Source organism: Scardinius erythrophthalmus (genome assembly GCF_964197995.2).
Source record: "Scardinius erythrophthalmus genome assembly, chromosome: 22".
Taxonomy (NCBI): Eukaryota; Metazoa; Chordata; class Actinopteri; order Cypriniformes; family Leuciscidae; genus Scardinius; species Scardinius erythrophthalmus.
Genome location: NC_138242.1, coordinates 26,099,750 through 26,338,025, shown reverse-complemented (window position 1 = coordinate 26,338,025; position 238,276 = coordinate 26,099,750). Strand labels below are relative to the sequence as shown.

The window sequence follows — 238,276 nt, the reverse complement described above, 5'->3', positions numbered from 1 at the left end:
TCAAGTCTGTGATATGTTTTTTTAAGGATCTCTATCAATAATAGTTCTCAGCAAAAACGCTTCAGTAATGACAGCGTCTTCCCTCCCCTCAGACAGAAAAAAAAAAAAGAAAAGACCCTAAAGACACTGACAAGACGACCAGCTTTATATGGAAATCTCATTAATGAAAAAGCATGACAGAAAGCAGCCCATTCTGAGCTGAAAACCATTCAGATGATTCCAGTGCTGTTGGAACGGTACACACAGCCAGCTGAGCAGGCATAACAAGCCCTTTGTGTTTTCCTTTATACATTAAGAAGCATGTAAAAGCACAAAAAAGGACTTATTAAGGGTTTCTATTAACATCAAACCCCAACATTGTAATCTCCTCCCCTTCGCCTGAATGGATTAGGCGGCGGATGCGGTTCTCTAATCCATGTAGTGGAGGCTAAATCCTGTGAGGAAAAGGAGGAAAGTGTGGCATTATGGGATGGGTGGCATTGGAGGCGGTGATGTATGCATGTTCCAGCAGATAAAACGCATTGATCACTTCACCCTTTCTTCACCCGAAACTTACAATCTAGCGCAGTGAAGTAGGGCCGATATCAGCTCAGACGGCAGCAATCGATAGCCGTGTTGATCCAATGTGGCGTGTAATTGTGCCAGGTAATTAGAGATGAGCACTTACACACACTTTAATTCACTGCTTAAGACTAAAGCCTGTGTTAAAGTAATACTTTGTGCAGCCCAATGCATATCAACACCTGCTGGCTAACATTCAATGGAGTAAAGCTAACAAAGTGTCCTTGTGCAATAATGAAACTGCTAACTGACACCTCCCTGCTAGTCAGAGCATATATCATGTTTAATATACACAGTTATGAGGAGTTGGAATTTGAACCAATGAGAATTAACAGAATTTACAACACAATCCTTGTTTTAACATGATATCTACCATTACAGATGAGAAGATGACAGATGTAGCCTCTACATTAAAGTATTTTGGATCATTTCGTATTGATGCCTGAATGTTTTTAAAAGGATAATTGATTCTGTGTTGTCTTTTATGATTGTAATGATTTAATGGGTGATCAGAATATGAGTGCTGGATATCTCTTTGTCAACTGTATCGTGCAAAACAGAGAGCAGTATAATACTGTAGGAAATGAAGTATTACTCAAATTAGACTTAAAGGGATAGTTCACCCAAAAAAAAAAAGGCATCATTTACTCACCTTCAAGTTGTTCCAAACCTCTATGAATTTCTTTCCTCTGTTGAACACAAAAGAAGATGTTTTGAGGAATATGGGTAACCAAACATCTTGATCATTGACTTACATAGTATGGGGAAAAAATACTATGGAAGTCAACGGGGCCCATCAACTGTTTGGTTGCCGACATTCTTCAACCTTCTAATGATGTTTTTTTTTTTTTTGGGTGAGCTATCCATTTAAATGACACTTGAACAATAAGGTCTAAACAATAAATGGATGGATGGATGGATGGATGGATGGATGGATGGATGGATGGATGGATGGATGGATGGATGGATGGATGGATGGATGGATGGATGGATGGATGGATGGATGGATGGATGGATGGATGGATGGATGGATGGATGGATGGATGGATGGATGGATGGATGGATGGATGGATGGAAAGACATAATGATAGATAGACCGATGATAGATAGACCTGAACGGCATACAGACAGACAGATAGAACAATAGATAGAGAGACAGACAGACAAGACAGATGTAATAATAGACAGATAGATGGAATGATAGATAAATATTATAATAGATATAGAAATAAATAGAATGACAGACAGACAGACAGACAGAAAGACAGACAGAGAGACAAGATAGATGTAACAATACACAGATACAACAAAAGATATAACGATAAATAGATTGATAGACAAAGACGATAGAACGATAGAACGATAGAACGATAGATAGATAGATAGATAGATAGATAGATAGATAGATAGATAGATAGATAGATAGATAGATAGATAGATAGATAGATAGATAGATAGATAGATAGATAGATAGATAGATAGATCTTAGACTTCATTAGACATCATAATTCCTAAGTATAATTCATTGGATGATTTTTTTAAGTAAAACATAATTACTTACTTTAAAAGCTTCAAAGAACCCTAATATCGCTTAGAAAAAACAGTTAGCACCCAAATTGTGGTAATTTGTCCATAATTTATTCATCTAATGAGTGTGAGGTCGAGACTAGATTCAAGGAAGACGCAAGATGATTGTGCTATAAAGGAAAATCTATTTAAGATATTCAGTTTACATTCTATCTTTGGACCTCAGCGGTGACCTGGCGCGGAACAGGAATTATGAAAGCCAATTTGAATTACTTAACGAATTCCAGAAAGGATTCAAATTAAGCTTTTTTCCTCTGCCTCCTTTCCCTTTCATCATGTCTCATTAAAGCAATTAGCTCTGATGCCTAATAAACTAGAAGCAGTCCCAACTATAAAGTCCAAGCCAATGACAGAGAACAGAGCTGACTACGAGGAAGAAGGTCACAATATGAATGCATGAATGAATAAATGAGGCATTTATAGCGCTTTCCTATGTACTGTACACCCAAAGCGCTTTACAATCATATCAGGGGATCTCTGCAGTGCATACATTGTCACACAGCATCTCTGTGTGTAAAACGAAGCAAACAGACTAAGGGGCTGTTTACACAACACCGTTTTCAACTGAAAACGTAAAACTTTATGTGTTTTGGTCGTTCATTTACACGACAACAGCGTTTTGGGTGCCTGAAAACGCAAACTTTTGAAAACGGGTTTCAAAGTGCACGTTTTTGAAACCGGTCTCCGTGTAAACAACAAAAACGTGAATCTCTGAAGACGATGACGTCATGCACATGCGTATTACGTGTTCAGTCTATAATGTTTCATCGCCATCTAATGGCCTGGAAGCAGAAAACAGCATTTTTAGTCGTTTACGAGGATCCGTGTGAATGGAAATCGTTTTGACAATGGTGTCGTCTTTACGCGGAAAACTCAAAGGAAAAACTTTGCAGTTTTAAGCATGTCATTGCTGTGTAAACGTCAGAGGTGTAAAGTCCAGGGGTCAGAAAGTAAAAGTTCTGCCATATGTTTATTCCACCCATGAACTCACTAATTAGTTCCATCTCCTGGCTGAGAAAATGTGCTAATTAGCAAATTTAGGTGATTGGAACAAAATACTGAGGAGGAATTTTACTTTCTGAACCTGGACTTTACACCTTTGTTAAAAATAAAGCTCATTCACACTTAGGATCAAGTGAGACTTTTATACAACTTGGAACTGTAGAACATCTTGTAATCCTCAGAGGCATCTCTATCTTTTTTTTGTTGTTGTTCGAGTTATCCTGTGTTTGCGTCTCTCTCAGATTTACTAGGACATTCGCCAATCGGTGGGCGGGGCTAAAGAGGCAATGATGATAGGCATTGATCTTATGCAAATGAGAATTTCATCACACTATGACATCATGCTGAGGCAAAATCTGAAACTAAGTCATTTTGGGAGCTTGGTTTCAATAAAAGCTGTTTTTGGACTAACAAGGACGTTCTGAGTATACTGAAACTTTTTGCACCCTAAAAACAACAAAATGGCGCAACTGTGCAGTGAATTCGCCCCTAAGCTGATTTGCCAGCATTTCGACAACGAGCTGTCTTCACATATGACCTTTAAACGGAATAAATTTTACATTTACATTTACAATAAATACCAAGTGAACGCACCTACTGAGGCAACTCACATCTGAAAAGCCTGTTTCTACTCCCACCCTCCCTCCTTGTCTTGCCTAAAACCGATGAAAAAAACAACATTAGCTTTTGCTTCTGGCAGATATACCTGCCCTTCACAGGACCTGGGGATCATAATGCAATCTGGAGACTCATTAAATTGGATTAGACCGTACAGACAGATTATTAAAAGAAAACCATCAGTAAACAGCAGCGTTATCTGCAAAAAACCAAGGGCACTTTAAGTGTGTTTCCACTTCTATCTCCGCATCTGCTGCAAAACTCAGACTTGTGTTTTGTTTGGTAGATTATCTCCAGCCTCAACCTGTGCTATTGAAGCAGAAAGACAAATATTGGTAAGGCTCCGGGTCAGCTAATAGCGTCGACTTGAACCGTCCACAAGACGTCGCCTGCAGGGAAGTGTAGCGAAATCTCCTCACGGACAGTGTGCTACGGGTGCCCTGAGGGGGAGGGGAAGGGAATGCGCGGGCACCTGAGTCCTGACGGAGTGAGATAACGGCTGGCTACATGCCACCATATTTTCCCAAGAACTCATTTGGAAACTATAGACACCCGGCACTCATGGATTCCCTGTAAAAACTAAGTTTACAGCCCCTCTGGCATCCGGCACAATTCCGCAGGACAATTATGATCCCGCTTTCGGGGGCCCTACAAAAGTTATTTTAAGGATCACTAAAACGTTCATTGCTTTTTCTTTACGAAGAGGATAAATCTGTGGCAGAAGATCCATAAGGAAAAATCACGAGGAGCTTCACAGACTCTCTGCACCTCTTACATTTATTGGTGAATTGACAGTGAGAAATGCATCGCATGAGTAAATAGGCAGGCGGAAAGCATGCGGAAGCATTAAGGTTGATTTTGCAGCGAATCCTGATTAACAGTATATAAAGGACAAGACAAATTTCTATTTCATCCCTTGGCGTGCATGTCTATTTTCAGGGACGCGTCTTGAAAAAGGTACCGAATATATTTGCACAAGCGTAGCACGCAAAAGATACACACGTATACTCCTGATAGAGTAAAATCACACGCCATATGTTCAATCTATAGCACACAGCCTTTATGAATTAAATCAGGCCTGCGATCCATCCCCATTGATTAGAATGATGAATTAGGCAGCTGTACTTAGCAACAGTGCTATCAGCAGGGAGTAGATAATCTCCCCTACAAAACACCTCCATCTTGTTGTGTCTCCACATCAAACAAGCAGGAGGCTCAGTTGCCTTTAAAAAGGACAGACAAGGCATACCGGCCACCTGCCAAAAAACACAAACCCTACCCGTCGCACGCTGGTCTGGGGAGATATTCGTGAGACTTTGATGGCATGTGCCTGGAATCGTAAGATAATTACATTTGAGCGACTTGTCTGAGCATGTGTGTTAGCGAGTGTAGCTCACCAACACATTCTTGTCTAATGATGAAATACCTGCTCACACCCAGGAAGTCAATTGAGCTTGTGTCATAATGTGCATTCTGTGGTAACAGCAGAGCACGCTTTGCACATTTAATATTTTTATGTTAATCTAGTTAGTTCTTACCAGTTGCGACCGCATCAAGCAACGAGCGAGTATCTATATCTGACACGCAAACAGTGAAATCTATGGAAAAATTATTGTGACCTTATTTATCATAATACTCAAAGTGACTTATTTTTATTACATGAATTAAATGTATCTCCCAATTACTTTAACTTTGAAATGGAAAAACTAGCAAATTAACTATCAACTATTTTTGATTCTGCTTGTCTGGAGTTATTTCACATTAAATAACGAATCTATTTGACATTTATCATAATGGGTTTGTGAGACATTTGCTGTCGATTTTATTTACTTAAATTGATTTCAATTAAAAGGTTGGTGTTAATAAAATGATAAACCAAACTAAAATTCTGATAATTTTGCCACTTAGATCTATTAAATGTTATGAATAATGTGACATTATTAATTCATTTAATGTGATAATATAATGGGAAATGCCTAATTAATCATTTAATAATCAGAAATGACAAAAACTTTCTTTCTACAGTCATCAGTATTGATAATGACAATACTAGCATTGGCATTTTTACTCAAATTGTTGCTGATAATATAATTTTAAAGAAAATACAACATGAAATATAATATATATAGGTATTAAATATGTATTAAATATGTTAAATTATATTAAAGCACTTTCACTTCCCGCAGGCTTTCTGAGTTTGTCAGTTTAAGACCATGTATGTGGGCAAATACAACTTGAGTTTGTGTGGTTGTGGTGCTGAACACAGCTGCCGATTTCTCAACAAGGCCAAACGAAAGGTTAAAAAGCAGAAAAACCGAAGAAAGCTAAACAGATGGGTCCAGTGCCAGGAAAGAGCCCATCTAAATCTGGAAACAACACTAAGTTCCTCTTTTCTACGGCTGATTGGTCAGTGAGAGAGCCCTATGGAAGGGCAGGTGAAAAGATGAAGGTTGAGGGTGATGGAGGAGACGCACCTCACAGCCTTTCTCTGCATTTCTTTTCCAGTGTTTTTTCTCCATTTTCTTCGTCGCAGTAGAGAGGAGCGCAGCATGAGTCTGGACCCGAGGGTTCAAGGCCAGGATACTCTGAATAGATGAAGAGAGAGAAATAGTCAAGGAACGTTAAGGTAGTTTCATGTTATGCACAACTTGCGATACACAGCGGGTTTTGCTGTGTGTGTGTCTGAGCACTCCCACTCACATTTTTGTACTTGAACAAATGTGAATTGTGAACCTCTGCAAGGACATTTCCAGCGCTCTGGGAACATAGCACACTTTAAGTTTCACAGCTGAACAATTAAGGGATTTCTGAGGACAAATCAAAAAACATGCCAACAGGCTTTCTTTAAAGAATCAAGAGTGTGTTAGCAGATGCTTGTCATTCCTAAACTAACATCGCTTTACACTGGAGAGATGCAGACAGCTGACCTTCAAACTCAATCACTTTCAAAATACGCAACTCTTCTGCAAAAACTTGCACAACCATTCAGACAATGTGAGCTTCCCACGCAGCCGTGTATAAAACATCATGAAAGGATTTTAAAGAATCTTAAGAGGGATATTAGTAGTGTTTGCAAAGGCAGAATCATTATTACTATCGATCTGAACAACCCCTAACCCGAGTATTACATTTCTATGTTTAATGTATTTATGTTTTATGTGTTAAATTGGTGAATAATTCCTCATGCGCAATATGCGTTATGTCACCAGGAGGAAAAAACCCTTAGAAATACAGGACAGACCTGAAGGAGGGACCTGTAGACACCAGAATATTACCTAAAATACCTTAAATACCAAAAAAGCTGTAAAAATAATAACACCCAGGACACTGTAGTAGCAATCTAGCAAAATGTTTAAAACAAATCAGAGTGCATTAGCAACAGCATTGCAACTCTACTTCAACCATTCACATCACCCTAACAACCTCATAGTAACACAATAAAAACATTTAGAACATATTATCCACCAATAGCAATGTTATTGCAACTCCCCCACAAATTCAATCTGTTCATCATTTAAAGCGATCGAGTCTCTTCAGAAAATATGGACTAAACCTCTCAATTCATATGGATTAGTTTTACGATCTCTTTATTAACTTTTTGAAGCGTCAAAGTGGTAGTTGCGAAGCTGTCAATGAAGATCTTTTCAACAAAAAGACATTGGAACGACATGATGGTGAGTAATTAATTGCAGAATTTTATTTTGCGGGTGAACTATCCCTTTAACAAATGCTGTTACAAAATTGTGTGTGGCACACGAGGAAAAAAAAGACAGACAATAATGTAAATATTTTGTCTCTCGCTCTTTCCTGTAGATCACAGGTGTAGTTCAGGCTCTCAGAGTGGCTGGGGTCTACCTGAGGCCACTTCCCTTTAATCAAACCTGAGTGTCTGTCTGTGCCCCTCTCCAGCGCCGCGCCGTTATCGACCCCTCCTCCCCTCTCGTCCTGACAACACACACAGGCTCACACCTCTCCATTACAATCAGGAGTGACCCACTCAGCGCCAGAGCCCAAGTGCCCCTGCAGGCTAGCAGCCAAACCAATACCTAATCACGTCCCGTCTCGTTTCAACACATTCATTCAGATGCATGTACGAAAACAGAGCCTTTGTGTTTTTTGACTGGAAGAGCAGATTTTGAAGCCTTTGTAAAATAAATGACATGTGAATGCACAACGGTACTGTATATACATTATTAATGCACCAAGTTGCAAGGCAATCATAAACATCCCACAGATCGGCATTTGAAATAACAAACATTTTTTTTTAAACTGAGATAAATCACATTGTTTTCAAATTAAAAAATAAAATATGATTTTAAAAATTTTGATAATTTATTTGTAATAAATATAGGCCTAATCAATATAATTTTTAAATATACACTACCATACAAGTCTGTAATTGGTATGATTTTTTCATGTTTTTTATGTTATGCTTTATTTGATCTAAAATACAGCAAAAAGTTCATATTTAGAAATATTATTAAAATTTACATCATTTATTTCTGAGATTCCAAAGCTGAATTTTCAGGATTATTACTCGAGTCTTCAGTGTCACATGATCTTTCAGAAATCTTTCTAATATGCTGATTTGCTCCTCCATTTCTTATTATCATTTTCAATGTTAAAAACAGCTGCTTAATACTTTGTGGAAACCATGATACATTTTCTTGAGGATTCTTTGATGAATAGAAATTTCTAGAGAACAGCATTTATTTGAAGTAGAAATCTTTTGTAACATTATGAATGTCTTTACTGACACTTTTTAATCAATTTAATGCATCCTTGCTGAATAAAAGTGCTAATTATTATTATAATTTTTTTAATCCCCAAACTTTTGAACGGTAGTGCACTGTATCAGCCAAGGAGGATTTATATAGAACTAGCCTATGTGTCTATATATAAACAAAATTATTTTAAATGGTGCTGGTTTAGCATATAATGTGTAATTACTAAGTGCTTCTATTCCTTTTATTGTTTTAAGACTCTTTTGATGATGTCATTTCCTTGCATGTTTCCCCGCTTAATAGTTCTGAAAGCACCATAAAGGATCCTTCTCTTTTTTTAAGTTCCTCAGTCACTTTGAGATATTTTTCTTTCTTTTTCAACCTTTCCCAACAACATCGGCGACCAACCTCAATTAGTGTCCCGCAGGCAATGTGACAACACATGAAGCTTCGTCTTTTAATATTTTCACAGTAGGCTAGATGAAAGTCTATTTCATACAGAGGTATAAGATGTTAAAAGGGCCCGCAGACGTTCGGGAACCCGCCTCTCTCCCGCGGCGCTCGACTCGACTGCCTCTACAAACGTCCCGCTCTTCCTAAAGCCAGACATCAGCCTATTAATATTTTAATTTCACACCTAATAAAATGTAGTTAAAGCACAGTGTGAGATACAGGCCGAAACAATAAAAATCCACCTCTTCGGGTTTTATTGTGTGTTACGGACAACATTACTTATCCGTTTTCATATAGTGTGCAGAAGGAAAGCTAATATGTTCTTTGGGGCCAAGCCTATAGGTAAACCGGGAGCTAATAACAAGGTCATTCGTCGGGAAAAACAAATCCTAACGGGATTCGGCGACTTTGATCAGTCGCAAAACAACTAACCTCCACATTTCTTACTATTTCAGTTTGTCCTCCATGTTCGTTCTGTGGCAAAGTCGCCAAGTTCATAAGTAGGACTTAATACAAGGCCTGCCATAGAGAAATAACGTTTGTTTGAGGTCGTATGAAGGATTAGAAATGATCAAACACAATTAGCAGTGGCTAACCAATGGGAGGACAGGACATGGGAAAGTCTTTACTTTATTAATTAAGAAACGTTCTCCCCACAAAACGACGCCAGTGATCAGATCAACCAGAGGCGGTCAATAAACAAACAGCTAAGAAGAGCTTAAACAGTGACGTTAGAAAAGTACATTTAAGAACATTTGCATAACAGATAAATGTAATTAATTATGGCAATGCCATTCCCTGGAACGATTCACAGAAGCTTAAAAAATGTATTTATTTCCAAAATTTACTTTTTAGCCAGTTACTTTAACTTTTTTTTTTACAGAAGATGTGAATGTTTTTTATTATTATTTTAATATGAAAATATTTTATATCTTTAAAATAAAAAATACAAGACAAAAAAAAAGAAAATTGACAAATAAAATAAGACAAATAAAATAAGACAATCAAATTAAAAAGACAAAATAAACAAAACAAGACATAAAACAAAATAAGGCAAAATAAAATTAGACAAAAATGACAAGACAATAAAATAAAACAATTGAATAAAAGACAAAATAAACAAAAAAGACATAAAATAAAACAAGACAAAAATAAAGCAAGACATTAAAGAAGATAAAATAAAATAATACAAAAAGACTAAATAAAATAAGACAAATAAAATGAAATAAATGTATTTTGTATCATTTTATTTTATCTTCTTGAATGCCTTATTTTAATGCTATATTTTAACCACCGTATATCAACAATGTTCTTGTTTATTTTGTCTTATTTATTTTATTATCTTATTTTATTTGTCTTGTCTTTGTCTCTCAAGACAAAATTAAACAAGACAATAAAATAAAAATAAATATTCTCAGAAAATAATAGAGTTGATATGCTGTGGTTAAAATATACAAAAAAATACAATTAAATTGTGTTTAAAAAAATAATAATTCACGTCTTCTTAAATTTGCTTTGGAAGATTCAACTAAATATAGTAAGCAAAGAAGCTATTTTGATTTTGAGACCAAATCCTTGTTTCCAACTTGATATTGACCCTCTCTCTTCAAGTGGAAAATGTACAAGAGAAACAGATGTATGCTGGAACTGGGCTAAGGAAAACACTAATGATGTCTGACAGATGTTATTCTGTCTCTCCACAGAACGTTTAGATCTAGAAAGAGAAGACACTACCTGTGTAGTAGACACTACTCTACGACAGGCAACCACCATTCATACCAAAAGAGTTCACTGATCTTAGTGTGACAGTCTAAAAACTGAAAATGTGACAGTCTACTTTGTTTGCACAGAAAACAACAGCATGAACATTCTACTAAACTTCACATTTTTGTGTTCCACAGAAAGAAAATCAGTTGTGGAATGACATGAGGATGACTAATATCTCTGTAAATTATACTTTTAAAGATTTTCCATCTTTCGCCAAACGTCAGAAGGACTCTTCTCTGTGATGTCAAGACGCCAATGAGATCGACGCCGCGCATTAAATGAAACATGCATTCATACATCCCAATCAATACTACAGTACACACTGCAGGCCAGCATTCGCATCTTAAAACATCCTTCCACAAGAGAGCAGATGTATCTTTAGGGCTCAGAAGGAAAACACCATTCAGATTTAGAGTATAAACACAAATACTGTAAAAGCTAAGCACTGGGCGTTCGCTCGCTCGCACAAACATCCAGGAGGCTTGTCGCTCCCCAGACAAAACGCTCTCCGCACCGCAGCTGATAAATGCCAGAGACGCAGACAGTCTGAGTCAGGCATGGATTTTTGCAGTTATTCAGCAGTCCTTGAGGATCCCAAGCCAAACAGGGGCTAAGTGTGTTATCAAACAATATTTAAAACAAAAACCGACCGCATTCCCCCGTCGTATGCATGACCTTTGCAGTTGAAGAGGGCCGCAAGGATACCAGCGCTGACAGGCCTTTCCGCGCAGGGCCCATCTGCATGTCTTGGACGGTTCCGCGGGGGAGCCGCTGCGTCTGTTTTTATCACTCTCCACTGATCACGCAGCCCAAACAGATGGAAGATCAATAACCAGCGCTGCCCAGCCACATCAGGCAAACTGCAGCCCCTCGGAGAAAATCAGATAGGGAGTCTCTGTGATGGACAACGGGAAATGGCAAATCAAACTCAGCTGCAAGTGCTAATTAATGTTGGGCTCAGTCAGGCCTGGGTTGTATTCTCCACCAAAGTGCATATGGAGCAAACTACTTCCTGTAATACAAATGCACTTGGGAAGTTCCGACAAAAAGCCACAATTAGCCCACACAATGGCAAAAGCTTTTTTCTGTCGTAGGTACTGTGGGTAATCATTAGTGAATATACCAGCATTACTTGTACGCAGCCTGCATGCATAATGCTCTAAAAAATATTTTGAATTAGCTAATAAATACATTTGTATAAAGTTTGACTCATTTAAATGTGTTGCCCTATTGTATATAACAAATTAATATGTGTAAAATAGGCCGACAGGATGAAAATTTTCCACCATATTTCATGTAGACTCAGAAACGTGGGTGTGTTTGAGAAATATAGCCTATATATATATATATATATATATATATATATATATATATATACATACACAAAGTTTAAGTTGTTATTCGCTAAAAATCTGTCCCACTAGACACATAATGAGCAATAATGTTTGTTTGCCATTCCTGACCTCAAACCTGATGAATATATGAGAATATCACAACATACCTGTTCAAAATTGGGGTCGGTAAGATTTTTTTGGGGGAAATCTCTCACCAAAGCTGCATTTAATCCAAATACAGTAATAACAGTAATATTGTGAAACATTAATACAATTTAATTAAAATTTAAAACGAATATATTTTAAAAATGCTATTTATTTCTCCATAGAACTGGATTTTCAGCATCATTACTATAGTCTTCAGTGTCACATGATCCTTCAGAAATCATTCTAATATGCTGATTTGATGCTTAAGAAACATTTCTTATTATTATCAATGTTGAAAACAGTTGTGTTGCTTAGTATTTTTGAGAAAACCATGACACTTCTTTTAAGTATTATTTAAAAAAAAACTATCATATGGCTTCAGAAGACATGGAATATAGTGGATGCGTCGTATGCACGTCATATATGGTGATTTTGTCATTTTTGGAGCATGAAAACCTCCTGGTCAACATTCACATACATTGTATGTGTGCACAAAGGCAGCATTAATATTCAAATAAAAATGATAAGAAAGTCATATGGGTTTAAAATGACTTAAGGCAAGTAAATTAAAGATTTTTTGTTCAAAGTGGCTATTCTTTAAACACACTGATGGACTGGCAAAATATGAATACAATTTGGCTGGGTGCATGTATAGGCCTACTGCTTTTTCCCCCCTTCTTCTAGTGCTGGTTTAAATGTGGTGACACATGCTTGAAACATTTATATGGCTATTAGCAGAGCAGCTGGTACTGCCCTTTTGCCGGCTAATCAATAACAGCACCATATTGTGCAATAAATTACATTCACCGTCCTCTTGCTGCACACCAGACAACCTCCAATGCCTCAGTATGCATGAGGCGCTCCTGTACTTAGCGTATGGTGCGAACATGCAGCTAAAATTTAACTCTATAAAACCTTAATCCCCTTGAACAGGAAATAATTTAAAGCTAAAAAAGGTGGAGAATAACTAAACATCAGCTGGCAAGTTGCCACCCTGTTCTGTCTTTGGCTTGGATCAATAGGGGAATTTCCACATATTGATCTACCGTTAGCGAAATAAAGATCAGCAGTATCAAACACAGGCTTTGAATATAATTTGCTCTCCCATAAGATTCGGAACAGTATATGAGACACGGATTCGCATAACACATCAAATTCTCAACTGGGCTGAAGTACAATGGAACAAAATATTTAGTCCGCTTGAAAACTTGCAAAAAATCAAATATCGCTGGCAGAGATAGAGCCATAGTACACTGTGCACTTTATAATACATAATACATGTCATATAGATTCTCAGGAATATCATTTAGTTGCCAAGTGTGTAGCCACAATGAATGTAGTACTGATATACTGAACTGCACATTATTTGACTGAACTTTGCTTAGTGTTTAATGCTCAATACATTTTTAAATAAAACATAGGGAATTTCCTTTCATAGGAAAACTGGCCAATTTATGTTAAATAGACATTTAACATTTAAAATGTAGTAGGGTTGGCACAAAACATGTCTTGATACAGAAAATGTAATAGTTTAGCATTAATGTTTTCAAATTGAATTGAATTGAATTGAATATAGCTTCATTGTCATTGTATACTTGTATATAACAAAATTAGTAATGCTACACTACACTAAGTTATAGAAATGTTTTGGCACAAATTGCACTATACTTCCTGAGAATGATGTAATTTTAAAAATATGATTTCTTTAAATTTGAGACGTAATGTAATGTCAGACAAATAATAACAACAATAAAAATTTAAAAATCCAGATTTTGGGGGGGCTTCAAAGAAAGACTTAATTTTAACACATTTTTAACATCTTTTTAATTAATGTACTGTCATTAGACTATGTTTACAAATCATATCTATGCTAAAATTCAGACTGAATCACTGCAAGTAATAAAGAACTGTTATCCTTCAAAGGAGCTTGTGAGTGATTTAGCATTTGTCTTCAGGTTATGCATGTCTACATCAGAGGGACTCATAACCTTGGACCTTTCAAAACAATACATTTCAATTCATAAAAAAAAGGTCATATGGACTTCAAGTCAGCAACTTTAGAGTAGAAAATTATATTGGAGTCAGGCAGTGAAAGAAAAAGCCTGTTTGACTGACTTTCTCCACCGAGGACAAAACAAAAAACACATACAGATCACTCAATCCTTCCCCACTGGCGATGTAGAGAAGGATGTAAACTTTGCTTGCTGGGAAATGTGGATGGACAGCAAGGGATATGTGGGACTGAACAAAATACAGATTTCGCATGGATGATATAAACATAACAGCCATGGTCAAAATCCGTTTTAACTATGATCAAATTATGCTCTAAATTTCCCCTATTGTGTTCCCCTTATGAAAAAAGTCATTCAGAATAAGTAAATGATGAAATAATTTTTTTTTAAAGGTGAACTATTCCTTTAAGGCAATCTGAGCTATTTGTTTCTCCCCTATCCGTCCTGCAGAGGGCGTCTTTAGGTGCCAGTCAATAGCATATGAATTGTTTACTCTCCCTCTCTCTGCGCCAGCTAGACCAACCTGCCAGCCTAAAAAACGAATAAACCCTCCCCTGAGCCTGTCAATCAACATCCTCAGCCACTCACAGAGCAGCATCAGGCACGTCTGGTCCACTCCTCTTGTGAGGCGGTTTAATTCAGTAATGGCCAATATGCGCCAGAGCCTCATTATGCAGCATTTGAAATGGTCCCTGGCCATGTTGAGGCTCGAAAAACAATTAGCAGAGAAACAGAAGGGAAATGAACTGTAAAGAATCAGGGCTTGATGACCGAGGCTTTATCTGCTCTCAGTGGAGGAGAAACAGAGAGAGAGAGAGAGAGAGAGAAGGGGGATTGGGAAAGAAAAAAAAAGGTTGAATATGCCACATGCTTCTCGGGTGTGTAAACGAGCCGGCTGGCCTGAGGGAGCCTGGGCGATGAACTCCGCTGAGGGGGATTGAGTTTGCAGACAGAGATTGCAGCAGACAGAGGGGTCACATGTGATCAGGTGAACGTGTACGGCCCCCCTCCAGAGGAAGAGGGGGATGTGGGCTGAATTGTGAGATGGAGGGGCGGCCAGGTAAGTGCTGGCTTTGCAGAAGGTTCTCTGCTTGCATTCAAGGGAAGATGGCTCTGTGACAATACATCTCTGCTGTACTGATTGATTACAAGAGCAGTCTGACCCAACCCTGGCAGAGGTGCAATTACTGATCCACCACTGCACCAAACAACACACACCGCACAGGCCCGCCTGCATCTGAAACAGAGACGGCAATCAAAATACGACACACAGCAGGGTGGAAACAAAGTCCCTTTGAGGCCAGTCGGTTCACTCAACCGCATACATATACAAATCTGAAAATCTATGTTTCAGTAACTTAATAAATGAGCGTCGCATGCATTGATCCATTTCTATTCACTTTTTCCCTCCCCTTAGACCAGGGGTGTCCAACCCTGCTCCTGGGTTTAGAGTTTAGCTCCAACCCCAGTTAAACACACCAGAACCAACTAATCAAGGTCTTGTATACTAGAAACTTCCAGGAAGGGGTGTTGAGGCAGGCTAGAGCTAAACTCTGCAGGACATGGCTCTCCAGGACTGAGTTTGGACACCCCTGTTACTGGAGGAATATAGCATCTTTGCGGCAACCTTTGCTGCAAATGTTAAAGGGGATGTATCATGAAAATCTGACCTTTTCCGTGTTTAAGTGCTATATTCGGGTCCCCGGTGCATCTACCAACCCAGAAAACGTGAAAAGTGACAACCCAGTAACTTTGTTTTGGTAAGCCTTTCTCTGCAAGCATGTCAAAAAATAAGCCGTTCAGATTTCGATCCCCTTCTGACACAGGAAGGGGATCTTATTATAATATTACCACCCCTTAATCTGCACGTTTCCACCCACGGTCCCACCATTTGGTTTTTACAAGCGGCAACAGTGTAACCAGTTCTAACGCAATGGCAAAAGTTTGAGTAAAGCATGCAAACTGTTCAATCGTTGGCTGCACAGACGAGCACACAACACTATTTGACCAAAAAATGTCACAGCCAGTGGTGTAGGGGGGGGGGGGGGGTAATGTTTATCAAAAATAAACATTACGATGTCAAGAAATCAATTTCAATAGTAACGTTACATTGGGTTTAATTAGTCTTTTAATGAGATCTACTAATATTGTAAGTGTGACTCTGTTTGAGTTCTTCAATGGTCTAGTGGTAGATCTTTTGCCAAGTGTGTCAGAGGTTATGGGTTCTAATCTGCACTTGTATAGATTTTTTTTTCATCGAATCCGAATATGTTCATCAGTGGTTGTATATCAAGCAGGGACACATTTGTGTGCATTTTGTTTTGTGATTTCACCGGAACGAATAGAGAGTCTACGCAACGGCGATAGATTGAAGAGCGCATCCGTGTGAAGACTGTCCGCGAGCCACAAGGGAACACTGTTTCCATGCAACTGGTAGCAGCGGCAACAAGCGCTCAGCTTGATTTAAAAAACAACACATTTTAGCGCTAGATCGTCTCTTATTTAATAATGAACTAAATTAATACTCTGCTAGTTAAAGGGGTGTTGCTGTTAGAGCATAAACAACATCTGCAAAGTTACAACGCTCAAAGTTCAAAGCAAAGGAAGATATTTGCTTTTAAAGAAATCATTTTTTTAAGGACTACAACAAAGGCTGGTAGGGACTACATGAACTTCCTCCTGGGTTAGTGACATCACTAACCCTAACATTTACATAAACTCCGCCCCCGGGAACACGCAGTCCATGTTGAGAAGAGGAAGTGTTGTTGTAGTAGAGCACATTTGTGAGTCTGCTCAAGCTGTCGCATCCATCTTTTCACGTGCAATACAGTACTTAACAAATGCAATAGTATGTCACTCTGTACACATCTTACAACAGTTCCCACACAAGCCATTTTATAGATTATCATGACAGAAAATGCTAATTGAAGATAGTTGACTCCACATCAGCAACATAAATTCATCAACTAACCATTGAGAAATGTCCAGTTGCATTCTACGTTGTCTTTTCTTCTAGATTCTCTCCATTGTTGTCCGACTCCAGTTAAATATAAAAGGCAGAACAGTTTCTGACATTTTAGTGCATGTCTGCGTGAGGTAATCTGAGCTGCTAAGGCCCCGTTTACACGTACATGGTTATTTTGAAAAACGGAGACATTTCCCTTCGTTTGCGCCCTTCGTTTACACGCAAACGGAGGATTCGCCAATGAAACCGATTCTTTCTAAAAACTCCGGCCAGAGTGGAGATTTTGAAAAACTTCGTTTGCATGTAAACAGAGAAAACCGGAGTTTTAGGTAGCGACGTCACAGAATGTGACTATTTTCGGGATTCTGATTGGCTAAGGTGGGCTTGAGCTTCTCGTTACACTGCCACCTACAGGTTTGGCATGCTCTTGACAGCATATACACAGGTTCGTGTGCACGATGTTATTTTTGAAAACGAAGAGGGGTGAAATGTCCGTTTATGAAAATAGCCACCTACGTGTAAACGTAGCCTAACACACAAGCTCTTGAAGCTCCGCCTTCTGTGCTGGGAGCAGCAGCTCATTTGCATTTAAAGGGACACACACGAAACAACGCGTTTTTACTGACCCTCAAAAAGGGACAATTTTCAAATATCTGTGGGGTATTTTGAGCTAAAACTTCACATAAACATTCTGGGGACAACAGATACTTATTTTAACTTATTGTAAAAAGAGGCATTATACCACCCCTTTAACTGGAGATGTTTCATTTATTTGTATTAGGTACATCCGTGCCTCATAATGGTTCAAAAAGTGGTGGGGGCAATATCGATTAGAGATGTTCTTTGCGTAAAGCAAAGCTAGCGTGCATAACTAGGTATTGTTTAATAAAATGGTATCGGATCGGTACGTTGGGTAGATGTACTCGCCGATACCGATGCCAGAATTTTTATTGGTATCGGCAGCATTTCCGATACTAGTATCGTAATCGGAACAACCCTAATATCGATCCCGAGAAAAAGTGGTGGGGACATGTCCCACCCGTAAAATTCCGCCTATAGTCACAGGTGCGTCTAAAAGTTGCAACCTCTTCCTGAGTCTCTCCGTAAGGCTGCACTCCACTACTGGTTATTTCTGAGATTCGCTTGTTTTGTTATTGCCGCAGTATCCGAAGCTCATGTATAGGATCGGCTCTGTTCTGAATGGGGGCGGGGAGAAGCAGTTAATTTGCATTTAAAGGGACACACAAAAAAACGGCACGTTTTTGCTCACACCCAAAAAGGGGCAAATTTGATAAGCTATAATAAATTATCTGGGGGGTATTTTGAACTTAAATTTTTTAGACACATTCTGAGGACACCATGCATTTATATTACATCTTGTGAAAAGGGGCATAATATGTCACCTTTAATAATCTTTTATGCCACAGACTTGTAACAGTATTTCAGTTCATCATATGTTCTGATAAATGGCACAATTACCAGTTGCACACGTACTAGCTGATAAAATAACGGAAGCATGATTTTTGGACTAATGTCTGCCTGTAGGCGACCTCACCTCGCACAGCAGGGCCGCAGCTGATGCGTCTGTGTGGTAAACTGGTGCAAATTGTACTCAAAACATCCAACATTTATTCCTGATGCAAAATTTCCATCTGCATCGTGCAGGGGGTAAACAGAGCGAGGGAGATGTGAAATGTTTTGCAGCTACAGTCTTATGTTTAAAAAGCAGAGCGCTTGCAGCCTCAGTGATTTGCAATAACATGCAAGCTTTTCGAGTGGCCAACTATTTCCATAAAATTTCATTTGCATTTTATTTTGGAGCAATCCCCTGTCAGCGTTCCAGACGTCTGATGAGAGCGCAGGCCGGCAGAGGCGCAGAGGTCTGCCAGCGGAGTCATACCTCTTTGTTTAAATGCTGTATTGCTGTGGGTTTTTTAATGAACTCTAATAGCAGTCCAGGAGGATTTTAATTAATCTACATGTGCGCACAAAAGGGCCCCACATTTAGCGCTTTCAGAAGTGCGGATGGATATTAAAATAAGACATCTGACAGAACTGCAGAAAAATTGAGGATTTAATTGCTCCAGAGATGGCAATTATTACGAGATTTAGAAAGCCATTTTCAATGGCAGACAGGAGTCATTTAGTCCCAGTCTTAAGTGCAGCGAAAAACCGAAGGTCACGTCAGTGTTGTCATTACGGCCTGAATAAAGATGCTAATGAAGGGCTTGACTTACTCTCCTCTGCTCTCCATAAAGGTTGCATTAGTGTCAGCCGGCATGAAGACATGGCCATTTTTACTCGTATTAACATGCGACGAGTTTCAGAACGAAAGCCAAATGCTAAACATTTTCCACCTTGCGTAGTGAAACCAACACCACTATCAACCCAACTGCTGATGCAAGGTACCATGAGCAAAAAGGCATAGTTCACACAAAAAAGAAAATTCTCATGTCGTTCCAAACTCGTAAGACTTTCGTTCATCTTCGGAACACAAATGAAGATCTTTTTGATGAAATCTGAGAGCTTTCTGCCCCTCCATTGACAGCTTCGCAACTACCACTTTGATGCTTCAAAAAGTTCCTAAAGAGATCATAAAACTAATCTATATGAATTGAGCGGTTCAGTCCAAATTTTCTGAAGATACTCCATCGTTTTATATGATGAACAGATTGAATTTAGGATTTTATTCACATTTAAACATTGATCAGCAAACATAAACAGAAGCTCAACCGAACCTGCTTGACGAGAGAGAACAAACCTCTTGTGGAAGCTCAAACGTGCTGCGTAACACATGAGAATGAACCTCATTGGTTCTTGCTGAAGCTCAAACATGCTGTGCAACACGAGAACAAACCTCATTGATTCTTGCGGAAGCTCAAATGTGCTGTGTAACACATGAGAATGAACCTCATTGGTTCTTGCTGAAGCTCAAACATGCTGTGTAACACGAGAATGAACCTCATTGGTTCTCTTGAGCTTCCGTTTACTACAACTGATGTGTGTCTGTCTGAAGCTGTCAATGGAGGGACAGAAATCTCTCAGATTTCATCAAAAAGATCTTCATTTGTGTTCCGAAGATGAAGGAAAGTCTTACGGGTTTAGAACAACATGAGGGTAAATAATCACAGAATTTTTATTTTTTGGTGAACTATCCCTTTAAAGTCAGCTGTTAAATAACAGCTGTAACCATAATTGGGGTTTCAGCCACTGAAAAAAGGGTTTATTTAATGTTTTACTAGAAATACATGTATATACAATTTTACATAGTACGTATTACAAAGTACAATTTTACTTCATACAGGTAGAATTTAAATGTATATTTAGATATTGTACACTTTGTAGGTCAAGATCTACCGCTGTCACCTTCCTCCATAAAAACGTTAAACACTTAAGATTTCAGTGCATGATTGTCACTCAATACCGTAAAACTCACAAAAACTTCTACTCATATATATATATGATATATCCTCTATATTAGACACATACTTGCCAAAGTCTAATTCAGAAAATGGAGGGGAGCAAATTGACCATGGCTAAAGTAAATGATGCCTATGCTCTTTAAATTTTCTTAACATTACAGAAATATGAAATTCAGCAGTACTTCTTAAACTATCCACTACACTAGTGAAATACTACTAAGAGAGGAAAAAAGGGCTATAGCAGTTATCAAGAAGAGGTGAGTGGGGCAGGGTTTTGCAAACGGGGTTCTAGAAGCCCTGTGGGTTCATGAGTTAATGAAAAGATGATTAAGTAAATCAAATATTACATTAAAATAAACAAATGGGGCTGTGTAATTAATTAAAATAAAACTGAAATAGGGATATATCTTATCAAGGGATGGGAATCAAAAATCAATTACGTTTCTGTAACCTACACTTAAGGTTAGGAATCTATTCTGCTTATTGCTTCCTTTGTGCAAATTTTAATGTTATTTTAAACCATTCAGGTGCAAGGAGACGTGAAAGAGAACTGAATTTGGTATATGTGCGCTGCTGCTTTGTTAGGAACATAGAATGCCGCCTCTCATAGAACGTGTGAATACTGAATAAAGTTTGAATGGACAAATTCACACAAAATTAAGTCAAAATATCCTTTTGAACACAGTCTGCTTTGTCTTAAGTGAAGAAAAAAAACACATGTGTATCAGTATTGGATCAGTGCATTCAGTCTTAAAGTGACAGCAGCCTAATAAACCTGCAGCGGTCTGTCATGTTGATCAAACAACAAAAGAAAAAGAAAAAAAAAATCTCTGATCTTGACTGAATAACTTTTGTAAATTTAATAAGGATTAATCTATATTTTATTTATAAAAAGAAAACTATGCAGTGGTTTTTTTTTTTACATTTGATTACATTTCGATTTCTGTACCTGAAATTTGTTCAGTTGTATTTATTTGTGCTATTGCTAATTGCTAAAAAAGTTTGAGAAAGTTTGGTTTAGATGAAGTAGGCTATCTGTGATGAACTGTACATCAATAAATCACAACAATCTCGTGCTATGAGCACTGCCATTGATACAGCAGCGGACGGTATTTTAAGCTATGCTATTTGCTATTTGGCTTCTTTTCGAACGTGGAAGTGTGATAAAGGCATTTTTGTACATGTCACTATACATACAACATATGTCCTTATTAGGAAAGAATATGTAGTTTTAACGATAAATATATGTAGACATAACATCTCATTATTACAAGAAAATATATCGTTAAAACGACATAACACCTCGATAAAAAATAATATCTTTGTGACTAGGGCTGCACGATATGAGGAAAAGCTGCGATGTGCGATAACATTGTTTAATATTGCGATGACGATATGACTTGCGATAAATATTCAAATGTGAATGTTAGCTATAGCTCACGATCACAAAACCTCACAACACCCTCCCCCTGTCGGTGATTGGTTTGGAACACTATTTGTTTTGGTTTTGAGTGTTTGGCTAAACCATTTATTTTTATGTGCAGATCTCAGAGCCTAGGCTGCCTACAGAGACGCGGTTTTTTTTGGTGGTGACAAGTGACTGTTAAAAATGTATTTGTCACTGAATCATTCATTCAAGAGATTCATTCAAAAAATGCTGATTCATCCAGTAATGAAACAAGTGAAGTATTTATGCATGAATCATTGAATCATTCATTCATTCATTCATTCATTCACTCTGTCACCATTCATTGTCAGATATCCTATTGCAACTTGATGAAAGAAAGATAAAAGATAAAGTTAAAAAGCATTCAGTAACATTGACTAAACGTCAGTAGAAAATCCTGAGAATCTCACTAAACCGCTAGCATACAGTGAAAGCTTTCTTTCTTGTACTGTAGATTCTCCTGCTAACAGTAAATGGTATAAACTGACATGTGATTCTCACATGGCTAGTACAGCTTATAAACCACATGGTTGTGAGATGCATTACAGCATTGTACTCTGCAACTAAGACCTAACTAACCGTATAATAACTGGGAAATTGGATTATCTGGACATACCATTAATTCCTGTGTGTTCACTGCTTCGTAGATCACAATACTCTTACAAAAATGAGAGCTAAATGCCAAATAAATGCAGCCGTCTATGGCACAACCCTTAAGGCATGCATGTATCATTAAAACACTTCAAAATAGTTTTAAAAGGAATCCTATATACCACTGAAATGATTGCCAACTATTCTGCTTTGCTTCAACACTTTTCCATGACACACAGCATTTCTATTTAACTAGTGGAAATAATTTTTTTTATGGCAGCATTCCAAGAACACTTTCCTGATCCTAACAACCAGTATCCACACACAAACACACACACACACACACACCCACATATGTTCAAAACAGCAAACTACTCTCATTATTTTTCAAGTATGCATACTGTGCACAATAAGTTAACTTTCTGCACAGAATTGACTTAACTGCATTAGTCAAACTAACTGACAGGCAACTTGAATATTCGTGTGCATACTTCCCTGCACGCCTTCTGGGGAAAAAAGTCAAATTTGTGTCAAATTTCAGAAATGTGCATTAGGCCTTGAAATGTAAATGTAGCCTAATAGACCTGATTCTGTCTGTAATGATGTTAATATTAATCAAGCCACTATATTAACAATAAACTTCTTTGTTTCTGATTGTTAACTTCATCATTTACATTAAAAACTTACAGCAAGGTTTAATAGTTGAAAATGTTACATTGGCCCTTGCTTGTTACTTTAATTTGTTAATATATAGGCTACATTGTGTTTTTATTATTATTGTTTAGCTAATTAATGAGGGTGTCCAATATTAGTTTTTGCTTTGGTTTTGTAAAAAATGTACTGTTATCAATATCAGCAAGGGAATTTTGGCAACATGCTACAATTTAAACATAACGATCACTATAAAAAGTGGATTAAAAATGTTCATTAAAAATGCAAGAAATGTATGTCACTTGCTGAATAAAACACGCAATGTAATTAACTAAATAACATTGAAGCACAAATATTTAGATATTTTGTGTTGCACACTGTGCCACATACTAATTTTTTAAAAGTATTCAAAATATAGTGTATACTGCAGAGTATGCACTACTCTGGTATTTCGACACAGCCATACACATACAATAACAGCAAGAATGCTGCATATAGGTTACTGACCACATAAAAACAGTCTGTTGTGGTTTGTTTGAACAGTAAGTTAATTTTCATGAAAGTCTGGTATAAGAAGGCAAGATAACCGAAATATATTTCAACAAGTGACTTAAGAAGAAACTTTGACCTGAAACACCCAACCACTGACTGAACTTTCATAGCTCCAGAAAAGCAACAATGTAAACACAAGACTATTGTTATAACATGAAGTATGGATATTAGCCTAATCAAGAAGGATACATAAAAAGTTGAGGATTTTCACACGAAGATACGGCGATTTAAAACTAAGACATGATTGAAGGCATCTTTCACCACAGCATTCATGTTTCATATCTCAGATCATACTAACGTACATCACACAGGCAATGATAGTAACGGGTTCGTTTAATTGATGTTATGATAGAGAGGGTTTATACCTCGATATCAGGCAGCTCCTTGCTCAGCATTCGTGCCATATTTCCTTCAAATTCAAAACGAAGGAAGACGAAATAAAGCCAGAGCAATAAAAGTGTTCGTATTCCGACGATATAATCCGCTTTCCAGCCGCACAGGTTTACTTCCCGAGTTTATGCGTCGTCTTTCTTGGCAAACTAGGATCCTTCCTTTCGCGTATATAGTGAGAATGGCTGAAAATCGTCCACTGCGACATCGAATTGACAGTTAAAGCAACCGCATGTCTACAGCTCACGAGTGGCTGTCAAGGGTCTTTCACAGACAGATAAAGTTTGTTGACGCTAACTTTTTGCACAACGCACGGCGCGTGGCGTTTAGACGCGTGCTTGCTAGCAGGTCTCGGTCAAGACGAATGTAAACACAAGGCACGGGTTACTTTGATTCCGATATTCTGATACATTTTGTCTTATAATTAGATTATAGATCATTTTTTATACTCACTGTTGTTGAAATTGTCTAAAGTATAGATAGATAGATAGATAGATAGATAGATAGATAGATAGATAGATAGATAGATAGATAGATAGATAGATAGATAGATAGATAGATAGATAGATAGATAGATAGATAGATAGATAGATAGATAGATAGATAGATAGATAGATCAAGCATCTGCTTTCACACTAATTATGCATGTATGTAAAATACAATACAATACATGTGTTTAGTCTGCTTACACAAATGTATTTTTATCCCTCGGACTGACCTGAAAAATGCAGATGATCCCTAAAGGCTGGGTTTGTTATGTCTAGTACAACACACACATCTTGTATTGATCATCTTGTGACAGAAGCTTCTGCATGTCCGATAGTGTTTCAATGGTGATGCAGTTCTTTGTAATGAAAGCAGCTCGTTAACCTTCATTTGCACAGAGACTCGATGTTTGCAGAGAGAGAAATCATCGAATATTTTGTCATTTTTGTGCCCTTCAAAGCATTTGATCATGTTGCTATGTAGCTCATTACTGTGACCTTTTAAGGCTTTTTATATTTTCCAAAACAGTAACACTAATGACTAACCTAGTAGCCTACTGAAAGTATCGGCTGCTTTAAGGTGAAGTAACATCACCGATTTGAGATGCTGTTTAAAATCATGCTAAAAATGAATGTCTTTACAGAGGTTGTTTATATTGATCATCTCAGTCATCTTTTGTTCTCTGGGCTTTTATCTTGACAATATGTATGTGTGTTCATTGGCAAATAATTAGAATTTTTAACTGTGGCTCTGAAAAGCAGCGCAGTTATTGGGGTCGATACTGCAGCAGTGAGACAGTTAACTGCAAGTCCAGAGTGACTTGGCATTTTAAACAGGACTGCCATGTTTGTGGTTGTGTTTTTTTTTTTTTTTGTATTTTCGACCATGATTAAAGATCAGGTCAGAAATTAATTCATCACTTCACCTTCTGAAAGTCAGTGGGGTCCAATGTTGTTTTGGACCCCATTGACTTTTATTGGATAAAAAACGTTCACTTTAAATTTTTTTACAAAATCTTTTGTGTTCCACATAAGAAAGAAAGTCATACAGGTTTGGAATGACATGAGGGTGAGTAAATGATGACAGCATTTCCATTTTTGGGTGAACTGTCCCTTGAGCGAGAAGAAGCCACAAAATGAAATCCTGAATCTTCCCAGATTTGTACTATTACTCAATTACATTTCAAGGACAAGAAACATATTTCTTTACTCCTTACAATTACATTTAGCCTTTCAAAGTAAATATTTTCTTTTTTTGTAAATCTTGCTATAGCTGACAAGCCTAATACACTCCAGACAATTTTATTTAACTTTTACAGCCAATGAAATTCATTTTAGTCTAAAATGTAATTGATCACAGCAATGGTCATTTGTCTCTGTGAAGAATGTCTCATCACTCATCGCAACATAGTTTTTGACCTAAAGATATTAGTGGGTGGTATAACTAAAACATCACAATATGAATATTCATGCACTATTTTAGATGGAAATTCAAATATGATTTACATTTTGCAGCATAAACTTGTATAAACCCATAATGCCTTTCACTCTCAAAGGCATCTTCAGCAGAGAGCAGATCTCAGTATTACACTGATGATTATTCACTGCTCGGGCCATTTCTGGTCATGAGGTGAAAGACTGCTTGGTAATATAATGTTATGATAATCTAGATGGTTCATAATGGGCCTCAGCAACATTTACTGTGAGTGTGCATACCGATATGTCTCCGTCCACAGACAGATATATGGGAATCGCTGTGGTGCTGGATAAATGCTGTCATTTATTCTGTAAATGAAAGAGCATTCACAATCAGCTGAGTAATGCATGATCCTTTATTGTCTCAACAACATTATTCTGAACGCAGTGTGTGGGAGACTACATTGTCAGGTTTTGGCTTGGGAGTGTGTTTAAAAAGATTAGCTTCAAATGGGATTTGCTTCATGTATGACCATGTCAAATCCAATTCCCCAATGACCGTTTCACACGTCAAGAATAATCCTCGATTTAATGCCCTTGTTCTCGCTTTAAGATTTCTTAGTCATATTGCCATCTGTTACACACACACACACACACACACACACACACACACCATTAAAAAATTTAACTTTGCTTAAAGGAGAATGCTTTCTAATCATTTTGGATTAAAATTATACATACATGATAACAATACATGCACAATCCTGATAACAATGATTGGTAATAATCACAATTATTATTATTAGGATTATTAAACCGTTGTACTTAACATTTAGATTGAATATTTCATATTACTTTCATTTTCATATTAGAGGAACATTTTATTGCTGTATCAAAGTTGTTTCATATAAGTATCAACTTTAACTCAAATATTTCTCCCAAAAAAGGGAATTTTTCACTATGAGAACTGTTCCAAAACTACTTTTCCCATCTGCAAAGTGTATTCACATGTGTGTGTTTTTCTGTAAGGGTTTAATTGCTACGCTTTACATGAGAAACATTAAAGTAATAAAGAGATATTAAAGTAATCTCGTTTGTGATTCTTTTGTATATTGATTATGGCATACTTGATCTAGAAGATGCGTTTACCATACATGGCATCAAACATCACGCATTTAATTTGCATGGCAAATTGTCAGCTTTAAAACTAACAAGACTGAAAATTTCATCCCATCAATAATGCATGATATTTACAGGCTGGTGTTGGGCAGAGAAGAGCCCAGGGACGTGGTTTTCCCCTCGACTTCATTTGGCTGTGTGACAGGATCCATAACCCTCTCTGAATCCTATCAAATGATGTGGTATGAAGTGTCATCTTCTCTCTGAGCGCTTCTGAGGAGTTTCATCTCTGCAGGGAACTGTCATCAGGTCCCTCTTCCTTTCTCTCTCTCCCATTCCCATCAATTGGATGGGCTATCAGACACGTCCAATCAGAAAACAGTTCCATTGGTCAGGCTGAAGGTGATCAGCAGGTGAAGTTGCTCGTGTGTGTGTGTGTTCTTGCTGCTTTCTCTGGTTTTGTATTATCTCAAAAGACAGGAATGCAACCTTGGAAAATAAAGTACTTCATAATAGTTGTAAAAGACTTACATGAATTCATAAATTCAACTTCTAGGGTATACGTGGGAGTTAAATATTTTTCATGTACAATATTCATCACCATCAGTTCAAACAGTTCTCAAGCAATACATTCGACCAAAACATTCTTGTTTTTCTTACATATATCATGTTTATTCATTTCCAACATTTATATTCAAGTACGTTCAAAAATATGAAACATTTTTCTGCTTGTTATGAAAGATTAATCCCCAGTTGCTGGTGTATTTTGCATGAATTTGTCGTGCCCTCAGGACAAATCTATCCCATACAAATTTACATCCTCGTAGGGTAATAAATCTCTCCACACAGCAACAGTCTCGCAAAATCATTAATGTTTTTGTCCTCTCTTATCAATTCCATTTTCTGGAGTAACTGAGCAGTAATCTAATTGGTCCAGTGACCCTTTGCATAATTAAACGTTATCAAAGTGATCTGTCGGCAACTGGCAGAGAACAGATGTTGCTTTTCAGTGGAGTAATCAGTCATCGACCTCTGGCCTGAGCCAATCACAATTACCTTGATTTGTGCTGTCCAAAGTGTGAGACCCCATGTCCTAAGTCACTCAGAAACCAACGACTGGATCAATAACCCCCTCAGTAGCTCCGCCCATCTCATTCTCACTCTGTGACTTAGGGTTTAAAACATTATACGCCATTTCATTTTACAACAGTCAGAAATTACGCACTTTACCATGGCCAAAAATGAAAACCTGGTGTGATTGCTCTCTATGCGGTTCATTTGAATAAGTGGTGCGCACCAAAAAAGCCGACCGAGGCCGCTGAAAAAATGGGTCTTGGTCGCTTCCAAATGAGCTCTAGTGCGGTTCGAATGAAATGAACGCAACACAGACAAAAGACATGTAAACAAAGCAAAAACGGGAAATTATGTCACAAGATGTCACAAAGGACCTCTTTTGCCTGTGAAATTTCACTAATGCGACAGCACCTTTAGGGCTGATGTGAACCCTCAAACAGCTGTGGCCCCATCCCAAATTCAGACTCACGGTCCTTGCTTCACAACACCGTATAGGTGTGGTCACGTTTACCATTGCTCAGTGAAAATTTGCAGACAAAGTCCAGTCATTTCAATAGGAATCTGTGTAATTGGGAGTTTCGCATGAGGGCAAAATTGGGCAAATTTTGCTTGTGTCAAATTGGTCACATGAATTTATAGTGTTGTTTGATTGGTTGTTATGTGAGAGGTGCATCTTTACACTATTGACAACAAACAATGGACCTTTTCGCCTGAGAAATTTCTAGTTTTGTAGTTTTGTAACATTTTAATTAAAATACTTGTTTTACTTTGAATTTGTAACAGTGACAAAGGAGAATACAGTAAATTGTAATGTATTTTCTTCTCACTTGTGTGTTTTGTCAAATTTTAGGTTTAGGAAGAGTGCTGGCTCATCTTGCATGCAAAGAGGAATCAAACATAATTGGAGTACTGTGTACCTGTTACTACCTGTTTAAAATCCTCCGAGTGAAAGCTGAATCGTCAAATCATTTCTGTGTGCCTATAAAATCCTGATGTGATCCCGTAAATTCAATGGCTTTCTTTTGTACACTTTCCACTGCTGCACTCACCATTCAAAGAATCAATAAAAGACCTTGAAGAAATTATGCCAGCTGATATGATGTAATCTTTTATTGTTGGCTAGATAATACCAGGGCTGTACGTGACTGAATCACTCTGTACTCTTTTATTCTCTCTCTTTCTATCTCTCGCTCTTTATCTCTCTCTCTCTCTCTGTGCTATGGATGCCCTAGCATCTCTCAAACAACCAGAAGACACACTCTTCCTCCTCTTTCGCTTCAGTTTCATCAGCAGTGCCTGGATAAAAGGGCCTCAGAGGCAGAATAATTAGATCAAACAATAGATTTAAGATTCAATACAAAATAAGAACATCTTCTGTGTTTTTGGAAAGGTTTGCCCTCATTCAGCGGCTACTTTGAGCTTCTCCCATCCAAAAATACCGGTTAGTGCTGGCTTGGCTCACAACGGTCCATTGCATGGTTTTAGGGAAAGTAATGACAGCTGGAAGCTTTAAAGTCTTTAGGAGGAAGGCATGAGCTCTTGCCGGGCTGTTTAAGAATCTGAAGATAGCCAAATAATGGTTTGAAATCAACGGCATGAACAATTCTGAAAAACAAGGCAGAGTTAAGGTTAGCTCAAAGCATCAAAAGTTACTAAAAGTAAAATTATTTTGGGCAAACAAATAAAAACAACAAAATAAATCATACAGTATTAAAAAAAAAAAATAGATGTGAGTTAGAGCCTAAACATACAATTTAAAAACTGACCTTACATGTGATTAAAATTTGCACATTAGCGTAGCGTCCAGATTCTTTCAAAAGATTTAATCCACAAACAATTTACCCCTGGTTCCACAGACAGGGCTTTGAACTTGACGCACAACGTCATTGACGAACGCGGTTGCCCAGTCCTTTGTTTGAACTGCGAGAGGCGTCAATTGCCATCATTACGTTGTGCGTCAAGTTCAAGGGTTATTCTTTGGGTGTAAATCGATGCGTACGGCCGTCTGCCGGAAACTAGTTGTTTTAGTCGATAATGTTTTAAATATGGATATTTTTCTTACACGAACGCATCGCTTCAGCCTTCACTTCATAAGGCCTTTATTAACCCCAGGAGACGCGTAGAGCACTTTAGATGGACTTCCAAAGACATACACCCATCCACTCCCATTATAAAGCTTGGAAGAGCCAGGATATTTTTTAATATAACTCCAATTGTATTTGTCTGAAAGAAGAATGTCATGTACACCTATAGGATGGCTTCAGGGAAAGTAAATCATGGGCTAATTTTCATTTTTGGGTGAACTATCCCTTTAATGTAAAGGAATGCAAGGCAACAATTTGATCATAATTGCTTTATACTATTAAACAAACAAGAAATATATATTTAAAATCTAAACAAGTGGTATTTGCACATTTTATTCACCATCGGTTTTTGCTGAACAGACATGGACAGCCAGCACACGTGTATTTCTACCCTATTTTCTTTTTTCTGCACATATGACCTGGACAGAGTATGCTCATGCATTAGCAATACTAGATAAACATCTCAGCACTCTCTAATGTCTCGCGTGAATTCATGTGAGAAAACGTTTTTTTTGTTGTTGGTCAGGGTTGACGCTTGGCCAAAGATCTTAGTTTGTGCACCAGACAAAAAGATGACAGATGACAAGAAAACTTGTTGTGTAGTAAGTCTCACGATGGCAATTCCTGTAGTCTCATTGACATGTAGTGTGAGCTAAGTTTGCTCTTAAACGGGCGTTAATCGAAAAAAATCGTTAGCATCGGACGTCATAGACCTTATTCACGGCAGCGTCATTGATTTTTAACGGAAATTAAAGTGAGGCTGTGAGATAGTCGCATCTTCAATGGGTTACTGTTATTTTATGTTTTTTTGGATTGTTCTGCTGACGAAACACTGCAAAAATATCTTTACAAGAAATTTCAGAAGACAAATAACTCCAGACAATATAAACTGATTATAAATTATTTATAAACCAGGGAGTTTTATTCATCTTTTTACAGCGGATGCCATTGAAAACATGGTAAAAAAAACGCGCTGCTCTGAATAAGGTCTATTGCTTCTCTGAACGAGGAACGTTTTTATGTTTAAAGATTTGTAGTGAAGTTATTATGAATGTATTTAGGTGAAGATTATGTACTTCAGTGTGTAGGCTAACGGAGTAAAAGTATTCGCATGTGCTTTTGCATTGGCTATTTGCATGGCTTATTTGTTTCTGGTTAGCAGATTATGAACAACAACCACTGAAACTTTCTATTTTTTTAATATCTATAATGGAAGTCAATCAGGATTGTAATTGTGGGTGTAAATGTGTTCTTTAGGAATCAGGTGTGGAAATTCCCCAAGGATCCCAGAGTGTGACATCTAATCAACAATCATCATAATGTAGTGAGTAAAACCTGTCTTGGGCCTGTTCTACATTCCTGACACTTTCATGCTTCACACATTGACTTTCGCATATCATACAGAGTTCGCATATCATACAGAAACAAAGACATTGTATGCAAACAAAACAAACAAACACAAAAATAGTATTTCCTATTTGAAATTCTCCTAAAATGTAACAGATCCATATGGAAATGTTATTTGATTTCAAAACCCATCAGCACAAACATCAAATTACCACACAATTATTATTTACAAACCGATACAACACAATTTTAACACTCTCAAACAAATATTAGCCTAATTCATGCACACACACACACACAGAGAGAGAGAGAGAGAGAGAGAGAGAGAGAGAGATGCTTGCTGAAATGTTCCCTTGCCAAATCAAACACCACTCCAGAGAAGAGCAGCAGTCAGATTACCAGATAGTTCAGTGTCCCAGCATCATGATGAAACTTCACGGAAATAACCTGCAACATCTGCACCGTGGCCACTGCTGCGGAGCAAATGCATCTTTGCCTCGCATTCATCGCTGCACTCTCTTGCCCCAGTGCATTCTGGGGGTTTGGGTGACAAAAGGCACAAACAAGAATTTCAGTCTAGCTTTGTCCTTTTATAAAGATGTCACAGCCCATTCTCTAAAACCTAGTGAGCTGCATACCTAGACAGCATTTTGAGTTTCTATTAAGACTTAGTTTTGGCGTAAAAAGGCATAAAATCATAATGCTAATGTTAAATCTGCAGATGCTTAGCAACAAAACATTTTATGATAAACAATGCTACACTCTTATAAATAAAGGTTCTTTGTTGACATTGATGGTGAAACTTTAACATCCATATAACCTTTCTATTGTACAAAAGGTTCTTTATTGTGGAAAAAGGTTCTTTAAAATGTTCTGTGCACTGAAAGGTTCTTTGGAGAACCAATAATTGTTGTTCTATGTCATCACTCTGAAAACCCCCTTTTGGAACCCTTATGTTAAGCTAAAAGTGTATGATTTAGGCTACTAAACAGTAGCATGCATTTTTTTAAAGGATTATAGTTTACTTCAAAATGAAAATTCTGTCATCATTTATAAGATATTTTGAAGAATGTCGGTAACCAAACAGTTGATGGACCCCATTGACTTCCATAGTATTTATTTTCAAACTATGGAAGTCAATGGGGTACATAAACTTACTGACATTCTTCAAAATATCTTCTTTTGTGTTCGGCAGAAGAAAGAAATTCATACAGGTTTGAAACAACTTGAAGGTGAGTAAATGATGACAGAATTTTTATTTTTCTACACTAGTTTGCAAGTTGCAACTGGCATTCTGTTGCACTAGGAAATTCCAACTTTTGAACAGAATGCAAAATAAGGTAGAATTGCATGAATCCTTTGTAGATGGCACAATCCCAAAATGCATTGCAATAAGCTTGGTGTTAAAAAAATATTATGGAACATAGAAATTCTGATTATAGCCTAATAATGACATTTTCTTTAATATAAAAAGTATTAATACAAACAATTCAAAATAATGTATTTGTGTGCTTATAAGTGCAAAAAGCTAGTAAAATTCAGTTTGGGTGCCGCCTTAGGGCCGGTTCACACAGAATGCTTTATTGCTGTTAAAAGCACGAGACGCAAGTCAGTAGAATGAAAATAAAGTGCAAGGTCAAGAGATACGTTTAAAAAAAATTTTTAGAATGCTGTGTCATGTGCGAGACGCTGCAAAAGACTCGAGCACAACGGTTAAAGATGTCTGTCTAGCGTGTAAAACATAAGCGAAAAGTGTCACAGTGGAACGTAAAAACACGATTTGTGTGAACGGCCCTTTAGAAGGCAGCTGTCTATGTGGACAGCAACACAGCTCACTCAGTTTCGGAACAAAGCTATTATGTGGAATAAATGTATCATTTATGAAAATTTGTCTGGGAGCTTCATGGATTCCTCAGGTTTACACTTTACTCCCATAATGCCTCAGAGACCAAAGAAACTTTAATTACAAATCAAGCAGCACGGACTGTTGCCAATGAAACGGCCGTTCTATGCGCACACTCCAAAAAGAAGTGTTATTCTTAATTGCAGGTCAGTGTAAAACTGATGTGTCAGCTGCTGTGACTGCTAATTAATTCTGCTCACAAACGAAGCCAGAGACAGTCTCCATCTGCTGATGTTTAACCTGGAAAAGAGTGGCATGTTGGATTGTCATGCTCTTATTATGATAGAGTCCTCATCTACGATTATGACTTTTATTGGAACAAGGAATACTGATGCACATTCTTGTATGTTACATTATTTTCTTATTTAGGGGATATCACGGTCCATATTGTGTGTGTGTGTGTGTGTGTGTGTCAACTAGCCTTAGTTTCCCCCTATAATGTTTCTTAAAAGCACTGTGAAACATCTTCCATGCCATATTTGACTACTGTATTCAAAGTGAAAAATTCAGCTGGTAATGATATAGGATTTTATTGTATTATGAACATTAGGCTATGATATTATTGGTTAATATAATTTTTTCTGCCCACAGGGCCTTCGTTACAACAGCAGAAAAGACTACAACATTTCTGAGAAAAGCATACATTTTTCTTTAGAATAATAATTAAAAAAATGGTCTGCACCGTTTTTTATTCAGTTTACAAAAGCGGAATTATAAATGAAAATGATTCTTTAGAATAATCATGGAACATAAAGGAACAATTATTAAAGTTAATCGGTTCATTTTAAATTTCATGTTGACTAAATGAGGGCCGGTCATTTAATTCAGACCTAATCTGATGTGGGGTTAGTCGTGTGGGCACATGGTCTTTCAGAAGAGGGAAATCAGCCCCCATAATGCTTCTGTCTGAGAAAACAGGCATCATCAATAATGAATTACTAAACAAGGCCATCATTAAGTGCATCCCACTGTCTGTCCAGCTCAGGGATGGGCCGGGGTGTTCAGACAGCATGACTCATGCACGGACTTGCAGAGATTAGGCTGAGAAATAGAGAAAGATTTAGATGGAGAGAGAGAGAAAGGAAGAAAGAGGAAAGGGTTCAGGGTGGAGGCAGTGTGTGTGTGTGTGTGTGTGTGTGTGAGAGAGAGGGCTGCCATTAGAGTTTATTCAAGTTAAGAGTCACAATGACAGTCTCTGCTCAGTAGAGTAGAACCACAACACATAAAACACTCCGTTTCGTGTCTGTGTACATCTCTAAAGCCTGAGAGAGAAACAAGATCTTTTAAGTGATCTATCTATCTGTCTGTCTGTCCGTCCATCCATCCATCAATATAAAGCAAAAAATCCAGGATAAAGAGGTGCTGTCTGTATATCTATTTATCTGTCTATACTTCCATCTACCTATATATCCATCTATCTGTCTATCTATCTATATATCCATCCATCCATCATCTAATTGAAAAAATGAAGTAAGTGGATTTGTCAAAATATATATATTTTTTAAATTAAAGTTTATTACTTTATTACTTACTTATGTTTATTACTTATCTATCTATCTATCTATCTATCTATCTATCTATCTATCTATCTATCTATCTATCTATCTATCTATCTATCTATCTATCTATCTATCATCCATTTACCTATCTATATATTCATCCATCTGTCCATCTAACGATCTATATATCTATCCATCCATCCTTCTGTCTGTCTATCCATCCATCCGTCCGTCCGTCCATCCATCCATCCATCTATCTACCTATACTTCCATTTACCTATCTATAGATTCATCCATCTGTCCATCTATCTATTTATATATCATCCATCAATCCATCCATCTGTCTATCATCCATTCATCCATCCATCTATCTGTATATCCATCAATCCATCCATCTATCTATATATCCATCGATCTATATATCCATCCATCCATAAAAATTCAGGATGAGCAGGTGTTCCGATAAATATTAAATTCAAATGTGTTTTTCACATTAGTGGAGTGTTTTTTCATTCATTTATTTCCTATTTATTTAAACATTCTTTAATATTTGAGAACTGTGGTAACAAAAAGGCGACAGAATAACAAATATAGCACTGATAAAAGGGACGAGTGCAGATGGAGTGAGATCTCGCAGGGTCAGATGGAGGACAGACGTTCAGAATAACACCTCTGAGTCCAGTGAAGATCATTCCGACAGACAGCCGGATATCACAGTCAGTTGCTTATCGCAGGACCTTGAAAATACCAGGGAAAAAAACCCCAGCCCCTCTTTCTCGTTCACCTTCAAAGTGGGTCTAATACGGCCTTAAAGAATACTTGATATTCTCCTATTGGTATTTGAAGATGGAGGTGCTGCTCACACATTCAGTCGGCGTGGAGGAAAGGTTGTGTCTTGGGACTCAATAGATTAGTAAGTCTGGGGACAAGTGCCTGGATGCCCCTGTTTAGCATGTGAATGACACACCAGTGTGTGTTATTGGCTTTGGTCGTAGGAGCCAAGAAGCAGTGAGAGGGACAGTGGAGAGACCATTCAAAAGCAATTGTATTTGCATTAAATATGTTTCAATGAAATATCATGTTACATGAGGTAGCTGTAAACTCTATTCGGAAAGGTGATGTTCTGCTGTCCCTGGACAAAAAAACAAAAAATCCTCTGAGAAATAAACAGATCCAGGATGTAGAAACATGTAGGGATGAATAAGAAACATTTAGGATTATGTACTATTTATAGTTGTTGCGGTTATATCACGATCTTTTGAATGATCTCATCTCAATATAGCGAATCTTAAAACCCCATGATTAGCCTTTGAATCTACAGCTCAACAGAAAAAGATCCATATTTTACCAGGGTGTGCACTCCGAATTCAAAATGAAAAGATTAAATGGTTGCCTATCGTGAAATAATGGCACATCTTGCAAGCTGATTCGTGAAAAAAAAAACTTTTTTTTTCCGTGAATCAAATATATACAGTAGTCAGTTTCCCGAATGACTCTTTTAAAAACGGGTTAATTTTAAATCAGAATCATAGAGCACAAACAGTGCAGTCTGATTCATGAACACTCTCGTCAACCAATTGTTTTAGTGAATCAACAACATGTAATGAAACCAATGTAATCCATTCATGAACAAATTACTCTTTTCAACCGGTTCTTTTTAGTGAACCGTTAACAATGCTAGACAAGTGTAGTCCCATTCATGAATAAACGACTCGTATGAGTCAATTTTAGTGATTCAAAAGATACAGCACAATCATCTATCAATCTATCTATCTATATAGATATATCCTTTAGGCAATTTCAACAACAGTATAAAAAAAAAGTCCTTTTACATGCCACATATAAGAATGACAATGCATGTGACTCCTAAATATAAACCTTCAAATCTATTTTCAAAGACACTCATTTAAGACTGGACAGAATTGAACAAACAACCAAGCATAAACACAATGAAATGAAACACGAGACAAAACACAAGCACTAGCGCTGCTAATGCTGATCGACAGCGAGCAGGAGTCTTGAATTGAACACTGAGTGCTCTGTGAATTTGTACTGAGGCAAGCAGACAGTAGATGCTTTCCTGCGCTCTGCTTGAACCTAAAATGAAAGTTTACTCTTTGCTTTTGACAATGAAGCTCTCCGTGAAGATTGAACGCCCTGCGTTTACAGGAGGTGGGGACCTGAGAGCTTCACTCTGAAGGGGCCTCTCTTGGGGGTAGCCAGCATTTAGAAGGTCTGATTAATCATAGTCTCTCTCTCTCTCTCTCTCTCTCTCTTTGAGGTGATAGCTCAGAGAAAGCAGGAGGCCTGGCCCTCGTTACGTGTGCGTCCGGGGAGAGACAGCAGTTTACAGAGCTGCATGTGAGCAGGAGAGATGAATGAACGGCACGGTGAAATAATCAATTATCACTCTCTTCACCACTGGAAACAGACCACACACACTCACTGCAAAAATTATTACGGGTTTTTTGTCTTTGTCTTTTTAGTAATATATTATATCTAATTTTTAACTTGTTTTAAAAATGTTATTTCAGTAAAGTAAATCCCCAAAACAAGATAAATCAAGACTGAAATAAATAAATACGTTTTTTCAGCAAGGATGCATTAAATTGATCAAAAGTGACAGTAAAGGCATTTATAATGTTTCAAAAGATTTCTGTTTCACAAAAAATGCTGTTCTTTTGAACATTCTATTCATCAAAGAATCCTGAATTTTTGTTTTAATCTGGGTTTCCACAGAAAATATTAAGTAGCACAACTGATTTCAGTATTGATAATAGTTAGAATTTTGAGCATTAAATCAGCCTATTAGAATGCATATTTCTGAAGTATCATGTGACGCTGAAGACTGGAGTAATGATACTGAAATATTACAATTTAAAATATTTAAAATTGGGAAAAAATGAATTGTAATTACATTGCACAATATTACTCATTTTACTGTATTTTTGATCAAATAAATGCAGCCTTTGTGAGCTTGAGACTTTAAGAGATGTTCAAAAAATCTCACCGACCACAAACTTGGGAGGAAGTAAATTTACTTGCGAGTCAAAATTGTATAGAATATTAGGATTTATTTTTTTTGCTTACCCACATTTTCTTGTGATGATAATTTATTTTGTTATTACCCTTAAAACTATTTTTAAAGACAAAACTATTTGTCAAAGTGTAAATATCATACACAATGTTGCTTCAAGTACATTTTTCTGGTTTTAACGATATGTTTCCTAGTGAAAAAAAACTATACCAAAATGTATTTAAAATGCATGTATTTCATTCTAAGTATTGGCTACTAAAAAAAAACGAACATATTTACTGACATTTATCACTTGAGACTGATATAAATATAATTAAACTTTATTTGGAGTACTTCTTTATTGCACAATGCACATTTCTTAATATTAAGCCTAAATGTGTTTTAATGTCACTATTAGTATGTGATCTGTCTTTAAATGCAAGATATTTAAAGTGTACCTAAATTATACTTGCAATAGTTTCACTTTAGCACAATCAAATATACTTAAGTATATCTTTAGTTGCACCTCAGCACTATATCCGGATAACTGAAGTGCACTAAGTGCAAAATTAGCTGTTCCAATTTAGCAGACTTTAAGTATATCAATTAAGCATAACAAAATGATTGCAGGGTATTTATATTAAGTACTCAAAATGTAAATGTGTTTGTAGCACACTAAGCATTAAATAGGCCTAAATGTATTTCAAATACATTTTAGAATATTTATTTTGAACTAGGGTTAAGATCTTTTTTTTTTACTATAAAACAAGACAATACTGATTAAGAAAATGATTTTTTGCAGTGCATACACTTCAAAAACAGACAAACGGACACCTTTTGTGTCTAATATTTAATTTCCCACTGTCAGTGAAAGCCCTTAACTGTGTTTTCTAGTACAGTCTGTGATCATGACATCGTTGGGGATTTTTTAGGCCGACAGGGTTTTTACTGAACACTCTTGGAGGAATATAAGTCACCAGAGTTTGTGAAGAGAAGAGCAATAAAGGCGAGGAGATGAAGAGCGAGAGAGAGAGAGAGAGCGAGCGATTGCACCAGAATGGGATGAGAGGTGTCCACTGAGAATTTGGAAGTGGAGGATCTCACTCTGGCGTTCAATCTGCACCAGCTCCAATACTGTGGAAATAAATTGGTTTTTAAATAGATTGCTAAGCCTCTATCAGCGAGCCACTGATGTGGGTACATTTCATAGGCGGCTATTTAAACCAACCTAAAGCCCATCCATAGTGTAACCTTATTAAAGATATCTGCAGGTTCGACTTCACTAGCTTAGCGTGCTTCACCTCCCGCCTGAAATTAAACTCTGAAACGATACACGTGATAACCGATCTCACACCTATGGAAGAATACAAAGCAGGACTGTAATTAAAGTAACAAGGCTTAGTGGCTTGTATCAGGCCTCTGTAAGAAATGGACATGCTGTGAGTCTCAACAGGCCTGAGATTATGAGGTTTAGAGCTAAAGTTGACCGTTTGAAATGTTGTGAGGATTTTAATGGGGTGTGGTTGAAAGTTGTAATGTTTTGAGATTGTAGGAACACCACCAGTCAAAAGTTTGGACGCGCCTACTCTTTTCGTTTGATTATTTTCCATGTTTTCGAAGCACAGTAATCAAAATACTGAGATAAATATATGTTGAGAAAAATCATTTGCATTCAACTTCACAATCCTGGGACGCTTTTCAAACAATATTGAAGTTCATTGGTTAATTTTTGGCTGCATTTCCTTCACTATATGGCCCACTTTATTCATTAATAGTTAATTCAAAAAGAATGGTTTTGCACGGAACGCCATGTAAAATATAAAGAGAAAAAATATAAAATGATATATGATTTCTAACCAAGAAAAATTGACATCTTTGACACCCTTCAATATTTTGAAAAATGTGCTCATGATTTTGCATAGTTGCATTATTTTTGATAACTCAATGAAATGTTCCAAATTGTGCGGAAATAATTTTTGACCTGGCTGTCATACAAAGATATTATGAACACATGCACAAACAAGAGAACCAACGAAATATTAATAACTGATTATGTTGTAGGCTTTCTCCTTTTTTTTTTTTTTTTGCATAGTAAAATAAACCTGTAGCTGTAGTTTGGCTTTTTTTTTTTTTTGCCAAATAATTTCGTCAGATAAATACCTTGACCAACTTTAAAGTTTTGTTCTTCCCTCATATTTAAAATATTTAAAACATCAAATATTTCCCTCATACTTTGATGGTTTAATTGAACATGTAGGGTCATTGAAAACCAATATCCCCTCCGGTCACTACTTTTGGCTGCTATAAACTAATTTCAAGCATTTAAGCATAAACCTTTAAACAAAAGGTTTTTAAAACCAAGAGAATCAACAATTCAGTTAAGTGTGTCCAAAGTTTTGATTGTTGGTAGCTTCCATTTCCTGTACTGAGTGCAACATATGCTAATGCAGCACATTTTCAATTGATTAATGTCACTGATCTTATTTGTGGGGAAGAGAATTACAGTCCTGAAGGAAGTCAGGGGATGATGGAGCATCATGACATCATGCACAAGAAAATGAGGAACATCCCATAAAAGAGCTCACTTAAAAATGCTGAGCCTATAAAAGAAAAATATCCCTGTTGGTCAGGCCTTTGTGCTGGGTGTAAATACCAACCAACACAACCAGGAAGGGTAAACTAATTAGTTCAATGACTATCCATTAGTCAAAGAATTCTCAATTGCAAAAAGAAGGAAAAAAAAACACTATTTAATGATACTCCATCATACATCATACAGTCATGTAAATAAATTTATAATTCATACCTTAAATGTTTGCAAAGCTTACATAATTTGGTTTCAATTTGAATGGACAAAGTGGACAATATCTAGTAAGGGCCAAAAAAAAAAAAAAACTAAAGCTCCACTTCTAGTCAATATCTCATATCCTCTGAAATTCATTAAAGCCCCATGTAGAGATAAATTTGGTCTGTAATTTAAAGCTTTTTGCAACTAAGTGAACTCAAATGTGAATTCAGCTGATTCTACAATTGAATAATCATATTTAGAGAGTTGGACATTGTCCCGTCACAAAAAGCAAATTAGTCATTTTCTAATGAATATGATGATAACCGGAAACACACTGTCTGTTTATTTGTTGTTTGGAGCTATATTGTGTCTTGAAAAATAAATGTAAAGCTGTCAAATGCTACAAGCTCAACAACAAATAAAGAGGGTTCAATGGTGTCAATAGTCCAAGCAAAAGAATCCAAGGCAATTATACTGTATATAAATAAATGTCAACATTATGACTTTTTGAAGCATACTAAAACCATCAGTATACAGAATAAAACTAATTTATTATGTATTAATATATATTAACCCCAATTTTCTGTTCATGGTTTGTTTGTTTGTTTGTTGTTCATGCATATATATATTTTTTATATATATATTTTTTTTTTTTGGCTTGCGTATTTGTTCATGACCTACATTCAAACTGATTCTTCACCTATAAGGGACAAAATATACAAAATGCATCATAATTTTACTTAAATCAAGCTTTATTTATAATATGAGGGGGAGGAACAAAGATGATGTGCATATAAAAATAATTTCAATAAAGAGCAAATTAAGGAGCTGCAGAGGCTTGAATAATTTCATCACGTCATAAACTCTGGACAGATGGAAGTTAAACAGCTAGATATTTACTCAACAGCATCAAATAAAATGATATAAGAGAGAAATTCTGTTAATATACTCAGAACTATGGATATTTTAGTAAAAACATATTTTAATCTTAAATACAGATAAATATTCTAATATAACAGAGTTAATCAAATGGGTTGCATGTGACCTTTTTCACAATTGCCACTCCTAAGGCACTGTTTAGCATAAATGAATAAAGGAATAAATGAAATTCCATTCATTTTGAGCGTACATGCTAAAACTAAAAACACATTCTTTTTAAGCTGCCAAAACCTGTTATATCTAAAACTATTTTCATCTAAATATATTTTTATGCAAAGTTAAGAAACAGACTAAAACTGATCTGAACTAATCAGTTGTGTGGGTCCCCTTGTGGTAAACCGTTAGAATATTCCTCCTCCGCACCTCTTTTCTCTTTATTCATTTAAACACATAGCCGAAAGAACGATAATTACAGAGTGATCAAGGATAGAGCGGGCTGATTGTTGCCTTTAGTCTATCTGAAATGCTAATACATCACTTAAACGTGCTGAATGATAATGGAGAACAAATTAAAATGTTTGCAGATTTACAAATCGTCCACGTCAATACATCAACAGCCGGTCCAAATGCAATCTATTTGTTTTTTATGCAAAATAGATATAAGTATAAAAAGCAAAAGAATACTTTCTTATAAAGCAATCTCATGTAGCCTGTAGTATTTATCAGATCTGATCGTGAGCTTTCATAAGTCGAGTAGATCCTATTAGGTTCCCTAAATGGATTTCATAGACGTTAGAATGAAGCATCATACGCTCGCCTAATACATATTCATGATGTACGCGTGCCGACATGTCAAGCCACGCCACACTCAATCTAAAGCCGTGGAAACTGTTTATCTGCAGTGTGCTATCTGCAGTGTGCTCCTTTACAATCCGCATAAATTTAGCTGTCAGTGGCATCGTGGACATTTCATTACATTTTTTTCTCTCTCCAGCCCTCCATATGGAAACCCTGCACGATAAATGTCATTTCAAAATCAATTTGCATTAAAAAGGTGGAGTGTGTGCAGTCCTGAGAAAAGAATATATGGCACAAACCGAACACATTTGCAATGCATCTACAACCCCGCCCGGCAGGTTACAGTATACAGCTTTCCCTTTCGGTGAAGACGCCGTAGAACTCAAATCACAACAACAACAACAACAACAAAAAACCCAGATTTTCCTTTTCCGGTGGCTGAAAAGATGTTTAGTAGGAGCAGGCGGATAAATCAACAGCACAAGCATCATACACAACAGGAAAGGCAGCTTCGCTGACTCAATAAATGGATGTGGGCGTGAACCTCGGCGTTAGCAAACGCATGTGTGTGTGCAGGCAGGTGGGCCTTCTGGATTCAACGCTCTCTCTAGTCCATTGCAGGCGCCGCCGGTATGACTCTCCTCGACTACGCGTATTCTTAAGCAATAACAACGAGAGCCGTATTATCCACCCAAGAATACCCGTCACCGAAGAGAGTCTTTTACAGAGAGAAACAACAGAACCGCCGGCATCGTCCGCGGCCGTTCGGAAAACGCGGCCTTTTCAAAACAATTGATTGAAGACGCTTTGTAGCGCAAGGCAAGGGCCCCTCAACGGCTCGTCTGCAAACAGAAATTAACAGTGCATTTTTGTTCAGTAAACGCCTCAGAGGAAATATGTGGTAAGTGTTTTTTTTGTGCTATTTCCTCCCAGCAATCCGTGCTCTCACAGGGCCACTCGGGGGGAAAGGTGCATTTAATGAAGGAGCGGGGGATGGGAGGTGGTGGAAGGGGGTTATGGGTAATCCACCCCCCACCCCAACAGCATAAACTCACCTGGGATGCAAGGACCCAGCGGAGGTCCTCCGGGAAGGGTCCATGTCTTGACTCCCATTGCCACGGCGGGGATTCTGATGATGACGATAGTCCACTGTAGTGGGTTCACCTAAAAACACAGACCACCGGAGTTAGGATAGAGCAGGACGCTACTATGGTCCACTTCAACACATGCTGCACATCTCATCTGTCTAAATGATATAGAAACGGGGGGAAAATTAGCCAAACAGTCCATTAGCACCGTGAGGAGAATTCTATATGGAGACACGGACTCAAATGAAGCATGGCGGCCCCCCTCTACACCCCACTTGAGGATGACGGGGGGAGGGAAAAAAGGAGGTGGGGGCTAAACTGTGTGATTAGTCTATGAGAGAAGAAAGAAAATTGCAACTTGTATAAATGCATCATGTTCCATAGAGAATTGTGCATTTTATGACAAAACAGGTCTGAATTAGATTATCTTTAAAATGCATTAACATTAATGTAATTTAGTGCATTTAGCTATTTTAGCTTTTTTTTATTGTGGTGTCATACTCATTTTCAGCTGACAAACATACCTGTGAAATATGGCTATTTTGTTTAAAAGAATTAAATTTCATTTTTTAACTAATTCTATTAGGATCATTCTTTTTTTTTTTTTACAAACAGGCCATTTTAAGTTATTATTTTTAATTCACTTGCAGTAACATGAGTTTCCAATATTTTATATAATTAGCTCTTTTCTTAATTTCCAGAATAATATTTTGACCAATAAAACAGTCTATCAAAATGACTCGTAATTTAAAAACAAATTAACAAAAAAAAACAATAATAATAATTTGTGAGATTATAAATGTTATCATATTATTATCATATTTTCCTCTATTTCCTGCAAAAAAATATGAATACAAAAAAATGACACCACTTAAAACAATAACCTACTTAATTATAGTCTGCATACCTACCCAAAAATATCTTTCTGTTTTACACCGATCATTCACAAAATGAGAAACACACAATCAGCTCTCGTGCTGAAATCCACACGACAGAGAGAAGGCAGCTCAAGAAACTGGAGGAGAAGCTAACGGAGGCAGATGGAGAGGGAGAAGCTGGACTCGAGCACAGACGCAACAAAAGCCACCGTACGGACACACACCGGCAGTGTAGCAGCCGGCTGCTCGCTCGCTCTCCAGACCCCCAGTCTGCAAAACCATGAGACGCACCTATCACACACACACACACACACACACAGCCACCCTGACGCAGGGCACACTCCCCCAGTGCTATAGCCCCAGGGCTCTTGCTTTCTCTGTCCATTTCTGAAGCTACACACTCACACACACACTCAGAGCAACCAGGGACTCGACCCCCGTCCAAACCCCCTTAGAACTCCAGGAGTTAATCAATGGTCTCCATGCATAGATTTTTATTTTTTTGGGGGGTTTGTTTGTCTTTGCCAAAGTTCCTCTGGGAGCATCTCTTTTTTTCCTCCCTTGAATTATATATATATATATATATATATTATATATACATATATATTGGTCCTACTGTTTTTTTTTTATTCTACTCTCTTCATGCAAGAGCTCACTCAGTCTTTTGTATTCAAAATTTTTTTTAAGTTTAGCAGCAAAAAATATGACCAAATCTGTATTCTCTACCTCTCTCCACTCCTCCCTTTCTAAACAAGCGATATGCGCTATTCCACCCTGCACAAAAAAAAAAGAAAAAACACTTCGAGCTGGACCCTTCACTGATTGCAATTTAATTGAATGGAGCCCATGAATATGGTAATTTCACGAGACACTTGACACAAGCATCAGAAGGTGTAGACCACACCGGCAAAAATGACAAAAATGTAAAAAAAAAAAAAAAAGAAAGAAAGAAAAAAAACGTCACCCAATCACACTGACATAAAACAATCAATATGTTTGGAAAAAAAGAAGGAGAAGCGATGGAGTCCACATGTGAATGCGACTTACCCCGTCAAACCTTGAGCATCTCGTCGTGCCGCCCGCCTAAGCGAGGTGGGATGCCTGATGGTGATAAACCCAGGACGGTACGCCGATGCTGGAGCGAGCCAGGCGGGCAGTCCTGTGGTGTGCAGGTGGACGCGGTACACGTTCACAGAGGGGACGCTTGACAAAAGGATCAAAACCCACTGCCCACTCCCGAGCCAGTTGTTGCTTGACACAGCAAATGAACTTACAGCACAAGAGCGAGTGAAGCTGAGGGAGGGAAAGACAGACGGGGAGAGAGAGAGGCAGAGGAGGAGAGAGAGTGTGTTTGGCGCGTGTGTGTGTGAGAGAGAGATGGAGAATGAGTGAGAGAGAGGAGGAGGTGGGGGAAGAAGGGGGTTCGGAGTGAGCGGGCGAGCGAGGGAGAGAGAGAAATCACAGCATAACAAAACCTATAGCTACGTGGATGGCCACTCTCTCTCTCTCTCTCTTTCTCTCTCGATATATCTCTCCACCCTCTCCGGCTCAAAGGAAGGGAGAGAATAATTAGATTTGAGCCACACATGCTTTCCAAAAGCACTGACTCGTGGATCCCAGGCACCTAATGTTGGATTAATTGAGGGAGATCTGATGTGCTACATGCACCGTGAGCCCTCGGCTCTGACTCCCCCCCCTCTCACAACACCAAAAAACTACCATCGTGATACGACTCCCTGCTCCTCTCTTCCGGCATATGGTGACTGACACGGCACTGTAGGCACAGAGAAAAGAAATAATATATTGTTTATTTAATTGCGAATACACACAGACGTTTATTAGGCTAGATTTGTGCTTCTGTCAGAGTGGAAAACAGTCAGTATCCATCTTAAAGTGTAGAAAATGCCAGTAGGAAAGGAACATTTGGATTTTTTTTTTTCAAAATGCACATTTTGAGCATGACTTTTCCGATTAAAAAGGCCTAAAATTGTTGGAAAGATGTTTTCTTCATATGTGAGATTATTCCCAATGGATAGATGGGAATAATCAATCCATACGACATGACTTTGATCATAAACAGATCTCCATGTAAACATTCCTTATAAATATTCCTACTAATATTCCTTAAAAATAAGATTTTTGAAGATTTCCTACAGATTTTCGACTAATAATATAATGAATAATCCAATTTTTTTTAATTAATATTAAGGTTGTATTGAATGGTTGTCATTTGCTTCCATTCAACTCTATTGAAAAAGGCAACTGTGCATATTTATACTCACATACATTATATATATATATATATATATATATATATATATATATATATATATATATATATATATATATATATATATATATATATATATATATACACATACACTCATACACATATATGTATATATAGAACCGCAACCAATCGCCACCATTTCCACCTCGTCCACTTTGATAAAAATCGCTTCAATAATATCAATATGATATTCAATAGTCAAGGTAAATGGCAAAAGAAAGCAGCTCTGGTAACTGGCTTTTAACAGACCAGCAGACAAAGGAATCAGACATGTTGAATTTCACGCTATTGAAAGCGGTCTACTGCCCCCTGTTGACCATTTCGTCACGGTCCAAACAGGAAGGCCCAGACAGCTGGACCATATTGCGACGACACAAAGCGCAATTATTGCAGGAACAACAAATAATTCTTTATCAAGCTACAGTCGTCTAAACAACATTAGGCATGAAACAAAGCAAATCAGTGATAAGGGAGAAATGGAGGGATGAGAGGGGGAGGAGAGGCGCTCTCGCTCAAAGAGAGGTGAGAATTCCTTCCAAAAGCCCGGCTGATTCGGTGTTCACCCCTTCAAGGCCAGATGAGCTCGGCACAAAGACGTACAGCAGATGAAAGAATCCATCCGTTGTTCTCTTACTTTTTAGCTTCCCCTCGTTCACAAAGTAGCAATTAAGGTGAGAGTGTTATGAGAGGGAAGGAAGAGGCCATGTCTGCTAACACCCTTTGTTTGCCCACGCTGAAGTAATTGAAATCGACTTTCAGAAGAGAACGAGATACATTAATTGACATCTACAATAAAGAGCCGCTCTGGGCCCTGGCACTCTCTGCATGGTTGTGATCAACTCAGCCCCGTTTCAGGCCATAAACTAATAAACGGAAGGTAAAGACAGAGTGATCGGACGTTCCCCGTGGATTATTGTTTTAGAACACGTATGTAATGACGGGCTATTAGCGTAGGCAACTATTTTTCCCCCGAGTCGCCCGGCGTTGTGGACACATTAGTTCATTAGCAGCTGTTTCACTGTTGTAAATATCCTCGCCCGGAATGTACGCCCGGGTGAAAAAAATGATTTATTTAAATTTGATGTGCTGAGTTTATTTGCCTGGTGGCTCGTGCGAGCTGAAGAGAGAGATATTCACCTATCCTTGCAATAAACAACACCCCTCCCCACCTTGCCTGGCTGTATTTCAATTCAACAAGCTTATAAACACACATACGCGAGCGCACGCTCTCGCGCACACGAGCACGCGGGCATCCAGCAAATAGAATTCCTTCAAACGTACGTGGGTTGAAACATACTCCAGGGATAGAGAGAGGAGAGGTGCAGGGAGCAAAGGCCAGGCGCGGAGCTCCCTGTATCCAAATGGCATTACTCACTCTGAGATGTATTATTAAAGAAAGAAGTACCGCAGGCCACGGCTGACAGCCGTGCAACAGTAAACAAGAAAAAAAAAAAAAAACAGCAACATCTGACAGCTAAAACACCGTGCTTTCATTCTTACACTGATACCAACAACACAGAGATGTGTTCGAATAATTCGCCGTGTGTTTATACGTGCCTGTGTGCATTTGGGGGAGGGGTATCTTTCGACACTATTTGAAATGTTTTATGAGGTTGCAATGACTTTTGATATTCGATTTGTGCTTTTTTTCTTTGGTGTTGCCACATCGGTGATCCATAGGAACAAACAAACAAAGCTCTTCAATATCTCATGTTTCTACTAGCTATGAGGTTAAATGGAGAGATTTGTAGATCTTTCTCCTAAGACAAAGACCCTTGAATCACACATGCTTCTTCTCTGGCGTTTTAGAAAAACTCTCGACTATGTCTCAAACTGTGATCAGATATACCAAGTGTGCAGTCTTATTAGTTCCAATGTGAACTTTTAATCGGCCTACTTAAAAGTTGATACTTAATTGAGATCTCAATATGAACTCATGATTCATTTTATAGCACTTTACTCTTATTGCGTCTATTTTAGGATTTTCTTTTAGGAGATTTACATTTTTAATAATTTTAGGATTCTTAATTTAAAGGAATAGTTCACTTTAAAATGAAAATTCTGTCATCATATACTCACCCTCATGTTGTTTCAAACCTGTATGAATTTCTTTCTTCTGCTGAACACAAAGGAAGATATTTAGAAGAATGTCAGTAACCAGACAGTTTCTGGGTCCCATTGACTTCCATAGTATATTTTTTTCCTACTATGGAAGTCAATGGGACCCAGAAACTGCCTGGTTACTGACATTCTTCTAAATATCTTCCTTTGTGTTCAGCAGAAGAAAGAAATTCCGAAGAGATCGCAACCATGTCTCAAACTGTGCTCAGATTTGCCAAGACGGCAAAGTCTACTCAGTAGATCTCAGTGTGAATTCAAACATTTCTCATCAAATCATTGATATTTTAAGGAGAAACATCTGAGACAAAGTTGATACTTAAATGAGATCTCAATATTTCTCACAAACCTTTCAAGACCAAATTATCTGAATTATTGTATATTTTAATTTTATAGCTCTTTACTCTTGTCAACTCAACAGTTTTTGTGAAAGACTACGTCTGGATCGGAACATAGATAGATCACTTCCATCAACACCCTCAAAGCTTCACAGTCCTATATCTCTTTCTGCGTCGATATTTAATCTGGTAACGTTAGGCGGTTTTGAATTATGCTGTTTAATGTTGATGATCATATTATAGTTTACATGTGGTAAGCAATGCTTCTATCGCTTGGTTCTGCTGCTTCTTTGTCTGGTTTTTGATCAGGAGATTCTGTACTCTTTCAGAAGATGTGTATTAGCGTTATATATGTGTATTTATTACTGTGTAAAAGTGAAAACATGGATTGCCGGGAAATTCCGTCAATGGTGGGAAAGCATTGTGTCATAAATAATGGAAAATTACGTCAGTGGCGGGGAAAGAGTTAAAGAGCAATACAATTTTCTTCACAATTCAACATTACTGTAATGCCATCCTTCAGGAACCAACAGAAATGCATAGTAAAGGAAAATCACAAACCTCCTTAAAATCACAATTGTTTCTCCCAGACAGCTCCTGAATATTAGGCCCCAATAATCCTCCAATTGCATCCTCAGAAGAGATCTAAAAAATGTCTCAATCTGTGCCAAATACACCAAAGTCTGCAATAAAAACAAAAACAAATGAGATCTCAATATGAACTCAAACATTTCTCATCAAATTGTTACAAGACTAAACTATCTGAGCTATACTGTCCATGTTCATTTTACAACTCTAACTAGTCAAAAATTATTTAAGTGGTCAACGCATTTGTGCCTAAATGGAATTTTAGGAGAAACATCTGAGACAAAGTTAAAATGAAACAACTTATAAACTACTGTAGGTAGTACATTTTCTTTGTTGTTATAGTGTTATCAATGTTTCCTGTGTGGTTTGATCAGCTCTTTCTTTGGGTTACTGAACTGACAGGCCACTACTGCCATCCCTAGGAAGAAGATCTCTCAAACACACACACACACACACACACGCACACACACACACACACACGCAAAGTGTCTATACCTAGAATTTTTCCTGCCAGGGATACTGCAAGGCAGAAAGCGTACATGTGAGCATTATGATGATGAGGGGGTGTGCGATATCTAAACCTGTCTAATATTACCACTGCAAGATCATGCGACTCAATTCACATGCCAGTAACAATTATATAGAGGATGGAACATAAAATATGAGATAAGATGTAAAAGACAGAGAGCGTCTAACCTGCTGTGGTTTTTGTAGCACTATTATTTGTCATTCCAATAAAACCCAGTGAAAACTGAAACTTGAGAGAGAGAAAATGAAGTCTACAATCTAAGCTCCTCCAACAAAATCTGTTTTTAAACACTCTCTCCTCCCCTCCCCCCCCCCACACACACACACAAAGGCAACTAGGTATGTAAATTGGATGCTCTCTCATGCAAATTATTTTCTGGTTATTAAAAACCAGCAAAGGTTGTTTGGAAAATCTGCCACTCTAGTGGGTTTCACTGTTTCAGAGCGCGTTAGAGAACATTTAAAGGGATAGTTCACACAAAATAAAAAGTCTCTCATTATTTATTTTTGCCCTCTTGTCATTTCAAACCCTTTCAATGCCATTTCTTCCATGGAACAGAAAAGAAGATTTTCGGCCGGATGTTCACAAGTGAAACGTGACCAGAGGCTGTCAAGTTCCAAAAAATGACCTAAAAATCTACCGTGACAGTATCCATATGGCTTGTTTGCTATATTCCAAGTCATCCATAGTCATATGATAACTTTTATGGTGCAGTTTGTAATTTTTTAGAGCTTGATTGCGACCAACACTCACTTTATTGTATGCAAAGGACAGCGTGACCATTCTGCTAAACTTCACCTTTTGTGATTCACAAAATAAAGTAACACTGGTTTGGAACTTCATGATGGTGTTCCATTTTTGGGTGAACTATCCAGTCAATAACTCAACATCTGATTGAAACATGGGGTTTCTTGCTCTTATAGAATTACACAAAGCATGACATACAGCAGAGCATAAAATGCTTCGAAACATCCCTCTCTCTCTGTTGCTGTCACATATCAATTGTGAACAGCTCGATGTCAAGGGACTCCACCAATCTCATCATGGTCTCGGTCTGTCAGTGCTTACAAAGCAAAATTATTGCTTGTCACTGGATATTTACAGGGGTTGGACAATGAAACTGAAACACCTAGTTTTAGACCACAATAATTTATTAGTATGATGAAGGGCCTCCTTTTGCGGGCTAATACAGCATCAATTCGTCTTGGGAATGACAGATACAAGTCCTTCACAGTGGCCAGAAGGATTTTGAGCCATTCCTCTTCCAGAACAGTTGCCAGATCTCTATGTGATGCTGGTGGAGGAAAACGTTTTCTGACTTGCTCCTCCACAATACCCCAAAGTGGCTCAAAAATATTTAGATCTGGTGATTTGTGCTGGCCATGAGAGATGTTCAACTTCACTTTCATGTTTATTAAACCAGTCTGTCACAAGTCTTGCTGCGTGTATTGGAGTATTATCATGCGGATACACAGCACTCCCTTCAGGGTACAATGTTTGGACCATTAGGTGCACATGGTCCTCCACAATGGTTCGGAAGTCCTTGGCAGTGACGTGCCCATCAAGCACAGTAGGGAATGTCATGATATTGCAGCCCAAACCATCACAGATCCACCCGTGTTTCATTCTGGGCAGCAACAGTCTGGATGTTCAGCCTCTTTGGGTCTTCTCCACACCGTAACTCTCCCAAATGTGGGAAAGACATTGAAGATGGACTCATCAGAGATCAATACATGCTTCACATTGTCCACGACCCAAGATTTGCACTGTGGCACCAGTAAAACCGACATTTGGCATTGGCACGAGTGACCAAATGTTTGGCTTTGGAGCTCCCGCCCAACAGTTTTGGTGGGAACAGGAGAGTTGAGATGTGCATTTTATTCTGCAGTGAGTTGGGCAGCTGTGGTTTTTGGAGACAATCCGGGTTAGTACCTGGATATGCCTTTCAGACAGCTTCCTCTTGCATTGACAGTTACTCCTGTTAGAAGTGGTTCGTCCTACATGGTGGTATACCGACATTACCAAGGTGAAGTGTGTGTAAGGCTGGCCAAGGACTTGAGAATAGAGTTAAATTTTCTCATTCAAACCACTGACTTGTTCTGATAGAGGGAAAAGCTGTGTATAACTGCTTGTCTAGGATCAGTTTTCTCCGTGATAATAACATATTGGTGAAACAGATTTGGTGATTGCGCTCTTGAGAGCATCAAAGGTTTCTATTTATATGTGTTTTGAAGCGTTGAGCAATGTAGCCAATTATAAACATATCTGTTGAGTTCTTGAACGCAATGGCCAATCAGACGTGTTTAAAGGGTTAGTTCACCCAAAAATGAAAATTCTGTCAGTCATGTTGTTCCAACCCCGTAAGATTTTCGTTCATCTTCGGAACACAAATCCGATCCGAATCAGCTGGATCACTCCTCCACAGGCTTATGGACACTGTAACTTGCTGGCCCAGAAAATGTATTAAAGACATTGTTAATATATGACCCTGGATCACAAAACCAGTCTTATGTTGCACGGGTATATTTGTGGCAATAGCCAACAAAACAGTGTATGGGTCAAAATGATAGATTTTTCTTTTATGCCAAAAATCATTAGGATATTAAGTAAAGATCATGTTCCATGAAGATATTTTGTAAATTTCCCACCTTAAATATATAAAACATTTATTTTTGTGAATGAATGCAGCACTATCGCCAATAGAAATGGACAACTTTAAAGGCGATGTTCTCAATATTTAGATTTTTCTGTACCCTCAGATTCCAGATTTTCAAATAGTTGTATCTCGGCCAAATATTGTCATATCCTAACAATCCATGCATCAATGGAAAGATTATGTATTCAGCTTTCAGATGATGTTTAAATCTCAATTTTACAAAAATTACACATAAGACTGGTTTTGTGGTCCAGGGTCACATTATAGTCCAAGTGACTCCAGTGGCTCAATCTTAAGTTTATCAAGCGACGAGAATACTTTTTGTGCGCAAAAACAAACAAAAATAACGACTTTATTCCACTTTTCATTTCCTTCTCTCTGGACCTCGAGTCTTTTTACGTAGTGTTTTTGCGCAGCGCGTCTATGTTGTACGTCACACGTAGGCTCACTATTGGGCGACTCTGGTCATGTGTGATACGTGGTGACGTGAAACACAGAAGCACTACGCTATTGCACTACGTAAAAAAAAACTCGAGGTCCAGAGAGAAGGAAATGAAAAGTGGAATAAAGTCGTTATTTTTGTTTGTTTTTGCGCACAAAAAGTATTCTCGTCGCTTTATAAACTTAAGATTGAGCCACTGGAGTCACTTGGACTATATTAACAATGTCTTTAATACATTTTCTGGGCCAGCAAGTTACAGTGTCCACAAGCCTGCAGGAGGAGTGATCCAGCTCTCAGATTTCATCAAAAATATCTTAATTTGTGTTCCGAAGATGAACGAAAGTCTTACGGGGTTGGAACAACATGAGGGTGAGTAATTACTGACAGAATTTTCATTTTTGGGTGAACTATCCCTTTAAGATAGAATCCCCTCACCACTCGAAACCCCAGCGTTTTTGTCCAGTGCCGAGTTATGCACACTCACAAATCATCTCATTATAAATTAACTTAGAACAAACAAAGTGTAGACATGTAGGATAAATAAGAGATCCATTGTGCAGTCAGCTTAATTGATTAGCATAAACTTTGTGAGATTGCAATGAATTGAGATGAGTGACAGCTTTTTAGAAGTGATTATAAAGGGAGCGCTCTTTGCACCCTTTCTAGGCGATATACAGTATAATACATTCAGAATTTGAAGAAAACTTATGCTTTGCTGTATTATGTAAGGCATTGGTTATTTATTATTTGAACTGGCTGCCATGCCAAATCACGCATACAGTATGCTTGCTCTTCTGTTCAAATTATAGTGGTTTGTGAACAAAGCCACTTTAATAACAAATAATTTGTCAAGAGCGTTTATGTTGGGGTGTGTGTGGTTGTTGATAGGCGAGACGTAACTGTTACAGTAAATCAGTGTAGATTGGCCACCAGGCCGCACATACTGTATATACTGTAGGTGTGAAACCTCCAAAACTATAGTGGCCAGTGTTTTAGTTTCATTGTCCAACCCGTTTGTCCAGAAGGCTTTAACCACACAGAGCGCTTGCTTTTTGTTGTGTTTTCTGTCCATTGACCTCTATGTGCCACTATAAGAGAAAATGTTCAGAGGCATGACATCTCTGGAAAGGTAATATATAATATTAAAGTTTATTAACTCATATTTCAATGTTATAAAATGTTAAAAATTTGAAATGGTTTTGAGTGGCTTATTCCTTCAGTAAATCTTAAATGTTAAGATCTAAATCCAAATTGAACAGTTTTTGTAGCTAAAATGTGTATAGTGTTTTCGAGACACGTGTATGAGAAAGTGTGGCCATCAGTAGTCAGTGTATTTTTGAATGAATACAGTTTTGTTTATCTGTGTTTATATAAACTTTAAACAAAATCTCCAGAATGTCTTATGAGCCGGAGTGCCTTTGAAACTACATTAACAGAACATCATACATTACAGCAGATGTGTCGAATTTTCACATTCTGCTTTTTTCATGTGGAAAGGCTTGCAGATGAGTGGGACATTTCTATGCAGCCTTCGCTCCATTACAGGATCATATCATTGGACATGTCACCCATCTAAGTGTGTGAAACCACAACGGCGCTGTGACATTTTCACAAGATGAACAGAATCGAGGCCCTGAGTTTCTCCTCAAAGGCTCTGACTGAAAACCCCTTATATTTTAGCATGCGTTTACCGCAGGAAGCTGTCCCAGAAACGAAAGCCAATGTAATGCATGTACTGGCTTTGATTCATCCCCAAAAAAAGTTAATTAAATGTCAACATCCTCGTCACTCTTTATTTTCTGTTTTCTTTTAATTTGCCTCGTTCTTTCTGCTTGGTTTGCTGGTGTATCATTATATCTGGCACTCATTTAATGTTTACCCCTCAATGATCCGATATTTACGTAGTTGTGGAGAGTGAACTGAAGTTGCCGCGTTGCCAAATCGATGACACATTTTCAAAATGTTCAGGCGGTTTCTGCAGCACATGACACTGAGGGAGTGGGCTGAGTGTGAGTGGAAACACACACACACACACACACACACACACACACACACACAGCTCTTTTGAATACTGCCATCTGCTTTCAGCACTACAGTGGCATCAAACTCATATACATGATCAGTGTTGCAATGTTTGTACGGTGGAAACATGTCAACAATGCACCACAAATTCATAAACAGAAATAGTACTGAGGATGATTCGCATAAATCATTTCATAGTAAAATTTTGCACAAAATCAAGGACCTATAAACATCTAATGGACCAATAAATGTAGTCAGCAAATCAGCAACCAGGAGCAAATGGAGTCTAGGCAGTGCAGTATGAATATATATATGTATGCTTAATACGCGTGCACATGACATCACATTATGTACATTTTTAAAGTAAATTCAGTTGAAAAAATTCTTACATGTATACGTATGTGTATGTATGTACAGTATATAGGCTTGTTCAAAGCTGTACTTTTATAAGATAAACAAATATTTTGGATAGTTAAACCAATTATGGTAAAGAAAAAAAAAGGGCCAGGCACATGTGTGTTGATATAATTTATCCTTAGGTTGCCTGCAAGTGTAAATTTAAGGCCTCCCAGAAGAAATGTTCTTTTATTGAGTTTATGACACCAATGTAAAATAGTGTTGCCTTTTTGAAATGCACTTACTTTTGTTTTGTCTTCAGTCAGGGAGATTCTATCATCCTGATATTGGATTTTGAGGTGAATTGAGTTGGTTTTTGGGGTGAGATGTGAGTGAGTTCTTAATGGAAGCTGTGAGGAAGTGCGGTGACGGTCCTTACCAGAATCCAGTCGTGACTCACTCAGACAGGGGGTGACAGAAACATGGCACCCAGGAGACTAACACACACATCACCCTCCCTTACTGGAGCACCACTGACGCATCGCCATCGCTGCCTGCCCAGACCTGCTCTCTTTCAGCTTCTCTCCATCTTCCTCTGCTGTCTTGGAGTCGAGAGTTTTCCATCGTCTCCATATGCCGGTTGTATCTCTGTTGCTTTACTCCTTTCATGAAGGATCTGGCCTAGAAATGAGTAGCAATTAAGTTTACTCTGAAGTCATTTTCAGAGTGTGTTTGTGATTGTACTGGAGCCAAACTCAAAGGAAAGTTTTATTGATCAGAGACCTATTGACTATCAACAACTGTATGTTTCAGATGTTCCTCCTATCAAGTAAGTTAAGCAAATGGCAGTATAGAGCTAAAAATAATGAGGACATAACTCATGTTTGATGAGAAAATATTTCATATTTTGAAATCTGATAACTAATTTCAGACTTCTGTCTCTAGGAAAATAAGAGCATAGTTTGTGACATTGTAGTGATGTCTACTAAAACTCTGAAAAATCTGTTAAGTAGGAGACTAAAAGTCTCCATTTTCTCAATTTAATTGTTTGTTTTTGTTTGAGATATAAAGAGATCATATTATGAGATATTAGAGATCTCATTTTATGAGGTCTGAGATCATATAAAGATTTCTTAACTGGGTTGCGCATTTTAAGGCATTGTTTCTTCTGAAAGTTTAAAAAAGAAACGTACAATTATTAGACCTTTTTCTCAGAATCAAAAGCGGAGTAAAATTTAGCAAAAAATCTACTGGTTTTTTTTTTTCAATATAATTGTTGTCCAAGAGAAACTGAAAAAAAAAATTCTTGGAATAATAATCTGATAGTCATTAGAATTTCTTTCAATTAATTACAGTTGTTTAAGAGCAACAGTTGAGATGTTCGCGAGATCTAATTTTCTAAAGTTTAAGATTTCATATTAAAAATATCCATCAATGGATTCTTCCTTAGTGTAGGTTGCCAATTTTGATCACATTGTTGAGATCTCTTATGAAAGTCTAAAAGGAAAGTTGTGGAATTATTAGGTTCTTTTTCTCAGGGTCGCAATATAAACAGCAGTATTAGCAAATTAATCTAATCTATTTGCTCTCAACTTAATCTCATTGAGGATATTAAAGAAATCTCAATTGCAAAAAAAGATTATCAAACTGTAAAAAAAATATATGATCAATGAGTTATGACAACATTGTTTTTTACATTGCTTTAACTCATCAAAATAAGTTGCTTTTTTATAAGTTATATAAGATTCAACTCATTTTTTTAAGTCAGTTTAATGTAATTTAAACTGAAATTATCCAAGTTTATTTTACTTAAAAATGTTAAGCCAGCAACCTTTTTTTAACAGTGCACTGTAAAAAATACTGTTGTTTTATGATTGCCATAATTTTCAGTTCATTGAAATTTATAAATAAAAAAAAATGAGTTAATACAATGAAGGAGATTGGTTTAATCAACAGAAACTCAAAATATTATGTTATCTGAACCACATCAATTTTACAGTGTAGAGTCTTTTCCCCCTCCCATTGGAAACATTAAGGAGATCTCACTTGTGATTTCTCATTCCTCTGAGTGTTGTAGGAGAATATCTGTTCATCTCAACCTGTCTCGTCTTTGATGCCGTAAATCTCCTGCTTCATTCCTGTGGACTCAACACAACCCAATGGCAGATGCCTCGCAGGGCCCTCGTTGCTGTCAGTGATTGATCCCCTTGTTTTTATCCGCCGTAATTAAACATTTAGAGCCATGCACTCCCTGTTGCTCAATGTAATTTCCTCTGAATTCAGAAGTCTCGCAGCCCAAGAAATCTTTATTATTGGCAATGAACCCAGCGCGATAATGAGCCAATGGGATGAAACACCCAGTTTAGCACACTCTAGTTACCATTTCTAAGCAGAGGAGGGGACCGCTCGATTTGTTCGCAGCACTATGGAGTCATTCCCGAAAGAAACAGACGTGTTTGCATTAACGCAAACACTGCATGGGGAAAATAAGTCATTTCTGTGCATGCTTTGCTTTAAATGGACAGCTGGGTTTGTAGTAGCAAACTGCACAATAATGACCTAAGTGAAATAAAGTAGTGCGGAAAAAATAAAGGTAACGAATAACAAATTGAGGACCAGCTGTGTCTCAAAACGTGTATTGTCTAGAACAGCGAAGGTATTGCCTCAATACGCATGTAAAGATTCAATACCTTTCCTAATATGCGTGAAAAGCACACTAATCATTTCCCAGTTTCCCCCGCTGTGCTTTTTGAGAAAGCAGGTCACGGTTTTTAGACCTATTTAAAACGCAGTCAAAACAAAAAGATCGTTTACGTCTAGTATTTACATGTTTAGTCTATCGATTTTTGTTTAAAAGCGATAGTTTACGTCTAGTATTTACATGTTTAGTCTATCAATTTTTGTTTAAAAGCGATAGTTTACGTCTAGTATTTACATGTTTAGTCTATCGATTTTTGTTTAAAAGCGATAATCTACTCAAAAATGAAAATTCTATCATTATTTTCTCACCCTCGTGTTGTTCCAAACCTGTACGAGTTTCTTACTTCTGTGGAAAATTAACGTTCGTCCATTATATGGACCAAAGCTACAATAGAAGTCCATTGGAAACCGAACCGAATCAAGACATCAAATGACAGAATTTTTGGCTGTACTGTTCCTTTAAGAAAACTTTTATGTTCACATCTGATCTTGTCAGAGAAGTAAAAATCAAGTAATTTGTTACACTGACTGAGTAACTGACTATTATACATGTTTACATGAGGCTACTGTGATAGAATTGATTACTTACCCTATTTAAAATATCCATTCTTTCAAAGACACCGATTTATTGTACTCCTAGTCAGACAAAACTTCTCTCATAAATGATTGACTCAATGAACATTTGAGTTGTTGATTGTGCTTGAGCTGAGTGGATCATTACAGTACATCCACTCTACAGCTTCTAGAGTCATCAATGGCTTATAAAAACATATGTCTGCTGTAATTCCACATGTCCACAGTTCTCTGTCCCACCCAACATCGCCCTCCCCCCATTGCTTATGCATTAATAATATTAGGGCAAATTTGATGCTTCAGTTCAGGGGAAGCATTACTCATTTAAGGAGTGCATGGCACTATCTGTCTCTATCTTTCTCAGTGTGGGGCCTAATGGCTCTGATTGAACTCCAAATTCAATTTAGACAGGATATTACTGTTACATGAGCTCTCCTCAACAATGCCATTTCCCTTGCTTACACAGTACATTACCCAGTAAAGCTCGGCCTTTCCTGCTAAAACAAAACCAGAAAAATGAGAGAACAAAAAGAAAACGACTTTTCCATCTCGCAATGGCAATGATTGTCGGTTTCCAACTGTATTTAACGCCAACGTCTTGAAATCTCATGGCGGAGTGAGCTGAATCTATTTTCATTACCCCGCTAGTGTCCATCTCTCAGAAAAACTGTAAAACCGCACCTGTCACAAACGTGAATCGTGATTTTGTTACTCATATTTTCGTTCTGGCGGCTGGAGGAAAATAACTTTAGGCATCTTACATAAAACTCCTGATCGCTTTCATCAAGGGCTGACTGTCATTCTTGCTGCAATGGCCAACTGGTGAGTTGAGCGGCACAATATAGCCAATTCATGAGTTCACATGTCCATCTGATCCTTGAAAGTGGTAAAGGTAAACAGATTAGCGAGGGTAAAAAGATCTGGCTTGCAGTGTGTAAAGGAGGAGCTCATGCATGAGACGTGACTCAAGCTCTCGTGATGCTCCTTCTGGATCCATTCATTAAAGATAGTTCATGTAGAGTAGTCGACGTATTAAAATTTATTAATGAACAAGTGCATTCTAAACATTTGTTCATTTCTTATGAAATGGCAAAAAATGTGAAATGCCTTGCATTTCTGAGTAAAGATGCAAATTAATCAAATTTTAGAATTGATTCACTGATTCAAAAGATTTGAAGTGTCAAAATTGTAATAATATTTCAGTTACCGACTATTGGCAATAGAAATATTCAATATTCAATAAATTTAATTAAAATAAAGGTGTTGTGATTAACATGATCAGATGAACAAGTGCCTTCCGAACTTTTATTTAAACTGAATTGGCATAAAATGTAAAACCACATCTATTTGTAATTAATTTTAATAATATGATTTATTATAATTATATATTTAAAATATTTAAGTATTTTCACACATTACTATAGCAAACCACAGTAATAAACATCAATAATTGTCTACATATTTTTACTTTTTAGTAGATTAAAAATGCCTTGCATTTCTGAGGGAAGATGCAAATGAATCATTCTTTTGAATTGATTCAAAAGATTTGAATCCATGAATAATCAAATCCAATTCCTTTAATCAGTTCATTGAAAGAACAGTTTGAATTAATTCATTTGGAAGGAATCAAACATACCAACTGTAACACCATTTTGCCAGTGAAGTTTAAATCAGAGAGGCTATTAAAATAGCTCAACACTCATGAGTCGGGGAGATGAGGAATCGCAAAAAAATCTAATTACAGGAAACTCGCCAAAACCGTGCATTAAAATAGATACACATTGCAATGTTGCTACATTTTTGCAAAAACCATAATGAATATATTGTGAATCTTCATTTGAAGACAGAATCTGACCTGAATGAAAAGCTTTTGAGGTAGATTTCCAATTTCCCAAACTGTATTTGAAATCACGTGCCAACATGAATCTATTTTCATTCTCCTCCTTCATCACAGAGGTGAAACCATATGAGGTGAGGACAGGAATCCTAGAAACTCCATGATCATCACCTTCACAGAGAGATCAGACTCCTCTGATGATCACACCACCCCGTCCTCTCTGGACATCACAGATGTGAATCCATAGGTAAATGTGTCTCTCATCCCTCCCCACAGAGGAGAATAACGGGTAATGAGGGAAGGTGACATCTTTAAGCACTGTGGGTCCCCGCGGTGCCGTGTGAATGAGGCTCTCTGAGATCGTCATGGCCCATTGTGCTGGCCGAGCCCGGCGAGTTGCTTACAGGCCAGTCCGCCACTGATTATTTTAACAAATAGCATTCCTATTCAAGTCAACAGAAAGGTTTCCAATGACAGCTTGCATGACAAAAGGTCAGGGGCAGGCTGCTTGCCGTTAATTAAGTAAAATTGGTGAATGTCAGAACTACAAAGGTCAACGTTAATCCACGGCATTGTCTCATCTCCTCAGGTTTCAACCAATGGGTTGGGGGAGGGGGGGGGGGGCTTCTTGCCAGATATTAAACAAGCTTAATTCATTCAGGTCTATTTAAAGATTAATGCAGCTATGCAGGTCCAACCACACAGTCAGCACATACCCATTGAGACAATCACATCTTACAGTCGTGCCGTTGCTGGCCAGAGACTTTTAGGTGAAGTTGCCAACCTGATCATTTAATTATCTGCACTGTTTGCATTAGTTTTGTTGAGTGTGCAATTTGACTGCAGCGTAGGAATGCATAGATTATATAGCTATTAATTATTAGGGCTCATAATATATTGGCTGACATAAAAAAATTATAATTACGCATTAAGTGAAATCGGGCATTAAAGCACTGTAATTCGCTATAAAACAGATATGTTTGATATAGCGTTCAAATGCTTGGGGTCAGAAAGAAGGGCACGTTAATTTGATCGAAAGTTACAGTAAAGAGATTTATAATGCTACAAAAGATTTCCATTTCAAATAAATGCTGTTGAATTTTCCACAAAAATATTAAGCAGCAAGCTGGTTTTACATTTATGATAATAAGAAATGGAGCAGCAAATCAGCTATTGGAATGATTTCTGAAGGATCATGTGATATGAAGACTGGAGTAATGATGCTGAAAATTCAGATTTGCCAATAAATTACATTTTATTGACAAAACTGTTTTACTGATATATATATATATATGATTATTTTTAGATTTCATTTATCCTCTTAACGTTCCCCCAACGTTACATTCTAACATTCCCCTAACGTTACATTACGGGGGTCGTTACGTTACTGGAGGACGTAACATAACGTAATATTTGTGCATGTTAAGTAATCATGTAATCAATAAAATGTAACTATAATCTGATTTTAAAACATAATATAATCTAATTACAAGTATAAAAATTTTGGAATCTGATTCTGTAATCCAGATTACAGTAAAGGAGTCATAACTATAACATTCCTATCAACCAATCAGATTTTATATCATTTTTGGAATCTGATTACGTAATCCAGATTCCATATAATCATTTATTACCCAGCTGACTACAAACAGAAGTTAACCAACAGGACACACACAAAATCTCCAGCTGTGATTTTACATTACAGTAATGTAATCAACACAGTACCTGCGGCTTCAACAGCTAGATGTGAGACTATACGTGTTGTCAATTAAGAGAGAGAGGTTTATTGCAGGTCGGGTCAAAAGCAGCAGTTACTGATCGCGCGCATAGCCGTGCCGTTCCAAAGACACTGTTGTGCAGCTGGAAGCAGCGCTGCCTTTGAGGAGACCGTGCATTAACTTGTCAGGAGATCTGACAATCGTACAATGGCATCGTACCAGCTGCCAGCGAGCACTCCGCCGCTCCAAATCTAATTTCCATTACAATTAAAACCCTCGCCGATGGATTGAGGACGATGTTTGCGCTGCAGGGGTCTAATACGGCCTCTCTCACAGTTTGATAATGTGGCGATCCAGGTGGCTTCAATACAGACCCCCAACCCCTCCACCAAACCGAACGCACCAAAAACACAAGCACACCGTAGGGCTTAGGTGGTTCTACAGCCAAATGCTTTCATTTTCCCAGAAGGTGTGTCTGTGTTTGTGTTCTCCCAGAGGTTATGTGTTCATTGCGTTCATTAAAAAGCTTTTTTTTACAACGTGAGAGCTTGAAGCAGCGACATGGCTTAGTTATCTCACCGTTGTGTATCACACAGATCCTGCTCTGAATATTACTCCTGTCCATCATATTCAGTCAAAGCATTCAGCCTGGGATTCTGTGAAGGCTGCACCGCCACACTTTTTAATGATTAAGCCAAGCATAGACAGTATATAAACTGGACACAGCGACCCCATTGGATTCAACGGAGACAAGTGAAGTCAATTAGAGGCACTAACTTCCTGATGGTCGAGCGTACTGCGCAGACTCAAACTGAGCTTGACGACGTAGATGTGACGTGAGCAACCCGTCTGTCTTCTAGTAGCTGTGCCAAGATCAATCTGAATCATTCCCTTCCGAAACTTGCAGAGACGGAGAGTGTGAGTAGGAGCTGTCCATGAGCTAGGAGCAGGAGAAACTTTTGCTAAGTATTCTGATTCATTATTTTGTCATTTTGCCTCCATGTCCCCCCGATTGCCCGCGAGCTTCTCCTCCTGTCTATACGGTAATTCTCTACTGTGCGACAGAGAGTCGCGTGGTTATGACGCAATCGTTAGCTTATTTTTACAAAAACTGCTTCTACGGGGCCATAACATAAGCTACAAGGTAATGGAGCCTTTTATACATTTTCGTGTTTCTTTAGAAATAAATAATGGACAAATGGAGTCTTTAAACGCCTCAGATGTAAAGTTATTCGCTGTCAAAGTGACGCCAAAATGAATGGGAGTCAATGGGATGCTAACTGCAGGTGATGGTCTGATAGCCAATGGCGGCGCCCGGGGAAGCTTCAACATAATATGAAACGCTGCCCCCCTGAAGCCAAGTTGGATGCATCAATCTACTTTGTTGGTCCTAGAACAATGTTTCTTTAAACCAATCAGCTGTAGGTTTAGGGGCTGGAAGAACATTCCTAACAACCAATCAGATTTTAGCATTATTTGCAGTAGGGATGCACAGATATAAAAAAAATGTTCAATGTTTATTATTGTACAATAAAAACATTATAAACAATTATTTTCATGTTACGAAGGTTAACCGATAAATTAATGCTATTAAAAATCTATATACTAAATCTATGCTATAAAAAACACTAAACTAAAATCAAAAGTGAATTTGGCACCGCAACATTATAATATACAGTATGAAAACATTTTGAGATTTGCAAAAGATTACATTTAACTATGACATTTACATTTAACATTACGTGCGCGTTAGATGACGACAAATGTACTATAAAGGTAAAAATAGGGGAAATGTGTAGTGATAACGAGAAAAAAAATCCTCTAATACTGGCTGATATGGTACTGATATATCATACTAAAATTCCAATAATTATTTTCATGTTACGGCAGATGACCGATAAATGGTTGATATTAAAATATATATTTTGTCTAATAAAACAATCTATTACAAAAAAAACACGAAAAATCTAACGTTGAAAATCTAATCTAATGATGTTGAGGTAACAGTAAAGGAGTCATAACTATAACATTCCTATCAACCAATCAGATCCAAAAATGGATCAATGACATATATTAAAATTCTATATTATTTTGTCTAAATAAATTCAAATAAAAACAATCGTTTGAAATGCTAGAAGTGAATACGCACCACAACATTATAATGTTAAGTATGAAAATTTGCTAAAGTTTAACAGTGTCAGAAAATTATTAGTGTTTTAAAGACAAACTAGTGACCAAAATATGATGGCAAAGGTAATCCAAATGTAAAAACAGAGGCAATCAGCACGCACAATTAAATAGCAAATATAAACCAATAAAATAAAAAGCATCCAATAACTAATATTGTGCATCACTAGTTTGCAAAAAAGGTTCAGTGGGGTTCAATATACAGGGTGGGCCATTTATATGGATACACCGTAATAACATGGGAATGGTTGGTGATATTAAAGTCCTGTTTGTGGCACATTAGTATATGTGAGGGGGCAAACCCATCTTGAGGAGTTTGCCCCCTCACATATACTAATGTGCCACAAACAGGACTAATGTATCACCAACCATTCCCATGTTATTACGGTGTATCCATATAAATGGCCCACCCTGTAGAACTAGAACTCAGTTTTAAAGAACTCTTTAAAAGGTTCTACAGATAAAGTATGTTTACAAGCTGTTTAATAAAATAAAATGAAATTAAAACTAAATACATAAAATGTTCCCATGATGGGAACCCCTAAAAGGTTCTTGGCTATGAAGACAGGAGAACATTTCTATGAACCAATCAGATTTTAGCAGTAAGTTTAATAGTTTCCAACAGCATTCCGATTATATCCCTCCGCATCTACGACTGGATAATAGCCTTCTAAAATTGTTGCAGGGCCACCAAAGGAATATGCTTTGAACCACGTCATGTCCTGACCTGCTCTTTCTGACCTCTCTGAACCTTCAAGTGGGCTCGGAGGGCGATTCGCCCCCTGATGTCTCACTAAGACAGACTGACACCACAAGGTTATTTACAATTCCAGCAGCAACTCTCGGGAGAGCTACGAAATCACTGCGCACGCCACCCTTTATGACGGAGGTTTTCGCAGTAATACAGAAAAGCATTTCTGCGCTCGTGTACTCGGCATTAAGCATGCATTATTTATGCAGGTGCCTCAATGTATTTTTAATCATTAGACAAATTGAACACAGAACAGGGTTGCTTTCATTAATATCTGTCTGCTATGTGAGTGTTTCCGGTGCTCCTGTGTGCATTTTTACCCAAACTGTAATTGCTCATTTTCAGGAAATGATTAGAGTAAAAGGGGGCCGCATTACAGCGGGAATGTGAAAAGAAAATAATTAGCAGCGCCGCACAAATCTCATTTGGAGGCATACAGGAGCCTTTTAGAGGGAGGTCACCGCATGCATTACATTGTTGATCAGTCCTGATGCTCTGCCAGGGTGACGCTGGCCAATGATCAGAAGGGCGAGGGCTTTTCCCCCCTCACGGCCGCTCGCATCCCAACCGTGGCAGGAAGATTAAGTGCGAGCCTCTCTTGGATGTGAGGAATCATCACTGCGCCCTGAATGCTCCAGCGCCCGGACCGGCTCACCGAACACACTGGCCCGGAACAGAGGACCTGGAGGAGAGCTGATAAAACTAACAGAGCAGGAGAGGAAGAGGGTGAGGGAGACAGCGAGCGTATCGAAAAGTCCAACTTCCTGGGTCAGCTTCAATTTGTATTCATGCATTCATTTTTTTTTTTATGATTTATTTCACCCAAGGCTGAGGAATCAGACTTGGTGGTAGTGGACCAAGTCCAGCATTCACTGATAGAGGGACAGAAAAAGGGGGGTAAAAAAGAGAGAGAGGGGAGGATCACTGGGGCGGAATGAAATGAGTGATAGCACCTGTGATGAGCCTCAAAATATATACAGCTAAATAAGACCGACTGTAAATCTTCTGAAGAGTTTGGGGTCTCTGCTATACTTAGCACTGACTGACAGATTCACAGTAATGTGGTCATATATTCATAAATGAACCAGTAATATTTAAGGGTCACACTTTAGATTACAGTCCAGTTCTCTCTATTAAATAACTATTAACTATGACTTTTGCCTCTGTAAAATCCTAATCGCTGCTTATTAGTTGTGAGGTAGTTGTTAAGTTTAGGATTAAGGGATGTAGAATATGGTCATGCAGAATAAGGCATTAATATGTGCTTTATAAGTACTAATAAACAGCAAATATGCTAGAAATATGCATGCTAATAAGCAACTAGTTAATTGTGGGAATTGGACCCTAACCTAAACTAAAGTGTTACTATTTAAGCATCATTGATATACTACTATAGTTTTTGTTAATATGTTGAATTAAATTGTATATTTATATTATTAATTGTTATAATTATTATATTAATAATTATTAATTGTAATTTATTGTAAATATGTCTATACTTATTAATTTCCATGTATCAGTTTTAGTTGATTTATTTTTATTTAAGTACTTATAGCTGAAATATCTAATTCACAATAATAACCCTGAAATGAACATTTACATATCATGTGGAGTGATATGGTTTACCATGTGAGAAAGATGCTGTATGGAACTGTTCTTTTCATATTGGTAGATTTCTGCTAAACTGATCATAAACTTGATGAGTTTATGATGGAAACCAAAAAATATGATATTGGTACACCCATGTGAAAGAAAAACCATAGCCCAGATATCTTCAATATCACAGTTGGTTTTTACCAGACATCAATGAAGTTAAAAGGAAAGTTGTTGAGGTCTTCTGCTTCTATGATTTTTCCCTGGGAAAAAAAGAGATCCCCATTAATATCACATCCCTTCAAGAATTTCTGAAAATTCTGAAAAGTCAAATGTGCTCAAAGTTATCAAGTCAAAAGTCATTTCATTATGAACATCAAATTCAAGAATCTTCTGGACTATACACATTCATTTATATATAATCATAATATAATAATAAACTATCAAATGATGCACCATATACTACAAACTTGGCCATCTAATGTATGTTTTGCCTCAAAAACATGTTTTAACTACAAGTATTTGTCATCTTTGTCCAACTCCTGCTTTACTCTCCTGTGCTGTGAAAGAGCAACCTCTGAGAAACACAACTTCTCTTTGGGTATTTTCAAACAGGAAAAAGACGGGAACTCAAAAGCAGTGTCTGTTCTCCATTTAGATATCATCACATTGTATTTGTAAGTGTTGATATTGAAAAAGATAGATTTACCATTGATTAAATACTAGTTGCTCATCTTCCTGTCAGTGAAAATATCTGGGTTTTCTTCAGCTAACAGCTTTTAGATAATAAAACCACTCGAAACGTTTTCACTCTCTCTCTCTCGCTCCACAATTTTGGAATAAAATTGCCATCTCCCTTGTCTTGCTATGAGGATCATTTCACAGTTATGTTTGTACTGTTCACTGGAGTTTGGGGTCAATGAGATTGTTTATTTGATCAAATATACAATAAAAACAGTAATATTGGGACACATTATTACAATTTAAAATAACTGTTTGAATGCTGAAAAGCAGGAACAAATTACTTTAAAAAAATGATATAAATGTATTCCTTTTTCCTTTATTCCTGTGATGCAAAGCTGAGTTTTCAGCATTGTTACTCTAGTCTTCAGTGTCGCATGATCCTTCAGAAATCATTGCTGATTTACAGAACAAAACTATTTCTTATTATTATCAAATACAGTTGTGCTGCTTAAGAATTTTGAGGAAATGTGATACATTTTCTTTTTCTGGATTTGATGAATAGAAAGTTCAAAAGAACTTTGAGCATTGAGCAAGAGCATTGATCTGAAATAGAAATCTTTTGTGAGGTCTTACTGATGCCAACATTTTAAACGGCAGTTTCTGTACCTTAAAGGGATAGTTCACCCAAAAATGAAAATGCTATCATCATTTACTCACCTTCAAGTTGTTACAAACCTAAATGAGTTTCTTTCTTCTGTTGAACACAAATAAGATGATATTTTTAAATAATTTTTGTAATGAAATGGTTGACATGCAGTATTCATTGACTTCCATAGTAGGAAAAAATACTCTGGAAGTCAATGGGGAATTACCAACATTCTCCAAAACATCTCATACAGAAACTCATAAAGGTTTGTAACAACTTAATGGTGAGTAAATGATAACAGAATTTTCATTTTTGGGCGAACTATCCCTTTAAAAACACACAGTTGAATAATATTTTCATACTTTTTGCATAATTTCACAAAATTAAACCTTAATTGGAAATGATGAACAGTACAAACATTGTTCACAAATCATATTTACCTTGATTTCTCTTTGTTTTCTTCACACATCCACCAATCACGTCTAATATTTCATGTTCAGCTTGTTCTTGACTGACACTGTTGTCTTCTTGGTAAACAGGTACAATAACCCTTAAAAAACATTAGGGTCAAAATAATTATTGGTCATAATGGAAATGACACCACAACTGAGGAAGTAATTTGTGTACAAATAAATAAATCATTTTCACACACACAAACAAAAATTGGTTTCATTCTTTTTTTTTTAAATGAACAGTTAATAATTAACAGTTAAAAAAACATACTAATAATAATAATAATAACAACAATTCATTTTAAAAAAATAATTTACTTCGTTTAAGATTGGAACTCTAGATCGAAGACAAGAGTAAAGTGATGAAATCTATATGCCATTTGAAAAGCAATCCCTTCCACAATCTGTTCTCCTGGCATCCAGAGACTTAAATGTAAATATCACAGCCCCCGTTAGTGAAAAGTAAATGACATCATGAACAGGACTCATTATGTGGAGATTTCAGGTGCCCCACTGACCTGTGGGTAATTCACTTCGTAGAGAGGGACATTGAGTATTACTTCAGACTAAACCCAGTAGACCTGTGCATGTCTCAGAGGGACAGTTATTGTGGATTGAGACATGGGATGGACATAACCCCAGACACACACAGGCATGATTGCATGATCTCATGTTCCATTGTACAGTTAGCAGCCATTGTCTAGGTCGATTGCAAGCCAAGCCGAGGTCTGTTGCCAGGCAGATGCATTCAATGCACACAGGAATAAATAAAGACCTGTGAGGTCTGTAAAAGTTAAAGGGATAGTTCACACAAAAGCAAAATAAACTCTGGCATTATTTACTCATTATTTACTTTGCAAGACACAAAAGCAGAATGTTTGAAGAATTCTAGTGTCCAACCAACATTGAAAAAATGGTTCACTGGAGAAGTCAGTCCAGTCAGTGGGGTTTAAAGTGAGTTTAGGTTATCCAAAACAGTTGAACGAGGATCTGGCAATGTATGGTTACAGTTTATTTTACAGTACATGTACTTACAGTATACTAGCAGTGAAGTACCAGTACCCAAGAAAGAACTGGTAATACAGTATAAAGTAACTGAGTTAAGGTTAGGTTTAGGGATAGTTTGAGGGTTAGGACCTAGTTATAACCCAGTTAATGTAATTGCTATAATAAGTACATATAGTACATGAAGAACAGGACTACAAAATAAAGTGCTACCCAGTGTATTATCACACTGTTTGTTGTACGTATCAAGGCAGTTCAGTTCAGTGAGTGGCACTTAAAGGTTAATGCCCTATCACGTCTAAAAACAGCGTAACATGTGGGGAAATCTAGAATATATATTGATAGAAGAATATAATTGTGAGTTAAATGCTAGACTTGACTTGACTCATAAGTTACATTCAACAACTATCCAGCAAAGGACTGCAAACACAGGGAGAATAAATAGGGAGAGCAAACAAAGCAGGTAACGAGGGAGGACAGGTGGGGCAAATTAATCAATTATCAGGTAACAAGATCGGCAGGAGAGCACATGGCACAAGGAAACACACATGACAAGCCATGTGCTCACAACAAACAGAACTAGAACACAAGCACATGGCCAGTAAAACAAATCACAAGCCATGTGCTCTCACAAAACAAGACATGACCACGCAGCTAATGAGGACTCAAGCCACGTGTTCACACAAAACATGACAACATGAAAGCACACAGAATACAAACTTGCGAAGCACGAATGTCCGAATCCCGACACAGAACTGAAACCAAACTAGACCTATGTGCCGGGATCCAAACACCACGCCCCGCACATGTAACAAGGCATACAGACGAGAGAGCACACGACTCGAGCACGCTCAACACTGCGCACACTCAGACAAGGACAACACAAAACAGGAGTGTCAGGGCTCTGTCACAAAACCAAGAAATAAACTAGATGGAAGTGACAGAACCCTGACAGATCTACTTAGGCTTACTTTTGAGAAACGCAGCCATATTAGCTTGCTTCTAAGTCTTAAAGCTCTTTTATTATGACTTGCGTTTCATTGCATTGTAAGTACAATACTGTATCAGGTGAGCTACCGAACAAGTTTACTACATCAGAAAAATGCTGTTTATGTGGTGCAAACCTCAAAATGTATTAGCTTACAAATCATGTGGTATTTTAACAGTATTTTGAGGTCATAACAAGTAGAGGCATGTTTTTCCAATGAGAATTGGTTGCAGTTTTCATGCAAACAGTGTTCTGCAGAAAACAGAAAGTCATACAGGTGTGGAAAGACATGTGAGTGAGTAAATGATGACTGTCATGTTAACTTCAGAACTGATGTTTTTAAAGGAACACTCTACCGCACTCATTTCCATCCGAGACAGCTCCGGCGTTATCAAGTGTGGCGTTATCAAGTTAATGACTTAACTAATTGCAATAAAAAGCAGTGGTGTTTAGCGAGCGAGAGGAAAACGGGTCTAATTAGAGAGCGGTGGCGGCAAAGTTCTCGGATAGTCGGTCTGGGGGAAAAGAGGGGGTCAGGCGAGACCTCTGATCATCGGTCGACTCTCAAAGAGAACGGTTCCTCCATTGATCTAGTGCACTCTCTGCTACCAGCTGAAATATGGAGCCTGTTCCTGTTCACTGCAAACAGCTAGTCACCACAACACACACATCAATACGAGCGCATAAGCACACACACGCTCTTCTGTGCCTTGATCCACTCATGCGCTCGCTCACGTCAACATGGACACACTCGCTCAGACAGGACACCCTCATGCACAAACAAATGCTCAATAATGATGTTGAATCCACTCTCATTGCTTTTTGATGAGAGTGTGTTGAAAGAGCAGGCTGCTATGATGTGGTCTAACAATCCCGTTCCCTTATTTGCATTAAGAGCAAGCAGGTAGCCCCAGTAATGGCTTTGTGGCTCTCCAGAAGATGTCTTTGAAGCCAAAGAATCGATGTGCCTCTTCAAAACTTCATATCCTTCCAGATACGACTCCTCGACCCACTCAGACGCTACCGTGAGACCAAAGCAAAACACTCTTTTAGAAAGAAAAAAAAAAAAACGAGCAAGAGGAAAGAGGCTAGTGGCACTTTTTTTGTAAGAGAAAATGCAGACATTTGGTCTTTCCGTTCCCTCAATGTGACTGTAGCAAACTTTACTGTGCAGGGCTATTTGTGTATAACTTGCTAAATGGAAATAGAGAGGAATCATGATGCCAGCATCATTTAAGCGTAAAGCCCGGCTGGCATAACAAAGATAATAAAAAAAGTAGCACAACTCAATTTTAAACATCCGAAATGAGCCTCATTTTGACAAAAACCCCAGATTTCCAAGGCTATAACAATAACGTGCCATTTTCAGAGACATGTACTGGGTTTTCCACAGTCCACTGAGGCTGAAAGGCCATTTTGATGGGACAGGCTGAACCTTCTGCTATTGAATGTGACTGCAATGATAATTTGAAGAATGGGAGGTGATGGTTAGTCATTACGGCCGTCACTGAAGGTTCTTGAAAATGACTCCTGGCAGGTCCGGCTCCTTCCCACATGTAGCCTGTCAAGACGCACCAAAGCAGAGGCTAAGCTGATTAAATAGGACCTTTTCCATGGGGTGTTTGTTTATTTAGCGTTCGTACGAGGAAAAAAAACAACTCTCGCCGTGATGAAAACGGGCTAGCGCTTAATTGGGATGCGGGTCGCATCTTTTAGCAGGCGGTGACCTGCGGGGAACGTCCTGGCAGACGTGTTGGGGTCACGCGATCGGGCCGGATTAACATAACGGAAACTACATGCCAACTTTGGGCCGTTCCAAAGGATGCTAATTATGGAGCAAAAGTTTAAATCAATACCTCGGAGAGAAAATGGCGATACACGTATAAAAACACAGGAAAATGCAGCCAAATTACAGTTGGCCTTTCCCCCCCCTCCTCCTCATTAGGGAGCAGGCAGCATTACCGCCTCAGTTTCTGCGGTTAATGCCACCCAATTCCTTCTGTTTACTGAAAAGCCTCTGCTGTGGCCTCATCCCTAATGTGCTGCTTTAAATTTTAATGCTCCGAGTTCACATTGGAGGCTTCTAGGGGGCCATCAAGGCGCGAGCGAGGGAGCCAGATGCCCATCTCACCCCTAGAAGGATGTGGAAGTATTACATTAGACAGTAAATCCACACCGGCCTTGTTAATTATTTAGGAAAACAAAGTGCTGCAGTCATAGACACTCCACTGTACAGCTGAGCAATGTTTAATCTACATAATGTATCTGGAGGTGGATGAAGCCGGGAGAGCGGGGGATAAAGCGGCAGAGAGAGAGAAACATGCATCTGATAGAGAAGTGGAGAGCGTGCTAGGCTACAGTAATGGCAAGGAAAGGGAGAAATGAAGATGTGAAGCGCTAATGAGACAGCCAGGACAGCGGCGGTGAAACTGCACGCAGGAAGGTCACGAAAGATAAACACGGCGAGGACAGAACAAGCAAATGATCTGAAGCTTTGATATACTGTAGGGGGGCTAGTTGTCACACAGGGAAGGGTTACATCCAGGGGTGTGAAGTAACGAATTACAAATACTCACGTTACTGTAATTAACTAGTTTTCTTTTTCAGAAATTGAACTTTTTTGAGTATAGTTTTTTGAGTATAGTGTAAAAATTGTTGTAATTTTACTTTTACTGTACTCCGCTATTTTCCTTCCGTTTGTGGTCGTTACTCGTTACATGCTTGTTTTAATTTTAGTTTTATCCATCAACGTGATTGGATCGAGTAATTGGTCTCGTGACTGCCAACAAATCAAATTATGCACAGAAAACTTGAACCGCCTATACGTGCTGTTACTCGTGACTGCTGCGGAAGTGCATTCTTCAAGCATCAATTCAATCGAGAATCTTCCTCTAATATGCTAAGGTACATTTCACATTTCTGCTTACTATGATATTTATATAGGCTGGCCTATCTACAGGGCCTAACATTTGGTGTGAGGGTGGGGGTATTGCACACTGTTTTAACTCCCTCAAGTGACGAGTTCATAATGCGATGAATTCCCGCTCCCATTTACTTCACAATCACATATTATAGAGAGAGGCGCAGGCGCGATCTGTGCACTGCTGCGTCTCGCGCTCGTCATGCAGCCAGATTCTTCTTCTTCTTTTGTTTATTTTTTTGGCGGTTGGCAAACTAACTTAAAGGTGCATTACCGCCACCTACTAGACAGGAGGATGGACAGCAGCTTGACAGGAAGGAAGGATGAGAAGAAAAAAATATGTTCATATTAAATTCTTTCACTTATCCCAATTTTTTTTTTAATAATTCATTACGAGACTGTACATTTTCCAAGACATTGTTTTTCCCAGCAGATTTTATAGTGTCAGATTTTGTTTTCCACCTTGTATTTCTAACGCCATTCTTTCTTCCTCATATCTTTTACAATCTAATAAAATGTGTTTTATTGTCTCTTGTGTGTTACAGTGGGTGCAAAGTCCAGTGGGGTGTTTTCCTATTCTAATTTAAACCAGCATGACCTATTCTAAGTCGACTAATTATCTTTTCTTCTTTTGGATTTCTGCCCTGGCTAAAGCTTATGTCTACTTTTTTTTGTACATTATACAAATGTCGTCCAGTATCAGCTATATCCCAGTATTCTTGCCATATTTTGTTTGTATGTCCCTTTATAATGGTTTTAATTTCTGCTCTACATAACGGTACTTGAATATCAACTTTTTCATGTTTTATTGATCCTTTAGCCAAAACATCTACAATCTCATTTCCTTCCACCCCTACATGGGCAGGAGATCAGACCTCTTGTTCTCTATCATACAGTATTAAAAGCAAGTGGAATATTTGATGTATTATATCTCGTCTGCATGATGCTTTCCCAGATTGTGTACTAGATAATGCAGCTAAGCTGTCAGAAGCTATGGTTACATTTTGGTTCTGAATATTTTCTTCCAACCACTGCATTGCCAGTAAGATTCCTAAAAGCTCTGCCGTGTATACCGATAAATGATCTGTTGTTCTTTTTTTGGACTGCTATTTCATAATGAGGAATGAAGAAAGCAGCACCAGTACGGCCTGTCTCTGGCTGCTTTGATCCCTCTGTAAATATTAATAGTTTATCTTGATAAAGGTCCATATAGTTTTGAACTATTATCCTCTGTGGAATAATTATAGATTTTTCTTTTAACATTTGTTAAAGGCTTATATCTACATATGACTTTATGAATTTCCACAGGTGGCAGAGTTGATAATGCCACCGTGGGGCTTACTTGAAGCTGGCTGAGGCTTGCATTTTGTGCTTTTGCATTTCCTATCCATCCAAAACTGTAATAATTAGTTATAATATGTTCTGAGCAATCTTGTAAGGTGACCTTTGAGGGATGTATCCCGGTATACCCTTGTAAATGTATCCAATACGCCAGAATAATCTTAACCCTCCTTCTACTGTACGTAAAGGCATCTCTCCTGCCTCGACCTGTAATGCATTCACTGGTGATGATTTAAACGCTCTAGTACAAATCCGAAGTGCCTGTGCCTGTTCCACATCGAGTTTTTTAAGGTTTGATTCTGATGCTGACATATATGCTAGGCTAATGCTGTTCTTAAAAGAGCCTGATAGATGTTTATGAGCGATGTTCTACTTGCTTGCCCTGACAGACACCCCAAAACATTATTAATCTTTTTACATTTATTCCTAACTTTATCAATATGTTGACACCATGTCAACTTCTCATCAAAGAACTGCAGCCAGATTCGGTGTGCAGTGCAGTGCGGTGTGAGCTGCATTTCTGTCAGTGCGTGACTACAGCTCGTTAATAAACAACGTTTTTTGATTGATCCATTTCACACAATCCGTCTTCATTTGGAGAGTGCACTTGCGCAAAAACATTTTTCATGTTCAACTTTTGTGTTTTTTTGTGTGTGGATGCTGCTGATAAAACAGCTTCGCAGAGACTACAAAGAGACATGCATTTGTTTGTGTGTGTGTGTTTTTTTCTTTTGTATAACTTCCCTATTTAATGCACAATTTACCTTACAAATGATATTATCAGCATTACAATGTGAGTAGCCGTGTAAAATGTAAGGGATGACGCCCCCCTTCTAGAACAATGTGCATTTATGTTTAAATTGTAACATATTGGTAATGCCATGGGATTACAGTGTAATTAGTGTTAGCTCACTATCTTAGCCTTTTTCAGTGCATTAGGTGAGGTAATCTGATAATATTAGTGATTCTCGTTTATTTATCAGAACACTAAAACTGGTACCGTTTTGGAGAGAAATTGGGTATTTTTTAATGTCTATGTAACTCATCTTATGGTGTGTGTGATGCTGAACTATCGTATGAGTTTCTAAAGATTTCTAAATTCTTTGCACAGCTATGAACATTGATATTTTATGTGCAACAATAGCATGCTCACACACTTAATTTTACAATATGATTTAAATGGTGATGAATGTACTGATTTGATGCATTTTAAAAAGATGGATGATAGATATTCTTTAATCTTTCTGACAAATAACAAAATATAATGTGAATTACAGTATGTGCAATGTTTTTTTATTTATTAATTGCAGTGTACAGTGTTTATTATAAGGGGGTAGAATACTCACTACTCATAGTACTTTTAAATTTTACTCTTACTCAAGTAGTTTTTTGGACAAGTACTTTTTACTCTACTCAGACTACATTTTTTGGAATGTAATAGTACTTTCACTTGAGTACCGGTATGTTTTTTCAGTACTCTTTCCAGGTTACTGGTTATATCTCAGTAGCCATAAGTCAAAAGTCCTATTATACAAATGTGAATTTTCTCTGGTTTTGTTGATGTCATACAGCGTGTTCAAAAACTTTGTAAATTAGACACTTTTCCATCCTTCAAGATATATTTTCTAAAAATAGCTTTTGGGTAAAGACAACAAAATATAATTGTACAAATAGATCAAATTTAAAAAGATTTTAGTTTTTTTATGTAATATCATTCTAAAGTTTTTGTGGTATAAGTATGCTTTATTTATAAGACATTATTACTTATATTCATCAAGAATTAAAGTGTCAGTAAAGACATTTATAAAAAGATTATATTTCCAATAAATGCTGTTCTTTTGAATCAACACAAAAAAAATGTCACGGTTTCCACAACAGCACAACTGTTTTCAACATTGATAATAATAATAATAAATGTTTCCTGAGCAGCAAATCAGCATATTAGAATGATTTCTGATGGATCATGTGACTGGAGTATGATGCTGAAAATTCAGCTTTGATCAGCAATAAACTACATTTGAAAATATATTCAAATAGTAAACAGTAATTTTAAATTGTAATACTATTTCATAATATTACTGTTTTTACTGTATTATGTATCACATAAATTCAGCCTTTGTGAGCATGAGTCTTTCAAAATCATTTTTAAAATCCTACCGACTTGAACGGTGTACAATTATATTTTATTGTACAAAAGCTATTACAAACAAAATGCTAAGAATTATTATTTTCCATTACAATAAATATGAAATATTATACATTATTTAATTTAAGTTGTCACATATGATTTAATTGTTGTAATTCTATACAACCACATAACTAAGAGGCTATAAGGTAGTCAGTACAGAAAATACACAATATAATAAATATTTACAAAAAGTTTCTGTGTCTTTCTGTCCCTGAAATGAAATAGGAGAGACTGGGAAAGTGGAGTTGACAAAACGTAGTTTCGCCACAATATGAGACTCTATCCTCAAATCCTCTACATTTTTAATCCCATTATTGTTCAAAAGCTCTGACTCCTCGCTACACTGAACAAAGGCATGCAATTTCCCAAGTATTTAATGTTAACTTTTATATGATTGCAACAAAAGGACATAATAGCAAAGCCATAATTCTTACCATAACACACTTTTTAAGGTCATGAGTGAAAGTCTTTACAGGTCTTAAGAAACATTCCCTGCATAAATTTGTGTTTGTAAGTGTGATCTATTATGCCTTCAGAGGGATCAAATAGGAACTGACCGGGTGCATTCTATCATTAATCATGAACTATATTGGAACCACAACGCTAATACTGCCAATGCATTTGAGGACATGATGAAGCATCTCAAAGAGATCCTGATCGTCATTATGGCAGAGACACTGAAGTAATGTGGTCGTTATTGATGAAACATATTGAGCTGGGCTGGAATAGAGTGAGAGGGATAGGATGTGGAGGTGTTGGCAGTGGGATGATGATGTTGCAGCTATAACCCTAATCATTGAAATCAGATGAATGCTGTGTCTGGCGATATTTATATGCAGACCATCCTCCATCTGTTTAGAGGCTTTCTGTATGTCTTGACCTGAGATTCCTGTTAAATGCTAAAACAAGAGTTGATGGTAATCTGGGAGGGAAATATTACTAAAGATTTCTGTATTTAAAAATAAATGTTTCTTAAAGACCCCATTAAATATCATGGTTTTGTGACTTTTACTCCAAGTTGTGTGTGTGTGTGTGTGTGTGTGTGTGTGTGTGTGAGAGAGAGAGAGATAGAGAGATAGAGAGATAGAGAGATAGAGAGATAGATAGATAGATAGATAGATAGATAGATAGATAGATAGATAGATAGATAGATAGATAGATAGATAGATAGATAGATAGATAGATAGATAGATAGATAGATAGATAGATAGATAGATAGATAGATAGGTAAATAGATGAGTAGATAGATAGATAGATACTATAGATAGATAGATAGATAGATAGATAGATAGATAGATAGATAGATAGATAGATAGATAGATAGATAGATAGATAGATAGATAGATAGATAGATAGATAGATAGATAGATAGATAGATAGATAGAGATAGATAGATAGATAGATAGATACGTAAATAGATGAGTAGATAGATAGATAGATAGATAGATAGATAGATAGATAGATAGATATATAGAAAGATACGTAAATAGATGAGTAGATAGATAGATAGATACGTAAATAGATAGATAGATAGATAGATAGATAGATAGATAGATAGATAGATAGATAGATAGATAGATAGATAGATAGATAGATACGTAAATAGATGAATAGATGAATAGATAGATAGATAGATAGATAGATAGATAGATAGATAGATAGATAGATAGATAGATAGATAGATAGATAGATAGATAGATAGATAGATAGATAGATAGATAGATAGATAGATAGATAGATAGATAGATAGATACGTAAATAGATGAATAGATGAATAGATAGATAGATAGATAGATAGATAGATAGATAGATAGATAGATAGATAGATAGATAGATAGATACGTAAATAGATGAATAGATAGATAGATAGATAGATAGATAGATAGATAGATAGATAGATAGATAGATAGATACGTAAATAGATGAATAGATAGATAGATAGATAGATAGATAGATAGATAGATAGATAGATAGATAGATACGTAAATAGATGAATAGATGAATAGATAGATAGATAGATAGATAGATAGATAGATAGATAGATAGATAGATAGATAGATAGATAGATAGATAGATAGATAGATAGATACGTAAATAGATGAATAGATGAATAGATAGATAGATAGATAGATAGATAGATAGATAGATAGATAGATAGATAGATAGATAGATAGATAGATAGATAGATAGATAGATAGATAGATAGATAGATAGATACGTAAATAGATGAATAGATAGATAGATAGATAGATAGATAGATAGATAGATAGATAGATGAACTTGAACTTGCATGATCAGTACGGCTATCTAGGCCACAGCTTTAACGTAAAATGTATGAATAAACTCATAACAAAATTTCATTAGCAAACGCAAAGAACTTACTCAAAGAACAGATTACGCACACCTATGAGACTTTGACCATTTAGAGTATTACAATAAAAATGATTGTTTGAATACTCTATTGATGCTCTTGCATTAGTAGTCCCTGAAAATATTAGACTTTACATTATTATAAATAGACACGAACAATGAATGCATTGAGAAGCGGCCACACCTTTTGCTCAGCTGTGATTTAGAATTGTGCGGAATGCATTTGCACTTGTTTTCACCTCTGCTTATCTCCCCCTCTCAGCCCTGCATCTCGCGTGCCCCTCCTCTAATTTATCTTCTTTCTGGCTGATTGATTAGTAATGCCTTTTTTTGTTTGTTTGTGACTGAGACTTAATTAGATTTCACAGGTTAGAGGTCTACATACTGAAAGTTCAAGATTATTGTTATTATTTTAATTAGATTGTGCCATTAAAGCGGGTTATTGTGGGACATTTCGGAGAAGGGAAGGGCAGCACTGTGGCTCCAGCGGCAGTCATTAAGTCCGTGATGGAGTTCCGCACATGTTCGAGAGCCCTGGATGTGTGTGGTTATAGCCTAACAACGTCAGAAATGAAAAGAGCTTCAGGGAGACAAAAAAGTGCTGTGTACATGGACATTTTTAGTGTGCTATGGATCCACCTGTTGCCTCAAAGAGAATTCTTTTCAATAAAATAATACTAAAAATCTCAGAAGGCTACACATTCGCAGATGACATGCTCTTTAAGCGCAGTGAGCCTTGAGAGCTTTTTGTTGAGTGCAATTAGAAACGGCCTTCTGTCTAAAGGCCTGTTCACATCAAGGTCGATAACTGTATAGTTCTGATAAATCATTTTAAATATAAAGGAAGATAGAGACCAAGAGTCCACACCACAACTATAATGATAATGACACAATGAAACGATATCGTTGGAATCACTTTTTCAGCTGATGAATGATAAAAACTTTGACAGCCAATCATAATCCATCCTGCTTTAAAGAGCTCAAGCTTTCATATTCATATGGATTCATTTTATGATCTCTTTATGAACTTTTCGAAGCGTCAAAGTGGTAGTTGCGTAGCTGTCAATGGAGGGACAGAAATCTCTCAGATTTCATCAAAAATATATTCATTTGTATCCCGGACGAGCCCCCAATTTGTTATGGCCCAGCTCAAAGGCCACAACAAATACAGGAAACCATGCTCGAGAAATAACCAGGAAAGGGTGTTTATTCACAAAAGTAAATTAATTGAATGAAAATACAGCAACTCATATCTTTTAACACTTAACAAACGTAACCAGCAAAACATAATACCAGATTAACTAAACACTAAACAAACAAAACACAGCAAAGGACAACGCCATCGTGCTGGGGACCAGGAGGAAGCAAACAGCCAAGCCCGCCAACAATCAGAAAGGGGCGGGATTTATTCCATCTAGAGACTCTACCTGATGGCCTCAACTCCACTCCACCCGGAAGTTCACCCTGTAACAAAAGACAGACAGACACACACACACAAATACCCTGTCCGAGGCCCTGGGGCCGTCACAAGATGAACAAAAGTCTCAAGATTTGGATCAACATGAGGGTGAGTAATTAATGACCGCATTTAAATTTTTGGGTGAACTATCCCTTTAACATCACATCCTCACCAAAGAGGTCTATAATACCTGGTGAAAAGACATTGCCATTCATATCAATGCCAGTTTCACGGCACATCATGAGTTTTGAGCCATAAATGTCAGGAAAATTGCATCATGACAGTTGCAGACACACAGTTCCAAACCCTTCACTAGCAAAAATCCAGAGCGGTGACGTCAACAGCGGCATATAGGGAAAAATATGAATCCATTTAACTCTATTCCATTTATTTGCCTCCCTCAAAGACCCATTAAAAGCCTTCTTGAAATCATTCAGATCTTTCTAATGGAGACCCTGAGAGGAAGTTGAACCTTCTAAAGGCATTTTAATAGATAAATTAAAAGACAAAGTAGTGTCCAGCTGCATGGCCCCTAAAAAAGAAGTGCCTTATAATGAATAGCCATTATTATGACATGTACAAGTTGCTAATGAGAGCGATCATGACGGCGCAGTTGTTGGATTGGACACCTGGTAGTTATTGAACAGCAGTCACATTTAAAATGCATTTAGAAGCCTGATTACAACCGTATGAAATAAGGTATAATAGTCCTCGTCAGAATTCACGGCGTCTCAAACAGTGTGTCTGAAAAAAAAAAAGAGAGCGAATATCGTAAAAGCGATAATAACTATTGCACCCATCTGGGGGGTAATAAATAAATAAATGTGTGCTTTGCAACTGTGCATCAGCCAGCAACAAGAGAGACTCGGCTGTGTGCGGATTTAATTAGAAAGCAAAGCTTTTTGACAGTAAATTGATTTTTAATTGTCTTCTTCTGCATTCACTCCAGGTGGCTCAAGTCTTCTCTATTTGATGTTTTGTGTGCTTTATGTGAAGGTTTTTTTCCTCCTGCCAAAACACAGTTTATTATGGCACACTGCAGATTAGCAAGCGGTTCTCCCAAATCAAGCCCATTCTACATCTGAGGGACATCCAGTGGGATTTTAACAGAACTGTCGAAATTCTCTGTGGCACGGCCCCGCAAATGCACTCAGAAACAACAGCAATAGGGTTTGTTTTAAAAAAAAAAAAAACATGGTCTGGTCGACATCGCTAATGGGCCCAACAGGAAGGAAATGTAATTTGAAAGGAGCTGATCTATGTACGCCATTGTTGTGGGGTAATGCTGATGTAATTATTATCTGCCGTTGATGGAGGTCGGTAGAGGAAGGATTTGGGACCATGCCACAAATCAGCGCAGGATGCCAGGATGTCCTTCATTCACACACAGTAACACAAAACTCCATCTATATATATATATAGTTATGATCGTTCTGCTAGTTAAACATCTGCTGTATATCTGAATCATACAGCTAGATTCAAAAAAGCCATGACTAAGTCCGAATGGGTGTGGTCTGCACTGAATCTGATCTAATGAGCTTATATCTGTAGTTTTGAATCATGTTATGTAACACGTTCCCTATATTCTGCCTTACAAATGACTTTCCAACGGGCAATTTATCATTTACATGAAAAACAGTTTTAATTAACAGCTTGCATTGAATATGCTCGCTGCAGTGGCTAAATAAAGATTGTTTCACAGCAACTCATGCATCATACGGTGTGATAGTGTGACACAGTTATGAAAGCCTTTGATCGTCACACATCAAAATGATACAAAAGGGTCCTAGCTTCAGCTTTAAATCAGTTATGAAAGCAAATTATATAAAATGACAGTGCGCTAATGTGATCGGGGTGGGGTTGACCTTTTCTGTGCTTAGCTCTACAGCTGTCTGGTCCAGTCATGAGTATGGCCTGCCCTTTCTACAGATATTCTAATACTTTATATGTTTTATAATGCAATCTATCCCAACTTCAGGGAGTTCTTATGCGGAAGGGCGTCAGCTTCAGAAAACAGTTTTATTTTTTCCTGATGCGTGGTATAGGACAGCTCTTGATTTAGTTTCATACCAAATTAATGTAATACGTAAAGGGAGTTAAAATAATATAAAAAGCAATATCTAGTACCATTTTCACTAATAGACTCAATTCAGGAACGTAAAGCATTATAATTTATGATAATATAACGGATAAAGTCCAAAATCAAAGAAATATGATCAAGTCCTACATGCATTATATCCAAGGGGATGGTCTTTATTTGATTAAATAAATTAAATAACTGACAACTAATGAGGAATTCTGTGGCAGAATATTTTATATTAATGACAAGAGCGGTCTCATGATAAGTACTTAAATTCGATATAGCCTGACTGGCATGTCCCTAATTAGATATTTCCTAATAAGTCTCTTATTAGATATGCCCGATTTTGTCCTATAATACAGTCTCACACAGCAAAATACTTGAGTGTTTGCATAGCTATATAGATTTGTAATTGCCACTGTCATCTGAAGTCTCAATTATGAGCTTTGCCACATTGTAAAGGCCTTTAAATTGAGCAACAGTGGCATCTGTTGGTTGTAAAAGGACACAGGAGGAATTCAGTGCCAGTTTTAATAAGTTTTACATCAAGTTTACAGTTTTTATAAGTGAGACAAACCCCAAACTGACACAAAAGTATGAAAATAATGAATTCATATTTAAAGACACTTGCTGTCTCATGTCTGATATATAATATGAATATTTTTTTAAATATATTATATTTTAATATTTTTACTATAGCTGACGCATTGTATATTTTGTAGTAGCCTATATAAAGTGAATTTAATAAAAGTATTTAATGTAAAAGAGATAGATCTAAATGTCAGTTTACACATATTAGTAACTTTAGGTTACGAACACCATGATAATAGAGTTTCATCCCTAAAGTCCATTATGAATTATGCAACCCACAAGTATGAGCCTGCATTTTAAAATTTAAAAACAACCATCTCATGGAAATCACTATTATTTCACGGTTTAGCACTGACTAACCTTTAGAGACAGGAGCTGTTGGCTAAAAAACAACCAAAACATCACATCAAACACATACTCCTTCACGTGGGCGTCTCGCGGCGCTCAACTCTTCCTCGTCTCGCGGTTTCCGATTCTGCGCACTGGAGCCCGAAACACTTTTGCTGAGCGTTTTGAGAGCTGTGCGGAAAAACTGATGAAGTCCAGAAAACTTGTTGCAAAGTAGCGATTTGAGCAACGATGAGTGATCCTGTCGTCGACAACGCCGTGGCATCGGGCAATTCTTCGGTTGCGATTCCGACAGACATCAGCGGGCAAATATTAGATCTAGATGAAGACGATGACTTGGAAGTTTTCAGTAAGGTAAGTTAATTTACAATCAACTGGTTTAAACGGAGGTCAATCGCACACTGTTTTGATGAATCCTGTAAAACCGACTCATAACTAGAGTTAAAATCTTTAGATTCTACATCATAAAGCTCGTAGAAATCTCTCTGAAGATTTCTCAATTAAATCTGGGTGTTTTGTTGTGATCTGAAGTTTCAAAGGTCAGCCATCATGCGCTGTCATGTCATGGTTTTTTTTTCACATCGGAGTTTTTACTGTTGTATTTTCTGTAGATTTCGTCTTAAACTTAATTTGATGCCAGATAATTCGTTTTAAATAGCCACAACTCATCGCACAGCTCAGTACAGATACGACCTGTGTGTGTTTGACTATCGCTGCTTCACTGTTTATCTAGTCAGTCAGTGTGCTTCTCTGTCGACAGTCTTACATGCCCTAGCAGGCACAAACTAGACAGACCTTCATAACTATTCCCAGCAAACAGTTAGAACATAGTAGCAGAACACTTAAATGGATAGTTCAACCAAAAATTTTTATTCTGTCATTAGCCTAATTACTCACCTTCATGCCTTTCCAAACCCGTAAGACTTTCATTCATATTCGGAACACAAATGAAGATCTGTCCTACCACTTTGGCGCCTCAAAAGTTCATTAAGAGATCTTAAAACTAATATAATTTGAACGGTTTAGTCCACATTTTCTGAATTGATGCGATTACGATTAATTTAGACTTTTATTCACATAAACATTCATCAACCCACACATTAGTTGTGGTAAACTGATGCTCAAACACGTTTGCGTGACATGCTTCTTGTGTTACGCAGCACGGTTGAGCTTCTGTTTATGTTCGCTAATCAATGTTTATATGTGAATAAAAGCCTATATTCAATCTGTTGATCATATAAAGCGACCAAGTCTTTTCAGATTTGGACTAAACCGCTGGAAGTAAACCATACTAAAACTATAGGTTAGTTTTAAGATCTCTTTATGAACTTTTCGAAGGGTCAAAGTGGTAGTTGCGTAGCTGTCAATGGAGGGACAGAAAGCTCTCCGATTTCATCAAAAAGATCTTCATTTGTATTCTGAAGATTAACGAGATGAAGATGAAGTCTTATGCTACTGGTTTGGAATGAAATGAGGGTGAGTAATTAATGATAGAATTTTCATTTTTAGGTGGACTATCCCTTTAACAATGCCCAGCAAGCAGTTAGAACACCCTAGCATTGTCCTAACAACCGCTCAGACAGGTTTAGCAAACATTTGCTTGGACTCTGACTGTATAACCTTAAAGCTGTTTTAATTTTTCTGACACAGCTTTGTCAGTCCAACATCAAAGTTAATTTTGACAAACTTTAATTTGAAGTAGGAGTGTTTGTACTGTACTACTTCCCTCAAACATTGTGGGTGGTGTTGTATTTAGTATTAGCAGTGAATGGTTATGAATGGAAGTGAGGTGTTTGTAGTGTAAAGCAGAAATGCAGTTTGTGCTGACTATGGGCCAGTTTGTTATGACAGGAAACACACAGGCTTCTTTCCCAGCTGCTGTGGCTAAACGAAAGGGATTTGCATGCGTCAGTGTTTGGACCAGGAAAAGATAGCAAAACAGTAGGAAAATCAGATGTTTGTCTCTCACTGTGATAAAAACCCAAACACAGCCCTCAAAGCGAGTTTAAAGCAATATTATGTCCAGTTTTAATGATACACACTTAAAATGGCATCATATTGGGGTTCTTTATACAAACATTAAATATTGTGCCTTTTTATGTTGTTCACTAAATTCATTATGAATTTTTTGGAAACTTGAATTTAAACTCAAGAGCTTTTTAATGTTTTTAGGTATACAAGTATAAAGGATCATGTGACTGAAGGCTGAACTAATGATACTAAAAATTCAGCACAGGAATAAATTACATTCAGTAGGGGCCAAAAGTGTCCAGCCTAGGGAAATTGACATCTTCACACCTTATTGAAATATTATTAAAAATTTGTTAAAGATTTTGTAAGTATATTGCGTAGTTGTGGTGGGAGTCAATTATGTTCTTTGTGATAACGCAGTGAAAAGCATTATGAACGCAAAAACAAAAGAGAACCAACAAAACAAAACAAAAGAGAACCAACAAAATCTTAATAACTGAATATGTTGAAGTCAATGTAGGCCTATGCTTTTTTGTTTTGTGCATTTTTTTTGTTTGCTTATTAAAATAAAACCTGTAGCTGTGGTTTGCCAAATAATTTTGTCAGATAAATGCCTTAACCAAGTTAAGTGTTTTGTTGTTCCCTCATATATATATATATATATATATATATATATATATTTCCTCATATCTTGATGATTTAACTTGTAGGCACTTATTGTATCAGGTTTTTTTCCCTGTTTTTTTTTTCTCTTCTTCTTCTTCTTCTTCTTCCACCCTTGAGTCTATGGCAACCCATAGAACTGTGTTAAAAAGTTGTGAAATTTGGCACACTGATAGAGGGCATTCTGAACATTAATCACTGCAATTTTGAAGTCTCTAACTCAATCCCTCTAACTCCTCCAATTTGCACTGACACTTTTGAACCATTAGGGCTAGAAACCCTCTGATTCCTTGGCTCAAGACAATTCTATTGTGAATTAGGCTATGTAATTTTCCGTCATACATTTTTACCGCCATTTTCAATTTTCTGAAAAATCTACTTTTTTGAACTCCTAGACCGTTGCTCTGACCGTTTTTTGTCCTTGACAAAAAAAAAATTAAGTCAATTCATCAAACCGTTGTCATTTAGCATATTAACAAATTATATGAACAACATGACAAAATGGACATGAGGCTTAATCTCTGCAGCCCTTTAGCGAATTATGACCAGACTTGGTGTGTGTTATGACTAGGGTTGTAAAGGGGCTAAAAAATGCGGGTACATTTCAAGAAACTTTCCAAGTTTCCAAAAAAATTGCAAAAAAAAATCTGGAAACTTTGCTACCTTAGTTATGACATTGACAACCATGAACTGAGGGTACCTATAGTTTATGCACAGTGCACTAGTGGTCACGAAATATGAAAAAAAAAAAAATGCTACAACTTCTCAACAGTTTGACCAAAAATCTCTTCCAAAAAATCTTTAAAAAACTGTCACCAACACTGACCACACCAGATCAATTTGGTGTCAGTGCCACCTATTGGTCAAAAGTAATAAGCAATTATGTCACATGACAAGTAATTGTATTAATAGCATTTCAACCATTTTTTGCTGAAAACCATCTCCAAATGTCTTTACTCATTTTTGCAGTTGGTCTGATGCTCGCTTCATTGATTTTTAGCTCCTCATTCTGCCTCTATGGTGCTTGGCCCCTGATTGCTGTTTGCAGCTATATTTGTAAATTGCAGTCATATTTCACAATATTTCAGTTTTCACTGATCAAATAAATGCATCCTTGGTGAACATTAGTGACTTATTTTAAAAGCCTTAAAGAAAATATTACCCACCCCAAACTTTTAAACGGTGGTGTATATAAGTAGCTCTCAAAGGTATTTCGAAGAATACAAGGGTATTACTATGGACATGGTACCATAGTAATTCAGTGTTACATTTATTGCTGTAAACTAAGATTTTTTTTTTTAGTATGCCAATCCACATCCAATTGGTAGAAAGCACTTGTTGTTTGCTTGATGTCTAAACACTTGTGCTGTTGGTCCCTCACGTGTCCTGATGTTTTGTGTAGGGTACGACTCTCACAGAGGGGAGCTCTTTCAACGCCTCCATGCAGACCTCTCCTGCTTCAATGATCAACCAGTACAAGTTTGAGGAGGAAGAAGAGGGAGACGCTGACACCAAAGATATTTTTGTCACAGTCGATAACCCAGAGAGCATCGTGACGGCTATTGAGACATACGTAACCTACCGGGTCATGACCAAGGTACGGCGGATCTGAGCACAAATTCACCTAGTCAGGTTCTGTGAATAATTCTCTAACCTTTTTCCTTCATTCTCCCTCACATCAGACCACACGGAGTGAGTTTGACGCGAGTGAGTTTGAGGTGCGAAGACGATACCAAGACTTCCTGTGGTTAAAGGGACGTCTGGAAGAGGCTCATCCCACGCTCATTGTTCATGTAGGTGAAGTCTCTTGCTTGTCAAACATTCTGGAAGAATGAACACATTTAGAATGGAAGTCTGTGGGGCAAAGCATTTTATATTTTAATTTTTCCATCCAAATTTTTTTTTTTTAATGAGTGGAGGAACTTCTAATGCCTTTAAAGGGTAAGTTCGGTATTTTACACTTAAAGCCCTGTTTACAGATCGTTTCTGATGAAATAGAACGGTTAAGATTACAATTTTGACACATGCTGCTGTCCCGAGAATTTTAGTTTTTTTTCGCTTTCCCCCCCACCTCCAGAATGGGTGTATAGGTGCACTCGAACATATCCTTCCTAAAACGCATTAAACTATCGTTTACAAAGAGATGAAACTCACCGAGTGGTCAGGGGTGTTCACTGATATGCTCATACAAAAATCGCTGCAAAAGATGCTTTCCAACAGGTTTTATCGTAGTTTTTGTCCAACTCCATTGACTTGTATTGAAAGAGCTGTGTGAGGTACGGTATTACTCCGCCGCTTCTTCTTCTGCGTATTCAATGAAATGCCAGTGGTTTGCTTCCAATTGGCAAAGGTGCATTATCGCCACCAACTGGGCTGGAGTGTCTATTATTCAAGCTCTCAACGGAAGAATCTACGGGTGTGAGACGTTTGGAAAAATAGATCCACAGTTTTACAACGAATGGTAAAACACCTGTTGGCAAGCATATTTTGCAGCGATTTTTGTATGAGCATATCAGTGAACACCCCTGACCACTCGGTGAGTTTCATCTCTTTGTAAACGAAAGTTTAATGCGTTTTAGGAAGGATATGTTCGAGTGCACCTATACACCCATTCTGGAGGTGGGGGGGAAAGCGAAAGAAACCTAAAATTCTCGGGACAGCAGCATGTGTCAAAATTTGTATCTTAACCGTTCTATTTCATCAGAAACGATCTGTAAACAGGGCTTTAAGTGTAAAATACCGAACTTACCCTTTAAGATATCATTTCACATCCCTTTAAAAAAAAAAAAAAAAAAAATATATATATATATATATATATATAAAGGTCTTATCCTCTATCTCATAATACAATGACTTGATTGTGTCCCATCAGCCTCTTCCTGAGAAGTTTGTGATGAAAGGAATGGTGGAGAGGTTTAATGAAGATTTCATTGAGACGAGGAGGAAGGCGCTCCACAGGTTTCTGAACAGAATAGCAGAACATCCCATTTTCTCCAGCACTGATGATTTTAAGATCTTTCTCACAGCAGAATCTGGGGTAAGACTCTTTATATATATATATATATATGTTTATTTATGAACTTATTTATTCATTTTTAGGTAGTTATTTATCTACATTTTTGTTTATTCATTCATCTATATTTAGTTATCTATTTATATTTTTAAGCATTTAATACAATTTATGCCTTTTTATATTCATTTATTAATTCATTATATTATTGTGTAGTTTATTTTTATCTATTTATTTATGTTTTATACAACTATTTATACATTATTATTTATACATTTATTAATTAATTCTCTTTTTTATTTGCATATTTATCTGTTACATTTTATTTAAACATTTACTTATGCATTTATTTTCATATTTATACATTTATGTTTCTTCTCTATATTTATGCATTTCTTTATAAAATGTATATTTTTTTATTATTATTATTATAAATGTGCAATAAGGTTAATCTAGTTGTAGTTTTTTTGTGTGTGTAATACTTAAAGGTATAAAAGGGGTATTAAAGTATTAAAAGTATTTCATATTTAAGTATTAAACTTTGGTGCATTAACTCATTCCAAATCATATCTAGGGACCAAAAGTAGAAACTTGGGAATTTTTTGACCCGTAAGTGATTCACCAGTAAGTGATAACCTAGCAACAACCCAGAATATCCTGGCAACCACATAGCAGTTATGTTGTAATCACTATTTATTTTTTTGTTTTGATATTCCACTGGAAGATTTTGCTCTTTTGCTAGCGACATTTTCTTCCTAATAAGGACATTAAATCCTGTGTGTACACACACACACACACAATCATTGACCTGTGTGTTCATTATATGTCATCTCAGTTTTGCTTTATAAGAGGATTATGTTGAATTCACAGAGATAATGTGACAGCGTCTGTTTAGATCTGGCTAAGTGACCTCTAAGATAAGTACTTTATATAAACCTCTTTTCAGTCATAATAGAGGGAGTTTTTCTGTGATGGATATTTGACGCTTCGTAGGCTGTCGACCACATTTTCTGTCATTAGGGGCTTTTGCTGAGAGAACATAGTGAAAATGGGGGTTATTTTGCTGTTGTCAACCTGCATCATACACTGTTCCACTGATCCTCTATGCAGGAGTTGACCTCTCATAAGAAACAGGGTCCAGGTTTTCTGAGCCGGATGGGGGAGACGGTGAAAGCCGTCGCTGCTTCAGTCAGAGGGGTCAGAAACCGGCCCGAGGAGTTCACTGACATGCAGGAGTACGTGGAGGCCTTCACTCAGAAGATCGGCTCGCTCGATAAAGTTAGTCAAAGAATCGTCAGAGAGAAGAAAGGTTGGACTTTTGTCCCATTCACACTCTTTTACATGAATTCTCCTCCCTTGTCTCATCTAGTCTCATCTCACATGTCCGTCTCATCTTCTTCTTACTTAATTGACTTTATGCACAGCTACACTACTTCCTGAACTTTAGCCAGCTCCTTTGTTTCCTGTCTGCCGTTATTGGACAAACTGATTAACCCAGGTGTGTCTGATTATTGTTGCTGTGACTACTGAGGTCAGGCACACCTGGATTAATCAGTTTGTCCAATAACGGCAGACAGGAAACAAAGGAACTGGCTAAAGTTCAGGAAGTAGTGTAGCTGTGCATAAAGTCAATTGACTGGCAAATGTATTGATATGGACTTTAGCTGCTATAGCTGCATGAACCGGCTGCTGCTGTTTTCACAGAGCACCTGGAGGAGCTGAAGGAGTGTGGGCCGATATACACGCTGTGGTCCCAGTCAGAGGAGGAGCTGGCCGAGCCCCTGAAGAGGATGGCAGGCTGTCTGGACAGTTGCTGTAAGGAGACTGAGGAACAGGTCAAAGAGCTCAATGATCACCTGATTCCAGTCCTTCATGAGTACGTCCTCTGCACTGAGACGCTCAAGGTAGACCAGCTGACAAGATGATCCTGTTTTCTCTTTCTTGAAGGAAATGAAAAGTCTGTCATCATTCATTCGCCCTCATGTCGTTCCAAACCTGTATGACATTCTTTCTTCTGCAAAGTTGAGAAAAAAAATTTTTTTGTCTGTTTTTTAAAAGAAATTAATATTTTTATTTAATAAGGATGCATTGAATTGATCAAAAGTGACAGTAAATTCATTAATAAATAATGTTACAAAAGATTTCTATTTCTGAACTTTCTATTCATCACAGAGTCCTGGAAAAATGTTTCAGTTTTCACAAAAATATTAAGCAGCTCAAAGGTTTTCAACATTGATAATAATCATTTCTAGAGCAGAAAATCAGCATATTAGAATGATTTCTGAAGGATCATGTGAAGACTGGAGTAATGATGCTGAAAATTCAGCTTTCCATCACAGGGAGAAATTACATTTTATAATGTATTAAAATGGAAAATTTGTGTTTTTACTGTATTGTTAATCAAATAAAGAGACGACTTTCAAAAACATTTAAACAAATCTTAGACCCCAAACTTTTAAACAGATGCATGATTAAACCAGTTGAAACATTTTTTTTATATATAAATCTGACATGAGGGTAAGTAAATGCGACAGAATTAACGTTTTAGGTGAACTGTGCCTTTAAGTGTAGAATGTTATATTCATTTGATTTAGTTCAATAAAATGTTCTGTTCCGGTTTGTTTGAGGCAAACGACCTGCTTGTTTTCCTAGTATAAAAATCATGTTCGAATTGATATGATATTGACATACACCTTGATGCAAAGCTAAGATCAATACAGCCAACAATATTTTTATCTGATGCTTATTTCATATTTTATCCAGCCTTAAATTTAATTAAAATATATTGATCACAATTTTCATACTTTATGAGTATCGATCATGGGTTTTCAGGCGGTACTAAGGAGGCGAGACAACATCCAGGCGGATTTTGAAGCAAAGACTGAAGCTCTTGCCATGAAGAAGGCCGACAGGGATGCGGTAAGTCTATTATTGACTCTTTCCATTCTCCACGTAATCCATCCAGCGCTCCTTTGAAAATTCACGGGGATTATTTTTAATAAAATCGAGCTCTAGTCGTTCAGTAGACAGCACTCCTTTTTAAGCTGGAAAAGGAATTTGGAGAGATCATATAAATATCTCCGGATAGCTGTAGATGTCCCTTAAAGCCAGACTACTCTTGAAATGGGATGCTTTTAAATATTACTTATATTGCCCAAGCTAATATTGCCATATTTAAGTCTCATTGGCTTTTTGAGTTTATTTTTGTCAATTCCATCAAATATCAGGTGCAGGACGCTTGAACGCTCTGAAAGGGCATTACTGGACAAAGAACCGATGGTGTCTAGAGAAGCTTAGCAGCGTCTCGGCACTCTTGTCAATTTAATTACGTGATTTGATTGAGCGCTGTCCCTGCTGACTTCTGCTGCTTACTACAAAAGGTCATTTCCAAAATGAGAAGGTATCCCCAATGCTTTTTTTTTTATTCCAAAAGAACTATAAGAATATGCTCTAGATTCACTCACTCACAGCAGGTAGAAAACGATAAACCATAAGATATATTTGAATGTCCACATTCAGCTGTGGATCATTATGTAAAATTGTACATTGGTCAAGCTACAAGCTACTCAAAAAAAAAAAAAGGTTGTAATTCCCCTCCTAAAATATAGATGGTTATATATTTAAATGTATAAAGACCTATTTTATTCTGTGACAAAATATTACATGGACAATATATACTTTGTTTTATTTACATATTTCACTATTTTTTCGGCTAATCATTAGAGGAATTTTAAATGTGTAAACCTGATGAGAAAAATAATACTACGACTGTTCAATAAAATTTTGTTTACTCTCATGATTACCGATCAGCCTTTAGAAAGCAGGATGAAACAGTAAAATTTTTAATTTTAATTTATTTTATTTTATCATTACATAATTTAATGCACTTTTAAGCCGTTTACGAGGAAACTCTTTTTTAATATATATATATATATACATATAACGTATTATTAAATATATAATTTATTATTGCAGTACAATTAGGTAAATTTAAAACTAAATAGTGATGATCAGCAGCATTTCAAAGGGTCACATGATGCTTTTTAATGTCCTTTAATTTCCTTCAGTGTGTACATCACTGTGCATGTCTGCGATCGCAAAGTTACTAAGATTTATTCTATCTAACAGAGAACTCTGATCCAGACCCGCCTAAAACGCCTCGATCAAAGTCTAGATATTACTTCCTCGATTGTCCACGTCACAATGTGAAATCATGTCATTGTAATGTGACAAAAATGGCGATGTAACATGGTTGTTGATGGCTTGTTGCTTGCAGAGATCTAACCAGTATCCCATTCCAAATCCAATATAGCATTTCTGAATTTCCATAGTGTGATGTCATTAACAGTGTTTTGTGACTTCAAGTCCAGACTTGTTCATATTCACGTGTTCATGTGTCCATTGAAGGAATCTAAGGTGCTGAGTTTAGCATGGGACAGCTTGGTGGGACGATCCCCCGAGGAGGTCAAACAGCAGAAACAGCAGAAACTTAAGGGCGAGATTAAGGAGGTAATATTCCCCATCAGTGTTTGGGCTTGGCCTGACTAGCTTCTTCTGGCTTTATCTGCTCGAGCATTCGTTCGACATGTAGATGTGCTTCCCGAGGTGACTCGCCCTGTTATGAGGGTGTGTTTTCGCCTTGTCTTTGTTTCACACATTTTTGTTTACAAGCGTAGTTTAGGCCAGCTTTACGTTTGAATGCTGTGGTGTGTGTGATATCAACATATGCGCTGTCTAACATGCTGTGGCTATTTTGAGTGGATAACCGGTTAATACCTCACTCTGCTGAGCATGTTAGCATAGTATGTTTTAAGGTGTGGTGCATGTGACTTTTTTTCAGTCTCGTCTAACTACTTTGTGCTAGAGATATGAATGAAACCTCAAATCATATGGCTTGTTGAGGAAGAGGTGTGTTATTACTTTTCTTGGAGATCAGGACTGTTTGCAACAGACCCATGAGGCTGAGAAAACCCTTGTTTATAAATCTTAACCTAACCGGATTGTGTTGCAGGATTATTATTATTTTTAATATATATTTTTTTTACAATAAAAAAAAAGAATAAAAAAAAAAATATATATATATATATATATATATATATATATATATATATATATAATATTATTATTATTTTATATATATATATATATATATATATATATATATATATATATATACATACAATTATTATTTTTTTTATTTATTGTTATTTTTATTTAATTTTTTTCCACTGTAGTTTACCCTATCATTTAATTTTTTTTAAGCATTTTCAGTTTTTTTCTTATTTTTTTAAGTTTAGGGCTGTCAAAGTTAATGTGTTACCTTGTATCATTTTAAAGTGTTTGACAGCGTTACATTTCTTAGCAGTATAGCGTTATTTCAATCTTGTGGCATTTTCATATTTAATCTATGCCAGTTGTGAAGCTTTTAAGTTTTAATTAATACAACATATCAATAATATGTCATTGGTGGTCATTTTTATTTTATTTTTAATAAAAAAAAAAAAGTATTATCTCAAATAATAGTTAACATTAGCTAGTGGTGTGGTTTGTTAATATGGAGGCTTGATTTGTGTCAGAAAGTGTCCACCTAGAACACCCTAGCAGCCACATAGCAACACCCTGGTAACCAACAAAAACTTTAGTGGCGAGTTTTGCATGGGCAAGCAATGTACAAATCTCATTTTTACTGCTTCTTTCATAGTTTCCTAACAGACTGCATGATGTTTTAACGGTTAGCACAAATGCTGCAGACACATTGAGCTGGGGTTCTCATATCAAAGTTATGGGTTCGATTCGAATCTGGCTTGCATCACTTTCTGATCCTGTGCCCCCTCTTTCGCCCATTTACTGTCATCTCTTCACTTTCACTATGAATGAGTGAAAAAGGATGCGGTGATGTGCTTTCAGTCCAGTAGAGGGCACTAAAGGTCACTATAAACAGGTGGAGGTTCATCATCCCATCGGAATCTCTCTCCAAAAGGTCTAAATAAATAATGCCCTTTACTTCAGTAAGTTATGTAATGCAGTGACATTCAGACATTTTTTTAAGTGTCCAAAAAATTTATATGTGAATCAACCAAGTTTGACCAAGATGATTCATTTATTTCTTTAGGAATGGATAATAGAGACTGTGTGTGTGTGTGTGTGTGTGTGTGTTTTAGTGACAGCAACATCAGATCAGCGGAACTAATGATCTGGCCTGCTTGTCAGAAGGGAGACGTGGCTGTAGACAACGTCTCATCCCTAGAGAACTGCATCCATTCACCAAACACAACTGCTGTTCCACAAGACAGCCTCACATCTGATTCACACGCTACAGTGGAAATGAGATGGAGCTCTAACAGATAGCCACCTCTGACCTTCATTAGCTTACCTGTCAATAAACATCTCGCTCCCTATTTCAATCTCTTTTACATGTTCCTCTCAGTCTTGGCCCACTGATCTGACGTGCTGCCGTTCCCACAGGCCTGTCATTCCTGACATCACTGGGCATGTTTACTGTTCATCTCTCGCTCCGTGTTTAGACACTCATACTTTTGAGTGTCATCTGGAGGTGCTTTTCACCCCCAGAGAGCTCTCGCACTAAATAGAGTACTTAGAGTTGTTAACGGCCACCCTGTGAGCCAATCACAAGCTGCGGAAAGCAGCTGACAGGAAAGCAATCGTGCATTGGTGGAAGACTCTAAAAATACACAAGGTGGCTGAAAGTTTGTCAACACCATTGTCTAATTAGGGGGTTTTACTATTTCAGTTACAAAATCTACTTATGCCGAGTTTTAATTGCATTTATTGGGCAAGAAAACTATTAAAATTAATGTTTTCTGTTAAAATATAATTTAAAATGCAGTTTATTCCTGTTATGGAATGTCCCATTACTCCAGTCTTCAGTGTCACATTATCCTTCATAAATCATTCTGATATGCTGATTTGATGCTCAAGAAACATTTCTTATTATTATTATCAATATTAAAAAAAGTTGTGCTGCTTAATTTGAGTGGAAACCATGAAAAGTTTTGAAGCAGAGTAATATAAAATGGATAACTATGATAGTCTGGTTTGAAAACAAATGAAAAACTGTCAGATATGCTTAGCGTCTTTGTTTGAACAACTCTTTTAGACTTTCGAGGCAACTTGCAGTGAGCCAAGAAACAAATTAACTTGATTACAGTGAACGATGTAGTTGATATCAGCATGACAATATTATTCCTGCATGCTCAGCAAGTTTTTACAGTAGTTATACTCCTCGGTAATGAAAGCTTTCACAACTCTAAAATAAAAATGGCTGTGCGTCAGCAGTCTGATGGTGGAAGAGCTGCTATAATAATATTGGCGTTGACATGTTGGTTTTTACTTGTCCGTTCAGAGCTACATGACTTATCATCTCTAGAGTCACGGGTGAGGATTAGGGATGCGCAAAACTACATATTTTCTAAATTGGTTAGTCAGAAGGTCATCTGAGGGATTAGTTGAGTAGTCTGTGCAAAGGAAATCCTTTACAAGTTTAGGGTTTATGACCACCAGACTTAATTAGATTTTTATTTTTTTTTTATTAGAGGCTTTTATTGCAAAGAAACTATTGCTTTCAATAAAAGACAGCTGTAGCTTAATATGCATATACAGGTGATTTGAAGTATAAAACACTTATTCTAACACACACACACACACACACACACACACACACACACACACACACACATATATATATATATATATATATATATATATATATATATATATATATATATATATATATATATATATATATATAAAATCCATATATATAACACACTGTGTGTGTATATGTGTGTGTGTGTGTGTGTGTGTGTGTGTGTGTGTGTGTGTGTGTGTGTGTGTATATACACTCACCTAAAGGATTATTAGGAACACCATACTAATACTGTGTTTGACCCCCTTTCGCCTTCAGAACTGCCTTAATTCTATGTGGCATTGATTCAACAAGGTGCTGAAAGCATTCTTTAGAAATGTTGGCCCATATTGATAGGATAGCATCTTGCAGTTGATGGAGATTTGTGGGATGCACATCCAGGGCACGAAGCTCCCGTTCCACCACATCCCAAAGATGCTCTATTGGGTTGAGATCTGGTGACTGTGGGGGCCATTTTAGTACAGTGAACTCATTAGCCGCGTTTCCACTGTCGGGCCAGTGCGAGCCAGGGCTTTAAACGGGCCGTGCCGGGCTAATAGCCTCGGGCTAAAGGCACCGGGCCTGCGTTTCCACTGTCGGGCCAGTGCGAGCCAGGGCTTTAAACGGGCCGTGCCGGGCTAATAGCCTCGGGCTAAAGGCACCGGGCCTGCGTTTCCACTGTCGGGCCAGAAGCTCCACAGCGCTTCACTAAAACACGCCCGTAACACGCCTCTCTGGAACAACGTCACACTAACCCATCATTTCACCAACAAATGGAAGTTTTATCAGAAAACTAATCAGAAATCACTGGAAACAGTGTTGAAAACAAACATGATAAAAGCAGCCGTTTGCTGGCATTTTTGTTGTTTACTTGAATATTTAAAAAACCAAGCATTGATGTTTTACCACAGGTTTACAATAAAAAGTGATACATTGATCATAATCAGTGATGGGGAAAGTTACTTTTAAAAGTAATGCATTACAATATTGCGTTACTCCCCCAAAAAAGTAACTAATTGCATTACTTAGTTACTTTTTATGAAAAGTAATGTGTTACGTTACTTTTTCTTCTCACCTGGGCTGGGCTTGCTTGTTTGTTTTTTTTATAACAAGACCAACAAAAAAGTTATATTTTTGGCAAATGTTAAGGCACTTTCACACCAAAAGTGAACTGAATAAGCCTCAGGCTGAAGGAACCGCTCAAACTAACCTTTCAGCTGCGCTGCTGTTCTGGATTAAAGAACAATAATATACAGGAGAAGGAAGTTCAACACTCTTATTTCTAAATCTTATAAAGTCATTTTTGCTTATTAGTATGGTTGAATTAGATCATTGAAGGTCAGCAGCAAAGACATTAATAAAGTGAGATTAAATTCACAAAGTATATTTGTGTAATTTAATAGTTAATTATAAAAGTTGAGTAAAATTCTGAGATTGCATTTTACTGTTTTTATTTATTTTGAGCAGTGAGATGAGTAAGTTCACATTTACTCTAGAACTACAATAACCATTATTTTTACACAGCGCACACACCACCACCTCACTTTGTTTCTCTCAACATGAGGACAGGAGAGCTGTCAGTCAATAAATGTGAAAAAGTAACTAGCGTTACTTATTTGGAAAAGTAACTTAGATATTTTATTGCAAATTGAAAAAGTAATGCATTACTTTACTAGTTACTTGAGAAAGTAATCTGATTACGTAACTCAAGTTACTTGTAATGAGTTACCCCCAACACTGATCATAATGAATTAATTTATGTCAAAACTGCACATTAGTCACTCAGAAATAAATTACCGTTAGGTCTATTTCACAAAAGAAAGAGGACACACTTCTTCAATCGCGTCTGTTTCTGTTTATCTGGTAGTTAGGCTACAGGACATATTTACATCACATTTAGAAAGAATGATAATTTCTACAAATATATGCCACCAAAAATACGACCTGAGGAGCTTTAGCACTCTCTCGACTCCCATACAGATATTTTCAGTCAGAGAAACAGAGGAAGCTCCCGAAAAAAAAGTTGTTTTATTTTATGATAGTCCGGTATAAAGAGAGAGACGTAGGCTATGACAGATAAAATAAAAACATGACTGTGATAGCCTTTATGATTGGTCTAATTTCTTGAATGACAAACGTGCCATGGTCATCATCAACTTTGATGGACGAACAAGAAAGAAGACTATGTTTACTATGGTAATGGTTAGCGTGCATAGTCTTTTGCATCACAAACAGAAGGCATTCAAACATGAACGCGACTTTTAAAAATTATTTTAAAAGTCTTTAATGCTGACAGAATCATCCGGCGCTTAACTCCGCCTCTGTTCGTAACCACTCCTCTAGCCCGAGCTGGCCCGCTTTGGCCCAAGGTATTCAACGGGCCAGAAATCCTGGCCGTTGGCCCCGAGTAAGCCCCGATCAAGCCCCGGAAGTGACAGTGGAAACGCGACTGGCCCTGGCACGCACTAGCACGGCCCAGCCCTGGCCCGACAGTGGAAACGCGGCTATTGTCATGTTCAAGAAACCAATTTGAAATGATTCGAGCTTTGTGACATGGTGCATTATCCTGCTTGAAGTAACAATCAGAGGATGGGTACATGGTGGTCATAAAGGGATGGACATGGTCAGAAACAATGCTGAGGTAGGCCGTGGCATTTAAACGATGCCCAATTGACACTAAGGGGCCTAAAGTGTGCCAAGAAAACATCCCCCACACCATTACACCACCACCACCAGCCTGCACAGTGGTAACAAGGCATGATGGATCCATGTTCTCATTCTGTTTACGCCAAATTCTGACTCTACCATCTGAATGTCTCAACAGAAATCGAGACTCATCAGACCAGGCAACATTTTTCCAGTCTTCAACTGTCCAATTTTGGTGAGCTCGTGCAAATTGTAGCCTCTTTTTCCTATTTGTAGTGGAGATGAGTGGTACCCGGTGGGGTATTCTGCTGTTGTAGCCCATCCGCCTCAAGGTTGTGTGTGTTGTGGCTTCACAAATGCTTTGCTGCATACCTCAGTTGTAACGAGTGGTTATTTCAGTCAAAGTTGCTCTTCTATCAGCTTGAATCAGTCGGCCCATTCTCCTCTGACCTCTAGCATCAACAAGGCATTTTCGCCCACAGGACTGCCGCATACTGGATGTTTTTCCCTTTTCACACCATTCTTTGTAAACCCTTGAAATGGTTGTGCGTGAAAATCCCAGTAACTGAGCAGATTGTGAAATACTCAGACCGGCCCGTCTGGCACCAACAACCATGCCACGCTCAAAATTGCTTAAATCACCTTTCTTTCCCATTCTGACATTCAGTTTGGAGTTCAGGAGATTGTCTTGACCAGGACCACACCCCTAAATGCATTGAAGCAACTGCCATGTGATTGGTTGATTAGATAATTGCATTAATGAGAAATTGAACAGGTGTTCCTAATAATCCTTTAGGTGAGTGTATGTATATGTATATATATATATATATATATATATATATATATATATATATATATATATATATATATATATATATATATATATATATATATGTATATAGAGTATATGAAGTATATGAAGAGTTCACACACAGTGTAATGTGTATAAAAGTACGTGTTATCACATATGTATTATAATACATTTATTCTATATATATATTTGTATATAATAATAATAATAATAATATGTTTGTGTGTGTGTGTGCTTGTGAATGGCCTTCAATAGAGTTAAGATGTTAGACGTAAGACGGACTACTTATGACACTGATACTTTAGAGGTTAACTGGACCATGCTAACCAACCAATCCTTGTGTTTAGATGAGAGTTGAGCTGGATAAGATGGAGGACCGGCTGGAGTGGGCCAATAATGCACTCAAGAGCGACTGGACCCGCTGGCAGAAGGTAATGAGAACTGACCTACGATCAGCCTTCGTCGACACAGCAGAGAGGAACGTCAACTACTATGAAAAGGTGAGATGTTTGCTTAGTTTTTTTGTGTGTGTATATAGCAAAAAAAAAAGATAAATTATATATTAATTAATTTGGGTTTTTGCATATCTGTTGGCAGAAGAATTTATTCTGATTAATATTATTAATACTTAGTACGTCTTTTTATAAAATTGCTATGGCCGCCATTTTATAAAAGCAAGAAGCCACTTGAGTTTGGTTGTTACAATTTTAAACTTGATCACACATTAAAATAGTGATTGCGATGTTTGATTGAGTTTATTTGAGTAGATTTCAGAACTGAGAGATAAACATTCAAAGGTGGTAAAAATACTTTGGACAAGACTTGGACAGACTTGAGAGGGTTGTATGTGGCCGTCTGCCTGCATTCATTTGCACAGCCGCCCTGGATCTGTGCCAGCAGAGGGTGGTAGTATCTCATTTGTATCCCTGCTGACAAGTAATTGCACTCCAAATCTATAAATGTTGACATTGCTCGCTAGATTGGATGTGTTTTAGCCGGTTCACTGCTTAATTTATCTTTTTTAAAGGTCTCTTCCTTTGCTTTTCAGTCGTAAACAATAAATTATGACCTCAAAGTTGAAGGTATTTTGCAACAGCACAACATAAGATGAGAAGCAAAGGAAGACATTTGAACTGTCAAAGTTTTAGAGATGTTGTGATGTCTGGTTACCTGCTGTGACCTTGGAGGCTCTAGAGACTAACCTGTTGTTGGACAGAAACAGATGAATGCGTTTATAGCGAGAACGAATATAACAAAGTCTCTGTTACGTCTCCAGAGAGGTTGGTCTGGTTACGTCTCCACCGGGATTTTAAGATTGAAACAGATTTAAAAATAAGCCATGTTGAAAGAACTGTCATTCTCTCCAGTGTTGAAGGAAGCTACTTTGAAACCATAGCTTGCCAAACTACTCATTTAAAGTAGTTTTGACTACTGACAAAAACTAGCAGGGAAACTTTAATCAAAATGGCAGTTTGCAAAGGAAGAAAAACTAGACTGAAACTAATAACATGCACTACAATAGGAACAAAAACTAAACCCAATTACAGGAGAAAATCATAGACGTTTTTGTAATTGCAGGTCTGATTTAGTAAATTAATTTCCCAGGCCCGACCTCAATTTTTTTTTTCCGTTTTGTACATGAGATTTAAGGGCTATGGAAGCTTGTTGCCACCATGGAAAAAAAATACTTTTTATCTCACAATTCTGACTTTTTTCTTCTTAGAATTTTGAGTATATCTCACAGTTATAAAAGTAAAAAAAAGTCAGAATTGCGCGAAAATTTAGAATTCTCACATATTCTGAAAAAAGTTAGAATTGCGAGTTTGTATCTATCTTAAATCTAGATAAATCTGACTTTTTTTTCTTCTTGCAATTGAGTTTATTTCTCACAGTATATCTCACAGTCTCTCACTTTTACCTTTTTTTATTCTGTGGTGGAAACAAGCTTCCATAAGGGGCAGATCAATCTGAAATAACACAAAATAATGATCCAGCAATGCAGCAAAGTGCTTACTGCGAGTAATTGTGCTGCTATCTCCTTGAAATGTTGAAGAGACAACACAATTATTGTCTTGTTTACTTGATCCAAATGGCCTCAAATAAAAGTCTTGAAACTGCAAACTCTAAATCCAGCGACTAGTTATTCTTCAAGTGGATCCAGTCCATGTGGCTGAATTGGAGATGAACTGCTAAATTAGAAGATGTACTGCTAAATGCAACACACTTATAGCTCATTTGATTGGCCACAAGTAATGCTGTGGTGTCGTATATTTCACAAATAAAACTTTGGCAGTATTATTTTGACTACAGTGCAGTTTCTGGATAAATATGTACTATCATATGCACAACTTTGTGGTTCTTTGTGTTATATGGTGCTAGGCAGCAAAATAATATATTAACAGTGATTTGATGAAATCTAGCTATTTATGCATCATTAAAACGTACTAGAACTAAACTGAAATTGAAAGCTGAAATACAAGGAAATACTGCATGCTCACAGGGCTCTGCAGAATTATATATAATAAATGATATAATTACATATTTATATACTGTAATTATAATAATTAACATTAGCTTCCAGGTCTAAACAACTTGACTACTGTGCATTTTTATTTATTATTCAGTTTCACATTTTGGTTTCAGCCTATCATGGATTCATTTGCATTCAACCTCAGCTCTCTGTACACATCATGCTTACAATGCAAACTGATATAAGAAACACTGTAACCCTGCACACTGATGTGGGTGGATGTTCAACGTTTGCAGTGCCGTACATTAGAAACAAACACAGCAGCCATGTACTGCAACATAGCATCTTCAGAGAATTGCCATGGAGACGCCATAGCAACAAGGCTGTAGCTGAATGGCAAAGATGAGGGAGCTGTCATTAAATGTTACATATAATTCAACCGGCACAGAGTCTTTGAAGGATTTTCAGACTGCAGAAACATTCATTTTTGTTTTGAGTTAAAGCAACAGCTGATGCAACTGACGTTTCAAAATTCACATCTCGAGCGTGTAGCCTCAGTTGTGTCTGTCTCAGTTGTGTCTGTGTTGGTGCATGTTATAATTAAAACCATTAGTAACCATGGTTCAGACAGAGACGTGTTGCAAAGCAAACCCTTTGACTGTCTAAACTACTCAAATAGGTATTGACATGCTCAATCTTTGTCAATAAACTCTTCTCTTCAGTACTGCTCACCTAATCGGTCTTCTGGAATGGTTTGTGCCTTTATTATAGTTTTTATAGTATGTACTTATATGCAGTGCATTGACCGTTTGTCATTGATTCGGAGGCTTGTAGAACATTTTCTCAAAAGTTAGTTGTGCTTTTCTTAGTTCTGTTCTTTTTTTCTAGCGCTTCCACAATTACTATAGAAAGCTGAAGTAATTATTTCACGACAAATGGGGTAATTGCTGGAAAATTCCGAGTTATTCTCTGCTGAGATCAGAAAAAAATGCATTTTGCACCTCTGAATGTGTTCACTTCATTTTTATTTTTATTGTGCTCATTTGGTTGTGCTGGAAGGGTCAACAAATGTACTTTAAAGGGATAGTTCAGCCAAAAATGAAAATTCTGTCTTAATTACTCAACCTCATGTCATTCCAAACCTGGGGTGCGTTTCCCGAAAGCATCGTTGGCCAACTATGGTCGCAAGTTCATCGCAATGTCCATTGAACTCTATTGGTAACGACGGAACTTGCGACCATAGTTGGCCAACGATGCTTTCGGGAAACGCACCCCTGGATGGCTTTTTCTTCAGTGGAACACAAAATAAATATATTTTATAAATAATTTTATATATATATATATAATATACAATTATTTATTGAACATTGGAGTATGTATCTGTTGTTGCTGCCATTTTAAAAGCCAAAAAATCACTATTATTTGCATACAGCATTGTTTTATTCTTTGTTGGTCAAGGCTGGCCCACACTAAAAGATTTTTAAAATCTTATCTGATTTTTTTTAAGAATGTGAGAGACCACAAATATGAAAAATCATAGATTTAATAGTTTTGTTCCTATAGTGTGTGGAGAGCCACGATGTGACCAAGAGAGAACAACACACACTAACAGATTCCATTCACAAACAACCACAAGTCGTGACTGAACACAAGAAATCTCTCAAAATCTCTTGCGGTCAAACGTGACTTTAAAGTAAACAAACATGGCGGACGCGGGGAAGAAGAAATGGCGATTATAGCGTTTGGACTGCTTTTTACAGAAAATTTGTAGGGGGGGGGGGAGGTTTAACGAAGTCGTGTTATGCTTCCGTCTCCCGTCGGCTCGCTTTCTGATTAGATATCGTTTCGTTCCCCGTGAGAATCTACAGAGTGCGAACGCATTTGTCCTCGGGGTTCCCCCCACACAACAGGATTTCTGATCGTAAATATTCAACATGACGTTCTTCCAAGCAGATTCAATCACTCTTAACACACATCACACCACAGGTAAATCTGATAAGACAATCTGTAGAACCATCAAGTTAGTCGGGACTTTTCGGAAGGGGAGAATTGGACCCAAAATCGCCCCGATTATCTTGCAGTGTGTGGGTGCCTTCAGTTGTCTTCTCCTAAATGAATGCACAGTACAGAGTTCTCAAAACTTTAGCAAGCGAAATACGACAATTCTTAACATATGCTTTCATATCAATCTCCTGCAAGTGAATGGCACACTAAAGTCTTGAGTGATCGCCCAGCTGCCGAGATTCGGTGGTGCCAATTCCGATCGCATCTGTCCCATTCAGCTTTGGCATACAGTTTTATTTTCTGTGATTAATCAGTATCTTGAAGCAGAGTTATACAGGTGTCTGCCTCCTTAAACTGGGCCGTTTGGTACTGAGACGAATCTAGCCGTGTCCTGGTGTGATTCGGAGGGTGACTGTGGTCCAGCGCCCTCACGCATGGCCTGTCTAAAGTCATTTACCAAGGTCACGTCACGTCTGAATCCTGTGGTGATGGAGTACATTGATTAACTGCTTTTGACAGTCAGTCGGCCGCAGCCAACGCGCCTCCAGAGATTCTGCTGTGAAACACGCTTGCGAGTGGCATCCGAGCGGTTTGGGTCGAGGTGTTTCGGGGCTTGGGCGACGGTTGATGAGTCCCTGTGAAGACATTTATCAAGGGCTCAGAAAGTGACACCTAAATGGCACTCGGTATGAGGTGCGACCAAAGCTTCCGAATCAAATTGGAAACCAAATAGAAGCCACTCGTCAGGCCTCACGGTTTACGTTGTTTAAACATCCATCTATTTCACTGCAGTTAGAGAGTTTTTACTGATATATATATTGTAAGATATTTTATTATATATTTACTGAGAACGTATATTGATGCATAAGGATAGCGTCACTCACATTTGCTTTGGAAAATTTATTTCGAGTTTTTTATATATTTATATATGTATATCAGAACACTGACTGTTTCTATTGCAACTGCAGTGACATGATGACTATACCAATCAGCGATTGGCTCTTTTATTTAGAAGGCGGGACTTATTCCGCCATATTGCGCTTTGCACTTTTCTACCACTCATAAGTAATATGAGTGCACGTCTATGGTAAAGTTTGTTCTTGTGCCTGACTTGTCTAAATCAATTTATTACACTGCTTCACATGGCTTATTGCTTTAACATAAATGTGAGTGTGTGTGTGTTTTCTTGCAGTGTTTGGCTGTATGGGAGTCATTCTTGCATTCTCAAAGGACAGAGGCTGAAGGAAATGGAAAGGTTGACTGTTCCTAATCTCCCATGGTGCTTTTAGGTGTACGGGACCACACATGATGCTTTTATTTCTGCAGACACCAATAAGATTCATATTTAGAGACTGAAACACCAAAGAGAAAGTCAGTCGCCCTAAAAGAACATCTAACAGCTTCAGCAACTGACCCAGAGAGAACCATAATGGAATGTCATCAGTACATTTGCTCCAAAGCACAGGGAAAAATCACATTGCCAAATCTTTTATACTGAGACCTATTTTTCTTTTTTGTTTATACGAGTACAACACATGAGATGAGAAAAATAATGCAATTCCTGGAAAATGAAGATGCTCACATTGTCTTTATTGCACCATCTGACCTTTCTAGTGAGAATTCTATCCATATGATGTTTGAGATTCATATGTCTTGCCCTTTTGCAGATCAATGCAAATGCAGTTTACCTCTTATCAGAGCTGCCTTGCTGCAAAAACCATTCGATTAGTGTATGAATAAATATAAATGCACTCTGAATGGATGCATTTCTTGCATTGGACTGAATTCATCATTGTGCTATTCAGGTTACTGAGGCTACATCTTTACGCAAACACCATATATTGAAGATGATGCTGACATTCCAGAATTGTTTACATGATATTAAAATCATAAATCAAAAGAATTTAACTGTTGCCTTTGAATATGAAATGAGTGTATTGTTTTAGATACTATTATTTGAATGCGGTGCACTAATAGCATTAAGTGTAATAAATTGCGGACTGGTTTAAAACTGCTTTTACAGATCATTAGTGAAATGAATGTCTTGGAATTATATATGTATTCTTTGAACAAGTAAATTGTTATTGAAAAGATGATTGAAAGATGTTTTGTGGTGTGTGTTTTTGTTCTCTCTCAAGAGAAAGTGAGCAAACAGAGCGTCATGTTGGATCCTAAACTAGGTTACAATCACAGCTTGATCACATGAAACATTAAAAAGCTCTTTATATAATAAACCCAATGTCGATCGATCTATGTCAGTACTGTTTCCTTCACTGCTTTTACAGTCCTGCGGCAAAATAAGATAAATGTCACCCATGTTTGCAGCCCGAATTCAATGTGATAGGATAAAAAGGCAGTGTACCGGGAAATAATGGTAAGAAAACATGTATTTCATAAACAAAAGACTCATACGAATAGGTTCTTTTTAGTGAATCAAAATCACACACAGGCAATTTAGCCAGATTGACAAACAAATGACTCCTATGAACTGGTTCTTTTTACTGAAACAAATACATTATAGTGGAATTTGATTTACAAACAAATGACTCTTATGAACTGGTTCTTTTTACTGAAACAAATAAATTATACTGGCATTTGATTCACAAACAAATGACTCTTATGAACTGGTTCTTTTTACTGAAAGAAATACATTTAAGTGGAATTTGATTTGTGAACAAATGACTCGTATGAACTGATTCTTTTTAGTGAAACAAATACATTGTAGTGGAATTAAATTATGAACTGGTTCTTTTACTGAAACAAATACATTATAGTAGATTTTGATTCGCAAACAAATGACTCTTATGAACTGGTTCTTTTCATTGAAATAAATACATTTAAGTGGAATTTGATTTGTGAACAAATGACTCGTATGAACTGATTCTTTTTAGTGAAACAAATACATTATAGTGGAATTAAAGTCATTTGATTCACTGAAAAATTACACTTACCAGTTCTTTTTACTGAAACAAATACTTCATAGTGCAATTTGATTCACGAACAAATGACTCTTATGAACCAGTTATTTTTAGTGAAACAAATACATTATAGTGGAATTAGTGGAATTTGATTCACAAACAAATGACTCTTATGAACTGGTTCTTTTTACTGAAACAAATACATTTAAGTGGAATTTGATTCACAAACAAATGACTCTTATGAACTGGTTCTTTTTACTGAAAAATACATTTAAGTGGAATTTGATTCATGAACAAATGACTCGTATGAACTGATTATTTTTAGTGAAACATACATTATAGTGGAATTAGTTTAATTTGATTCACTGATAAATGACACAAGTTATTTTTAGTGAAACAAATACTTCATAGTGGAATTAGTAGAAATTGATTCATGAACAAATTAATCTTATGAACCAGTTCTTTAGTGAAACAAATACATTATAGTGGAATTAGTGGAATTTGATTCATGAACAACTGAATCTCATAAACAAGTTCTTTTAAGTGAAACAAATACATTATAGTGGAATTTGATTCACGAACAAATGACTTTTTTTGTGTGTGTATGAATCAAACATACAACATAATTCAAGAAAAAACTACTCTTATAGACCGGTTCTTTTTAAAATGTATAGAGCAACCAATGTAGTATAGGCTACAATTCACAAAGAAATGACTTTTTTGAACAGGTTCTTTTTAGTAAATCAAAGCATACAGCGCTACCAATGCAGTATGATTCATAAACAACTGAATCATGATGAATCAAAAGCATACAGCGCAACTAATTGAAGCAACTGACCTGTCGAATTTGGCCAGCACAGCACTACTTTTGCTTGGCTTAAAAATACTTAAAAATAATTAGCACCTGTGAAAGACCATTTTGAGAGATAAATAACTTCTATTTTTGAAGTCCAGTCTTTGATGTAAAGCCAGTTCCTTCATCAGATCCCTCTCCTTGGACCACTGAAGTCTGTCCATGTGGACATGAATACTCCAGAAGCCTGGAATGGGAGGAGGAAAACCAAGCCCAGACTTTTCCCAATCCAAGAATAGTCAAACACTCTTACCAAAACTGCTCTAAACTGATGTGCCCGCTGAGTTAATCACTATATTGTCTTTGGCAGAGTCTAATATGTTAGTGTCTCCATAGCAATATTAATTTGCAATTTGGTTTGAAAGTAAGTGCACTACGAATGTAAAAGCAAATGAAGTTATTGCTGCGGCGCTTTGCTTTTTCCTGCCATCAGCAGCAGCTGTTCTCTGACTCGAGCATCTGAGCCTGGCTGGCAGAAAGCAGGCCTGCTCTGGGCTTTCCTCATGGAGACTTGGAGAAGGGAAGTACATGAATGCCTGAGTGGCCAGATGGATCAGACAGCCTCAGGGAAGCCCACATTCACCATGCTTCTCTGTTCCTTTCAGTATCCTCCAGCACAAGACTTAATTCAGCATGACCAAAGAGAAACTGCCAGAGAAAGATTTCAAATATTGCCATTTCAAAGCTAAAATGTGCCTCGGATGCAATTTTAAACTTTTTTTGTGTTATACAAGATTCTACTCATTTTTAAGTTAATGTAATTTAAGTTGAAATGACTTAAACATCCAAGTTGATTGTACTTATTTTTTATTTATGTTATAAAATATTTGTTTACAGTGTAGTAGTTTTAGTTTGGTAAGTCTGATTTGTGAACAAATGATTCTTTGGACTGGTTATTTTTAGTGAAACAAAAACATAATGCATACATAAGTACTGCAAGTTATGTAATCAGATTACTTTCTTCAAGTAACTAGTAAAGTATCAACATATCTGAGTTACTTTTTTCAAATAAGTTAGCTTTGTTTTCCCATTTATTGACTGGCACCTCTTCTGTCTCCATGTTGACATGCATCATGAGTGAGTGCAGAGGTGTTGTGTGAACATGATGGTTTTTGTAATCTCGATTAAATGTGAGTAGCATTTAGTCATTCACAAAAACAGATTCGGTGTCGATAATGAATAAAAAGTGAAATGCAAAGTGAGAATATTATGGAAATTTACAATAATTAAATGTTAAATTACACAAATATACTCTCACTTTATTAACCAATGTCTTTGCTGCTGACCTTCGATGATCCAATTCAACCATAATAACAAGTAAAAATGACTTTAAATAAACATCTCGTTTGTGTTTTTCTGGAAGATTTGCTCAGCCTCATACAGAGTGTGTCAGCTTGACCAGTTACTGAAGTGTGACCAAGTTCCTGGTTACTGTTGCGTCTCTTGTGTGTAATTATGGCATTGGCTGTGAACAAGAGCATATCAAAGCATTCAGAAGAGACCACGAGACAAATAAGTGCCAATATGCAGCTCAAGGACAATAAACAGAAGAAAAAAAGGTAGAGTTATTTGTATGATTTGACTATAATTTTTCCAGCATTTTAAACTTCTTAATTACATGTTTTGGTCTGCATGTTGACACATGTTGATCTATCTATCTATCTATCTATCTATCTATCTATCTATCTATCTATCTATCTATCTATCTATCTATCTATCTATCTATCTATCTATCTATCTATCTATCTATCTATCTATCTATCTATCTATCTATCTATCTATCTATCTATCTATCAAATTTCTCAAAATGTTGACTATATCACAGAATTCTTTGACTTTTTTTTAAACTTTCTTCCACAATTACCAGTTTTCTTTTTTACTCTGAAGTGGAAACAGGCTTACAGTAAATCTTAAAGTTTCGTTTTCCTTTATCTCTGTTATGGAAGCCTATTTCCACTTAATAATAATTGCGACTTTATATCTTCCAGTTTTGACTTAATCTCGCAATGTGAATGTATTTCTTAATTTAAATTTTATCTAATGCAGACCTCTGGGTTGGAAGCATGTGTTGGCTCTCTCAGTACCGCTGTACAAAACAATCTACTAGAGGAATTAAGAGTTTCCACACCATCAAAACAAGCCATTTTAGTTTTGTATGCTGCACTGAGCAGGGCTGTAACGGAGAAAATTACTCTACTTTATCTCACTTGTGCATTACGCTTTCCCAAAAAGTGTGCTTTAGCGGTGTTAGAGGTAGCTTGTGTTATGCATCGGGCTGATATGAGGTGTTGGTAATGGAAAACAATAGCCGGGAATAGTTATGGACTTCCATGACTCATTGGTCCTGGGCTATCGAGTCATTCTCTATAAGATGAGAGATTTGATGAGCTGCAGGTACATTCACAGCGAATCTGTTAGCATTGTACGCTTGATTCTTTTGACTACTTACTAGCAGGAACTGACGCCGTTTGCAATAGTAAAGAGCTTCTATTGTTTTGCCTGTTTCCATCACATCAGAAGCAATTCAACACCAGCTATTATGATGAATACAACACACTAGCTGCTGTCTCATAAAAAGTGTCCCGTCAGTCCTTTCTGTGGAAATCAAGTTTCATTTTTGACTCCACTATGGTTCGGTTAGCAAATCTTTGAAATCACATTTAATTGCTAAAAGGTAGCGTTTATAGCTTTTGTAAAGTAATAACTTTGTCTCCAATAAAAGCAGACATTAATGAGATATAAACGAATGTGAATATTATTTCTGTGATGGGTCGGTGTTAGATTAATTTGATATTATCATGCAACAACAATTATAAATGTGTGTGTATATATATATATATATATAGACACTGATATATGTGTGTGTGTGTGTGTGTGTGTGTGTGTGTGTGTGTGTGTGTATGTGTGTGTATGAAATATGTAAAAATATGTGAAATATGAAATTTTAATTATATTTAAATTATGCAAAAATATAATTTAATAGTTAAATAGAAATAGAATAGAAATTTTAATTATATTTCATTATAAATAATCCTGCATGTTGTGTCTGTCATAACATTCTCATTTACTCATTTGCAGAAGTTTTGCAATCTCCTCCAAATGTTAATTGGTTGAATGTGATTTTTAGTAAAATCTTTCGATTTTCAAAGAACATGAAAACACTTTCAAAAAGTGTATTTGGAAAATGCAGGTCTTTTATGCATTTAATCCACAATGTTTCCACAGCACAGGTGAGGAGAGGAATCTGTGCTGTGCTTGGGAATGTTCCGATACGGACAGCGGAATCAACGGTAAGCAATCAAACCCATTCATATTCAGGGTACGTTTACACACGTACTAAAAACAGCAACAACCCCTGTTCACACGCCTCTGCGAAAATGACTTAAAACACTGTATTATGCATGCCAGGCCAGTAGTTGGCGATGTCACTTTGTAAAGAAACACAACTCAACACATACGGTAATACACGTGCATGGCGTCACAAACTGTTTTAACAATTATGCCTTTTTGTCGTTTACACAGAGACTATAACGGTATTGTTTTCAAAAACTCGCACTTTGAAACCCGTTTTCAAAAGTTTGCGTTTTCTGGCCCCCAAAACGCCGTTGTTGTGTAATTGAGTGGCCAAAACGTATAAAAAGTTTTCAGTTTATAGTAGAAAACGGTGTCATGTAAATGCCCCCTCAGTTAGGGGACCTACTAAGTAATGGCTTGCATCATAATGAATCTGGTTGGTAGGAGTAAAATGCTGCCAAAGAAAAATCAATACACTCTGAAATGGACAGTCCCACAGAGTTCCCTTAAACATGGTTTAGTTCAAGCAGCAGGAGAGGAGATAATAGGCGATGTAGCCGTTTTTTTTTTTTTTCTCTGAATGTTTGCAGCCCTGTGAACCTGTGTCTAATTACACTGTTGCTTTCACCTGCTGCTATGGGGAATTCTCTGTAGGAATCTGCAGGCATCCATTATATGTGGCGCAAACATTTGTCTGCCACAGAGTCTAACTTTCTACCCAGCATGCCTCAAAATCACCTCGCAGTGTGTATCGAGATTGAAAAGAGCGACTTCCTGCCAATCACTCAGCGGGTAGAGATTTCTCTACACATACAGACATGAGCCCAGATGCTTCATTTGCAAATGTTTTTTTTTTTTTTTTTCTCTGTTTTGACTGGTCATTCATGTTTGTTTGAGCTTTTTACGATTGTTTTGACTGGAAGGTGAGAAATCACTTGCTAAGCAGGCATGGGATTTTACAATCAGATAAAAAATGAATGTAACTTCAACATTAAAGATGTAATCACATTCACAATAAAAAGAGAATACTGCAGGATTGTATGTATAACAAAACAATAGAACAGCTATCAGACACAGTTCACTTTCCTTGCTGAAAGAAAGATCTATCCTAAATGGTCTGATTTTCTGGTTTTAGACTGCGGAAGTTGCGTTAGTCATTTCTTCCTTCTTCCGTTTCGAACAAGAAGTAGGCGGGACTTAATTTTGTCCAATTGGAAATTGATTGAATGGCTGTGATTTGCTATTGGTCGATATCAAGTGAGTGACAGGTTGCCCCGCCCTCGTCCCAGTGTCGCTGCAAGAGGAAGGGGACGTTTTTTTGATTAAAGTTTATGAGGGCACGTGAATAAAAACGTGAAACGTGAAATCATTTATAATAAATACTGCAATGTTCCATCAAAAACAAGAATTGTAAATTTTGATTTCATGGTGACTTTAGGACCAGTATCTTACCCACAGCAATTTCACAGAATTAAATCTGCTCTCTGTTCCACCTGTCCCTATTATTTTAAATTACACAGCATTTCATTTTTTTCTAAGCAACTTCAAGCAGCCTCATGGCGAATGTCAACAAGGGAACCGTATGAGTCAGGACCGCCACTGACTATTACTGTAGATGCACAAATGACACTTCACTCACAATACCACTCTGGTATTGAGTCATATGTGCTCAAATAATACAATTATGGTAACTGATACCATTACAGCTCAACTCACTGCAATGAACTCTTGAGAAAAAAAAAGAAGCTTTTAGTGTTGAACTTTTTTCTTTCAAAGATAAAGTATGCCTCTTTAATGGTAGCATTTGGCCTTATTTACTGATACTTTTGCACATATTGCTTATTTAAGCAAGCAGAAAAGTTCCAACGCAACAGGTGCGTATGCACATAAACCTCTTACTGTCATCGTTCATCATTGTTGGTGAATCCAGGTTATTTTAAACGAGGCCGGGTGTGTCTGCAACTAGTAATTTGCATAAAATACACCCATGCCAAAGGGCTTTCCATACAAACTCAGTTCAATTCATGATTGTGTTTTGGAGCTTATCAATTGCAAGCTGTGTACAGGATGCAATTTTTCTGTCATTTTTTGGTTAATTGTTACTCAGAAATAATGAATTATTTTGTTTTACTTACTTGTAGACAATTTATTCAAATTCTATTATTTCTCCAAATAAATAAATTGGCTTAAAGGTGGTATCAGTGATTTCATGCCCAAAAATATTTTATCACATTCACCTAATCTTTCCTAACGATCCGCTAGCTGCCCGCCCCATAAGCATGCCGTCAAAAAAACGCGTATCTGTAGGCAGCCTAGGCTCTGAGATCTGCACACAAAAACAAATGGTTTACCAAACACTCAAAACCAAATCAAATAGTGTTCCAACCAATCACCGACAGGGGGAGGGTGTTGTGAGGTTTTGTGCTCGTGCACGGCTGCACGCGAAGTCAGAGCTGAAGAAAAAGCTGGCTCAAAACCTCACAACACCCTCCCCCTGTCGGTGATGGGTTGGAACACTATTTGTTTTGGTTTTGAGTGTTTGGCTAAACCATTTGTTTTTGTGTGCAGATCTCAGAGCGCTGCCTACAGAGACGCGTTTTTTTGACGGCATGCTTATGGGGCGGGCAGCTAGCGGATCGTTAGGAAAGATTAGATGAATGTGATAAAAATATTTTTGGGCCTGAAATCACTGATACCACCTTTAAATGACTAAGGTTGAGTGGGTGATTTTTTTTAATGTGTGGTTTTAGTTCAAATAATTGTTTTTGTGCAAATTAACTTGACTTATTAATAAATCATGATTTGTGTGTGAAAACATTCTAGCTGACAAGGAAAATCAAAGCTTTGAATAGTGCATATCTTTGATATTTTTCCAAACTCCAGAATTTGGCATCTTCTAAAAATGTAGTGAAAAACATTCATATTGCATATTATGTGGAGGTCTCACAGGAGAAAATATCAGCCAGATGTTGTTTACTCCAGTCTCATTAGACATACAAGTCTACGATCATAGTAAAAATTTGATTTCTTTTTATTAAAAAAAGCTATGGCATGAAACAAACACGGAAGATGTAAGATTCTGCCTTATTTCTTGCTTTCAAACTGAGGTTTTTGTAGTGAATGCCACAGAAGTGTAAGAAGATAAAATAACCTTTTTCTGTAATGGAAAGGTTCTATGGATGTTAAAGGTTCTTTATGGAACCAGATGTCAATAAAGAACCTTTATTTTTAAGCATGCTCAAGCAGCAGAACCTGATTTCACCAAGTACAACACATTCTTTGATCGACATCTTTGTTGATCCTGAAACAACATTCCAATCAACCAATCAACCAATCAGATTTGAGGGACAAGTTTACAGTTTATGTCAAGTTTAGGCTTACAACCAGGGTTAGGTGCTTGTACATCAGTGTTATTCACTTATCATTTCCCTCTTATTTTAGGGATAAGTTATGGGTAGGGTTAGGGTTAGGGGTAGGGATAGGGTTAAGATTACATTTTAGTTAGTGGTCTAAGATTATGGACCTCAGTACATCTCTCCCTGCTCGCCAGAAGTTAGATGTTGAACACATTTGAATTTAAACCCTTCACCACTCACCTGAAGCAAACGGTGAGTCATGCTGAGTCCCACAGCGTCGGAGCAGCTTTCTGAAAGATGGCCGTAGAGTGGGACATCGATCAGAGCCGGGCCACGCTGGGCTCAGACCTGACATTTAAAAACTGGACCTGTGATTAATCATCGACCTAACAGGGCTCAGACTTCACAGCATTTGTAATGCAGCCCCGTGGACATCCAAACACCCAAGACAGTGGGAGTGTTTAACACTTATGTCATAGACATAACCATGTTAAACAATAATGGTTATATTTACCCAAATGCCCTGTGAGGGTGCGTTCTTGCTCTCAAAAGCAGACATAACATTACATTTTCTCATGGCAGGTATGGAATTAATATGCAGTTTAGATTCAACCTTAAACCAGCTAATCAGGGTTTATAGGATTGCTTAAAAATGACCGGCAGGCGTGTTGCAGTTGGTAATAGATCATCGAAATAGCCTTTCTAGTTATCCTTTTGTAGGAGCGTTTGCAACATTAGTTCAAAAAGTGGTAGTGTGTTAATTTGCACGTATATACAATTTAAGTAGCAATGAAGAATAGTAATAAAGCTTTCCAGAAAACACTTATTTGGCTCTTTCATGAGGACACAGAATTTTGTGACCAAACTACATTTCCCATCATTATCTATGGCAGCACAAGAACAAAAATAGTGCATTCAAATCCATTTGGGAAGTTCGTATTCATGAGTTGAGAAGTTGTAATCATGATGTCAGATACAATCAAATTTAAAATGCATTAAAAGACGACATATGGCAAACTGAGGTTTTGTTCAGTTGATGCAACATTGAATCCAACACACACACACACACACACAGAGATTGCACACCATCCCAGTTTGGGATGAGTAAGATTAATTTAAATTTTTTTCTGTTTCAAATAATGGCTGTTATTTTATCATGGTTTCCACAAAATATTAAGCAGCACAACTGATTTAAACATTGATAATAATAATCAATGTTTCTTAATGAGCATATTAGAATGATTTCTGAAGAATCATGTGACACTGAAGACTGGAGTAATGATGCTGGAAATTCAGCTTTGCATCACATGAATGAATTACATTATCCAAATAGAAAGTTCACTTAAATTTTAGTAATATTTCACATTATTACTGTTTTTACTGTTTTTTTCATTAAATAAATGCAGCCTTGGTGAGCATTAGAGACTTCTTTCCAAAACATTTAAAGATCTTATCAACCCCAAACTCTGTTGATAACACTAATTTTTCCCCCCACTTTTTTTTTTAACAGATAAAAATGCATTTCATCGATACCGGGAGACTAAACAGAAGGTTAGGCAAAAATGCAGTTACTTGGATGAGAAGAACTTCATTTTGTCCCCTCATTTATTTGCTCAGCCCAGGTCGTGTGTATCTGGAGCAAATGATGCATCGGATGGAGCAAACTCAAGACGGAAAGCATCACAAATCACTCGTGTCCCTGCTAAATCTGCCAACCTGAATGTGAACATTACCAGTGAGAGATCAAGTGCACCAGACCCGAGCTGTGTACCCATAAATCCCAGTGTATCTAGTGATTCAAAGACCCAGAGACAAAATATTGCCAGTGAGAACTCAATGCAAGTACATATCGTAGAGGTAAGCAGGATCCTGCCAATGATAGAGTGGATTCCGGAAACGTCTCATGAGCAAATGACGGTGGAAACCAAAGCATGGCGGTGCGACGGATTTGTCGCGGCAAACCATGAAACAAGGAGTCCTGAAGCATTTCGGAAAGAGGCATCTAGACAAAAACTGGAATGGACACATAGGCGCCTGGCTAAGGTGGCACACCTCGGGTCATCACTGCCCGCCAATGGCCTGCCAACCGCAGCCAGACACAGGGTGGTGATCCGGAGAGTGGCACGAGTAAGAGGTTACAGAGGGACTCAGATACAGGGCAGCCATGGGGAACGGAAGCTCGAACCGTTACCGAATCACAAAGACCTGCACAATATCTACAGTCTGTCAGCACTACAAAATCAGTATGGATGTCTCTGTAGTCCTTTCCAACCACGGTTGAGACACAGTCCAGTGGGAGACGCCGCACAGAACACTGACAGGAAACAGGAAGGACAGTGGAGGTTTTCTGATGCAATTGGGGTAAGATTGATTTGGAAGCTTGTTTCCACCATGGAATAAAATGTATATAAAAGTTTATATCTCACAATTCAGACTTTTTCTCACAATTCTGAGGAGAAAAGTCAGAATTGCTAGATGTTACCTGGTAACTCTGAGAAGAAAAGTAAGAATTGTGAGATGTAAAGGTGCGTTCATGCCATGTTGTAATTATAAGATTGCGATGTTTACGTATTTTCTGAGAGCTCCCAATTGTATCATGTGACCTCTGTACCACCTGACCACTGCAAATTAATTTTGTCATTGATAGATTTCCCATAAAGAAAGCACAATTCCAAGTCCAAGAACAGCTTAGAGAACGTCACATTGTCATTTCGTAATTATGACATGCCATGAACGCAGCATAAGTCTGAGGAAAAAAGGCAGTTTATACAAGTTTATAACTTGCAATTGCAAGGTATAAACTCAATTTAAAAAAAAAAAATCTTAATTGTGAGATATGTTACTTTTTATTCCGTGACAGAAACAAGCTTCCATTAGTTGTTCTAAAACAAAAGATTTTTTTTGGTCTAAAAGGCAAGACCATTTTGCTGCTTTTGAGATTCCCGAATTTGTTTTCTGTCCACTTCTTTCTCAGTCACGTCAGTTGAGTCCTGACTCGAACGCCTCGTCTTTAAAGCACAAAGGCCAAATTTTCCAATTGTGCGAACTCAATGAAAACCGAAACAATGTGACACAATAAGGCTGCTTGTTCACACTGGGAAACCTGCCGTGCGGATTGATTGTTTGAAAGATATCGACCCGTTTCGTTGTAAACAGGAACGAATGATTTTGTTACGCAATCAGCTTCTATTTGATTCCAGATGAATGTTGGGACATGGACTTGTAGCTATTGTTAGTTGCAAAGTATTACAGGAGCAATATAGACTCTAAAAATGAAGCGCTTGTGTTGTAGTATTGGTTTTTGGAGGGCATGCTAAACTTTAGTAATGTGGTTAAAAAAGCATCAGTGCATTGCAATGCATCGACCTGACAATGAAAACTCAATGCCTCTATTGTAGAATTTAATTATGAAATACAATTACATTACCTTAAACAGTATAGGCTAAATAGCTATTTGGAAATTGTTCATTATTTTCCATGCCTAAAAGGAAATTTAAGCAACAGAGCTCCAGAGGAACAGATGATCCTTTTTTGAATAACTTGCACTAACAAAACAAGTACAAATAGACCAGGAACACATATCAAGAAAGCAATTTTGATTTCATGTTGAGTTTAAACAACCTGATGAACTTTACAGTGAAGAAAATAAGTATTTGAACACCCTGCTATTTTGCAAGTTCTCCCACTTGGAAATCATGGAGGGGTCTGAAATTGTCATCGTAGGTGCATGTTCACTGTGAGAGACATAATCTAAAAAAAAAAATCCAGAAATCACAATATATGATTTTTTAACTATTTATTTGTATGATACAGCTGCAAATAAGTATTTGAACACCTGTCTATCAGCTAGAATTCTGACCCTCAAAGACCTGTTAGTCTGCCTTTAAAATGTCCACCTCCACTCCATTTATTATCCTAAATTAGATGCACCTGTTTGAGGTCGTTAGCTGCATAAAGACACCTGTCCACCCCATACAATCAGTAAGAATCCAACTACTAACATGGCCAAGACCAAAGAGCTGTCCAAAGACACTAGAGACAAAATTGTACACCTCCACAAGGCTGGAAAGGGCTACGGGGAAATTGCCAAGCAGCTTGGTGAAAAAAGGTCCACTGTTGGAGCAATCATTAGAAAATGGAAGAAGCTAAACATGACTGTCAATCTCCCTCGGACTGGGGCTTCATGCAAGTTCTCACCTCGTGGGGTCTCAATGATCCTAAGAAAGGTGAGAAATCAGCCCAGAACTACACGGGAGGAGCTGGTCAATGACCTGAAAAGAGCTGGGACCACCATTTCCAAGGTTACTGTTGGTAATACACTAAGACGTCATGGTTTGAAATCATGCATGGCACGGAAGGTTCCCCTGCTTAAACCAGCACATGTCAAGGCCCGTCTTAAGTTTGCCAATGACCATTTGAATGATCCAGAGGAGTCATGGGAGAAAGTCATGTGGTCAGATGAGACCAAAATAGAACTTTTTGGTCATAATTCCACTAAACGTGTTTGGAGGAAGAAGAATGATGAGTACCATCCCAAGAACACCATCCCTACTGTGAAGCATGGGGGTGGTAGCATCATGCTTTGGGGGTGTTTTTTCTGCACATGGGACAGGGCGACTGCACTGTATTAAGGAGAGGATGGCCGGGTCATGTATTGCGAGATTTTGAGGAACAACCTCCTTCCCTCAGTTAGAGCATTGAAGATGGGTCGAGGCTGGGTCTTCCAACATGACAATGACCCGAAGCACACAACCAGGATAACCAAGGAGTGGCTCTGTAAGAAACATATCAAGGTTCTGGCGTGGCCTAGCCAGTCTCCAGACCTAAACCCAATAGAGAATCTTTGGAGGGAGCTCAAACTCCGTGTTTCTCAGCGACAGCCCAGAAACCTGACTGATCTAGAGAAGATCTGTGTGGAGGAGTGGGCCAAAATCCCTCCTGCAGTGTGTGCAAACCTGGTGAAAAACTACAGGAAACGTTTGACCTCTGTAATTGCAAACAAAGGCTACTGTACCAAATATTAACATTGATTTTCTCAGGTGTTCAAATACTTATTTGCAGCTGTATCATACAAATAAATAGTTAAAAAATCATACATTGTGATTTCTGGATTTTTTTTTTAGATTATGTCTCTCACAGTGGACATGCACCTACGATGACAATTTCAGACCCCTCCATGATTTCTAAGTGGGAGAACTTGCAAAATAGCAGGGTGTTCAAATAATTATTTTCCTCACTGTAAATAAGAACTACTGAACCATAAAGTGACAGAGCAAGTAAATTCCCCAGTCATGCCAAATTAACCTTTATTAGTGTGATTTTCATGCCCTGCTTTATTATAATGCTAAAACGTTTTTCGCATTAGATTTATGTTTAAAATAAGCTCTCAAAAGATAAAAAGACTTTCCTAAGCCCAAGTGGTGTGTTTCACGGCAGTTCGCCAATGGTTTCAGGAGAGCAGTCAGACTGGAGATATAAAAAAGGAGGGAATCTCAGTGCAGTAGAATGTGTTTCCCTTCGGAAAAGAATCAATCCTTGTGATGTGGGGAGGGAGGAGAGAGAAAGAGACGTTCCCTTTAACCCTGTTGAGTGACAGTAATAAATGTGGGCTGGTGAAAACGCTCCATCTTTTCTGATTGCTTGTTTGTCTGTTTGTTGCTCCTCAGGACATTCGGTATCAGTCAGGATGGCCGAAGAACACCGAATCCCCCCCACCTCCACACCACGTCACTTTCTCTCATATTTTACAGGTTCTCCAGAGCAAACCAGGCAATTTTTCAGAGGTCAGGGGCCAGCGATCCCACAGGGCTCTTTAAACGCTTCTGAGAGCATTTAATATAAGAAGTCCTTTGCTTTATAGTCCATACACATCAGTGAAGTGCTGGCCAAAGAAAAACACCACAGGCTTTAGAATGAATTTTTTTAGTCAAACTTTAATTTTCATCGTCTCTACAGTGTAAAAGGTCATGAATTCATGGATTCACATTGATTTTGTGGTAAATCCATTCTAGAGTATCCAAATAAACCATTTAGGAATGATTTTGGAGGTGGGATGGGAGAAGAAAATAAAGGAATCAGAAGTTTAAAAAAAAGCTTTTGAGGTTGAAAGAACATCTTTTAACAACCAAAACGTCTGCACAAGCTATAAAACATATAGAACATAAAATAAATACAAAAACATCCATTTGTATACAGTAAACCAGTGTGATACTACAGCTAAGATCAAAGAATGTCAATGATAAATACAGTACAATATGTACTTACAGTATGCCATCGTACACCCACAAACCCCCAGCCACACATACATGTACAGCACAAACATAAGAAAATAAACATCGATAATCTCTGACAAAAATTACTGTCATGTGCATTTACACTGTACACACCATGTTTCATTTTAATACTGCTGCAGGCGCTGATCGCTTTCATTTATGCATTTTTAACTGCAGCTATCCCAGACTTCTGTGTTTAGTGCTTTAGGAATAATATACCATTTATCACACTTATATATGTATATATAATAATAAAAATAAAAAATACATACCATTTGAGGGGAAGCCAAATAGGAATTTTCTAATGAGATAAGGAGAAACACATTATTGCTCTTTTAAGGATCGGTCACATCAGCAGGACAAGGGGAACCATATATTTAATCAAGAACCAAAGGAATCTTCTGGGTTACTTTATGGGCTTGTGAGACTATAATCCGGACCTGTGGATAACAAAAGTTTGGGGTCTGTACGTTTGTTTTATGTATTTCATGCACACCAAGGCTACATTTATTTGTTCAAAAATACAGTAAAATAGTGATATTGTGAAATATTATTACAATTTTTTAATTATATTTTTATACATTTATATTAACTGTTATTATTTCAGATTTTATTAGATATAATTTATTCCTGTGATGCAAAGATGAATTTTCAGCATCATTACTCCAGTCTTTAGTGTCACATGATCCTTCAGAGATCATTCTAATATGATGATTTCCTGCTCAAGAAATTATTATTACTAAAGTTGAAAACAGTTGTGCCGCTTAACGGTTTTGTGGAAACCGTGATTACATTATAAATGTTTTTACTACAGCTCAAACAGCACATTTTACTGAAAAATTTGTAGGCGTAACTCAATAATGAGCTAAACATTTCCGCTTCAGCCCACATTCTTACTAGGCCTCCATTTTAAGTGTATTACTCTAAACACGTTTTTACAAACTGAAGGACAACTTGAATTAGTGGTCATTAACAGCATTAAACCGATGCTAGATGGAGACATTAATCTAAAGATAACCCAGAATATTCCTTTAAACGGCACCAACACATGACTGAAACACAGGGCCAGAGATCTGAAGTTAGCGAAGAACTGCATCTTTTCAAAATAAAATAACGCAAGTGACTAATTTATATCCACAACTTTACACATGAGGTATCATGGTTTGGTTTTAAAGATCACAGGAGAAAAGGTGGCTTTCTGAATCATTATTTCCTTAACATTTACAATATCGTTCATCTATGAAAGGTTTGCTAAAACAGTGTGAAACAAATGCCTATGCGAGTATCATTATGTCAAGCACTGGTTAAATGGACCGACTCATTATTCTAGTGAGATGGCTGATGATTGTCTTAGCAGATGATCTGTCTTTCACAGCTGGGTGATTACGGTTTGCACACAGCTTCACTGTGAATGTCCATTGGCCACTGGGTAAAGGTGATAATATACTTGTCTCTAACCAATGGATCTGGAACTGCTTTTTTTGCTGCTAGTACAGTAGGTGAGTACTTGAGTTTATCTGAGCTTTGGTATTCTTTTAATGTGAGCTTTCAACTGGTATTTTTAGCTTATTTTCTGCCTTATTTTTGTGGACACAGTGTATTTACGCATGTATGGAAGCAAAATTCTAGCCTGGTTAAAACCAGACCATTCTCAGTAGTAACTGAGTTATGGTCTGGCAAAGCTGCATTAATAACTCATTTCCAAAGGGGCGTCACCAACGGATGTCGCTCAAATGCCTCTGGGCGCAACTGGATAGACCTAAAACCAATCAGAGCGATCGTCATTGTGTAAAGCCAGATGCTGCGTCCAAATTCGCCTAAGTTACACTACGCCATAAAAGTATGTACTCTTTTTGTGAAGAAAAGGTTTTTACTTTTGAATGTGTAGCAAAAAAGTAGGCAAGCTTTGGGACATACTACTTCGTCATCTTTATCGGACGGATCTGTTGCGTGCATCCTGTCATGTAAACTGCCCTGTCAATCATCTTGTCACAGTTAAAATCCTCTATTAAATCTAATTTAATTTCCTACCGTTTCGGAGAGAAATGTAGTAGCACGTTCATCTGCCAGTGGGTCTTTTATGGAGACTGTCCTCATGTGTTTGTAATTTGAAAATAATAATGCATTTAAAAGTTGATGCGCTTCACCAACGGACGTCGCTCAAATGCCTCTGAGCGCAATTGGATAGACCTAAAACCAATCAGAGCGATCGTCATCGTGTAAAGCCCGCCTCAACGTTTCTGATTGGTGCCGGGATTTCGACGGATTAGAAATGGGCTTGAATGAGCTCTTTGCCAGACTACTTGTAGAGCAAATCTAAATTTGCCGGAAGTTGTCTGGGTTTTTCCAGGCTAGCAAAATTCTGCCTCAGAGTAAAAAATAAAATAGGTAATTATCAAGAATAAAGTCACACTGTGAGATATAAAATCACAATTAAGAGAAATAAAGACGCAATTCGTTAAGTTGCAATTAAGAGAAATAAACTCATATTGTGATACATTAAAATCACAATTATGAGTAAAAGTTACAATTGTGATGTACAGTAGTCACAATTTGAGAAAAGGTTGTGAGATATAAAGTTGCAATTACGAGGAATAGTCACAATTGTGAAATATAATGTTGCAATTAAAAGAAATAGTCAAATATTAAAAATCCCAATTATGAGATATACACGTAAAGCTGTAGTTGTGAGATAAAGTCCCAATTTGAGAAAAGTCGCAATTACGTGAAATAAAGTCGCAATTGTGAGATATAAAATCACAATTATAACAAATAAAGTTGCAATTGTGAGATTTAGTCATTTTTGGTGAAAAAAGTCTAAATTCTAAGAAATAAAGTCGCAATTGTGAGATATTAAGTTGTAATTAAGAGAAATAAATTCATATTGTAAGACATTAAAATCTAAATTATTAGTAAAAGTTGCAATTGTGACAACTTGAAAAAAAAGTTGTGAGATATAAAGTCGCAATTAGGAGAAATAATTACAATTGTGAGATATAATGTTGCAATTAGGAGAAATAGTCACAACTGTGAGATATTAAAATCACAATTATGAGATAATCAATGATTTGCCGTTTGCACCTTCGCACTCGTGCCAGTATATGGCCAGTATAAACCAGGCTTTAGGGTTACTTATATAGTCAGTAGAATGTCTGTTGAGGGACCATCAAAATAATGTGTTTTCAGATAGTAAGTCTACTAATACTCTAATGAAAGTTAGTTTACATGTAGTTCAAAATTACTTAGAGTCAGTCAAAATAGAGTGTTACCAAAAGTCACATTGTGAAATATAGGGCCCTATTTTAACGATCTGAAACGCAAGTGTCAAAGCGCAAAGCGCAAGTAACTTTGTGGGCGGGTCTTGGCGCTGTTGCTATTTTCCCGGCGGGATAAATGACTCTTGCGCCAGGCGCAAATCTAAAATGGGTAGGTCTGAAGAGCTTCATTATTCATAGGTGTGGTTTGGGCGTAACGTGAAATAAACCAATCAGAGCGTCATCTCACATTCCCTTTAAGAGCAGGCGCGCTTGTTCTAAAGCGGATTCCTATCATAACGGCGGATTTGCCAGGCGCGCGCCAGGAGCGGTTCACAGCCAAGGAGAGCAATGCTCTCGTCAGGGACGTTGGGGATGGAGAAACCCACCAAAATTAACTACGGTTGAAAAGGCGTATGATAATTTGGGTAAATGTGTAAGCTAGATCTATGCTTTTATAATAAATTGTCTATCTATCTATCTATCTATCTATCTATCTATCTATCTATCTATCTATCTATCTATCTATCTATCTATCTATCTATCTATCGTAATAATGTATGATTTGCAAACATGAAAACTGCTGCTTCTGTGTAGATGAGAGAATCAAAGTGTATGCGCGTTGTGCACACGCTGCATTGATTATGGCCAAGCATGCGCCCTTAAAATAGCATAATAACGTGCGCAACGCGCCACTGACTTTAAACTATTTTTTCCTGGTTAGTGGCGCAATTGTTTTCTAAACCTGCAAAATATCATGAAGGAACGTTTGTGCCGGAACACGCCTCCTTTTTTGCGCTGAACCGCCCAGGGAGCGCAAGTTCATTCCTAGTTTAGCGACGTGCTTCTGTGGAGGGAAAAGCGCGCTTTGCGCGGGTGCAAAATAGGAATGATACATGCGTCGGTGTACAAAGTCAATTGCGCTGGGTTCAAGATAGGGCCCATAGTGTCACAATTCCAAGAAATAAAGTCACAATTACCTTTTTTTACTCTGAGGCAGAAACAGGCTTCCATATGTTTTCACTCATCCAATGCAAGCTCTAAAAAGAAACAAATTCATATAGGAATAAACACTTTCTGGAATATAAGCAGACGAAGAAAACACACATATCCACAAATACAAGTCCATTTTTAATTCCACAGGTAGGTATTCGCATCAACCTGCCAGAAATCCCATAAACACAGACACACACGCTCTCCATATACGTGAGCAATATTCTGATATTCTGAGCTCTGGAGCTTGGTCTGCAATAAAGCCAACGGAGCCAGTCTGGGAAATGTGAAGTGTGAAGCTTCAGTCATTAGTTGCGTGATGGTAATACTTATTAGTAGACAGGACCAAGATTTCCACACACACAAAGCAAGGGCAGAGCGATCCAAAACGACACCATAGAGAATATGACCACTGCGTTAGCGTTGAGCCGTGACTATCGGGACTGGACGGTAAACAGCGTGGATGTCCAGTGTGTCTGCCACACCGCCGACTCAAGGTCACGTGATCTCAGCGAAGGCGATGTGATTCTGTTGACAGAGTTAGACAGAAGGAGGGATGTCAGCAAAAACTTGAGGACATCAAACGCATCAAATCTGCTTTGCAAGAGGACAGACTCTTTTAGATGCAAATCGTTTCCACACAAGGTTTGAGGAGTTAGACATTTACACTTTTCACACAAGTGTGACTAGTAGCACCTAAGAACACTGCAAAAAACATCTGTCTTGTTTTCCAATAAGAATTGTTACATTTATGTTTACAAAAATAAATCAATATTTGTCAATGGGGTAAAAAAAGAATAAACTAAAATAAAACGTTAAAAATGTTATTAATAAACTAACTGTATAAGTTCTAAAAACTTTGAAGAAGCAATTTCACTTCGTAAGGATGTTCAGCCATTTTTACTGGAAAACAAGAAAAAAATATTGAAAGAGAAGAAAAATAGAAAGTGTTCACGTTACTTAAAAAAAAAAGTACACTACTGTTCTAATGTTTGGGGTCTGTAAAATATTTAAATGTTTTTGAAAGACATTTCTTATGCTCACTAAGGCTGCATTTATCTGATCAAAAATAAAAAGCTGTATTTCCAGAATCATTACTCAAGACTCTAAGGGGCTGTTTACACCTGGCCACTTCATGTGTTTTCTCAGATCGGATAGCTATCTGATTTATCAAAACGATTCCATTTACACCTGGTCACATAAATGTGTTTTTGCGAAACGGATTTAAATCCGATCTTCAATTCCCGCGAGTTTAATGTTCAATGACTTTTATCAAACTCTCTCAGTTTGCCTTAATAGTTTTTGGAGTAAAGTACTTCTCCTTTAAAACGGCTTAAAGCAGTTAAATACCTGCACACATGACCAAAGTATGGAAATCTACAATTGTGACTATTTTATCAATGCAAAACACATCAGTCGCATATCTACTGTGGAGTATTATCTAGATTATCAACTTGTTAGTCTCTAATTAATCACAATGTTAATGGAGTGCACGTCACGAAAGCAACAGATATGAGCTGCATTTTATTGATCATCAGCTAAAAGTTCTAAATCAAAGACCGCAATAAGAGAGAGCAGTAACAGCCCTGGTAAGATCATTTCGTTTCTTTAATTTTAATGATGATGATTGTGTGTTAAGCATCTGCGACTTACTTTCACTTTGATTTGCGATAGTTTGCACGTTGGATTAATGAATAGATGCTCAGCTTCTCATCTGCGGTGACGCGTGTTCCAGTAGCGTCGTCATATCTGGCTATAACATTATATATAGCCTATAACACGCTCTCACACGTTTATTTTTTAGCATTTTTGGGAGGAGTACAATTTACATATGTGGTTTCAACAACCAGATGCATTTACACTTGTCCAGTTTCGTCTGGAATGCGGCCCAGACCTCCTGAAGTGGTTTGAGCGATCGGATTCAAATCCGTCTCGAATGCGTTTCGGAGGGCATTTACACCTGGTCTTTTCACGATCGGATAGCTATCCGATCTGAGAAAACGCATGAAGTGGACAGGTGTAAACAGCCCCTAATATGCTAATTTGCTGCTCAAGAAATATTTCTTATTATCAATATTAAAAACAGTTGTGCTGTTCAATATTTTTGTGGATTTTGATGAACATAACGTTCAAAAGAACAGCAACTATTTGAAATAGAAATCTTTTGTAACATTATATAAATGTTTACTGTCACTTTTTATCTATTTAATTCATTCTTGCTGATTAAAAATATAAATTTCTTTCAAAGAATAAAAAAAAAAACAGTTACACTTTATTTTGACGGTCCACTTTAGACATTCTACTAACTACAAGTAACTTTGCAACTTCATGTCAACTAACTCTGTTAGGTTAGGGTTAGGGTTCAGGTTTGAATAAGTGGACATGTAGTTGCAAAGTTACTGTCAACAGTAAAATGTCTGTTGAGAGACCATTAAAATAAAGTGTTCCCAGATATAAGCAGACAGTCTACTAATAGCCTACTCTAATGACTGCTAGCTAACATGTAGTTGCACAGTTCCTTATAGTTAGTAGAAAGTCCATCAAGTGGACCATCAAAATAAAGGGTTACCAAAAATTTTACTGACCCCAAACTTTTGAATGATAGTGTATATTTCTTTGGTTGTATCACGCACAGAAAATTTTACTGAAGGCAAATTATGTTGATACAGTAATCGCATTATACTAAAAAATATAAACCTGGTTTGCAAGCAGACCCGTGTACGGTTCCTTGTTGACCATCAAAATGAAGTAATCGGGTTTCACACAAACAAAACAAACCAAGCTTAGGTCCAAACCAAATGTAGTCAACCAAGTAAAAAATGTCTGATATGAGCACCCATGTGTAGGTTGTATATATATAGCTTTGCTTGGGCCAAAATATCTCTGTATTCTTTTATTGGTTTTACATGCAGCTGATGTTCCTGCATGAGGTTGACCACAAGGACCTGGTAACAGCAAACACTAATGGTTCTGTTTAACCTTATGCTACCAGTTTGTGGGCCCAATCTGAAAGAAAATGAGTCCTGAGAACCAGAAGACAGATCGTTTCAGTCAGAACTGATGGGGCGTATGACTCCAGTTTAAACTCTATTCTGAAACGCTGAAAATGTTCTGTTTCCCTCTATTCTCATCAGAGATTCAGGAAACATGAAGAACGATCACAGAAAAGCGCTCCGCAGGTCATATCGCTGATATATACACTGTGACCTCGCCAGAGAATGCGGGGTGGATTTTCCCAAGCAAATTATTTCTAGCTTCCAGTCATATTTGCCATGATCCCGAAGTCTCTGTGATTTGAAGAGACAAAACAGAGATGTGGATTTTCCTCGCCTTGTCCTCCCACTTTCAACAGCATTATGGTTTCTGACAGCAATCTGTCTGGGGGATATTTCAGCAGAAAGCAAAGTGAAATTGTCTGTTTTCCATCCATTCCAGAAACCTCACAGGGCATTATTGCATCCAAACCTTATCTACATGGATCGACTGATATCACAAATAATTATTTTCAATTGGCACCATTGACTAAAGAAGAAACAGAAGATTAGCATTTTTATTGGCCGAAAGTGCCCTCAATATCCTACACATTCATTCTCTGCATTTCAATAAACCATCTGTGAACCGACATTGTTCCCAAATGGTTTGTTGCAGCTGAATAAGCAAACAAGAACAACATTTAATCCATTATATTCTGCCAAGAGAAATCAAAACAGCAATCTGGGATTAAATTATTCTCTCATTTGCTTACGTGCAAGATGCATAAAGAAACGTTTAAAGGGCCATAGTTGCAGTTTAATTACAGTCTTTCGGATCTCAGTGGTGGCCTGTGGCTTAATTAAAAGCTGAACACGAAGTCTGACTCTCTGCCATGGGGGATAACGGCTGCTAGGGTGCTAAATGCAGACTCAGGAATGGAGGTTTTTAAAGTCTCTAAGGGCTTAGTAGTTTCGATTTCTATTCGAGGTGCGGAATTGCTAAGAGTTTTTAGGTCACTCAACTCAAACACCAACCCCAGGTTTCAGATCAGGTTTTGAAAGGCATTCTTGGAGCACCATCTATGAAAGAATCCGAACTGGAAGCAACTGTGTGTGCGAGGAATCCTTATTAGATTAGAAAAAGCTTGAAATGACATGACTCTCAGGTTTATTGCAAAAAAATATAAGTCTCGCGGTGAGTATCAATTGAATTTTCCCAGTGTACAAACAAAGAACCTCAATGAAGGCCCTTATCCTTTAACAAAATGATCTATTAAAATTATATCTTTCAGCTAATAAATGTTTTTCATACATTTCAGAACCAAACACATTGAACACACATTCAGTTCATGGGTGTTCATACAATAACTTCAAGGGCTGAAGAAAATAAGCTTAATTTAACTGGGAAACAGAAAAAGGACGTGCAAAGAGACTCACTATTAACTAGTTGCTTATTAGTTTGCAAATTACTAGCATATTGGATGTTTATTAGTACTTTTTAAGCACAAATTAATGCCTTATTCTGCATGACCATATTCTACATCCCTTAATCCTACATATACATATACAGTGGGGAGAACAAGTATTTGACACACTGCCGATTTTGCAGGTTTTCCTACTTACAAAGCATGTAGAGGTCTGTAATTTTTATCATAGGTACACTTCAACTGTGAGAGACGGAATCTAAAACAAAAATCCAGAAAATCACATTGTATGATTTTTAAATAATTAATTTGCATTTTATTGCATGACATAAGTATTTGATCACCTACCAACCAGTAAGAATTTCGGCTCTCACAGACCTGTTATTTTTTCTTTAAAGGGGTCATATAATGGTACATGCACTTTTACAAGTTGATTGTACTGAAATGTGTGTTGGCAGTGCCTGTACACAACCATCATAAAATGATAAAAATCCATCCAGTGGTTTTTTTTTAATCTCCTTATATGTTTGACCCTCTCTGAAATCAAGCCGTTCGACCGTGTGACGTCACACGGTCGGACGCCCCTCCCACGATTGTGATTGACAGCTGCAGCGTTTCAACACAGACCCGCCCTCGCTCATGAACGAGCTGTCAATCATAGTCCGCGCGTCATTGTTGATACCCTCACTGGAGCGCTGTCTATGAGCAGAATGGCGTCTGCGATTGTTCTTCGGTGTAATAAGGAACACAGCAGTCATTTGGATGTTCCTAAATCCGAGCCGTTGAAGATGCAGTGGCTGAGTTTTGTTTTTGAAGGGATATGCCCAAAGGATTGACGCGGGGATTCCCTCACGGGGATTCCCCACGATCGTCTGCACTTTCCTGTTTGCGTGAATCATTTCACACCAGACAGCTTTACAAACGAGAAAAAACGGATCGGTACCAACGTGTTCCTGCTGAACCTCCAGAAGTGAGTGTGATGTTTTATTAACCTTTATATTAATATTTATATTAATCTTTGCAAATTTGCAAACCTTGCTGCATGCTTCATGATGAATGCATCTAAGGTTTACACTCCGGGTACATTACGGCATGTTTTCTATGTACGACGTTCTCAATATAATTCATAATCCCACGTTTATAATGAACAACGCGTGGTTATTGTGTTAGAAACGGTGTACGCACAGAACAGAGGGGCGGGGTGAGCAAAGCTCATTATCATTTAAAGACACATGCACTGAAACGGCATGCTGAAAACAGAGCTGTTTTTGAGCAGGTGAAATTAGTGTTTTCTTACAATACTAATGAGAATTTTTAATTAAAGTATATTACAAACTTTTAATTTAGACCCTAAAGAATCATATTAGCTTGTACAAAAATGGCATTATATGACCCCTTTAAGAAGCCCTCCTGTTCTCCACTCATTACCTGTATTAACTGCACCTGTTTGAACTCGTTACCTGTATAAAAGACACCTGTCCACACACTCAATCAAACAGACTCCAACCTCTCCACAATGGCCAAGACCAGAGAGCTGTGTAAGGACATCAGGGATAAAATTGTAGACCTGCACAAGGCTGGGATGGGCTACAGGACAATAGGCAAGCAGCTTGGTGAGAAGGCAACAACTGTTGACGCAATTATTAGAAAATGGAAGAAGTTCAAGATGACGGTCAATCTTCCTCGGTCTGGGGCACCATGCAAGATCTCACCTCGTGGGGCATCAGTGATCATGAGGAAGGTGAGGGATCAGCCCAGAACTACACAGCAGGACCTGGTCAATGACCTGAAGAGTGCTGGGACCACAGTCTCAAAGAAAACCATTAGTAACACACTACGCCGTCATGGATTAAAATCCTGCAGCGCACGCAATGTCCCCCTACTCAAGCCAGCGCATGTCCAGGCCCGTCTGAAGTTTGCCAGTGACCATCTGGATGATCCAGAGGAGGAATGGAAGAAGGCCATGTGGTCTGATGAGACAAAAATAGAGCTTCTTGGTCTAAACTCCACTCGCCGTGTTTGGAGGAAGAAGAAGGATGAGTACAACCCCAAGAACACCATCCCAACCGTGAAGCATGGAGGTGGAAACATCATTCTTTGGGGATGCTTTTCTGCAAAGGGGACAGGACGACTGCACCGTATTGAGGGAAGGATGGATGGGGCCATTTATCACGAGATCTTGACCAACAACCTCCTTCCCTCAGTAAGAGCATTGAAGATGGGTCGTGGCTGGGTCTTCCAGCATGACAACGACCCGAAACACACAGCCAGGGCAACTAAGGAGTGGCTCTGTAAGAAGCATCTCAAGGTCCTGGAGTGGCCTAGCCAGTCTCCAGACCTGAACTCAATAGAAAATCTTTGGAGGGAGCTGAAAGTCCGTACTGCCCAGCGACAGCCCTGAAACCTGAAGGATCTGGAGAAGGTCTGTATGGAGGAGTGGGCCAAAATCCCTTCTGCAGTGTGTGCAAACCTGGTCAAGAACTACAGGAAACGTACGATCTCTGTAATTGCAAACAAAAGTTTCTGTACCAAATATTAAGTTCTGCTTTCCTGATGTATCAAATACCAATATATGTCATGCAATAAAATGCAAATTAATTACTTAAAAATCATACAATGTGATTTTCTGGATTTTTGTTTTAGATTCCGTCACTCACAGTTGAAGAGTACCTATGATAAAAATTACAGACTGCAAAATCAGAAGTGTATCAAATACTTGTTCTCCGCACTATATACTGTACATATACTTTTAAGTTCAGAACAAGATCAGATGCAACCCCAAAGACTGAACTGCAAAGGACTTGAAAACATGCAGCCGGAGATGCCAACGCTCTGGGTACACTGTAATTAGGTACAGGTAATTGTTCTGTTTATTTGAAATGAACATGATTGGGTTTTAACTGGGATTTAATGATGTGTCATTGTACTCCAGAGGTTTGGCAACCTGAGCTCCTCACACAGGTGCGCATACGTTTATTGCCTTGTGTTCTGCAGGTGTCTGAAGCGGCTGCTTTTGCCTGTGATCCAGCTAAAGAAACTCAGGAGACGGTCTTTCAGAGTGTGGGACTCCTCATCATCCATTCTCAGTTCTGTCACCTGAGGGACAGGAGCGCATGGATACACATCTTGTTGATACGAGTGCTCAAACTGACACAATTGGGACCCTTGAGAGCTGATTCAACACTCTGCACACAGCCCATGTACCGTGTGTCAGTTCATTTGACAGCATCCACAGATTTCCGCTGTGCTTTTGTCATTACCTGTGAGGCGATGTACTTCTCCAACGGACTCTCAACCCTGGGCGAGCTGATCATTGGATTGTCACTTAGGTTGTCCTGTGGGGGATCATCATTCAGCAGATGTTTGCCTTTGAAGTTATGGACCACACACACCACCTGAAAACATAAAAAATGCAACTAAATTGACTGAGATTTTAAGTTGACTTAATAAATAAATATGACAGTCTAAAATATGTAACTTTGAAAGGAACACCTGCATGAGTGCCAGTGTACAATGAAAGAAAGATGGAATTCTAAAATATTATTGTAACAAGCAAAATGTGAATTAGGTGAAAGCAGGGCTGAATGTAAGGATTCGTGCCATTGTTGATTGTGATGAAGCTCTGGAATACAGCATCAACACAATACAGCTGCACTTTCAATGGAGCAGACAGCATAAAAGCACACACACTTAATACAAAGCCACTGTGTGGCACACAGTCAGGGACAATCTAGTGTCACAGTGAGAAGAGAGAAGAAAGAAATAATAGTAGGGGTGTAACGATATTCGAACCGAACCGAAAAACCGCGATACACCACCAACGATACGAATCGCGATACTCTCATGGCGTACCGAACACGCCCGCCCCGCCCCCCATTGGACCTCATGTCTTATGTGTACACAACGAATACAGCGATGTTGCCTAACCACCATTAACCACATTTAATCGCAATAAGCTCAGTGTTTTGTTACTTTCGATAATAAGCAAGGTGTAATCTTTCAAATTCTGTCTATTTGATCACGAAATTTAAACATTAAATGTCGTTTTGGCGCTCTTTGATGTGGCGTGACAGATCACCATACTAGGCTCCTCATTTAAAGCGGCAGCGCAGAGCGCGAGTAAGCGAGCATCTCTTCCTCAGTTACAGAATAAACATGAATGGACACCTGAAGGTATGTTTAAAGATACAGTATACTTACTGAAAGGCATCATAACTCGTGTAATCGCTAAGTCAGTGTTTCAACAGCGGAAATACGTCAATAAAACACTTAGTTTTTCACATAGCTTTATTTACCTCAGGCAAGTCAGTGTCCACAGCTTGTTGGTTTGCTAAGGAAATTAACCCTTTCACTAAATAAATGCACTATATTAGCCTATATATTATATTTTATAATATATATCTTAACCTGTTAATGACTTGATTATTTAATGTATGTTTAAAATATCTGTCATGAAAATTACAGCAACTGTGTAAATGATTATATTTCAATAATAAATTAGAGTAAAAACATGTTAATGTAAAAACTGCCTTATGTACAGTTTACATGTTTTCATACAATTTGTTACTTGAGTGTTGATTATAATTATATCTAAAAATAAATAGCAACTGAATTTAGGCTAAAAGTCTAGGCTCTGTTGTTAAGCTTTATTAATGTTATAGTAATGTGAAAGTAAGGGCTCCTATATAGTTTACAACATTAGCAGATAATTTTTTTTATCCTTGCGAAACGTTTACTTGTAATTGAATTAATTTAAAGACAAGGACACAATTTGTTAATTAAAGCACTGTTTAAAAAAAAAAAAAAAAGCAATTTTAGCTTTCTAAACCCCCCACCCCACCTAAATGAACCGAACCGAACCGAGACGTCAAAACCGTGGGACGTACCGAACCGTCAGTTTTGTGTATCGTTACACCCCTAAATAATAGTAATTTTGTTGGCAGTCATGTGAGAGTCCTCGACCCATAAAGAGGAACACAGCAACTTCTCTTCCCACTCATATAATTAGATAGATAGATAGATAGATAGATAGATAGATAGATAGATAGATAGATAGATAGATAGATAGATAGATAGATAGATAGATAGATAGATAGATAGATAGATAGATAGACACATAAGAGCTTTATAGTGAAGCTTTACATAAACCCTCACTGTGTGTTTTGCTTGCACAGCTTGCTGTATATATTTCTTTAATCTAAATGTGTATGTTGCTGAGCATCTGCTTTTCCGACTTCTGTGCAAAAGCTGTTGATGATATTAATAAAAAGCTCCAACACAGCAGCCAAGGGCCAAAGTAGGTCACATATTCTGTTGGTAGTTTATATTCTGCTGTCACATATGCAGCTTCAGGATCTCCAGCTAAACAGAGCGTGTTTGAATCACTAACCCATCATGGTACAAATGAGGCTGATATCTTGTAGAGTGGGCTCCTAACGTGACGAGAAAGCTTAGCACAAGCAATTTCAATAATTGGAGCGTGTCAGCTAATCACATGATTCTTTGTGCATTTCCTCCCAACAAAACGGCAGCTAAATGTTTTCATAAATCACGATCTTAGTCGCCGGAGAGGATCCATAGTGGCCTTGCAGCAGTGTTTGTTCAGCGCCAACACTGCCTATTCCCAGACATATTAATAGCTGAAGTCAATCAAATAATCATTAAAGAGCTCACTTTGACAGTTCATTACAAGAGAAATCTCTGTGAGACCACTCAGGAATACTTTTCTTTATCTTGACAGAGACTGAAATGAAGTTAGACAAGGGTTATGAAATGTTTTTCAACTATTTAATTCACTCTCTGATCGTTAAAGAGGGAAATCTTTCGACAGAGAGTTTTTGTGACAAAATCTTCACACGAAATGACACCGAAGCTTTGATAATGGTATATCATAGCTCTCTAAAAAGTTCCTTTGTGGCTGTGTGGTTTGTCAGACACTAAACAGTCTTTGTTGCTCATAGCTTCTGGGCTTGGGATCAGAGAGATGCTTTCATCTGTTCTTTCGGGACATTACCTTAAATCAGGCCTTATCTGTACATTGGGCTGGAGGCTGTCATAAAGAAAACCCATTAGAATGCTTAAATATTAATCAAAAGCAGTGGACTCTCTCATTAGCAGAGCTTGCTAAGACAAACATCACTACTACTATTGCACATACTCAGAGTTACGAGTTTATTTAAATCTCTAGACCCAAGTATTACAAGACTAGTGAACATCTTGCAAAATCTGAAAAGCAACTTGTTCTGAGCATGAAAATTGTGTGCACTACCGTTCAAAAGTTTGGGGTCGGTAAGATTTTTAAATGTTTTTTAGTCTCTCATGCTTACCAAGAAATCAAAAATCCCATATAAACGGCAATATTGTGAAATATCATAACAATTAATTCCATTACTACAGACTTCAGTGTCACATGATCATTCAGAAATGCTGATTTGGAGCTCAGGAAACATTTATTATTACTATCATTATCAATGTTAAAAATGGTTGTGCTGCTTAATATTTTTGTGTAAACTGTGGTCATTTTTTTCAGGATTCTTTAATGAATAGAACGTTGTAAAGAATATTATTTATTTATAAAATATAACTATTTTGTAACATTATAAATGCCTTTACTGTCACTTTTGATCAATGTTATGCATCCTTGCTGAATAAAAGTATTAAAATGACTGACCCCACACTTTTGAACGGCAGTGTAAACACATTTACCGTCTCAAGACACCAGTTTTTTCTTACTTTTGTCTGGAACTTTAATCAATTCACTGTGGCAAGCCAACCTAATCAGCAGCTAGCATGAAAAAAAAATCCCATTACGGTGCTATTCTACTTGCATGTGCCAAGAATTGGTCCTTCCAGATGTTTCAGCACGCTCAGGATGGTTGAGAGAGCTTGGGATTTGGTACATTACATGCTAAATTTTCCACATGTGAAGTTAAATTTCATGGACTTCCTTTCAGGCTACCTTTTTATCCCAAAATATGGCAATTTTTACAAGACCAAATAACATGATCCAAGTCTTTAGAGAAACAAAATATGCACTTGCAGTTTAATTCGTTAAATTTATATAGTGCTTTTCTCTGCACTCAAAGCGCTTTACATAGAAGGGGGAATCTCCTCAACCACCACCAATGTGCAGCATCCACCTGGATGATGCAACGGCAGCCATATTGCGCCAGAACGCCCACCACAAACCAGTTTAGCAACAAAACAAAAAAAGAGTCATTGTGCTAGATTGTAGTGCTCTAAAACCCATGGAATCTTTAAGGGGTTGGACTCAAGAGGACACAAATGCGTTAGCATTTGCTCTAAGCTACCGTGCCCTGAGAGGAAACCTGTATCATGATGTGCCCAGATGTGGGTGGTGGAACGAGGGTGAAATCCATCTTCCTACATTTGGCAGCTCTACACAACACAATTGGCTTCAAAGCAAAAAGAGGCCTAGAGCAGAGGGTCTGCAACAGGGCTGCATGTTGGCAGAAGCTTAGCTGGCCCTCTATAATGTCAGTATGTGAGCGGTTCTTCTACTTAGCTTCCCACCAGCCAACATTATCCTTTCTCTATCCTGTTATCCTTGCTAAATGAGCTATATGTAATTTGCTCTGGACTTCTGCCACTCAACTCCATGCTTTTCACTTGTGTTAGTTTACCAAAAAATGAAAATTCAGTCATCAATTACTCATCCTCATAGTTTTCTAGTTATTAAACTACTGAATGGCTTTACAGGTCTTACATGAGAAGGATTCCCACACATTTTGAACAGTGAGTTTCTATGGCTTTTATATTTAATTATGATTACTAAATTAAAAAATATATACTGTATTCATAAAATGCAATTTCTAGCAGATTACTTTGTTCACAATATGTTAGCTACACACACACGCACACACACACACACACACACACACACACACACACACACACACACACACACACACACACACACACACACACACACACACACACACACACACACACACACACACACACACACACACACACACACACACACACACACACACACACACACACACACTCAGTGTTGCTGTTGTTAACTATAACAAACTATTAAAACATTTTCGTTAATTGAAATAAAGATGAAATAAAGTAAATGATAAATATTAAAACTATTATTACGACTATTTAAATATTTAAAAAAATTAAATAAGTTTAGGTAGAAGTACTAAAAAAATCTTAATAGAAATATTGAAAAAGGACAAAAGCACATAACAAAATTGCTAACATTTAAACTAAAATGAAAAAAATTATGAATAAATTATGGAAGCTTGTTTCCACCAAAGAATAGAAAATAAAAGTTATTGCGACTTTAATCTCACAATTCCGACTTTTTTCTCGCAATTGCAAGTTTACATCGCGCGAGTCTGAGAAAAAAAGTTAAAACTGCGAGATAAAAAGTCGTGAATTGTTTTCCGTTGTGGCAACAAGCTTCCATAATAACTATGTATACTATATAAATAATAATGTATATGCCTGAGCATTACTATTCAAGATTGTTGTCCAGTGTGTCCAATCAGATACAAATAAGGGAATTTTAAGTTAATATTGAAATGTACATTTAAACTATTTTACATAAGCACTAGAGATATCTTAAAAATAGAAATGTGCAAAAATGTGCAAATGTGTTTACATATTTTCTTGACTTCCAGGCCTGAAAATCACATTGAAATTCTTTCAGGTTTTCCATGGAACCCTAAATATAGTGCACAAGCCTAATGGACTACATACATACTTAGGAGTTTTCAGTCCCCGCACCCATTAACTCTCATTGTAAAGAAAAGTTCAGCCAGGACATTCTGCAAAACATCAAATTTGTATATTCCACAGAAGAAAGAAAATCATAAAGGTCTGGAATGACATGAGGGCGAGTAAATAATGACTGTCAACTATTGCATTATATGTTTGCAAAAAGAGCCTGACAGAAATACACACCAGGAAAATGAAACACCTGATGAAAAACTTACTAGAAAGGTGGCGATGGCCACACCGATGATAAACCCGGCGATGACGTCAGACCAGTGGTTTCGATACTCCGCCACCCTGTTAATACCCGTTAGAAAGGCCAGGCACATCAGGCCCAAAGACATGACTGGTTTAGCCAGACGAGTTCCTTTGGCTTTCACTGTAAATGTAATGTACATCTGAAATCAGAGAAAAACAAAGTAACACATACTATTAAAATAATATATGATTTTGATATGCAATCATTTGTGCTTTATCTCATGCAACCCAAATAGCTTTTTGTAGTTCTGCCCCTTGATTAGTAGGGCAGTTACTGTGCACATGGTCACTTTGTGTTTTTTACTGGTTGGATAGTTAACCAATCATCAAAATATCAAATGTAAATAAATGTATTCCAAAATGCACAGCAATCCAACCACATGACCTCAGTGATTTGAGAAGCAGATGTCAGGCCACATGCGTCATCCTTCCTCCTACCAAACGGAGCTATGTCGGTATATGGAGACACAAATCATATTTGAGACATATAGAGCAACCACAAACACAAATATAAATTGCCATATAGGACAAAGAGAGCCTAACATAGTGACAGAAACTGTTGTTATGGTTACTTCCTCAGGCGAATGTGACTTCTGTTTGTGACTATCTATTTGTGACTAGGTGAAAATATGTGCTCTGACTAACTTATCTGACTTCTGTGGTTACTGAAACGTTTTTGAAAATGTTGTTGAAACATTTGATATACAAGTCATTTGGGTGTCCCCCCAAGATCCCCAGTAATGCACACCTTGTTTTATAGACATATCAGATGGAAAACCCAGAGAAAAATGCACTAAAATGTACTATGAACTAAGGAATTTGTACATTTTGCAGGGTGAGAAAACAAAGATTTGAGGGTAGAGCTGCACAATATGTTAAAATAAAATCAATGCTGCTTAGTGCAATTATCAAATCGCAAAGGCTGTGATTTAATTAGAAAAAATATTTTTATTATTTTTCTAAAATACTCTATTTTTACACTGTAATAATATTATTACAATCACAAAATTTATATTAATTCATATTCAATTTGTAAAAAACTGTGAGAATGTGGCCTATGAAAAGTCAAGTGGAAATAGTATTAAAAAACTGCTCACTTTATGGTTACTGAACAAGATTTGAATTGGTTCTTGTAAAGCGTGAACACCTAAATGTTCACCATGTACAGTACACACACACACACACACACGCACACAAAACCAAAATATCTCATGTCAGATTTTCCTCAATATAAGGGTGTGTATTAATGGTTGAGTCCTTGTCTGTGTGGCATGTCACTGTGTGTGTATGAGTGTGTATGTTTTCTAAAGTAGGCTCATGAGGCGGTGAACAGCTATCCAACGCACATTTAGATCAGTTAGGCAAAGAGAGAGTGACCAAAACAAGCCTATCTATCCAGAGGCAAAAAAAAAGTGTGACTTTGAAAGTCATGTCATAGCAAAGTGAAAGAGAAAATGTGAATAAATGAGGGACAGTCCAGCCGACTCATTGGAGTATGCATGTGTTTTAGCGCTGAAGGTCATAGCTAATCAGCCATCACTCCTGAGGAAACACCACACAAAGACAGTAATTGTTATCTTGTGCGAGTCTGAGACATACAGCGCCGTCTCTCTCAAAGTCTCGCTCTTTCAGTGTCTCTTTCTAGTATTCAAAGGTCATGTTCACATTGTGACCGCATTTTATTCCATCTGAGGAGTTGAGGTGAACAGGCATATTTCATATACAGACTAAATACTGTAATGCAATTAATATGAAGCTCAGTTGTATAGTGTTATTTAAGCAGTAAAGTCTTTTGACATCATCTAACACTCACTTAAAGTCAATCTTTAAAAACACTAACTAATATTAATATTACTATAATATTATTTATTTACAATATAAAATGTAATCTTTAGGAAATCTCAAAATAAATATAAATTGTTCATAGCGTACATTATAATGTTTTATTACATGGCTTGGCTGAATTCTAATGTAGAATGCGGTCTGTTATTTCTTGATAACAGACCGCTGCGAACCGTTGCCATGAAAAACAGCGCGTTGCTATGGACGCGGAACGGACTATTTTCTTTGGCGGAAGCAATACATTCATTTTTAAATCAATAAACTCCTTCTTAAATCAATAATTCGTGTCAAATTATTTATTTATTTTGTAGGTAGCCATGTAATAAGCGGGATAATGTATAGAGAGGCGGTCGTTATAGCGAATAACAACCCCTTCAGGCTGATTCAAGACCTCCGCTTCGCGTCGGGGTCCTGTTCATAGAGGTCCTGTTCAGCCTGTCGGGGTTAACGACCGCCTCTCTATACATTATCCCTTACGTGATGTCTAAATTCACATTCAAAATGTTTGATTTTTATATATATATTTTCAAAGCAAAATTTTTTAAGCATCATTACTCCAGTCTTCAGTCACATGATCCTTCAGAAATCTTCCTATGTGCTAATTTGCTGCTCAAGAAACATTATCAATGTTTATAATGTTTATAAACTGCTTAATGTTTTTGTGGAAATCATGTTTTTTCAGGTATTTTTAATAAACAGAAAGTTCAAAAGAACTGCATTTATTTTTGAAACAGTTTTCAATTGGTACAAAAAAAAAGTAACTTTTGATGGATTTAATACGTCCTTGCTGAATAAAAGTATTCATTTCTAAGAAAATAATTGTGTATCACAACTTTTTTTTTACTTTCTAACTTATTTTTTTTAACTAGTAAAATGGAGCACTGTTGCATGTTGACTTTTCACGTGTCCTACATTTTGCATGTGGGATTCAGAAGCCGGTTGAGTCCTCAGTCATCTGCCTTCAGGGCTACTGTCAAAAACCATGTAGTCTTTGTGAATGCAACAAAACGTCATCTCTCAGGTCAAGGGCAGAGCCTCTGGATTGCCTGAAAGCTGTTTTAAAGTAAGTTGTCAAAATATCAATTTTACACACTGTTGCACAGCCATGAACTTCTTCCCCGAGAGATACTATGTGTCCTTTCTGTCGGGTCGGCTGGCCATCAGCTGTGATAAACTTTCATTTACATCATCTGAAGAAATAAAAAAGACATTTTTATTGTATCTGTGACAGCTATTATGTTCAGAACTGACAACGTCACATTAAAAGAGTTTAATGTTCAATGACTTTTATCAAACTCTCTCAGTTTGCCTTAATAGTTTTTGGAGTAAAGTACTTCTCCTTTAAAACGGCTTAAAGCAGTTAAATACCTGCACACATGACCAAAGTATGGAAATCTACAATTGTGACTATTTTATCAATGCAAAACACATCAGTCGCATATCTACTGTGGAGTATTATCTAGATTATCAACTTGTTAGTCTCTAATTAATCACAATGTTAAAGAGGAAGAATTTAGCTAACTCTTGGTTCTGCAGAACATACAGTACAAGCTAAAACAACAGCTCTCCACTTGCTGCCCTAAATACAAAATGTGATTGATCTGCTCATTTGAATGGAGAAGCACGTTCGTTCAAAGACACCCTGCAGGATGTCAAAAATTCAAAGTTCTCTGACACAGTACAACATATCCTACAGACACTAATCAGACTCCTCTTGTGTCTACATTAATAATCGAACCTCCCAGGACACCGTGATTCTCTCGGAGTTCTAGTCATCAGGGCTCGACTCGACTAACAGCTGGGATGAGATATTCCCACTCCCTACGGACTGAGATTTCTTTGTGGGCTTGGTGCACATCTGCAGCAGCATCACTGATGAAAAGGAGGGCTAAACCGTGCCAGATGCTCATTACTTGATTTTTGGATTCTGTCCTTCACAGTCCGCTCGTCTGTACAGGACGTCTGGTATCCTAACCGGGTCATTGTGGCTAATTAGACCATGAATTGAAAAATTAAGGGAGGCCATAAAAGCGGTGATTAAAATGGGAATGAATAAGTAAAGCTCATATGTTATCTAATTTATGGGGATGGTTAGAGCTAGATTCGCAGCCCATTTCTAAAATGATTTGCGAGATTCAGTTTAGGTGGGCATCTGCACACACAAAAGGCAAAAATCTGATTTTGGATATGTTTTAAATTATTTTATAATTATAATTATTTTACCTTTTTTTTTTTGAAGTTACACGAGATTCAATTAGATTTTTCAGTTTAATATAATTTAAGTTGAAATTATTTCCAATTTGATTATACTTAATTTTGAGGCAACAACTTATGTTAAGTTTTTAAGTATTTTTTAAAAATCCAATTCGGGTCCAAAACTAAAATTGGATAAAAATCCATCCATTTTGTTGCTCATGGCCTGAATAGCAAAAATAGCACAAAAAAAAACAAACACAAAATGTGGTTTAAAATCTGACTGAAACCTGATTTCAACCCTAAATGGATTTCAAATCTGATCTGAATGTGTTTCTGGTCAGATCAGACTAGAGTAGACCAAGTAGTTTGTTTCCTCAGTTGGTATAAAATGATTTTTACAAATCCCAACCACAAAACTCTTAAAAAAAATTAAGATCATATATTTAAAAAAAGACGTTTTTTTATGATACACAAAGCGCAAAACCATTCAAATAAACCAGATTATGTTCAGTATAAACAAAGCCTCATTCAAAACCAATTGAGTCACCAATTGATCCCATACAAGAAAAGTCCAGACAAAACCTTTAAATTGACATTAAATCTTTTCACACCAATCCAACTCTCATTTCCTTTCTCAATGGCAAATCTTCCTCCCGACAGATTGCTGACAGACAGGGCGACCACAGCGTTCATGGAAAAAGAGTTACCACTTTCTTCTGTTGCCTGTTACATAAAAAAAGTCCTTGCCACAAATGACTGTGTTCACGCTATAGTGCTTTCTGCCATATCTGTGCTCGATCAGGCTTTGCACAGAATCCAAATGAAGCTGTTCATTTGCATCTGCATTTCAAACGCCGTCCTGCGTGTGCCATCTCTCCTGGATGCACTCAAGATAAGCCTGCTTCATGACGTTCACTATAAAATGCAGAGATATACATATCAATGATTCGCACTGGCCATTAAAAATTCAAACCCACCGAATGCAATACAATGAACAAGTGGTGCTTGCTGTAAGAAGAGGCCAAATCACCTTCACATGACCGCTGTATTTAAAAAAGAGCTTAAAGGCAAAAGTAGATTGACGGTTGTCACTTTACATCACATTCATTAACGAAGGTGAGTGTGTAGAGCTGCAGATGGATGTGCTTTGATTTTGAACATCTTCTTGAAGAACTTCAAAGCTAATGACTTTCTAAGACAGGGATAGCTGCAGGTCGGAGTAACGGGCATGCCGAAAGGTAGGGGTATGCCAAAATACATAACGCTACAACAGAAACTAACCCCACACCCTAACAGGCAGCTTTCAAAACCAATTGAAAAGATCTTTCATGCCCATTACTCCGGCATGCAGATACCCACACTTGGACTTTCTAAGGACTCGCAGATGGCGTTACAGGGTCCGTGTTACACGTTATAACACAAGAATATGATGTTTTTATGGAGGAAACGTTGGACTATTTTAAATTGACTTTGTTTGAAGTTTGGAGTAGGACACTCAAAAAACAACGCAAAAAAGTTAATCAGCATGTGTACAGTAGTTCTTAAAATGGATACATTTATGGCGCTTTTCCACTGCATGGTACGGTACGGCTCGGTTCAGTACGGCTCACTTATGGCGCATTTCCACTGCATGGTACGGTACGGTACGGCTCGCTTCGGCTCGCTTTAAATGGTACCACCTCTGTTGAGGTTCCAAGCGTACCGTACCGATACTAAAATGTGACGTGAAAACACTGCAGATCACTGATTGGTCAGACAGAATCATCTCTACCAGCGTCATTGTATTTACAACACGAGACACTAAACCCGCTAGATTTAAATAGCCAGTAGACAACAGCCAACCTGTTTTAAAAGTATTTGCTTCAAAAAAAAAAAAAGAGTATAAACTTCAAAAAAAGAAATGGCTGAATCGTGGTCAGTGGACGAGGTGCAGACGTTCCTCTCGTCAGTTGCCGAGGAGTGGATGGGGAAACACGGAATGAAAAATTCGCATTTAATATGATGTCATGGTAGTAAAGACGGCAACTATATAACGATCAGTCCCACCCACTTTGAAGCGGTACTAACTGCAGTGGAAAAGCAACCGAGCTAAAGCGAACCGAACCGTGCCGTAACGAGTCGAGTCGTACCACGCAGTGGAAAAGCGAAGCGAGCCGAACCGTTCCGCGCCGAGTCGAACCGTACCGAGCCGTACCATGCAGTGGAAAAGCGCCATTAAAGACAACTTTTCCAAAAAAGATATACCATGGAAACAGTCTTCCAGCTAAAGCACAGCATGTTAATTTAACCATCACTGCTAAAAATATCAAAACTAAATAAATAAAAGATACATTTGAAGACAACTTTTCCAAGAAAGGTTTACCATGGAAACAGTGTAACAGCTAAAGCACAGCATGTTATAACCATCAATGCAAAAAACTGCCATGCCAATAAGAGCATTCAACAAACCATCTGCATCATTTCTTTAAAAAAAATATTCACCCAAAAATTCTGTCACTAATTACTCACCCTCATGTCGTTCCAAACCCGTAAGACTTTCGTTCATCTTCGGTACACAAATGAAGATCTTTTTGATGAAATCTGTCCTCCCACTTTCAAGCTCCAGAAAGTAGTTAAGACATCATACATGTTAAAGTAATACATGTTAATCCAGTGGTTTAATTAAATTTTATGAAGCGACATGAGTGCTTTGTTTGCACCAAAAACATAATTTACCACTTTATTAACAAAATCTTAATCCAACTCGCGCAACAATGCTCTCTCATCAACACAACACGCATAGTACGTAGTGGTGCTCTCGAGATTAATATTTTGTAAATAAAGTGGTGTTAGGGTTTTTTTGCACAAACTTGCGTCACTTCATAAAATTGAAGTTAAACCACTGGAGTTCACATGGATTACTTACTAATGATGACTAATGTCTTTACTACCTTTCTGGGTCTTGAAAGTGGTAGTTGTGTAGGCTGTCAATAAAGGGACAGAAAGCTCTCAGATTTCATTAAAAAGATTGTGTCCAGAAGGTGAAAGAAAGTCTTACGGGTTTGGAACTGCATGAGGGTGAGTAATTAATGACAGAATTTACATTTTTGGGTGAACAAACCATTTAACACTGTCGGTTAGGTTTAGGTCGGGTTTAGTGTAAGTGGTACGTTATTTTCAAACGCAATAGAGCATCAACCTTTAAGCGCAATTCATTGGACAATTCATTTCTGAACTCCACAATACAAACAACAACCACAAAAATAAAAAGTTGTAAGATTCACGTTCATGTGTGAATCACTTACTGAACATTTCACTTGCAAGTTTTAATGTTTTAACTCACAACAGGCAAGTTATTCCAGCGAGCCTAGGTTGGATTTAAGAGATACTCACAGCCATATAGAGCGCGGCGTACACGCTGAGCGCCGCCTCTTTGGAAGGGAAGGTCTTGCGGGCACGCAGGATGTCATCCTCGTTGCCGGTGCAGGCTTCCTGATGACTGATATAGCGTAGAGCTTGCTGGCAACCCAGAGCTGTGAAGTTGGGCTTACATACTGTCAAGAAATGAGGGGCCAGGTTCCCTGTTACCACCTGACCGGCATTCACGAAGATGTCTGTGGTGAAAAGGCCAAACAAGTATACACCTATGGAGACGAAAAACAGATACAGATACCAATTACTACAAAAACAAGAAAAAATATTTTTTAGCAAGATTTGAGGAACTATTGTGACCATCAGCCACTGAGAAACCAATACAACTTCCTACATTTGATATAAAAATTCACTGCCTTGATTTGACTTTAAAAGTATAAAGTCCCTTAAAGAGAATCCATCAAGATGGGGCTTAAAATATGTATTTGACAAACATGACCTGGAAATTGGTTCAATTATTCAGCGGTTGTGCATGGCCTGTTTATGTAGGCTTGGTTAGCACAGGGTGTACCCGTAATTTCCTACTAGCGCACATTAAGGAGACGAATATGCCTAAGACTAGATAATCTCCACAGTGGCACACATCTCGCGGCTGAGCTGTGCGGAGGCATTAGAGAAGATAATGTTCTCAGTTGATGAGATAATAACCTATCTTCTTAACTAGGGCTGGGCGATATGGCCAAAATTTCATATCCCGATATAGCTCATTTGATATCCCGATAACGATATACATAACGATATAGCAATTTTTCTGTTAATTCAGTTCATGAATAGTCTACCGTAAATCCTCTAATATTGGCCTGTATTCCATTACCGGCCGGGTCTCTAACATTGGCCGGTCTCGCTGTTGCAACATTATGCTTGTGATAGTAATATGCAAATACCACAGGGGGGCAATGTTTGCTAACGAATCCAAGCCATAGCTACGGTAGCCTGGTCATGTCAATCACTTCGCTCTTGACTCGCACGTGACGTGAGACTTCAGTCGGCTAACGTTGTTTACCATGGCAGCCGCGGAGCCAAAGAGGATTTTTGGCGAAAATCTATTTTTTTAACACCCTGGGTTCGACAATCGCGCCGGCGCGATAGGTTTTTTTTTATTATTATAAGTGCAAAAGAGATTAAAAATATTCTGTTGACTTTGATCTTACGGAGAGTGCGCGCTATTCAAACGGAAATAATCTGAGGCGATTCACGCAAACATGTGAACAGAACACCTACAATCAGTTGGATATGTTCACTTTCAGGTTCACCTCGTTTTCATTTCGAGGAGCAACGGATCCGGTTGAGGAATAGGTCAGTTCTATATTTGCTTTGTTCTAATCGCAATAGTGTCTGTACACGCAAAAAGACTGATTAAATATGAATCGCGTTTCTCTCTGTGTGTGTGTGTGTGTGTGTGTGTGTGTGTGTGTGTGAATGAATGAATGCACAGATGCGCGCTGTTGTGGAGCTACTAACGGGTTGGGTTGGCTGGTCATCTAGTTGAGAATTAACTTACCCTGGTCTGAACCGCGTCTACTACCGTCTTCCTCCATGTTTGTTTATGTATTGCAGCGTGCATGGGCATGCCGTGAGGTTAATTCTGCCGTAAAACGCCTTATCGTGGCGTAAACGATAGAGCCTTATATAAAACGATAGACATTTTCTATCGTCCAGACGATATATTTCGTCATATCGCCCAGCCCTATTCTTAACTGAACAGAGTCTTTCTCTTCGTTGCTCTGTAAATCAAACTATAATACCTCAATGAAGAGAGCTCAAACACTCACAATGCTTCTCTGATGTGATTTACTTCATTGAATTAAAAATGTTTCAATATATACTTATATTCACTAAAAATAGCAAAAAGTAAAGTAAATAAGAGTTTGAACTCACTGAATCTGTGTGTGTGTGTGTGTGTGTGTGTGTGTGTGTGTGTGTGTGTGTGTGTGTGTGTGGATTCACTAAAAAGAATCAGCACAAAATAGTTTTTGCTTTGTGAATCAGACTACACTAGTTTTGCTGTATGATATTGCATGCAGCCTGCGAAGACAAATCGATAGAAAGATGCATTTTCTTGCCATCGTTCTGCGATTCAAGCACCTTTATCTGATCAAATTCAATTAGTTCTGCAAAGTTCCTGACTTCAGGTATCACTGGCAAAGGGTTTACAGGTCGGTCATGAGATTTTACGAATCAATATGGATTGGAGATCGTTGAAAATTAATCATGAATATTAGGTTTACCTAGCCCAACATTGACATGCCCTAACGGTCAAAAATCTAAACAAAACTATGCAAGGTAAAAGAAAATGAGCCTACATTGAATATAGGCAACATTTTTGTTGTTCACCCCTTAATGATCCTGAAAAGCCACTGAACCACTGAGCTTGAGAAACCCAAACTCATGATGGACACATCACAAATGAATCCTTTATACCCTTCTTTTCTGAGGTCTTTTACAATTGTAGATATTTTCCGAAGAAAAGGAAGTAAGCATTGTTTCTGAACGAGCTTCATTTTTTCTCCTTCACTCCTAAATGTCATGTTCTTCTTGTTTAGAACATCTTTTCAGCTCGACAGAATGACAGGTTTGACAAGGCTATTATTATGGCCATTGAAAGACTTGTATCAACAATAAGTCATTTTCAGACAACATTAACAAAGCACCATTTAGCATGTTTCCATGCATAAATACAGTCGCTCACAGGAACGCCTTGTGGAGTTTTAAGTGACGCATAGCAAAAACAAGTTTGGCAGACGATTTGGAGAGAAAATATGGTCTTATTTTACTAAGAGAGGTGATAATGTCAGCTGAGGTTCACATAAAAATGTCATCTTATAAGGTCACTGGCTGGCATCATATCAATCCTGTTTTCTGTTATGTTGGCAATATAACTTTGACGCTGACAGTCTCAAAACTGCGTTCTGTCTGCAAACGAACTGGGGCTAAAAATGGCTTATTCACACTTCCTTTCACATTGACATTTCAACAACTGTGTGAACATACTGCTGTCTGTGAATCTTGGAACATTCGTTGATATCCGCTCTGATTCAGTGAATTAATTCAGAATGGATTCAACTGATTCAAACTTCTGTCCATGAGTGTTTATTTTTTGCTCCAAATTTACGTGGTCTACCCTACTACATAAATGGCATTAAGATTATTTTTCTAAAATGACTGTGCATTATCCAGCAAATAAATAAATACATGGACATGAAATATTGATTCAAGATTTAAAAAAAAAAAAACTCTTAATTACAATGCACAAAACAGTCAACCTAGCAACAATCTTATTTTTTAACAAAATACAAGAAAATCAATTTAGCAATTCATAAACTCTCAAGAGTACATAAAAGTGTTTACTTTTAGAAGCTCCATATGTTTTATGTATCAGGGTCCATTCCATCATAAAACAATACTTGTGTGCCAAAATTAGGTTACTATTTAATTACTAATGCCTATAATAAATGTAGGGGTGATCTTCCTATTATTATCCATACATATCATTTTATATACAGTATGTACCATTTAGTATGTAGAGATAACATTTTTTTTAGCCTATGGCTAGAAAATAAACAAAACATGAATTCTAATAAAATGAGCTGAAATTAAAACAAGAGATTTCACCCAATTATGGCTGTTTTAAATAAAAAGACATTGTTTTACTCTGTTACTTTCATAATGATAAATTCAGCTTGGTTTTAAATTGTTATAGCATCTCATTGATATAACTTGGAGGAGGAACAGGCATTTTATTGGCACAAACACACGCGGCTTTGAAGTGTTTTCTGCTTTCATTCATGATCTTTTTTATATCAAGAGTCGAAGTGAACCAAGAGTTCTTCTCAAGCAGAGAGATTGAGATATATTACTGAGAAAGCCTGTCTGAACTAACTCAGAGTGCACCATGACCCACAGCCATTTTCTAAATTTAATCTCTCCCAAAGAACATCGCAGCGTGAGTCATTATGCAAATAACACAAGCCAGTGACTCCAGGTCACGAAGCAACTGGTCTCATTGGATGCTTTTCTGTTGAGATGCACCGTCAAACCTCAAACAAAAAGGAAGAAACAAAAAATTTTCATTTCATGCAGCCTCCACTGCCTGGAAACACACATGACATCTTCTAGGTGCTTTTTCTAGAAGTTCTATCAAACTCAAAAGATAGAGCACACGTTTACAAGGGAAAACTCAAAAAAATAAACCTGTAAAACAGATACTCGTACCCAACAACCATAAAGAATTTGCCTAGTAAAATAATAGATTATTTGTCCTTTATACTTTTATTAAATAGAACCATTTTGTATAAGCAATAAGGAACTGTGCTATATTGTGAATATATTTACATATATACATGGTTCAAAAGTTTTGTGTCGGTAAGATTGCTTCATTTTTTTAAAAAAAGAAGTTTCTTATGCATTGCATTTACTTGATAAAAAAAATATAGTAAAAACAATTTCAAATAACTGTTTTATATTTGAATGTTTTGAAATTTAATGCTGAATTTTCAGCATTATTACTCCAGTCTTCAGTGTCACATGATCCTTGAGAAATTATTCAAATATGCGGATTTGCAGCTTAAGAACTTTATTGTTATTATCCATGTTGATGACCTAAAACAGTTTTGCTGCCATGATACATTTTTTCATGATTCTTTGATGAATACAAAGTTTGTATTCAATCTTTTTTAACATTATGAATGTCTTTGCTGTCACTTTCGATCAATTTAATGCATCCATGTGAAATAAAACTAAAGCATTCATTTCTTTCAAACAAAAAAAATCTTACTGATCACAAATGTCTGACCACAACGTTTCAAACCATATTGCTTAAACTTGTATGAATTTAAAGGGTCACAAACATCAAACATGAATGAGATTTAAGAAATGCAGTGGATTTTGAACGAACAACGACTTAAATTTCAGTTTGTTCCTACATTTATGATAATTTTCTTTTCTTTTCTTTTTTTCAGAAAAAGTAATAAAACAAGTTTGGATTGGAACAACATGAGGGTGAGTAAATGATCAGACAGACATAATTTTATATTTGGGTGAACTGTATCTTTAAGAAGAAAAGACCTGATGATTTTGAGCTTGAAATAAACTATTATATCTCTTCAAAGATAAAAATGTCACCATGTAGATTAAATCATGACAGATACATCCGATTTCCTCCGGGCCACATTGACTTCTGCTGAACATTGACAGATGCTGTCAGTAAAGTAAATGTGACCTTCTCAGCACTGTAGGAGGCTTAGGAAGAATTCTGCTGATCTGATTTGTCTTTAAGAACGCTAATGCCGTCAGATGTCCAACAAGCAGCTTGGATGACTAGGCCCTGGAAACTGTGAAACTATGACTAAAGTACTGTATATTCTGCCGGAAAATGAGAGCGTCTGCAGTGAACAGGAACCATTTAATGCAGAAATGAATAGGAGATGGAAGTGGGGATCAGGCTAATAATCCATGACATTGCTGTTTCTTTATCTCACAAAAACACTGAAGCATTAGAGGGAGAAAATTATTGAAAAGGGGGACAAAATGAAACAGAGAATGAAAGAGTGAGCAAGAGAGAGAGAGAGAGAGAGAGAGAGAGAGAGAGAGAGAGAGAGAGAGAGAGAGAGAGAGAGAGAGATCACAGATTAAGTCTGGTCTTAATTTGTTAAACTGCATTAAGTACATGTGATGTGGTTGAAGAGGCTTTACCATCATGATGCTGTAGGGCACGTGAGGTTACATAAACAGCAAAAAAAAAAAAACACCTGTAGATCATATAGATGTACAGACTGTGTTTCCAGTAGTAATGCACCGAAATGATTTTTTTTTTTTACAGAAACACCAAAATGTGCCCCTATTATGCTATTAAAGGTCCCAATTTTGTTTTGGAGGTCTCCTACGATAGGCTTACATGCATCCAAGGTCAAAAAACACATTCTCATTATATAAACTGCAGGATCACTTCTTTTCTCACAGTGTCTGGAATGGTTAGATCAAGGTTCAGGTCTCTTTAAAGCCCTTATTTCTGAGAGCCTTCTCTGCTCTGATTGGTCGGATGTGATTGGTCTAGCACATGTCGGAAACGAAACGCCCATTACCACATCTGAATTTCAGCTCCAGAGGGTTTCTCAGCACTTGATAGAGTAATACAAACAGTAACAATGGCATAAGTTTTACCGTATCAATAACTGCCCGAGTCCACATCCTTTGGAAGCGGGTGAAAGTAGATTTCTAGATGTTTTCTCGACATGTAGACCTTTTACATTTGCAAACAGCTATATTACACAGTACATGAAATTAATGACTGAAAAAGCATAATAGGGGCACTTTAAAGTTTTCATTTAAACTTCACTAATTTCGCTAATTAAATTTGTGTAATTGGGTAACTGAACTCAGTTTGTTATTTATGGAAGCTTGTTTCCGCCACTGAATAAAACATTTTAAAAGATAATTGCGACTTTTTATCTCACAATAGCGAGTTTACATCTCGCAATTCTGACTTTATTTCTCAGAATTGCGAGATATAAAGTCAGAATTGCGTGATATAAAGTCGCAATTGCGTCTTATAAAGTCAGAATTCTGACTTTTTTTCTCGCAATTGTGACTTAATATCACGCAATTCTGACTTTATATCTCAGAATTCTGACTTTACATCACGCAATTCTGACTTTATAACACATAATTGCGAGTTTATATCTCGCAATTCTGACATCTTTTCTCAGAATTGTGAGATATAAAGTCCAATTCTATGGGGAAAAAAAAGACGGACTTTTTTTTTTTTTTTACCTTAGAATAGTTTATATCTCACAATTCTGACTTTATAGCACGCAATTGCGACTTTATATCATGCAATTCTGACTTTATATCTCCCAATTGCGTGATATAAAGTCAGAATTCTGAGATACAAAGTCAGAATTGCGTGATATAAAGTCGCAATTGCGAGAAAAAAAGTCAGAATTCTGACTTTATAACACGCAATTGTGACTATTTCACGCAATTCTGACTTTATATCTCAGAAATCTGAGCAATTCTGACTTTATATCTCGCAATTCTGAGAAATAAAGTCAGAATTGCGAGATGTAATCTCGCAATTGTGAGATAAAAAGTCGCAATTATCTTTTTTTTTTTTTTGTGGCGGAAACAAGCTTCCATAGTTATTCATGGTGTCATGATAAATATAAAGAGGTGATAAATTAAACCAATGTAGTAAAGTTCTTCAGCCACGAGCAGCCTTGTTTTCAGCCAAACAAGTTTACATATTGCTTCTTTAGCATCCTTTTTGGTCATGGTGAAATGCTTCCACACTGCTGACATGTTTACCTGTTGTAGCTTATCCACACTGAAGGCACAAAATAAATGCTGACATGCTCATCAAAGAAAGCAAAATCGGAGAAGCACAAATTAAACATCACTTTAAGGCAGAGCTTAATTTGTAAATGATTAATCAAAAACAGCAATTTCAAGGCGCGGTGACTGACACTGAACATACAACTTGAATTTTCCCGGAACATACACTGATGTCACAAAATGGTGATGGCACAATAAGAGCATTATTCATTTAAAAAAAAAAAAAAAAAAAAAAAAAAGAGCATCATTATTAGGTTTCTGAATGGCCCTAAGAACATATATAATGTATGGCTACGTTGAGACCAAATATTGTTCAATTGATCAGTGATATTCTCTCTCACCTTTGACGTCGTACATCGATTTCTGATACTGACTGACCCGTTGCTCGTGTCTCCCGCGCTATCCTGATTATCGGGATCTCTTTTAAAACACCATCAGCTTTACTCGTGAATATGGAAAATGAAAATATGCTTGACTGTCTTTTTGACATTTTGGCGATATTAACTCATTTTTATTAGAATAATTTACATACACTCTCTCCAAACTTTACGCTTTACTTGTTTGCAAAACAATAAGCAGTAAGCACCAACCAATGATAGTGATTTTGAACTTAAGAAAGCTAATTGGTCAAAAATATATGTGCTGAGGGCCAATAGCAAAACATACCCTCCAAATACATCTGCATAAACCCGCTCTGTCTCTCACACGCACACACTGTCGCCATGTTAATGCTGGATCGTTTAAGAACAAATGCCGGAAAGCAAAAATCCCACATCTGACATTTTTCGGAACAGGATCCGGCTTAAATTAAGCTCTACTTTAAGGGTAATAAAGTCCTTCACACACCTTCCTTCACAGGTTCTATCATAAAATACAAGGGTTTTTGGCACTAGTGCACTTAACGTTGGTTGGAACAACCTCTCTCTGTTAAGAGGGAAAAACTACTTCCAAGTAATTCCAATGGTTTAACTGTAAATTGAATGCCAGGGATGAAAGCACAACGTTCCATAAAAAGATCCATAAAATAAAGTGACATACCAAGGAAACGGAAAGTCCTCCGCACTAATGGATTGAGGTAACAGCAGTCCCCATTCACGATGGTCTTCTCTCGACTGTCAAGATCCTTTGATGTATACTCTATCAAGAACAACACAGTTTCTGTCACGGTGATCTGAAACAGAGCAGAACATCAGAAAACGTTAAAAAATGTCTAAAAAATTTTGCTATATAGCTGTTTTTACGTGTTCTGAAGAAAATGTGAGTGGTGCTTATTAGTGCCAATTAGCCCACAATCAAAACAATTTTTTTATTTCATCAGGTCTGGAATGGAGTACAGAACTCAGAAGCTACTGTACTAGTGTGTGGAAAGCTACAACCTAAAAACTAATTTTCAGTTGCCAATGGAAATGGTAGGAAACAGAACACACGACTGAGAGAAAAAAAAGTTTAAAAACGACAACAAGACAGAAACAAGAAATTGATTCTCTGGCTGCATTGTTAAAGCCTGCTGGTTCTGCCTCTGCAAATTACTCATAATAATAATAATAAATGTGTTGTGTTTTATTGTGCTGATGATCATTATGAGAACAGGCATTATTTCTATCCCATAAATCCAAATAAGAGTTTGTTCTGCCCTTATTTGCATTTATTAGTAGATGATGTGTTGCAATATTGTTGTAGACAGAAGCCTTGCTGTGACTAGAGGCCTTTTTATGCAGTGTACTTCATCTACTCCAGGACTGAATCATACACTGTAAAAAAATTATATGATCATATGACAACATATGTTTTTACATTTAACTTACCAAAATAAGTTAAGCAATTGTTAACTTCATTATACAAGTTTCAATTTATTTGTTAATGTCAATTTGATGTAATTTAAGTTGAAATGACTTAAACATCCAAGTTGATTGTACTTAAAAATTTAATGCAGAATTTTTTTTGTGTGTATGGTCGGTTGGATTGATATTATTAATAAATGTTCTCCATTGACTATGTGACCCTTGTTACACCATTAGAAGAGATTAACTCTTAATATTAATATTTTGATGAAGAACTATGAAAACTTGGTAAAAGCAACATATATTTGAAACTGAATTTCACTTTATTAATAGACTGCATGTTCCTGGTCTTATTGAGAATGATTCATCAGAATTTTTGCAATTTTTTATCAAAATGTAGTAACTTGTTCTGCCTCTGAAATGACTTTCCTTTTCCGCTGATGTCACCAAGCCCTCTCATTTTTCGCCCCTCTCCTTCAACCTCCTGTCACATAAGACACCTTGCACAATCCAATCAATTCCCAATGGATAGCTTCAAGTCCTGCAACATTATTTTCTTGTTGAAAATCATGTTGCATTTAGAAAAACATCACATTATATCATTAAAATCTGTTAAAAGCTTAATTTTGTGCTAATTAAATTGTGAAAATTAGTTTTCATGTCATCTTTAAAAATGGATTTTAGGATCCATAAAGATTTTAGGTGTTTAAAGAGAACTTAATCTGCAATAAAAGTTAACTAATGAGAAATTGCTTTCTCTTCTGTTCATGAGCTCAGGGATCCGAGTTTGACTGAGATAAAGAGACCAGGATTCGGACTCAATGAGGAACTTGAGGCTTTCCTGATCTGTCAGAGTGATTTAAGAGCTTGTCCAGCTCCTTGAGGGTTTGCTTTTGGGGCTTATACATGCAAGGAGGATCTTCTACTTCCAAAAGCAGAGGGACTTAATCTTGTATTCTCAAACCGCATAAACCACCGCAATAAAATTTGGCTAGAGAAGCGTAAGAGCTCGGTAGCCCCTTTGCAGCCCTTCTTACTTCAAAACACTAGCACAACCGCTCAAGGCTTTACACACACACATACACAGCAGAATCTAGGTTATGAGCATCCAACATATACTTCTATATATTTAATGCAACAACCTTAGACCCTGACATGGCAATTTCTATGTGAAAAATGATTTTGATTACTTGAAAAATTACTTGATTTTATCCATTGGGAATTTACTGGGTTGTGAGAAAAAAATTCTCCGTATGACAGATAGTTAGGGCTGAAAAATAAGAGGGCTTGGTGATGTCAGCTGAAAAGGAAAGCCATTTATTCTATCATAATGATAGATTACAAAGACATTGGAATAATGTGCACTGAATATTGATATTATTTCTTGTTGACAATAAAGTTGAAGTATGCTGTTTTCGTACCTCTGGTGTCACCAAACAGAACAGAAAAAATAAAGACAGGTTTAGAACAGGTTTCCTTAAACATGCCCCCTGTCGTTCATTGGTCAAACAAATAGATAGCCCCGCCCTGACCTCATACCATTGGTTGAGCCTGTTGCAATGCCAAGCTGGTCAGGATGCTTGTGTTTCTTGCTTGTGACAGTGACTCCTAGTAACTACAACACAGTATGACTGACTGAATAACAAAAGTAGGTTAACTAAATGAGGTTTAAACAGTGTTTATACAGTCAGCTGTTATAAGGTTAGTTCACCCAAAAATGAAAGAAATTGTCATCAACTACCCACCTTGTCGTTCCAAGCACGCAAGACTTTTGTCCATCTTCGAAACAAAAATAAAGATATTTTTAATGAAATATGAGAGATTTCGGTTTCTCCACTGACAGCCCACTCAACTGCCACTTTGACGCTTCAAAAAATTCAGATCGTTAAACGAATCCATACTAATTGAGTGGTTCAGTCAAAATTTTCTGAATAGACTTGATCGCTTTATATGATGAACAGATTAAATGTAGGCTTTTATTCACATATAAATATTGATCAGCGAACATAAACAGAAGCTCAATCGTATGCTTGATGCACAAGAACAGACCTCATTGGTACTTGCCGAAGCTGAAACGTGCTGCGTAACACGAGAATGAACGTTCTCGAATGTAAAGCGAACATGTTTGAGCTTCCGTTTACCACATCTGATGTGTGTGTGGGCTGATGAATGTGAATAAAAGCCTAAATTCAATCTGTTCATCATATAAAGTGATCACATCTCTTCAGGAAATCTGGACTAAATCTCTCAATTCATATGAATTAGTTTTACAATCTCTTTATGAACTTTTTGAAGCGTCAAAGTGTCAGTTGCGTAGGCTGTCAATGGAGGGACAGAAATCTCTCAGATTTCATCAAAAAGATCTTCATTTGTGTTCCGAAGATGAACGAAAGTCTTATGGGTTTGGAACGACATGGGAGTGAGTAAATAGTGACAGAATTTTGGGGTAAACAAACCCCTTAAGGTCTAGATTGCATGTTTACAATTTTTTTAACTGATTAAAACATGTTAATAATCGGAAACAGGTAAACACACCAAACAATTCAAATTACAGTACAGATGAACTCGTGCACACAGTGGTGTAAACACAAAGAACTAATCTACATTAGAATAGAGAGGTTAAATCTTTAGCGGTAAGCTCTAAGCATTTGAAGTTACTGAGTGGAAATACCTCTCTTTTACCATACCAATATGCTTGCCAACCTTAAGTGCTATCTGTAGATCTCAAGAAGATCTCAAGAAGAGGAAGAAACTAAGGATACAGCTGAGCTCATTTCCTAAAGTCATTTTTACAAAAGCTTGATTTAAAACGGTAAAATAACAGTTTTAATACAACATATTCACATATTTCTGCATAACGGCGCTCCAATAAACGACACAACACAATCATGATGTGTAGCCCAACGCTAATGCCCAAAAGTGGACATGAAAACTCGACCGTTTCCAACCTAATGGGCTAAAACTCACTAAACACAGAGCAATTCAAGCATGAAGTCCTGATCACTCAGCCAGACATGAACATCTGTTAGTTTCTCGCTGGTTTGTAGGGCCCAGATGATCGCTGTTGACAATGGAGAGATATTTGTTTGGACTGTGTTAATGAACAGCTATTTCATACTCATCATGGCTCACTTTCTGTTGTCAGAGCATCTTTTCAATCTGTTCTATAGAACGGAGAGAAATCTAGAGGTGTATTGAATAAGAAGAATAATGCTGTGAAAAATAAGAAAACTCCACAACCTCTTGATTTTCCTGATTACATTTTTAAAATCACCCTTTTATATCAAAAACCCTTAAACCACCGAATTCAGAAACATTACTGGGATGTAACAAGGCAAGTGTCATAAAGATTATAAATATATAAAGACCACAGAGACAAAAAGATAGGATATTTAAACAGCCAAATCTCAACAATGGAGTATGTTTGGAATAATCTCTGAAAACTGGGGATTAAGATTTTTTTTGGGTGAAATCTTCCTAGAAAGAGAAAAAAACCCACAACAATACTAACAAACACTAACCAGTACTAGCAAGCCTTTTCCTCATCTTCATGTGGAAGCCCAATTCACTCAATTCAACTCATAATTATTACTTACAATTTCGTAAATGGGCTTCCATACCTTCAAGTTTCTCCTAAACAAGCTTTCAAAATAAATTTGTCAACCTGTAAGTCAAAAATTATAAATATATTAGGGCGGTAAAAAAATACTTTTTGTACCCATCTATTAAATTCTACAACAAAGTGTCATTAGTTAAAACAACAATACATCTTCATTACCAAGATGGCTGCCAAGTGAAGTGACTTGCCTTAAAGGGCCTTTGATTTTGGTCAGTACCGACAGAGACTCCACACACATTATTTGAGCACTGCATAATACTAATAGATTTGAATCTTATTTTTGTAATCTTAAGTACTTTACTTATAGATAACCCCTCTGTGCCAGACCAAATATACTCAATGAATGCTATGACAGCTCTAACTGGGAATGGTCAAGAAGAAAATACAGCAGTTAAGCATGCTTATATGAGTTGTGAAGTAATTTACTGTATTTTGACAATCTAACAATAACATAAATGGCACCTGAATCCACACACATTTATATAACACCCCACAGCTGCTAAATTGGATGTAGTTAAATATGTTTTTGAAAGCATAATGGTGGATTTGCCATAAAATTGGGTTGTCAATACTAGAAACTGGTTGTTGAATTGTCCATGATGGCAGTCACAACTCAACTTTGACATACAAGTGTATACTAAGACATAAAAGAAGTAGTTCTGGGGACGAACATAAATGGAAAGCCTCAACATCATCCAAAGAATATGATGATCTATCACATCTGACTGCATATCAGAAGCAGACAGCTGTCATTCATCAGTTTTCATGCATTATAGAAAATAAGCACCAATGCAACAGCTTCAAAGTTAGAGAGATCAAAAACAACACATGAAACACTCAAATAAATAAATGTTCTTCGATTTTGAAATGTAGATATTCTCTTTACCACATCAATAATTGTAAAAACCTAATTGGAACCTTTATTTCTAAAAGTGAGTCAAATGAAATATGAGCATGCTTATATTAGCTTGTTAGTTATAATTATTAGTCATGTAGTAATTGCCTTCTCCTAAGTGACTTGCAGCACATCTTTATTACAGGGACAGGCCCCTGGAGCAATCTGGGTTAAGTGATTTGCTCAAGGGCACATGATGTTAGGGGACGTCTGAATGCGTGTGCATGAGAGTATGCGTTATAAGACATGTTTACAAGTGCACTTGCAAATCATGAGTTAAAATGACAGACACATTGCATCTTAATCTTGCCACGACTACTGGTCTGACCTTTCACTATCAAGTGAATCTGCAAAAATCATCATGAAAATGTTTGGGTAAACCGATTACACTCAAACTTTGTCTATTATAATCTCTGACGAAGAATGGGCTTTGTTATGGTTTAGCACATTTGGCAGTGATCTTCAAATTCCATTCCTTATCAGAAGTTATCAGTATTAAATATGTTGTAACCCGTTTTAAATAAAGATGTGATTTATCTAAACGTCTGACTGTCTACGGGTGATATCGCAAAATCGCATTCAAATCCGGCAGCGAACTTATTATGATGAGGGATTTTTGTAATCATATTGCTTTTGTAAGACTTTTCCCCCATAACCCACACCTTAACGCATCAATGTCATTTTTGCCAATATCAGCTCAAACTGAGCAATATCTCTGTCTGAAACTCATATCTTTACCGCAAGCCTTTCAGACTACAAATCAGTGTGGTGGTTTCACTGCGGAGATAGAGTTCATCTCTCTTTACGACAGCTTTGGCTGGGGTCACAGTGTTACGACGTAGCAGCTGGATTGTAATTTTTTCTGTCTAGAACAACATTGAGCCAATATCTGTCTACGCCACTCTGCTCAAAAAGGTGTTTGGGACAAATATAACAACCTAGCTGCCATGTAGCGACACTTATAACCTGTCAGCACTGTGAATGAAAAATGCATCTATTACAGTCTCCAGAAAGGAATCACTAAAAATAAGTAATCTTTAGTTTAGATTTCCTTCTTTCCTTCCCTCTTTTTACCCCTCACCTTTTTCTGCATTTAAACTATTGAAACCAATCTAGTCTCATGCTGTATCTGATTATTAGCATAAAGTATAATCCACATTACAGCTCTTAGCTAAAAACCATCCACTTAGGCAGGAAGAACCATCTGACTTAATGTAAAGTGACATATCAACGATTTTTTTGTGATGTTTAGAGTTGGGTAACTCTAAGCAAAGCAGAAAATACAGATCTGCTGAAGGCAAGGCTAAGAATTTAATACTCACCAAGTGCTAAATTTGCAATAAATAAATAAAAATAATAATAATAATCAACAACAACAACCTTGGTGAGTAAATAAAACATGACTCAAAATGTAAAATGGAATTATCTAAATAATCCAACTGTCATAGGGGCAAAAATATAAAATAATAATCAAATAAATAAATACATAACATTTCCATCACTCAAGGATATAATTTACTTTATATTAAATATCTTTTTTTTTTTACTCTTGAATATCATTTAAAGATTCAATGTCTTGAAACGCAGAAAAATAGCAGTCTGTAAATGTGCACACCCAAATGATTTAAAAGAAATACCATCTTAAAGCAGCCAATCAAATTGGAGCATGCCATTTGGAGAAAGTGTTTGCAATGTTTGTGTTCAGTATGCATATAGACGGTACTTGAACAGTTTCTGGTCAGTCTATGGCGCACCACCTGAGGCTGAGACTAAGGGACAGAGACTTTACGCAACACTGTTTTCAACTAAAAACAGGAAGCTTTTTATGCGTTTTGCCCGCTCATTTACACAACAAAATGAAAGCTTTTGAAAATGTGTTTCAAAGTGCAAGTTTTTAGAAAAATGCGAATTTGTGAAACTGGTGACATCCTGCACACTGCATATTACGTGTTCAATCTATAGGCGCTTAGTGTTTCTTTACAAAGTGACAGCGCCAACTACTGGCCTAGCCTGAATATACAGCGTTTTGTTCATTTTCGTGGATCTGTGTGAAAGGGGATCGTTTTGACAAAGTTGTTGCCTGTACACTTAACTTCTCAAAAACGCATAGGAAAAACATTACAATTTTTAGTACATCGTTGTCATGTAAATAACATGAAGTAAAAATGAACCAAATGAGAACACATCCTTTTATCTGCTGCCATTCATCTGTAAAACACATTAGGTGAATAAAGAACCACGCTATGAGCTGACAGAGAAGCAAAGGTCCAGCGTGGCAGCACTTCAGATTGAGTCACTGCCAGTGATGAAATTATGTGGGCTGGTGAACATTAAATTACAGACAGTGAGATGTGAGATGTCTATACTCACAGTTTGCTTTTTTCCTCATGAAAAAACCTGCAGTTTTCAATAAACAAGTGTTATTTAACATTGACGCAGTTGTGAGTGAATAGACAAGCTAATGATGGCATTCAGTACTGGGGCAGTGCCTGGTGTGATCTCTAACATCAAAGACTTTGATATGAGGAGAGAGGGAAGGGGTTATGATATGCAGGCTTAATTTATGCGTGCATAGATAATCAAATCTCATTATGCTGACTTACCAAGATGGAACACATGCAGTAAACATATTTGGATCTGCTGCTTAATTATACAGTCCTGCATGAAAATGACTGTTTTGTGCAAGGGTTAAAAATTATCCTTTAAATTACGAATAAACAAAAATCAGAAGAGCTGGAAAGGCAGTTATGACTCACATAAAAGTCTTATCTTAAAGACTCACGGTGTGCATTATTTCTGTAATCCAGAACCACGCTACTGATGCACATTACAAAAGTATTTTTATTAAACCTTTTTATCCCATCACACTTAATATCAATGCACAAATCAATCTCTAATCATATTCCGTGCAGGTATTTACTAATCAAGTAAAAAGAGTTTGATCTCCCTTCATGAAATTATTAATTTAATAATCAATAAATGCAACAAAAAACACACACACGCACACACACACACACACACACACACACACACACACACACACACACACAATTGACAAACAATATCAAAACCCTTAAATCAATATCAATAAATATTAAAGACAATCAGTATAAGTGATCACATGAATTTATAGTCTGATAGGCTTACATGAAATTATGAATTTATTAATAACTACAAATCACTCAAAATGCCTTAAAAGAAAGCAAATATGAAAATCACTAACAAATCATAACTCATAGTCTATCAAGGAAAATCAATACCAAGTATTATCACCAATAAATCAGTTCTGGACTTATGTGCTTACAATCGATCATCAATTTATCAAGAAAGTCCATATGAAATCACTAAACAATCTAATCTGCCTTGATGCATTCATTCATTCATTAATCAATAAATGCAAATGCACATAAAAACACTTATAAATGATAATCAACGTCAGCTGATCACTTATCAATCAATAACACAAATCAATCCACCACAGTTGTCATTTAGCAATCCCCAAGCCAGCTTTTATGCTATAACTCATTCATTGATAGAGCACTTATCAATGATAATCAATATCAAATGATTCATCAATAGCACTTATCAATGTATTGACTGGCATAAGAACTGTCTTCAGTGACTCACCAGTAATGTGGGGACTCCAGTGACCAACGCGTACAGCAGGGCGGGCGGGATGGCGCTCGTGTCCTCGGGTCCGAGGTAGGGTTTCGTGTACGCGGTCTCGTAGCAGAAGAATCCCTGCACGTGCACGTTGAACGTGTCTGTGTACTCGAAGTAATATGCCAGCATGACCGTGCCCGCCATGATCACCAGCTGGAAATAAAGCATGGTCGTCAGAGAGTGGGGCAGGAACATTTACCAACAATCCAGTGGAGAACCTCCAAACATCTGAGCTCCCGTTATAGTTCCCGCATCTCGCCGGGTTCTGACGCTCCGAGCGCACGCGAGGTTGGCACACGAAGACGCACTCGCTCGCATGGCACTGCGCTCGAGCCGGAATGAGAGAGCGAGAAAGAGGAGAGCGCGATAAAGTGCCACCGCGCGCTCCTCACTCAAAGCAGCTGATGATGAAGAGACACGTCAGGCGCCGTGCCCGCGCCTCATCATCATCATCATCATCATCCGCTCAAAGGGTCTTAAAGAGAGGCGCTATTCCGTCAGTCACTAAATGTCACCTCTGTTCCTTTAAACCTTGACGAAAAATTTGAACAATCATAAAATAACGCACACACTAACACAAAACTCTAATGTTTAAAACAAACTCTAATCAAACTTGAATTGCGCGCGCGCATGTGTGTGTTGGGGAAAGTTACTTTTAAAAGTAATGTATTACATATTGCGTTACTCCTTGAAAAAGTAACTAATTGTATTACTTAATTACTTTTTATGGAAAGTAATGCATTGCGGTACTTTTCCTTTACTTTTTCTCATCTGGGCTGGACTTGCTTGTTTGGTTTTTAACATATTGTTGGCAACTGTAAAGGCCCTTTCACACCAAAGGTTAAAAGAATAAGCCTCAAGCTGAAAGTAGTCCAACCTTACTCCTGATTTATCTTAACATGGGGATGAGAGAGGTGTCAGTCTATAAATGTGTCAACAAATTAGCTTGCATTACGTTTTTGAAAAAGTAACTCAGATTTGTTGTAAATCTAAAAGAAATGTGTTACTTTACTTGAAAAATGTAATCTTAATTACATAACTTGCGTTACTTGTAATGTTACCCACAAAACTGCATGTATATATATATATATATATATATATATATATTTCTTTCCAAAGTAGGTTAGACTGTTTTATTGTTGAATAACAGCATAAAGAATAACATAAAATCAAAGATCTTAGGATTTTCTTTAAGTTGATCTGAAACAATTTGATCTTTTTCAGTTATTATTACATTTCTTTTTTTTAATAATACACCTTATATATTAAAACAGCTGTGATAAAGTCTCACATGACTCAACATGATTATTATTTTTCCCTTTGCCAAAAACATTAATAAAACTCTAGTGAGACATTGTGAGGAATCATCTGCCCTGCTGGAAACCCCTCAGATTTCCACATTAACCTTGCAGAGAATCAATTACAGCGCTAGCATATGTTTGACTGTGTGATGCGGTAGAGCTGTACATCTGTTGAAAACTCTAGGAAAACTAATCATGATAATTGGGCTGTTATTTACATTACTGTGACAGTTAGGATGTGTTTCCACTGAGAAGAAACATGGCAGCTGGGCTGATAAATGTAGCTGTGGTTTCCACAATAGGAGAGGACTGAGGAGAGACCATTAAAAAAAAAAGTGATTCTATAGAAGAACCATTTTTGGTTCACTAAAGAACCTTTCACTGAACAGTTCTTAAAATAACTCTTTTTTTTTCAACTGTTTAACACAAAGAATCTTTTGTGTAATAGAAGGTTCCATTGATGATAAAGGTTCTTCATGGAACTATATAAAGAACCTTTATTTTAAATAGTGTGATATTGTGCTTTAATTTTGCCATTATTTATCATATATTAGCAATTGACATTACGTTAATAATGTGTTGTTTGTTTCCAAAGATTTTCTTTAGCACTTGAGATCAAAAATGATTGATGATCTTGGGGATGATGTATCACTGAACATGAAAAGCTTATTCTTGATTTTTACAGTTCAGAAACACCCAAAGGAACCAACTGACCTAGATTGTTTCCAAACCCACAGACCAATAAATCAGAGTCCTAATAAAGACATCACTACAGACTGGCATATAAAGAAGACAATATTACAAAGTAATGAAACAAATTACAGTGATATTCATAAATCCATTAAAAGCAGACACTGCACATTTTATCATTGCTTTTATAAACAGCTCCTAAAAGACTAACGACGGAAAGCAACTTCAAAGCAACTTGTGCACTTTATTTTTTTAAGCTTCATGAGAAATTCATGGACTGTCTTCAGCATACTTAAGAAGATCAGAAGGGATTGTCTTAGCTTTTTTCAAAATATTTGTGTCAGGCTGAGAAATTTATTAAAATAAATGGCACTCAATTTAGAGGAGCAATGCAATCTGTGCAATACATGCAAGCGTATCACCATGACTCCGTTTCATTTCCACTGCAGAATACAAGTAAGGGGTCTATAAATTATGTTACTATTCTGTTGTTCACCCTCAAGCTGTCCCAAAACTTAATTTCTTTTGTGGAACACACAAGTAGTTGTATAGCATAATGTCCGTGCTGCAAATTGCAATGAAAGTGAATGGTGACCAAGTGTCAATATGATTCGACAGCGTGCAGCATGTTGGGTTCCGGATGTAAAAACATAAATTTTCTCCATAAGGAAACTGATTTTGAATGACAACTTAAAAACCTTTAAAGACAGACCTACTGTGAGCTACAAGGTTGCTAATTGATGGTATTTGCTTCTGCTGAAGCCGCCAGCCTGCATTATTTCAGCTTATTTTTAAAATAATCATGTTTAAAAGTGAAATTACTGGTGGGGAAACTGCATTACCCATGATGCTGTACAGAAAAAATAAAAAATAAAAAAAAAATGTTCCAAAATAGTTCTTTAGCTCTTATTTCTCCATCATTTTAAATTCGATTATGCTGTTCGCAATGCTTCATGAGACAGTAGTTCTTTTCCTCACTAAAATCGTTAAGCATACAATCTTGTACCTTTGTCTTTGTGTCCGATTTTCTAAAACTTTTTAGCTTCAAATCAAAGTTTGTAGTGTTGTGATTCACCTCAATAGCTGATTGGCTTGGTTCACGGCTTATAACTCTTTAACATAGACTTAAAAAAAGCCACACACCGGAACCAGCGCCGCTGAAAAGGGGGGCGGGGGCACTGTTTCCCTCTATATGATTTATGTACTATAATATAAGTCTTCGGAAGTCTTTCAGTAAGGAAAATGATGAAATTTAAGTCTCATAATCTCCTCCACTGCCGCAGGCCACCTTTCATTTTCATTGTATGCTGGTGGTCTACAAAAGAAAGAAAGTCATGGGTGAGACAATTATGAGGGAATTTCTCTTTAAAAAACATCAGAAATCTGTGCTGGTGGGCTGCAGTGTCATCTTCAATATGAGAGTGGCTTTAGATGAGATTGTTTTCTGGAATTAAAGCTCATATACTATTGGATTCTTCTATAAAGGGCTTCTTGTAAACAGCCAGCAAGAGCAGTTAGTTGGTGTTTGAGGGCCACCATACTTCAACAAAATGAAATGGTTCAATTACAAGACTGAATGTTTGATTAACATCAATTAGAATAGTCTCCCTGAAACATCAAATGTCTAAAATGGTCCCAGTTAGGGACAAAACACAATGACACTCCACACAGACAAAGAAAGGAGGTCAATTAGTTGCATTTAGATGTCTGAACATCAAGCGGAGAAGACTGATTGATTTGAATAATAAAATAATCATTGTAAAATAGAGCAACACATCAATACACCTCAAGGTCACTATGATTTTAATTAATAATACATTTTAGGTATGCATGTATGTATAAAATTTATTTAAATATAAAATGTATTTAATTTAATTGTCAAAATAATAAAATGGGCAGAAACAACCCTATTTGCATTAAAGTTACCCAAGCCATATCTAGGGACCAAAAACACCAAAGAGATGATGGGAATTGGTTCTTACTCCACCTAGCAACCACCTAAAACACCTTAGCAACCATATAGCAATACCCTGGAAACCCCATAGCAACACCATGGCAACCACTCACAACACCCAACTTTTGGACGTACTCCTATATTTGCATTTTAGAAGTGAACAAAGCCATATCTATATAGGACCCAGAATACCAAAGAAATGAAGAACACCTTAGAAATCACCAATAAACCACATAGAATAGTCATATTTTATTCAGTAAAAAGACAAAGAAAAAGTAAACAGCCATTTCCAGGAACCAGAATACCACAGAGACTAAAGTGATAGGCTACCTACCACCCACAACACCCTTGTTTATAGACAAGTTTTTAAGAGTCTAGGTTGGAAAACAAGTAAAAGTCTTCTAGCTTGTTAAAAATCTGACCTGTTGTCTCGCATGTCCTGCTGGATGAGTCTTCTGTTCATAACAGTGAGCATAAGTGTAGATATGAGAAGGTCTGTTTTTTTTAGCCTCCAGAAGGACATAACTAAGCTCTGCATCAAAGCCATATAATAGCCTATAGAATGATTTAGGCGAGTATAAAGAATAAAAACCCTTTCTCTCCCTCTAATAGTTTGCCGTTGCTTGGTTAGCGGCTGTTCCATCACTTATTCATACAGCTCATGATTCTTTTAAATGACTCTGTGGCTTTAAGACAGATGCTTCACGGAGCACTTTAATCATCCACTTTTCCCATATAAAGGTGTGGGTGTAATGAAGCATTAAACTCAATATTAATGCAGATCATTCAGGAAATAAGGAAGAGAGGACTCGGATGCAGGGCTTTTCTAATGTGCCCCTCTCTCTCATATATATATATATATATATATATATATATATGAGAGAGAGGGGCACATATATATATATATATATATATATATATATATATATATATATATATACAGTATATATATATATATATATATATATATATATACACAGTATATATATATATATTTATATCTGCAGCAGTTATTAACTTTAAAGCATTAACTTGCTTTTATGAATGTCACAGAGAATAACACAGACAAGTCTCATTACCTGAAAGGGAGAACATCCTGGGAGAAATTTGCCTCCTCTTTTATTAAGTAAGGTTTTATGAGGCCACAACCCTTTTGAATATGACACGGAGATATTTTGTAGAGAGGAAATTTAATGTGGCCTTTGAATTAATAGAACATTTGTTACCATGAAAACTGAATCGTCAATTCTTTTTGCTTTTAGGAATATTGGAGTATTTATGATAAATGACTTATCTGTGCACATCTTTTTTTTTTTTTTATTCATGAGCCCTCATCTTTAATAAAAATAATCACTTCTATTCTCTGATGACATGTTTACTGGCGTGAGGGCGGAGCAACCTGTCACTCACATGATATCGACCAATAGCAAACCACAACCATCCAATAAATTCCCAACGGACAAAATCAAGTTCCACCCTAAATTTGTTCTTGTTCAAGAAGCCGTTTCACTCGGATATACGTCACAGTAGGGGAGAAAAGACTTTAATGTCTCTTTAATCTGCTAATATGACAACATAAGTAGTACACCTCCAGAAACTGCTATTTTTCAGCATTTTATGGAATCAGACTTTTAGTTTTTAAAGAAATGCCACATCAAACATTATGTTCAAATAATTTCTCATATGTCATGTTTGTTCATTTTGAACAAAATCAAAGCAAACAAGTAATTAGGCTGTGTGGTGAAGTTTGGCAAACTTTGATCAGTGCTACCTTCAAACATTCGTTTAATCTACGGTTCAGAGATTCAGAAGTATGTCCTCGGAAGACCAATATTGCACATAAGCCTATCTTTATCTTCCATCTAGTCTTTAATTAAACCATTTCAATAATCAAAAATTTTGATGCAAGTGTCACTGTTAGACAATTACATAAGGGATAAAGTACAGCCAGACACTTATTATTGCAAATTAAACCCAGACACTAGATCAGAAAAAGAATCAAGGGTTTATTTTGAAATAATGAATAGCTGACTGTACGTTACGCTGTATGGTTTAAACCTGAAAGTGAGAAGTATAATGTATGGTTGCTACAAATAAAATGTCCAGCATGATGATCTCTTACAAGAGCAATGTTTTGAATGCCAGTAGTGTATCATTAGTGTATACTATTGGGGATCACTCGATAAAGCAGAATTATAGTCTGTCCACGCTAGGCATTATAAAAGGACTGTTTAGTTGACTTTCCTTTACTTGAGAAATGAAATATGAAAGCCTGCTCTTGTCTCAAAGGTGCCACAATTCTGAAGAAACGAAGTGCCACCTAGTGGTCACTAGAAGAAGAACAACAACTTTGCCACCAACTACAACAAAGCTTAGACAAAAGGACTGATATATGAAAAACAAATCCAAGTTAAAGCAAAATAATGGACACATTATGTAACAATTATTTAATACATGAACCAAAATGATGACAGTATATATATATATATATATATATATATATATATATATATATATATATATACAATATATATATAATAAAAATATTAATAATAATAATATACTATAACATAATTATTAAAACATTTATTTAAAAATAATTTCTCAAGCCACCTAGCAACCACATGACAAATAAAAAACACAGTTTTAGACATACACAGATTCTCATAATAATATAATATAATAATTACCATCTACCAACTTCCCAGAACACCCTAAAAACTATTTTTAAATATAATATGTTATAATATAATGATTTATTTTAAGAAATTTCTCAAGCCACCTATTAACCATCTAGAACACCTTAGCAACCATCCAAAACACCCTAGTTTTGGACATTTTCTTCAGGAAATTAAAAATTATAATATAATACATAATAAAACACACATACTGTATACATACATATAATACAACAATAGCCTATATAAAAGAATAGAATAGAATACGTGTATATATAAGAGTAGCTGTTATTAACTCCTTTAACTTATGAATAACTAGTAGCTCAGCTACAGTTTCCTCAACACTGGAATGAATAACCTCTCAATTAATTTAGAATCTGTTCCTACATTGCAAAAACACAATTATGCAGAAAATCTGCATTCTTCTTGAAGAAAGTGCCACCCAAAACAGAAATGCTGTCAAGCACGCTTCCTTCTTAGGATCGATATTTCAAACCAGAGCCCTCTGTGAACCTCATCACCGGACAGATCTCAACAAGGCATTTCGGACCACTTGCAAATATTTGCAGACAGACGCGTCGCTGATTGCCGTGGCACAGCAAACAGCCGTTTCATTCCTGAGGCCCTGTGCCAGTCTCAGCCCTTCAGATTAATGAGGACGCCCCACGGGGAGCGATGACCAAGCATTTCATTACAGGCTAACAACAAAAGCTAATTCAGCACAGTCCCTCATAACTGTGATCCCTCCGGACAGCAGTAAACACTGCCGCTTCGTGGAGGGAATTAACTTTTTTGTTTTGCAGCACTCCACGCATGATGTTCTCAAGAAGTCAGCGACAAGCTTAGTGAGCGAAAAGTGTCTTTGCAAAACTCTGCCCCAAACGTAATTAAAAATTGATCAGGGTCTGTTGAGATTAATATAGATTTGGCTGTAAGAATTCATCTGCAAACAAGCTTAAAACAAGCGGTTACAAGGACAGATTCTAATGTTTTCTAACAAAAAAGCTCTTTTACACAATTTAAACTGTGACCATATTAATTAAATAAAAGGAAAGTCTTTTTTAATTATTAATATACTTTGGTATAAATATAAATAACATCACATCAAATATAGACTAGCCTACACTCCAAAAGTTTGGGCTTGGTAAGATTTTTTTTTTTTTTTTTTTTTACTGTTTTTGAAGGCATTCAACCCCAAACTTCTCAACGGTAGTATATAATGTTTTTTAATGTCGTATTGCTTCTTTTTTTTTTCATCTCCCACTATCCACCAAATTTCTCTCCATCTTCAGGCCACAGTTTATACTATGCCATTTGCAATGGTTTGCTATAAATATAGAGCGAGAAATACATTTAGACACTAAGAGTAAATCAGTCTGTCATGAGAAATCTGCTGCTGGTTTGTGTTTGCATTATGGGTAAAGTGAGGCTTGATTGACTGCTGTGAGTCAGGCTAGACTGAATATGTTTCTTTCTTGCTTTTTATTTATTTTATTTTTACATCAGTGGCGCTTTAACATGGATGGACTCTCACTCTATACCAGAGATGCTTCAGGCTGCCTTAAACCATTTCTGAATTTCCCTTATGTTTATGATATGTTTAATATTATGAAAATTCAGAAGGGCAGATTCTTATACAGTGCAGTGAGATCTGAAAGCGTAATACATTATCCAATATACATTAAGTAACTATAAAATGCATCCGTTTCCCTGAATAACAATCTTTATGGGTATATGCAGGGGAATATGTGACTTACATAAATGTATTAAACATAAAGAGCCACTTGATTTCCCTGAATTTTGCTGCATGATGGCCGAATATATAGTATTTTTGGCAATGCATCAGTGAATTACTGTGCTAGGAAGAGTTTCTGTGCCTTTAGGTGTGAGGGAAGATGCTGTATCTCTGGGTGTTAATGCATTGATGTATACCTCAGTGGAGGCACTACAGTATATAACACCCACCTCTGCAGCTGAGAGCTAACGTGTGGGCAACTTTCTTCCTCAGCTCAATCCAGAGATTTGCTGAAGAGCATCTGTGATTTACTGTCAGACAAAATGTGCAAAAATTGTACCATTAGCTTGTCAATCAAACTTAAAGTGATAGTTCACCCAAAAATGAAAATTCTGTCATCATTTACTCACCCTCAAGTTATTCCAAACCTGTAAGAGTTTCTTTCTTCAGCTGAACACAAAAGAAGATGTTTTGAAGAATGTCGGTAACCAAATAGATGATGATAAAAAAAAAATATGGAAGTCAATGTGGCCCATCAACTGTCTGGTTACCCTAATCTTCTTATTTTTGGGTGAACTATCCCTTTAAGATACTAATATGCAACCTTAAAGTACAAAAATGTTCCCCCTTCTCTTTAAAGAAAAGCCTGTTCACTCGGCGGCCATGTTTGCGACGCCTCCAGAAAGCTATTTTCGGCATCCAAGACCATGTCCTATCCATTTAAATGGGGGAATCCTGAAATCTCAAAAACTGATTGACAAACTCACAATTAAATAACATATTTCAAATCAGCAACAAAATCTGACATGAGCTGTCCCATAAATGTTGTTTCTTATGCTCAAATTCACCTTATTCTTAATGCACGGCGTCGAGGCTTCCGGTCTCATCCGCTTCTATTTATTTTAGCTGTGCAAAAACTGTCTGTTATGGCGCTTGATATTGCAGACTGTACTTATATTATTTAAATGTATTATTGTAATCATAAACATACTGGTTTTTAAGGCAAATTATTTGAGCATTTACAGCATTTTGTCATTCTTCCTGTTATTTACATTTAGCGGCAATCAGAAGTGCCCACACAATCACAGAAAATAGCTTACTTCTGCGTTGCAAAATAAGGTGAATAGCATTAAAATAACTTGTTTGTCAGGCTAGACCACCCAATGCACATGTGCAGTCCTAAGCATGCATCTCAGAACACTGACTGTTTCTATAGTAACCGGAGATACACCATGACTTACCGATCAGCGATTGGCTCATTTATTTAAAAGGCGGGACATATTCCGCCATTTTGTGTTGCAATGTTTCTCCCATTCATAAGTAATATGAGTTCACCATATTTGTACATCTGGAATCACAAAAAGTGAACCTTTCAGGAAATTGCCCCAATGACAAGCATTTGTACACTTAAAGGGATAGTTCACCCAAAAATGAAAATTCTGTCATCATTTACTCACCCTCAAGTTGTTCCAAACCTGTATGATTTCCTTTCTTCTGCTGAACACAAAAGAAGATGTTTTAAAGAAGGTTGGTAATTAAACAGTTGCTGGTCTCCATTGACATCCATAGTATTTTTTTTTTTTCCTACTATGGAAGTCAATGGGGTCCATCAGTCGTTTGGTTACCGACTTTCTTAAAAATATCTTCTTTTGTGTTCAGCAGAAGAAAGAAAGTCATACAGGTTTGGAACAACTTGAGGGTGAGTAAATGATGACAGAATTTTCATTTTTGGGTGAACTATCCCATTAAGGCACAATTTTTGCATATTTTTTCATGTTCCTGGATCAACAGTGCTGAATGTATGGAGGGAAAGAGGAGTTGGGTTACTTTTTTTACTGTTGCCGCGGGTTGATTAAAGAATGTTTGTTCATAACTTTGAGAGAACCTTGCCAGAATGTTAGCCAAAGTTTTGAGAACATTCCCTGATAATGCTTCCCCTCAAAAAGAGTCAATAGCCAAATAGGTGTTATTAACCAAAATGTCTCTGAAGAATTTAATTCACGTGTAGGAAAAGGTGAGTTCACAATGGGCCAGCTGTTGCTCTTCAATTGTTTATACTGTGTATAGGCTTCAAGATCACAAAGTTACTTTGTCATTATTATGCAGGTTGTGTATATGTGTTTCTTACCTCAACAGTGAGATATTTGTAGAATTCCTTGCGAATTCTTAAATCAGTCATTTTTTTCTGTTAACTTGGATGTCTGAAAGAAAGATAAGCAAGTTCAATGGGGGAAATATAAGCAGCAGAAACCACTGGGTGGCACTAGTGATCCTCTTTTGATGGTTGCGCTTGTTTTGTTCAGAAGTGCTTTCTCAAAGTATATCACATAATTTTTCTAACATCTTTAAACAAATCTGAAAAAAAAAACAAAAAAAAACATAAGAGTTCAAAAACTTAAATAAGACTTTATGCTTTCTGAAAGTTTATAAAAGCTCTTTTTATTTTGCAAGCTGTATCCACCAAGGTCACCATTTCAAGAGATTGATGTTTAAAAAGCATCCTTGAGCTGGTGGAAAGTGCAGTATAAAATAAAATAAGTAAGAGAACCATTGAAGTGACATGCATACAGAATTTGTTGGCATTACATGCTTTCAAATACCATAGCAAAAGCATTTGAAAGATTTCTGAATCTAATATTTTGTCTTTTAATTTGTTAAATTATATTATATTCTTCTTTGAAATCAAATATAGGTGCTTTACAAATTACATCTTGTAGTTCATGTCCAGCTGCTTAAAGCATTACATCGGGTCTAGAGTGAGCATTCGGTCTAATTTGTCTTGGATAAGCATGAATTCTTAAATGCAGAAATTTGGTTTAGTCAACCAGAAATCCCGCCTCAACTCTTCATCATGTTCCTCAAACCATTCCTAAACACACAGTGTATCCTGATGCCATCACTTCCCCAGGTAAATGGGGCATATGTACACGGCCGTCCACATTAGGTAAGAGAGAACTTGACTCTTCGGACCAGGTGACCTTCTTCCACTGCTCCAAGTTCCAGTTCAAAGCTTGCGTACCCATTGTAGACACTTTCGTGTCAGACAGAGTGCAGTGAACTGTGTGTTGTGACACATTCCTCCCATAACCAACACTAAAAAAGAGACGTGTGCCATAGTAGACCTTCTGTTGACTTGGACCAGACATGACAGCTTCCGCTGCGCTTGTGCATCGATGAGCCATGGGCGTCCATTGTACCTCCTTGGACCACTGTTGGTAAATTCTCAACCCACAGGCCTTGCTGTTTCAGAGATACTCTGACCCAGTCGTCTTGCCATAATTTGGCCATTGTCAAAGTCGCTCAGATCTTTATTCCTGCCCATTTCTCCTGCATCCAACTTGATTACGAGAACTGATTGTTTAGCATCTAATCTACCCAGACCTTAATATGTGGCCTTGTTAGGAGATGATCAAAGATATTCGACTTCACCTGTGACTGATTATAACAGCCTGATCTCACGGCAATTCGAGGTGGCTAATTCGTACGAATTAGTATGATTTTTGCTAAATCGTACATATTTTACGAATTGTCCAATTCGTATGAATTCATATGAATGACCTACCCCTGACCCCGCCCCTAAACCTACCCATCACGTGGGTTTAGACAAATCGTACAAATTCGTACGAATAAGGTTGTACGAATTCGTACGAATTAGCCACCTTTTTATCAATCGTACGAATTCGTACGAATTGGTTGTGAGATAGCGTTGGTTATAATGTTTTGGCTCATTGTTAACCTAATACCTCATTTAACTAATAGACAATACCTATGTGATTATAAGGAGGGTGGCTATAAGACGTATTTAGACAAATGAGACACAAATAAAAATGTTTGAATGTCTTTGAATTATATAACAATATATCAAACCAAGTGACATTTATTTTACAGAAATATAGCACAAGCACAGTTTTCAAGCAAACATTTCACATACAAAAGGTTTGCTGCTGTAGGTTTCAAATGATAAAAAATAACTGCCCTTGAAAATGAAAACACAAATATTTGGACACTTCTTGGTTGTGAAACAGTAGAAGAAAATGTGCATAGTTAATGTGAAAAACTAAACCTGTTGTTTCTCTGCTACTGTGTGAACTTGAGAAGAACTAAAAAAATAACCTTCACACCAACTGATTAATAGTAACTAAAAATGGTTAGGGAATGTGAAGTTAGTAGTAATAAAAACTTTTGCATAATTTGTTTGAAGGTGCAGCTTATTTATGTTTTGTTATCTAATGCAATTGAATTCAGACACTTTTAAGTGTGGCTTAAGTGTTTTAGTACTTTTTGGGGTCCTTGTATTCCATGCACCATCCTCTGGTTGTTCTCGATGCATATTGTATACAGCTGTGCATAGTATGCACAATTAATAGTGTTAATATAAACAATTAAAATTCGTACTGATTGTACACAGCACAAAATAAAAACATAAACTTATTTAACAACTTTAAGTCAAAATAGCAAAAGAAACCCCATAATAATTCTGTGTGAAAATACAGTGTCCTACCTTTGCCTGTTTGACTTTATCACGGCATCAGGACTCTCCTCGAGCTAAGTTATAGGAGGGAAATATTTAGTATTCTCTGATGCTCGCTGCTCACATTTGTTTGTTTTACTAAACTTTCGAAAGTACAACTCGTATCTAGGCTATTAAATGAGAATTACCTCAGTCTGCTGCTGTTACTGTTCTGCGCACACGCTTCTTCCGTTTCTTGCGCGCTTCAGGACAATGACCCACTGCTTGTGTCCACTTCACCTCATCTCTGTTAGCAGGACATGCCCACCTGTAGAGTTTTGTTTCTTTACGTGACATAACGCTGTTGTAAGATTAATGTCACTGGAATTAGAATAGAAGAGGCCGTTTTCGTTTTTGTGGCAAAATAAACCTCCATCATCGTGATCGGGGTCGATCCATTATTGCTTAATCTGGTCTGAACACTGTGCACGCATTACCTCAATTAGTGACGTCAGTTTAAAGTAGTAGCCATTTTTTCTCTCGAAATACTGTATGTTTGTTTATTATTTTACTGGTTCTTTGTCCACTGTTTATAATATTGTTATTATGTTGTATTATTGTCTACTGTTTATAATTATATATGTTAAATTCTGTTTTGATGTGTTACTGTGTATAATAATAAAAAATACTCATAATTCATCGTATTCTACAAGAACACGTTCAACGGTTACCGTCTATGGCAAGCCGTTTTGACATTTAATCCTTAAAACCTACTAGTATCCATTTTCATGCTACTAGTACTTATTTTTTAGATACTATATATTCCATTAAGTAGCCTACTTATTCATTACCTACTAGTGCTTTTTTTAGGTACTAGTGCCTATTCGTTATAGTGCTTATTCTTAGGTAGGCCTACTAGTACCTTTTTAAAGATAGGCTACTAGTAGGCCTACTTATTCATTAGATACTACTTATTCCAATAGTGACTAGTATTTAATTATACCTAACTTGTAAAGAAAATTAGAACTTGTGCTTATTTTTTAGTTAGTAACATTTTAGATCAAAGATATCCTTACCTTAATATATACTATTTAAATAATAAGTAAGCAAATAATATGTTGAATATTAATGAACCAACAACATATCAAAGAGAGATGACACAGGAACGGACTGAATTGCAGTAGGCCATTTTTATAATAACAATATAATAATAGCCTACCTTTTTATGGAGTAAAATAAAATAATTAATATATACAAAATATACAAAATAGTGCATATATACTCTTATTTTGACATGACCCTCATTCTCAGACGCAGATTAATATTCCGAATTTTTGATTGTAAGGAATTATGAATGCTCACCAAAAATCCCAATCTCTGGGTATTGTGGTTGTTTGGCTGGTGGGTATGAACCGGTTTTTGGATCTACTTAACTGTTGTTTTAATTTTTTATTGGCAGTTAAGTCTTTATTATAGCTACATTCAAAACAATGTTGTCATATTAAACATATATCTTTTCTTGTGTTCATGCTAACCAATTAGCTAGATAAACCAACAAAGCCAGTTACTTACGAAAAATCAATCTTTTATAGCCTTAGTTTAGCCTGCATTACCATATGAACTCTGATTGGATGGTTGAGAGAATACTCATGTATATGTAATGATCTGTTAAAGAATATATCTCTTGATATTTTCTCACTAGTTCCTTATGAGGTTGAATATATCTGCAAATTAATAGATACTAATAGCTATTCTGTTTTCTTTTGATGTCATCTAATAATTTATGACTAGTAATTATTCCAATATTGACTATCTTTTTAAATATTACTAATAAGTATTCATTAGATGCTAGTACTTATTTATTGTATACAGTTACTTTTCATTCGATATTAGTACCTATTTAATAGATACTAGTAGTTATTTGTTAGGTATAGTACTTATTTATTAGACAATATCTTAGTAACATTTCTTATCTTACTATAGTCACAACTGTTTTTTTTACTTGTCTTATGTTATGACTAGTCAGAACGACCACAGTAGAGTTCAATTAAAAATCTTACTAGTAATAGTTGATATCTGAATGACAGATCCCCATAGAAGTATGGTATGGCAAAATGTTTTAATGTGTTACTAAAAGGATAGTTAATAGTCACTATCGGAATAAGTAGTAGGCCTATCTAATGAATAATAACTAGTGAATAAGTACTAGTACCAATTTAATAGGCACTAGAATCTACTAATTAATGAGTAGCATACCAGTCTCTAAAAAAAATAAGAACTAGTAGGCCTATCTAATGAATAACTACTAGTATCTTTAAAAAAAGTAGCCAAATATTTAAAGAATAGGCACTAGCCTACAATCGAATATATAAGTATCTGAAAAATAAGTAGCTAGTAGCATGAAAATAGATACTAGAAGGTTTTAAGGATTAAATGTTAAAACTGCTTGCCATAACCGTCTATATTCGTGACATTATTAATAATAATGCGAATGACTGGAGGAATGTAGCCTATAGCTTGTGCGCATGCGCGTCAAGGCGAAAGCCCCTCATCCGAAATATCTGATGTCATCTTGCCGGCAATATTTTCCTCTCTGTCTGTATTTTCAATTCCAGTCATATTCCATTCCTTTACAAATAGCGTGTGCAATTGGTGAAGGGTGTAGTGGACTGTGTGTGTCGTTTGTTTCTGTTTGAACCCACATCATGCATCTCCATGGAGCAGCAGCAGCTGATCTAGACGGCTTGTTTTGTTGAATGAAGGTGGACGCTTAGGACACAACAGGTTATTAGCGTTTTTAAAGGAGATAAAAACGATGTCTGCGAGAGAAAGACTGAAAGAGAAGATGATAAAAGAGAGCGTGACACTGCTGCCATGCTTTTATTTCGTGGAGGTAAGTGACTATCTGTTTACATTTGCACGTTTGATTTGACAGGTGACAACTTAGGATATCAGAATAAGATGACAATTCCATAAGGATAAAAATTCAGCCTATATGTTACAGTCTGAATCGATAAATGTAAAATGTAAATGTATGACTAGCAGTAGTGATAAATTAAACCTGAGGAGATTTTATTGCCCATGATGCTCTTATATATCATGAATGGACTTCCCATTCAGGTTTAAAGTATCAACTTCGTGTCAGATGTTTCTGCTAAATGTCTTTGGAGAAATAAAACAAATGTTTGAGTTCATATTGTAATTATCCAAAAGAAGAAAAAAAAATTGTTATCCATTGAATGTCATTGCTGTAGGAGAAACAATCGAGCTTTTTAGACGTTTTATACTTTTTATACATGTTCGTGTTTTATACACGAAAATTATATATTTTTTGTTGCTGGTGTTGACATAAAGTAACAAATTAAGTAATAATAAATTAAATTAAATATATATTTGATATACAATTTTAAATCATTTTTAAATTCAATATAATATTGAGTCATTTATTTTAAAAGTTTATTTTTCTTCATAGCTGTTTGAATCTTTGACTGTTTCTGGCTTTTTGAAAGTCACAGTTGAAACATCAAACTCAATGCTAAGGATTTATTCTACTGCCCGATTGGGCCAGTGGTTCAAATGTTTACTAGCCCTGCCGAAGGTAGGCTAGTAAAGTAGGCTAATAAATAAATAAAATAGGCCTAGTTATTGTCTTCATTGTTTTTTTCTTTGTCCTTTGTTGCTTGATTTACATTAAAACAATGACAGGTTTATTAGGCTGCTGTCACTTTAAGAGCTGCACCCAATATACTGTTACACATGCATTTTTTCCTCAACTTTTTATATTCACTTAAGATACAACAGACTATGTTTACTATGACACTTGCATTTTTGTAAGTAATTCTGTGTGAAAATGTCCGTTCAAGTGCAAGGAGACGTGAAAGAGAGCTCAATTCAGCATTCACTCACTGTCTGAGAAGCGGCTTTTAGGCGGGCGCTTCGGATGGGTGCACACCATACTGTCTATGGTGCACACACAAAACTCCTCACACCATTGAATTGAGTCCTCTTCCATGTTTTCTTGCATTTTAATATTTAAATTGTCCAAGATTAAAAACACGTGCAAACTGACAGTTGCGTCAACCGTCCCGAGCAATGTTTACGCTGGTCTTGGGCCATCGGGCAGTCCTTATTGTCGAGCCCTGTAGTATTTCCTTTTGATTGCATTTAATAAGCACAGTGTGCAAACAAAAATTAATCTCACTAGCTTTATTATTATTCGCATTAAATTAAAATATCAGTGGGGGTTGTAGAAACAAATGATGGACACTGATTTTTGGATTTTTATAAGAAGCTCTTTGCTTTCACGTTGCACCCAGGCTTTTTATTGAGCATTGTTCATTTCGGTAGATATTTTCCTTGTAAGATATCATATAGTTTGATTTGTACGAGTAACTAGCATAGAGTGATGTCAGCACTGGGATGCTGTGCTTCTGTCAGCTCTTCTTCTTAGATGTTCGCCCCAGGAGGTGCTGCTCTGCTCTCCATACATCATGAAGTGGTTAGTGGAATATATGTAGGTCAGTGTGACATAAAGAATTGAGGCGGTGCAGCTTTCACACCGCACATGCATACACAAAACACGTGATCTAGTACTTAAGAGGAAGATCTAAGCATGCACTCATACATTATGCAGGGTTGTGCTGAATCTGACATTTTCATTCATTTATTCATTCCTCCATTTGCTGTTTTTCTGTGAGGTTTGCAATAGTCTTTGTAAATACCAAGGTCTAGAAGATCAGGATTATCATATTTGAAGGTTTTAAGCAGAAACAGCTGGATTTTGTGCTTGTCAAGATCTCATTGAAGTTTCCTCAGGTCACAGAAACCTCCCTGACCCAAGCACATTTCCTCAGCAATACTCTTATCGTAACCGGTCCTTCACCAAGCGAACACCATCTGTACCTGCTGTGATGGTGCCTGTCCCACATGGATCTGAAAACAGCCTCTAAGAAACTCTATCCTCCCCAATTACAGCAATCAATTATTAAGACCTCAGTGTCACCTCTTCTCTTCATTTGGGATCATTTTAAAACCAACATGAAATGCATTCACAACCCATTATTCTTCCATAACATGATTGGAAATGGATTTTCAATCAGAAAAAAATGTGAAGGATTTTATTTGATCTATTTTTTCGCTTATACTGTATCTGTAATCACCTTAATTATTACACATATGAGCAAGTATGTTTGCAAAATCAGCCAGTTTATTTTGTGGCAGATTGTTTTGTCGTATTTACCATGGTATGCCAGTTATTAAAAGCCCTTCATTAAATTTCTTTACAGTAGAGTGCTCGAGGTCAGTTTGCGGGCATTTTATTTGCAGATGGTTACAGCAAGCAGCTGCCGTTCTGTGCTGATTCTGCAGAGGTGACCCATATTTTCTACCAAAGCACTGGCACTTGGGACAAACCGTAGGAGATTTACAGTCCAGCCGACCATAAACACAAACGTGATATGGCACCCATCAAAAGCCTACTTCTTAAATTACAGTAGATTTTAAGTTTTACATAATTGTTCTTACTGAGCCTTCTCCCATCAGAGCACATTGCGCATTTCGGAAGGAGGGGCTTCATAGAGACAGAAACTAAACGGAGCGTTACTGACAGACTGGGAAGAGAGGTGCTGCAACAATGTAAAATATGTGAAAATTTAGATTTATTGTTGAACATTCAAGCATGAAAATCTGTTCTAGTAGAGTCCAAAAACAAAATCAACACTCATTTGCATTAAGATTTAACATAAACAAACCAACAAACTTAATTTGATGCATATTTAGCAGTCATACATTACATAAATCAAACAGGTAATATTTATGCACTTATATGCACTCAAACATGGCATAGTTTATTATAACTTGTATTATAACTATATCATTGTGAAAACAATTCAATTTATTTTAAAAAGTATGAACATGGTTAAAATATGGCTAGCTGTGGAACAAAAAATCTGAGTGTAAGCCATACCAATTCACCCCCAGTACCAATCAAATCATATTTTCACCATGTGTAACTATACGAGTTCCTAATTTCTATTTAATGTAAGTGTGACTCCATATAGTTTTACTGCAATTCTGTGAATCTGTCACCATATGTCTGTTTTATTACTGACCTGAACTCATTAAATGGCTTTCATACTGTATACCTAGGATATTATGTATTTTGTAAGTACTGCCCAATCTGGGTTTATTTTGCAATAATGACAGGCAGACAGTATGTACATTTCCATAGGGACATGTTATGTGGTGTAATGTAATACCTTGAAAATGTTTGTTGAAGAGCTATGTGATGTTTTCTCGTCTCTAACAGCTTCCTCTCCTGGTCTCATCTGTGGTCAGTGTGTATTTCCTGGAGTGGACGGACATTTTCAAACCGGTCCGCTGGGGTTTCAGCTGCCACGACCGCAGTCTGAGTCTGCCTTATATCGAACCCACGCATGAGGTTATTCCATTCCTCATGCTCCTCAGCCTCGCTTTCGCAGCTCCTGCTATTACGGTCAGTCTAACCCTGTAGTGCTACATACACACACATACATGTACTGCAAGATGCCCTCATGCCTCTGGATACTGTACATTGGATGATGTCAGAGAGATAGGATTTGTTACCTGCATAGAGGTAAAAATGTGTCTTGATTCAGGCACTTTGTGTTTCAGCCAAGCCGGACATGACTGGAACAACATTCTATTCAAACAATCATAGCACTAACGCTAGTCTCGCAGTGCCAGAGCTATAGGCTATCGGCATAGAGTCTAGTCTACTCTGCATCTTATTCTAGCCAAGAAATGCTCACTTAGACAGAGACGGTCAGAATAACATAAAGCACACAAGCAGTTTGGTCAGTGGACTATTTTTTTGTTACTCTATGCACTTTTCTATTCATTTTATATGTATTAAATATATTAATAATAAGAATAAATGTTTCTTGAGCAGCAATTCAGCATATTATTGTCACATTCATGTTTAGTTTCTGTCTTGTTAATTTTTGTCATTGCCTGATTTGCATTATGACCAGTACACATTATACGCTTTTGGGATGTCCCAGACAAAAGATGACCAATCATGGCGATTTCTGTGGTCGTGGCTCCTAAACGGTGGTTCTACGTCATACAGTGAGAGAGGTTCAAAGACGGCTGTTGTCACGGTGTTTTGTCCAAAGATTTCATGCGATTATACTTTTCTGACCGTGTCAGAAGTTTAGCATGATCATCTCAGTGTTTGCTGTTACGACCTACGTCTACTGACTAGCCAATAAAAACGCAACATGAAATGGCGTATTGATCAACGCGACACAACGCTAAAACTTAAAAATTCTTACCTCAAGCTCCATTTGCAAAATTGGCATGACAAGTTGTTGTTTTTTCCCTAGCATTGACCATATTCTCCTCTTTCGCTTCCTCTTCCTTTTTTTCAGCGCACATAAAAACCATAATTGCCAAAGTGAGATTCATCTTGCTCTACCAAATTTCATTCTTCTATACTAACTTGCATCATAGCGTACGATTCAATAGGTGTCATCATTGTACAGTCTACATACATGTCGTACCCAAGTTTATTAGATCCATGTCGTATAGTGTGATTTGTAATTATCTTATAGGATTGCTAAAATTGTACAGTCTGTAGCAGACATTAGTTCTAGTTCATTCATTAGTTGCAATAGTCCTGATTAGTTCACTCCTGTTCCTTTGATCTTTCTTGGGTTATGCTGCTCAGCCAAACCATGACAGTTGATTTCTGAAGGATCATGTGACACTGAAGACTGGCGTAATGATGCTGAAAATTCAGCTTTGCCATCACTGGAATAAACTGCATTTTGCAGAATCACTGATCAGGATTTCAGATTATGTCACAGCCTGGCAGACAACTAAGCTAAAAGCGGAAAATACAGCTATGCTCATAAATATGTATTTGACTTGCTGCTAAATGCGTCAAAAACTTTTAATATCTTTTCCAAACTAAACTGAAAACTCAATGACAGGAAAGTTGTTCCAGGACCAACTAGGATGTGGATGCAGGAGCATGTCCTACTTGAGTGAATTTATAGTTTGCCTGTGGTCTATTATCACAGCTAACACACACCAACTGGCCTCCCCTTCAGAGCCTTATCTGACACAGTACAGAAAAGAAAGCTTGTGCACGAATATAGCTCAAATACACAATGAGATTTTCCTCACGCTACTCCGTGAGCAATGAGCTGTCAGATAGCATCTTTCTCTCCTCAACTCTATGACACCTTCAGTACATCAGTACACTGCCAGAACGTCTGCCAGCCCTCTGAGGATGCCCTGATGACACAGTGAATTTGCTGTTCTCTTCTTCTAGCTAGAAAGGAGTCCTCAGGTTAACTGCTAGTATTTGAGGAGATGAGTGCGGTTTCGCAGCCGGCTTTACTGTGGATTTTTTGGTAGTTTGGTTGTTCACTCGTACTGAAAATCGGATTATTTCACACGCAAATTCATGTTGAGTTTTTGGGGCAGATTGCTGTTGTTTCGGAAATGCAGGATGGTTAGTTTCACAAACGCTAATGGACACTTGGCGCTAATGAGTTGGTTGTGGTTCTCATCTCTCTGATCCTCTGAACTTATTTGTAGATAATAGTTACTCTAGTTAGTGGCAAATTAAAGAATGAAACATAGACTGAGATCATTTTCACACTTGGTAAATTTTCTAAATACACCACAGGCATTTTTTTATATTAAGGTCAAACATTTATCAAGCATGTCATTAGGGCTGGGCAAAAAAATCGATTTTTCGATTAATCGTTTTTAAAATGTGGTCGATTCAAAATCGATTCTCAAACGCCACGAATCGATTTTTTTCCATATTTATCTATTACCAAAAAGCCAGTATTAGTTTTCCTCCACTGTTCATAGGCTTGCAAACTCCATTTTATAGCTAATGCTGTGAGATTTTATGTTTGTTTTATCTTCATAAAATAACATATCATCATAAAATAACCTCAACTAGTGCTGCACAATCAATTATATCGCAATCGCGATGTCAAGCCTACGCAATTATATGACGTGAATGTCCTGAGTGTGACACACAGAAAGACTCGCGCTGATATCATGCGTGCGCACAAGACAGCCCCCCAGAATACAGTTCTCTTTCACACTTGAACTAACAATAACACACACAATTATGCGAAAATGTCTTTTTGTCGAGTATCTTCATAACATAGGAGCAGTCGTGAATGAGGCGCGTGTGAGATCCGCGTCTCTGTCAGCAGCAGCGGTTGGTCTTAAAGGGACAGTACACAGTAGCCACTAATTATCTCTGTCCTTAAAGTTAATCAAAGAACAAAGGGAACAGATAAAAACACTCACTGCTCTTGACTAAAGAACTTTTGTAACTTTAATAAGGATTAGTCTATATATACTTTATAATTAATGCATCGCAGACTGTTTGATAACTTTATTCAATTTCTGTATATGTCCTAGACAGGAAGGGCACAGATAAATATATGCAAGTTTTTTTTTTAATGTGTGGATTGTTAACCTGTTTGATCAAGGCATGCGACTGTTCTGACTTGTCCAATTTTCAGCATCAATTTTTCATCTTGCATCAAAATCCTGTCTATTCATTGTATGCATTTGAAATACAGAGTTGTTTTAATGTACCCAGGTGTACCTAAAATAAAAAGTTTAATATACAGATTTGTAGCTCTTAATTTCTTTTTAATTAACCACTTGTAAACTTATGTTTTTTGTTTTTTTTTTTTGTTTTTTTTTTATAAATATAGGATTTGTATTAAATATATATTCATTGAGTGGAATCGAAATCAAATTTAGAATCGAAATCGAATCGAGAATCGAAATCGAATCGAATTGAGAGCTTGTGAATCGAAATCGAATCGAATTGTAAAATCAGAATCGATACCCAGCCCTACATGTCATCAATTTTTTTTTACATTTCTTAAGATGATTTTTTATCTTCAGGCAAAAACATGATTAGATTGAATATATCATATTAACATGAATCAAAAGCAATCAAACATTATACAAAAATCTCCAGTAAAATAACATCTAAATATGCCCAGAAGGTAATTGTATTGTCTTCCTTAGGAGAAATAAAAATGCACACATTAGTTGACATTCAACAACAGTATAGAGCTATAATATTAATGCGGATGAATAATCTGGCCTTGGGAGACAATGAAAAATGTTCATACTGAAACCTCTGACATTCTTTAGCAGACTTTGCAAATATGAGCACGGTTTGAGACTTTGTTCTCTTTTGAATGCACAGAGAAGACATGTAAAATGAATGGATGTTTTTCAGGACAAAAACTGTTGCAAAAAAGTGATTTTTCATTCCTACTGTACAGGAAAGAGAAACAGAAAGCACTGACTGAACGACTAAAATGACTAGCATTACAAAGACACCCGATGTACTTTTCTCTGCAGCATGTGGCCACCATGCTAGCTATTTTAGGTAATTAAATAATTTAGTTTGAGTAGCAAGCAGAGAGCTCCGATCACATTTTCATCTTATCTCAAAAAGTTCTACTGCATAAAAATGCATAGCAAAGTCTGTCTAAAAACTCATTTTAGCTGTCCAATAATGACAGTCATTAAAAATGACCCGCTCCATCCTTTCCTTAGCGCATTCTGGGTCTAAAATCTGTTTACCTACATAGGCCTGATTTAGCATCAGGCAGGAAGTGACTGCAGGCATTGAGATGTCCTGTTGTTTCTCCAGGTGTCATGACACAATATCAGTGTCTGAGAGCCGAGTTGGTCAGATGGGTTGGGACGGTGGGATCTGCATGCTTCCTGGGATCCGATTCAGGTCACGGTGTGGCACATGGACAAGCCAATGTTTAGATCGTATACTTAGCACCTCCCCCACTAGGCTGGAGCGTAGAGCACAGCCGATATCAATCCCACTGGGATTTAAACTCCTCAACTGGTGACATATGCAATATAGAATAGAAGATTGCTAGCTGTTATTGAGCTAAAGATTTTATTTTTTTTTTTATAAAATCAATTATTTCTAACAATACATTCTTTAAAAATACACATTTAATAATGTATTATATTGTATAAATATATAGTCTTGTATATAGTTCACTTCAGCACTTTACAGCCCTAATGTTTGTGCAGAAGTCAGTGGGTGGGTGATTTTCAGAAGACAGGGAGGTGAAATGACGGGGACAGATCTGGAGCAGATTACGGATGGATGTGCCTTTGATGCACAGTGACAGCCCTGCTTAAGATGGGCATTAATACATAAGTGTGCAATGATCAAAATGGCCGCCCTCTCAACCCATGAGAGCTGATTGCATTATGGCTCATCAAAACTGTGCATTTACAAGTAGACAAGGACATTATGGCTGTTCTGTTTAGAGGCATCTGTTTAGAGGCTTCACTTCAGAGCTTCTGGATTTGGTGTCATGGTAAAAAGAACCCCCTGAAGAGTTAGCGTGAGAACGTTGAATGCAATCTGAGAGGAGAGATATCCACCGTTCTGAACATTTGATCCACTCCCACCTCTGTCTTGGTGTGTTGCGTGTCCACAGATCATGATCGGAGAGGGGATTCTGTTCTGCTGTCTGTCGCGAACGCAGTGCGGAGGTGGAGCTGAAGCCGATATCAATGCGGCCGGCTGCAACTTTAACTCTTTCGTCCGGCGAGGTGTCAGGTTTGTGGGTAGGTCACATTTCTAGCAGATAATATTCTTTCAATCCTGATTAGTCTTTATTCTGTGAAAGGACCACATGGAATGATACATTTGAATGAATTAAAAAAAACTGTTTTCTTCAGCTGAGCTCAAAAGAAGAAATTCTGAACAATGTTCACGCGGCTACCAGTTACGCATTAAATGCACACGGAAAAAACGTATGTATCTCTCAGAACATGCATCTAAATATTCCTTATATCAGTGGACATATCGGTATCGACTGATGTTAACGTTATCAGTAGAATAAGCTGATTTATTATAGCCAAATGATCATGGAATCCCACATTATTTGTAGTTGATAAACGTGAAGACTCCACACAAAACAGACTGATATGTAAGGGATAAATGTAAATCCAGCCGGTTGTTTTCTCGGTCTTGCATCAGCCTGAAGGGGTTTATTCTGAGATAACAACCAGCTAGATGTACATTATCCCGCATATTACACGGCTACTTGTCAAGTCAAGTTTATTTATATAGCGCTTTTCACAATACAAATTGTATCAAAGCAGCTTCACAGTATTAAATTAAAATAATACATCAATGTTTGTTTCTAGTGGAAAACGTCCACGTTTGGTAATGCTGATCAATAGTATTGCTGATTGATTAATTAAATTAAATATCCCCAACTGAGCAAGCCAAAGGCAACAGTGGCAAGGAACCGAAAAAACTCCATTTGGTCACCTGAAAAAAAAAAAAAACATAAACTTGCCACATAAGTAAATAATTAGACACGAAATATTTATCTGAGTTGAAATATTTTATTAGGTCTTTAAACTAAAAGCTTCCGCGGAGAGAGCAGTTGCTAGCGCGGCAAGTTCAAACTAGACAGACATTTAAGAGATACGGTATCCAGTCATACCACTTATTACACAGCATTTTGCCACATACAGTGCTATGCATAAGTTTAGACACCCATACTAAAGTTGACTAAAAAGAGGAATAAAAAATCATCTTTTGGAAACTGAACTTAATGCCTTAATTTAAAAAATTTGGAAAAATCCAACTTTTAAGGACGCCAATTTTCTTTGTGAATGAATAATGTATCGTAAATAAACAAATGTTCTTCCTTAAAATATAGGGTGCATAAGTTTGGACACCCCTATGTTAAATTCCCATAGAGGCAGGCAGATTTTTATTTTTAAAGGCCAGTTACTTCATGGAGCCAGGATACTATGCATCCTGATAAAGTTCCCTTGGCCTTTGGAATTAAAATAGCCCCACTTCACCATACCTAGAGATTGGCATGGTTTTATTTCAGTTAGCCTAATAGCTAGTTTGATTTGCATTGAGAGATGATCTTATGGAAAATACTCCATGCCAATCTCTAGGTATGGTGAAGGCTATGTGATGATGTGGGGCTATTTTAATTCCAAAGGCCAATGGAACTTTATCAGGATGCATAGTATCCTAAAAAATAAATAAAATAAAATACTTAAAAATAAAAATCTGCCTGCCTCTATGGGAATTTAACATAGGGGTGTCCAAACTTATGCACCCTGTATTTTAAGGAAGAACATTTATTTATTTACGATACATTATTCATTCACAAAGAAAATTGGTGTCCTTAAAGGTTGGATTTTTCCTAATTTTTTAAATTAAGGCATTAAGTTCAATTTCCAAAAGATGATTTTTTATTCCTCTTTTTAGTCAACTTTAGCATGGGTGTCTAAACTTATGCATAGCACTGTAAATAATTATGGAGATAAGAGATATTGATTTCAGATTAAACTGTTTTAAAATCACACCTGTTTTTATCTAATAACCCAACAGTGTACAAAACAATAGACACAAAATGGCGAGTCCACGATACTGGATGGCATAATTAAATAACCCGGATGAGCCTGCGTTATCTGTTTTCAGCTGTTGATATCTGGGAATAACATGACGCTGGATGGCGCGATTGACCAAATCAGAATCAAGTATTCCCCAGAGCTGTGTAATAAATTAAATCATCCAATATACTTGTTATCAACTTAAAGTTATCAATAAATATCAGTAATAATCAGATATCGGTGCATTAAAGTTCTTTTTCTTTTCAGGCGTTCACGTGTTTGGCTTATGTGCCACTGCTTTGATTACCGACATCATCCAGTTGTCGACGGGTTACCCCGCCCCTTACTTCCTGACTGTCTGCAAGCCCAACTACACTTACCTCAATACCTCCTGTGAAGAAAGTTTCTTCATCCTGGAGGACATCTGCTCAGGATCTGACGCTGCTGTCATCAACGCCGGCAGGTACAGCTCTGATTCTTGGCAAACGGAGAGAGATCTCTGTTGGATTAACAGTGCCACAGTCATGTGAAACAGATTATTTTAGCACCCGCTGATACAGACGTTGAAGTTGATAAAAAAATCTTCAAGTACTAGTCAAGTGTGGATTCTTGACACTCAGGAATTCATACGAACGATACAGGCACAAGAGCCCATACAGATCAAAGCCAAGCGTCACTGCAGCCTATGAATAGGGGCTGGAGATTAACGGAACAGCTTTTGATGTACTTTTTAATAAGGTTGGTTTTCAAAGGAATGGATGAGGCTGGTGGTGACCATATCTCCACTTGTGTAGATTCGCTAAATAATGAAGTGGGTTATGAATTTCTGAGCATATGTATGCAGACAAATACAAAGATATTGTTTACCCCATTTATAACTGCAAATAGACCTGCTAATAATCAGATGTCTCAGGTTTTGAAAGTATAAATGATATGGAAGTTAATTGCATCCTTTACCCCAGACTTTTTTTTTGTAAAAGATATATAGTATATGCAGTCAAATCAGCTTGTTGTTTCCTGCTTATGTGAACTGTGCTACTGTGAATGTTTATTTATCCTCTAAACAGTCAGAGAAGATGCAGACACACCATTAGGTTCAACAGATTCAGTGCACCATGGGAGTCTCCCAAAGAGCCAATAGCCATGGGCATAAACAGTGTTTCTATAACATTCACATTAGTAATTACTAATCGCACAGACAGAATCTATCTATCTGTCTTTTAGTGCTGTAAAAAGAAGTTTTTTTTTCCTTCATGCTTTTGCAAGAGTTACATTATATGATCACGCTCTTATTCAAGCAAATGATTTTAAACGCTGTCTGTGAATCTCCTGTCTGTGTGACACACACACAGTGTGCAACAGAATTGGGGATTTAAGTTTTTCGGATCACAAACCTGTGATGTTCATCTGTTCTATTTCAGACCAGGTTGTTAAAGACAAGAAGTCTACTATTTGGTATATGTTTAGCTCTACTTTTAGTGAGGATTTTCTTCTCATTTTGATGAGGCTTGTAAGCTGGTCTCTCTTGACTGTCCCTCAAATAAAGATGCTGAACAGTAACTTATTTTATTTAACTCTACCTGTACTGACATTTTAGACTCTATTGCTCCATTTTGGCTGAACCATGGCTAAATAATGATACACGGGCTCTGAGATGAGTATGTCGGCGCGCAGAATGGAAGTGAAAAAAAAAAAGATAACTTGCATGTGTCTTTAGAGATATTACTTACATCCCTAAGAAACTATCAAAGAGCTGTGAAGGAGGCTAAATCAAAGTATTTCTCTGACTTAGCTAGAAATTATCAAAGACCCAAGATTCTATTTCAACAATTAACTTAAGTTATAACTCATTCTATTGATCTGCACTTTGATGACCCAGCCACTGCTTGTGGACACTTTTTAAGGTGCTTTACTAGCAAGATACGTGACATTACACATTATTGTCCCCATAAACTATGATCCTCCTCCTTCATCTTTAATGCCTTTGAAACCATCTCTATAAACACTCTTCATGAACTGGTTATGAAGTTAAAACTAAACACATCTGTAACTGACATTATTCCAGCGCACCTACTTATTCAGGGTTTTGATGTCAATGGGCCTTGCATCCTATCAATAATAAATAATAGTCTTTCTATAGGATTAGAAAAGCATGCTTTTGTTAAACCTGTTGAAAAAAATCAAACCTTGATGTGACCGTTCTCTTGAATTTTAGGCCAATTTACCTTTTATCTAAAAAATCCTTTTTTTTAAATCCTAAAAAAAATGTTAGAGTCAAAGGGAGTCTTTGAATCTTTTCAGTCTGGTTTTTGGAAACATCACAGTACAGAATCTGCTCTTAAGAGTGTCAAATGATATTTGAGTTTTACTTGGTATTACTTTGAGTGCGCCTTTGATATGGTCAATCATGATATTCTTATTTCTCACCTTGAACATTGTGTGGGTATTAAAGGTCATGCATTGAACTGGTTCAAATCTTATTTGAACAATAGAACTTGTTCTGTCTATATACTGTAGATGGATGTTTATCCTCCAAATCACATTTGTCCTGCGGGGTTCCCCAAGGATCTGTTCTTGCACCCATTTTGTTTTCTTTATATATGCTCCCTTTGGGCTAATTTTTAGAAAACACAGAGTATTATTCCATTGTTATGCAGACGACACTCAAATATATGTGCCCATAATAACAATGCTGGTCTATGTGCTTTAACTGCTTGTTTGTCAGACATTAAGGCATGGATGTCCAATGATTTGTAAAATCTCAACGAAAGAAGACTGAGGCAATTGTGTTTGGACCAGCTGTCTCTGGCAGCTTAAATTAATTGTTGGCTTATGTAAAGCCATCGGTTAAAAACTTGGGTGTTGTTTTTTACTCTGCCCTGTCATTTGATAAGCAGGTAAATTCGAGAGTAGTAAATTCGTGCTTTTTCCAGCTAAGACTACTGGCTAAATTAAAAACTTTTTAACCCCTGGTGAGTTCGAGAGATTAACGCATGCATTTATATCTTTTCGTCTAGACTATTGCAATTTAATTTATATAGGTATTAGGCAATCCTATATGAACATTTGTGAACGCTAGACGCCTCACTGGCACACGCAACTATGAGCACATTAAATGAGCCGTCTTGCTCTCTCTACATTGGTTGCTGGTGTGTTTTAGAGTTTAAGATTTTACTCTTTGTTTTTAAGGTCTTAAATGAGCCGGCTTCTTATTTTTCTGAACTTGTGACTGTTAACATATCTGCTAGATGTTTAAGGTCATCAAATCAGAATCTGTTGAAGGTTCCCAGATCACAGTTAAAAAGAATGGGAGACTGGGCTTTTGCCATACGTAAAGAGTTGTGAGAAAGTGGGATGCGTGTCAGATCCACGTGATGTGCGTCAGGTTTTAAAGTGAACGCAGCCTAATAAACCTGCTGCTGTCTGTCATTAAGGATAATCAAAGAACAAAAGAAAAAGAGAAAATCACTCACTGCACTTTACTGAATAACTTTTGTAGTTTTAATAAGAATTCATCTATATTTAATTTATAATTTATGCAGTGAAGACTGTGAAGTGTTTGATAACTTTATTCAATTTCTCTATTTATCCTACCTGTTAGACCTACCTGATAATCGTAAAGCACTGTTTACAAGGTTGCATGGGTCAAAAACCAACAAAAACAATAACTTTTTGTGCATTTTGACAGGGCAAGTAAATAAAAATCTGAACCGGTCTGACTGGGCCAATAGAAAAAAATGAGCCCCTATATTTATTTATTTATTTATAATTACACTGTAATGCTGAATGGCTATAATGGATAAAATTAAGGGGAAAAAATCGATTTCATTGAGACATCAGTCGCAGTATTGGTATATAGAACACCAATTACATAATGAGAAGAGAACTGTTGTTAGATTTTCACCTCTTGAAAAAACAAAACTTTGGGGAAGAGGATGCACTTAAAATCAATCAAACGCCCGAGCAACTGCATAGCAATACACTAAAAACCACCTCTAACGCAATGTGTAGAAATGTTTCAAATGTGTCTGCTGTATTCTTGTTTCAAACTCTTTTGATCTCAGAACTGATCGGAATTGCTTTCATTTATTTTAGAAAATCCTTCCCGTCACAGCATGCAACACTGGCATCCTTTGCTGCCGTGTATGTCTCGGTGAGTAAAAGTCAGTCATTTAGAAGTATTCAGGCACTTTCAATTCACCGTGCTGCTAGACTAACAGATAAAAAAGCTGCACTCATGTCACCTTCTGTGAAAAACTGAACCTGATGTGTGGATAAAAGGACTACAGCTCTCTACTGTAATTTGTGCTGCAACATCCAGATGCCTACATGCAGTTTACTGGACCTTGTCTAAGTAGCAAAATGGAGTGTTAACCCCCTTGAGTCGTGTGTTTTTAATGTGTTTGCATGTAATTGTCCATTCGAGGGTAGGAATACAACAATTTGCGTCTTTACATGTTCAACAAAATGCTGTTAAATAGCAAAAATCTCATTCTCATTTTTCACAAAAAAAAAAAAACAACAACATGAACCATATGCACATTATATGTTGACAGAATGCCAATAAAGGCATTTACATTTGCATAAAAAATAAGTTGGCTAATTTAGATGTCAAAGAATGTTTTTACATGCACAATCTTACCCCAAATTTGCATAAAGAGCTTAAAATTTGTTTGGCCATGTAAATAGTGTACTTGTCAGTTAAAGGTCTTAAAGTTTTTTTTGCCCATTGCTCTGCATGCAAACACCTTTACTGGTGTTCTGGTAGGTCATTCAGTGTGTTATTCAATTATTCATTATCTCTTTTTAAGTTTTAACATCAAAACCAGAGAAAAACTTTTGAAAATAATCCATATAGCTCTCTCAAGCTCAAGGTCATTTGTGACCCTGGACCACAAAACCAGTCTTATGGGTAATTTTTTTTAAACTGAGATTTATACATCATATGAAAGCTGAATAAATAAGCTTTCAATTGATGTATGGTTTGTTAGGATAGGACAATATTTGGTGGAAATGCAACTATCTGAAAATCTGGAATCTGAGAGTGCAAAACATCTAAATATTGAGAAAAACGCCTTTAAATTTGTCCATTTCTGTTGCCGATTTTGTTGCATCCACTCACAGAAATACATTTTTGATATATTTAAGGTAGGGAATTTACAAAATATCTTCATGGATCATGATATTTACTTAATATCCTAATGATTTTTGGCATAAATCAAAAATCGATAATTTTGATCCATACAATGTTTTGTTGGCTATTGCCACAAATATATCCGTGCGACTTGTGACTGGTTTTGTGGTCCAGGGTCACATTTGATTCATTACATAAAACAAAGAATCACCTGTTATTTATATTGAGCAGTTTCGCTTAAACCCTTATGAATTTCCTTGACAAGAGCACAGTTTAAGCTGTTTGAATGAACTTACACATTGTCGTCTTAAATGGATAGTTCACCCAAAAATGAAGGTTCTGAACAACTTGAGGTTGATTAACTCATGACAGAATTTGTATTTTTGGGTGAACTATCCCTTTAAGTACAGTCAGTCTATTAATCTTGAGTCAATGGATGCTGACTCGTTTCTCTGGGAATTTGTACCAACCAACTCAGAACTCTAGGGTCTTCCCAGTCACAAAATACTCAAATGATTAAAATGCGCTTCATTGGTGTAGAGATAATGTGCTCTATGACACACTCAAATCAGCTGATTCATGTTCCCTGTGGTTAATTCATTTTTTCTTAAGTGTTTGAAGATTATTATAATTATCAAAGTGTCTTTAAACATTTTTAATGAAAAGCGTATGGTTCTGGCTCACTACCTGATTCTGCTTCAGCTTGGAAACATCACAGCAAATCTGTCATTGTGATCATCTCTTTCTTGTGCAGATGTACTTCAACAGCACGTTGACGGACTCATCCAAACTGCTGAAGCCTCTTCTGGTCTTCTCCTTTATTATCAGTGCCATCATATGTGGCCTAACCCGTATTATTCAGCACAAGAACCACGCCATTGACGTTTACCTGGGCTTCCTGCTTGGAGGGGGCATCGCTGTTTACCTAGTGAGATGAATATAGGCATTTTATTATATATCTCATAGCATTTTAAATCATCTTCATCTGATAAAAGGTCTTGGTAATCTATTTACTTGCATGTACACAACATTAAAACATAAAAAACATGATTTAGCCAAGTAGGACTTGTTCCTGGATCAGATCTGTGTTGGTTTTGGAACAACATTCCCATCAAACAATCAAAACCAAGCTCTATATTGTAGCTCTTTCTTTCCCCTAAAATGAGTAGGAATCAGATTTGTTTAATTCTCCAAACTCCAGCCTGAGCCTAACCATAAAATCAGACCAGTTAACAGCAAAGTTGTTCCAGGACCAAGAATCCAGGAATATGTCCCACTTGGCAAACCCTTATTTTTAAGAATGTTGGGAAATTCCAATAAAATATTGTGTTTTGTCTGTCCAGGGTTTGTTTGCTGTAGGGAACTTTCAACCGAACAAGGAGAAAAGGACAAGTCAGTTTCACATTCGGGATTCTCATCGAACTATGGCTGACCTGTGCCATCAAGGTCACCACCTCCCTGCCAAGAGCTGCAGTGGCAGTGACGGCCTCTCATCTTCATGCTCCGAGAGCATCCTGCACCGCAATGCCCAACACCACCAGGCAGGACCTCCAAGCAGCCTGAAAAAAACTAGCAGAGATGTGGAGGTCATCAATACTCGCAGCCCTCCACACAAGGAGAACATGGTGACCTTCAACACCTTGCCCAGAGTGCATTCGCCCGCCATGGACGAGTCTGCCTTCCGGAACGCCACCATCCACACGTCCTCGGTAGATTCGAGTCGATCCAAGCAGCTGCTGTTGCAATGGAAGAGTAAGAATGAGAACCATAAACATTCCCTGTATGCCATGGAAGGTGGACCAGGACAGTCTCCTCCAAACAGCATGGATGTCCGCTGCAATTCTGAACCCTCTGCTGTGGGGATCAACGGTGAACATCAGGGGCCTGGAACCCCATATCTAAAAATGGCCACTGGAAGTACAACACTTCCAAGCAACCCCAGCGGAATTGCTGGCGGTGCTCGGATATCCATCCAGTCTCGACCTGGTTCCTCGCAGTTGGTCCACATCCCAGAGGAGACACAGGAGAACATGGGCGGCTTGCCAAACAACTCCCGTGACAAATGGCTGAAAAGCATGGAGAGGACTGTGGAGAAGGGCGGTGAGGTACCGGTGGTTAGGACTAACTCTAATGGCCAGCCGCGCATCATGCAAGTCATTGCGATGTCCAAGCAGCAAGGTCTCCTGCAGGGAAGCTCTCCCAGTTCTGACAGCAGCAGCCACACCAGCTCCACAGCACCGCTCCAGCGCTACAAGAGCCTAACTGAGGAGTCTGGAGGTCAAGGCAGCACTGGAGCCATCATTCGGGTGGAAGCCCATCCGGAGAACGGCCGACCCCTGGTGCATGCGCACTCCACGGATGGAAGTGGCTCCTGGACGTGGAAGTCCCAAAGCAGCTTAAGACAGTCATTTGAGCTAAACGACTTGAATCGGGACTCGGAGAGCTCTGAATCCGTGAGAGATGGGAACAGTTCTACAGACAAAAAGAGCTCTACGGACAGAAAGAAGAATGGCTCAAATGCTCCTAAAGTCGTCGCTGTGCCAACTGTCCCAACTGTCCCTATTGTATCTACAGCAGGCAGTAACCACCATCCCATCCAGACCATTTCCACCATCCGGGTCACTCCCATGGAAATGAATGAATCTGGTTCTGAGAGCCACGACTCCAGCTTGCGTAGAAAAACCAGGATCCTCATCCCTGAAAGAGGAAACAGTCCAGATAATACCAGGAACATTTTTTACAAGGGAACGTCCACCACCCCTGTTTTTAAGGAGTAGTCAGTCATTATCTTGACAAAACAAACAAATGAAGAAACCAGAAGAGGTTGGGTGTTTTTACGTAGACACATTTGCTATGTTTTACACAGTTATGCATGAGATGATTCACTGACTATATATACTTATAAATATATACATGACAGAAAGAAAGAAAAGCACAACATCCAGGTTTTGGTCGTAATTCTGTTTACTTTTGTGGTAATAACATTGTAAACATATGACAGTATATCACATGGAAATGGTCTTACCTTTTATGACACACTGTGAAGATGAAACTGTGACTGTGCCAAGTTTGAACTGCAACACTGTATTCAAGTATTTAACATCACAGATATCTTAAAAGATTTTTCATATAGTCATACTTTCATAAACATCATTCACTTATTCATACAATAACTATGCTAGCTGAAACTCTTATTTTTGTATTCTGTAAATAACTTTTAAACTTGGTGCTGCCCAATTCTAAGAACATTATGTAAAAAAACATGACAAATTAGAAAAAACATATCTTGAAATAGAAAAAAAATACTGTTTTCCAATCTGTGCAGTGCACTCCTCTGAAAACTGTCATTTGAACTTTCTAATGACCATAAGTGCTTAGAATATTCTCTGTAGCAAATGATAGTCATAAAATGACTTGCGCTTCACGTTTACTACTTGCAATACAAATACTTTACATACTCTATGTATCTGTAGGAATTTGTATGTAAAAAGTACGTTTGTGTATATTCAATAGACACAAAGGATAGTGTCCATGCAAGGATAGTGTATGTAACCGTGTCAATGCAAACATAAAAATGAACTGATAAAAAAGAACTACACTTTACATACAAATACCAAGGAATACTAATGAGATTCATTTCTTCCAACTAATGTCTATCTTCCACTCTTTTCTCAACTGTATATTTGCATAACAGAATTAACTGTACTTTTTTTCCCAAAAGATCATTCTGATTGTATGTCAGTTATTTTAAGGTTAGCTGCATTAGTAGCAAGACAATATTCCACAATGATTACTTAACTGTGGTTATACCACTGTGAGTTCCAGCTTTTTAGGCCAAACAGTCATATTAAATGTTTTATACACTTGAGTAGCCCACTAAGAAAAAAAAAATGGCTTTACTGTTCACAAAGTGATTTGCAATGAGCAAATGAGCTCATTAAATCTAGTGTCATCTTAGCTGTTAAAAACTACAGCAGAGACATTTAATTCCATGTTAATTGACTGTGTAACTTTTTATAAACTGTAAATTAATGTGCCAAATGGTATTTTAAAGAGATTCTGTTTTGAAACATTTCTATAGAAGTCTGTATTCTTATAAACCACAAAACTCTTTCAGCACAGCTGTAGCCAATGCATGGTAGTTTGATATTTCACATTTATTTTTTGGTTTCCTTTTTGTAAATGATGCATATGTGTAGCAGCTGCAAGTGTGATTATTTATACTGAATATAAACTACTCGTTGACAATCTTTATAGATAAAGTTATTTTAAATCACACCAGAATACACTGTATGTTATATCTAATTTGTCAAGAGATTGTTTGGATACCTGTTAATGTGCACTAATGATTTTAGAAATGCATTAAGCATGCTGGTAGCAGTGTGTGTGTTTTCCGAGAAACAATGTACTCTGTAGCACTCTGTGTAACTATCATCGACACAGTGACGTGAGATTCAGTTTGGATAGGAATGAATCCAGTCGAACCTGTTACAGTGATGTTACGTGTTAATGTTGCGGCAGCCTGATAAAAATAATGTCAAATTCTGTTAATACACAAACAGTTTGTTTCTAACGTAACATGGTTCTGTTTCCCTCCAGTAACATGGTAGATGAATAAAAACTGTGCTGTATCAGTGTTTGAATAAACATTTGCCATTTAAAACTGCTGAGTCGCTTCAATCATGAATTGGCTCCACCATTTGCAATGGCACTTTCCACAAATAGGGTAAGAAAAAAAGTGAACAAAAAATTAACCTTCATTTAAATATTACATGAGGAGTTTTATTTTCTATTTATTTTATTTGAGGCATGCCATTATTTTTTTATTTTATGTCTGAATATAATTTAAAACCCAATTTGTGTTTTATGCCAACATTGTTTATTGCTGGATACAGTCAAAAACATCAAGACTACTGAAGTAGGACAGGACAAAGTCTAAAATGATTTAATGTGACATCAATTTGTACCTTATTCTTGGAAAGTGCCTAACACTTTGTTTCTTCGTCACTACTGTCATAAACATTAATAATGATCAGTTAGTGAAGAACAGTCAACAGACATACACGAATATGTATGTATTGTGTTTGAAAAAAAAAAGTAAAATTTCAAAGCAAAATTAAGGCATAACAACTTTAAATTGCTGCCTTTGGTATTTTGTCCATCCTCGAAAATACACTCTGTCAGAAAATTAGCGTGGTCAGATAACTCTCATCCTTTCCCCTACACCATGCTACGTCGATTGCATTAAGCAAACCAAAGCTGGCATGCAACGCTTTATCCATGGCTAGCATTTAATGAGGATGTTTTAAAAGAAATATTAATTTCACACTGGATCAAGAACGTTCCACGCCACACAAACACACACAAAGCTGCCTTAGTGATGTGGAAACGCTGGTCTCGTTGAGACTGCCATGTGTAATTATCATCGTACAGTAAAAAAGTAGGTCAGTGAATTGACCTAAATTGAATGTGAGCGCTGCCAGATACAACTCGTCTCTTATGAACCCTTGAAGTAAACCAAAGGAAAATAAAACTATATAAACAACAACGGCAGCACTGTCACACAGAAACACTTAAATTTCTAGGCCAGGGATGTCCAATCCTGCTCCTGGACAGCCACTGTCCTGCAGAGTTTAGCTCCAACCCCAATTAAACACACCTGAACCAGATAATCAAGGTCTTACAAGGCGTTCTAGAAACTTCCAGGTAGGTGTGTTGAGGCAGGTTAGAGCTAAACTCTGCAGGACAGTGGCCCTCCAGGACTGAGTTTGGACAACCCTGGTTTAGACCAAACATTAGTGAAGTAGTAGGCTACTCACATCACAACAAACAGAATCGCTGATATGTAATATACTTACAGACACTTTCTTTTAGCTTAAAAGATTCCCTAGTGTGAACATGTTTTACTTCAGTCTCTACAGTCTCCATGTGAAAAGTTTTTTGTAGCCACCATAATTTAAGTGTACAGGTAGTATATAGCTAGTAACCAGAAAAACTAGATAGCCTTTCATTATTGTGGTTCGATCAACGTAACAGTAAAACAAACAAACAAAACATAGCTACAACTGCTATAGTTGTAATAAAAAGGCATTAAATCTCCTCATTCCCCTGATAGGTTATTTCATATAAATACCAAAACGCCAGGCTAGTTAGTGATATGATAAGGATAAGGATAACATGTTTATTTTCAGAAACTCCATAACTTACTTCAATACTGACAAGCTTCTTCAAAAGCAGCCAATATCCTTGGCTAAAATACATGTCTGTACCACTTGTGTTCAGTTAACATGGGAGTGCTAACCAAAAACCTATTAGGCTGCCAACAAGAACTTGAAATCTGTAAAGCTAACATGCTAATGCTAACGCTGTGGGTTCCCAATGAAATTACAGCTTCTGAATGAAGCAACTATTGCCTTTGAATTATTTGGCATTCCTTGTGTCTGAAACATGAGGAATTTTGTTTTGGATATGCAGGGCTCTCAAGTCTCACGCATTGGGCGTGAGACACACGCAATTCAACCAGTTCACACGCTCACACGCCACACCGTGTATTTCTCACGCTGAAAAGGCAATGCCAACCAAGTTGTCCTGCGAGCTTTATATATAACGTTGTATACGAGGCGCAGGCACACAAAGTGAAGTTTCCTGCCGCCAGCACGTATCTCGGCCAGGGAATGTTAGTGGGTATGGGAAGGAATGAAGATGTATTTCTTCATTTTATTTTAAATACATTTAAATTTGTTTATTTTATTTTAAATTCTATATTATACTGTATTAATAGTCTTTCTAGTTACATTAAGGCTATGTATTAAAGCAGAGTGCTCTGGGTAATATTTTATATCCTGTCAAAACATACATTAATCATTGCCATTGCATTTGTATTTTTCAAACACAAAACACATTTCATAAGCTGGAGTGTGTACTCTTGTGTACACACACACACACACACACACACACACACACACACACACACACACACACACACCTTAATAATACTCTAATATGTCATTTGTTCACAATGTCCCATGCACCACACAATAAATAATTACCGGTATACCATTTTGACTAGACATTCAAAATGCAAAAAGATTTGTTTTTCCAAACTGTTTGGAGCAATTTGTTATATTTTTGTAATTTTTGTATAACTTATTTGTAATTTTGAAATATAACATTAAAGAGTATATTTGATGTGATCAATTGCTCTGTCATTTATCAGATTTACCAATTGTTATAATTTCAATTTGGGCTGGTTAATTATGAACAATGGGTAAAATTGGGGGGCGGGGACATATGGGGGCGTGGCTTCATTAGGGCTCCTCCCCTTACCGCATGTGATCTCACTCCAAGCTTTTGGTAAAACTTGAGAGCCCTGGATATGTATTGCTGAATAATGTAGATATCAACTGATGATTAACGTGAAACTGTTGACATTCAAACTATACAAAAAGAGTGGGATAAAATATGCATAACTGATCCAGTAAATTGAAATAAGAATGATTGTTCAGGTGATGGCAAAATTTTAGCTAACCTAACAGTGCATGAAAGAACTCATATAAAATCAAAGGGCATGAAATTCATAAACAGAGATATTGCTAAAGTGGTATCATGGATATTTAACACCTTTGCTGGTGTTAAATATGTGCACTTTTTTCACCGATCAAAGCTCATACAATTTTGAAGCAATTAAAAACATTATAATTGGTTATCCAATACACAACTATAATATAATACAATATAAAGTATATAAATATTATATATATAATATAAAATCTATATAAAAATATTGCTTATAGATAAAATGTAATATTATTTATATAGAATATATAATATAAATAAATATAAGGCAAATATCAGAATGAGTAACAGAGTTGCAGATTTAGCCTAAATTAAGGTATCATTTAGTAGGGGACATGATTGAAGGTCTAAAATCCCTGCAGAAAGCTAGCTGTTAGCCATTAGCACGCGCATTCATCTCAATGGCAACTGGTCGGCTGGTGCAGAACATAGAGAAAATTTGTAACCTGCCATCTGTGCTCATGAAATTATCTGTTTGTACACAACAGCATTTTTTTTCAGTCATTGTAAATGGAAAGAGTTTTCATATAGTGAATTACTCTTGTTAGGTCAATTGTGCAGTGTTGCCAACTATTTTCAAAGGAAAGTAGCTAACGCCTCCCCTAAAAGTAGCTAAATGTCGCTAGATGACGTCATACGTCAATTAGCATATTCATGACGTCATCGCGGCGTACTTTCGTTCTGCCTGCCTAATGTTTTTTCTCATTAAAATCATGCCTACATACTATATTTTAATATAATATAATATAATATAATATAAAATAATATAATATAATATAATATAATATAGGCTATATAGCCGAATGTCCAATAAAGCTGTTCTCATTTACTATATTTTTTTGTCAGACAATAGAACGAGTAGCTATTGAATGACTATTTTTTATATGTGTAAAATTATCTGAACTGAGAGAGTTCGGGAACTGAACTAAAGCACTGTGATAGTGAGTATTACAAGTAATAAGCACAAGAAAAGAAAGGAAAATAAAATGTTCAAACTAAATACTTTAAATATAAACAAAAGATAAGTGATAAGTCCATCCGTGGAAACAACACTGCTCATTCACGTCTGTTAGCTGCCGTGCTGCTGCCCTCAGCCATTCACAGAACAGGGTAGACGCAGAGAGAGGTGTGTGACGGCAAGGAGAAAGCAAACCTCGCGCTCGCAGGACTCATGCTGGCAACATTTGGAGGTTACTGAGGTTTGTTCAAAAAGTAGCTAGATTAGTCGCTAGTCGCTTTTTTGAAAAATTGTCGCTGAAGGGGTCTGAAAAGTCGCTAAAAATAGCGACAAAGGCGCTAAGTTGGCAACACTGCAATTGTGAAAGGCAATGGCAACTTGATGTCCTTGTACGAAAGCTGCAACCTTCCAATGCCATTAGAAATTGAAATGCTAATGAATGCCCTTTAAGTGCAGCAGTGACCTTAATGGAACAACCATTTGTCAGCACCACAGTTTATTTATATATCACTGATTTCATATTTAACTCACAGCACATGAGCAGTGAAAGGTCAAAACTTCAAGTCATGTTGTATAGGATATGGACAACAGTGACACAGGAGAAATAAAAAAATAAAAAAAAATAAAACAAAGCCCTGATTGTAAGAGCAAGAAATGCATTGGGGGCTCAGGCCAGGCACTTACACATGATTTCTTCACAGTTTGGGTGATAAATGACCTGTAGCCATTTACTGTATGGATCAGTACACAATGTAAAATGCAATTGATTCCAGCATTAAAGATGTTCCCAATATTTGCTGCAGTTTATGTCCAACAGCTTTTACTAATGGACCGTTGCATCTGTCCAGCAACATTCAGATTTGAGGCCTAACTGACAGAAAACAAGTTATTTTTAAGGCGAAGTCATTAGCGAAACTTCACAGGCAAAGAAGGTCCACCGCCCATTATCAATAATGTAAGCACTGCTTACTCAGAGGGCATCATTCGGGAATTAATGCATTTTCAGTGTGAACACACTCACACTATTTATACTACAAAATGGCATAATGCACAAGTATGCAAATTGGGATGCACCTTCAGTTTAAAATGGTAATGGAATCAAAGAAAGTCAGTGATGTCTCAGATTCTTACGGTGGCCCAGTAGTGCACAACACATCGAAATGTAAAAAGCAAACATAAGTTCACAACACAACGGAAACAAGCCACAACACAACGAAATAAAGCCACAACACAACGGAAATAAGCCACAACACAACGAAATAAAGCCACAACACAACGGAAAATCTACAACACAACGAAATAAAGCCACAACACAACGGAAATGCTCCCGACCACTAGAGGGCTCTCGGAGCCCGGTAAAGTTAGTTTTCCTAGCCATTGTTCTATAGAGTCAGCAGTCTTAATATATCAATACCACGATTAGTTTTAACAGTGTATAAAGACATAAAATATTACTTCAAAATAACCTACATGAATTATAGCTGCGTATTTGATTTATACTCGAGAACGCTTGGACGCGCTACCACAGCGCATGATCCATAAGGTAACGTCTGGCAATTCCATCAAGTGGTTAAAACGTATAATTTATTATAATATAATTTGATAAATAAAAATAAAAAACATTTGTTGAAATAGGAAGGTATTGGCACAATTCCACCTATAATAAGTCAGTCTGGTCACTAGAACCACAAGCTTTGTGACATGATAAAAGAAAAAAAAAACTTTTACAGAAATTTCCTAAAAAAAATGTTTACTGTAAATACATGAAGGGTATTGGAAAAAAGTCACCTGTATTAAGTCAGTCTACTATCAAATACAATCAAGCTTTGGATTTTGAACATGTCTGTTTTTGAATGTTAAAAGTAATTTTAATTAATACAAATTATACGTTTTAACAACTTGGAGGAATTGGCAGACGTTTCCTCTGGGATCAAGCGCTGTGGTAGCGCGTCAAACTAACTTTATCGCGCTCCGAGAGCCGTCTAGTGGTCGGGAGCATTTCCGTTTTGTTGTGGCTTTATTTCGTTGTGTTGTAGATTTTCCGTTGTGTTGTGGCTTATTTCCGTTGTGTTGTGGCTTTATTTCGTTGTGTTGTAGATTTTCCGTTGTGTTGTGGCTTATTTCCGTTGTGTTGTGGCTTATTTCCGTTGTGTTGTGGCTTTATTTCGTTGTGTTGTGAACTTATGTTTGCTTTTTAAATGTCGTTGTGTTGTGCACTACTGGGCCACCGTAGATTCTGGGCCCAGTGCACACGGTGACGTGTCGGTGTCTCTGGTGCAAACAACAACAACAAAAGCTTGAATGGAAGTAAAAAGGGCTTAGGCTTAAATAAGTTTCATTTGCAGTTTCTTCATCCCTAAAGACCATGTGTAATTCTTACTCTAGTTAACGGATTATAGTTAGTATGCAGGATAGTGAAGTTTTTTTTTTTTTTCATCCTCAGGGAAGTAAACCATTTCAACACATTCAGCTATTATGAGCAACTAGCAAATTCAGCTTTAGAGAGGTAGAGGAACTTGTTCCATTCATTTCATGGAGTGTCAGCTCTTCAGACGGCCTTCACCTTTCCCAGCTCACATTAAAACATCTCTGGATCTCTTATGCATACCACAGTTCCTTACTGAACTGAAAACACTTGTGACATATTTAGAATTTATAGCAAAAGACATATTCAAAAACATTTTGTGATTTAGAAAAAATGACTTTTAAATAATAATGTATAATGTTAAAATTATTACTATACAATTTAAATCAATATTAAAATCATTCTAAAAGTACATTACAATCATTTAATTTTAAATTATTATTTTAATAATACTTTTTATGTCTGTATTTTTATCAGATATAATTGATCATTGATCAAATTCTGACATTAAATTAAGATATTGTATACAGTACAATCTTTAATTTAATATTTTACAATTATTATTTTAATAATACATACTTTGTGTCTGTACATTTTGATCAGATGTAGTTCTTACATTATAAAATAAATGACTGTAAACAAAATATATATTTTATTTATATTTTTAAAAAATGATGTACTTAGTGCATATTTGTGTCCAGATGTATTTGATCACTGAATATTAATTCTGATTCTCTCAGTTCTGTCAAGTGTGCACTGTAAAAACCATATGATCAATAATTTATGACATGTTTTACATTACTTTAACTCATCAAAATAAGTTTCAAAATAAGCAATTTTCACCTTTTTTGTATAAGTTATACAAGATTCAACTCATTTTTCAAGTCAGTTTAATGTAATTTAAGTTGAAATGACTGTTTTTTTTTTCAAACTTTAACCAAGGGCTGCTGGCAGATTCATGAGGTTTGTGATGAGGATCATGTCATCCTAAACACCCCTGAATTTTTCATGAACGGCCCTGATGCTCCAGGCAAGCTGGAATTTTATTAATAAAATGCTCACTGGCTTGATGCAGAGGAGGCGGCGACAGGGACATCGTTCAGTTTTGTAATGTATAAGCCATTGGAAATGAGTCAGGTAAATGTGGAAAATTCAAGAGCCTAAATGATTTGTGTAACTTAAGTGATTTCAGAGTTAAAATCAACATAAAATAGCATTGGAATTTGGCACAACCCATTTTCAAAATATTTAATAAGATTTTTTTTCTTTGAGTAACATTCACATTTTGATTTAACATAATCAAATCATTTGATTTGAAATAATTTGATAATTAATATTTTTACTGCAGAACTGGCAAGCATTGTGGAAGAAAATACTGCAAAGTGAGTCTATTCTGATCTACATTAAACAATAATAAAATGTTTCTCAAAAATACACCATTGTCATTTAAAATAAGTTTTAGGACCAAGAAAGGACCTTGTTCAGATGTACTGTTGTTTTATACAATACATAATCACTGCAGATCACAAACTGGGTCATGTGTGGTGAGATATGAAATGTGAATTTTTTCTGTGAGTGATATTTTACCAGTTTAACCTTCACTGACACTGAATCAAACAGTAACTCGGGGGATCATTATTGTTGTCATGACACCGAACTTCCAGAAGAGCCTTCATTATTCCAGGATCCTGGAAGACATACATAAAACAGCATGAAAACAGCTTGTGGAAGGATATAAAAAATTAGAACATGTTAAATATTCAAATCGATCAGATTCTTTCGTGTTCTTTCTGTTCTAACAAAAGCTTAAATGTCAGAAACATTAGTAAATCCTGACCTGCATTTGTATTTGGTTGATTATGGATGGATTTTGTTGTACCAAGTCTGCATTTTTGCTGCTTTCATGCAACCTTGAACTGACTTTGAATTTAATTAATTATGCAATTAAGTATAATTATGCAAATATATGTGTGTGGTTTTTTTTTTTTTTGCTTTATTTCAATAAACTCCACAAGACCCGTCTATCCTTCTGCTCATCTATGGATAGATTTGCTTTCAGAGCAGAAACCGAAGGTTTTAGGTGTGATTCTCATGGGAGGTAAAGCTGTTTGTTAGTGGCCTACAATCGAATCTTTAGAAACAGATGCATTTGTTCACCCTCATCTCTGTGGGTGTTCTGTGACTGTCTGAAACACAAATTGATATCTGAAGAGCTGAGATATGGACTTGTACAATGGAGGAGGAATGTTTCGATGTTTACTCTAGGGGTTCTGAAGAGAACTTGATCTTTCATGTGAACACAGTTATCAAGTTATCAGTTTAGTTATCTAAAGGCCTGGCATTCACACCAAGAATGATACATACAAAGTTCTGTTATGAAACTTTAGATGGCGCAGGCTGATAGGTTCTTAACTAAATCCTCTGCAATCACATCGTTCTCAATAGGGCACAGCTGATTGGTTCCTGCTGTATCAGTAGCCAATGAGCTTGCATGCTCAACCTTCAAATACTTGGTCAGCATTTACTGTAGCAGTTGCAGTGCTTCCCCAGCTCCACCTGTATAGATCTGCTATGGGTAATTCCTGTACGCTATATTGTACAGCAGCGGCATGTCTTGCTTGCTCACAGTGTATGTATTTGCAGTAGAAAGTCCTGTACTTGCTCTGCAGCAGCAATAACAGCAGCAGCGGTGTAGCAAGACCAAGACCAAACATATCAACATTGCCATATCCATTACCATGCCAAACACTCCGAGAGTTGTCCAGACAGAACTATGTTAGCGTCCAAAACGCACATTAACAATCTGTATATTATAAGCGCAAACTGTAGTTATGTTGTTTGTCGCATTAAATGCTCAGGCTCATTAAACTCAGAAAAAGTTATTTCAGTTCTGTGCTGTTATTGCTATAGTTTACCCTGGTAATCCAGAGTTCTCGCGAGAGCACAAGTTGAATTTGCTCAGCGAGTTACTCTGGTGTCGAGTAATGATGCTCATTAAATATGCCCCTCGATCTGAGCTGCACCAATCACATCGGGTTATCTGATATAGGCGGGCCAGGGCGAGCTAAACAGATGACGACAGCGCTGTGACGTCCAAGTCATTAGTAAACATTGCAAGATGGCTATGGATGAATACCAGTTGTTTGAAACGGCTTTGGCCGCTACAATGAACAAGTTAGACTTGGCTTTTTATCTAAAAGAGGAACAGAAGATGCCGCTTGAATCGTTCCTTTGCAAGAAGGGCGTTTTTGCTGTTTTGCCGACCGGATACGGCAAGAGTCTAATCTACCAGTTAGCTCCGCTGGTAGCTAAGCTAATGGGGTTTATTGTTGTGATTGGTCGTAGTGTTATCCAGTTGCGTGCAGTGAGATTTTCAAATGCACGCTTGGTGCCGCCCCTCGAGTTGGCCGATTTTCATTAGTCGACGCCAGACCATTAATCTTTTAGATTTAGGTCTGGATTTCCAGGCTAGCTATAGTTGTGGTGTGGGCCTAAAACTGTGCTGTACAAACTAGAGAAAGACTCCAGTAATATCACGTGTCTCCTTTAGAGTTTTAGAACAGATCTCAAACATAGACTGTAAAAAAAAAAAAAAACAAGATGTACGACATGTCTCCACTTCCACTGTAGAAAAATAAAGCCAAAATAGTGGCAAAATATAGAGAGTGTGGGGTTTATGACCTATATTGCAGCCAGCCTCCAGGCGGCGATCAAAATATTTTGGCTTCACTTTTTAGGACGTGTGTGGCACACTTGGGCTGTGTTCGAAATCTCCCTCTATGCCCTTATTCAATATTCCCTACTTTAGTCCACTAATATAGTCCACTTGAAGGAGTGAAAGAAAACGAGTGAGTGATTTCAGACCATGAGTGTGTCGGAAGGGCTGCCGCTTTCGCATAGTCATAGCTTGCTGTTTAAGAGTCATTTGAAAGTTGCAAACTTGAAAACTGGCAGCTCCTTAATGAAAAAATTTAATAATCAAGTGTATGATATTATGCTGTAGCCACATTGGACCAGCAGTTTGGAAAATGGATGGATGAATGGATGGATGATTCAGCTGCGAGCGCCATCTTCTGGTAGGTCGTGATAATTCATTCGGCGAGACCGTCACAGTGCATTATGGGTATTCTCTAGCCGTTGAGCAAAAATCGGTTGTACACTCGTTATTGCAGTGCGTTGTGGGATTGAATGAGCGCACTAGATAAAGTCAACTATGGTTTCGGACACCACTACAAATGGCTGTCCCCTCAATTAGTGCCCTATTTAAGGGCATAGAGGGTGATTTCGGACACAGCCTTGGTCTCAATCAAGTCACCAACTGTGTATTGTCAGACGCCCATGTAACAACTGTATGAGAAATAAAAGAGTAACATCTGAAGAATAAAAAATTAATTTGGTAACGGATGGCTCACCTGGGACTCTGCATATTAAAGGAGATTGAATCCTCACACTAGCACAAAAGAAGGGTGTTTTTCCCCCCCAAGATTGTCAGCATCAGTTACATTTATTTTTGTCACACTTGCTGTTTAGATCTAGGAAACTGTTAAGCCCTAGACTCACCTTTACACCTGAATACTCACATATACTGTATACACACAGACTCATCATAAAGAGTTGGCCTCATTTCTGATAAATGACATATGGCGCTTTTTCACACGCGGCGTCGCACGATTAGCAGCGCGGTGAGCCGTGAAGCTAATTGCCACAACGGTGTTCTCTCACGGACTGTGCTGACATTTAGCAAGCGAGGCCAGACATACATTTCAATCCAGTTTATGAGGATGAAAGTGGATTCTGATTTTACACTAGCTTGAACAATCTTTCTGTCACAGGTTATTAACTACAAACATTTATTATTACAGCATTAAATCTGCAAGTGTTTTGTTTAATAAAAATAACAACAACAACAACAACAACAACAACAAAATATATATATATATGGCACCACAACCTTCACAAGAGACTATCCTGAGCTGTTGAAGGCAGATATATCAATTTTAAAACTTTTAAGGAAAAAATAAACAGGCCTACTACAATTAAAAGGTTTGGGGTCAGTGAGATTTTGTTTTAAAGAAATTAATACTTTTTTTCAACAAGTATGCATTCAATTGATCAAAAGTGACAGTAAAGCAATTAAAATGTAAAAAATATTTATATTCCAAATAAATGTTCTATTCATCAAAGAATTCTGAAAAACATGTATCACAGTTTCAACAAAAACATTAAACAGCACAACTGCTTTCAACACTGATAATAATGAAAAAATACAGCAAATCAGCATATTAAAATGAGTTATTTATAATAGTTATAATGCTGAAAATTCAGCTTGGCCATCACAGGATTAAATGACTAAACCTTGACCTTTTGGGCTGGCCTCATACACTCAAAAAAAATAAAAAAAATAAAATTCTGCTTGTTCAAATTACTGTTAAAATGTGCTAAAGCAACTTAATTATTTAACTTTTGTCACAGATTAATATGATTATGTTAAATCAACTTAAATCTGTCAAATTGAAGTCAACATAAGTACTTTGTATTTGAAATACATGAATCATTTTTAATGACAACTAACTGGACAGTGGATCTGTAGTTCTCAGCATGCTTTGCATGTGACTGCATTAGGAGAGTACATTTTGAAATGAACTGTTATTTGATGTTTTTCAGTAAAGAAAAAACTTTGTTAGTGCTTAAAGTTCATTTACATTGGAGTTTTGTGGTTACCTTTGTGATCTTTAGGCTGTGAGCGGTTACGTGAAAACAGTTTGTTGCTTCACTCAAAGAGCAAAAACTGTGCAAATTGCCAGTGCTGAGAACAGTCTCTTCTACTTGCTCATTATATACACTCACCTAAAGGATTATTAGGAACACCATACTAATACTGTGTTTGACCCCCTTTCGCCTTCAGAACTGCCTTCATTCTACGTGGCATTGATTCAACAAGGTGCTGAAAGCATTCTTTAGAAATGTTGGCCCATATTGATAGGATAGCATCTTGCAGTTGATGGAGATTTGTGGGATGCACATCCAGGGCACAAAGCTCCCGTTCCACCACATCCCAAAGATGCTCTATTGGGTTGAGATCTGGTGACTGTGGGGGCCATTTTAGTACAGTGAACTCATTGTCATGTTCAAGAAACCAATTTGAAATGATTTGAGCTTTGTGACATGGTGCATTATCCTGCTGGAAGTAGCCATCAGAGGATGGGTACATGGTGGTCATAAAGGGATGGACATGGTCAGAAACAATGCTCAGGTAGGCCGTGGCATTTAAACGATGCCCAATTGGCACTAAGGGGCCGAAAGTGTGCCAAGAAAACATCCCCCACACCATTACACCACCACCACCAGCCTGCACAGTGGTAACAAGGCATGATGGATCCATGTTCTCATTCTGTTTACGCCAAATTCTGATTTTACCATCTGAATGTCTCAACAGAAATCGAGACTCATCAGACCAGGCAACATTTTTCCAGTCTTCAACTGTCCAATTTTGGTGAGCTCGTGCAAATTTTAGCCTCTTTTTCCTATTTGTAGTGGAGATGAGTGGTACCCGGTGGGGTCTTCTGCTGTTGTAGCCCATCCGCCTCAAGGTTGTGCGTGTTGTGGCTTCACAAATGCTTTGCTGCATACCTCAGTTGTAGCGAGTGGTTATTTCAGTCAAAGTTGCTCTTCTATCAGCTTGAATCAGTCGGCCCATTCTCCTCCGACCTCTAGCATCAACAAGGCATTTTCGCCCACAGGACTGCCGCATACTGGATGTTTTTCCCTTTTCACACCATTCTTTGTAAACCCTAGAAATGGTTGTGCGTGAAAATCCCAGTAACTGAGCAGATTGTGAAATACTCAGACCGGCCCATCTGGCACCAACAACCATGCCACGCTCAAAATTGCTTAAATCACCTTTCTTTCCCATTCTGACATTCAGTTTGGAGTTCAGGAGATTGTCTTGACCAGGACCACACCCCTAAATGCATTGAAGCAACTGCCATGTGATTGGTTGATTAGATAATTGCATTAATGAGAAATTGAACAGGTGTTCCTAATAATCCTTTAGGTGAGTGTATGTTGTATACTTTAGCATATTAACATGCGCTGTTGTTTGTTCGTTAGCCAGAGGAGAACTGGCCTGGCTTGCTTAGTTGGGGACACTGAATATTACATATTATTGCTTTGACCGCACTGACACTATTTGATGAGAACTGAACTGAGCTGGACAGTGACCACTGTTTTTCTGCAGAACTGCTTTATAGATGAAATTAACTACTTTTATAATTTATGATCTTTAAAACGGAACTGAATCAACACTTAACTAACTTCAGCTGAACAATGACACTATTTTCTTTTAGAGCTGCTGTACAGCAGAAATGAACTGCTTGCATCATTTACATAATTTTCCTGTTATCACTATAAAGCTGCTTTGAAATAATCTGTATTGTGTAATGCGCTATTTAAATAAAGGTGACGAATTGTTGTTAGTTAGTATATTAAATTTATTAAGTTGGTTTAACAATGCATCATTTGTTTAAATTAACATGTTTTATTCTTGCTGTGGCAACCTAAACTAATTGCATGGAAACGTTTTTCTTAATTTAATTGATTTATTTTCTCAATTTCATTGAACAAGCTATTTTTACTTTTGCACTTTTTCTTTTTTCCTCTTACCTTCTTTATTATGCAGTCTATTTTTACTCTTGCTGTGTGTCTGGTTAGGGGACAGCCAGGAGACTCCTAACCAGTTTAGATGGGACATCAGGTCCTACTGCTGCTGCATGGTTGAACAGGTGCTGGGTCTCCCATGGGAAGGAAAAAAAAATCAGAAAGATAAGAAAAAGTGGGAAATTAGAGGTGTGAGAGATTGATTCAAACAAATAGCAAAATTCACAGCAAAATAATGCATTTCAAATATGTGCAGGTATTTCAGGGAATACATTAAAATTGTACAACATTCAAACTTATATTCTATGCATTAGCATTTTAGTTCTGCTCCTCACAATCTGATGGATACTGAAGACTTGAGTTTTCCTGTCATCTGCTGGTGGCTCGGTCTCACTACAGAAACAGAGCAAAATATCAGCTTTCCAAGAATATTTTATATGAATTTAATAAAAATATTTTTACTTATTTATTTATTAATAAATGTTGCTGTCTGATAATAATAATAATAAAAAAAATATTAGTTTATTGCACTGAGAACTATAACCTTACCTTTTCTATTATTTTTTTATAATTTTTCTTAAAAGGATATAATTCATGATATTGCAAATGTATGTGAAAATTTAAAACCGTTGAAAACTAGGCTACACTATAACAACATCGATAGATTTAAAGTTATTTGGACATTATTAATATAAGAATAGAGAAGATCTGATTGCTGGCCACATGATTTCACACAGGAGGAATGCTACCCTCATATCAGACTGGAGAATGCTTTAGAACCCCTTTCACTTCCCTCTACAAACTACTGATCCAGCCATTACATGCAGGTTTTTAGCTCCAAATCCCACCACACACAGAGTAAATCCAGCACAGGTGGGATATTGTTTTGGTTATTTACTGATGAGATACATGTATTTACATGTACATGTAATACATGTATTTAAGCATGCAATGATATAAAATGGTTTAAGTAAATTGTTAATAGTTTCAGCTAGAAACTTTCGTAAAACAAACAAGGATGAAAATCTAAGTAAAAAACCAGACACATAAATGCGGGAAATGGGAATACAAATGTAGAATGTAGTAGTAAAATTATTTAAATAAAGCCAGCAGCAGCCTAATCGTAAAATTGCACAAACATATGGATATCTATTTTATATAAGCAATATTAACATAATTATTAATGGAATTCATATAATAGACATTATAATTATAAACACACACCTCTTAAAAAAGTATACTTTGTATAGATATTGGCAGAAAGGTTATTTGACAATAAAAACTACGGCTTGTCAAATGGCGTCGACAGACCTATTTTCTAATTCCTCCCCTATATTTCTTTAGGAAATCGAATAAAATGCTTCAAACAATAAACAGTGGGCACACCAAAGATACTCACAAAGTAGAAAGCCTTTTCGTGATTTTATCTAATCAACCAATCACATGGCAGTTGCTTCAATGCATTTAGGGGTGTGGTCCTGGTCAAGACAATCTCCTGAACTCCAAACTGAATGTCAGAATGGGAAAGAAAGGTGATTTTTCCACTACGTTTCTGTCAAGGTCCTTGAGTAGAAAGTAGTAACGTCAGTCAGGGGATGATTTTGGTTGCAGAGGTTGCATTTTGGTTGGAAATGAAAGTTGGGTGGACGACTTGACGTCAGAACTGGACTGATGTTGGTTTCTGACATCAACCCGATTTTCATTTTCAACCATACAGTGTCTGTCCAACGTTGAAGATTAACGTCAATCTGACATTGCATTCTGACATCAACCTGATTTTCATTTTCAACGTTGGGTTTGGTCTTCTAAATGCGAATTTTGTCATTGTTTTGGAGCACATAGCTTATATATAACAGTAAGGATAACTAACCTATTCATACTAAAAGCCAAAAATCTTTAACTAAGGCACTATTTGAGGAAACTGTGTTCTAGAATTCAATTTGATATTGATATGAGGGGGTAGGCAGGCATAGATTCAGAGGCATAAGGTAGGCTACTGTAAGTATTACATAGAACAATGCAACAATAATAAAACAATGCATTGACATTTATTTTTTTACTTTTTATGTACTTTTAAAAACGAGTAGGCCTACTTCTGTACTTTTACTTAAGTAAAAATAGGTGTTTACCACTTTTACTTAACATTTATATATTTGACCAGTAGTAGGCCTATGTGTACTTTTACTCAAGTAAGGAAGTTGTGTACTTTGTCCACCTCTGGTTTTGTCATTCACAAAGAGTTTACTGATCTGTCTTCCCCCTCTCCTCTCCATTGCTCTCCTCCAGGGTTTTGAAAGAGAGACTATCACTATCTCCGACAAACAAACAAACATTGACCGGTGCTTCAAAGATGTCAAGCTGTCATTCGGGGGTTCAGCCGAATTGAATCCTTAACATCACAACTGCATCTGGAACTGACAGATTCATAAAAGGTCTGCATTTCTCAGACGTTCAAATGGATGTACAGTTTTCTTTTACATAGTTTGATATTCTCTCTTATAGGACAGACTGTGTGTAGGCAGCTTGACTGCATATTTTACAGGACAGCGTTCTGGTGACAGATCCGCCCTGGGTTTCCGTTCATTAGAGAGCCAGAATGTGAGTATCTGAAATCCTTGTGGGGGACAATGTTGGTCCCCATGAGAAATAGAGGTCATTTGACATTGCAGGTTTCACAAGACAGTGGCAGTCATTTTGTCAAGTAATGCATCAGGTAAGTGGCACTGAATAGAATAAACTTCCTGTGTAGGCTACATTTTTGTGTGTGTGTGTGTGTGTGTGTGTGTGTGTGTGTGTGAAAAATTAATGCTTTTATTCAGCAAGGAGGCATTAATTCGATCAGTTTATTGCACGCTTATTTCTCTAGTGCATAATGCCCCTCCAAACTCTTTGGATCTACATGATTTTCATAAATGACTGATTAAAAAATGGCGAATTTTACCAAAAAACAGCTATTTGCTGGTTTGATTATTTTACATGTATAGGCCTATCAGATTTCAAAGCCTACCAGTTCAGGTGTGATCTCATCCTTGTGAACTCATGTCCTGTCGCTGCTATGAACAAGATTTTGCTCATTTGATATTGTGATTGTAGCTTGATATTAAAAATACTTTTTAAAATTCCTTTTTGCATCATTGGTCTAATCGTGCATTTAGTGGGTGCACTCTCTCCACCTACAGGCGAACGGAGGAATACTCAATCATCGAAGTAGGCTACCATTTCACACCACGCATACTGAAATAAGTCAAAACACACATCAAGATACACTTAAGCAAAGCTTTATAAATACCATGACCAGATCTTACAAACCGATAACAGCACGCATATCAGGGTCTCAATGTAACTGAAACATCTTTGATTATTCAGTGCAGGAGGTGGAAGATGCTTTGTCACACACACATCCATTTCATTAATGTTATCCCAAATTCATTCTCTACCAGATTACAGGGTTGTTGGTGCACCAAATAAAACAAAAATTAAATCAAATGTTAAAAAGAGCAACACCAACTCCACATAAGGCTAAATGGTCAATTTGACTTAAACCAGTGCCAGGTACTTTACTTTGAGAGACTCACAATAACAGCCATGCTGCTCTTAGGAATGCATATATCTCCATTCAATGGTCACCAAAACAGTTTGGCTGTCAACAATCATACATTTCATTGTGTTTTGCTATAGAAATGCATTCAGGTTTCGAACAACGTAAGGGTTAGTAAATAAATATATATATTTTTTTTTTTAGTGGACCATCCCTATAATTTCACTTGTTAAAAGCAGTTTAACTATCCAACCAATTGCTAATCTGTGAACTAACTAACCCTACACATACAAATACACTCAAAGGGACAGTCCTACTGAAGGAACATAAGTGCTTACCTCAAGTGCAAAATGGAAGTAGTTCATGGCCTGTAATACGGCTGTGCAACGATTAATCACATCCAAAATAAAGTTTGTTTACATGTGCACTGCGTGTAATTATTTTGTGTATATATATATGCTAAAAATACATGTATATATTTAAGAATTATTTTTTTTTATACATATATGAAATGTATATATAAGGTTATATATAAATATATATACAGTATATACACATGCAAATATTTCTTAAATATATACATGCATGTGTGTATTTATATGTACAAAATTATACACAGTGCAAACCATGTAAAAAAGTGTTTTTTATTTTGGATGCAATTGATCGCTGCACAGCCCTAAACAAACCAACAACTTTTCCAGCCCAGGGGTGCATTTTCCAAAAGCATCAGTAAACTTTGTTTGCAAGTTCATTGAGCTCTATTTGTAACGACAGAAATTGTGACCATAGTTGGCTTTGGGAAATGCACCCCTGATCTTAAAATCGAATGGATCCTCTTCAAGCTTTCTGAATCTTTGTATAAAACTGTTGTTGACAATGTTGGCTAATGTTAAGTTCTGAGTTTTAAAGCAGTAACAAAAATATTATTTATAGGTTTCTATTCAAAATTTTATAGTGGAGTCCTTTAACCAACTAGCTATTCCTCGCTTCGGTTCCCAAATCTTTTTAGAATCCCTTTAATAAAATAAAGCTTGATGAAGAAATCTGAAAAGAAAAAAGAAAATGATACACAATTTCCACTCAGAATATTGTATATAAATGCACTGAATTTTAGCAAGGCAGCTTAAAGGCTTGACTAGTGGACAAGGCTTCCTTTTTGTGAAGAACTGGCCTGCATTAATACAAATTCAGTTCTCTTTGGAAAGACTAAACAAACCACCTAAAAATGTTTTAATTTAGCTCATTTAACAGAGGAAGGTAGCATGATAAATTCTGAACCAGCTCCATAGGCAGATGTGTGTGCTGTAAAGAATGTAATCTTTAGCCAAGGTCTGAAGAATGATGCGATTACTGGTCTTTATCAGGCTTGTAGATGGACAGGGTTCTGGCTGAGGGGTCGGTGGCCTTGATCCAGCGGGGCATCCAGTAATGTGGCGTCCAGTCGCTGCGGCCGGGGTACTTCTTCTCAAAGACCTGCCTTATGTAGAAGCCTTCTTTGGTTTGGGGGGGGTTGAAAGGGAACAGCTTATCAGCCTTCTCCAACTGAGAGTCATTCACCTGAAGGAGAAAAGATAGATTTAAGGATACACACCGTGTACTGTCCATGATATCATAGTCTGTGTGTACATGTGTAGTACCTCAGACTCAATGTGCTCCTGCAGGCTTGCATACCAGGATTTCTTCAAGGATGTCATACCATCACTGAAGGCCTCTTTCCTTCTCCAGAGAATCTCATCTGGGATAAGATTCATCCCTTTAAACGATTCCCTCAGGAGATGCTTCTCCACACCATTCTGCTCCAATCAAACAAGTTATTCAGTCGGATTACAAAAAACACTAATATGATATTTGAAAAGCAAAAGCAATACCAATAAATTAAGCATCACTATCATTATTGCTCATATTTGGGGTTTTGGTTTTTATATTACACTTCAGACCAGGCACCGTAACTGATGTGGGACCAGACACATTTTAGACTGACATGAGGAAGGATAAATCACTGAATTGTGAGGCGTCAGGAATCACCTTCGGTGCTCTCATCTCTGCAGGCAGAGAGAGGTAGTATGCGGTGAATCTGTGGTCCAGGAAAGGCACTCTCAGCTCCAGTCTAGTGGAAAAGGTTTGACGTCACAAACAGTGGAAATCAAGTTACAGTGGGAAGGGAAGAGAAGGAAGGGGTATTTTGTCTTACCCGTGTGCAGCCGTGGTTCTGTCCGCTCTCAGCACATCAAACAGATAAAGCTCTTTCAGCAGACGTACACTCTCCTCAGCGCCCGCTTTAGGGGTCGGCGCCTAATTCAAAGTCACAAATTCAGCAGAATCCAAGTCTGAAGATACAGCTAACAATGCATGACAAGACACTAATGTCTCACATAGTGACCATAGTGAAATGTCTGAATGTTATTGAATTACATTATAAAACTACACAAATGTTGCTACACCCTACATCTCAGAACCCGTTTTATTTGAGCATTTTTAAGTAGCTTTTTTTCTATACATTTGGAGTTGACAGTAAATGTAAACTTAAGAACATAAATGACATGTACCTTATGAAAGTAGATGTATCCTTGTGTCAGCTCATCAGAACCTTCACCTGAGAAAATCACAACGCTGTCTGTCTTGTCACGGATGTACTTTGATATCAGATACATCCCTGCATAGAAAAAACAAAAACAAAATCACTGAACACACTTTTTCTGTAAAGCACTGTTGCCACCTAGTGGCTATAAGCTGAGTAAGGAAATTCATATTGCTGAAGCAAATGATGCAAAATTTTATTATTTATATATTGATGTATATATAGATTATATATATATATATATATATTTTTTTTTTTTTTTTTTTTTTTTTTGGACATACAGATAATACATTTCAAAAGAGTAATACATCATTCAAAATTTTATTTGTGTGCACTCGCAATAATAAAACTTCAAACTTTTGTAAAATAATGAAAACAAACAGGATGCTCTTTCTGCCATCTCAGTCTCAGCTTGTCGAAATAAACCGAAACTCAGCGTATACTTACCTTACAGACATGAGAAATGCATCTATAGAAAGCTTAAAATGTCTACTTTTAAATGAACCATTTAAATGGAAATCAAATATTCTCAGATTATGTAATCAACAGACAACCACTACTGAGAAGAGTCAGCATCGTTGAATTAAATCTCTGCATCCGAAAACCCAATTTTATCAATAAATTATTAAAATGTTCAGACAGTCTCCTTGCTGTTTTTTATAACTCATTCTTAATCATTGTGCTACGGCAAGCACGAGTGTGTGCACGATTGCTGATTACACTATTATACATAGGCAATTAAAGGATCATTGATTTATACCATATAAATCATCATTACGGTTTAATTAATTTAAAGATGCAATATGTAACTTCTGGCACTCTAGTGGATAATATATACATTTTTGAACACAAATGTTACATAGTGCAGCTTTAAACATGCGATCAAGTTAACTAATTGAAGTTAACTAATAAATGAACTATTAGTCGACTAGAAAAAAACAAAATCATTACTGGTGAGTAGCCCTAGTTCCTACTACTCCTATAATTAGTGTGAGCTCCTGTACTCACCAACAGAGGCACGCACAGTGGTGATGTCAAAACTCTCCAAGTGAAAGATGACTTCGTCCACCGCGCGGATACCCTCCTCAGGCGTGAAGTTCACCTCATGGTGTTCGCTGCCAATGTAGGCTGCCACCTGCCACACAACACCAGTTAAAACCAACATGATCTGCTACTAAATACTCAAAACCACATATGGCATGTGATTCAACTGATATTTAAACTGGAAGAACAAAACGATGGCCGTTTCTCAATATGTGTTCTTGTGGACTTGTGAACTGACATTTAACAGCATCTTTTGCAGCGATTTTTGTGAGAGCATATCAGTGAACACCCCTGACCACTCGGTGAGTTTCAGGTCTTTGTAAACGAAAGTTTAATGCGTTTTATGAAGGAATGTTCCAGTGCACCTTTACACCCATTCTTCAGGTTTTGGGGAAAGTGAAAGAAACCTAAAATTCTCAGGACAGCAGCATGTGTCCAAATTTTTATCTTAACCGTTCTATTTCATCAGAAACGATCTGCAAACAGGGCTTTAAGTGTAAAATACCGAACTTACCCTTTAAAATGCACCAAATTTAAACAATTTTCTTCAGAAACTCAATTTTTCCCTGTAGAATCCAAGAATGGTATTAAACCTTCGATATTTCAAAGGTATTTTATCGAGGTTAGAAATTCCACAATCATGACAACACTAGCATCTAATGCTTTTAAGTCAACACAAAGTGTATAGAAATGCACTATCCATAGAAAGTGCAACACATGTTCAGGCTATAGAAGCATAAAGTGCATATGATATGCTGAATGTACAGTCTCATTTACCTTGCGGGCAGCAAGAAGATCTGGGCTGTCATCTGCACCAATGGCAAACGTCTGAATGGGATACTGAAGCTCTTCTTCTTTGGCCAGTTTCACGAGTGTTGCGGCAACCAGACTGGAATCGAGACCACCTGGAAATAAACCATCATGGATAGGGTGAATGTAATAAAAAGTCAGAGTAACAAACCCACTTAAAGCAAATAACAGAAAGAGCAGCACAGGCACCTGAGAGGAGGCAGCCGATTCTTCTGTGAGCCATCAAGCGTTTCTTTACAGCATTTTCAAACAGGATCCTAATGTTGCTCTTGACCGTCTCCAATTCAAAGCCTGATGACAAGGGAGAAAAATAGTATTTTTAGTTGTCATTGATTGAAAGACGACGTACAGTGCTGCTAGGCCTGTCACGATTATGAAATTTGGCTGACGATTAATTGTCTAAAAAAATAATTGCGGTTATGGCGATTAATTGTCAGTTTTAGGGCTTTGGCGATTAATTGTCTGTGTTAGGGCTTTGGCGATTATGCCGATTAATTGTCTGTTTTAGGGCTTTGTGCTTCATTCACTAAATAATTGTGATAAATTTAATCCTTTGTAAGTTATCATTTTGCAGTGTAAGATTACAGTTAACACCTTTAAATATTAAATATATTCAATAGCTATGACAATTTGTTTATTAAACTTAGTGAGTGTATAAATCAGCAGCAAAAAGTAATTTTTGAAAACATCTGCACAGTAATTGAATAAAATCTAAACATGTAAATAAAAACATGTGCACAAACCATGATAATATGATACGCTTCAAAACAGAGCGGAACAAAGCGCGTATGCGCATCGCGGGTGCAGAATGATGTGCTTAATGCAACATGGAGTCACAGTGCGCAGCGCTGCACAAGTGCGCATTTAAAAAGTTCACGGCACAACGTGAAGAAATGTCGAGGGCACAAATCCTAGTGTATATCAGTCCAACAGTTTATTGATCATTTGTTTCTTCACAGTTTTAAACTCCAGTTATTGCGCGTCTGATGCCAATTCATAGTCCTTGTGCTGTGTAGGCACACGGTAGCGAGCGAGTCATTTAGAAACAGCAAAAAACTCCAAAATAAAGTCATTTTATGCAAATCCAGAATCCACAGTAGGGCTGCACGATATGAGGAAAAGCTGCGATGTGCGATAACATTGTTTAATATTGCGATGACGATATGACTTGCGATAAATATTCAAATGTGAATGTTAGCTATAGCTAACAACAATTCCTGACAATTCCGAGGGACAGTGTGTGTGTGTGTGTGCGAGTGAATGTTTGCGAGTGAATGTGTGCGTGTGACGGCACGCGATGACTGGTCGTAAAGCAATGTGTAGTCTGACATGTTTCTTGTCCATGACACGACAAGATTTTAGGAGTCAAAATCGAGTAATCTGACACCGTGACTATCGATCGTAACAGACACAAAAATCCTGTAATCTGAACCAGGTGTTATTCATCGTGTCAGGCTGTCTGTTGTGATGTGTTCATCGCGCGAGTTCATATCGCGATGACGATGAAAATTCGATGTATCGTTCAGCCCTAATCCACAGCCCTTTATCTACAGATCAAGCATTATAACGTCAATGTCACATTGAAGAAAGTTTTACCGTGTATCCTGTCGTAACCGGACGACGCGCGCTGTTTGAATGCTGAACGGAATGATTGACAGCTGCAGACGAGTTTGTGAACTTTAATTTAACAATGTAAATATACTACTGTCCCTCACATATGGAATGGCTTCAGATGACTTTGAATATATTGCTGGAAAACATAATTAGTGCTTGTCTATTTATTTTGGTCCATGACTCCCCCTTGTGCCGTAGGTCTATAAAAGAGCGCAATAATCGCGGTTGTCTAAAAAAAATAAATAAATAAAAAAAAAAAAAATCGCGGTTAGATCAAATAATCGCGATCAGACGGTTATTTAATTATCGCGACAGGCCTAAGTGCTGCTTGAAAGTTTGTGAACCTTTTAGAACTTTCTATATTTTTGAATAAATATGATCAAAAACATCAGATACTCACACAAGTCCTAAATGTAGACAGAGAACCCGATCAAACAAACAAGACAAAATAATATACTTGGTCATTTATTTATTCAGGAAAATGGCCAAAAATGACATTTCTGAGTAGCAAAAGTATGTGAAGTTGAAGGATTAGAAGTTGATTTAAAAGTGAAATTAGGCTCCACCTGTTCTGAGATGTTTTCAGTCAATGGGATGACATTCAGCTGTCAGTGAGTGTCCCGTTATTGCTGCACAAGGGGGTCAAAACAAATACTGAGTTTTTTAAAGAGTATATATCATTGTCTCATTTGTTTGATTGGGTTCTCTTTTTGCTCGTTTCCACTGAGCGGTACGGTTCAGTTCAGTGCGATTCAGGATGGTAAAAAAAAAAAAGTGGTACGATTCACAACTTCTGGCAATGGAAATGGAAATTATTGCATACCATATTGTAATAATACGGTCTACTTTTAGGACTTTTGTGAACATCTGATGATGTTTTGGGTCATATTAATGCAGAAATATAGAAAATTCTAAAAGGTTCATAAATTTAAGCACCACTGTACGCTACAATGATTGGAAAGTTCCAGAAATATTTTTCCCATTCATCTGTTCCATAGACATTTAAATGCAAAGAAAACAAGGTGACAACACTGTTGTGTGTGCCTACCCCTGAAACACAGAGAATGTAAAAATTGCTTGTACATTTATATCACTATATGACATCTACCTGTGCCAAGGCCCTGAAGGTTGTTATAGGAGGCATGTTTAGGTTCCTCTGTGCAGCAGTGGAAGCGCTCCATCTGAACAGACTTGACTTTTCCAGTGAGCTTCAACTCAAACTCCTCAAAGTGTCCTGGGGGGAAGGGGGTGATCTCTGCAGGGGTGGACATGGAGTGTGTGATCTCTGTCAAACCTGTTTGGATTAAATCACAGTGAAAATATGATGCTTGCTGTAATCAAAGTATCAAAGTATTGCACCAGCAGATCCTGGTTTGTCATGCTTCTTTGTAGGGCTGCACAATTTGCCCCAACATTTTTTATTTTATATCAGTATGACTAATATTATTAAAATAAAAATATTACAAATGTAATTGTAAAATAAAATAAAAATACTATTTAAGTTTTTTTTTTCAGTAACTGAAATTACAATGCTAATATTTATGGCTGTCTTAATTTCTTTATTTTCAGACTTTAAACCATTAGGCATTTATTTTGGCAGAAAATGGCAGGGAGACCAACCCCTAAGTGTCACCCCCCTTTTTTGAGAATGGACATGAAAATGCACAAACTTAAACTGTTGTTATTCAAGAATGCTTTGGAATATAGACCCAAGTTAGTTCTTGTTTTAACCCCCTGAGGTCGACGGTATCGCCGGCGATACCAGCTCGCTTTTTTTTTATCAGTGTAAAAGAAACTCATGAATACTCTGTTGACTTTGATTTTCCATAGGAGTTCCATACATCAATCGATTCTGTTAAATGTGTATTATTTTTGTGTATACTCACAATAAAAACATAGTGTTGTGCTTTTCGACAAATAAAGAAAAATTAACACGAAGCGAGTTCTGCCTTCTCTCTGTCCGTGTAGTCCATTCTGAAACGCGTCCGAAAATGAACCATAACTCAGTGAATACTTCTCACACATACAAGTGATATATGTCTTTATGAAGCTTGAAATCTCTTCTTTTAAATGAAGTAATTTATATAAAAAACAAATATTCTCATCTTGTGAAATCTGTATTAAAAGAGAGCGATTCCAGTCGACCTAATTAGAGCTAATTCAAATGTAATGTGACTCCGCCCACAGAGAGCGTGCGCTATTCAAACGCAAATGGCTGAGGTAATCCGCGCAATCCTGTGAACGCCCCCATCAGCTCGAGAAAACCAAAACACAAGTTTATTCAGAACATTACTTGCTTACACCGTCTTGCAGCGCTGTGAGGAATAATGAGGAATACGAGCTGAGGAATACTAGTAAGTTTTTCCTTCTCGGGTTTCTGTTTATTGACGAATGAACGGCATGCGCTCTGTTTTTTCTCCATTATGGACGCGAGCTCTAAAAAAAAAAAACACTAAAAGACTTTCAAACTTTCACAGAGACCTCAAAACAGAAAGTACAAATCCTTTCTTTAAAACGAATTTCGTTTTGTATCAATTGTATCTTAATTTTAATAATTTTTTCATTAACAACTTTCCTGGATTTAAAGTAAATAAGCCTATCGTCAACGAATGATGATGTTTTAGCAAACTGTATTGCTATACTGAGATGAGTAAAAATCGACTGAAATATGTTGAAATAAAATGTTGGCTATTTGTATAAGCAACGTAAACTGCAAATTAACATTTATATGCCCTAATATTTCATGAAAACAACTTTACAGTCAGGCGAAATATGAAAGACAACATTTTGTTTAGTAGATTTGGGTACAGTTTTTACTGTAGAATATACTGCCTCGTCAAATAAGCTTTTGTTTAGCAATTTCTATATATAAAATAGCCTAATATTTTTGTCAAAAATAAAGTCATCAACTAAGATGTTAGCTGTTCCAATGTTGGCTATATTCAAAGTAATGAATACATAGATAAAATGTAGGCCTATAATCTTTCTCTTTTTTTACAAAGAAAGAGTACACTTGAAATATTGTTGAAATTGTAATTATTGTTGTAATTGTAACCTTTTTAATAAAATAGCACAACATATGTACAAGATAGATGTAAGCAAAATCTTAAATGGTCAATATAAGTCTTCTTCTAAATATCTTTTGTCCAAGCATTGTGGCTCAGCCAGTTTCACACCTGTGTGAATGGCTCATCATTATGCAGAGTGGGTGGTAATTCAGGTGAAAACCACTCCTCGTTCACGCCTCCTCGCATATTGGCTTTCCAAGCAAAACCTGTTTTACATCAATTTAAATCAATGTATGGTTTTATTTGAACGATAAAGCAAGACTATTTTCACATAATTTTGAAGAAAAAACTATAGGCGACGACATCCATTGGTCAAAAGTCTTATTGACACATATTTACTATGTGTTTTGTGGCCTTATTTCAGAAATTTTAGTTTTTAGTTTTTTCAATATCCACGCATAAACATTATTCTCTCAAAAATTAAAACATGTACATACACGTGGCTCACATATTATGGTAGCCCTGTTTGTGCTTTATAGAGTGAATTTACACCTTTGCCATTAATATGTTTATAAGCAACTGAAAAAAGCACAAATGTAAGAGCATGTCAGAACATCTCAAGGGCCCAGAAAACCGCTCAGACTCCAGAGGGTTAAAGTCTGAAAGCACTTCAAAACATTAAAGTATGAAAAAGTTATGGAACTTGACTAAATCAAGAGTACTGTACTAAACATTTTATATAAAATATATATTTTACAAAATAATTTTAACTCAAATTACTTCAAATTTGTAGCACAAGTATGGTTTTGATTTAAAGTTGACATCACAAATTAAAAGTTCCAATGAGATTTTGTTCAGGCAATGTACCAAATACAGCCACCTACGTGTTCTCCGCCAACAAAATACATTTCTGTTCAAATTTCACTTCTATCACAAAACAGTCGGCAAATATGGAACCTTGAGGCCTTGTCAAAGATACAGTGAATTGAGAAAGTATTCAGACGCCAGATTTTGAGCTACAGGTGTGTAAAAGAACAGTGCCGTTCTTCACTCTGAATCATGCATTCATTTATTAATCTAAAACAGTTTTGCGATTTGATAGTCACACTTATCTGTATCGGGACTACGGTTTTAGTTAAATTAACCAGGAGAGGACAAATATGACTTGGTTTTATTCATTATACCTTTGGCCTCAGAACAGACAGCTAGAAAGCCATCGTCGGTGAGCAGTCTGAACAGTGGTCTCACACCGTACGTGTCCCTCCCCAAGAAAACCTTTCTGTTAGCAGTGTCCAACAGGATGAATGCGAACACGCCATCAAGCAGAGATGCCATCTCCTTGATTCCAAAGCGATCGTACAGGTGCAGAAGGATCTCTCCATCCACTTTGGTCTGATACTCAAACTCAAAGTGCTCCTTCAGCTATAAGGGAAAAGACAAATCTTAGATGTTAAGTTAAACCATCAACGATCATTCCAACTACAATCACATGACTCAAATCACACAAAGGCCTTAAAGAGGTCATGACATTGATCTTTTGGCATATAAAAGGTCTTTGTATCATTAATACATCCTGCAAGTTCCATAACTTAAAACATACTTGTCATCAATAAAAAAAGCATTCATATAATCAAGCTGTAAAAATACTTTTTGAATCCGAGGTGGCATGTGATGTCACGGGTCACAATCATTTTAATATGACTACTTCTGTACCAAGACCACACACACACACACACACACACACACACACACACACACACACACACACACACACACACACACACACACACACACACACACACACACACACACACACACACACACACACACACACACACACACACACACACACACACACACACACACACACACACACACACACACACACACACACACACACACACACACACACACACACACACACACGTGTTAAAATGGACACATGGAAATTATCACTGTGATAAAATTATATTTTTGTATGAACAACGTTCATCTACTTACCGCGATGTGGTTGTAGATCTCACCGTTGTAACACAACCAGAGGTAGGGAAACTTCTTGACACGCAGAGGCTGCATGCCATACAGCTGGTCCACAATAGCAAGGCGGTGAAACCCAAAGCAGCAGTTGGTGAATCCGTTGACATTCTCAAAGCGGAAAGCATCTGGACCACGATGGGCGATCTTCATGGCATTGGTGCACTGAGCCGAGAGGCACTCATCACTACCGAACAAGGCCCATATACCACACATTCTGATGCTGGAAAAAACAATGCATAAAAATGTCATTAAAATTAGAAGGGAGCAAAAGTAACCATGTCCTAATGTTTTAACAGACCTACTGGAATCTGACTTTAGGTGCATGCCAGTTTGAAATTTCTCTACAAATCAAGCCGGACAACTTTCTTATTTACAGTCATTAGCTATGACCAACTTGATATTAACTAAAATTAAGATTAATTAAGATTTAAGAATTAAGATTGCATTGACCAAACTTCCTTCAAACTTTTTACATATGGAGAATAAGTCATTGTGAGTAAACATGCTTAGTTTCATGAATTTATGAAGCTCTGGGGTGTAACAGCAAATTTTTTTCATTTAATCCGATAAAGGATGTAACACTAAAGTTGTCCACTATAATGGATTCATCGGATAAGAATTCCTTTAAGCCTAATCCTCTTTGTGCCCAGTGTCTAGCAGTTAGAATCACAAATCACTACATAGAATAAATATATACTATTCTAGTAATTTAATTTTATAATTTTTTTTTTTTACAAATGCTCAGAACATTAATATAATAAAAAAATGCTTATAGATAAAAGGGTCATGAAACTTAATTTTCTGAAATTTTAACAGAGGTGTGTGTGTGTTGAACATCACTGAAGACAATGTTAGCATCTGTTATATATAATAGTAGGAGAAAACTGGTTAATTTAGTTTTTTCCCCACTATTTTCATCTTCTGGGTTGAAAATCTACATCGTGTCCTGCACTATAATACTTCGATGACGCGTCGGTGTCTCAATTATTCATGAGATTTTTTTATCCTATGAGAAGACACTGTTTCTTAAAGCTCCAGTCCGTAACTTTTTTGGGTTAAAAATTTTCTGAAATATTTTTTTTAGCAAGTACATAGTCAGTGTTCAGAACTCTCTGCTTGCCTTATTTTAATTCAAAACGGTAAGCTTGTAATAATGTTTTTAATTCCAGTGGTCCTGGTGGATTTCTGCGAAATTCGAGCATGTCTGTCATTACGTCACATCTGTAAACATAAAGGAGGAGTCTCGGCTAGGGATGCACCGAAATGAAATTCTTGGCCGAAGCCGAATAATAATGAAATGCTTGGCCGAAGGCCGAATACCGAACGCAGTGTTTCGCATCTTTTTCCATTTATTTTGACAATATTTTTAATATTTTGTGTTGCTTTTCAGAGAAATAAATCAAATATCAAAAATACTATTTCAAAATATTTATTTAACACTGAACATTTTTTTAACATTCCAGCAGATATTATACAAACAAAGCACAATATAACTTAAAATAAAAAAATATTTTATGATACTTATTACAGCTACTATTAAAGCTATCAGTCAAGAGCAGTGAGTGATTTTCTCTTTGCATTTTGTTGTTTTATTAACATTAAAGGGATAGTTCTATAAATTTAAATTGTCATAATTTACTCAAACTCAAATAAGTTTCTTTCTTCTGTTGAAAATAATAGTTACTGAGCCACATTCTTCAAAATATTAATATTAGAAAAATATTAGAAGGAAATGAATGCCGGTTTGGAACAACATCAGAGTGCGTAAATAATGAGATAATTTTTATTTTTGGGTGAACTATTCCTTTAAGGACAAGCGGCAGCGTGTTTTATATTCTGCTACTGTCTCTTTAAGAGCTGCGCGCGACTACACGCATTTGACAAGCAGATTTTCTCCATGATTTGCTTTAGACATAACCGACTTTGTTTATGTAAACCTTGTGTATTTGACAGTATTAGCACAATAAGACTCGAAAGATAACTTAGTCCAGTATCCAGGCACTGGTAGACAGGCCATGTGAGCTTCACATAATTTAACGTACGCACTGAGAAACGCGCATCAGCACGCAAATTAAATGTTTAACCGACAAGTCATTATTGCACATGCAAATTATGAACTTTTTGCGAACTGCAGTGTCCCGTTCCGCTGCGTTAACATTTTAATCATGTGATGCATGATGTTAGGGGTGTCTTGATTTGAAGTGATAAATTAAACTTGAAGTACTGTAGGCTACGTTTTTGCAGATGCACCCCTCTGGACAATTCAGCAGAACAGTGTCTGCAAACGGCCGTTTTTGCCTCTTTCTCTGACACTTTAAAGTGCTTCCACACTGCTAACATGTTTGCTGCATAAAGCGCGCGCCTCTCACTCTACGCGGGATAATATTTGATCACGTCATTAAAAACGTCATTGTTCGGCAAAATTTATTCGGCCTTTTTACTTATTCGGCCGAACACCGAAAGTGCTTTTTTTGACTATTTTCGGCCGAATAATTTCGGTTGCCGAACATTCGGTGCATCCCTAGTCTCGGCTAGTAGGCTATGAGTGTGAGGATGTTGGAGGTGGAGATTTATAGCCTTTTCTCACAGCACTTGATATAACTAAACTTATCAATTTGATGGCGGACCTATAAAGGTTCAAACGACAATCACCAGTGACAACTGGAGATTCACCCGTTGTAAAATACAAAAGACTTCAGAGTGACTACAGAAAAAAAAAAGAGACTGCAACCGGCCCATGCGAAAAAAAGAATGAATATCGGAAGGGCATTAAACGTAGTCACGCAATGCTGATGTTGTTAACATTAACAATTTGACAAAGTATAATTTGCATGGTTTGATGTGATATAATAAGCGATCGTTAGATTTAATTAGCGCAATTTACTCCAATGCTTTTTTTCCCTTAGTTGGTCAGAACAAAAGTTGATGTTATTGTTTAGATGACATTTTACGGTGAAAATTCTTATGTTGGTCATACTTCCAAAAAGTATAATCTGTGATTTCGAATGACAGTATCCACACCGGTGCGGTGACTGACAGCCACACAAACTCCTCAAAACATTGGATTCACTTGCGCTGTGCCGTGCCGAGGCACAACCCACGTAAAGCTGATAATTCTGCGACTAACTGCAATTGCAGATTTAGAACAGAGATGGCTAAAAAGGAAAAACTACAGACTGCAGCTTTAATTATTGATGACACCACGTCTGCTTTCCAATGACAATGTCAAACTGTGAGAAAAAATTGCTGTGATATATATGACAGGAGCTGAGCTCGCCCATCTCTGGCTCAACACCAACCAAAGCACAAAAGCTCATTTGAATTTAGATCACCTGATGCTGCACTCAATGTTCTATTCACATCGGTGTGATTGTATGGGTCAATGGGGTAATCTAATATATAAAGCAGAGCATTCAGCTACTTTAAAAAGGACAAACAGACGTCTGTCAGTGCATTTCATTTGACTAACTTTGCCAGCTATAAAAATCTTGCATTTCCACACGTTTTACCCGTTTTTAGTGCGAGTTGGCATGGGCCACTGACAGTTGCTCTTCCTCTCCTGCCTTGCCACATAACACCCACTTCCCTCCCTTCTTCTCACAGCCAAAAATGCCCATTTAAGATACATTTTTTTAAAAGATTGTGAGGTAGACAATGAGCTGAAAGAGTGGGGTTTCATTACCCTTGGTTTTGGTCACAATTTACAATTAGGTATCATTTGTTAACATTAGTTTCAGCCATTCATCGGCACACTAAAATGCAGGCAACCAAACATAAAAGTTACACCGCTCAATTTAAATGGTCCTCTGTACAATCTGTGCCGGTCAATGTGCCCAGTGCCCAAGCAAACACATTTTTGCACATGCGAAGGATGATATTTTGTGTGGATATATACATGCTTGTGTGTATTTATTTATATATATATATATATATTTATATTTATATTTATATATATATATATATAACAAAATAATTATATTAATTATTAATTAATTAATTGTTACGATTTTATTTTAATCACGATTAATCTTTTCACAGCCCTAATTAAAATGTTTACTAATTAATTGTATTATATCATCCATATATAAAATGCATACAATTTAATTGAATCTTAAATAGGCTACATTTCAACATATACAGTGATATAGTAAGAAAAGCTGCATTATGTTCAGCTGCGAGGTTTCATGTGTACAGCTGTCTCATGAGAGGCCTGTAATCTGGGTCTGTATGAAAGGTGTTTAATCTGAGAACTGGTGAGAATGGGACACTTGGCATTGCTCAAGGTATGGGCGAGCGTGTCTGCAAACAGCTGCATGTTTGACGAGTGACGAAAGGCTGTAAGGAAAACGTGTGCGGAAAGCCCTTATATGGAGATGGCTTGGGAGTCGTTTATGCAAATGACTCACCTCTTCCACATGGCGATCTTTTAGAATCCTTCAAAGTCACTAAGATAAGAACGAGGTTAAGAAATGCATGTGCGTACGAACATGTGGATTAGGTGGAGATTTTTCATGAGAATTTCTCCTGTGTGCGTACAAATATGGAATAATCCACAAAATTTTTAGAGAATGAAACTTTTTTCTTTGGAATGAGACTGAGGTCATTATAACATGCAGCAATATAATCTTCCAAACACTTACCTCTGCTTTAGGGCTCTGACCTAAGGGGGGTGGTAATTTATTCACAGACCAATTTACGCAGTCAACAAGGAAATATAAAATCCCTGAAACATAACACTGCTGGGGTCTAATTGACCCCAGTGGGGAAAAAAGTGGGGTAAATCTGAGGGTGATTGGAGGGTTAATGTTTGTAAAGGTTTACTGGTATTTAGGTCATTTATTAATTTATTAATTAATGAGGCTGAGGGGTGTTTTTTGAGTAAGAGCAATTTCTTTTTCGTGATATTACTTCTTGACCGGGTTACATTTCTCTCGTGTCAAACTACACGGCGAGGCTTCTAAAAATTTGAGGCGTGATATTTAATGACACTTATTTTCAGCTGCCACATTTATCAACATACAATCAGTCATATGTGATTGATGAAACGTTTGTATGCTGCCAATCCCATCATGTGAACCCTGTCGCAAGAAGATTTCTGTGCTTGGATCTGTGTTTGTTTCTACATTAGATTGGTAAATGAGGCCCTGTGTCATTTGGCTCTGAAGTGAGCATCACTTATACATGATTGACAGCGGAGTACCTGGAGACAGACACACCAGTAATGCAAGTCTGTCATTTTGCAAATATTATAAAAACATAGCTTTGACAGTGAATTTCAGTTAAGTGGTAGTTTAAAATGTAATGTTTAGGAGCAACACTGCAGAAACAAAAATAAATTAACCCTCTATGGCGTCTCCTCATTTATAAATGATGCAGAGAAAATACAATTATAATATTCAACCGAAACAAATTACATTTTAGCATTATCATATGATATCCTTCAGTCAATAAAATTAAAATTTGTCTCATGTGCTTGACATTTGGCAACAAGGACGTGAAAGAGACATGAGCACATGTTAGGTCACATGCCATCAAGGCTCCTTTGTAAGTTCATTTTTGACTAGGAAATTCAATTAAAGAAAATTGAACATCCAGATATGTATTCTAAAGTTTCTGGTCATTTTAAATGCACATTTTGTAAATTCAATAACTTAAATTAACTTACTTTAAGAAAAACAAATGAAGTGCATGGATACATAATATTAAATACTACAATATTCCATAAAGAATTAAGAATTGTCAATTTTGATTTCATGATGACTTTAATATCGTCATCTAAAACGTGGCATCCTCGTGGCTGGCTTGAACAGGAAAACTGTAGTAATGTATATCAGATTTGTGGTTAATGCTATATGTTTAGGCTGCTCGTTTATCCCATATGCTCAACATCTCTTGTATACTTCTTGTATACGACAGGAAAGCTGAAAAACTGCTGTGGTTTAAGGCTAACATTTGAAGCAATCAGCATTCCAACTCTCATATAATCACTTTTTAACATTTAGGGTTAGGGTTAGTCATCTAAAACGTGGCATCCTCGTGGCTGGCTTGAATAGGAAAACTGTGTAGTAATAAATATCAACGTATTATTATTAATAGGAAGACATCTTACATAATTGTTTGACAGATTTATGGTTAATTTATGTTTGAGCTGTTCGTTTATCTCATATGCTCAACATCTCTTGTATACTTTTTGTATAACGTTACGACAGGAAATCTGAAAAACAGCTGTGGTTTCGGCTAACATTTGAAGCAATCTGCATTCCAACTCCCATATAACCCCTTTTTAACATTTTAAAAACACATATATAGTAAGATAAATTCGTAATAAATCAATCAGATACAACGTGTACTACCTTTAAAAGATGCTTGTTTTAGTGTATCTCGGATGAGGCGTGAGAAAAAACCCGTTCTTCTTCAATGAGGAAAGGATCGGCTAGGCTGATGAAACACACGTGCAGCATTTCGGCATTAGATATTTGTCCTTCCTTCTTCTTCTTCTTATAGGATTCCGGCAGTGTAGACGCTGCTGAGCGTATTACTGCCCTCCACAGGTCAAAATTTAGCTTAAATTCTTACATACAGTCCTGTATCATGCAAGAACTGAAGAACTGCCTTGGAGATCAGTTTTTGCTCAACACTGTGACCAAACAAAGATAAAAGAGAAAAAACCTTAACTCCAATTCCTGTCAATTTATTAAAGAATATATTTCTTTCTGCCCTATACTTTCTGCATTCTAGGAAAACATGCCCTACTGTCTCCTCCCACATTCACACAATCCAGAAACATGCTTTCCTACAATGCACAAAGAATAATTTAATCCACAATGCCCCAACCTCAACCTACACATTTTAACTGAGTCCCTACGTGACAAAATGTTAAATGAACATCTTTTCCTAACATTAGGTTGAATGGAAAAGTAGTGTCTATCCCTAATTTCCTTTTCCCACCCTCTCTGACATTCATTTATTAAACCCTCTTTAATTTGTTCCCTCAGTTCCACTCTCCCTAATAATACATGGACATCTACTTCTCTTCCTAAGCTCTCCTTTGCTATTTTGTCCACCAGCTCATTCCCCCTCAGCCCAGCATTCCCGGGAACCCAGCAAAAACTGATATTACACTCAAACCCAATTCTAAAAAACACATTCAAGATGTCATATACAATGTCAGGACGAGCTTTAGATTTTCCTACTTTTAAATTTTCTAGAGCAGCTGCAGAATCAGAGCAAATAATGACTTCTCTAGGTTTTACTTCCTCAATCCACCATAGAGCCCATAAAATTGCCATTAACTCAACAGTAAGAACAGAACATCCATTAGAAATACGTCGACCAATTTCCAACCCTAACTGTTCCACATATACCCCAAATCCAGCTTTCCCACTAGATCTCTAGATCCATCTGTAAAAATAATCATAGTGCTCTCACTGATTGAATTAAGATATTCCTCTACTTTTGGTGCCACCTCACATTTATCCTTTTCCTGAAGAAAACCAAGCTCAACACACACTTCAGGCAGCACCCAATAGGGCATAGGTAACCAGCTTGTGTGTTCTACGATACTTCCCTGATCCATGCTCATCTTCCCTGCCCACTGATTTACTATGACAAAAAAATTATTGTATCTATTATCACCAGCAACCTCTTGCAACAGACACCTTGCTGGGAAGGTACGTTTACACCCACTAAGTTTTACCCAGTACTGTAACCCTAACTTAATGCGTCTTAACCATAAGGGCATTTCTCCCATTTCAATGAGCAGGGCAGGTACTGGGGTAGTTCTGAAGGCCCCACAGCAAAGCCTCAAAGCTCTTGCCTGCACCACATCCAACCTAGCCAGAACAGTTTTGGACGCAGATCCATATACAAAGCACCCATAATCAAGAGCAGATCTGATCATAGCCTGAAAAATTAGCATCATTGTCACCCTATTAGCCCCCCACCCACACCCAGCCAGACTTCTCATTACATTCAAAACTTTTTCACACTTCAACACAATTTTACCTATGCACGGCCCAAGTCATACGCTCTTCAAACCAAATACCCAAAAATTTAAAAACCTTTACCTTCTCCAATGGAGACCCATACATATATAGCCCTATTTTAGGTAACTTTCTTTTAAAACCAAATATCATATATTTAGTCTTAGAAGCAGAGATTTTGAAGCCCCATGTATTTCCCCATTCCTCTACAGATACTAACACTCTTTGAATCTGTTTTAAAACAAACTCTACATTACGCCCTCTTTTCCAAACGGCCCCGTCATCTGCAAATAAAGATAACCCGAATCCCCTCTCTATTCTACCAAAAATATCATTAATCATTATATTAAATAAAACTGGACTTATTACACTTCCCTGTGGGGTACCATTCTCTATGTCCACAGTCTTTGAACTAACATTACCATTGTCCTTCCTTCGCTTGCTTGATTGGTTGAATGTGACGGTCTTGGCCATGTGACTGCAGGGACGTCGCTAATAGGGTGCTTGCGGGGCACACTAAATCCAGTAGCTATGCTACATGCTATAGCATTGCTATATATTCCCATAATCTTATGAATCACATATATATTACAGCGTCAGCTTTTATGCTTGAAAGTTTAAAGAAAACCACAAACACATGCAATTTAGTTTAAGTTTCTTTCTCCCCTGCATAAAAATGGTTTAGTCCGATGCAGAGGAGGTGTGTTCGGCAGGCTGGATGGATGTAATCAGAGCCCGTCTACGGAGAGCCTGGCCACTCCCTATTGTACCGAATTTTGGTTGTAGTTCCACCAGAGTTCCACTGGGGGCGATCGCCCATGACTGCAAAATGAATGGGAGTCTATGGGCTAGCTACACATACTCTGATTTAAAGCAGCACTCAGTAGCTTCGGGATTTCTTCGCTGTATTCTCGCTTTTTGCTCGCAGGTTTCTCTCTAGAGCTCCCCCCACAGCTTCGGAATAGATATTTGACAACACTGTTGTAAAAACTCTTTGGTGATTCTCAGACACCAGAGGCTAGTAGATCAACGACATCAAAGCAGATGGGACATTCTTTAAAACGTCTTC

The 238,276-nt window shown here is 37.1% G+C and overlaps 5 protein-coding genes across 17 annotated transcripts in view; 2 read left to right on the top strand and 3 right to left on the bottom strand.

Moving 5' to 3' along the window:
* The window catches only part of dpyda (dihydropyrimidine dehydrogenase a), a 168,626-nt gene extending 144,039 nt beyond the window's left edge, over positions 1-24,587 (bottom strand). For all 4 annotated transcript variants that reach the window (XM_081352581.1, XM_081352582.1, XM_081352583.1 and 1 more), the window contains exons 1-2: positions 24,199-24,587; positions 6,243-6,353 (exon numbers count right to left, since the gene is read on the bottom strand). In XM_081352581.1, the coding sequence (XP_081208707.1) occupies positions 6,243-6,353; positions 24,199-24,237 (150 nt within the window). In that variant the 5' untranslated portion in view covers positions 24,238-24,587. The remainder of the gene's footprint in view (positions 1-6,242; positions 6,354-24,198) is intronic.
* Positions 24,588-84,363: 59,776 nt separating this feature from the next.
* snx7 (sorting nexin 7) lies at positions 84,364-107,669 on the top strand. 5 transcript variants are annotated; one of them, XM_081353122.1, is made up of 11 exons: positions 84,364-84,701; positions 88,384-88,578; positions 88,664-88,774; positions 89,854-90,018; positions 91,102-91,300; positions 91,696-91,895; positions 92,824-92,910; positions 94,399-94,500; positions 100,461-100,517; positions 101,441-101,593; positions 106,760-107,669. In XM_081353122.1, exons 1-11 carry the CDS (start codon positions 84,579-84,581, stop codon positions 106,835-106,837), a joined length of 1,470 nt encoding a protein of 489 aa, XP_081209248.1. In that variant the 5' UTR covers positions 84,364-84,578; the 3' UTR covers positions 106,838-107,669. The 5 variants fall into 5 exon arrangements, with proteins under 5 accessions (XP_081209248.1, XP_081209250.1, XP_081209249.1 ...); XM_081353124.1 differs by lacking the exon at positions 94,399-94,500; XM_081353123.1 differs by lacking the exon at positions 100,461-100,517.
* Positions 107,670-121,912: 14,243 nt separating this feature from the next.
* On the bottom strand, positions 121,913-177,951 carry plppr5b (phospholipid phosphatase related 5b; the record flags this gene model as incomplete). Of its 6 annotated transcripts, XM_081352235.1 has the most annotated exons (9): positions 177,669-177,951; positions 177,511-177,554; positions 175,138-175,210; positions 164,616-164,804; positions 155,732-155,864; positions 147,326-147,576; positions 139,879-140,055; positions 134,164-134,298; positions 126,435-127,035 (listed from the first exon to the last, which is right to left on the bottom strand). In XM_081352235.1, exons 3-9 carry the CDS (start codon positions 175,186-175,188, stop codon positions 127,006-127,008), a joined length of 966 nt encoding a protein of 321 aa, XP_081208361.1. In that variant the 5' UTR covers positions 175,189-175,210; positions 177,511-177,554; positions 177,669-177,951. The 6 variants fall into 6 exon arrangements, 5 of the variants coding, with proteins under 5 accessions (XP_081208361.1, XP_081208362.1, XP_081208363.1 ...); XM_081352236.1 differs by having other exon boundaries at positions 177,511-177,701; XM_081352238.1 differs by lacking the exon at positions 164,616-164,804 and having other exon boundaries at positions 126,627-127,035.
* Positions 177,952-180,274: 2,323 nt separating this feature from the next.
* plppr4b (phospholipid phosphatase related 4b) lies at positions 180,275-200,701 on the top strand (the record flags this gene model as incomplete). Its single annotated transcript, XM_081352626.1, has 7 exons — positions 180,275-180,352; positions 183,767-183,952; positions 188,976-189,105; positions 191,176-191,371; positions 195,004-195,061; positions 196,797-196,970; positions 197,386-200,701. 7 exons carry the CDS (start codon positions 180,275-180,277, stop codon positions 198,817-198,819), a joined length of 2,256 nt encoding a protein of 751 aa, XP_081208752.1. The 3' UTR covers positions 198,820-200,701.
* A 17,158-nt stretch (positions 200,702-217,859) lies between these two features.
* On the bottom strand, positions 217,860-235,734 carry LOC308682805 (asparagine synthetase [glutamine-hydrolyzing]-like). Its single transcript, XM_081352748.1, has 12 exons — positions 235,579-235,734; positions 229,190-229,445; positions 228,373-228,610; positions 225,289-225,474; positions 222,756-222,857; positions 222,534-222,661; positions 221,721-221,847; positions 220,681-220,787; positions 220,326-220,426; positions 220,160-220,241; positions 219,772-219,927; positions 217,860-219,691 (listed from the first exon to the last, which is right to left on the bottom strand). Exons 2-12 carry the CDS (start codon positions 229,436-229,438, stop codon positions 219,482-219,484), a joined length of 1,686 nt encoding a protein of 561 aa, XP_081208874.1. The 5' UTR covers positions 229,439-229,445; positions 235,579-235,734; the 3' UTR covers positions 217,860-219,481.
* Positions 235,735-238,276: the final 2,542 nt, after the last annotated feature.

Bases quoted from the DNA above. Each gene is read 5' to 3' on its own strand.
- snx7 (XM_081353122.1), top strand. From the start codon at position 84,579: ATGAGTGATCCTGTCGTCGACAACGCCGTGGCATCGGGCAATTCTTCG. The intron at 91,301-91,695 runs GTTGGACTTTTG...CTGTTTTCACAG, and splicing joins AATCGTCAGAGAGAAGAAAG to AGCACCTGGAGGAGCTGAAG. The intron at 91,896-92,823 runs GTAGACCAGCTG...ATGGGTTTTCAG, and splicing joins TCTGCACTGAGACGCTCAAG to GCGGTACTAAGGAGGCGAGA.
- LOC308682805 (XM_081352748.1), bottom strand. From the start codon at position 229,438: ATGTGTGGTATATGGGCCTTGTTCGGTAGTGATGAGTGCCTCTCGGCT. The intron at 220,427-220,680 runs GTACATGTCATT...ACTTTGAATTAG, and splicing joins GATACATCTACTTTCATAAG to GCGCCGACCCCTAAAGCGGG. The intron at 220,242-220,325 runs GTAAGACAAAAT...CTTTTCCACTAG, and splicing joins AGAACCACGGCTGCACACGG to ACTGGAGCTGAGAGTGCCTT.